This window comes from Trachurus japonicus, chromosome 21, assembly GCF_045865225.1.
Source record: "Trachurus japonicus isolate A0001 chromosome 21, Traja_1.0".
Taxonomy (NCBI): domain Eukaryota; kingdom Metazoa; phylum Chordata; class Actinopteri; order Carangiformes; family Carangidae; genus Trachurus; species Trachurus japonicus.
In genome coordinates, this window is record NC_140927.1 from 7467886 (window position 1) to 7756243 (window position 288358).

The 288358-nt window shown below is 40.9% G+C and overlaps 1 protein-coding gene, 1 long non-coding RNA gene and 1 other non-coding gene across 3 annotated transcripts; 1 reads left to right on the plus strand and 2 right to left on the minus strand.

The window, feature by feature from the left end:
* Nucleotides 1–6447: 6447 nt before the first annotated feature.
* On the minus strand, nt 6448–6529 carry trnas-aga (transfer RNA serine (anticodon AGA)). The gene has a single exon. It is a non-coding gene; the product is annotated as a tRNA-Ser (tRNA).
* Nucleotides 6530–7519: 990 nt separating this feature from the next.
* Nucleotides 7520–134985, minus strand: tmeff2a (transmembrane protein with EGF-like and two follistatin-like domains 2a). The gene is made up of 10 exons (XM_085765030.1): nt 134056–134985; nt 117928–118037; nt 87887–88016; nt 69171–69197; nt 33902–33998; nt 20783–20931; nt 18623–18682; nt 17945–18071; nt 10840–10998; nt 7520–8411 (listed from the first exon to the last, which is right to left on the minus strand). Exons 1-10 carry the CDS (start codon nt 134252–134254, stop codon nt 8315–8317), a joined length of 1155 nt encoding a protein of 384 aa, XP_085621156.1. The 5' UTR covers nt 134255–134985; the 3' UTR covers nt 7520–8314.
* Nucleotides 134986–175234: 40249 nt separating this feature from the next.
* On the plus strand, nt 175235–177322 carry LOC146964728 (uncharacterized). The gene is made up of 3 exons (XR_015034587.1): nt 175235–175386; nt 175630–175725; nt 177043–177322. It is a non-coding gene; the product is annotated as an uncharacterized LOC146964728 (long non-coding RNA).
* Nucleotides 177323–288358: the final 111036 nt, after the last annotated feature.

A 288358-nucleotide genomic window follows, 5' to 3' on the forward strand; every position in this document is an offset into this window, starting at 1 on the left:
ATAACACAAGGCTCACTATTCTGTGAGTGGTCAGTATTAAAGATTATTACAGACTCCCTTCAGTGATCTTATTTTATTCTCTTTTTTCTCAAGTAGATTTCCATAAATCCAATCTGCTTTTCAAAAGATCCGTAGACACCAGTCATGGTTTAAAGGGCAGCAGTAGAAACAACTCTCAGTATAATGTTGTATGTAGTCCATTATCTCAACAAACATGCCGCTGCAAGTTGAGTCGACTGAATGAGCTTTGTATCCTGGGAAACCGATCTGGAGTTGCCTCAATACCTTCTGCACAGGTGTGGCACTTCTGCAACCGTTATGCTTTTGGCAAAACTCCTGGGTAAATGACTGGATTTCCAAGACTGGTTAATCAACAAGGTTTTGGGAAATTAAAGTGCAGGATATAGTTTATAGATCCCTTTGTTTCAAAGTATTTTACTTTCCTTTTCCAAAGGCAACCTGACAGGTCTGACTGACTTGAAGCACCAACGAACAATGTATTGTATTCTGAAAGGCAGAGAGAACGTGTGACTGTAAGAAGAAGTGACTCACACTCTTGCAGTTTCTCAAGCTTCTCCTCTGCGCTCGTCGTCATTGCTACCTGTGTCCATGTGATGGCTTTGGAAGCCACGGTCCCCATCCTCCTCTGTGTTGTTGACCACAAGTTTGTCTAAGTGGCTGCTTGTTGTGCTGAGAAGAATGCAAGTGAAACACCGCAAGCATCTTTACGGGCTCCGTAATGATAGTTTTTCACACACATGGAAACATTACTGTACAGTGTAAAGAGGGAATACTAACATGGAGGAGTAGTGTCTGCAGTTTAACTTGGTTGATCTTATGTAACAGTTGATTTTATGTCACTAAAAAACAATGTGTTTACATGACGTGAACTATTTTGGGCACAATGAAAATAGTATTATTGTTTTAATTATTATCACCTAAATTTGTTGATAGATTTTGAGCAATAGTAACATTGATACTGAGTATTTTGGACTGGTATTATGGACTCTAGCAGTCACTCTCTATTAGCTCTGTTTCTGGCCTGTGTCTACTCCTGATGGAAATATCTGGATACCATATCCAGCAGGTTTGATTCCAGCAGGTTGCTTTGTGTCGCTGTGCTGAATAGTGGGTCTTTTAGAACTTTTACATTGGGGAGTCAGGTTTGATTCGAGTGGACTTACTGTAATGGATCCAAAAATCAACTCAATAAGATGAAAGCCGTTAAAACGTTGTTGTTAAAATGTAGAACTGACAGGTGCTGTAGGTTTAGTTAATAATTGCCTGTGGATTTTTATTTTATTTATTTATTTATTTATCTATTTATTTATTTATTATTATTTTACTTTAGTTTTGTAATTCTGTGTGTATGCGTATGTGAATATGTATCTTGTGCTCTACTTTTGCAATACTTGTTTTTCCCTCTTCTTTTTCTTCTCTTTTTGTATGTTTAAGTTTTTCCTTAAAACAAATAAATATTTGATCACACAAAAACAATATTTGCTTGTGGATTTGTCACTAGGAGTGAATGACTAGTTTCCACATACGCATAATCACTTCATCTGCTGTCAATGTGGAACGGTGATTAGTGCAGCTCTAAGATCCCACAGTAAATCATAGTTTATATCCGCATGCATCACAAACATATGGAGAAGCCGAGGCCAGGATGAAGAGGTTTACCAGATCCATGGCCTTAAACTAATTAGCATCGTGTATGAAATGAGGCATGTGGACTATGAGACGTTGGAGTGTTCTGAACTTGATAATATGCCCAGTAAACATCTGATTATGGGAGCGCAGTGTTGAAAGACTGTACTTAAGAACTAATCATCCACCTGCTTCCCCATACTTCATCAGCGGTTTTGCCTGGTTTAAGTGATGGCTGGGAGACACACAACGAACCGGCTCCCTGATCAATGTTTAAATAGGACCCCTAATGCTTGTGATTACCACCAACAGTCTCACACAGGTGGTCATACCTATGATGAAACAATGGATGCCCGGCAGCGTTTGATTTGTATTTTGCTGCTCAGACTGGATGTCTGGCTGCACAGTGGGAAGGAGTGAAGCAATGGTACCCTTTTGTCGCAAAATCAAAGGCCCCCACAGAGGGGAAAATGGCATGCTGGGGCCAAAACAGATGGCAGTGGATCTTTAAATGACCCTTTTTCACAGACCAGCGTGTGTTAGACACACACTCACTTAAAGATGGCCTTGCGGAGAAGTGTGTGTGTTGTCTGTGGCGTGTGATTTCCGTGATGCCATCAATTCTGAAGTTAATGGGCCAATTTTCAAGGTGTTAACTTTACACATCTACCGTCAGAATGTGAGGAAACGCTCTTGTGTATGTGCAGCTGCGAAATGTTGTGTTCCTGTGAGTGTCTTGAGCTTTCATGCGTCCAATACCATCAATTTTCGAATCAATAGGCCGGTCCTTCACTGCCATGCGAGCTGTGGTGGAGCTTGTTGACTGTAAAATGGTTGAGACAGGGCTCTCCTCACCATTCAGCCCGATGCTTCCCATCATGGATCCCGGGGAGACAGCCATGTGCCTCCCACAGAAATATATATTTAAAATCCAGCTGTTATTTCATTCACCACTGGTATCTCTCTCCACACCATCCTGGGTTTTCTTGGGAGAAAAGTTTTTAATATTCAGTGGTATGTGCATTATCTACAAGCCGGCATGTTCAAACATGCTGTGTGAAATAGTGAGCAGTCAGATAAGGAGTTATGCATTTCTAATACAAGTGTCAGATTCCAATGCTTCGTACGTATCTGTTATTCTCAGTCGGTGCTGGGTGGGTAGTGTGTATTCGAGGAATAAATTTGTGTTTGTTGTTGTGTGTTGAAAACAGAGCGAGCCATTGGGCGTGTATATCCTTCAGCGTGTTTGAATGATTGATCTCATCTTGTGGAACTCATCGATTTTCATCATGTTGTTTCACTTCAACATTACACTGAAACAACACACAGTTTTGTAAAAAACCCTGTCTATGCATCTTTGACACGAAGGAAGGGCGATGTTATGCTACATTCAACTCATATAACATACAATATCTTGTCAAACTGCGTCTTTTATCAGTCTGTGAGCAACTGCTTGCAGACATTTATCTAATAACAGATTAATCATGAGGTGAGACTCTGTTCCTGTGGTGTACTACTACACACTTCTGTCAAAATATGTTGAATTTCTAGCGTTTACACTTTTAGCATTATTCAACACATCTGTGAACCAGTGAGACACATCTTTTTAAGGATGTTACTCAGTGGGAAACACAAGATCAGAGTTCAGTTCATCTTTAACACCACATTAACAGACTGATTGGTTCCTACAGTTTTGTTTCCACGTGTTGCTGCTGTTTTTTGTACTGAATTATTCATACCATCTATGTTATTTTCATTATTGTAGAATATTGTTAGTCACAGTTTTGCTAATAAAATGCAGGATGAAATTATATTTCCCCAATGGGATGTAAACATACATACCATTATCTGTGTGGCTTAGAGTGGATTTTATTTTAGCAGGTGTGAACACAGAGGCCATCTGACTGTTACATATAAATGAACCCTTTTGAGCCCACTATGGATCTTAGTGTAATCACTCATCTATCAGACGATGTAGCCCAAACTTTGTGCAAAAATCTATTTTCGAGTAAATCCGGGGTGAAAGTGGGGTAGTTTTTTTCGCATTAGATAATGGAGGCGCACGCATTACGCGTCAAACGACTCGGTAAGCGAAAATCGCCTTCAATTGGCTCGGCTCTGATCGGCTTGCAGTGGGAATGCCAGACCCAGGTCAACCCGCTGATTTACGTGATGACGTTGAGCATTATGTGACGCCACGTCATAACGCGCCAGTCACGTCTCATATCATGTAGGCTACCAAAACAAAGCTCCTCTGCTCGCATTCAAGACTGGGATTTGATCAAAAGAAATATACAACACTGACCAAAAAAGATTTTAAAAAAAGAAGCAACAGTCTGTTTAACTGACGTGTTGTGCCGCGGACATCCGTCATACGGCGGCATTTTGGTCAATGGGAAAGGAGCCAAATGCCGATCGTTAGCGGGTTGACCCGTGTTTAAAAAAACAGCTAATTTTAGTGGGAAAGCGGCTTTAGCCTCGCTAGCTAAGTTAGCAAGCTATAACGTAGCAAGCCTACTAGCTAACAGTTAGCTACCTTAGCTAAACACACTCGCACACACACATACACACCAAGCCTGCCCCAAACATTGAATATCCCACCTGCTCGATGACGACCAATCAAATTTGTTTTCCATACTGGGGTAAACTCCTGCGGCAACTCGTGGAAGGAGGCATGACAAACAGTAAACTGACTTTTGTGGCAGACGGGTGACACAACTCAAATGAGGCCTGCGCTGGGATGCCAGTAAAAATGTTCACAATGTTGGCAGCAGTTTCGTGTTGAAATTAAATCTGAAAAAGACTAACATCACATTCAAGCTGTATCCATGGAAGCATACTGTCCCAATTAGCACTGGTGAAGTGTGTTCTCATTACCAGCCACCTCTTGCAAGCTGTTAGTGAAGCTGACTTTAGGCTCAGTCAACCTCCACTTGACTCTGTTTAACATCATGGAAATCCAAGTAATTGTGGCAAGTGGCACACTGACTGACAGATGGCTGAAACATCACATCACATTGCATGCTGCCTGAATAGTCTTATTTCATTTCAACAAAGTGGCTTTTTATTTTTGCAGATTAAAGCCTAGCTAGTAGACTTTATATGATGTTGCTCACCTGTAAATGACCTTTCTGCTGATGTCATGACCTTTGCTCACGATAAAAGACAAACACCAAGGGTGGGAACATTTTTTCTTTTTTCGATAAAAGCAAAATCTACTTTGGGATAATCTAGCTGTCCATTAATGGGAGTATTCCCCGCATTCTTCCACCTCAAATGAGAGCAGATACTAGACGTTCACAGAGATTTCCTTCCTGCTCCTCCCTGGCCCTGGGCCCACTGGATTTGAGCCAAAACCAGCGGGAGACGACAGGAAACTGACAGGATTACACTGACTGGGTCTGACTGCTGGGTTCTGTGCAGAGTAGACACACACATGTGTATACAAACAGGGGGTCAACCTGCAAGAGCCTCTAGCTTTTTTATCTTTTTTTTTAATTGGTGGAGGGTGAAGGGAGGGAGATGTAGGGGAAACTTTGGACTGTGGGACTAGACAGTCGTCATCGAGGGTTTCATTCCCAACAGCCACACAGACTCCTCCAAATGGGTTTAATGAGGCTGTTGCTGTATCGGTGAAAAGAGAGGCTCTTTTAGCTATTTCTGGTATTTTTTATATTCACAGAAGAGCACAGTGTATACTATTTTCTATTGCTGTATTATTGTTGTCAGAAAAGTGTCAATCTCAATCTCTCAATATTTGTCCCCAGTGGGGCAGTTGGCTATACAGCAATATCTGGCTATACAACAATATTGCACAACAACCAATAGCATAAATAATAAAAACTACACAATTTATAGCGGTTGAAAAGTTAAAAAAAAAAACAAAAAAAACACTAAGGATAGGCTGCCTTTCCCTCCTGGAATTTAATAAAGAAATGGCAGAAGGTAGAAAGGAGTGTTTAGCCTATGTTGGTTTTTACTAATGGCAGTCTGAGTAATATACCGGATGGAAGAAATTTGAAATACTGTTGAAGAGGATGAGAACAGTCTGACAGGACACTGAACAGTAGGCCTAAGCAAGCCTACCTGTTATTTTGCTACAGACATTTACCACCTCATTCAGAGCATTTTTCTGCTTAACTTTGAGAGACTGAAACCAACAGATAAAAGAAAAAGTGATCACTAACCGGCCTATTAAAAGACAGGCTGGGAACATTTTGCCTGAATGACCCAGGGGTGACTGAGCACAATTTCAGCTCAGAGCTTCATATTGACTATGATCTTTTACGTAGCTAATTGGAAGAGTCTCTAGCATTTCCAATAACTGTCTTTTCAAAAGAATGAAATCCCTTTTGTGCTTTGTAGTACCTGCTTAAGCAATAGATATGTGATTGGATATGTCGGCAGTAGCAGAAAAAATGTTTGCTATAATTATGTTGTAATTACTATTACATAATGCAAATACTCAACAAAGGTATGCGTTGCTTAAAAAGTATCCAACTATAGAAGCTACTGAGCAAAGTTCAGAAATGTTCAGAACAGGAACACTACAGAGGGGTTTTTTTCTCAGAAGACCCACGGTATGACAGGCTGGATGAGTCACGTCACAAAACAAACACAACTGAACAAAACGAGAAAGTTGTGTTGTCTTGTGGAGGAACAGAGTAAGTTTACAGGCGTACATTGTTGAATTAACTGTTAATATTGTGATTTTGTCCGTTTGCCGTTACTACACCTTTATTACGCTTCTTCTCTGGAGGAGCACGGCGAGGCTGTCATGAAAAAAAAAAAAAACTGGAACGTTGTCGGCAGGATTCGAACCTGCGCGGGGAGACCCCAATGGATTTCTAGTCCATCGCCTTAACCACTCGGCCACGACAACATAAAATGTATACACTTTACTGCAGATTAGAAAGATCAATCATTAATATGATTCGATCAACATTCCTGCACTGGATTAAGCCGTTTACACGCTGTCCCTACCTGGAGCCGGAGCCGGAGCCCTCACACCGACCACTGGCTCCGCTCAGGCCCATGGTGAATGAAGCGCCATCTTGTGGACAGAGATGGAAACAGCTGCCTCTGAATGTTCATTTGACTTCACCACATAAGCCACCGCCTTCACAGTTGGTTACAAATACAGAGGCTACAAGCACATTAAAAAAACATCAAGGAAGGACAACCTAGATGTAGCCTCGGAGTTGTAGCCTACAGTTTGGTGTATGTTAACAGTTTCTTTATTTTGACTGTATGGTAGGCTTGAAGCCTCACCGTGTGTCAGAGAAACTGTAGAAAAATATGGTGGCCCTGAGGCCATTAGCTATGCATAAGCACAATTCACACCAAATTCAGAAAACATCCTAATTTTTTAAAGTAAACTTTCTATGATCCTCATCCTTTTGACAACATGTTTGCTGCAAAATATCATAACATATGCAAATCCTTTGTTAAGCTGCAGTGTGCTGAGCTCTCAGGGCCACCGTAGAAAGATTTGAAATGCATAGGCTATATAACATCTTTGGTATATAATGGCACAGTGGTAGGAGTATTCAGATCATAGATGTATTAGACATCCATGCAGAAACACCCTGTAAACATAATCTTTTATATTAAAAATAAACCCATTGGACTGAAAACACACTTAAAATTGAGAAATTCAGTGTTAAAGTATCAAATTTATTCAAATAGTCATGACAAATTATTGGCTATATATTATTAGATGATTATCAATAAGTGTGATGTAAGAGCAACAGATTACCATAGTAACTGGTCGATGTAAAATCACTTTGATCTATGTATCTACTGTAAAGTTTAATATATCTTAGGGAGCAACATGAATGTGATCATAATAACCAGAGACAGACACGGCATGTTACATTTCGTGATATAAATTATTTATTTACATTTACAGAAAAATGACCCCATCAAGACAACGTAGTAATAACTATTGGAAATAGAACCCAAGATACAGTAGCTGACGTCATCGTCACAACCGAACAGAGAGCTCTATAATAACATTGTGCCCTCTGTCAAAGGTCTCCTATAACACAAGGTGCAAGGCATCACGTGTAGCCCCGAAACCCGCCCCACCCCCCTCCCAGACCCAACAACACACACCTCATTTAAAGCCCATTACCCTGCTTTGCACTACCCCGATTTGCTTAAACCCCCTCATCTACAAACAACAGACATTGGCTACCTCGCCTCTACCAAAGCTCACACATCTAATACACACTCTCACACACGCACGCACACACACACACACACACTCACACACTCACTCACATTCAGTATCCTCAAATGCCCCCAAACACCTCATGGTTCAGTCTTTTTCAGAAAAACCCTGGGCGGAAGTGACAAGGTGCTGCGGGTACACACATCTGTAACTGGAGGGGGGGTCGGCGAGGGTGGCAACAGATGAAAACGTTACCCCACGATGTGAGTCTCATTCCTGACTGGGTGTTGTTCCAGTTCTGTCTTTGCTGTGCCACCACTGTCCTCCCTGGGCATTCTTAAAGTTCACATTGGGAGAGAGAGGGCGAGGGGTGAGGGGAAGCAGATCCTAATTTTTCGGGGGGAGTTGGCCTACATGGGGGGGGGGGGGGACATCAAACGCCGCAGCTCTCCGTAAAGTGGAGGAGGGGGACTCTGTCCGGTGTGCCAGGGCTCAGATGAGTCGAGTGGAGGCGCGCATGGTGTTCTCTGAACTGAAGTGGACATTGTTCTGCTTCTGCCGGTTGATCCTGTTGGTCCTTGGGCACTTCCTGTATAGAAGAAGAAGGTAAGGCAGTGGTTAGTTAGGCAGTTATCAGAATCTGAAACTATGAAACCTCATTCTGGTGTAATTCTGTTATTTGATGGACCTGAAATCATTATTCAAACATTACAGCTAGCATTTTAGGTTTTCCTTTTTTTTCCCTTTTAGGTTTTAACTATCATGAAAAGACTGAAGCCAAGGAGAATGGAGATGCAAATCCTTTAAATCTACAAAAAAATGTATTGATAAATTGCAGATAAACAACATTTTAAAGCAATTTTCATTCATTTCCTCATGCAAATGCAAAAAATAGAGCGAGTGAGAGAAAAAAGCTTATAACAGAGGGACTGTAGGCCCATTGAGAGCTCCAATTTATTATCCAGCAAACTAACAACAACAAGCACACACTGACACAGCCAGTGATGGAGCTGGAAGGAGGGAAGTGAATGAAATGTAGAGAAAAGATGCAAATAAAGTCATTCCATAGTCTGCCATGGGCTCCTCATGACGCTATTCATAATTCATTCATAACACTTTTATGCACAAACCCCTCAGATTTTTTTTTTCATATATATATATATATATATATATACAGTAGGGACCCTTAAAGACTAAAGGAATATAAATGATGGATGAATAGACAGACCTCCTCAAAGGTAGGAAGTAACAACAGCTTAGCTGATTTAGCTGGTTTTCAGTGAAAGTAGACTGTAATTCCCTGAGCTAACGTGGTAGGCTATAGCATGGATGGATGATGGTTTAAGCACTAAAACCCTTGTAACCCTTGGAAAAACTTGCAAAACCCGGAAACAGCTTGCTGGTGACTTACAATTCGAATTTGGACTGAGGGTGTGACACATTTTAATACAGCCCTGCAGCAATACGACAATAAGTTGACCTTTTGCTCCATTTAAAGTGTTTTTGCACACTCTTCTACATGTAAAACACTGCAGGCAAATGACGGAATCTAAAGATTAAGACAAAGAGCTTCGGCCTGAAATTTCCACAGTTTGAAAAGCAGCCAAGGGGAAATGCATGAGAAACTGCATGTCGGCTAGACACCACGGCAACGCTAACTGCTGCTGCTGCTCCGTTCCACTGTGCAGTGTTGATGCAGATGCAGTGATTTAGTCATTACTATGGACAGGTGAAGTTTACATCTCCTTGGCAGCAGTCACCAAAGATGTGTTTGGACCCAAAATGCAAAAGCAGCATTTATATATAAAAAAAAAACACATTAGCATTGGAGTGTGTGCTCAGGCTCTTTCAAATGCCACAGCTCTACTTTAATTTTGTTGTACTTTAGGATATTACATAACATTTGAACAGAGGCACAGTTTTCTGCATGAGATGAGAGATTTCTTTTCTTCTTTTTTACAAAAATAAATAAATAAATCATCAATGTAATTTGCCTTTTGTGTAAAAAACTAAACAAATGCTTGTTGGTTTGGTTCTTTGTATCCGACTTGTTGACAGTGATGAAAGTATAGGATAATGCAGCTGTAAGAAGACATCTCACAGTGATACCCTTTGGAGCAGACCTTTTCCCCCCCGAGATGTGACATAACGTCATACAGGAGAAGGAAGATGACCTTTTCCGCTCCCACCTGTTTGTCCTTTAAGCGAATGGCAAGTCTTCATAATAAGAGGAAACCACATAAAACTCACAAAACAAAGCTCAGTCGCTTCGACAGAGATAGGACCCTCGGCCTGAGTCAGTCACCAGACAATGAAATACATGTCTGTGTGGACTCATTCATTCCTTTACACATTCATTTATTCAGTACTGGTGGAGTCAGAGCCATGTGCTGTATTGTGGACTTTTTCTAAGGCTGAGTGTATAATATAATTTCCTCCTTCCTTCTTTATCTTCACTCCTGGCCTTCTCATCCTGCTCCATCGCTCTCTCATTTCGCCCCTCCTCCTCCTCCTCCTCCTCCTCCTCCTCCTCCTCCTCCTCCTCCTCCTCCTCCTCCTCCTCCTCCTCCTCCCTTTGCTCAGAGGAGCAGTTTTGTCTCGGCCAAAACTCTTAAAATCTTTTATTAAATGTCATAAATTGCTTAGGTCAGCTGGAGGCAGACGAGGTGCAGGGCATAACTGCATGTGTGTGTGTGCTTTTTACTGTGAATACAAAATGCCTGGCTTCCCACACACAGGTATCTTTGTGCATCTGTTCTCATAGGCACGCTGTGCATGTTTTTAGATTTGTGTGTGTGTGTGTGTCCAGAGGGAAGGTGACAGAACTTCCTCTCTAGGCAAGGTGACCTTTCAGTTGTTTCCTCCAGGCTTACGGAGCGCCACAGCCTCCCAATGCGCCTCCCCGATACACACATCATGGAAAATACAGCTCCCAGGCTCATTAGGAAGCTGTGTTCAAAGTGTGTGTGTGTGTGTGTGTGTGTGTGTGTGAGTGAGTGAGTTAGGGCATGACTCACCTGGTAATGCAGAGCACCACCACACAGATGATGACCACCTGGAGTGCTCCGATGATAGAGGCGATGAGGACGTAGTGCAGTTTGCCAGATCCTGGCACCACATAGAGCACGTTGTACTCCTTGATGTCACACTGGGTGCCCCTAAAACCCGAGTGACAGCTGAGATCACACACACACAGACAAAGACACACACACACACACACACACACACACACACACACACACACACACACACACACACACACACACACCGAGTGAAGGAGGAGAAAGCAGAAGAACACAAGTCATTCCTTTGCATGAGAGACAGGTTAATTATTTTTGTGTTTCTAATTGAAACGTCAGAACCTGTTTGATAAAGACTTTGTGGTGGAACAATGCGTTTGTGAGACAGAGCGGCGGTGACCGGGCTCTGCTGCGACTGTCGAGATGAACATGACTGATGAGGCTGGCGCCGGCCGACTGAGGCAGGGGAGAGATAGCACGAGGATGTTGACAGTAAGCAGCTGAAATGCCTAATGTTCTCTACATTGTGGCCCGTTGTACACGCTCAAGCTGGAATCATAATGAAACATTGAGCGGATGCTGCGTGGCGACATGTGTTGACGCTTGTTGAGCCGACATGAGAGCATGTTGCAGTTGATTCCATGTGTTTGGTGAACAAAATGTCAGATTCAACAAGTTCAGAGAAAACCCTTAGGAAGCACGAGACAGTCAATAGAGTGAAAACTTCAACTAAGTGTAAAATATGGGACCTTTTGGCTCTACAGAGACACCCCATAGAGACTGCAAGATCTGTGACTGTTCACCATAAGGTGCAGGGGCAGAGCTTCCGTGGTGGCACCAGGGGGGCACCCACCCACACTGCGTGCCCCCCCAATGGTCATTGACTTGTGGTAATGGCAATTATTGTGTAAAGCTCTTTAATACTGCTATGTTCACGGCACAGAGCTACAAGCACAAACTTCTGATCAAGACTCTTACGGTGCGTTCACAACGTACGCAAAGCGAATTTTTCACACGACAAGATTGCATACAAAGTCAATGCAAAGACAGGAATACATGCAAATTTGTGCTGGCGGTGCAAATGACGGTGCAGTGCAAATTTAAAAAAAATCAACTTTGGCGGAATATTGGCGTGAAGCTGTGTCGGGACAGCCTATCAGCGTTGAGATTCTCCTCAGCAGGACGCCAGTACGTCAGTGACTTGCTAGATACAGTCAATATCGATTTAAATAAATCATTAATCATCATCATCATAAATCATTAATAAAAAAGAAAAATCTTTTTTTCTGCATATATTGACTGACTGTTACACAAAACACTGAGATGTTCTTGTAGCGAGTTCTAACTACTGGGTAAGAGTATAAGATATTGTTGTTCACTGTGAGAAATAATTGTGTTGCTCATTCTGCTACATAGTGGTTATTATTGATTGAATATAATTTGCATCTTGACACTGACAGTGGAAAATAAAAAGGTCATAGGCATCTAACTTATAAATGAATGCGGCCAATTAAAGCCAGATGAAGACATATTGTGAACAGTGTGTAACCGTACAATATAAATATTGAATAGAGCGATCAGTGGCAGCCTTTGTTTTTGTTACTTTTGTGGCCCACCCAGATTCACTGTTGTAATCCCCTGTGCCCCCCACCAGGAAATACTCTGAACCCTCCCCTGGTGAGGTGATGAAGTGTTGGGTTTGAACCACGGAGCAGCTTCATCTCAGTAGTCTCTGAGTTCAATCATATGAAATGTATACAAGATAATCACATGATTACAACAATTATGGGCTGTAGAAAATACAACTACACGAATCCCCAAAGTGTGAGAATTATCATATCTTCAGTATTCTTTTGTTTTTTTTAGATGAATATATTATAGCCTATGTGATGCACAAATAAATAAAGTGGTGTATGGCTGCAGTGAGAACAAGGAAAGGAGGAGAGGGGAGAAGTATTTCACAGCTTATCGATCTGATGAGGCGTTGTATTTCTAATCATGCAGAATGTTTTTTTTTCTTTCAGTTTTTTTACGACAAAAACAACACATTGTGTAGTTTCAATTTCTCCTTATCATGTCAAAGTCATGTGTCACAGGTTTGATCTCCTCCTCTAACGTTAACCATGCTCAGTGCAGGTTAGCCGTACAGAATTTGTTATATGTTACCATGGTGAGAGCCGGCTTTTTTCTTGATGCCGCAAAAGAGTTTGTTAGCATGAGACCACAGTCTGGGCACATCCACACTTCTCTTTGTTTTCCTGCACAGCGACCACTTCATTTGTCGAGAACATTCACAAATTAAAGATTAGGCACTCACCATTAAACATGTCTCCTGTGTTAGCTAATAAATAATGGACTAATGAGTATAATGAGAAAGTAAAAAGAGATTTAGCTAAAAGTAGTTGTATTAATGATGCAGTCAACTTCTCTACATGGTGTTTTTTAAGCATCCGTATCTGATGTTTTCAGATTTAGCCGGTTTAGTGTAGACAAGACACACACACACACACACACACGCACACACACACACACACACACACACACACACACATGCACACACACAAACACACAGATACTAATGGATGATCTTTGTCCTCAGAGACAAGCTAAAATGGTCCCCCTTTTAATCTCTCCCTCTTCTTTCTCTCCCTCTCTTCTTTACCTGCTTCTCCTGTCTCTGCGGAGGTTGTTACCCACCAACACCTGCACACACACACACACACACACACACACACACACACACACACACACACACACACACACACACACACACACACTGTACAAACACAGTCGCCTTCAGCTTCTCTATCTCTTTGACCTGACAGTGTGTACGATGAATAGTGCAGCCTTGTTGTGTTTGGGGTGTGTGCTCTGTTTCCACACATGTGCACACAGACACACACACTCTCTCAAAGAAAAGATGGCTGTGTTTGCATGCAGCCTTCGATGCCTATCCCAGCAGCAGGGGGCAGCAGAGACCTTTCACACCGCCTCTACGCTGAGCCACGTTCTGTATGCAAGAGGACCGGCTGGCTGGGCGAGCCAGGACGAGCGAGGTTAGGGAGAAAGGAGAAAGACAGAGGGGGGAGAGAGAGAGAGATAGCAGGACCCCCTGGCTGCTGCACTATCAGGCTGTAAAGGATGGCAGACCTGAGCAGCACACGTGTACATTCACTGTGTGTGTGTGTGTGTGTGTGTGTGGGCACCTCATTGTGCCTTTGTGTGAATTTGCATTTGTGTTGTGTCCCAGTGTATATCAGGTTTTTATGTGAAGGTGTATCTATCTACACCGTTGTGTGCAGATACTGTCATTAACACCTGTGTGATTGATGCTCAGTGTGTGTGTGTGTGTGTGTGTCTGTTCGCATATTCTGTCTATTACATTTCCGTGCGTATCTATGCTACTTCTGTCAATGATAACGATTGATTTATTACAACTTGGATCCTATTTGTGCTGGTTGGGCCACTGGTTCAGTGTCTGTGTGTAAAAAGAAGAATCCTGACCAAACCCACACAAGTGAAATACAATGTTGTTGTAAACTGTTATTAGTGTGGAAGATTTAGAGTCCAAGGCCTGAAGTGGGGATATTAAAGCTGTAGTAACTATTTCTCAACCTCAATTAATTGCTCATCAGATCTCACGCATGTTTTTAGCTATTTGTTGACCTTTTTATCAATGTCCAGGCGAACTCTGTACAAGGCCTAGAAACAAACGGTTTTCATGTGGTTGAAGAGTGAATTTCCAACACGCTCCTAGAAAAAACAGCGAGTTTCTTTGCCGTTTCGTTCATAAACACGAAGGAAAAGAAGAAAGCCCAGTTTCTCCAAAAATTGAGTTCCTGCTCTAGTTTCAGAGAAAAATGCACTTTTGTGTTAGGGGCAATCCACACATTTTCCTCGTACTCTGCAGTGTGACATGTCTCCCAAATGCTTTGTTCGGGTAAATAAGTATTTGTATAAATATATCTTAGTCCACTGGGGGGAGCTAACGTTGTACAAATGGGTCAGATGTAACCTGACCTTTTCACCCAGTCCCGTACCATCTTGATGCAAGGGATAGGTGCTGTTGTTGTCTCTGATCATCTGAGATCTGATATTGTGGCTTCCCCAAGACCTCAGATCAGCGTTCACATGGAGTCTGGCAGATGTCAAACCGGATGTCACCTGATGGTAAAACTTGGGGGAGGCCGGCAAAAAATACCGTAGACGGCAACGGCAAATGGCAATACCGTCCGGAGTTAAAATATTTAAAATTTTGCCATCTGCTGCGATGGTATCCACAACCGGATGTGACGTATGAGTATATATGGACTTCGCCATAACAACATCGTGATGCGTTTTGCCGTATTGCCGTCCCGCCCGACTTGGACTGTTCGTTTGTTTTTGCTGTTCCGTCCATCTGCATTTGCAGTTTGCCATCGGCTGGACTCCATGTAAACGAAGCATGAATCTCATCTCTGATCTGAGGTCTGATATTAGTTGCGTTTCCATCCACCTTTTTTTATTCGCATTTTCAAAAATTGCGAATAAATACTTGAATGGAAACGCCAGAAATTCGAATAAAGGCAGTAAATGCGCATAAAAGTTTATACGCTTGGAGGGGGTGGATTTGTCAGCGTATCGAATAAAGGAAATGCGAGTTTTTGTGATGGAAACAGATTATGCGAATTGAGGCAGAGTTTGTGGGTGAAGCTGCTGGACTTCACCCAGCGACGTTCAAACAAATGGAGAACGACGCCCCGGTCTCCCAGCTCTCGTCTCTGCACCCCGCGACACAAACGCGCTCCGTAACCCGTAATCTTTTGTTTATGACGGTTAAGACTACACAAACACACGCCGTAACATCGTTATGTAACTTATTGATTTTTCACCGGCTTCGTATGTAAACAGATGCACATGGAGGAGAGAAGCATAACCAAAACAGCGGAAAAGCGAGCGGACTTTCACAGTTCCCTACTGTCTTTCTGTGTAAATATCTCATGTTACAACATGAAAACCTGTGGCTTATATTCAAGTGCGGCCTATAGGCTATATGTATTTTCTTTTAAAATGTAGCTGGTGCGGCTTATACAGGTGCGTCTATAGTCCGGAAAGTAGCCTACGTAAATTGTCCATGATGTTGAGTGTCAGCTGAGTGTCAACTGTTGGATACATTCACGCTCTCTTATGACGTAATCTCACGGTGCACTCCTCCTCTCCCAATAATCGCAAAACACTAATGAATGGAAACGGTCATAAATTCGCATTTGCTTTTTGCGCATTTTCACAAAATCCGCTTTTAAATTCGATACGACTTGGATGGAAACCCAGCTACTGATGGGCTTCGCGATATATAGGCGAAGCTGCATGTGTATGGCACGCTACACTGGTCCTCCTAGAAGCCGTGGTCGCCATGCAAGTCGACCAAAGCTATCCTTACTCCGACAAAACCAAGATCACACATTTTATAAAAACCATCATGTTTTGATTGTAGTTTAAATCAGTTTTACATATCGGAGGACTACCATATTCACACACAAGGTACTCGAGAGCGTCTATTATCATAATCTGTAAAAAAAAACCAAAAAAACAATTTTGACGAGTTTTCTCATCAAAGGTCGCCAACGTTCAGGCATGCAATGACGAGAAAACTCGTCAAAGGTTGCGAAAGAGTAAAAGGTCCCATATTGTATTAATGTAGATGTACATGTCTGTTCTGATGATAGCACAGGTTTAGTTTTACATTAACACTGTGGCAAAGTATCATATCGATCAGTCCACAGAGAAAGGCATTTCATTTTACCTTTGGAGTAGTTTTCTTTGATTTGGAGTGTTTAGGCTACTTGAAATCTGCTCTTTTGTTATTGGATCATTTAGAAAACAGTCAGAGGAGCCTCCTCTCCTCTGACTGGCTGACACTTACTATGAGAGGAGATGTAAAACCACACTGAGATGTTTTTTAGTTCTTCAAACCACAATCTTCTGATGGATCAATACTTCAAATAAAACTCTGGATAAATATAAAATATGTACCCTTTGCATGCAGGAGACAAGAAATCGTAAACACAATTATCTTTCCATTATCTACACATCACACAAAAAAAAGCTGATATGTTTGATTTGACAGTAGCTGCTTACTACACATCCAACAGACACAGAGCAATAAGCTCATGTATTTGCTCCTGTAACAAAAAACAAAACAAAAAAAAAACGTTATTATTTCCAGGAACGCGCTGATGACACACTCAAGGAGGCAGTCATGGGTGAAGTTGACAGTATAGTGGCATGTTTACAGCCAAGTGTTATCACTGGCAGGCAGATGACAATGCTCCAGTGTGTGGGTTCTGTAAATGAAATGTAACCGGTGAAACAAGATCACTAGCGCCTGTTGAAATAAAAACTAACATCTACATAAAATGGGGAGAGATCCAACACAGGATTAATTTGAAGCAGTGGAGCAAATATGAGTGGTCAACACAGACCGGCCCACCGCTACAGCAGGGGGGACCTCAAGCGCTTGTCCGTCTGAGCACACCGGCTTGCATTAATTCCAACACAAACACGCCTGTTGAGAAATAAATAGCCTGCAGCACATACAGTACCTGGCAATTGCTAAATTTACCATCAACAAACTTTATATAAAAAAAACATTGTGGCCAATATTGATTGCTACATTAGAATCACTGCACCGTTACTCATAATAGCCAATATTGATTGCTAGCTATTTAGAAGCTGTTCATCTCATTATGGATTTACAATCAATAGTCCCAACTCAGTGTATTATGATGGAATTATACCATATTTAGGAAAAAGTGTTTGGTTACCTCACTTTTTAGTGGAAGTTTCAGACCCCAACTTTAAATATTGTGACATTTACTATTGAATAATGTCAAGAAAGGGGTGCTCTAGTGGTTTAAATGCATAATGCGTATAGACTGAAGAGTCTGGAGTTTGATTCTGGCTTAATAACCTTGGATGCCCTTTGTAATTCCCCTTCTCCTGCCTCATTTTCTCCTGCCTGTCAGCTTCAAATAAAAGGCCCCAAAAATATGAATTCCTGCCCATTGCACATTGTCATATATATTGTGACACTGTGTGTGTGTGTGTGTGTGTGTGTGTGTACCTGCAGGAGGGCTCAGCCAGGATACTGGGGAACTGACACTCTCCATGGACGCAGTAGTTTTTATAGTGATCTGGACAGGGGATGTACAGGCCGCGGGCCAGCTCGTTCCTCGGGTCCTCGTTTTCCTCTGTGTCGACACACAAACACAGACAAGACAAAATAATAAAATTCATAAACACTGCACATATGCTAGCAGCCCCCAGTGCACATACATTACTGCACTGTACAACAAAGACCCAGACGTTTAATGAGGGAGGAAGAGATGCATTATTAAACTGCATTATAGTTATGTTTAGACTCTCACAGCACTGGGTAAAGGTTAAAGAAGAATATGTGGTCTACTTTAATAAAGAACAGTGACTTCAAGCAAAAGGTTTATACTTAAATCTAAAGAGGCTCTTTGCAGATTTTCGCAGCCGCTCAATGTGATCTGATGCCAGGAGGAGGTGATTATTACTTGACAAGAACTCTGCTCAATGTTGTCTTTGCAGGATTAGCAAATCTTACAAATAGCTTTTTCCAACCAAACCTTGGTCATTGCACTTCTTTTGAACAAACCAAAGCGGAACCCAGGCAGAGATGACTAACAGAATATATTTCCTGTTTAGTTGCACACGAACAGGAGACCGAGTTGCAGCATATTATTTTGGCATCTGCCCCCATTACACATGCACTCACCTGTGAGGTCGGTCCGTGCAAAGTGTCCATCACTGCCTTTGTTCCCGTTCATGATGTCACCTGGAAAAGACAAAGACACATTAAAACATTAAAAACTGATCCCAGGTCAGTGCAGCTTCTCCATTAGGAGTTACATGTTCCAACAAACACCATAGAGACTTGAATTGAAATTATTGCCGCAACAAAGGGCTGATGTGGTGTGTGTGTGTGTGTGTGTGTACCTGTCTAGTTAATGCATACAAATGGGAACCATTCTCTTGAAAAGTCAGAGACCATCTCCTCTAATGTATTATACTGAACAAAGGGTCGAATGGAGCAGAGTCAGGGAGAAAAAAAAAAGGAATAGGAGGAAATAATGTATTTTCGCTCACCTTATTGAGGCTACATTGAATTCTCCTTTTACAATGGCTAGACAATACCTCCCTCCAATCATAATCAGTTTATTGCAATGGATTTTTTTTTCAGTGGTCAGTGAATTTATTCCCCGAGACTGGGGGAGTGAAAGTATTTCCTGGATTTATGATGCAAGAAAATGGAATGAAATGTGACTTCTTTTTTTATTTGCTTGTGAAACACTAGATGGCTCAATAAAAGCAGAGAAACAAAGGAGCACGTCGATGAGGTCAGATACAGGAGTCTTGTGTAAATGACATTTACTTGAAAAAATACTTTCTTCAAAACTTTCCTCACACTACACAGTGGTGACAGTTTTAACAGGCCGAGCCGACAGCTCCGGTGAGTTTCTATGGTTACCTACGGTCACGCTGCCACTCAACGTAAAAAATGGTGATGCAACATGGCCGCCTCGGTTCGGTGCGTCGCCCACTTATGTATTTGTAACGACTTGTAACAACTCATTCTAAGGTACCAGAAAGCTTTCATTTGTATGCGGGTGTGATTCAACTTCAGTGAAATACGTATTTATGAAAGACATATTTGATTTTTGCTAATAAAAAGCCAAATAAGTTACACACTGGGGCTTTAATGATGATGCACCTGTTTCTGGTTACATGTAAAGGAGAAAATGGAAAAAAAAATCTTAGCAAGGTTGCCTGTAGGCCTACTTTCAGTTGTTTGATGATGGTCTAATCATAGGAGACTGAACTATTTCAAGAAAAGAAAAAATATAATGTACAACTGTTCCCTAGTATTATGACAAGCAACACATGGGGATATACAGTATGACAGACGGGTTAAATATCACTTTGAATTCTGGCTTGGGTTCCAAACAAATGAGTTTTATCACATTTGTTTCTCTCTCTGCCTGAAGCTGAGGGTGTGGAAACCATGATGGAATCGATCAGGGTGGTCTCACCCAGGGGGGGTGACATGGGGGAATACAGATTTCTATTTGTGTTCCAAGAGCTGGTTAGCCCTGATTGCTTTACTCCCCATTACTTCTGAAAGCTTTCATCTTGGTTCTCACATCTCGATCAATTGTCTCCGTTTGTCCCGTGTGGACGCAGAACCAATCAAACGCTTTCAAATGTACCTATACAGAATCCCTAAACTGTGACTGTGGATGAGTCTCTCTCTCTCTCTCTCTCTCTCTCTCTCTCTCTCTCTCCACCTGTTTTTGATGTTGAAGAAAAACTCCGTCAAAACAAGGAGGAATTGAGATGCTGGAGGATCAACCCTCAAATAACATGAAATAATAAAAAATAAAAATGAAGAATTCTTCTGTGCCTTTGTCTTCTCCCACATGGATTAGCAATATGATTCAGTTTAGGGATTTAACCACACAGATTAATAAAACAACTTTATCCCTGGAACCATTACAAACAAAAAAACTGCATTCAAATAACAGATAGTACACTAAAAAAGGGGGATTTACTATTCAGTTAAATTATCAAAAACACATAAGAGTGAGGGCTGTGTGGGGTTTGGAGGATTATCTGTGAGCGGTGTTCCAAAATATGATTGAGTGAAGCTATCTTTAATTATGAAATGTGGTTCTAGCTGCAGCTGGAGGCAGATAGAGAATCACACCGTCTACATTTAGCTCTGCACGCTGCCTCATTCAGCCTCATGGCCTCTCTTCAACTTGAAGTGAACACCTGTTCAAGCGGACAGACTGACAGCCTCCGCTGTGTGTGTGAAGGTGCTGGTGTGTCTTTTAGAGTCAGCACATGCGTGTGTGTGTGTGTCTGAGTGTCTGACCTTGGCAGTGGCCCAGGTACTTGACCTCGATGCGTTCCTGTTTCTGACAGGACGCCTCCTTCACCTGACAGGGGTTGTCATAGGAGCGACCGTCTGAGGCACACACCGGGTTGAAGCTGATGTGGGAACAGTCTATGTTGCACACACACCTGAGGAGAGGAGAAGAAATCACAACAGGCTTGTAAACTTGCTAGGATTTTATTTATTACTGATGTCAAGATCTGCAATAAATCTGATCAGAAATCTGAATATTCCAGAGAGACATGTGTGTGTGTGTGTGTGTATGTGTGTGTTTGACAACCAGAGACAGACACACATCCAAATTCATTCAAGGATTAAAAATGGGACAAAAAAAAAAAAAAAACGTGTGCAGCCTGTACTCAGTCAGGATGTTGGACCATGCAAAATAATCCTGCACATTCATTTGGACACAATAGCAAATGGATTTAAATTTGCAACAAAAAAAAAAGACAAGTCTGCACAGAGGCCTTGATTGACAACTGATGTCCCTTTACAAAGGCAGTCTGAGGCAATTAATAATGAAAGAACTGTAGATAACAGAGCTGTTCATGTTGGTGTTGTGGAATAAATTGTAGCACAAAGAGAAACCACTGTCTAAAAGTTCTTCAATTCAAACTCTGTGCCAGATAACAAATGGAAAATACTAACTTTCCAGCTAATACTAACAATAGAACACGACTATGTGTCTTGCACATAGTCAAAAATCAGATTGCAGAACAGCTTTTCTCTTACCTTTAATTTGATTTTTTCTTATTTACTAAGGGAGTGATAATCACTGATTAGCCAAAAATTAAGGCATTCACTTTGTGCAGCAGAAGATTACTTTAAGTTGGAGCAGCTTTTCTGAACGACTGAGTGAAAGTATAGTTCAAAGTGTGTTGTTTGTCGCCTTTGGCAAATAACTGCTTACACCCGTAATCCTTTTAAATGACTCATGTTTTGTCTTCCCCGTATATCGAATCAGTGACTTCCTCCCCATAAAGCTGATAGTTGTGCTGTGGGTTTTTTTTTTTTTTTTTGTGCCAGGCTGTGATGCATTTATTTCTCTGAATCAGGAGCTTACTTGATGCTTTTAGCTCTCGCAAATTAACCGCGCAATTTGCTGTCGCATCACAATTTTCTGTGAAATTTCACTGAGACATTATGTGCTTTTGTGCGTCCATATCCACATCTACCCAAACGACAGAGAAAGAGAGAGAGAAAGGCACGTACACCTGCATGCATGGGGATATATATACGTGTATGTGTGCGCGCGTGTTTTTAGTGTACGTGCAGTGTGACCCTAAAGTGTACGGCAGGCCTGATCAGCAGAAATTACACCCAGATTGCCTTCCCCAGACAGTTGCTGCTGAGTAGCACCGAACACCAGATTCTGTAATTATAAATCTGTCATTATTCTCCTGGTCCTTTCATTTTCCCCTGGTGCCACGCTCTCCGTAAAGCACAGCCATTCAGCTGTCTCACAGCTGCATTTGCATGCACGCCCACGTGGGCAGCCGTCAACGCAAACGTGTGCCCCCACGCGCTCTCTCTCACACACACACACACACACACACACACACACACACACACACACACACACACACTGAGACACACATACGCTCAGACGCACACCCACAGACACTTTTGCAATCAGCCATGATGATTCGTACTGCTGACATTGATGTTGATTGAAACGCTGTGCAGCAAAGCGTGTCAGCGCTCGGGCTCCTGTTGTAATGACGGATCAGCAAAGTAAGTATGATGTGAAGAAATGCTTCGTTATGCGTCTGGGAGGACACGCAGTGGCGTGAAAGGCGGGCCACATCCCAAAATCCTGCACGACACTGAAAGTGAGTGGACGACAGTGATGAGTGACCTGTTGCTGCAGAGACTTCCACTGTTGTAACCCTCCTGTTGCCCTTCTGGGCCAAACTGACCCAACCCAATCTGTTCCCTCCCTCCATCTTTCTTTCCTTCCTTTTTCCCTTCCTTCTTTCCACAATCCTTTTTTCCTTCCTTCCTTCCCTTTGCCCTTACTTCTTCCTTCCTTTATGACCCAATCTCTTCCCTCCCTCCTTCTATCTTTCCTTCCTTCCTTTCTCCCTTCCTTCTTTCTTCCCATCTTTCCCTTCGTCCTTCCTTCCTTCCTTCCTTCCTTCCTTCCTTCCTTCCTTCCTTCCTTTTTTCCTTGACCCAGGAGGACAACAGGAGGGTTAAAGCAGTGGTGTGGTGGCAAATCACGGCCCAATGGTCAAATCTAACCCTCCAACCAAAATATCTGTCCTCTGACTAAAGCTGAAGTTTTCCCCTTTCATAGTCAGCAGCAAAACATTTGCAAATATTCTCATATAAGTTATTGTTAATTACAGTCTAAAGTGAATTCTAATAAAAACATTGACTAATTACAATGATTATTGTGTCTAAAACACAAATAGATCTTTCTTCGACAAGCATGGATAACCTGTCAATTACACAAAGTGCACAGTGAGTGAAAGCAGTAATTGCTCCCTTCCTCTGTTTTCAGTTATTTATAAAATGATTAAAATAATATTACTGGCAGGTGAAAATGATTCTGATAGTTATGTTATGTGCCTGTTGTTTCTTTTATGAAATGACTGAGTCATAAACTGACAGATGCTCCAGTAACAGTAAGCTCGTCATAACTGACGGGAAACAGTGACACTTCCCAGACCTACGAGTTATAAACCAATTTTATTCTTGAAAGAAATATTGTTAGCATACAGCACATCTGTAAAAGCGAACACTAGAAGAACACTAAAAATAATCCCATGAAACTAAATTTATATACTGCCTGATGCCTGGTGTAAAGGATAGATTCATCCAAATTATAAAAATGTCATGAAAAGAATGACAGCAACTGTGGGATGAGACCTTTTCAAATGTCATTTTTTTTTAGTTGTAAGTAGCACAAATTGGTTTTGTTCAATTCTGTTTTAAAAACGAACAGAGAGAAAGTCAGATATAACGATCTGGACACATTTTAAAATGGCTCAACTTTTTCTTTTTCAAAAACTTTCCCACTCTGTGTTTCCGTGTTGCTGTTATTGAGCGTGTCAGTCAGTGTTCTCGACCTCGCTGTGTTTCTCAATGTACGCAGAGCTTCCCGCTGAAAAAACAAAACACCGAAAGAAATGTCACTCTGACTCCAACACTTCCCGGAATTTAAATCAAATTTAGCAAAACACACTGTGGCATCGTAAAATATACCCATACAATGTCACTCCACTCAATATGATGCGAAGCCTGCGGAGCTAGTTCAGGCAGACAACTCAAGCTGCGCCCATCCTGATCAGATGATCAGTCACATGCTCTCCTCCTCCAAATAGGGCGGGCTACTTCAACCCCCCGGTTTACCTGCTCATCCCTGGCTATGCTGCTGCCGCTGCTATTTTCTGCTCTGCTGCCTTACTGCTGCTTCTGCATACATCTCGCTGCTGCTACTGCTGCTGCTGCTGCTGCTGCTGCCGCCCATGAGGTTTTGCAAACCCACCTCCTACCCAGCATCCACCTGTTGGCTCTGTCTCTATGATCTCCTGTGGGGTAGCTGCTTCATTCCCTGTAATGTCTGGCAAAGCAGATCATTCAGGGAACGAATAACTGAGACGGAGCCTGACGCCAAACCTGCTGCAGCCATGCTCAAGGATACCTATGCTGTGCTTCAGCTTGCAATGCTTACAATCAATCCTGCTGCAACCATGCTCAAGAATACGCTAACTATGCTGTGCTTCAGCTTGCAACGCATATACTCAATAAATTATTTGTTCTCATTTTGGAGTTGCCCGAGATGAAGAAGCGTATCGTTGGCCACAGACATTACTGTGCTTCTTTCTCATTCAGTGTTGGATATATAAAAAAAGAGGAAATAAAGATCTCTTGATGACTGATGGTCAAAACTGTTTATACCATGGTCTGGGTGAATCCTCGATTCTGATTGGCTGCGGGGTGTCCATTAAAAAGTGATAATGGACACCCATAAAGATGTTCCGGTCAAATTGCCTGATTACGTTCTAAATATTACTGCGCTGGCTCAAACGCTTGTTGGTAACCACGGCAACAGACACTCGGACCATAACAACTTTTTTTCAGCGCATCACGGCACTGGAGTCTGTGAACACACAAGCGGTAAGAAGCACTGGCCGTCTGAAATAATACTTGTGTCATGTAACATTGAAGCCGTCACCTCCTCACCTCCCTTCACTGATCAACTACCAGGCTGTGGCAGAGTCACTGGCTGTAACGTTACGCTGCGGTCACAGCGGGTCCCTCTTTTTTTTTCTTTTATCGCCGACGAGAGTTATTAAATAGTCCACTCAGCCGCTTATTGTTAAACGTATGATTTTAACGGTAAAAACAACATTAAATCATGAGTGAATGATTTAATATGTATTTTTCTCGTAAGTGACCATGGTATAAGCGGGATAATGCCCTTCGAGGTGTCCGATTATCAGAAATTAATGGACACCTCGCCGGGCATTATCCCTTACATATACTATAGTTCCTGACCTGCTGAGAGGAAAACCTTCATGCTGCTGGAGAAGGTGCTGCTGTTTAATCTGGAAATACAGACAGGTGGTTACGTCAGTTTTGACATGAGGGAGCAGGTGCTCAGCGGGGCACGGCATGATGAGAGAGGGTGCGATATTGGAGTCGACTGGTCTAGTTCAGGAGAATCCTCAGAGCGTGCGCTGCCAGCCTGACAGCCAAACTTACAACCAACAAACAAACACACTGTATCTCAGATCTGCAAATTACTATGCACACACTGAACGCTGCTCCCATCACTGGTGGTAGAAGAATATCCTACAAAGAGTGTGACACATGTCCTAGCACTCTTCCTACTGTAATTTTGTCCCCATATCTTGTCCCTGTTAAAGGGATACTTCAGCCAAAATCAATAATTCACCAATTTTGTACTCACCATCATGCCAAGGAAGGCTTCGGAGAACTTCAAAACGCTTTTGGAGTTCCAGGGGGGGTCCGGCTGGCAACAGATTTTCATAATGGCAGTGGATAGAGTTCACTTTTGAATGAAAAATGTATTTGATCTCTGTTTTTAGCCTTGTGGTGGTAGTAGCCCCCTCTGACTGTGCAAGTTGCGCAAGATTTGCTGCGAAATGTTCTTCCGTGTTTACATCATACATCCAATGGTTTACAATGACAAACGTAAATCTTGCAGCAAATCTTGCACTTGCACAGCCATTGGGAGCTACTGCTACAACAAGACTAAAAAACAGAGATCAAATAATTTTTTTCCGAACAACTTTTTCATGTGGCGGCTTCAGGACACTTGGGTCAGTACGGACGAGCAGTATGGAGGTATCTGGATGTTTCATAGTGTGTGTTTTTGGACGATTCAAAACTGAGCTCTATCCACCGCCATTATATGAAAATCCGTTGCCAGCCGGACCCCCCCTGGAACTCCAAAAGCGTTTTAATAACTCTGAAAATTCTCCAAACCCTTCCTTGGCATGACGGTGAGTAGAAAATTGGTGAATTATTGATTTTGGGTGAAGTATCCCTTTAATACTGTATCTATCTGAACAGCCTGCTACTGACACCTGCTCATCATCATCAACTGAATCGTTACTGATAAACTTGTCTGATAAACATTAAAACAAATATGATCTTATCTGTGAATGTGTCCTCTGACTCCTCTCCATCTGCTCACACCGATGACCACACTGCTCTTAGTTACCGTAGTGATCAAGGTGGGGCCGTGGCATTCGTCTACAAGTCTGTCGTCTTATTTTGATCTGGATGCTCTTCCTTCTCATCCGCTCTCTCACCCTGATCCTGGTTCTGCTCGAGGTCTGTTTTTCTTTCACTTCTGTTGCCAAGTGCTGCTTTCTCATAGTGGGAACCGTTGGGTCTTAATATTACAAAGAGAAAGCTGCTGTGACTATATGAAACGTGCCCTGATGTCATTTCTGTTGGGATTTGGCATGACATGAATAAAAAACTGCAGATAAATAGCACTGTTTTGAATCAGTGTATTTATTTTTTATTTTATTTTTGTCTTCAGGTCAAGTGTCAAATTCTCTAAGAGGGACAAGACACACTCATTTGTACCATGCAGATCTTCCACAAGCAGCTTTCAAAGCCCCATCAGTCAAAGCTAAAATGATGTGATACCAGCAGCGGCAAGTGAGCCTTTAAAAATTATACAACCCTGACTATAATTCTTTTTTTTGGGGGGAATAGCCACCCTCAAGACAGGATTAGGCTCACCATTTAAAGTGCCTGTGTTATCATAAAAAAATATCTAAATGAGAATAGTTTTAGACTGAAAGGAGGCAGCGAGGCACAGAGGAGCTCGGAATGAAAGCTACGTTTTAGCAGCTTCTGAGCTAAAAAGGAAGATTTTTTACCCATCAGACACTTGGATAACACAGAGAGCAGCCTAGGGGGGCTTAACACTGCGCTCATGTACATGTGTACATGCAAACCACCACCACCACCACCCCTCCCGCAACCTCCATCACAGAAGAGCTTTCAAAGTCTGGTCCATCCCGAGAGGGGCCGGCCGGTCGGTGGCTGATGTCTGGGCTCCATACATTTTTAATGAGGCCTCTCACTTTCTCCACAATAGGCACTATACCACCAGACTGCAGTGCGTCAACACATCCTAATGCTCCCTCGCACGGGCAGACGCACACACATTTTTGAACACCCGCAGACAGGCATGTGCAAACAGCCATGTATACATGCGTGAGACAGCGATCAGTTTGTGATAAATCCTGTTTTCTCTCGCGCGCTGCGAATCATGGTTTCACGCTCTCTGCTGAAAGGTACAAAGGGCCAACGAAGTGTTAAATGAAACTTAGCGCAACGTGTGAAAGCGTGGATCTGTTCTTAGCAGGATGTGTCTTATTGATTGGTTTCCTCCTGTGCTTTATACCATTACACCCCCCCCCCCTCCTCCATCCCACCCATCCCAGACTATCTGCTGGCTCCTAACTGAAAAGGCCACTTTACACACATGTAAACACCCACAAACACATAGTAAGACGCACACGTGCGCGCGCACACGGCGGCTGAGACTAAACGTATCCACAAACTGCCTCATGTTGTGTGTACAAATCCTAAGCAGCAAACCTTATTGCAACTGAACATAGCATTGATTTTCATAATCCTCGGCCTCAAATTTCACTGTAATCCTTTGAAAACTGAGCGAGAGAGGCAAACTGATGGAGAGAGAGAGAGAGAGAGGAGGAGGGAGAGAAACAGAACAGAGAGGAAAATGAGAGAGAGAGCCGTGGTATATACAAGTGATCAGAGGCAATGAAGACACGAACACAGACCAATATACTATATGCGTGCATGAGGCAAATTGTGGTGCTTTGTAGCACTGAGCATTGGGAGTTCAGTATAATCATGGATGGATTAGTGAATGGACATTCTGGGAACAGGCCCAAAGGGTCAGGGAGCCGTGGGCCAGAGCCTCAGTTTTAAGTGTGGATATTTCTTCTAGAAAAGTCAATCAAGCCGCTACAAAGAGATGCAAAATGACTAGTGAGATGCAAAAACCCTCACAGGGAGATGAAAAAAACAAAAAAATCAAACAAAAAATGCCAAATCTCCATGGAGAGCTGCAAAGAATGACCAGAGAAAGGTTCAGATTTTCCAAAAAAGACGTGAAAAAAACACACACAAAGAGAAGCAAAAATGGCCACAGCGAGAAACAAATCTACTAAAACGCAGAGAAAAATCACCTCTGGGCGTCTTATTTACCATGTAGGAGGTGCTGCGGGTGGCTGGGCTTTGACACGTTGGTGCTCAGTGGCCCATTGTATCATAATCTGTCTGTGGTAGTAATGTGTGGAGGAGTGGAGTGGATTCTGTGTGCGCATGGACCTCGCATGGATGAAAATAGGGCAGCCTCCCACCCTGTGACTTCTCCTCCCTCCCTCCCGTCTGGCTTTTCATTGGAATTCCCTTTCGCCGCTCTCCACAGAACGGGCTTCAATGAGGACAGAAGTGCCGGCTTTGAGAAGCTCCTCGCTCCTTTGTCAGAAGGTCTAAACCCCTGTGTTCACACAGCAAGTGTCCCCGCCGCCCCCTCTCTATGATTAGCTCACTATCCGATCCTCCCCTACCTTAATTCTATCAACACTGATGGCTGCTATTGATGGGTTTGAAAGCATAGGTTTGTGTGGGTAATTACAGTTTTACACCACAAATGGATCTAAATGGGTTTTCATGACACTCTATTGATCCTCAAGGGGTAAATTGGTCTTCTTTTTTTTGCCTGTTGCGGGCCCCCAGAGTGGTGCTCTGAGGTGTGAGGGGGGTTTGCGCGGCTCTTTTCTAACTGAGGGGGTCAACAGCGGCACAGTTCAGCCAGCATTCACACTGCGTTTCTCATCACCGAGCATGTTTCTTTTCCTCATTGAATCTGCACGCTGAATGAGAAATGATTACAAACAGAGTCAAAAGAGTATTGGTTGGAGGGGAAATGGGCTGAAATAGCAATTTTCCCCTGACCTGGCTGAGTGCATTATTTCTGAGCACATCGTGAAGATAACCATTTACCATAACAGGCGTGCGTTCCTTTTATACCGTCAAATTGTATGGAATAATAATCACTTTTAAATAAATAAATAATATCCTCAAATGTCTTGGCATTATGATGGATCCTTTTTCTATAAGGCGGCGTAGAGTATTGTTGATGCCATCAGCTGCAGCCCCAGAAATGCTTGCATGAATGGTTGCATGGATTTCTGGGAATGGCTTCTGCACAACATTATTTTCTTATTTTTTATCCACAGTTTCAGCCAATCAAAGCTTTGTAGATGTGCCACCTCCTAAAACTTGAATTACTGCCTGGCACATCTTCAACTCCGCCAACCAGCCAAGGTGCTGTAAACAGGGTCACTATCTATTACAGTGTTGAATGGTGGCCAGATGTGTTTTTGCAAAAACATTGTGATGTCACAGTGAAGCTGATCTTTGACCTTTTGGATACCTTCATGTTATAATGGTAAACATTTGCTTTAAATTGTGTCATAATAAGTAATAATGGGTATGGATGAGTGACTTATTTTGTGGTATCACTGTAACCTTGACCTTTGACCTCAAAAATCTATTTAATTTAATTTTAATCAAACCTGTGCTATGTCAGGTCACCATGACCTTGACTTTGACCTTAGACCACTAAAATTAAATTACTTCCAATCTTGACTCCAGGTGAGTATTTGCGCCAAATGTGAATGTATTCTCTAGAGTTGTCCATGAGAGATTGAGTTAACAAGGCCAACACTTTGTTAAATAAATCACTGTGGCCATGGAGATCTCTGTTTTAAAAGCAATTCCAGTAACATCACTAGGGTTGCCTTTTTTCAATACAGAAATATCTCAAGGATTAGAGGCTTTCTTTCCCAGTCTGATTCAGAAAAACTTACGCATGCTTTTGTCATGAGCCAGCTTGATTACTGCAACTCTCTGTTTATGGGTCTTCCAATCAAAACAATCCACAGATTAGAACTTATCCAAAATTCAGCTGCACGGGTTCTAACCATGACAAAAAGGTCAAACCACATAGCTCCAACCCCCTGCAACCTTCACTGGCTGCCTGTAGTCTTCAGAATTTGATTTAAAATACTCCTTTTGGTCTATAAAGCACTTAAAGGGCTTTGTTTGAATGAACTTCTGTGTGTCTTAGTATCTATTGCTGTTTACTTTTTAAAAAAAATATGTTGTCCTATCTCTATGTAAAGCACTCTGAACTGCTTCTGCATGATATGGTGCTATATAAATACATTTGAATTTTGAGAATGGGACTGATGGATGGGCAGCCTGAAAACATAATGCCTCTGGGAACAGCTTATCAGAATGCCTGCGTCTTACAAAACGTTGATCCATAGGTCAATAACAGGTCAATAACATAATCTTTAGTACTAAGCTACAAACATGGTGAGAAACATTGTAATGATTATTTGATTAACACGTTGATTATACAATCTGACCCTCACATTAATCACTTTACAAAGAAAACTAAATCTAACTCTCTGAATTTGACTTATTTCCAAAATATCATTTTTCCCTTTACAAACAGTCAAACAGCCCAACATGGCTAACTTGAAGCTAGCTCCTCTCTGGAGCCTCTACCACAGTCTTTCTATCTGTTGGAAATGAGATTAGGGTGTGTGGTTAAGGCAGCAGAGCGAGTCGTCCACTTATCAGAACGCCGGCGGTTCAATTCCAGGCTCTCCTGGTCTGCATTTTGAAGTGTCCTTGGGATGCTGAACCCCAAACTATCCCCGGTGTGTCTGTGCTTTTTTGTTTGTTTGTAAATGGGTAAGTGTGGCCTCCATTGTAAAACCCTTGGAGTGGTCGATAAGATTAGGAAAGAGTTATGTAAGGGGAGTCCATTTACCATGTAGAGCAAAGTGAACTCTCCCCTTCAAACACAAGACTGAACAAAGCAGAGAAATCAAAAGGGCACTTCAGTCTGGTAACTGAGTGCCTTATAACAACAACAGAAATTATGCTAATGCTAATACTGCTACTGCTAGCCCACCACTAATCATGATAACAACAAACCAAATAAAATCCACTTTTTCTTTCTCTCTGGACACACACTCACACATGTAGCCTATACAAAAGACAAAATTATGACAAATAGGGAAGAAAGAGAAACAAACAAGTAATCAGCATAAAGTGGGGGGGCGTACAAGTAAGTAATACACCCATAAAAATGCAAAGTGAATCTTGTGGGGTAATGATAATAATGAAAAAAGGGACAATCTCGTTGTCAGTGTGGAAAAAGACATTAGATGAGAGAGAGGAATAGAAAACACAGCTGCCTTATAAAACAGTGTTCTGAACTACTCGGATGAAAACAGGAATAATGCATTCTTTCAAACACATCTGTTTATGGGGTCACTTCACCTGGTGTTTGATTACAGTCATCTCTCTCCTCTGGCTGTTTGATTAACTGACGGTTTGTTTGATTGGAATCAGTTGCTGCCATCTGATTGGGCTACTCCAGTAGCTGTGCTGCCGTCTGATGGAAACGACCCGCTCTTGAGGTTGCAATTACCTGCCTGATTATTCACCGGAAACATTCTTATCCAAACACCTTAGGGCTTTTGAAAGATTAACAAGTAGCCTACTTGTATTTTCCATTTTACAAGACGTAACACTGAAATATTCATGTGTCTGTTTGTGTCAACCACTTTTTGGAATGAGATGCATTATTGACTCAGGCTGCCTTCTCCTGTCTTGTCCGTTGTTTCCTGATGTGAAGGCAAACGCTCCGTGTTATGTACTGTATAGCCGTCTTTTATTCCAGCGTCTGCTAAATAAGCTTGAGGCTCCATTTTCTTTTATGTCCTTGTGTGCACACACTAACTGGCGGTGCGCTGTGTCGTTGTGACCTTATGAATTCCCCCCTTAGGGCCGGAGGAAATTATCAATAAATCCATTTCTGTGTTTTAGTAGAATATTAAGGTGCATTTTCCCCCAAGTGGGTGGCATCAGGACGAGCGGACTCCAGCTGTTTGGTATTTGGAACAAGGCTCGGTATGCATCATGAAGCTGTTCCTTGGCATTACAGTTATTGCACACCAGGGTACATTATCTTTCCATTACATCAAGCACTTTGATAGAGTCATACTCTCAGGGCACTTCTAATTTAGGCGTAGGTCTGGGAATTTCTTATAAGCACTGCCTTTCTTTTGCTGATACCAGCTGATCCTTGTTGCACACCAGATCTGTTATGTTGGTTCATTTAAGCTCCATTCATGCTGGAGAGTGCAAATAAATAAAGGCTGATATTGCCTGGCGCTGGAGAACAGTTCACCAGTTGGGCCTCCATCTAATTAGGCTCTGCACCCACGTGTTCATTGTGTACCCCTGAGGATGTTTTTCAGCGCTGCTTCCTTGCAAATGCAATGCGGGGGTAGCCGATAACATATTACCTTACATCCGTCTCACCTGCAGTAAATGGTTAAATTTATGACAAGCGTTATTTCTTCGCTGAACTAGTTTCTGTGTGTCTTGTGTGAGTCATTTTTGGACTGACATTGCCAAGTCCTGTAAGGATAGTAATTGGATTTCCAGAATAAGCGAAAATCTCCTTTTCTCTCCGCGCCCTGCTCTGGTAATTGAGGTTAAATGAAATGGTCAACCATGCACTAAACCTCAGCGGGTGCTCATCAGCGGGTGTGTACAGTAGAGAGACACGTTCTTATCTAAATTCTCACCGGCTAAACAGTATATATATATATATATTTTTTTTTTTTTTGGAGTGGAAATGTCAAAAGGTATCAAGGTAGCTGGGACTTGTTGAGTGGGTCAACTGGAGCAACCTTTTGGATCTTTCTGTTCGATGCTTTAACATATCCGGGCTTGAATGAGGAGATTGATTTTAGACCCTTCCTATAATTTCTAAGACATATCTCTGCCTGTGATAACTGTCATGTGATTTAATCATATAATTACTAAACATATTCCTAGACATGTCTTTGTGATATATCCTTTTTTGATACATCCTTTTGATATTATCCTGTTTTGTCTAAGTTGGGTTTTCTGTATTTTTCTTATATATATTTTTTTTCCCCAGATACATTTCTGTGGATATACTTTTCTTACAGTATTTATTTGTATGAACGTGTATGAATGTAAGGGCACTTTGTTTGTACGTGTTTACTTTTTGTTACTGATGTCTGCTTCAATGGCACACTGCACTTTATGATGATGATGATGATTCTATGTGTTTTTATGTTATGTGCAAACCAAATTTCTCCCACGGGAGACAAATAAAGTTGACTTTGACTTTGACTTTATTTGTTTGGCATGTCCTCATAACTTATAAACATTGCCTCTATTATTTGGTTGATATGCTCTTACAATTGAATAACTGTATTCATTTATCAATATTGTCTCTATAGCCAGTGTTGTCAAGCTTCTGGCCCACCCTCTGAGTCTATACAAGGGACTCCCACCTGTAGCTCTGGTCCTTTACCGACACGCCCCAGTGCCTTTTCGTTACTCTGGTGTCACCTCTTGTTGATAATGACAGGTAGCGGTTTCAGGTGTTTTTTTTATTTACTTTTATTATGGGGAGTATTTGTGTGTGTGTGCAAAACTCACCAGACGTCCTCTGCATCCACATCGCACTCAGCCCCGAACTGGCAAATGTCGCAGGTGGACGTCTCCTTCTGTCCGACCTCAGTCGAACCCTCTCCTCCTTGAAAGTGACAAGAGAAGGAAGACAGAAGAGGAAACATGTAACGCCTGTTTCACCCTAGAACAAGAACACTTTCCTGTCTGTTTTTATTTTTCTTAAAGCCCGGCTGCTTCTTTCTCAGACAGTGTGAATAACAAAGCCCCCGTAACAATGCACCCCTGACAACGCAGCGTGACCGTGAGAAATCGGCCTCGGACCAACTGTGCATTTACATTTTGCCGTATCCCTCCATAATCCCACAGAAGCTATCTCCTTCATCCATTCACTCCCCCCCACCCCACTTGTCTCCACCCTCCTCCTCCTCCTCCTCCTCCTCCACTCCCTCCCAGACTCTCCTCGCCTGACTCTCATCTATCACTCTCAAATCCCCGCTGATCTTTTTGGAGTCCCTCTTTTATTTCATCGCTGCTGATTTTCTCGCGCTGTGAGTGCGACGACTCCTTGGCGGCGGTGTGGGTACTGGCGTCAGGCTTATGGCGGCTTAGGGACCCCGTCGGTGCATATCACGCCTCATGAGCGAAAAAAAAAGAAAGAAAAAAAAAAAGGCAATCTGGCCAATCTCAAATTGCATTCTCCTTACCACAGAGGACTCCTCCACTCTCTGCACTCCTTTCGCTCTTCGTCTTCTTTCCCCCCCTCGGCCCCTTTTCTCCATTAGACGAGCTCTATTTTTAAACTTACTGGGTCCCGTGAGGAAAGGAAGACGAAGAGGTGGAACTTGGCATCATTTCCCCATGTCATATCTTTAATCTCCCCAACACACGCACACACATGCACAGACACCCACACCGCTGCCACCGTGCATCTCTCCCCCGTGTCGCCTCTTTCATTTTCGCCCCCCCTGAAACTTTTGTTATTTCTTGTGATCCCCTGTGACATGCTGGATGAATTGGAGAGAACTCCGGTTGAGAGGGTTTAACCTGATTTTTTCCGCTGTCAAGCTTAAGTCGGGTTTGACTCTTACATTAAGGTCAAAGTCAGTTAACTTTACTTTGCTTTCTTTTTGACTGTTGAATCTAGTTAGCATGGGACATGCATCCTCCAATAACTCTCCGCTTGGATTTTGTTGCTGTTGGGTCAGATTATCCCAACAGCCTCATTGTGTCTCTTTTGCCTGTGTCCAAAAAACACAATGCAGCCTGCAAGACTGAAAAGTTCCTTTGCTGCGGATGTTAAGCCCCTTTCAAAACATCCTTGCCTTTGCTTTCGATGTTTTTTTTTCTTTTTCCTTTTGAAGCTGTGTCTGAAGCTGCAGGTGTTGGAAGCCGGCCACGTCGGTGAGTCAGTGTCCTCTGATTGCAGAACATTTGCAGTCAGGTGGCAAGATGTACATTCTGTATTCACAGCTTTACCTTCAGGTCACAGGACTGGCAAGACTACAAGGTGTGAAGCCGCGCTGGCACGTAGCCCGCCCTAGTGGAGCCTGAATGCCAAATCATTTCAGTGTGTACTGCACAAACCGTTTCAGGGAATGTTCTCATATGTAATTTTGCAATCAATTCTATCTAAACTTGCTCCCACTCCTTTATTCATTGGGCTTCCGAAAATTTCCATGAATTTTTTCCTGAAAGCTGCCTCTTTTTTTTTTTGCATAAGGATAAGGTGAAGGCGCATCAAAAATAATGGCTTTTTAGAGTGGTAAAAAAAAAACATTTTGACAAGGAGTTTGGAGGTGCCGTGTGTATGTGCTCAGAGAAAAGACCAGCAGCGATTTGAGCAAAGCTGCTAACTAGACTGAAAAGGTAGAGCTAATTAAAAATAATGAGCTGTGTGAGCTGTCTCTCTACCAGCTGTCTCACCTACTGATATTATCATGAACCTCATCACAGATAAACAAAACTACATATCAGTTCCTCCACCAGCCTTGACACAAACCTTTCATGTTTACCTGCAGCAACACACACAGAGGAGGAAACACTTGGCCACACATCCCATCATCACTAACAATACAGATAATACAAATGTCCTTATACCAAGACTGATGCTATATGTCAATACATAATTATGATACATTATCTCTATGAAGAAATGATCATCAATAAATGTATTTCCTATGCATGTTTATGGACAAAAAGAGTCAAGGGCAGCTTTTACAACATATCCCTATCAATGCAAACACTTGACATGTGCAATGTACACTATACACTATTTCATGCAACACTAAACTATTTCATTTGTACACATTGCATATTTATCCTGCATACATCTTAATTTGTACATTGCATATCATATTATGCATATTTTGTACTGTATATTTCATTGCATATTATTTATTTTGTGTGTGCTGTGATTGTTGTGAGCCTTTTTCTTTTTTTGGGCAGTGTTCCAATTTTGTTGTACTGGTGTGACTGTGCAATGACAATGAAGATTGATCTTATCTTATTAAGGGATGCTTGGAGTTGTATGTCAATATAGAAAAACTGTCAAACTAAATATATTAGTGTTTAACACAACACATCTCACATGTTCTTGAGGAATATTTTTCCATTCACTCTTGCTTTGTTGAGTCTTGAATTTAAAGTTGAGATGATGTTGAAATGATATGGATTTATGTCGTTACAGCTGTTAAACAGTTGCTAACCTTGGTTTAAAGGATGATGGTGCTGGACTCTGGACCGCAGGCCAGTGCCCTTGTCCTTGATCGTACCCTGTTCCCTTACCCCCACCCCATCCATGGTTCTATTTCTGTAGTCAGTTTTCTCTTTGCCTGGTTCATTAAAACAACATGCATACAAATTAAAGGGATTTAAATAAAATAAATTATATAATAGTTAATTAAGTAAGAAATGTCTTTTTCTGTATCTAAAAAAATATATTCAAAATGAAATGACTCTAAAATGCACTCCAAAAACAGATGAAGGACAGAAAGACAAACATCTAGCGCTCTAATTTACTTACTTGTTTTTGATTTATTACATAATAATGCACAAGCTGTTGTAGCTGCTTAAAGTGAGTTTCTAATAATTTAATTTTATATCAGCTGGAGTGCCATTAGCCATCTGATACGCTGCAAAAACCCTGCGTCTCCCATTTCCATTGCGTAACTTTCATTAGACCCTCCATGCCATGATAAATATACATGTATTTCAGACTACATGCCCCCAGCCTTTCTGTTATAATCTGTAATCTCTGTCACTTGGGTTCATTTTTCAGATTTTCCTCCCGAGCCTTGAAAAACATTACATAACTCATAACAGTATCGCTCACAGGGTGAGAGCTACTCCTGACAACAAAAATGATCTTGATGTAAAAAAAAAAAAATTGAGCCCCCCCCACCTTTAAATTTTTACCAATGCAAATCCATGTCTCGTGATTCATATACGTTCAAGGCTTGTTGTCAGTGTTGTCCTCAAGTGCTCAACTGTGCATGACAGTTCAATTATAGGGGCTTGTTTTGTGTCTCACATCTCTCACATCAGAGCGGAGGAGAGGCCGCTGTCGACACTGGAACTGCCTCTGATTGAATTAGCCAGGTGTGACTCTTTGACCACTGACGTAAATGTAATTTCCCTTATTTCCACCTGTCGTGTACGTCGTGGTGTGTGAAATTTTTTTTTTTTTTTACAGAGCCTCTTGCAGGCACTGGAGCTGGCCAGCCTCTCTAGCCTCTCTGTACTCTGTTAAATGAGTAGCTCCACATAAAGGCTTGTGGGCAGGCAAGCATGTAAGCTCTCCCACGACTCTCCTCTCCTACAACTGCACACGAGAGAAAAAGAGGGAGAGGAGGAGGAGGAGGAGGAGGAGGAGGGAGATTGCCGGTACACATTTCTGTAACACCTGCTCAGATTTCTAATGTGTGAGCGTGTACAGAATGTATACGCACGACGCAAACGCCAAAAATTGCGCGCCCTCTTCCTCTTCCCTTCATGTCGTTGTTTTTTTTTCTTCCTCACACAACAGCTGACACTTCTTGTATGCACACACTCTTACACACTTAGACCCAGATCCCCGTGCATGACACTGCAGGCACAATTACCAAAGGTGACTGGGGACAAGCAGTGTTTTCCACTCCTCAAATCCCTGATAGAGTCTCCTGTAGCACTAAGACAACATCTCCCCTGTTTCTGTGTCTGCTAATCCCTGGAATCAGCAGACACGGCTGTGTAATGACTGAAATGATTAGCCCTCAGAGCGCCCCTACCATCGCAACCCCCCCACTACCCCCACGGCCAGCTCCAACATCCCACCTAGTATCGATCCACCCTCGGATCGGATCAGACCAGACTGACCTCCTCTGTGATTTCTGTCCTGGCCTCACCTTCAACTCTAACAAATCCCATCTTGCCTTTGTTCCTTTTGTTACAATCTGCTCAATCTAATAAACACAACTCTCCTCTCCGTGTTAGTTTTGAGTGACTTCATCGAGAAGAAGAAGAAAACGAAGAGGAGAGGAGCGGGGGAAAAAAAGTTAAGATGTATTTACAAAGAAGAGAAGAAGAGATTAAAGTAAACTGATGACTTAAAGTGGAGATAAGCGGGATAAAACGACAGAGGAGCAACACAAAAAAAAGGTGGATCAGTCACAATGGTGCCACGGGGCTTCCTCTTAGGGTTAAAGAGCGTCTCTAATCCTGTTACTGGTTTCTGAAGCTTGGCCATGCTGTAAATACTATGCACGCATGTATGCACACAGATTCTTAAAAAAAAAAAAAAACTGAATTCTGCAATGTGACTTCTGCATTTTAAACACGAGACCCCACTGGCGACACTGGGCCGTTCGCTCGCTGGGATGCCGCAGAAAATAGGAAAAGGTTGACGGCGAGGGGAGGAAAGCAGTGTGACAAGGTCGGAGCTCATTTCGCTGCAACAGCTGGCCGAGTCACTGTGGTGTGAACGAGCGCTGGTCGACTGGTTCGGCCCCTGTAACTGGTGAAATAGAAACAGGGACAGCCTCTGTGCACAGGGAGCTGGAGGGAAATATATCTGCTGTAAATGGGTTTATGATATTTGTTTAAAAATGGTTCTAGCAATGAATCTAGATTTCAATTTGCAGGAGTAAACACTGGTAAATGATAACCAGTTGCAGTGCAAACCATTTCTTTTCTTTTTATAACTAAAAGAGAAAAATACAGGAAAAGGACGCACAGTAGGCCTAATATTGCTTTTATTGTACATCTGATTAAGAACTTCATTGGAAACAAGCTCCAACCACCATATACTGCCACAGGGCAGTGGCTGTGTGTGGTTTAGCATATATTACCTTGTGAAAAACACAGTAGTGATTCAGCCAACAGATGCTTACCATTTCACTCTTACTCTACAGTAGGGTTTTGTATGTTCATGGAATATTTCTGCCTATAGGATATCAGTGAGTGAGATTTTTTTTTAATGAGCTGTCATGAATGAAGAAGCTAGAAGAAGCTAGAAGCTGACCTAAGTTTGAAATAAAGGTTTAAAAGTCATGTTACTGTAAGTTTGTTGAATAGTAGGCCTAGATGTCGTAATCATGAAGTAAACACTTATCAGTTCCCATCAATCCGTAAGTTTTCTCTGCTGCCGACCGTGGTTTACAACAAAAAAGGTTATAATACGCCCTCTGAGCAGCGCACATCTTCAGCTATTGGAAAGTGACAAGAAAGGACCGGGGCTAGCTTGTTAGCGTGCTAAATTTAGAAGGTGAGACGACGTGAAGAGACTAGAGTTAATAGGTGTTGCTTTCAATCTCTGGAGTCAGCTGTTGGGTCAATTAAGTTTGATGTTAAACTCACAATGTTGTTTAAAGAGTTGAGTGGGAAGTGATAAGCTGTTAATGTTAGCTAATGTTACAGTCACTTTGTAACTATTCTCTATTTGAAATCCCACAATGCAAAGGATCTGCTACTCTTTCTGGAAAAATACACAACAAAATAAAAAACAGAACATGAACATCACATTAAAATGAACAGGAACGAGCAAAATACTTACATGGAGTTAGGGCTAGTGTCATTTAAAGGGGACATATTATGGAAATATCACTTCTTTTTTTCCCCCACAGATACTGGGTGTTTGGCTTGCCGTCCGGCCCTCAAAATGTGAAAATTGACAAAAACATCTGTAATTTCCAGGCTCCTGAGGTTGAAATCCATGAGGTTTTACCAGCGGTTCACTCGGTTGTCAACCAGTGATGTCATTAGTTTTCAAATTTGCATAAATCCACCGATACCTGTGGCTACTCTGAACAGAGAATGAAAAGAGCTGAAATGTTTGATCCTTGAGGTATTTTGACCGAAGCATGTCACAGACATGTCTTTAAGACACCTGGGAATTATTTTAATTTGTGGAAAGTGGGCATAATATGTCTCCTTTAAAAGTTAACTTTTGAGCAAATTATCACTCATTTAGTACTAAATGTACAAAGTACTAAATGACTTTAAGTTTGTATGGCTTTTAGCAAATAAGCAACAATATTAGCTGTAGCTGAGAGCTAAACATACAGTATCTGAGTCCACAGTGTTCATGTGTTGTGTGACAAGACAGATTATCACTGATATCAAAACTTGACTTCACAGTCTAATTATATACTCTGTGGTAGTAGGTTTTTTTTCAACTGAATTCACTTCTACAGATGCAGGTGACTGCAAATTTCCTTTCCTTTATGCTTGCCCTTGTCGAGCTGCCCGACAATCATCCTTCTGATGAAAAAGCATTGCTTTGAAATGAGTAAAATTAGAAATACACTGAATATTCTTCAGTATACACTGAGGTGTGCATAAGCCTGTCCTGAGCAGCAGGGAAAGAAACCGCTGTGACTCTTTTGACTGAGACACAGGGTTTAATGACTGAGGAGGGATGCTACTGTTGCCAGGGTGATTCACCTGTCACAGTTTTATTGCTGCTGAAAAACCTCCTGTGACATCCGGTCTAGTGTTTGCCAGGAGGCACACTGAAGAAGAATGGTCTCTAACAATAGTAAAACCAGTAGGCTCAGCAGCCCAGATACGGTGGCAATGCTGGTGTGAACTGAAGAAAATCAATTCAATCCAGACCTCATTGTCTCCATCTAACCTGGCTGAGGTTAAGTCCTTTTGCAAAGAAGAATAGGTGACGAATTGCAGTGTGGAGATGTGAAAAGATGATATAGACCCAGCGATATTGACCCGAGGCAGTAACTGGTGCCAAAGGTGCCTCCACAACACACTGTGTTTTCCCTCCTTTCTTCCACACAGTATCTCATCTTGCACTGGACGTTATGTCGTATAAAAGCACACACAACCCGCTTTGTCTACATGGGAATACAGTGTTTTGTGCTGCATGTGCAAGGACACGAGCATGGTGCGTTGATGACTTTATAGATACATCAGGGAAAGTAAAAGCAGGTTTAAGAGAGAACAGAGAGCGAGAGAGGGGGGGAAGACATCATTCATTTGAGCGAGCATACAGAGAGAGCGAGAGACCGTCCCTTTGAGTGAGCGCACACACATGCGCGTGCACACACACACACACACACACACACACACACACACACACACACACACACACACACACACACACCCAAACACAGACAGGAGATTTAGGGCACTCTAGCGTGCGGCTATCATACGGATGATGAATGAAGCCCACACACCCCTGGAAAACAGAGCAGGACCACTACGACCTTGGTTGCAAACACACTGGGGAGAGACGAAGAGGTAGAGGAGAGGAGAGAGGGATGAGAGAGAGAGAGAGAGACCGATGCATCCTGCACGAGGCTGTGTGTGGTCGCCGAGACAGATGCAAGCGTGAACCCCCACATGGCTCACTGTTGTTACCGAATCAGCCTTCACAAGGTTCAGACTGTTTTGCGGTGGTGGTTTATTAAAATTTGACTGATTTGTTTGTATATTATGGGGAAAATGTGATGACCGTGCTGTGGCATCATCGCATGATATTAAGCCCATTCACCACGCATTGAGCTGTAAGCTGATAAAGACGTGATGAATTGTGTAATGGCATTTAATGACTGCAGATTAAGTTGTGCAAAAACTTGGGGGACGGTGACGCACCCTGTAGACAGTCACTGAAAAACGTGGAAACACATCACAATCTCACACTAACACAAACTACGGCCTCCAAATTAATTATAGAGTTGACTCAGCATTCTGTAAAACTCCTTAAACTGAACATTAGAACCTTAATGAAGGTGCTGGGCTGTTGTATTAGGCTGCATCAGTCCTTGCTAGAGTGCTCCTAATAAATGACTCCTTGCAAATAAGGAGTAATTGCATTGAGTGTGCCTAAAGATTTGTGTACAGGCCGTGGGATAAATGCACAAAAACCAGCAAAATAAAATTATCCCTGTTGGCGGGTGTGATAACATTTACAGAGGCCTCTTTTCTTCCCGTAAAACGGACATGTGATCCATGAAAGGTGATACAGGAAGCAGTGAACATGAGCCAAACAGCAGATAATGGCCCGGGATGATGATGATACAGAATCTGCGGTAGTCGTCTTGTATCAGCGTCGCAGCGCAACCGGTACACACAGTTTGAAGTCGGACTCATCTGAGATGTAATCTTTCGGTTACGTGGGGAGCTCCATTAAAAGACGACCGCGCCGACAATTAAACCATGAAAGCCATCAATCAAAATGACATTATCAACGGGCCGCTGCCACAAGTGGCCGATCTGACAGGGCGAGCTGGGCCAAAGAATAATCTATAAACATAATGGACATCAATATTGAAAAGATGACAGATGAGGCTGCTGACAGAGGCCAGGATTCAATTTCTGTTCCTTTTTTTTTTTTCCCGCCCTCGTCAGAGACCATATCGCTTTTCACAAAGTCATCTGTCAGCCATAAGGCCGAGGAGGAGAAAGCCAAGCTCCTCCAAAAAGTGAGCCAAGGGCAGTTGTTCTGGTGACGTAAATGACTAAATGAATCACGCACAAGGCAATAATAACCGTGATATAAGTAATGATGCCATCAAAGTGCTTGGTGGGCATTGGCAGGGAATGTTAATACCACTGTGACCAAAATGTGAACACATTAAAGCTCCTTTTATTTCCATTCCACAGGTGTGAAGGCACCTAACAATACGACTCAAAGTGTGATCAGACTAAAATGTATCTTTTCATTCTCTGAGATGGGAGCAGTAAAGAGCTCTTTGTCTCTGGTTGCTAAGTGAAACCGCCAGTGACAGAACAAAAGCAAGACTCTTAATTATCCAGCCTGTTAAGAAAATGGTACAGATTGTTGTTTCAGAGAAAATACTGATTATAAACATCCTTATTAATGGCTACATACAAAAATAATACTGTACATGAAGTAGTGAGAGTGATGCTGTTGGGCTGCAGTCGGTGTGTTTTATCACAATAAATGTTATTCAAATATGTTTGACCTGGCGGCACTATAATTCAGGGAATGTCCTCACCGTAGTGGATTTATCACTGCATTACTCTTTGTGTTTTAGCACAACCCAATCAGAAATGACACCTATCATTTGTAATTGAAAGGATGATTCACACACAACCTTGCGGCTTTATTGTCTCAACATATTGTTGGTTCTCCTCATTCATTTCACAGGTAGTTTGTGGAGCAACAGCGAAACCATGCCACAGACACATTTCTGTATCGCTTTTACTGATTTGCTTCAAAAAAGGTGGCTTTGCAGTTACACTACTAGTTGAAAAAAAAAATTGACAATTGTCACATGCTGGTCAAATCTATTCCTTCTCAAAATACACAGCATGTCAGGACATGTAGGCTGACTAAAGAGGCACAAGTGTTCTCTTAAACCAACAGTACATAATTACATAAATTAACCGATTCTACAGATGAAATGTAACTTAAATTTTTAGGAGTAGGTTCATCAACTTTAATTGTCGGTGCAAGCTATTTTTAGAACGGTGGAGCAGAGCCGTGAGTTGCTCAGAGCTACGCTACGGAAGCTCATGGTATTTCTTGGTTTCCCTCATCAAAGTCATCAAATACACAATCCAACAACTCCAAAACGCTCTGGTGGACAAGTTGTGACCTGCACATTCACCACACTATGAGATAATAACAGAACGTTACGAGACAGAGTTGTTTTAGAGGTAATTTCATGCAAAACCACTGATGCACGTTGCCTTCAGGGACAGTTGTTTGGCAAGCAGTCTCTGCATTTGCCTCGAAAACAACTCTGTCTCGTCTTTAATTTCAAATTAAATAAAAATATAAAATTAAATACAGAGAGTAGGTTTATTTATAATATTCTTAAATCCAAATGGTGTAAAATATACAAATATTTCAGGTGATCTAACATTGTATCATCCACAACATTGCTCTAAAAGACATTTGTTTACTTAATTATATGACTCTTGACCTGCTTTTTGCCAAATCATTTTCCCTCTGCAGGCTCCACGGACCAAATGAGGAGACCGGTTCTTACGCTTTCCAAGCAAATGAAAGCAGCCACTGTGTTCATTTGTGACATGTCATTACCCTGATGAAGTGAGGGCCATAACCCAGAGCAGGTCTGTCTGGCAGTGAAGTAAATAAATGAAGTTCATGCTGTAGCTTTGGCTATGTATGACATATATCCACCCTGTGAGGAGGAGGATGAGTCAGGAAACTCGGCTCGGCCTCTGATGTAACGTTTCCAAAATATTTCAGCAAATAAGCTCCTGTCAACATGTTGGGTAACAATCGAGCCCTGCATACCGGACATTCTGCGGTTGCATTGCTTGTTGATGTGGTTGTCAGTCAAAAACTCATTCTATGTCAACTTTTCACTTTTCACAGTGAGAGACAGCTTCCGAGACAAACTCAGACATCAATGTGTACATTCATTTCCCTGCGGGATGCTTCAGGGGGATGTGAATCAAGAGAGATTTCTGCCAGGGCAGCTTCAGCTGCGACCAGTAAATCCTCGCTGTCTTCTGAACAGGCCAATGAAAAATAAAACTCTTATCACGATGCAAAATTCAGATTCCAACCGTAAGCACCACCCAAAAGACAGTGACCTCTGACTCACTGCCCTAAATCCTTCGTTACTAGGTGCACCGGCAGCCCAGGTACAACCACCACCGGCAGCGATGGTGCAGCTGTTAACGAATCCATGAACAAGGTCACCAACTGGGTCAGAGCCTTTCTGAATGGATTAAAAGGAGGAATTATGGCTTTAAAACTTCATCTTTCCCAGCTCTGAGAGGATTAGACCCTGCATTCTGTTCTCCTCTCGCCTGAATGGCTCAGTGACTGTCTTTCAATCCTGTCACCTATCTGCAGTCAACCAAAGCTCTGCAAAAGTGCATTCAGTTCAGGATGCAAAAAAAAAAAAAAAAAAAATTGGAGAAAAGTACACACAAAGGAAAGACTTATGTGTAGTTCTTAATAATGGTGGAGCCATTGAAATAACTTCATTTAAAAAGGCCCATATTTTACAGTTGTGCTTTGTTAAAGATAAGAAGAAATATTTGTGGTTTTCAGAACCAAAAAGAAAAAAATCTGCGTAGTTTTACATATCCTCTCTGAGTCTTCTCTCTGGAGCTCTAGTAACAACAGTGTCAGCCAATCAGAAAAAGGTTGAGGATATGAGCCTCTCCTCTGATTGGCTGACTTCAGATTTCGGGTAAAAGCTGCATGGTGGGTCCAAGCCGGATTTAGGGCACAGTCACTGCTTCATTGACATCACAAGGTTACAGAGGTCCTGACATAATCCCTATAGTTTTAGGAGTAGGTTCGTGACCTATAATTGTTGGTGCAAGCTATTTTTTGAATGGCGGAGCAGAGTTGCAAGCTGCTCAGAGTTACTGTACATAGGGATTTCTTGGTTTCCCTCATCAAATACACAATCCAACAACTCCAAAACGCTTTCGGGGATGAGACTAGTTGTTTTTGAGGTAAATTCATGCAAAACCATTGATGCACATTACCATCAGAGGCAGTTTTTCAGCAATCAGTCTCTGCATTTCCCTCTAAAACAACTCTGTCTGGTAACGTTCCGTTTATTAGATTTAGATTTTCACACTGCAAAATGAGTGACTCAATTGTATTGAATAGATTTTTTTAAGTAGTACTAATGGCCTGATCAAAGAACAAAGTTGATTTCCCTGACAATGAATTTAGCCTCGAGTTGAACCTTTTAGTTTCACCGATTATTATCATTACTATCATTATTGTCACCATTTAGGTGGAACAACCATCTTAAATCTTTTATTATAATTTGACATGAAGCGTCAATGTCCACAAAACCATACACTGTAAATAGTCTGTAGACAATTAAAGCAGCTTAACATTTAAACATGTCCAGACACCTGTAAGATATAACAACACAGACTACAGCAAAGTAGATATAAGCGCTCTCTTCCAGTCTTTTATTAGCATCTGGACGTTGAATGAACTTTTAAGAACTTTCGGGTGCTCAAATGTTCAGTTAGCAGCTAAAGCAGAGGGGATTTCACTGATCCACTGATCCACTGTGTTACTGTAAAGGAAAGGAACCGTGGTAACAGTGCTTAAAGGTGAGAGACGCTATCTCATAGCGTGGTGAATGTGCAGGTCACAACTTGTCCATCAGAGCGTTTTGGAGTTGTTGGATTGTGTATTTGATGAGCTTGATGAGGGAAACCAAGAAATCCCATTAGCCTCCGTAGCGTAGCTCTGAAGATCTCGCATCTCTGCTCCGCCGTTCTAAAAATAGCTTGCACCAACAATTAAAGGTAATGAACCTACTGCTATGGCAATGGGTCAATTTGCCAAAAATGTTGAACTAACCCTTTAAGGTTCTAAATACAGGCTGTGTGCCTTTCTGCAGACAGGCTCTGTGTAGTTGTACATCATACATAGACCTGCTGTGAAGCTTAATGCCATAGTGTGGAGATCCTGCTGGTTGTCTGGAAACTTCCAGGTGACAAGTTTATTTAAGAACATCCATCCATTATCTATACCGCTTATCCCTGTATCCAGGGCCTCATACTCACACTCACATCTATGGGCTCCAATTAACCTAAATGTGCATGTTTTTGTGGGAGGAAGCTGGAGAGAACCGAGGCACGGGGAGAACATGCAAACTCCACGCAGACAGACCCCAGAACCTTCCTGCTGTGAGGCCACGGGGAACAATTACACGTCAATTAATGAGCTTTAAAAACGTCTGTAGTCATATTTTTGAACTTCAGTCAAAGCAAAGCCAGCTGTTTCCCCTCTGCTCTTCTTTGATATCGTCTCATCTGTCTTTTGGTAAAAGATGTAAAAACAAGCACTTCTCAAAATGGCAATAAGCTTTACTGTCTCGGTACAAATGACACTATATTTTTGATATCTCACGACAGGAAATTGTTTCTTCTAACAAAGACTATTTTCAGCCCTAAAAAAAAAAAAAAAAATCTAAATTGACAAACTGATGACAAACACATCAGTAGAACTTTTTGTCTCAACAGAAAGCACACAACCATACTGGCATGAAACAATAATTGCAAGGAAATATGTACCTGAAAGGAACAAAATAATAATCTGGCCAAGAATTCAAAGCCATCTGCTGGTAACCTACTTGCCAGCTTTTGATCCCCTCCAGGAAGAATCGAAACCGTCGTCCTCGTGACTAGAGTTGATGGGTTATGACAAGTCTTTCTCATTCTTATTTTTTCAGAAAACACGCCCTGATTTCTGCCTGCGTGCACTCTCATCATAGTGTTGTGTGACTGCTTCTTTATATAACCCCTCAATTAGTCATGAGCTTTCGCCACACACATAACCACTAAATTATTACGAATCCTAGTATGTATAGACACTTACACCAGAAAACCTTGAATTCGGAACAGCTGAGTGTTATTCAAAAGGCATTTCACAGTGCACTTCTTCACCAACAACGGGATGTAGAAGCAGCTTTCATGCCTTTCTTCTCCCACATTTGCCATGGTTCACCCAGCCCCTTTTTTCTGAACAGTCCCTTCCTGTGTTGTGTCCCACACAAGATTCTTCTTTTAATCTGGAAATATGCTGGAGTAGCCCGAAGCAAGGCACATCGGACTTCAAATAACAGAGGGAGAAAGCAGTGCAGGCTATTCCTCCCTAAAGAGGACAGCCATCTATTTTAAGTTTGATTTTACTAATGCATTATGACAAAGCTCCTGCTCTGGGCCACAGCACTCGCTGTCTATTAGGCTGGAAAAAAATTTTTTTTTAATCAACCACAATAAATCATTCATGACTTTGTTTCTGCTTAATTTAAATTCTATCATACAGTATAAACAAGATGGCTTCCTTAGCGTTCTCATATTATCACAGTTTTTTTTATTTGTTCTGTCTCTTTCCAGCTCACACCAACACGATTATTTTCACTGGGAAAGAACTGCAGAACATCTGAGGGTCTACTCTCCACATTATTTCACGCTTTCTTGTTGAATGCGAGGAAAGTTTTGTGGTCAGAGGGGCTATCGGGTCGCCACGGGGGGAAAAGAAGCGGCAGCGCTCTGGTGCAGTTACAGTAAGACAGCGGCCACTTCAAACACCTCCAGCGAATCTCTGTTCTCGAGCCAACAAAATGGATGAACTGCTGCACATCAACAGGACAAACTCGGAACTTTTTCACGCTCCGCTGCCTCGCGCTTCACTGAAAGCTGACTCTCTGAATTCGTCCCGGACACCTCATTACAGCCGTTTTCCTCTCCACAGAGCCCAGCGTGTTAACAGAGGAGGTTGGGGGTTGGTGTACAGATGTCGCTCTTATCATGTACTGTAAAACTTTTTACACCTTTTCCTCCTCTTATCCTGGTCCTGCATGAACCTCCCACCTTAGGCCTCTGTTAGTGAGGTGTTATAATGTCTGGCTGAGCAGATAACCAGCCTGGAACATAAAAATCCAGACTCCCTGCTTTAAAGAGAAAACTTAAGTCATATTAAAAGAAAAAAAAAGAAAGAAAAAAAACACCTCTCACTGTGTTCCTCCTTCAGCCTCATAACTCTCTATCCACTGTCTGGATCCTCTGCACTTACAAGCGGACCTGCTTTGACTCCGCTGACTGTTTTTGAGGCTGCGACTGCAGAGCTGGATACACTCAGTGACACTGTGACATTGCACATCAGTTTCTGTGAGGACAAGTGTGTGTGTCCCGCAAAGACTTCCATCCATTTCCAACAATAACAAGCCCTGGTTTACAGCTGAAGTCAAGCAGGTCTGTCAAACCAAAGCATGAGACCTGCAGAAGAAGGGACAGCATCAGGTCAGAACCACCACACCGACCGAGCCAGAGATGAGCTAGAGAGTAAAAAGCTGAAATACAGCTTTTTCAGCTATAATGAGGCTGTGTTGGTGTTGGAGAACCTTCCAGGACATCACCAGTGTTGGGTTGAGAAAGAGACGAGAAGACCGGTTGTAGGTGAACTCAGCCATGTACTTTTGTTTCCATCACCTTGACATAGTCTGGGGCCATTGAGTGGCTGTTTTGGTAAGCAACCGGAACCAGGGCGAGAGAAACAGGCCTTTCCCGTCAAAATAAATATGCTGTGAAACTTTTTAATTTAAAGAATATAATTTACAAGAAAATCCCAGAGCCATTAAAGCTTCAGTTGGTAACAATTATTCAGTCATATTTGCTGGAACTGTCACTATATTCTGATAGTCGGACATTAAATGGGTAATTTATAACAAAGTCCAACTCCTCTGGCTCCACCTACAGCCTGTAATCGTATTTGCCAAAATCCACCGCGACCGAAGATTCTCCACCAGTCAGTTAGAGGGAGCTGAGGAGCAGCCAATCGCAGCTCGTACACGTCGTAGTAAGCTGGCGAAAGTGAAAGTAAAGTCTGCGACTTGGTCGGAAGTTTCAAGACAATACACTGTCAGGAAGTGGCACAACAAGAACAGAAACTCAACAAAAAACCTCAGAGACACTAACGGACCCTGACAAACATAACTAACTGAAAAGTATGACTAACTGAGAAATATACCAAGGCTTAAACACAAACTCAACAACCAACTACAGAAAGCCAGAAAACCACATTCACAACTTCTCAGATGCAGATGATTTCCGATTTTGAGCTACAGTGCTCGTTGAGAAGGAGTTCGTTCTCAAAAACGGACCGCTGTGGATGGAGTCACTCCCCACAAAGGAAAATCTATGCTGCAGAAAAAAGATATTTGGTGCAGAGCCTGCCCACTATGACTCTTTACACCTACAGAATCAGGAAGTGGGCTGGAAACATCACTGTAGACCCCTCACGTCCAGGACACAACCTGTTCCAGCTCCCGCTCTTTGGCAGGCGCTGTGGAGCGCTGTGCGCCAAAATGGCCAGACACAAGAACAGTTTCTTCCCACATGCCATCACTGTGCAGAACAGTGGATCAATCATGACATATCAGACACACTCACCGTGGAAACGCCCTGTAATACAACCTCCAGTTACAATTCCTATTAGTTTTAACATATTGTAACATGTACATCACTTGTAACAAAAGAAGCAGTTTGTACAGTGATGTGCACATACAGTAATGTATAAGGCATACTTGTCTGTTACCCACAAGCAGTGACTGACCAGTTTAAGTTATAATATGTAGCTTTCCCACTTTAAAATATCTAACAATTACTTACTTATTTTTGCCAAAAAGAAAATGTTAGTGGCCCAACAGTTTTATGAAGTGTTTTAATCCCCTGGTCTGTTTGTTATGGAGAGGAGGAGACCTCTGCTGAACATTTGCCTGCTGGTAAACACCTCTTAAATGTCTGGATCATTAGTCTCCATATGGCGATATTTGGTCATGTTTACAGCATTTATCTTTGTTTTGTGTATTTTCCTTATTGGCATTGTGTGCTGTGTCTAAGTACATCGAGAGCCATTGGAAACCGGAGTCCAATTCCCCGTATGCACAAACAAACTTTGCCGATAAAGCTGTCTGATTTTAAATGAATGATGCAGATAGCACCACCAAGGAATCAAAATGCAACCGATCGCCATTATTTGGTCAATATTTTTTTTTGGTTTTCGTCTATCTCTCCCTCCCTCCATTACACCATTATTTGTTTTCATATGCACGGTGCACAAGGATTTTGAATTTCCTATCCATATCTCACATCAGCATGCTTGTTGGAAATTCAATTAATTTCCCTCTCTTCTCGCACTAGCAGCTAGGCTCTCTAACCTTGGCATATTTACTCTCCAAGCCCCAACACAATGTGGGGAATATACAGGAATGGACTGGCGGGGAATAGCAAACAACCTCACTCTCTCTTTTTCTACCCACTCTTGTGGAAAACTGTGATGTGCTCTTGTTTGTTGAGTGGTCCTTCTGCAAAAAAAAAAAAAAAAACCCTGTCCCTTGTGGCTTACAAGGGCTAGTGCCTCAGTGGGTATGGACACTACACAGGTCATTATCCTGCGACTGTGAAAACTTTCCTGGAATTAGGAGAACAACTAATCTTGCAAACGCACTGGCCAGGAACACCCACAGAGGTGTTTTGGGTTATTCTTACTAATAAGATCTCGGCTCAGGTTGATGCTCTACAGAGGCATGCTGGGAACTACATGAGGTTAAAACACTTACAATGCTCTACTAACAAGTAGAAGCATACAAACTGTCCTGCACTGACATGTGACAATAAAACTGGCAAAGCACACAACCAGAATCCTAATTCATGGACACACAAAGTTAAACCACCTGTGGCTGCTGCTGCGCTGCTGAGTGCTTCGACAATACAAAATTCTGTTTGCAATTAAATGCCTCCACTGGATAACACTTGTGTGCTATTTTCCACAACTGTAACAAAAACAACGGGACGGCAGCTGACTAATAGCCGTTTCCGTGATCAGCAATGTCATTATATAGTGTGTCGTGTGATGTAGTTATGGATGATGGCTCTCTGGGCTCATCTGAGTGTGTGGACAATGTTTGGAGTGCTTTCCAACTGACCCCACGAGTAGCTATTGTTCAGTTGTTGAGTAGCCCGCAATCATAAGGGGGCAGGAAAAAAGTCATTTCTGTTCACATGCTGGAGTAGTGTATCACCCTCAGCCTCGGCTGTATTATCTCGTAGCAAAGACGACAGCTGTCAGACATTTCGCTTTTAGTCTCGGTGGAGTTTTCTAGGGCGAAAGTTTTATGCCTTTTTAATACTTTCCCAAACGTATTACCTGATTAATGTTACAAAAGCGGCAAGCCGGCCCTTTAAATCTGTCTGTGGGTGTGTAAATCCCTCAGGGCAGGAAGAAGAGATGACAAAGTGACGGAAAGAAAGAGAAAAGAACGATGAGTGTGTGTCAGTGTGAATGTGTATATGAATGAGAGAACCTCTAGAAAGAACAAAATGTCCTGAAAAGAATTCAAAAGGAGGAGGATTGAGAATATTGGTAATCAATGAATGACACATGGGGATTAAAGTTAGCATGGGGTTAGAATTAGCATTCTGATTCTAACAGTTGTAATAATGGTAAGGTGAAAGCCTGTATAGTTTCTTTTTCACATAATATATACACATATAGCCTACATTCATATACTTTGAACTGTATGTTCTTGCAGCATAAGACAGGAGATAAATATATCACAATTAAAAAATGGATTGTCAATTTTGGAAGTCAAATTAAATATCTTGTGAATACCCACACATGAATAGTGTGTATGAGAATGTCAGGCATAGGTTTTCAGTTCAGCCCCTGGAGCAAGATAAGAACTTAATGCAAAGCTTTAAGGCACGTTGGGAGTGATAATGGATATTTCAAAGTCTTAACTGACCCTGGCTGACTGTGAAAAAAAAGAAGCCTCCAACATCAGCTCATTAACAAATTGAAACTGACTTTTCCATCCCCAAAATGCCTGCATTTGCTTGCTGGAATATTAATGCAATAAAAAAAAATTCACATTGGCATCTGTCCAGGCTTGACTTATATCTTTGGGGGCACAGATTTTAGAAATGTCTTCTTTCATCCACTCTGGAGCAGCTATCAGGATGAAACTAGCCAGTGAGGAAGCAGCTGTCCTACAGGAAGCTAAATATTAAAAGGCTTTTGTGCTCATGTGCACTTTTACTATCTGACAGTTGTTTCAAAGTCTCCATTTTCATTTTGCTACTTATTGCTCTGAGCCACTTAGAAGCACTTCAATCACAAGGTATTTGCGATCTGTCGGAGAGACCAAAGGACGCATTTCGCCGGAGCTTTCAACGTGAAGGGACGGCATCTGTTGTGGGCACGGCAACAAGAATTTGCTAGAGTGCCTGAGAAACATTAGCATGACATAAAAATGAGAAACTTTGATACACTCTCAATATGGTTCACTGCTTGACATGCACAAACAACCAATCACGGCATCAATGGTGCTATTTTGAGGCACACATAGTAACAGACCCCTTTAAAATACAGTCTACAGAAGAACATAGCACATGCCACTGGAAACGTCAAGTACCAGTGATAAATCAAAATTAACAGAGAATTATTGTTGAATTATTGTGGACTGACTGGCCTCAGATACAGTGTTTTATACTAACAGGCTTTCATATACTGTATGTGTGCTGCACCAGGCAGCTGTTCTTGGTCAAATAAATAAATAAATACACAATGAAAAAATGGCAACACTAGCAACCTGCTGGTTGCTGACAAAACACCTGCTGCCTAGATATATCCCTCAGAAGCAAATATTGAATGATGAATAATTATATCTTGCTCTGTATTTATTGGATGTGTAACTAACCAACTGTTTGCTGCAAAATCCACAGTTTCAACTTGATGCCGCAGGTGAATCTTCACCTGAACATGGAAATGCATTATTGCATTTCCATATGAACACATGCATTTCCATATACAGTATACACACACACAAAACAATGAACAACATATGAACTCTGTCTTTGAACAGACCTTCTCTATCGAGTGATCCATCTCACTTTGGACTAACACACACATTGGTGATCTTGGCACAGTATTGCCCCTTCTGTCCCCATCACCTGCTTGCTCCATTATGCATCAGTGACAGAAAATCTCGGGAAATGTCAGCTTCCTGCCTGCAACTACTCTGTACCGACTTCACTGGTGTCAGCTGGCTGCCCGCTGAGCCTCCACCATGCCACGTCTAATCTCGCCACCAGCCTGCAAGGCCAATCTCACACTGCTGAGCGTTGGAGAGCGGCCCTGGACGGGCAGGCAGCGGGTGAGTGGTGGCAGGGTTTTGGTCTCGGGGGTGAAGGAGGACGAGAAAACTAAGAGCTAATGGCTAATCCTGTGTGCACAAGACCACCAGAGAGGATTGGCCGGGGCTAAAGAGAGAGCTACAGGGAATAGTGGAGTGGGAACCAGACCAGGCGAGAGGAAAGGAGCTGGAAAAAAGGGAGAATGAGTAAATCCATATTAAGGGTGCGGAGGATGTGAGTGGAGGGAGTTTGAGAAAAGACAAGAGCTGGTTTTCACTGGCCCAGATATCTGGCTGCACATGTACCAGCACTAATACAATTATAACATGGAAAACATATTTAGTTTGTGTGTCTCTACGACACACCGCATGCAGTCCACTATTACTATGAAAACAGTGACCCATGAGTCTGATTAAACCTGCAGTCATCTGTGGTTCCAGGAAGTATCCAGACCCCTTCGCCATTGGCACACTTGCAGCTTTGATTTTAGATGAAACTGCCAACTGATAACACATAAGGACATGTTTTCTTCTTTTCTGCAAATTTATGATACAATCGAAAAACTGAGACATCCCATTTTTAAGTAAATGAATGAATGGAATGGACACAGTTTAGCTAGGAGCACACCTGTGTGTTTGAAGTCCCACAATTCCCACTGCATGGCAGGAGGAAAATCAAGCCAGGAACTGCAAGGACCTCTGTCAATCTCTGTGCTAATGCTGTGGTGATGTACAGAGAGTTTCTAAAGCTTTGACTCAGGAGCACAGTGGCCTCGATAGTGAAGGAACCAGCACTGTTCAAAGTTCAAAGCCGTCCAGCCGAACTGAATAACCAGCAGGAAGGGTCAAGACCGACCAGATAGACTGCGTCTACAGAGTAATGAACTAATGGTCGGAGCTCCTTAGAGTTTTGGAGGTTGAACCTTCAGCAGAGAATTAGCCAGAAGGTCGTCTGTGCAGCAGGTGAATATGAACCATGTTTATATTTTGATGTTAGGTGAACTCTGTGACCATAGTAATTATGAGCTGAGCAAAGGGAAAAGTCTGATGGTCTGAAGTCCATGTGGGGAAACGTTGGGGTACAGTTGTAGGTGAATTTTACTCAAGAGAAAATATTTCCCTAAATTGGATCGAATACTTTTTAATACCTTCAAAGCAAAGCTAGAGGAGACATTTATGGGTCATATCAGGGAGTTGGTGGATGTACCGGTGGGAAATTAGAGTTTTTGATCTTTAAACTTGTTGTCACTTTGTCATTTTGGGATATTAATGTAAAAACCATGGGAATTTCTCACATTTAAAACAAAATAAAATATGCAAAAAGTGACACTTTATCATTCTCCATGGATTTGGCATTATGAGCAACCACTTTTATGGTATTATTACTATTAAATTATTAATGTAAAAACATTAATTTAATGCAGCATTGAATACCAAATCAGTAATAAAACGCTCTTTAAAATGAGTTAATCTGACATTGGACTAGACACACACACCCAAACTGAGCACAATAATCTACACAAGACTCTGCACGTCTCTAATAACGAAATGTAACATTTTTTGATTCATTTAATTTGGAAAAAAATGATTTAGTTCCAAGTTGCTTATAAAGCACTTAGCTGATTTGTTCCAAACAGTGTTATATAAGTTCATTTTAATCAATGATTGAGTGTAAAAACACACAGGGACCAGATCCTGCCAGTGAATTTTGACAAGTCTCTTCCGGGATTGACGGATGTCTCCATGGCAGTGAAAAGCACTGGGAGGACAAATGTGTCCGGGCATTATTCCAACAGAGGAAAGAAGCTTAGACACCAAAGTGCCTTGTCGTGTCACTGTTTAATGAGAGTTTAAAAAGGAAGCTAAAGGCCGTGACCTCAGAGTCACACCTACATACAGCCAACATGCAATCGACAGCTCAATATTTCCTTTTTCCTTTCCCCCGCCTGATTTGCGACGCGGTGCACGACAAGTTTAACATGACACCTACAGCACGCAATTTGCTCTGTGATGCTGCTGTAAAGCGGCTATTAGTGAACAAGTGCACCTTGAAGATTAAGAGACTCTACTACAATGAGCAAAGCCCGGACAGGCCCGTTAATGATGAAGGTGTCACTCGTTAATGAGGCGATTCTTGTTTACCTCTGTTTAGTTAAATAACAGTGCGGTTACATTGCCTCTGTGCTTCAAACATTTTAATCAGTGGAACCTAAAATACAAGAGATTGTTACAACCTGTAACCAAAATGTAAGTTCATTTCTTCTCTACATACAGTCTTTATCCACTATGTCACCTGTGCAGATGACTGACAAAGAACAGAACAGAACTGTAGCGTTGATGAACGCAACATGTTGAGCTCAGTGAGGAAACGGTGAATGGAATTATTCACTTGAAAAATTTTCTGTTCACAATTTTCAACAGCAGCAGAAACACTGGGGTTCGCAAATTGAGTTTGTTCGTCTCTGCGTTAAACAAACTGACAGGTAATGAGAATAAAGACTGACAGCTGCTTGTAACACAGGTTATTTGAGATTCACATCTACAGGAAGCAATTTAGAGAAGAAAAAGCACTAGAGAGAAACCTAGAGGATGTGACTCAAAGGCTCACAGTCATCTTCACTTTAGAATTAAGAAGCTATTGAAAGGTAATTTGGGCCATGAGATAAATAAAAAAAAGAATTTATGAAAGAGGCAGATTGACTAGTAGGAAATAAAGTAATCTATGTGTCTAAATATATACTGAGATGGACAAAATCATATGTTCTGTTATCTTGTGATATAGAAATGAAAGTTAATCTCCTTTTATTGCTAAATCAACTGTCCCTTCACTGTCAATTCACCGTCTCACAAATCAGCCTCTCTGATGTAAACAAACTGGCAGCCACACTGGCCACACACACAAACACACACTTTTCCCACTTGAACGCCACAAGGGATTCACCCACTCATCCTCATACGAGCATTAAAGCTGATAAATAAACAGCCTTCAGATGTTTACATATGGAACACAACACTGTCGAAGGGCTCAGGAGAGAAAGTGGAAGGACGGCTCGTTTGCACTGATGAACAGAATTAGAATCTCCTGCTTCAGGATGATTTAAACAGTCTCTGTGGGACACAGCATACGTTTACTGGTCCAGGGATACATACATATATATATATATATATATATATATATATATATATATATATATATATATATATATCCTCAAACACGAGTCTGAATAAATCTGTTTTTCACTCTTTAACATTTTATTTTAATCAAGAAAATCAGCACATGAATTAATTATAAAATAAAAGCCTCATTAAATCATCTGGAGGAACTCCGATTATTAGCTTTACCACTGTGGCATACTATGCTGGTGTGTGTGTGAACAGGAAGGATGTGAAAAGACAGAGACAAATAGATATTACACCTAAGCTGTGATTATAATGTAACTGTAAAAAATAACCTCTTGTGTGTTAGAGGAGAAAACTCACTGCTATAGTTATGTCGATGCAAAAAAAAAGTGTTCTTCCACTGAGAAGACCTCCACCAAACATGACTTTTCTTTCTTTCTTTCTACATGGAATTGAGGCCGCGGTATCACTGTGAACCCGTAGCTCAGATTGCTTCTCCAGCATCATCATCTGGCACATGCTGTTCCTAATGAGCTCGCTGGTGACAAAGGAAATGGCAATTTGTGTAATTATAGAAATCTGGGATTTTACCAAACTGTAACAACGGGAAAATGATCTGCGGAAGGAGAAACTGTAAAAAAAAAAAAAAAAAAAAGAAAGAAAAAAAGAAAAGAAAAGGAGAAAAAACAGAGAGAAGAGAGACAGAGAGAAAAAAACATATCACCATGGTGACCGAAATGACAATAAAAATTGGGAAGAGCAGCGCTACAGTAGTGTTAATAATAACTACTTCTAATGCAGACACAGACAAACTGAGCAGAGAGCAGCGTTACTGTACCATTACAGATGTGTTTTTATGTGACTTACATAAGAAGAGAAGACATGACCTGAAATCCCCGGGGAAGGGCCAAAAGGGCGAGTGGATGTCTCCATCTCTGCGGCGTGAAGGATTATGAGCCTTCATTTATCTGGGACATCCTATCTGTTTGCCTGAGTACACTCTTTACAGCCGTGACAGTTACAGTGTGAGGGTGTGAGTGTATACAGCAGATGGTTATGGCACAATATAACTGAATATCACTGAGCTGGTGTGTGCCGTGTATTCCGGGAAGATGAAGATACAATCTGTCATTTGTTTTATTGCCCACTGTACGTTTTGACATCATGAGGAAGTGCTGCCTCCACGACCACGACGTGCACTTTTACAATATTTCTTTTTTCCCCAAGTCAAATATGAAGGCACACAACTGCGGACTGATTCACTTGTACCCCCCCCCCCCCCACACACACACACACAAACTCACAACTTAAATCTTTTCCTGTGGTCCCACTTAATTCCCCAATTCCCACTCTTAATCCCAGTCCGACCCTGCCATTACAGAAAAGTCAAATCCTTCCATCTTTCTATTCCAATATCTGTCCCTCCTTGTCCACGGTGTCTCGATTTGGTCGCAATCTTGCTCCCCTTCTACGCCGCTCTCCCTCTCAGCCCCTGTTCCATTATTTTCAGAGCCCCCCCCCCCAAAAAAAAAGAGAGAAAGAGAGAGAGAGAGGAAAGAGATACAACGATGAAAGCCCTGATGGCGTTGAGTCGCGAGCTGGCCCAAAGGTGACCCTGCCACTCTCATCAGCCTCTGTCCCACTTTTCACACGCCTCCACTCGTAGCTCTGACACACAGCGGCTGCCGATCGCCTCTCGCACCAGATACTGTCTGAACCTCATACCCCACCCAAACTCATCTCATTCACAGAGCCCCTGCTGCGCGCATACACACACACATATGCAGGCAGTGGAATTTTTTAATAATAATTTCAGAGTGGTATGATTGGATACGTTCCCATGGAGAGAAGGAAAGGAAAAGGAAAAGCAAAAGCAGCAGAGGTGAGAAATGGAAACGGAGTGAGAGGGAGAGAGTGAGAGAGAAAGAGAAAGAGGAGGGTGTGGTGAGAGAGTGAATGTGTGTGGATGAAGGGATAATGACTTTGCTTCTATCTCATTTGCAGATCCCATCCCTCTCAGTCTAGATTACGACGTTATCCCTGTGCCAAAATAAAGGCTTATCGGCCGCGTCTTTCTTGCTCTGCCTTAACGTATGCTTTTGGTGAGACGATGAGATGGATCTGCTTTTTAACATCAGCCACTATCTTCGCACGCATTACAATAAACCCCACATGCCCCCTTCCCTTCCCTTCCTTCCTCCACGCTCGGCGCTCTGTGAGGAACAGGGCTGATTGTGTATGCAACGCGCCGTCCAAGACCTTCTGCCTTTCTTTCACCACCACCATCAGCGTGAATCTGAATGTAAATTCAGTGTAATGCGATCCTGCTGTTTGGCAGATGTTTGTCGAAAGTGACTTAGGACAACAGTGTGTTTAGTATCATAGCCTCACTGGGAAAGACATGCCTCAACTCGGCATATGTTTCATATACAAAGCTGATGGGTTTCTGATTTTTTTTAAGGGTTTTAACATGCATCTTTTATACAGAAGAATATTTTGCTAAAAAAAAAATAAAGCAGCTCATGGGTTCTTAATAAAGCTACTTACTCATGCAGCTGCATTAGCCATCTTTAGAAATCATGATCACAGTAAATTACAGGCTATTATACTGCAGACGGAAGAGTACCTACATCATCAATCACGATGGAACACCTTCAGAAGTCCTTCATGTTCTGAACTCTATAAGCACATACTTCAATTTATGGGATATTATTATTATTATCCTATATTTGGTTGCATAATTGTACAATGTAATTCTTCATGGTGTTATATCAGCCTTGCGGTCTTTGCTAACTACCTCATATGTGACGCTTTTGCCATTTGTAACAGTTATAGTGAGAACATCTTCCATCTTCAGTGCTGGCAATTTATATGCAGTCTGTGTATGCACTATATTATTCATACATTACTGTTGACTGTTAGTTATATGGGTGTAGAGAGACATTGTTCTCCTTAAAGGGATAGTTCAACATTTTGGCAAATCGGCCCATTGCCATAATCCTTATAGTCATAGCAGTAGGTTTGTTACTTTTAATTGTCGGTGCAAGCTATTTTTAGAACGGTGGAGCAGAGCCGCCAGCTGCTCAGAGCTATGCTACAGAGGCTAATGGAATTTCTTGGTTTCCCTCATCAAACTCATCAAATACACAATCCAACAACTCCAAAACGCTCTGGTGGACAAGTTGTGACCTGCACACTCACCACGCTATGAGATAATAACAGAACATTATGAGATGGAGTTGTTTTAGAGGCAAATTCATGCCTTGAACTATCCCTTTAAGTTGTATAGGCTGTTGCATTTATTTATTTAGATTATGGTGGGCCCACCAGACGTTTATCTGATGTTAAAATTTGTTTCCATTTGGAATAAGTCCGATCAATATTCATCCTGACATTCAAATCAAACGTGTTGCACAGCACAGCATACAAAAATACTAATCTGTTACAGGAGATTCATTCAGGACACAAACCCTGGTCTCTTGCATTAATATAGCAGGGTACACACCCATCTACTGCTTTAGCCTCCACATTGTTACTTGCTGTTTTGCCACATAATGAACACACTGTTTCCCAGGCTTTAGCTTTAAGCTTAAATCATGCATTGTGCAGGTTCATTCTCCTGACTGTGTGTGTGAGCCAGACAACCGCTGTCCCTAAGAATTAAATATCAAAAAAAATATTACTGAATGTCTAATGTGTATTCTAATGGTACTGTCATAAATGTCCTGCATAGATACATGGAGAGAGCACTTCATTCGTCTCAATGACGGCTGCTCATCCAGCGTATACATCTAAATTTAATTGGAGTGATCATAATACCACTCAGACATATTTCTGTATGTCTTTTTTTAGTTGAAAAACATCATGCAATCCAAGATCTAAAGCAAAGGCACAAGCCGAGCTTCCCTTTAATATTGAGGATATTGGTGCAGAATGTCAACTTCAGTAAGGTTCAGACTTTTCAACAAGGCTGGAAGCCTATCTGCCCTTCGGCTTTCACCTGCCTATTAGGGTGGAACATATTGGCTAGATAGGTTCTGTGTGTGCGTGTGTGTATGTGTGTGAGTAAGACATGCAGCACAGAATGACCAAATAAGACACGCACAAACCCCCACACACAGAAACACACACGTACACACACACACAAGCGGGTGGGCTGGCAGTGGTGAGCCTTATCGTTATGCCACAAAGTGGGAAGATTAGATTACTCACTTCCCTAAACCTCTAACTTGGTTACCATAGCAATAGCAGTGTGACTGGGGCAGCAGCTCGTCATTGTGGAGGCTGCTCGAGCAGAAATGGACGAATGGAACAATCACTAGGGGAACCGCTGGTCAGCCAGTTATTTTACCTCAGCAACACACTTGTCTATTCTATTCTATTCTATTCTATTTGTGTGCTTTTCACATCTAGTTCCTAGAGACACACCGATATAATATGTCATTAATATTATTAATGTTAGGACATTAGGACAAAGTATAAGTGTAAGTATTAGTACAGTCTGGTGAGTCTTTACATTCATTTTGATATTGAATACGTTGCGGCACGACGTTAGCAGAGTCGATAAAATAATAAAGTGTGGAGTGCTACCTCATATAATCATTTTTCTCCATTGCTGCATTCCAGCCAACGGAGATCAATTGAAATTGGATTCATAATTGCACCGTAGTGGAGCCTCACCCTTTATTCAAATTAATGAAGTGCTTGCAAATCCATAGTGTTGTGGGTCTGATCATTAGATTAATTACCCCAATCAGGCTATTGTATTTCAATTAAGCCAAGTGCAGTGTTTATCTTTTCATTAGTCAACACTCAGAGAAGTAATAAAAAGCACAGACAGGGTGTGGCGCATGTGCACATGAATATATAAAAAAAAGGTGATGTATTGTGATTGTGTGTATCATCGAAGGTGACAGGATGGCAGGATGGCAGGATAGTCGTTTTCATATCCTGAATTCCTGAAAAAGTCTCAGGCTAAACAAAGCTCTGGAAATAATTAGAGGGAGACAAAAGAAATCAGGTAGCTGAAAAGACAGAGACACTTAGAAGAGTGTCCCATAAATACTGGTAATTAGACTACAGACTGCCTCCATGCTCTCTCTCTGTCACTAAAGGCTCATAATGGACTCGTTTTTCACCATTCAAACTGAGAAATGGCTCTGATAAGTTAAGGGACACAGTTTTGACCTTGACAAAGCACTTAATTTAGATAAGCCTCACCCTTTGAAACTGCAGTGAAATTAGTTCACTTCAATGCCGGTAGCCCACGGAGCATGACAGACTTCAAGTCGTTGACTTTGGGACTTGAGGCAGGATTGTCCTGCTGCCTTCTGCGTGCTCTAGCCGGTTCTATCCGGGACTAAATAAAGCCTACAAGAGACATTTTCAAAAAGTCGAGATGTAATATTGAATTGAAAATGGCACAGTGAAAAGCAGGGACCTAAAGTACATTTGGGTCTTTTAAAAAGATACTGAATAATTAAAGTTACTGGCTGGCGAACTAACATTTTAACAGGCTGTATTCTCTATATAAAGAACCCTATTTAGTGATCAGCTCTATGCACTGTTTGGTGCATGACTGGTGCGGTCTGACTGGAATTGAATCAGTCCACCACAGGCTCAAACACTTCAATGGATTCAATTTTGTGTATAAATTCATGGTCCCCAGAGGCTGAACCCTAATTACTTTGTGATTCTGTAGTGTCACAGGCAGCTTTAGTGTCAAATATGTCAGCAACACATAGATGGGTGAGCACAACATCTTGCACAGATATTCATGGTCCCCTGACACTGCCTCCTTATCACTTAGGTGATCCCTCTGGCACCACCATCTGGTAGATATCCTTGGTGAAATGGTAGCATATGTGCATGGCATGCTATGCAAAGATAGGGACAGTAGTTATACAGTATGTGGATGTTGATGTCAGAGAGCCACCCTGTCTGTTGTCTTGATGTTATCACTGTCAGAGAATATTTAACCTGTGATGTCATGAAGTCTCACAAATGTCTACTTTGGTTTTCTACTTCAACTGCGCATTGTAGTGTTTGTTGTCCACAGAGCTACTAGCATGGCTAAATAGTGCATTCCTCTTTAAAAATACACTTGGACAGGAATTGTTGAAACCCATATAAATTTAAGGCTCTGGTTGTCCTTTGTCCTCCCATGATCATGTGAGTGCAATTCAATTTCTCCAATGTACAATTTGATTTGGACAAATGTCTGATTCTGACTAAAGGGGCCATGTGACCAGACTCATGTCGTAAGGGCATCTCCCTGCACAGCTGACTTGTGTTCCCACTTATCAGATAAAACAACAACAACAACAAAAACACTCAGATACAAAGAGGACGCACTCTCACAAGCATGAATGCACACGCATGCATGCATTGATGCAGCTGGTCTGCCCTGCCCTCTCCACAAAGTAGGACAGACTATACAACCAATGAAACCGGCAACCACCCGGCTGACCCGGGTTTTATGTGTGTAGATTTATCATTGGCCATTAAAATACATTTGATTTTTAGCGGGATGTGCTCGCCGCTGCTGCTTTCCTCAACAGGAGTCTAGCCTCCCTTTAACAACCACTTTCTTTAACCTTCTCCTCTGCTCATAAAACGCACACATCTCCCTCCCTCCACCCCGGCCAGGCCCCCTCCTCCTTCCCTTCCGTCTCTTCTACTGTATCTCCCCATCTATTTTGACCTCACGCTATGATTCTATCTTTATAGGGTGTGTTTGTGTTTCTCCTCCTCTTGTCCTTGCCCTCTTCGTCCCCCTCTCGCTCCTATACTGCACAAATATCCTCTCTGCCCCTGAGTTATTTTTTCTTAAGTGTCTCTTTTCCCCCTGATTGATCGATTCGTCAGATTTATCTGACAGTTTGAGAATAAGGACAGTTATCAAGCTTCCACTTTGAATCCTGCGGGGTCTCATAAGGTGAGCATTCATACTTAGCTTTCAAGAGAAAACCTTTCTAACTAGTTTTTAGAGGATGGCAGGCTATTTTAATGTGCATAATGAAACTAAACTCTTCACCCTTCCCCTGCCTGATGCATTAATATCCATTTCTGCTGCTCCTGCTGTGCCACTAGCAATCTTTTATGCCACCTCCAGTATTGTGTGCTGTTAGATTATATCATGTGCAGGGCATTATAAATCTCTGAAAAATCCTTGGTCAGTATTTCTCAAACTTTTTCAGACCAAGGACCAGTTAACCATTAAAATAAAACTCATGGACAACCCAAGTCCCCAAACAGGTCCCAAAAACAACACGGTCCAGTGCGTTATCAGTACTGTGGCCAGTTTGTGTGGAAGGATGTCATCTGGGATGGGCTTTTAATTATTAACCACCTGTATCAAGTCGTTTCACCTTGCCTATCATTCCCGTTGTGTTGGAGGTTTAATTTGATAGGCTATTCTTATTCTCACTTTTATTGTTCTATTGGTATTGTGTGTTATAGGCCTGCTGCTACAGCCATTTCCTAGTCTGGGATCAATAAAGTATACTCACCCTCTCTTATCGTATTTCTTTTAATTAACCTGGTATTAAACCACAGGTCCATGATCTTGTCTGTATTTTATAGTTAATAAGGTGATAGCTGGTGAAATGTAGCACAGCTCCACAGGAGGCTAACTGTTGGCTTCATTCAAAGTGTTAGCATTTCATTTCGTTAGCATTTTTGACACAAGTCAGTGAGGCTTCATGTAACAGTGTCAGTTATAGACAAGTCCAACTCCACTGCTTTGTATTTTTATACAAGTTGATTAACACTGAAACCAACACAAACTAGCTCACTCTCAGACATGACTGAAATGGATTTCTCATATTGTATTTCTTACTTTTCCCAAGTTTTGCTCATTGAGAGTGAATGTATTATGTAGAATTTGACAGCATGCTCTGTGTTACAACTTATAACAACTTGTCCATGAGAGTGTTTTGGAGTTGTTGGATTGTGTATCTGACGAGGGAAACCAAGAAATCCCATCAGCCTCCGTTGCATAGCTCTGAGCAGCTCGTGGCTCTGCTCCGCCGTTCTAAAAATAGCTTGCACCGACAATTAAAGGTAACAAACCTATTCCTAAAACTATAGGGATTATGGCAATGGGCCAATTTGCCAAAATGTTGAACTATCCCTTTAAATATTGTTATCTAACCTCAGAGTAAATGTGCATTTCATCTACAACAGTGACACAGCAGAAAGCAACTACTACACTATCACCTGGATCTGAATGAGGAACTTCTCCTCGTGTCTATCACAGAAACGTCAGTCCCTGAACAGAGTGTTGACTCTGACACTTGCTGACTGTCCACGAGGTCTTGAGTGGAACTTTTCCAGCTCTCCGAGCAGCAGCAGCAGCAGCAGCAGCAGCAGTGCTGTATGTGATGTGCGTGCGTGGGGGGACTGTGAGGCACCTCGTTAAGCATCTGACATTTAATCACAATACAGAATATGATGGGGTGAAGCAGCGGCGGTCTGAAGATGAGGAGAGGTGCCACTAGGGCAAGACTGACTTCACAGCAGTTTCAGCATTATCCATGTACAGAGAGAGAGAGTTATACTTTATCTCTTAATCACAGAATTGTGTTAAATTCAAACTGATTAATGGGATAAATTATACAATACATTTTTAAAATAGATGCTAATAACTATAGAAGATTGAATTAAACTTGGAGTGTAGTTTGTGTCCCTGGGTCACTGCGCATCAGTTCAATTAAATATTTCACAGTTGTATTAATAAAGCCTACAATGCTGAAATGGCTATTTCATTGCCAATATTTTAATGTCAATTCATTTAATGGCATATCATTTTTCATTATTATTTTAATACACATTAAGGATGAATCTTAATTATATAATGTCACACTGTGGTGTTCAGTGACGCAGCCGCTAGCTAATTAGTTTTGACTGACACAGACCATTTAAAAACATAGACATTGGCTCATTTATTATGGCATTTGAATACATTCAAATAACATTATTTTCATTCTACATAAAACATCAAACCTGAGTGTGTCAGTACAGTATTATTATTATTATTTTTTTTTTAATTTGGTATCTATACCTGCCTGGAAATCATAAGTTTTGCACATCACTACTTTTAGGATGAAGACTTCCAGTTGTTCCTCTGTCTCAGCTTCTTTCACTTAATGTAAACTGCAACCCCATAAACTAATGTAGCATGAAATTCTTCCTGCCTCGCGGTGAGGTTATAAGTGTAGGATGGGAGCGGAATACGTGAAACATTCACACCTTATTTTAGAAGCAGACAATGGATGTTTGATTCCGCTGTGCATTATGGCCTGTGGTTTTGTTCTGGGCTTTGTGCTGTGAAGGCACAGAGAGCATTTACACCACAGAGACTTGGGGAAATGCTTTGCTTCTCCGCAGTCGCGGGGAATTTATTGAGGCGCTTTGCAATAAAATGCTGAAACTCCTGGGAAGTGTGATCTTTGCCCACTTTGTGAGCAGACATACATGGACCGACTTGACGCAATGAAAAGAAAACGTCTGTTTTTGTATTCCTTGTGTGGGCATACAGTACAGCGCAAGGCAGGGTTTGGGGTATTTCTCTTATAGCCCGAGGACAACGGCAGCCCTGCCCGGATAATTAGGTTTAACATAGAGTGCAGCAAACGTTCTGAGTATTACAGAGGCCATACATGAATCTATGCTTCATTTTGTTCCTCCCCACTCCTGCTTCTTATCTTCCGCCCGTCCTCCTTCTCTCCCTCCATCTCTGTATCACTCGCCGCCTGTTTCCTCAGTTCTGTTATCTATTTTGCGACTTTCCTCAGGCCATTTCTTTGTCCACCATCTCCTCCCCTCTCTCTCTCTCTCTCTCTCACATACACGCTCACTGTGGTTGACCCAGCACCAGTTTCATTTCCGCTCGTTCATCCATCTGTCTGCCATCTTTTTTTGGGGTGGGGGAGAAGGGTAGGAGGGGACTAATCTCTTTTCCAATCTCTCCCCTGATATATGCCCGGTGAAGCTCTACGCGTGAGAGTTAATAAAGGAGCTGCATGGGTAAACTCACAGGATAGATGCGAGATGGATGAGATGCATGAGTGTAAATATATGCACACGCCACAAACATGACCTGACAGATGAGCTCCACTACTGTCTGTCTGTGTGCTGTCTGTGCTGCTGACGTTAGGGCTGAGTCTTGTTAGTCAATTAGGCAACAAATTAGAGTCTTAGTTGAATGACACATTATTAATCAGTTGGAGGTTTTACATGATTAGTTACTCAGAAAAGTTATTCATAAAAAGTCACTCATAGCCCTAAGCTCTTTTCCATCTTATTAAAATAAACTCTCGCACACTTATCACCCCCTCCAAACTCACGTCTTCTTTCAGCTTCAGTGTTTATTAATTGCAATGTGGTCCACACGCACATATGCACACACACACACACTCTCCTTATGAGGAAAAACAGGCCCTGTTGTTACTCCCTTTCACTGAGCAGAGTGAGAGGAGAAACTGTGACAGTTTAAGAAGACACACGCCCTCTGTAACACATGGCGCCTGCTCTGTCTTCTCAAAATGAGCCCTGACAGAGTCTTTTTCACTGACACAGTGCACATGTGCTGTGTAACTTGAATTTGGGACAAGACCAACAACAAGCCTTAGTCAAAGTAATTAGTTTGAGATTAGGGATCTAGTGAAAAAGCACAAACTGTTAATTATTTAAGTGTGCAGGCCAAATGTGTAACTGCTGTGCTTGTTTTTTTCCCCTCTGAGTGTTTTTTTTTTTAACGCCTCCCGGCCCATAAACTCCATAATAGCATTAAAATCATATTGCAGACACTTGGAAATAGCTCGGATGGAAAAAATCTATCACAAAACATTTATTTTATTATTTTCATTTTCTCTCAAAATCGTGTTATCGCCCACTGCAGCCGGAGAGTGAGCAAACAACACGTTCAAAACTCTCCTTTATGACACAATCGGCAATTTTGATCACTTGGTTCTTTGTTAACGCTTCAAGCAAAAACACCACGCAAAGGTAGAAGTGGTTTCGAGAGAAATAACGAACACGAGGAAATGTGTACAGCAGCTGATACAAAGCAAACTAAAGAAGAAGAAAAAACTTTTTCAAACTGTTTAACATGTCATTATTTTTTCCTTCAAATTTCATTCCGATAACTAGGCCATGTTTATGTTTAGAGAGCTGGTGGTGTGAGGCAGACGGGCGTCTCTCTGCCGCAGCTTGTTTGTGATCATAATGTGCAGCATGATGTTCAAATTAAAGAAAAAGATGATTGTTGTCACCCTCTTGCTCATTTGTCAGTAAAACAAACGGCCACTTTGAGGCAGCAGAATCAAGGCGTATGCTCCATCGTCACTTCATTAGGTGCTCCTCATGTAGCTGCTGGTGTGAACTCTGTCGCATTGAAGGAATAGGTGCTTTTTTATTGAACTCACTGATATGAATGAAGCAGACGTAATCAGTGCCGTTGTATAGGGGAGAAAGGTGATGATAATTCTAGGGGCCCAGCGCCCAGTAGGGCCCACAAAAAACCCCAGTAGTCTAATCTTTGTATGACTGATTTATTCTGCATAAGACCCTGACTAATGCTGCATTAGCATCAAAACAAAGTAGGCAAAATAAAAAAGTATAATACATACGTAGTCTAAGAAAAAAAGTGGAAAAGTCAGAGGGCAGGTGCCCACTTTAGTATTCTTTCAGGGGGCCCAGAATTCCTAGCAACGGCCCTGGATATAATAGAAACGTCCGTCTGCTGAGGACAAAAGTGCACAGCACGAGGCTGCAGAGCATGAACTGAAACAGCAAAACCGTGTAAGGATTCATAAAGTTCATAATAGAACTTAAAGCACATTTGAGTCAAACTTGTTTGTTTGTGCAGCAAAGCATGCTGGAAGTTCCTCTAATTGAGTTTTCTCTAATGTATGTATATTGCGCGGCCGTGTCGTGCAACCGCAAAACGTGGATGACGACAATGAGCAGAGAGAAACCCGTGAAAAAACAGAGGAAGAGGAGGAGGAGGAGGAGGAGGAGGAGGAGGAGGAGGAGGAGGGGGTGAGTAATCTTACCATCATCTCCTGATCCTGAGCCGGCATCTGCAGAAAAGAACAAACACAGTTATTAACCAGAAGCTCATACAGCCACAGACATTAGCTGAATAAGCGTGCGTCTGCATATGGAAGTGTGTGTCGAGGCTTATGTGAATGTGCGTGTCTCTGTGTGTGTGTGTGTGTGTGTTTGGGTGAAATGTAATTTCTTATAGGATAATGCAGCAAGTAATACTGGGAGTCAGATTTATAAAAAAAAAAAAAATGTAAAAAGCTGGCAAGGGGAGGGGGATGTTGGTGAGGCGGCTGACGGAGGATGGATCACATTGATCGTAAACACCTCCAACTCGGGGCTGTGGGAATGTTTTCTGTTTCCAGTTGCCAGTGTGTTTGTGTCTCAGCGAGTCCTTCTCCACGGCATTCCCGCCGAATGCGCGTAAAGCCTCCTCAAAGACGGAGCTCACTGAACTGTTTGACGTTCTGGCTGTTGAAAGGGATACTGATGAGCACTTCGCAGAACAGCCGTGGTGTAACTTGAGCCGCACCATAAAGCAATCTGCTAAAACGCACAGGCCCGGGGATCATACCGGGTCTCAGAAGACCAGAGGAGGAGGAGGGAGTGGGGTGGGGTTGGGAGGGGGAAGGGGGGGCATAATAGCTCAGCGCCATATAGGAATACCCAAGTGAGAGGGCTTTATAAGAGGAGGTACACTTGCTGTCTGGAGCTTTGGGGCCTTCACAGCTCCAGAACAAATGGAGTCTGACCAGCAAGCTGTCCTGATACTGATACTTTCATGACATAAGCCTTGGTTCAATAAAATACTTTACTTCTGGGACGGAGACGTGTCGACAGTGTGATGGTTCTTTGAGGTCAGTGCAGCAGACGGTCGGGGGGAAAGAAACTCTCAAAGCAACCGGTCAAAGCCTGAATACGATCAGCGGGATGGAACTGACTCCAGATGAAAGTTTAATTCAATTAATTTAAAATTCAAATTTTCATTTTTTTTTCCTTCCTTGTTTTTGTTTGACAGATACAGCATTTTCCACATGTCAAGTGAATTATTCAGTCCCTTATTATCACAGCTGTGGCTAACTTGCGTCATATCAATCAGTTGTAGGTTAAATTAAGTTTCCTTGTTTTTAAGTGTGTCATGAAGTTATAGATGTACAGAGTATGTGTATTATGATTATGGTTTAGGTGGGGAAAGTGAAGAAGAAACTATAATGATGAAAATGATCTTGAATCCTAAATATAATGGTCAGAAGAACGTAAAAATAAAACAATACAGTGATAATAAAATATATACTGTAATAATACCTTATATTATATATATAGTGTAATAGAAATACCATATATCTGCAACAAAAACGTTAGCTGCAATATAAAGAGTGATAAAGTAACAGTTCAGTGACACTATAGCAACCATTACAGTGTGATATAATGTGGTGCTTATATAGTTATTATTTTATACAACATGATCATTGAAAATGAATCATTATAATAATATAATAATAATATAATAACATTAAATTGAATAGTAATGAGCAGAAAAGTCATGGTGAGCCACTGTAACGACAAGTCATCACAACTTTATCATCTCATAAAAACACACAACATGTAGACAACCTGACCCACATGAAAATCTTCAATTTAATGGTGGCTGACATCTGACCCTATAATAAAATAGAGCTCTACCACACCACTGATATTATCTTTCAGCATCATCAGACTGAGACAGCAAATATGCAATGTGGTTTGGTGGCAGAGAAGAAAAAAAAAGTCCAACAGCACAAAATATGTCAGCAGACAGCCGCCAGCCCCAGATTCTACACATTGTGGCTTTATAGTCGCATAATCTATAATTTGTCAAAATCTAGTTTCCACAAGCTAGGAATCTGCATCACAGCCCCCCTGACTCCCATTAATCTGACTCTAGATGGAGTCCTGGTGCAGATGGTGCTGGGAAAGTGCACTAGTATCAGGTGTTGAAAGGCGCATTACAGTGCAGCTAACTGGAGGAGGAGAACCGATGGTGATTACTGATTGGCTCCTGTGTGAACAAACAGATGAGAGACTCATCTGTTTTGATCTGAAAGCCAGTCAAGCCAGACCAGATCCACCGTCCCGTCTGGGTGTTGCTTAGGCAGCGTGAGCACTTTGGAGCAAGGTCAGGGAAAGATGGTGCTTTTTGTTAAATGTGAATGAACACGTCAAGTCACTGTGAACTTCCTCATAACAGGATCTTTCCTTAAAGGGATAGTTCAACATTTTGCCAAATTGGCCCATTGCCATAATCCCTATAGTTTTAGAAATAGCTTTGTTACCTTTAATTGTCGGTGTAAACTATTTTTAGAACGGCATAGCTGAGCCGAGCTATGGAGGCTAATGGGATTTCTTGGTTTCTCTCATCAAACTCATCAAATATACAATCCAACTCCAAAACGCTCTCGTGGACCAGTTGTGACCAGAGTTATTTTTGAGATAAATTCATGCAAAACTGCTTATGCGTGTTCTCGTCGGGGGCAGTTTTTCAGCAAAAACAACATAGTAGTAAGTTTGTTACCTTTAATTTTCAGTGCAAGCTATTTTTAGAACGGCCGAGCCGAGCGGTGAGCTGCTCAGAGTTACGCTATGAAGGCTTATGGGATTTCTTGGTTTCCCTCATCAAACTCATCAAACACACAATCCAACAACTCCAAAACGCTCTGGTGGACAAGTTGTGACCTGCACATTCACCACGCTATGAGATAATAACGGAACGTTACGAGACAGAGTTGTTTTAGAGGGAAATGCAGAGACTGCATGCGGCAACATGCATCAGCTGTTTTGAATGAATTTACCTCTAAAACAACTTTGTTTATATTACAGTATAATTGCATTCAGTATGAATGACTTTTTAGAATATATATTAACTATCCCTTTAACATTAACGTGCTATGACAGTTTGAATACCATCAACGAGTGGTAACCTTAGTGATAGTGTGTACTCACTTCAAGTGCACATGCTAATGTTTATATGTTCAATATTAATGTGTCTGCATCTTGCTAAAGACGTACTGTATGTCACATACAAGGTGCTGCTGTAGTTGTAAATGAAGTTAATTTCAGGAAGACAGTGTTGTCTTGCGAGTTGCCATGGTGCTGCTGTCTCAACTCAATGTCAGACAACAATATAATGTCTGTCTGGTGAGAAGCTTTAACACAACTTTGCGTACATGTTTTACTGGTAAAAATACTAATACTCATGAGTGCACAAAAATCAAAACAGAGAGTAAGGGCTGGGTACCGCCTGGACAGGTCGCCAGTCTGTCACATGGCCGACATAGTATAGAGACAAACAACACACTCACATCTACACTTATGGACAATTTAGAGTCAATAATCAACCTGATGTGCGAGTGTTTGGACTGTGGGTGGAAGCTGAAGAACCCAGAGAGAGGCCACACAGGCAGAAGGAGAACATGCTAACTCTACCCAGAAAGGCCCCAGGCCTTGTGGTCACATCAGTGCTTTGAAAATAAACAGCTCTGTATTATTGAGCCATATCTCAATTAAACTGTGTTCCACACAATTAAAAATCAATAAAAAAGGTTTTAAGAAACAACAGAGGAGGTCATAAAAAATGATGACTACACAAACAAAATAAGACTCTGTTGCAGCACAAGAGCACTCGTTGCTAAGGTAACAAATACTCCAAAGTAAATCAAACATACAATAAACCTACTAAGGCTCTTGTAATATTAAAGCATCATAGCAAACTATCAGTTCTTCCTGAACAGGAGGCGAGGGTCGACATGTGTCACATTTCTCTCACAACTTCCACAGTTCTGTTCTCACAGACTGAACTCTGCATGAGATGACCAAGGCAAAAATCAATTTTTGAGATCAAACAAGCACACCATCCCATTTCTTAGTGAAATAAAGCGGAAGCCGCTTTTTGTTAGCTGCAGCAAAATGAATGGAAGAGAAGGGAATTCAACTCCCACAGTAAACACAGTTTGTTTTAGTGTCCTGCATGGCCACCTCTACACTCAAGGTCTCAAGTCAGAATTATTGATACGACACAACCAAACTACACTGTTGCTAAAGGAGTCACATCATCAGTTCAGGTGTAAAGTTGAGTTTTAGTACACAGAAAATATCAGTGGTGGACAGTTACAACATACATGTACTTGAGTACCATTTTTAGAACAGCAGAGCGGAGCCAAGCTACGGGGGCTAATGGGATTTCTTGGTTTCTCTCATCAAACTCATCAAATACACAATCCAACAACTCTAAAACACTCTGGTGGACAAGTTGTGACCTGCACATTCACCACGCTATGAGATAATAACAGAACGTTACGAGACAGAGTTGTTGTCGAGGTAAATTCATGCAAAACCGTTGATGCACGTTCCCGTCGGGGGCAGTTTTTCAGCAAGCAGTCTCTGTATTTACCTCTAAAACAACTCTCTTGTAATGTTCCGTTATTATCTCATACTGTGGTGAATGTGCAGGTCACAACTTGTCCACCAGAGTGTTTTGGAGTTGTTGGATTGTGTATTTGATGAGATTGATGAGGGAAACCAAGAAATCCCATTAGCCTCCGTAGCGTAGCTCTCTGAGCAGCTTGCAGCTCTGCGCCGCCGTTCTAAAAACATCTTACACCGACAATTGAAGGTAATGAACCTACTCCTAACACTATAGTGATTATGCCAAAATGTTGAACTATCCCTTTAAGTATATTTCTGGGGCATTTTTGCCTTTATTTGATAGTATAGTTGAGAGAGACAGGAAATGGGGAGGCGGAGAGAGGGGGAATGACGTGCCGTAAAGGGCCGCCCAATACAGGATTCGATCGCAGCGAGGACTGTAGCCTCCACATATGGGGCGCCTGCTCTACCCACTGCGCCACACCACGTCCCATGTGTACTTTACTTTGTGTGGAAATGTATGGAGACTACTTGACTACTCTTATTTTGAAGGAGGGCTTTTATTCAGTGGAATGAATTTTTAAAATGTGACAGACCATACACTGTGTCCATGGCAGGCGACAAAACAAACACAGCCAACTCCTCAGCTGTCAGTCATGTGCTGTATTTTGAACAGCTCAGTCTGAACCTGGCAGTGTCCTAACAGAGGCTACGTTACATAAAGATGAGGCAAAAAATTCACCAGAGACTGTGGTCTGATCTTAAGAATATGTATGAAATTTTAGAAATAAAGAATTCCTTTCCTTTTAAATGTTTGCTGACTTCTGACTTCATCATTGCATTAAAAAAAATTCTGTCCAAAATGTGCATGCACATTGTCTACAGAAACTGCTCTCCTCTGTCTTTCACCCCTTAAACCTGCAGAATTTCCAAGTGACCTTGGACCAAGTGGGACACTGAATGTGCAGTGTTTCATGAAAAGGCTTAGCTTGAAGGATCAGGCTGGAGTCAGAAGGGGTTCATGGGAGATCAATAAAAACCTTTAGTATCTGTACAAGACCAGACGGTTGAGGAAAGTAAGACTGGCACTAAAAAAATAGAACAAAATGGCCGGGGGGATGGGCACAAGCCTTCTTTTAACCTGCTTTACCTACCGCACAATTTCATTTGAAGGAGGCACTGAGGAGTGAGTGAGGGAGCAGAAGGACTGCCAAAAGAGATCAGATTAATACAGTGTTTTTGTTCTTTAGTTCTGAACATTTATTAGAAGAGAAAAGAAGCAGATACAGAGAGAGAACTTCAAGGAGAACTGTTATCAACCTTAAAAGGTTCCATGTTTTACACTTTATCAGTGTTTTATTTGAAGTGTTAATCCATAAGACGATATATTTGGTTTGAAAAGCTAAAAACCATCTCAGTGTAGTTTTACATCTCCTCTGTCAGTTTCTCTCTGGGGTTCTAATAATAACAACATCAGTGTCAGCCAATCAGAAGACAGGAGGCTCTGAGCCTCTCTGTCGATTGGCTGATTGAATAAAAGTGAAGCAGATTTCAGGTAAAACACCTCAAGAAACCAAATCCTGCAAGGCTGGACAGTGGGTCCAGGTGGGCGGGGCTTGGGGCATGGCTAAGGGCAGTAACTGCTTCTTTGTGACATCACAAGAAGAGGAGCTTCCGCTACAAACAAGCATGAAATATAGACTTATTTAATTTTTTTCAGGACAATTTCACATTTCGGGGCTTCAATACAAGACGGACATTACATACGAGCAGCATGGAGGTATTTGGATGTTTTTTGGTGTCTTTTTGTTACAAAGACAGTTGGTATCCATTTGCAACCGTTATATGGACATGAAATGCTACGCCGAGACCCCCTGTCCCCCCCCTGAGAAGCCACGGATAACTCTGAAACTTCTCCCAGCCCTTAGTCGACATGAGGGTGAGTAGATAATGAGTGCAATTTGAATTTTGGGTGAACTATCCCTTTAAGGCTTAGTTTCTGAATACAGGCTGTGTGTGTTTCTCTGTGGACTGAGGGTTTGATTCTTTCACAGAATGAATTCAGACCCTAGAACTGCTCTACAATCAAAATACAAAGAAACCTAAAAATGCTGCTTGGAACAGAGGCTGTACTACACAACTCACACACTGTTTACACATTTATCACTGTCTGCTTGTACATGAACACACTTTCCCAACCTTCTGCTGTGAATAAGCCTTAGAAGGCTTAAATTGGGGATATGGCCACATGGACACGCTGCTCATGGCAGCCAGTATGGTCTATAAAAGCACTTGTGGGTCCTTGTAAAAACGATACTCATATTCTAATGTATATTATTGTTAACACTTGTAATGGGTTTTTCTGCAACACAGACAAGGTCGCCTTCACTCTTGGAACAGGAACTTGAAATTCACGCACATGTAAATGCACATGTTCAAAGCTAAAAAAAATACACTGACACAAACACACCATCACAAGCAGTTTTCAATATTTCCAACTGCTCTGAGAGACAGATTGTGTGTGTGTGTGTGTGTTTTTTTTTTGTACAGTTTGTGATCTTGAGCTGTGACATAAAATAAAATAATAAATAAAATAAAATCTCATGTTCAATTCTGAATCTGACCCCCTCCCCAATAACTGTCTTTAATATCGGTAGCTGTATGCTCCGGGAGCTGTCTGAGAGATACAGAGCATGTTTTTTATATACCTTTGAACTGATGTCCCATCAAAGCGTCACATGAAAGGAACATCACATCAAATCAGCGGGAAACAGGGGCTTTTAATCTACTGACCACAGAGGTTGGTGGATGCTGGGATTATACAAGAACTTTGACTATCTTACAAAGCTAATGCATTTGTGAAAAGAGCAAGAACAGATGGCCCAGAGGTGCTGACTCTAATGGCCATCATATGAAACGTAATATTTTCTATGGTTTGCCTGGATTTCTGTATTGAGGTTCCATCCCTGATTGCAATGAGAGTTTCTAGGTTCAAAGTCTCAACAAGCCCAAAATGCCTAGAAATGACATCCATATTGGATGATTCAAATTACACCGAATAGCAATGGAGGGAGTGCAGCCTTTATGTGGTGAGGGAGAAAGCGAGGGTGAGGGGTTTGAGGTTAAAATGTACTTTCATACACAAAACATCACATTTGCATTTTCATTCATCATAACCAATCTTTCCTTATTCATAAAACGCTATACGTTTTCTCAGCCGGTGAACATGGTGGTGACTGTCATTCCAGCCACTATTGCATTCACAATAATATAAGTTATATTATGTCTCGTGGGCAACAGGGCAACGTACAAGAAAGTGATGAGATGGGCCGTGACTAACAGCACGCTAAGTTTAGTAGAAACAAAGATGTGATAGAGACTAAACCGACCACATTTCCTCAACATAGGCAGGTAAACAGCTGTTAATGCTAATACAGTATTAGCTATCTATTACTAAACTAACATGACTACTTTCATATGAGTTTAAACTCTGTGGCACTAATCCACGAAAGTTCTGGAAGATAGTTAAAGGGATAGTAGCATTTTTTTAAAGTGGGGTTGTATGATCTACAAATAGCCCCTAAGTACTTTAATTGCAGTAGAAGACTCTCTGCACTCCTCCCGTTAGCAACGCCAGCCCATAGCCCTGCCCAGAGATTTACAACATACATTGTTGTGAATGGACCCAAAGAAACGGCCTATTTTCGTGGCCTAAAAGAGGTTTTAGCTGAAAAAAAAATACACAGTTCCATTGTTCGCTATAATATAATTTTTTCCAGCCCCTCAAAGTGCAGGAAAAACGTTTTTATTTGGACCTAACCAACTGCTGATCGGCGGGCGCTAACCCTGGGCCGGAGGGATACGTGAGTTGGTTAGGTCCAAATAAAAACTGCGTTTTTCCTGCATTTTGATGGGCTGGAAAAAATTATATTATAGCGAACAATGGAACTGTGTATTTTTTTTCACGTAAAACCTCTTTTAGGCCGCGAAAATAGGCTGTTTCTTTGGGTCCATTCACAACAATGTATGTTGTAAATCTCTGGGCAGGGCTATGGGCTGGCGTTGCTAACGGGAGGAGTGCAGAGAGTCTTCTACTGCAATTAAAGTACTTAGGGGCTATTTGTAGATCATACAACCCCACTTTAAAAAAATGCTACTATCCCTTTAAAGACATGGAGGGTAAAGCTGCACCATCATCCTCCGTCATCTGGGATGGAAACATTGTCTCTGATAACAAACTCCACTAACACTATTTATCATTCACCACGCTATGAGATAATCATGGAATGCTGCGAGACACAGTTGTTTTCGATATGTATATATAAAGAAAAATATGAAGAAAAAACACATTATAATAACCTTACCCCAAAATGAAAAGCTTTCTTTCAAATCTTTTTTTTTTCTTTTTTTTTTCAAATCCACTCATGCCGTTATTTACGAAGATGTTAACACCCAAAAACCCAAAGCTAATCTGCTTCATAAGGACTGTGGGGATGTGGTGCAACCATATTTGATTTACAGCTGCCCGGCAGCAAGAAAACCACCACACAGCTCACGTCAGGTTTTGACTCAACTATTGCCAGATCCCAATCACTGTGAGGAAGTGTGTGACTGTGACATCACCTTCTTCAATCCAGGCCAAGAAGAGCTCAGAGAAAACAAACACACTAACACATACATCGTCCATGTGGAAAAACTTAAGCCGTCCTCACTTTCCCACAACATTGTGTGAATGTAGTAGAAAACACAGATTTAAAGGGATGTTTCAACATTTTGGTAAATTCGATAATAATTGCCATAGTCTTAGGGGTAGGTTTGTTACCTTTAATTGTTGGTGCAAGCTATTTTGAGAACGGCCGAGCAGAGATGCGAGCTGCTCAGCTAATGCCGCAGGGCTATTTCTGGGTTTTCCCTCAAAACTCATCAAATACACAATCCAAAAACTCCAAAACACTCTGGTGGACAAGTTGGGGCCTGCACATTCACGACGCTATGAGATAATCATGGAACGCTGCGAGACAGAGTCGTTTTCGAAGCAAATGCAAAGGCGGTGTTGTGCTGAAAAGAGACTCCTTGCCGAAAAACGACTGCCCCCGACGGCACCGCGCATCGGCGGCTTTGCATTTACCCATGCATTTGCCTTGAAAACAACTCTGTATCGTAACGTTCCATGATTATCTCATATTGTGGTGAATGTGTCACAACTTGTCCACCAGGGCGTTTTGGAATTGTTGGATTGTGTATTTGATGAGTTTTGAGGGAAAGCCCGGAAATACCTTGAGCCTCCGTGGTGTTAGCCGAGCAGCTCGCAACTCTGCCCGGCCGTTCTCAAAACATCTTGCGCCGAAAATTAAATGTAACAACCTACCCCTAAGGACTATAGGGATTATGGCAATGGCAAATTTGCCAAAATGTTGAAATATCCCTTTAAAACAATATTTGTAAACCCATCCACATCCACATTAGTTGAGTCAGTTACAGTGCTGTATTGATGACTTGTCCTGTGCTGTATATGAGATCTTGTTGTGCTGTGTTAAACCATTTACACACATACTGTAGCTACTGCATCATTGTCACCAGGATGGATTTCTGCATAGCTCCACTCTGACAACGTAACGCTGACTCTCATTCAGCTCCTGGCCTACTGATAACCCACATTGTGCTTGTTAAGTCATCAGCCAAACATATGGCTCATGTCATCTGTCAGTGCTCAGGCACTGCACTCGCAAAAAACAGTGTTTAAACATGTCATCAACATTTTAACATCGTGTCAATTAAACCCTCCGCCACCTTTCCCGTTTAACGACTTCCTGGAAGTTATACTGTTCACTTTGTGAACTGATTTGGAAAATGCTATGTGAGCACTTGCCTGCAGCTTAACTCTCTCCTGTGGGGAAAATAGACCGCTTGGTTTGTTTCGCTTTGCTAAGCTGATGCTTAACTGCTCCTCACTGCGCTGGGCTTGCATTTGATGTGATAGGAAAGTGGTACCATCTTGTGCTAATCAACTTTCACTGGCTTTGTACCGCTGATAGCTCTTCCTCTTATCGACCCCTAAATCAGAACTTCCTTATCTGTCGGGGACATGATGGTTATAAAGACTGGAATGAGCTGGAATTAAAGAAGTGTAAATTTGCTTTGTTGTCTCTCAGATGTTGAACCGAAGAATTCAATACAGGCTGAAATAACCCACTTTATATCACAAACCTAACTCTCTGTGATATTATATAGTGATGATATGCACACATTTCTACAGCAGCCATTACAAGACGCTTTTCCTCGCAGGCCGTGATATCAAATCATGTTTATCTATGCCTCAGTGCCGTCACTTAGCATGAAACTGGCAACGACGCGGCCCTCCTGTTCGCATTTGGAATGACAGCAGAGTCTAAAGTCTGGCCTCTTGGCCTCAGGAGCCAACAGGGTTAATGAGATCACATGACACTGTCAGCATCCTGCAGGTCTGCCGTGACCTGTAAACACATGGGAAGAGCTGCTAACGCAACAAGACACTGTAGCTCAGAGGTTTGGACAGATTTAAAATCTGGTTTAAAAAGAGACTCCTGCTTCAGAAATTTGGTTTCCAGGTTAGTGACAGTAATTGTTGTTCAAAATGGTGACCTGCTGATACATAGGTCCACCATGATCAACCATGGCATTTTTTAATGTGAAACTATATTATTTACGAAAATACAAAGTAATTCCTGTTGTAGTTGCATTTTGATTGATAGCAAAACAGAAAACTGGTTTTCTAACCTAAACAGGCCATTAGTTCCACTCTTGTATTACTCCTACTGTAGGGTGGCAGGCCTGATGGACCTTTGTCACCATGGGGACAGTGATGCAGTGATGGTGTGGTTAGTTTTAGGAAAAATCATGGTTTGGGTAAAAATAAGGAATTCTAAGTACTGTCTACTGTCTATTCTAAGTTTAGACAGTATTGTTTGTCATGGTTACAATAGTCGAGGGTATATTACTACACCCAACAACAGTCTTTTAAAGGAATAGTTCACCAAAAAATGAAATTCAGTCATTAGTGACTTTTTAGGCTGTAAAAATGTCCTAAATGACGTTGTTTCGAGTAAACTCTGGACTATCCCTTCAGGACACTTGGATAGCAGCGGACGAGCAGTATGGAGGAATATTACAAGGTTTTTATAGACTTTTTGTGTCGGGCGCTATAATATAATAATCCATATAAAGATTTAGTTGGACTAGAACCCCCCACCCGGGTCTCCAGATGCATTTTGAGGAATAAGAAACTACTCTGGAGTATTCATCAGTATGAGGGTGTCAATAATGACTGAATTTCATTTTTTGGTGAACTATTCCCTTAACAGGACAGTATCCTGAGAAGTTAAAGATTGTGCTTCAGACCTTTTGATTATATCTCATGAGCATTCAACAGCAGACAGCAATTAGTCCTCAGTTCACTATAAGATGTTGTTACGATTCCACTGAACAAAAACTGACTCAAAAACCAATCAATGCAGGTTTACGTCTTCAGTGTCTCTCTGGGAACCCCATCTGCTTAATGATGAAGATCATAAGTTCCAGAGAAGCTACAAAATGGATGTGGTGGTGAGATTGCTGTCTGAGTAACGACAGCGCAGGGCTTCCTGTTTTTTTTTGACGCCGACCCACTAATCTGAGTTTTGGATGGTTAAAGTTACATTACGAACACTACATCTAGATTTTCTTTCACCGAGGCTTCTCTCCAGAGACGTCCCTTTCATAATATCTGTCATCCCAGAACGGAAAACAAGTGCTGGCACTGGCGAGCTGACATATATCTATTACACTGTGTACTGTTGCTGCTAATGGGATTTTGAGGGATGGAAATGGAAAGCAGGACAGCGAGACATTGGGAGAACAACAGAGAGAAAATGCTTTGTTGTGGTAAATGCACATATCGTGTTAAATAGTTCCAAGGCTTACTATTAGTTGCTCCTACCACTGGCATTTGAGATATTTTAACATATTCCGACACTGCAGTCGTTTCCATGAAGCTTCACTATGAGAATCAGCTAAATGGCTGAATGGTGAAGAGAACAGAGAGGGAAGTAGGTGCCTGCCATACTTTTCCACATGAAAAGCTTTAGGTGTATCACTCGGTTATATAAGAACATCTCCCACGCACCGAGCTCACAGTTTACCTTTCGAACAAACAAACAACATGCATCTGCGACACCTCCTCTAGAAAGGCTATCTCTGTCATATCCATGACTCCATTACTCGTGTCTGGCAGTAATTTACTCCCCTGTTGCATGGACCTACTGAGGCTGTTTCCACCACTTTATTCTCTTTAGAAAATACAGTCAGACCCGGAGATGTGCTCAACTTCTTATTAACTCTTTCGCAGACAACACATCTCTGTTAATTCACTGTATCCTAACACGAGAATTACATGGAAATTATACACATTCACAAGGGATGGTAACTTGTGGCATGCAACATTAACGTCACTGTGCTATTATTAGAATAGAGAGTGCGTAAGATGTGGACTAAATCAGGCTCCATGAAAACTGATTTTCCAAACAGAGGAAAGTTTAAGTTATTCACTAACATGCTATAGCATAAAGCATACATCTGAGTGTGACTTGACACAGTGAACAGAGCCTATACAGAACCCAGTGTCACAGCGTGTTTGTCAGAGGACTGCACCACACACCATGTCCTTGTCTGAATCCCGCATTAACTTCTCAAAAGTCCTGCTTGTTAACATGGAAGAAAGGGATCTTTATCTCTTCCTCTCTCAAAAGATACACAAATCCATATCACACACACTGGCTTAGACTATCACATGCCTTGAAAAGGAGCTCTCTCTCACACACACAGGCCCACAAACAAGCAATTTAGAGAAGCTGGACATTTCATGTGACTGTGCCTGGCCCTGACGACCGGCGCTCAGAGACACCACTACTGTTACTGCGGTAACATTTCCACCTCCGTCTCCACACGTTCGCTCTGCTGAGCTGAACCCATTCAAGAGCCTTTTAATGGACTTCTGCAGGCTGCCTGTCAGTGGGGGGAACTGAGTCAGCGCCAGCAGTGCTATCTTGGCTTTAAGCAGTGATTCACATATGCCTAAAGAACAGCCAACATCTCCTTGCCTGTGGATCCACTCATTCACAACTAAGCACATTATCCACCATGTGATTCACTAATGGGTAGATTCTTTTGTCAATATTTTATTTATTTATTTTTTATATTCTTTAAAGGTATAATATGTAGGAATTACTCCCATCTAGCGGTGTGGTTGCATATTGGAACGTATTCTTGATGTTGCATTCACGTGAAATCGGGCAGACGTCAGACAGACAACAGACGCTGCATGTAACAGGATAAACAAGCATCTATGTAAACAAGTGGTCCGCCAGCACGAAGCAAAACAATACAGGCCTGACAATATGTTGTCATGGTGATGTCGTATTGTTTACCTAACCCACGTTTTACCGACTTTCTCTCGTCGAGTAAAACGACATCCGGTTGGTTTGCAGACGGCCGTCTGCCTGACTGCACCTGAATGCAACATCAGTGCCTCCGTCCTTCCTCACACTACACAGTGGTGACAGTTTTAACAGGCGCTACCTGGAAAACTTTCTCCCCGAGCCGACATCTCTGGTGAGTTTCTATGGTTACCTACGGTCACGCTGCCACTGAACGTAAAAAATGGCGATGCAACATGGCCGCCTCGGTTCGGTGTGTCGTCCACTTATGTATTTGTAACGACTTGTAACAACTCATTCTAACGTACGAGAAAGCTTTCATTTGTATGCGGATGTGATTCGACCTCAGTGAAATACGTATTTATGAAAGCAATATTCGATTTTTACTAATAAAAAGGCAAATAAGTGACATACTGGGGCTTTAAACATGTTGCATTGGGCAGATTTAATTATATGTTCTGATAAAGTAAAATAAAACAAAATAAAATGAACAACACAGCCTGTTTATCTATGTGATTACAAGATTACACAGACTGCTGCATATTAATATAAACATGTAGTATCACTTAAGTGGACTCGTGTATAAAAAATGTTAATTAAAGCCTCTTGTGTCCCTTCATTGAGATGTAAATACTGATCTTACCTACAATGCCTAGAGTGGGTTAATAAAACCTACTCACAAACCTTTTATGACCAAGAATCTTTACCTCTGTACGTACTGTGTGCCACATGCAGCTCTACTGGGCTCCACTACGCTGCCGATGTAGTGCCTGACCTTTTCCGAGTGAAGACTCCCACTCAGCAGCTTAAACACCAAACTATATCAGCAAACAGCAATCCCAATTATGCTAGATGATTACACTAAGTGCTGTATTCTCCTTACAGCCAATGGTAAGATGAGTACAACAGAGAATGTGGGGAAGGGAAAGGCTACGGAAAAGGAAGCAATATTTTTTTAAAGAAAAAAGTTGTGAAAAAAGGGCATTCCCTCCATACTAAGGATAGTATAGTAGAAGTCATGCCTGTTATTGAAAAATATAATAAGATAAAAAACCAGTTGGAACCTAATTGCTCTTTGACATGGAGCAGAGAGGGCTTTGCCTCTGTGTTTCATTACAGCAAAGTTATTATCTTGCTTACATGTATCATGTATCATGTATCATGTATCATGGCAACTTGTCTGCCATAAAAAAACTGTAACAATAATAAAGAAATCTAATCATACTGTTGCACAAATAGTGATGTGAAGCTACAAGATCACACCACAATATCAGGATTTAACCAAAACAAGCCACAATCAAAATAATCAATAGCCTCTTCAGCTGCAACCCTATACAGCAGGATTTATGCATCACGGTCACTGAGCTCCAGCGTTTTCTTTCCGCCTCTGGTGTCACAGGTCACTGTCGAGCTTCACCTATTGATTGTTGCGGTGCACACTTGGATGTGTTGTACATTATCAGGCCGTGACACACGCTCATACATCCCCAGCTAATTGTTGATTACATCCTTTGTGATGCGGAGCCACAAAGAGGTTTCACTATGGTTCTTAATAAGAAAACACACATTTGTCTGTCACCTCAAATAATACAAGACTGTAGATACACAATGGTACAGTATAATCATATAGGCATTCTTCTGGTGGGAAAGGTGTTTACACTGGAAATGGCTTTGTCATTTAAACTATGCTCATTGGCTCAAACGAGGTAGTGGAAATACATACAGCTGCCTCCATTTTTTTCTTTTCACAGTTAACTCGTTAAATGCTAATTTGCACAACTAACATGCAGATAATGTATACCTAATGACTTAATTCAGACTAATTAGCACTAAATGCATATAGTCCAGTAATTTTAGGCCAAAAAAAGGGGTCAACGTTAAACAAATTGCAACAGAAGCAAAAAGCAATCCTCAGCATGTCCTGAGTGAGGGAAAAAAAGCCCCGAAGAATCCCATTAGGGGAAAGTTTAGAAAAAACACCCAAACATATCCCATTTATACGCATATAAAACATTTCTTTCACATGAATAGGGTCAAATTTTTAACCTTTAGATATCTCCATGAAAATTACTGAGTTGATTACTTACATTAAGACAAAGAGAAAATATATTACAAGTTTTTTGAAATTATTTGTTAACATGAGCAAATTTGCATGCATTTGCGTAAATTTGCATAAATTCCACCGTTTTGACGGCACATGTATATATGAAGTTGCTGTGGTGGTACCCGCATGAAAATTGGAATGAGTTGACTCCATCGGTCAACCGACAAGTTGACCACTTTACATTTCAAGATGACTGCAATTTTTCAAGATAGCCACATCCTTAGTAGAGCAGGTATGACATGAGCCAACAGTGCATAATCCAATTACGTATGGCTAATTTGCATACATACAACACCTGATCTAAACATTGGGTATATACTGTACAGTATATGGCAGGTGAAAATGTCTTGTTCAATCTTGTTAACATATTACAGTTAAAAAACTTAAGGAATAGAACCAATTTAGGCTACCCATGAGCATTAATAGAGACCTTTTACAGTCTATGATAGAGACGGAGCATGTCATACCTGCTCTACTAAGGATGTGGCTGTCTTGAAAAATTGCCCATGTTAACAAATAATTTCAAAAAACTTGTAATACATTTTTTTTTTGTCTTAATGTAAGTAATCAACTCAGTAATTTTCATAGAGATATCTAAAGGTTAAAAATGTTACCATATTTTACCCATATACAAAAAATGTTTTATATGCGTATAAATGGGATATGTTTGGGTGTTTTTCGAAACTTTCCCCTAATGGGATTCTTCGGGGCTTTTTTTCCCTCACTCAGGAGATGCTGAGGATACAAAATCAGATGAGTTTGCTTCTGTTGCAATTTGTTTAACCTTTTCTCATAAAATGACTGGACTAATAGCACAGGGAAAGTTACAGGAATGTTGGTCATGAAATTATCTGATTGAGGAAGGGTTATAACTATAAACTTTATATTGGACCACCTCTTGATCGTGCTGGAGGAAAAAGTCAAGGGGTCACTAAAAGCTGACCTATACACTGCATCAACTGACCAGCTGACGAACTCTGGGCCGTTATCCAAGCCACTTAACAAAACACTGAACCTAAGGCTACATACACGCTAATGCATTTTAGTTGGTTAGTTTTGCTACACTGACATGCAGCCCCACCCCCTAAAACAGACACCGCTAACCCCAGCTTGAAAACTTGAATGAAACAGCCATGCAGACAGCCTAACCTCCTGATCAGGTCTTACCAATAATTACTACCTGACTACCACCAGGTCAAATTTAATCAAAAGTAAATGTTTGAAATAATCTGGATCTTGGTCATATCTCTCAGGTCTATACAGCTAACATTGCTAAAAATGTCATTTTTGTGTGATAATTTAACCACTCAATAAGCCAATTGGCTTTTATAAGATACAAAAAAGCCTTTTTCTAAGTGTCACTGAGTAATTAAAGGGGAGTCTGGTTGCTTTTTCCGCTGTTTTGCTAACCCCCCCTCCCTCCCTGGCCATGTGCATTTGCTTTCAATAAAGACAGTGAGAAGGCAATCCATGGAGCGGTGGATAACGTTACATATGTTTTACGTGTATATTTGTGTGGTCTAATCCATCATATTAAACAAGAGATAATGGATAAGGGGGTGCGTTTGTATCTTGGTGCCGTCGAGACGAGAGCTTGGACACCGGGTCGGAGGCACTGATCTTCCAAGGTTAGTTTTCGGCCAAGAGACACTACGTGAAAGTCAGAGACCCTCCATTCTCCTTTTAACAAGTTATTTATTCATCACAATTACTCCGAAGCTGTTTAATTAAGATAAACAAATCTTGCATATTGTAGTTCCTCTTTAAATCTTGTGCATTTTTTGTGAATAGAAAGTTATGAGCACATATGGCATTCTATAAATGAGTGATACACTACTGCTAAAATAAATGCCTATAGTACCCTTAACTGTACCTACCCTTAACGGAATAAATATGTATATATATATATATATATATATATCCTTGCATGTATGCTACACAACCCCCCCCCCAAAAAAAAAAAAAAATGAAATGGCCATCCAGATGATGTGTGATTCAGTCATTCAATTTTCTGCTTTGTTGAGCATGCCTCCTGGCAACAGTGTTACAGTAACTACCTGTGACAATTTGGCACAAGCCGAATTATTTACATTTCATTCCTCCTGACATTATTTAAACATTATATAACGGAAAGGTCACAGCTGTCACACCTTCTTCCACTCTCTGCTTAGCACTGCTCAGGATTTCAAATTAAAAACCATAATTAACTTGTTTTAACACTTGCTCAATGGGCCTTTTGGCCAAACGCCGTCTTCACTTCTGTGGCTTGTGTTTGCTATGATGAAATCTTCATCTGCTCAATGAGAACACTTGTCACTGTCATTGTAGTCGCGCTGGTTACATTAGACTTTGGAAAATTACATCAGCCCGTCACCCCTGGCAATTTTTTCATCATACCTTTAATTCCTTTGAAGTAATGCATCATCACTAATTAATTACTGGATCCAAGCCATTACAAGTATTTGCATATTGTTGATTATAATCTTTGGGCCTGAAACTCGTATCGCGCCATATACAATGTACAAACTGGATGAGGTTTACATTTCCTCCAGCCCAGCTCTACATTTGCATTGTGTCCTCTGCGCCCTCGACATCTGTGCAGCAAATGTGCATGCTACCTCTATTATTAGCATCCCTGTGGTCTGAGTATTTTCTATCCACAGACAGCGTGTTTGTATATGTGTTCAGTGTGTGCTGCTGCTCTGTGAGCGTGTATGTGCGTTAGTTTGTGTATATATCTGTGTGGGTGCTATAATGCAAATGTACCCACCAGCAGGACAGGCTCCTTCTGACATAATAAGTACTTCAGACTGTTGCTTGCAGGCATCCCTGCGCAGGAAACACTCGTTCTGGTAGTTCTGATTGTTGGAGCCACACACTGGGGCATAGTCATTGTTGCACTGCAGAGAGGAGAAAGAGAAAATGTGGAGATAACGGGTTAGAAAAATGAGAGAAGCCATATTCGGGTCAGAAATGCTGAATGGGTGTCATTGTCACGACTCCCACACGTTAAGTCATATGCTGTTTGAGAGGTCGTGTTCAGGGTCAACTATGTTTCATTTATGCCTCTTAAGCAAACACGTGTGAAGGACTGATCGCTGTCACAGAGTTTTTCTATCCAATTTCTACACTCCCACGACAGTAACCTTTTCAAATGTAAATAGAAATATTGTTAACAATATATTCAACAACTGATGAATTATGCATAGTGTACATTGGAAATGGAACATCTAAATGAAAATGCAACATATTGAAACACACACACACAGGCTGTTTTAACCTTACAACCAATTAACAGTATGTCAATCAGATTGTGTCAGCTTCATTTTTCCCTTTTTCCTTTGCTTTGCTTTAAATAGTGTTGAAAATTAATTAATTAAAGAAGAAAAGAAAAAAAAACCTTTGAACTTATAATAAATGAATAAATAAATAGATTTCAGTCAATAAAATGACAGCAAGGAAATTATGAATAAGATTGCCATGATCAGAGTCAGGTGTTTGAGTTCCTCACTACATTCTGAGCCTAATGGGGACTGTAACATACTCAATAATTAATTTAATTAAAGTGAAAGTATGCTGCAAAATATAAAGAAAATTATTCAATTTGATATCGCTGTAAAGACATACTACAGTAGTTGTTCACCAACGTGTTATGTTTCAAAAAGGACCACACATGAGGCAGTTTGACAAGTTGGAGTTACCGTACTAACTTTTACATTTGTTTATCCAATACGGAATAGTTGAGTGCATGCCATGTCAGCATTTTGTATTCAATTATGAACCAGAAATATAATTACAATCAGGTTATTTTTATTTTAAGTTCAAAGTATCTTTGTTGTCCCATGGAAACCGATTTGCAGCCAGGCTACACAGAAACACATTGCACTAACACACATTGAAAAAGAGGCTTGCTATTATTACTACTATTATAATTATCATCATTATGGCATTACTGTATGACCAGAGTAAGAGTTCACTCATCTAAGTCCACAAGTCAAGACTGGGCAAATAAGTGATCTCCAGACAACAATAAATTATTATCAGCCATTTACGGTAAATACTGAATAGCAATGGGAAGAAAAGAAAATGCATCTGCTCCTGACAGGCTGAGTAACAGTTGAAACTCTGAGAGGGTGGTCTTGTCTTGACCCTCCGGAGGGGAAGCAGCTTTTGTTTCTACCCGTCTGTTATGAGGTCTGTAAGCAGGGCTTGACTTTGACGAGGCTGTTTTTGTTGGCCAGAGTCAGATCACCATAACAAGCAAAACTGCAGAACATTAGAACTGATTCAATAAGACTTCTATAAAAGAGAGTCGTCATCTCAGAGGAGACACACAAAGACCTTGGAAAAAAACAAACCAACTCTGTCTCAGTCTGGTTTTAAAGTTGGTGGCGATCAGGTCAGGTGCATAAAGGTGATTCCATAGCATATACACATATACATACATAGTCCTGATGAAGCAGAGCCTTTGAGTCTTGAACCCTTAATTATTAACACCCACTGATTCTTTTGCAGGAACAAAATAATTGGGACAAGACTTACAACCTGATTGCTCTTTTTAATTGCTCATATTCACACAGCATACATCTTCTGACAAATGACAAGCATCTGCTGTTGCTCACCTCAGTTGTTGCTCCACTGGAGCAGTAGGAGGTTAAGTGACTTGCTCAAGGGCACTGAGCAAAATAGCTGCTAAGGTATGAGAGAACATTACTCATTCATTTCCCCACATGGTTTGTTGGCTACTGAGCAACCTGAGAATTTTTCAGATGACTGATGGCACCACAGTGCCCGGCCTTAGTTTTTTTTTTTTTTTTTGGGGGGCTGTGGAGGAGAGATATTCATTTGATTTGATATTGATTTGCCCCTGCTACACCGCAGGAATAACAAATGTGATTATTCAATTGAGAAAATTCTCCCTTCTATTCCCTGGGAAGGAGGAATGGCTTTCAGAGGTTTCAGAGAAACTGTTGGTCTGTAGTCACAGACCGTAACCTGATTAAATTTTAAAGTGCTGAAAAGTGGGCAATGTGTGAAAATGTGTTCCTGCTGGGTGTGACATCACAAGGACAAGGGGCTTGCTAGAGAGTCCCCGCAGGAAACCAGGCTAAGGAGCTCACGGCTCTTTGTCTCCACTTCTGTTCCCCTTTAAGTCTCTAATGGACCGGACTGGAATCAGTTCTCTCTGGGCCACATCAGCTGTCTGCGTTCTCACAGGCCACTGCATGGCTCTCACAAGAGGAGAGCGTCAACCTATGAGCAAGCTTGTGTATGTTTATGGGCAAATGACAAACATGCAGTGGCAGTTAGACAACAGGAGACGCATGCACTCAGCCTCATGTGGCTTTAGTACAGGAGCCTTGTTGGACACATCCGTCTATGAGCACAGTGTTAGCCTTTGACCTTTCCTCTGGTCCAGTGTCGCAGGTGATCACACTGTGACAAAGACACTGTGCTGAGCAGCAGCATGGCAAAAGCAAAATAAATAAACCTTGAGGTAAATGTATGAGTCATGCTATTGAGCTACATAAAGTCTGATTCAAATGAATACTATATAAATACATATATCTGTTCATTTACACATTCAAAGGATTAAATAATTCTTAACAGGGCTGTGTAATATGCTAAATTAATAGATTTTTTTTTTTTTTTTGCTGCAGATATTATGATTAATATGAATGAGTTGGAATGGTCATTTTGCATTTCACTTTCAATGATGATATACCTTTTGTTGGGTCTGGTACCAAATACCCATGTTCCCTCACATATGAAAGTATAGAGGCTGCAACTCTCCATTGTGTCATATTTTACCTTTATCACAAGCAAACAAACAAAAACAAAAAACAGTTCCTGTGATTTAGATGTTGGCAAATCAAAATCATGAGAAGAAGTGGACTCCCGCACACTGAGGAACTTGCTTCAAAAGAATATTTGTCCAGACCGAAACGTTTCAATAAATATTCTTTTGAAGCAAGTTACTCAGTGTGCGGGACTCCACTTCTTCTCATGATCAGTCCGGACCTATGGATCCCAGTCCAACGCACCTGATAAAATAGATGTGCGGAGACGCTCCCTCACGGCAAATCAAAATCAAATGACAGTATGGACAATTGCATAGTTCAAGATGAGATTCAGCCTGTACACTTCACTTCCCATGTGGACTCCAAAAAAAGGAGACAAGCCCTAATGGAAACAACCATCAGTTCTTTAAAATCTTATTTTGATAAATTAACTTACTAAACTTTAATAAGTTAAACTGTAAACTGAACATCTTCACCAAAATCCGGCACAAAGTGTGTCACAGAGAGAAGCTTTGCCCTCAGGCTTTATTTAAACACAGCGTAGGTGATCACAGTGAGCAGGAAGGACCCGAACCAACCAGCTGAGACTCAGACTGCGCCTGCTGTTGTTCAGCAAACCGAAAGAGGACAAACAAAAACCATGATTGAGAGCATGGAGAGAGACCTTTATGGAAAAAAAGATCTCACTCCTAACACCAGTGTGATTTTCATGCATAAACTGCATTAACAAATTCCGTGGGCTTAGTTAGTGCTGATGTTGTCTGATGTGCTCACATGGGCCTGGTGGCCACGAGGAGAAGTACAAAAGTAACCACGCCATCGATTCAGGAGCCTGGGAGCATCACAACAATCAAGTGTGAACACTGCTTTTAAATAGCTGTTGGGGGGGGGGGGAGAAAGATGTCAGAATATACACAAAAGGAAGAGGAGGAGTATAGGAGGGAAAGAGAAAGTGCACACTGGCTCTTGATCAAAGGGATGGAGATGCAGGAAGGAAAGAGGCTGTCGCGAAGACGGGAGGCGAAAATGAGTGAAATTGGGCTAAGGGGGAGAAGAAGTCAGTGGAAATGGATGAGAGTGAGACAGCAGGAGACTGAGGGGTAATGAAAGTAAAGGGAAATACAGAAGTGGAGATGCAGACGGCCAGAGAGAGAGAGAGAAAGAGAGAGACGAAGCCCTGGCTCAACAAACTTGGCACGATAAAAAAGAATCGCAGCGCCTGAAGAAAACGAGGCACAGAGGGAAAAAAAAAGAACATCATAAAATAAAAAAGAAAGAGAAAGAGGAGAAGAAATGGGGACACAGACAGAGAGCGGGAGAGGGATAGAAAATCCCCTCAAAGGAGAGTGGGAGAGAATGAAAAAATGGCAACCCCACAAAGGCGCTTGGAATAGCTTACCGCAGGGCCCGGGCTTTTTTGCCATCCTCTATCCTTCCCCTCTGTCTCCCACCCTCACTCTTACGCTCTCTCTCTCTCCCATCTGGCTGAGGCTGTTCTTAACCTGGGGACTCTCGCTTTATGCCAGGCAGTGATGCAACTGAAGAGAAAGCTGCCCGGCAGAACCCTGCGGGTGTCTTTTAAGAGTGCCTGCTTTTCCGCAAAAAAAAAACACAAAAAAAAAAAACTCCCCAACCCCATCTCTTGATCTTCCCCCAGTATTTGGCTTTCACCTCCTTTTTCAGAAGAGGAGAGCAGAGGAGAGGAGCGATGAGAGGATGGAGGGATTTTAAACCTTCCATCTCCCGAAGAGGTGGTGCAAGATAGGAGGATGCAGGTGTGTACAAATGACAGTCTAGTATAGAAATCCTGTGTCTTATGGGCTTGTTAAAGCACGTTGGAGTGCGAATGCAATGCTTTTATATTTTAGACGAAGCGCTCCAGAAGTGGTACGGGACGGAAATAAATTGCCATTGCACATAAAATAAAGCAGCCAGAAAGACATGAAACATCGCACGTCTTCATCTTGACTGGATCTTTCAACTGATCTTCAAGCAGACTTGTTGGAAAAAAAAAAACAAAACATTGACATTTATCTGCCAACTTCTTATTTATTCATCTGGGAACATGTACTTGATGTGACAGCGGGGGGAAAGAATGAGCCGCGCTTACAGGTTTCAAATTTTCAAACTGACTCAAATTTCTTTGCACAGCACATGACCATAACGGAGACAAAGGTGTTCCTGTTATAGCCTTTGTCAGGGCAGCGCCGCTTTGATCCTTGAATTTCTTGATAACTGGCGGCGTGTGATGTCGGCAGTCTCGCAAAAAAAAAATATAAGCTTTGTCAGCTGTTGCACTTTACTGTAAGTCGGCCCAGATGACTGTCAGCGAAATGAAAACAAGAAAAGACAAAAAGGTGCCAGAAATAATCCTGGGACGTTTTTTTTAAATGGTAAAGGCCCATTTAAAGGAAAAAAAAGAAGGAAACGAATTGGGCATGTTAATGAGAAAGGGGTGAATGAGACAGAAGGTGAGAAAAAAATGTGATCCTCCACAGTTCTCTGCAGACAGGGAAGATGGGGGCTATTGGCCAATGCCATATGGCACGGCCTTATGTGCCCGCTGGCTCAGGATTTGCAGAAGTCGCAGACACTGCCCCGCACCTCTGCTGTGACAAAACCTGGACGGTCGCGTGGCGTCTCGACCGAGAACACAGCAACAACAGAGGTGTGGACGCCGGTCCCGTCTGTGTGTGTGTGTGTGTGTGTGAGACTGGAGCAGGTTATAGGGACAGGAAATGAAGGAGAGAATATTCATGCAGGTGAAGAACCTGAGTGCACTTGATCATACATTCCCTCAAATGTATTCATTCTCACTCTTTCTTCATCGTAGGTTCAAGCCGGTCTCTATTCTTCCTTCGTGCCGTTTCCTATCCACCTTCCCATCCTTATCTGTTATTGTCACTAGGAATTCAGTTTCCACAAACCTCCTGCAGGGGCTGCTGTGGGTCTGCCTACCCCCCAACTCTATTCATTCATCCAAGTTGCAAAAGCTAAGATGTGGGACTGCAGCCAGGACCTGTTGTCTCCCTACCTGCCTTGGATCGGCGCATCACACACACACACACACACACACACACACACACACACACACACACACACACACACACACACACACACACACACACACACACACGCGCATAAAGCAACAGACACATGCACTGTGAGAGCACTTTGTACAAAAAAAAAAATCTGCACCTTACCAGGTCACAACACACAACAACCTAGCAAAACAAGCCTAACCATCATCATTCATCCTGTGCATCTATAGCAGCTCCCAGAGCTGACTCCACCGAGCGTCCAGCATAACTGCCAGCTGACAGGGGTGGACAAAAGACAGGTGGTGGTGGTGGGAGGAGGCAGAGGGAGGGGGGGGGGGTGTAGAGTGAAAAAGGAAGTATGAGGAGGAAGGTGTGAGGAAGAGAGAGGAGGTAAAGAACAGAGAGGAGCAGAGATGGAGGAAGGCCGGCTGTGTGAAAAGGAAGAGAGGAAGGGACACTGAAAGGTGAAAGAGTGAAAGCGATGGAGGTGGACACATGATCGGTAGCAGTGACTGGAATGAGGGACTGGAGGAGGATGTGTGGCGAGGGACGGAAAAGTGCACGAGAGGAAACCGTACGAGTGGGAGACAAAGGAGAGGAGAGATGTGAAGCGAAGGCGAGCGCACGCATCGGTGCGTGACCGTGCAGTGGAGGGAAGGGAAGGAGCGTGCCAATTTGAGAGGCAGAGATCTGCAAAATGTGGCAGGAGCAAGCACGACAAGATGAAAACATTAATACGCCAGAAAACAAATAACCTCCACGCAGAAGCACGGCATCTCCACCAATGCAAAACTCACCACCAGCACGAGCCAGAATTAGTCAGAGCTCAGAGTGAGGACTGGAGGAGATACAGGAGTTACTTTCAAAAAGTTTTAGTATTTTAAATAGGGTTGCAAAATTCCGGGAATTTTCAAAGTTGGAAACTTTCCATGGGAATTAACAGAAATATTAACTGGAGTATATGGGAATAAACGGGAATAAATCAGAAATTTACAGTTGAGGAAAATATATTGTAGCATAATCTTGGCTAAAACAACCAGATTTCAGTATACTTATACACTTGAATATCTATGCTATTCCTCAATCACATGCACACAGCACACTGCTTACTGCAGGGCTATTTTCTTTCCCAACATTCATGTTTTTGTTGTTCAGTAAAAGAATTGATTGTTCATACAAGAATTAAAACTTGATAAAGTTCTACTCACAAATAAATCTGTTGAAATGTCATGTTTTTTATTGTACTGTATTGCATGGATGTCTGCTTATGACAAAACAAAATATTTACATTTATGTTTGGATATGATACAGCTTGTTTAAATTACCCTCAATTTCCAGTTCATTCCCATCAATTCCCAATAATTCCTATAATTCCCACAAATTCCCATAATTTCCATGGAAAGTTTCCAATTTGGAATATTTCCAATATTCCCCAGCTTAACTTCCTAATTTTAAATAAGGATTCAAGTTGGGTGCAGTGAAACATGGTGTGCTTGGGAAGCTGATAAATGAGCAGCTCCCTGACAGCAGTGTTTTAATTTGAAGCAGTTTGATAACCAAGTGGAACTTCACTCACTTTGTCAGTCTCGTACCTTCATGCTTTACTGCCTTCGATTCATTTTGACGACACTCTAGGTCGCTCTGGAATCTCTTTGCAATACACTGGTATTGATAAACAGTAAAAACAAGTACATTAAAGGTCCATACAGTCACATCCCTCTGTGACGATCCACTGTTAAAAACTCATTGATCGGATTTTAACCAAAATATTACGGTCATCACCGGGCAGAATCGAACAGCGAGAGAGGATAAAAAACTTTCCCGACTTGTTTTTAATGAAACCAGAGAAAGTCTTTAGAAAACCGAAACACAAACAGCATGGCCTGACAACAAAATACAGAGTGTAGTCGGGCATGTCCTCATCAATTAAAGGGCTAAAGAGAGGAGATTTTAAAGATAGTGGTAGAGCAGGAGGATTGAATTGTTAAAAGAAAAGGAAATTTGTTCCACAACAACAGCTGGAAACGTTCAGTCGCCTCTGTTTTCTAACAAGGTGTGAGGAACGGACAGCAGCGATTGGTAGATATGCACAGCAGAACCCACTGATCTGCAGATTGACTGGACTATGATGATGTAACCCGCTGTCAGGCTTTTTTTTAAAAAACAAATCAAAGAATCACAAAATCAATGCTGCACTTTGCTGGTAACCAGCGAGGAGAGGTCAGTACAGGGGAGATGTGCTCTCTCTTTTCACCGTCGCACCAGTGAGGAGTCTCGCTGCCGCGTTCATGAACCAGCTGCAGGGAAGATCAGGGCAGACCGACTCGGAGAGACCGGCAGCGGCCGAAGTGCGAACAGACGGCGACGGTTTTTATTTCTGCAGCTGATCTGAGGTGGAGGAAGCCAGAGGTGGCAACTGAGTTTATTTGTTTATCCAGCTTTTCTAACGATGACACCGAGACACAGGTCACATACCGGTGCATGCAGCCAATGATTAGAAGAGAGCGTCAGTGCTCCATGAATATGAGATCAACACTGACTGCGTTTACATGGACTTCAGTATCCCGGTTATGATGGTTATCCTGATATTGATCAAATTTGGGATACGGTGTTTACATGAACTATTATTCATTATCCCCGTATACATGATAAATACCAGTATCCCAGTTTCCAATTACTGCGTCTTATGTGTGTGCATGTGTGTTTCATGTTTATTGTTTACAACAGGAAGCACAACAAGTTGGAAATCTAATAAGGGCTTATCCCGATTTCTGAAATCGGGAAATGGTGTTTACATGCTCAAACACAAAAACAGGACACTTAAAAACCCCAACTGAAAACGCAGTCACTGATGACACTGGAATCTCTAACACAGTAGCTAAGAGCTCAAGTAATCAAGATGTCTTAATGACTGTAGGCTATAGGTAGCGAGCAAACATCAAAGACTGCAGAGAGAGAGGAGAACATCTGACAGTGAGTGTGCCTTCTGCTGAAAGACACTCAAGACTCATTTTGCATTTCTTCCAGATAGATTCAAATCTCTTTAGTGTTATTTCCATCTTTTTGTGGTCATTTTGGATTCACTACCAACTTCTCATTGACGACAATGGGAGTGGTCTTTTCATACAAACATTCAGGTCAAAATCCAACTATGATACTAACATCTGCTACTTCACCATCTGACCGGAGATGGCCTGTCAGATTTTAACCTCATCCTTGATTGGATCTCATCTTCAGAAGTTCTCAAAATGGTTTGAAAGATGCAAACAGTAAAGATTTAAAGTTGTTGTTACTTCCTCTTCTGTGGTGAGAATTCACGCTGAATTAGACATTAGTTGTTGCAGCTTGTATCTGTGGATGTGCTGACAGCTACCAGCAGATCGTTTTAAATAGTAAAACTCACGAGGAGCATGTTTTTATTTGATTTCTTAGCATGTTTGTAGATATTCATCAGTAAAAGTGTGATTTTTGCTTAATGAGTGCAGTGTTAATGGTGTATTTTTTGACGAGCCGGCAGGAGATGGCAACCAAGTAGGTGTTTGCAATAAGCTTCCTAAGCTCCTTGTGGGAGATGCTTTTCCCCTCAGCTGGGAGTCCCTGCAGACTGACGGTCCCTTCGGGGTGGTCTCAGTCTACCTCCTGAGTCTGATGTCACGTTTCTGGCCCTTAAATACCTTCAAAGGGAGGCACCCGTCGGGTACAACTTCACCATGTGCCACAACTGCTTGAGGCAATGTTTGTCACTCCAGAAGAGAGGATTGCAGCGAGTTCCCTGGGCTCCTTATATACTGTAGTTATAGTGAAACCTTATTTCAGATGAGGTGATTAACTACCTTCTTCCTATAAGGTATCCAGGTTGGAGCAACCAATGATCTAGCTGCCTTTTAATCACAGGATACATTTTACCCTCGCTATCATGGCAACATATACTGTATCTCCACTACCTCTATTGGTTTATGTGCTGTGCATTCTGTGCCTATTGTATGTTGTGTGTTTTCCTACACAGCTTTTCCACTGTTTGCAGGTTTAAAGGAAGTTCAGTCAACAATGATCATGGTCAATTCAACAGCATACTTGAAGTTTATAGTCTGTTTACTTAACAGAGAAATAATACAGATACAGACTGATCCATAGGAAGACACCTATACTGTAGTGTCTCGCCGCTAAACCAGCAGCAAACCTTAAAGGTTCAATGTGTACTAATTGGCAAGGTTTATTGGCAAAATCTGAATATACTAGCCATGAATATATTAGTATAAGTGTATAATCGCTATAAAATAAAATCTGTTTGGTTTTCGTAGCCTTATAATTATTCTTTTATAGCAAGGGTCGGCAGCCCGTATGGAAAATGTGTGAAATTTCTATGTATGATGCGTGTGTGTGATCTTCTGTCTGGTGCTGCTGTGGTAACAATGTAATTTCCTACAAAGGATTAATAAAGTATCTTTAACTTAACTTAAATCCAGCCAGCCAGAGAGCGTGTTTCGTGAGTTTTGCGTACATAAATAAACCAACGACGGAGAAGGCGGAAGGAAAGAAGGAGTAAGAAACAGCAGACATATTGTAAAATAATTTAGATCTTCACCTCATCACTCCATGCTCCTGAAATACTCCCAGTCGTCCCAGTGAGCGCTGCAAACTAGAATCTGAACTACTCTTTGCTTTTTAAATAGTGCAGACATTTTTTTAAATATATTAAAGCTACAGATAATGCTTACCATTAAGTTGGCCTTCATTACAACCAATGAAGCAATGTTGGTTATATATATTTTATCCTTTGAGACCAGACCAACTATACCTGCACCTTGTGGGGAATCTGCATCAAAGCAGTCCAAGTAAGCATGTGCTCTACTTATTCTGTTCCTGAGCTGTGTGCTAATTACGGGGAATCTCAACAGCTAAGGCAGAACCCAACTTCCGTGGCTAATTTTCAGCGCAGCGATACATAAAGATGAGTGGCTAATCCCCTGGAGCCCTGTTAGAGGTTTCAGTCTGTGATCATTAGACATAAAGTCTTACAGTACATAAAGATCATTGATATTCATGGGTGGAGTCTAAAGGCACAGCTGGGATGAAAAGAGCATCCAATTCAGTGACAATGGGTAACGCCAGATACCTGCAGCGGACAGATCTGGTGGAAAAACCCAGGTTGTGGTTGTGAACATCCCCCTCAACAACAACTCCATTCTACAGGGTTAATTAAAAATCTGAAATATCAAAAAAGAACAAACACCACGACTCAGCTGTTCATATGTTCACCCTATGGAATAGCACGTCAACCGTTTGCAGCTCCACAAACAGCAAAGGCCACTGAAGTGCTCATAAGAGACTCTGTGTCTCTTTGTTGACAGCCAATTATAGAGAACCAGCATGTTCTAAACTGTAGACAAGGCAGCAAAGCAGTAAGCCAAAGTCCTGAAAAAGATCCTGTACATTAATATATAACCATCCACGTATGTGCTTTGTGTTTTACCGCAATGAAAAATGCAAGACTCAGGCTGTGTGACTTCAAACACAGGGGACTGAACACTTCCCCTGCAACTTCGCATCACATTTAGAAAGCAGCTGCGCTCGTATCAACAGAGACCATATCACAAGCTAATGATATGACTGGCTTAGTTGGGCAAATTTAGAGTGCTGCTATGCTAGCGCAGCAAGGGATCGCTGTGCATGCAGGAAATCTGGCAGATGCTATTCCCTGAGACGGCCTTAACTAAAATGGACTCACTGTGGCAGCTTTTCTGTCAGCGACTCCGGGTCCCAGAACTGTGTATGGGTATGGACTTAGGGGCAAGGCACATGTCTCCACTTCCAGTGCCTAACACCAGACCCTCATGCTTGTAAACCTGTGGAAAGTTCACGCTGACTTAAAATCTCCACCTAAAGCAATGCAGTCACCCCACCTGCTGACTCTAAACAAAGAATAAATTCACCATCCTTATGAAAACACTGCAGGGAGCAGAGTGTGCTGATGCTAAACCTAAAAACAGGCCTGCTTCGCTATAGTCACACGGGGTCACACTCGCAGCTGGTGGCCACTTCATATTAATGGGGAGCAGCAGGTAAACTGCAAGATGCACTTACCACATTACAGAAAGCTCCTATTTTAAGTAAGCATTTATTTATTTTGGTATTACAGAGGCAATTTCAAACTAACTTTAGGAAACTTTGTATTGAATACTTGATCCTCATCAGTTATCAACTTTTTTTTGCCTGTTACCTAGCAACTGACAGTAGGCTACTTAAAAAAAAAACTCATCTGCCTGATTTAAATTTTCTAACTGATTCGAGTCCTCATTGAAATTTACAAGAAGGGATACAAATGAAGGCAGGTACACAACTTCAAGATGAATGATCTGCTGAAGAAAATCCACAATTTTTAAAAAAAAATCAGGCATAGTGAGAAGAGCTCAACAGTTATTCTAACTTTAGCACTTCATAAGCTTTTAAAGGTCAGCATAGTGTTTTAATACTGAGTTACAATTAATCTGAAATAGCTTTATTTCTAATAATGTGGTCCATGTTGGTAGCACCATTGTGAAAACAAAAGAAAAAAAAAACAGAATTATAAATGTTTAATTCTTGTCTTAATGGCTTTTCACTAACTGGCTCTTTTGTATTGTAAACAAACAACAAAAAAACAACTTGTAGTTTTGATATGAATCTTATTTCTGTTGTCATTGCTATCGTGTAGATTCTAGCGATGCTAATTTAATTTCTAATGAATTTAACTACACCACTACACCAAATATTCATATTTATTTGATGGCTGATATTACTAATGAATGATAATTTAGACAAGCTCAGCTTTAAAACCTTCTGCTCAGTACAAATATTGGTCACAACACTGTGATCAAGTTCAGGGTATCCTGATCAAGCACAGTTGTGGTTCATTTAAATCCATGTTATAATCCAGTATTGGTCAGGTTGTAGTTTTATAGTTACCTCCACTCCCACTAACTTGTTTGTTACAAAACGTCTACTGGAGCACACACACACAGAGAAGATAGAACAAGTCATCAGTGTATGAGCCTGCACAGCAGTGTGAGCCACTGATGCTAACCCAGCTAATGATAGCTCCAGGGATACTGCTGAGCTCAAACATAAATGTTAATGTTTTCTATTAACCATCCCATGATCATGTCATCTCCCAAGCTTTTCCTAAATCTCCAGTTGCTCAAAGGCAACGAAGAACAAGAAGTCCATAGTCCAAGAGAGATCCAACTGCACTGTGAGCAGTCTAACAAGACAAACTCAACAACTTTTACTCCAAAGAGAACGATCAGAGTCAGTGACTCAGAACTGCTGAGAGGGGAAATCATTCAGTGAAAGGACACTCTTGGGAACCTTCCTGTGCAAGTACCACTTCATGACAGGGTGACTGCCTTGAGGTTTTATGCCCACGCCAAACAGTCAAATTACACTTTACATCCATGTCTGCCCAGACACATAAATGAATTGAAGACGTTTGACAAAATACAGTACAAACAAGGGCAATTTGTGGTTTTTGAGTAGCTTGCTGTAGGGACATGCAAACAAAGAGTGCAAGGGGGGAACGAAGCTCAAGGGGCTTGGGCTTCGTTCCCTCCTTGCACTGTTTTTTAACTTATGCTAAATAAATTCACTTCATTTCACAAATAAAGCTAAATATGTAGCAGATTTTATATTGGCGAATAAACTTGATCAACAGTAGGAAAAAAAATCAAACAAAAAGCTACATCTTCAGATTTTTGGGAGGTGTTCCTCCTCTGAGTGGAGGGTCTAAAGATAGAGGATGCTGTTCGCTGCACAGATTGTGACATCTCAAGAGAAAACTTCAATCTGTGATATAGGAATGTATAAATATTTATAAGGTAACTGATTTGACTTGACTTTATGAAGCTTTGTTGCTCTTGCTCTGTTGCATGTCTGCTGTATTAGTGTGTAGGTTCACTGTGAGAAATTAATAACTGAGTTCAAATTCCTGGTATACTGTTCACATGCTTGGCCAATAAAACTGCTACTGACGGAGCACAGCCATGACAGGAGACAATACTTCATATATGGAAGAGACAAATTCTAAACATGGATGTTTTACAATCATCAAGCCCTGCGAAAGAAGTGAGATGCATGTCAAATGTGAAAAAATTGGTCACAGTGTCTTTGTGCTCTTGAGTTAACTAAGGGCCAACACAGTGTTTTCACAGACCATCATGATGTCACAGCATAAACTGACCTTTGACCGTTTGGATTTAAAATGCCTCTCTTCATTATTTTATCCTAATTTGACTTTTGTGTGAAATTGTATCATAATTCATGTGAATTCTTGCGGAAGCGGCCAAAACGTGCGTGTGATCATTGACCTTTGACAAGTCCAAGTCCAGTCAGTTCATCCTTGAGTCTAAGTGAATGACATTCTCACTGGGCATTCTTGCCAGATTGTATTCACAAGAGTGGGACAGACATGAGGATGCAGTGACATTCATCTATAACCTTTGACCAAAAAAAACAAACAAAGCAGCTCAATCTCTGAATCGAGGAGAACATTTGAGCCAAATTTGAAGTTATTCCTTCAAGATGGTTTCAGAGAAACCACGTTCACAAGAATGGGTGGGAGGCCTCCATTCGCCGCTCTCGTCGGCTCCGGGACATAAAACCAGGGGTTTGAAATGCTTCACTACGCCGCTATCCCTTCATCAGCATTTGTGGCATAGAGAATGAATTTCAATGACAACTTTGACATTTTCTGGGGCACAGAAAACTGTTTCAAGAGGATGAAATCCAGTGATCCCAGCTGGGTACTAAGGTGCTAAGCAAGAATTTATTACATGGCCTTCAAATCCTCCCTTTGAAACGTCTGAGTCTATCCAGTCCCTGTGTGGGGAGAGACGCAGTGTCATGCGGGGCTCAGAGCAAATCTGACATTGTTTGTGCATCAAAAGAAGTTCACCTTAAAGAAGCAAAGAAAAACCCCATGCCCTCCTCTCTCACATGTTGCAAACCTTTTCTGACTCTCTCAGAGATTATTAAAGACATAAATTAAGTCCGAACCTCTCTCATGCTCCTGCAGTCTCCTCCACAAACCTCTCAGCTCAGACCTAACTGCTGTTTTGTTCCAAATGCAAACGGTCAAAAATGACATGTTTTCATATTCAGTGGAAAAGCCCTTTACCACCACCATCACTACTGTGTGAATCATATCATTGAGATGGGAAGAGGAGTGGGGAGAACGTCAATGGTGGATGGATGAGTCAACAAAATGGACTTCATAGGCTGCTAGTTGTCATTTCCTGCCAGCCGAGAGATGCAGTGCATTCTTTTAACCACTATAATCGCCTGTGTGGTTGTTATTGTTACCACGGTGATGATAATGGAGTTCATTGTTACCTAAACCAAACTGAATCTTAACCATGGTATTGTAAGGGAGAAGATATTTTGTTGCTTATTTAGTTTTTTTTCCCTCCAACAATGCAGAGAGAGGCTCATTAAATTCAATATGTGCTGGTGGTGGTTGGTTGACAGATTCACACTATTGCACCGGTTTACTGTACTACTGCACGCACACACATACACACATACACACATACACACACACACACACACACACACACACACACACACACACACACACACACACACATGCATGTGCATTGTGCACAAAAGTAGAGACGTACAAACACAGACACATCCATCATCCACAGAGACCTGACTGATAGCCTGATCCATTTCCTGTATCCATTAGAGGCGGCCCTAGATTATGCAATTCATCCCAAGGCTATCATCCACCTCTATCAATAATAAACATCTCCACGAAACTAGGGCTAGCCTCAGAGGATGGAGACGGCACCGCCCAGCACGTTCTACTTCTGATGAAACCCTCTGCCTGCTCGGCCCATACAGAGCATCGCATTTGCTTTCCACACGACTTGTCTTGAGTTGCCGAGACCCCCAGGCACAATCTTTACTTATGCCTTCGCGCACTTATCAAAGCCGCAGCTTTATCAGCTCTGACAGAGACGTCTCAGTGCTTATGGTGGTGGCTGAGAGCACCTGTGGCTCATGACAAGAGACAGACGCTCTCCACCAAGATTCCTCTGCGTCTCTGATGTGGCCTCTTTCTTTCCATCATCTAGCCGTGTCGTCATGTGATTGATAGCTGGTGCAGTGAGCCTGTGATATGACCTGGGGTGGGGTGGTAAGAGAAACTCAGAAACAGGAGGGAGGTGAGGAGGGGAGGAGGGGAGGGGGGGGGGGCAGTGCATCTTTGCACACACAAAATTTTGTGTCGGATGTTAATGAATATGTATTCTGTTTGAGCTGTACATAAGAGACGACTGTCAGAGGTTAATCCCTCATGTCGCTTACTGAGACTCGGAGGTTTGCTGCTGTAGTCCAATCACATTACTGCCAAACACTGCGCTGCTTTTCTTCTGCTCTGGTGGCTGTGTGACAATTTCTATTCATCTATCTCTATCTGCACATCTTCATTTAGATTATGTTAACTAAGAATGCACAGTGTGCATCCTGTGTTTACATGCGCTCTCCACAAACCCACATTGTCACATTGTCGAATCAATTTTTTCAATAATCGCGTCTTGTAATAAAGAACACAGCATTCCATTTTACTCCTCTCATTGACGACATTACAAATACATTACAGCTTTTACGATTTGTGTTCAGTGTTGCTCAAGGGCACTTATAAAAAAGTCCTATTAAAGTATCTAACTTGCTTTAAAATAGCTTCGCTCCACTTTTTAATCCTACACAGCATTAAAGATTCTGTTAGCAGTCCTCCCTGCCACTACAACTAGATGTTGCATTACACCACCAGCCTCTCAGACCAAAACAAAGGTTTTGGTGGCCAAATGTCTGACCTCTGTTTGGTCACAGCCCACACACTGTAAAAACAAATTCCTAAATTTTACAGAACATAATTATTTTTTTATGTTAAATTTCAGTCTGTTAAAAAAAAAAAAATTAAAGCCTGTAAAATTACAGCTATCTGTGAATACTATCTTTCTGCTTTCTTAAATTACACATAATGTTATGGAGAATTACAGTTATTATGTGATTAAATATGTAGCTTATTAGTTTGTGTAAATTTATTGTATTCACACGTCATTTTAATTAGCATATTATACTGTAATTTTAGAGGTTTTCTTGGCAGTCATTTTCGGTACAGGGGCAACTCAACACTTACATCTATATACACATACACAACCCTATTCTATCTATTCTCTTTACTTTACAATAGTTTGAAATCTAAAAACCTTTAAAGCAATGTTATTCCTGACAATTGTAGTTGTTCCAAGGGCAGATTCCCTTGACTCAAGTATAGAGTTTTAGTATCTTGACAAATAGCAAAGACAACATCAGGGCCGTTTAGAGACAAGACACAGTGTAGTCAAGTAGCTGGAAGCAAAGATGATTAAATGTCAGATTACAACCGAATTCTCCTCATTATCGTTTCATATCAACATGTGACACACATTGGTTGGACAAGGGGTCACAAAGCCAGAACTGGATAACACATATTTATATCAGCACAGTTTATTATGTGTCACTGTGTTAGTGTGAAAGAGGTATTTGTCAGATTAATGAACTCATGCAGGGGAACTGGCTCTCCTTTATTTGGGAAACAGTGACAACCACAAACCCTAATGATGGCTCACTAAGCAGGAAAAAGGGGCTGGTGTGGCTTGTGTGTCTGAGATAATGGTCGCTGACTGAATTTCCTTTCAGTTCCAATTATATCAAACTTTGCTTCCCCGGCAGAAAAGGCGTGGTGCGAGTTAGCACAAACTAAAACAAAGTTCTAGACAAAGGCCTGGCAAAGTTTGATTTTGCTTTCGAAAAACTTTAGCAAAGCACAACACACTACCCAAGACATTGAAGCAGTCAATGTCAGGGAAGGTGAACGGAGAAAAAGCCCAACAAACCAACAACAGATCCCTGAGGAGCGCCGTCAGAGTGACAAATCTGCTCTGTGCCTGACACTGTGTTCTATCCTACAGACCGCCTGGACAGAGGAGTGTCAAGCGTTGTCTGGGTAAGTGACAAAGTCTTCTCCCATGATGCCTTGCTATGTTTACGAACACTTGGTCAAGTCCTTACACTGGAAGAAAACAAAAAACAAAGAGGGAGTAGCAGAGGACAGAAACAAAAAGGTGGTGGGGGTGAACTATATGGACAAGCAAGGGGGTAGAAAGAGGCAGGCAGAGTAATGGAAGAGACGGGAGTTACTGTGACAACGCAGAGATGGAGAGCGATAGAGGGAGACTGCGAGGTGGCTGCCTTGTGCTTCTGCTCTTTAACCGCTTGGCAGTCTTTGCTTGATTAGGGCCTGGCCCGCCCGTCCCCGCGGAGTCTCCCTAGCCGAGTCACAAGAGACAGGTTCCTCTGTAATAGTGTCTGACAGGCCAGCCAGAGTCACAGAGGAGCTGACACAGATGCTCCGTTTTTTTCAGGAGAGACGCTCGACTCAATTCCTACCAAAGTCTCCGCGTCTCTATCCTCCGCCTCCTCTAAGCAGTCTCAATGAAACATGCCCTGGTCTGAAGGTGGAAGGAGCTCATATTGTCACTGATTAAATCAGATCAGATACTGTATATCTTGGTGCTAGAGCTCAGGCATAAAAGACATAGTCCCTCCTGAGCACATTTATCCACATCTCCGTGTATTGTTTTAATTTCTAATTAGAAGGGGAAAAAAATGAAGTTGCGATTGGAATCGCCTAATCAAACGTAATTATAGACAGTGCACCAATACGGCAGCCCAAAGACGCAAAACACATTACCACATTGCACATCACAGTTATAGTAGGCTATTTCCACAGAAATAAAAATCACTGAAAATGACACAAATCACAAATTAGCCACATTTAAAAGTAGGATCCTGATATTTTTTCAAGAGAAAGGAACCATTATAATTTCATAAAGCTTATTAAGTGAAATTCATAGCCTTTCAAAATTCTAGAATCAGATTTAGTTTGTCATAGAAATTAAAGTTTTGTTTTTTTTATTGGTTCAAGGATTTACACTTAAGAACCGCTGTTTTATATTACAGGGACATGAGTACCCTTGATTTCATTTTTTTGTGTTCAGCTCCTTGTGACTGAACAGTGGGAAAAATACTTTCTTTCAATAAACCCCACCAAAAAATAATACAGACTGGTAAAGCTAATACAATTCAAGAAAATCCCTACAAATAAAACTAAAAACTATAGTAAGTGTTGTAGCATGCAAAGTCACCAGTTCATCTACATAAGAAGAAGCTTCACAAACTGAAGGTTCCCCTAGAGAAATAGCAGCAAACTACGCTTCACCAGCACAGCAGAAGTAGTTCACTACATCAGAGGTTACTTTTTTTTTAATTCATTTTTTTTTTTTTTTTTAAATCAAACCAAGTTCGTGCCAAGTCAGTGTTATCTCAGCGTGACAGGGTAACTGTCAGTCAAACAGATATATAAGTGAAACTCAGTGCTCCAAAACCAGTTTGGCAAAAAAAAACAAAAACAAAACGTGCTCCGCGGGATAACACAGCAGGTGTCAACAATGTGTGAATGATGTTCATCCATGTGTGTGTGTGTGTGTGTGTGGAGGAGGTAGTGGCATCATGTGCTGATGAAGTTTTAATTCAGAGCACAGCAAGAGGAGCAGGAGCGTGTGTGGACACTGCTGCAGCTCGCACAGATAACGTGTTTAATTGGGGAAAAGGGGGAGCGACATCATCACCAAGCTGCTAAGTATTCAAACTAGTGACGCCGCAACGAGCAACAAAACTGACAACACTGGCTGTACATAATAGCAGAAACAGCTCATATGCACCACCGGGCCAGCAGGTGTCAAATGTGAATTTGTCACCGTCACGTTCAGCTGCATGTTCTGACATTCTCAGACCACAAACACGCACCTCACAAACACGGCTCCTGTGTCGACTCGTCTTGCTGTTTTTAATTAAGGCATTTGTCTTGCGAAGACAGGAGGTAGTTTTGCCTCACCGCAGTGATCTCTGATTTAAAAAAAAAACAAAAAAAACAGAACAATTAATTGACCCAAATTACAAAAACGAAAGTATATTTTCTCACAGGCGTTGTTTACGCAGATCGCTCTGCTGCACTACTGGTATGTCAAGGTGTTGAGATATCTGGCTCCGATTTGTCTCTGAGGTGGCGCCATGGCGGCTCACCTGGTAGAGAGCGTGCCCTCAAGTCTCAGTCTGAGGCCCTTTTCAAACATGTCATCTCCTCCTTCCCTCCCTTACCTTACTGTCTCTCACTGGAGCTATAATAAAGCCAAAATGTCCAACACATAACTTAAAATAAAACAAGATCCTGAGAGGGATTATTCTTTTTAGGCCTTCCGAGCATCCGCATGAACAATAAACCGCTTAGAACAACAAAACTTAATTTGCTGTTCCCCCCCACTGTGATGCAGTGGCAGCAGAAATCTTCGATGGATATCTCCAAACCTTGGCAGATAAAACAGAATGTATTAGCGTGGGAACAGGCCACTTGGGTCAGATATTTTTTGTGATCTTGCCATTAAAGTGACCTGGAACTCTAACACTGTAACAGGGCTCTCCAGCCAGCCGGCACTGGCCGCGCAGACAGATGAGACGAAGGAAGCAGTGACAGACAGTGTGGGGATGTTGGGAGTAAGATGCAGGGTTGAAAGAACCGGAGTGGAGAGGATTAGGCTATGCAAAACATGCCGCTTGAATAAAACAAAACATTGAGTTGACTTTATCTACCGCGCGTCATCACAAATTCAGCGGCAAAACTTTGCCTCATTCAAGGTTATCGCTAATTGAAATTCTGCTTTTGAATTGGAGCATTATGTTAATAAAGCTTTCCGGTATAGAGATACAACATGCAGCAAAAGCTCCACAATAAACATGAGGCACGCTTTATCAGTATAGCAAAAGTTCTGCAGGCAACTTACAAGACTGACTGAGTAATGAAAAACAATCAATTCACACAAATACATGTGCATTTTTTGTATATGCATCTTTTACAGTGTTGTAATTAGGAGTCAGATCATCTAACAGGTAAATATGCCCATAGATATATTATACTTATTAATAATGATATAATATTTTATGTACAGGTCCAGGAGAGTGGGTTTAGGTTGAGTGGATGACATCACAAAGTTATAGAAAGTCTGAAGTCTGGACTGAGGCTTTGATACTTATAATTTAAGTATTAATATTGAACCTAGACCTGCTTCATAATCAACACATGGACATATAGGACCTATATAGGAATGTGGTTGGGAAATGAAAAAAAAAGAGGAAATATCCATAGATCTATGATTCTGAAATAACCTTAAAAACTGACAACAATGAATTTATGACCACAGTCAGTTTGTGTTGTTTGACAACTTATGTGCAGTTTCTGTTTCATAAAAAGTCTAATTAATAACCTTGATGTATAAGATTGGCATTTAGTGTCCTATTGCCCTCATGGATGAATGTTTATCCTCATCTTTTCCCCATCATCTTTTACAGCTTCAAAGTGTTCTTACGTATGAGCAGACATCCAGAAATCCATGGAAATTCACCATTATTCAAACTCTCAGTCCCAGTCCATTTACATGGCCCTGGATAAAAGGATGATAAATGAATGCAAATATATGGAATGGGGTCTGCATCAGAGGCTGGTGTCGTACCACCTGGGCCCGTATGAGAATGTGTGTAATCTAAGGTGTTTCATTATTTTACAATCCATATGATTAGCCTCTTTGTGAGAGAACCTTGAGTTGGTGTGCTTGTGTTTGAAAGGAGGAGGGGAGCCGGAGAGAAGTTGGCAGTGGGAGTGGGAGAGGGAGAGGGAGAGGGCGGGGCTGGCTGCATTTCTGCTATTTGAGGAGCGTACAAGCATTTCGGGTTTTTTGTTTTTTTTTCCCGTGTGTGTTTTCCACAGATGCCGCGAAGCCTTTTCACGGGTCCTTGTTATTGCAATATGAAGGACGCGCTGCCCTTCCACACCCTCCCATCAGCATCATATGAACCCACATTAGCTCTCATCCCTCTTTGAAGCGCTGTGAGCTTCGGCGGTCCAGCCATCACAACCCAAACATTAGACGGCTTCTGGCGGAGAAAAGCAGGAGAGCAATTTGAGGTCAGGCATTACAGCAAATAGCAGCCACATCAAACAACCAGCAGGGAGCATATTGAAGAGCAAAAGTGCTGTCAACATTATACTAAATTCTTTTATATAAAGTCGGTAAATATGCTATGCTGGCTGAATGCGCATTATGGTGCTAAATGTGTTTCACGGTGTCAGTATGCGTATAGGAATGACTATGAGCAGCTATCCAATTACACTTCCCCTCTGTGTAAATCTACTCATCATCATCATCAGCTCATGCCACTGTATGAAAGCTAATAGACATACAGTGTGCTATAGTGTCCACATATGCAGACCGTAAATAATACGCACAACCATATATCCTGCTGGAGTGCGTCATGGACACAGCTACGGAAAGAGAGCGGTTGGAAGGCGACAGATTGGAAGGAAGCTGATCAGCTGAGAGAGGGACTGTGGCTTCAAACATTCCTCTGTGGAGGGAGCTCCATCTGATCTTTCTGATGTTTGAGGAACAACAACTGCTGAGATTATAATGGCCACTGTTCAAAAAGTATACAGCTCTTGCCAATGAATCTGGAGTCATTCTCCAACAGCACATTAACAGCCCATTCTTCTCCTCCTCCTTCCTCTTCTTCTGTATTGTTGTATCTTGAACTATACTTGTGTCCTATGCTACATACTGTAGAACCCCTATTTGGCAATGCAGTGTTGTGCCTGAACGCGTTCGATGAACCATCGTTCATGGCGTTTGTGAACGTGAACCGAACGTAGTGTATTTCCGCTTGATGAACGTTATTGTGAACGCGTTCATTCTGGCGTTTGTGAACGGCGCTCTCTCACAGTATAACTACGTTCAGGAGTGTGCCAGATTTCCATAGAGCCTTCCGGGCAAAAACCCAGCTAAAACACACTGTAAACAGGTTGTAGCGGAAAACCCACCCAATCTGGCAACACCTATCAGCTGTTTGGATCAGCGGCACTCGAAGAGGCGGAGTGATACAGCGCGTCGCGGAGCCTGTCTGTGTGGAGGGATACTGACCCAGTTGGTTAGTACCAGATAAATGGGGTTAGAGAGGGAAGTCCAAGTAATTTGACATATTTGAGAATTTTATAAAATAGTAACGCAATAGTTACCTTTCCTGGTAATTACTTTCATCACGTTGAAACTCATACTTTTTGGGAAAAGTAAAATACTAACTATAACTAATACTACTGGTTAAAACTGCTAAAATAATTGCTGTCTGTGGTTCTATATGGGCTGAGGCAATCATTTTGAAAGATAATGTAGCAAGATACTGAACGAAAAAGACAAAAGAACTATGAACTAGTTCAGTTTTGGAACTGTGAACTTAGTTCAAAATTTTGAATTATGAACTATGAACTGAACTAGTTCATTTTAAAATCTGTGAACATGTAGAAAGTGAACTTTCCCAACTCTGTGGCAGTGTGTGTGGTCACAGCAGCTCTTAGCTTTTGCACTGATCAGGAGCAGTTGCTTTATGGGTTAATTGTACTGCTTGATTTTTTTCCCTATCTGTTAGAAAAACCTATTCAAGTTAAACAGTTGAGATGGGCACAGTTAATCAATCAATCAATGAGACTACTCATTGATTAGTCTGACCAACCACCCAAACCTCCTCCCTGGCATCTGTTGCGGTGCTACAGTACAACATCACAGCATACGTTATCTGCACGGTAACAAGTGCCCCATACGCAGCAAACAGCCAGTGCTGCTGTTCTCCTTGTGAGGACGGTCTGAAAATGTAAAACTGCAGGAGCCCGTGATCTGGGTCCAACTGAAAAATGCTTTCATCTCCAGTTTCTGCTTCACGTGCCAATATGAACAGTTCTGACTGCCACTGCGCCATTTGTGTCTACTTGCAGCCACACTGGCGCGTTGAAAGTACAATTAATTTTTGCAGCTGCGATGTCCAACATATTCACACACTGCGTTGATATTTTAACACACACACACGGTGTGAAGCGACATTAAGTCGAAATCTTTAGAGCTGTTTTCAAAACAGCCAGAAGGAAGAGACATAAAAGTCTAAGTTATGCTGATTTTATTGCCTTTTCATTTAAATTTAACTACCACTTAAATACTTTCCTGCGCCATCTCATTGTGTGGTGCTTATTTTGTGTGACTGCATTCTGAATGTGGGTGAAAAGCTCATCCTTGATGCCTGCAGTCCAAATAATTACTGCCTTTTTGCAATTATTTTTCTCCAGTGAAATGATGGAATTTACCTGAGTAGCATTTATCTGCAGGACTACACATATTGTACTCATGCAAACATGATACAAGTGCACATAGATTTGTATGCATGAATACATATGACAAACGTATCAACCGCAAAGATGAGACATAGTTATTATTCATCGCCCATAAATGCCCAGAGCTAGAAAAGGGAAAGACATATCGGGCAACAGCGAGAGGACTAAAATGGCAGGGACGCAGTCACCGAATGCATTTTGTCTTGTTTATTCTGTAAAAGCTTCAAAACAACAAAGTGTCATTCTGTGGTCAAACCTTAAGTCATCCCATGTGGCTGTCTCTTGTACTTATTTTAGTTGCATGTGTACTAAATCCAACCTACTACTTTTTAACTGAGGCCCACAGAGCTGTAAGCAATCCTGACATAAATGACCCATCACATTACTTGCATCTGCTGTGTGAACATCTGTCTCCCATTCATTTGCAAAAATCTTCTGCAGGAGTTTTCCTTAGACCTCTGACACGTTCACAGATATTCCTCTCACAACAGGCTGTTAACATCTATCTAACGCACAGTCTAACTACGTACGCTCAGACGTAGTGGCTTCATCCTTTGTGACTTGTGTATCTTTCATAGTATACCTGCTGCATATGTGGATTCTTTTTTTTCATTCTCCTAGCTGAAATACCACTACACATTTGATCAGATTTCAACAGATGCTTTCATCGTGTATTTTTTTTTTTTCCTTTTTTCCCCACTTACTGTCAAAGTAATTTGCTTGTATGAATAAACAAAGGTGTAGTAATATAGCATAATTAATCACTTTAGAGGCAAGGGAATTATATTTCACCAGGGATGCTCCAATCATGTCAGTCTGGGTTGGTCTTTACCACTCTGCGTGGTGGCTAAGAGCTCACTCTACTGTGTCTGTGTGTCCTCAGTCCGAACAGAAAGGCAAACTTGACTGGTGGTGGAAAAGAGGTCAGTCAGCTTTTACTCACAGGTTTACCTGCATTTAAAAAGCCAACTGTAGCCTCTGATGTTGGCAGGAAAATGATATCAGTCTCACTCACTATGTGGTAAGTAGACTTGATTTTGATCTATCAATCTTTTTCATAGCCGAACATGATCAATTTAAAGGGATAGTTCAACATTTTGGAGTAGATTCGTTACCTTTAATTGTCGGTGCAAGCTATTTTTTAGAACGGCCAAGCAGAGCCGCGAGCTGCTCAGAGCTACGCTACGGAGGCTAATGGGATTTCTTGGTTTCCCTCATCAAATAGTCAGCCAGAAAATATATTTGAAATCTTCATACATACATGATGATCATCACTATTTATTAACTATTGTGGACTTAATGCATCCACATTTTAACAGAAACATAAACAAACTTGCCACAGAGACAGGCAGGCCAGCACACTACCAGAAAGATAACAGCAGCCATCAAGTGCTGTGGGTGTAACAATTAAATCCCTCTCAGTAGGATCAGTGCACAGTTAAAGTTATGTTGACAATTAACAATCAAAATCTTTCCCCTGATAGACACTGAAGAAACATTATTGCAGTAATGTTATCTGAGTAAGAAAGAACGAATGTATTCCCTGCGACTGGACTGCAGAGATGCAGCTTTGATACTTGGCGACTGGTCTCAGAGTAGGTTAGATATTTCACTACTGAAACCGGACATTTAAAAATTCATAAAAATTGTTTTGTTTTAAAAAGAGAAAACTGTCAATAAGATTAAATTAAAGCAGAAGTAAGCAGAATTTTTGTGTTAATATAAGTCTTAAATAGTTATATCTTCCGACAGCAATCACTTACATAGAGTGTTTGGTCCGAAACACGGGTCTCTCAGTCACTCTGCTCTGCTCTGAGCCGAGGAGAAAACTTTTCTCGTATCCTACAAGTTTTATCCAATGAGGAGAGAGAACAGCATAAAGGGGCGGTCCTCTCTGTGTGTGCAGCCAAGGGATGCGCCTGAATGTGATGACGTAGGGACGAGGACCAATAGATCCATGACGAGGGCGGGGGCTGCTAACTCCGTCGGCTGACAAGAAGTTATGGTGCGTTCAAGGCAACCCGTAACTCGTGTTTTTCCGACCTGTGAAGTCGTACCAGTTCGATCTGGTGCTAGTTCACGGGTCGGAAAAACACAAGTGGCCGTTATAGTGACTTTCACAGGCAACAGGTCGGAAAAACACAATGTTACGGGTTGCCTGGAATGCTACAAAGTTGTAAATCGTGACTTGAAGCTGTAATTTACGGTTTCAAAAGCCTGCCTGGAACGCAGCATTAGCCAAAACGACCGGATCGCTTACTTCTGCTTTAACTAGAGTTTACAACTGAATACATTTTTGTGATTTCTCTATTATAACTGCATTTGTTCAGGACTTCAAGCAGAATTAGGGATTGGCTTCCAAAATAAAATAATAAAAACATAATATTTTGTGTGTAATTATGAGAAATATAGTCGGTGGCTCCCAATTCTAATAATATATCACAAAGCCACATTACACGATGCAATGAAATGTGCCATTTACCCTTTGGTGGACGGTTTTAGCTGAATTGTTTCACAGCGCCATGAGCGCACATATTTTTAGAATGGACGACCCCTCGGGGACTGTGACCTGACATTAACAAAACCAAACTGGCAGCAATAGCTTTTCCCGGCAGCTAGTGTGAGATGAATTGCAAAGAAATGTTGTGTGATTAGTCAGGGTGTGATGTTTGCTGACAAATAAAGCAACTCATTTTCTGCTATGAGAGAGAGAACATGTTGCTTTGCAGCAGTTTGACTCCAGTTAGCGAGTGAGAGTCTTGGCTCTTTCAAGAGACAGTGTGAGGCGAATCTAATGCATCTTGGCAATGAATAGTGTCCATTGATTCCACCACATCAAACTCACTTCCTCTTCACAGAGCCCCTTGCGTGTCTCTTCCTTGGGGTTTTTTTTAGTGTGTGAAAGTGTGTGTGCACTCACATCCATAGATTCTGTTAGAACAAAGAAAATCCATCCAAGCTGAGAATTTATACAACTTTCATGGCAGTCCTGAATGCAGCGCCAACAGGAGAAAAATCTTGGCTTTATTTATTTTCTGACACTGATTGGGGCTGACTGATTAAACTGAGCACACCGACTGTCACTAGGCTAGGTGGGTCATGTTTATTTAGACTGATGAAGGAAAGAGACCTTCCACACAAACAAGGAGAGGACGCCTGGCCAGCTTGACCTCAGACCTGTGGTATTAAGCCAGAAATTGTGGTACGACCTGCTCTTTTCCGAGAGCACGGAGAGCGCCTCGGTGCACAGCGACAGCGGTATCAGTGTGAGATCTCCTGAAGAGAAATGGAGCAGTAATGTCATTTATCTGCAGGCCTCTGTTAACGTTTGCTCCCAGGAAAAGTACGAAATTGAGATAAAAGCAGGAGACCAATCGAGTGTCAGCCCGCCTGGTGCCTTCCTGCACTGATGACGTGTTGATAAAAGCGACGGATGAGAACACGTGCTGCGTCTTCGGATCTCACTGGCTTCATTCATCCCGAGCTCAAGTCGACAGAGCTTGCAAACGTTATGCTAAAATCAATACTCAGCTGACTGGCCTGCTCCTTTTTTTATTATAGGTCTGGCCATAAAGTTAAGTATGAGTCATTATCGAGAACGGCGTAATCTTCCAGATTTATGCCATTAGGAGAGCCTTTCAGTCTTTGGGATCATCAGTGGCAGTCTTATTTATGGAGGTGGGAGTGTACAGTGGTCATGGATAGTGACACAGGGTTTCACAGGGGCTATAAACTGGTACTATGCAAAGCAACCATCTCCCCTTAGGGCTAATAATGTCCAATCAAGACAATGGACTTCGATCCAATTGATTATATAAGTATTTTACAAATATTTTACCTTCCAACTCAACATATGTTTCTAGTATGTGTTAACTGGCATATGGTGCTGCTGGCAAAGCTTTGTAGCTGTACATCTATTTTCTTTTTTTATAAAGGCACTATAAAGTTTTGTGAATTTCTCTATGAATCCTTGACATCTGAATCATTTTAAAGTTTTAAGGACACACAACATGTGTTCCTACTAAGATATCTTATGTTGAAAAAAAAATGTGTCTTTGCTTTCATAAGAGTTTTCCCATTCACTTCTTCACCTTCCAGATCCTAAAATACATCATATGCTTATCTCAGCTTCCTGTCTTTCCTGTTAATTAACTTAATCGACACCTCCCAACCTATCAGAATCAAAACGATTCAGTGGCCATGATATAATACTGATTAATTAAACACGTCTTCTGTAGCAACATTCAGTTGCTCTACAAAGTAAGCTAATGCAGCAAGCTACATGCTGTTGTTAATGAATCAATTTTATAATAAACAGACAATGTGCAATTCGTTCCTTTTGGCTGTGGCTATAAAGAGAGGCACAAACTCTCTCTAAGTCATAACAAACTCGCACAAACTCTGAAAATGTGCCACTACTTTTTTTTTGTAGAGCACCATAGGTACCATGGGTAATGTTGATAACAAAGATATTTGAAATGTGATTCTTCCCGTGCTGAAGAGGGCACTATAACAACCCTATAGTGTTCTAGTCTGACACCACACCATAAACAACAGAAAAAAATGACATAGCAGCAGCCAATGCAACATTATGCAACAAAGTAATTGTTGTGTTTGCTACGGATCATTAGGAACAAGTTGTAGTTCCATAAGCACAGAGTAGAAGACGAAACACCTCAAACCGCTCTAACCGGCTCAAAGACAGACATGTGGATCTACACAAATGCATATACACTCACATGTTGCATGTTTGACAATTGTGACAGCTGACATCTGTGGCAGCAAAGCTGAACACATATGCAATGGCTATTAGCTAATTCAGGCTAAACTAGTGACAGCTCATTACAGTCAGCAGAGTACTATCCTTACTGCTCAGTCAGAACATAACACTTAATGCATATTTTCACACAGTAATTTGTCACCTTTTCTGTCACTTGGTAAGTCAGTCTAAGCTGCTGTTTACTGACTGTATGGAAGTGTAAGCATGTGTGTACTGTATGTAGCAGCTAGGGTTGATCGCCTCTATTTCTCTGTCTCTCTGTCTAATTCTTCATAGACAACCTAAGTGATGACAGTAAATGAACAAATACGCTTTATGGGTATGTTGAAGCAAAATGCCATAACAAATGTTGCATCTCTCCCACTGACTGGGAAACCAAACTAAATGGCATGTTCTGCCTGTCAGCTCACAAGCAGAGTTTCATTCCAATCAGCTGATTGGTGTATATGCAGTTATATACTGGCAGGGCAAATTAAATCAAATTTCTTAATTTAATGCAACGATAAGGAACTACATTCATTTATTCTAAGACATCACTGTCCATTGGCACAACCCAAGTAGCAGCCTTTGTTGTTTTCTATCTTTTGCTGTGTTATCAGGTTTGGTATTGACAGTCTTAGAATTTCATTGGCCTTGGTACCAACTATCATGTTTCTGGTGTCCCTATATCACTGTCTTGATAGCCCAGCCTAGTACAAAGCTTGACTGGCCTGCCATTACAAGTTACATTTGCTAATCATTGTTCAGGGATGAGATCAATTACGCATCATTAAAACATTAAAAGGATGTAATAATGATTAAAAAAACAACAACTAATGAAATAATAACAAACACCGCAAGCCTTACCTTGAAGTCGCATATGCATGTCACCATGTTCCCAATCCTTAGACACTCGCCATCAAACTTGCATGTGTTGGTGTCGCACAAGAACAGATCTGTGTCCCGGTCATCAAAACCTGGAAGACCAAAGCCAAAAGAAGACATCAGTGACTAAATGTTTCTCTGTTCTGTCCTAAAACAACTATAACCTAAGCCCTGTATTCAGGGTCATTCATAATGAGCTTCTACCATTAGTCATGGCTCCCACAGCACGATGCTCTCTTTGATCGCACTGTGTGCTTTAAACAAACAATGCCAGCACACATCCTTGTCCTTAGCTGCCACAATGATAAAATACATTAAAAAAACAAAAGACAATTGGTCATCTAGGCTCTACTGGAGGGATAAACAAAGGATATTTCTCCATTTGGTGCTTTGATGATGATGGCAGCGGGCACTGTCAATTACGTCGGACCAAAACATCTTATGTGTGCTCAACGGACTTGACATGTGGTGACTGTAGGGACCATGGCATATGATTCATATTATTTGTGCCCTGTTAGGAAGCATCTGTATTCATCATGTTTCCCCGCACATTCACCCCGATTTTTTGCTTTAACATTTGTTTGTGTACAACGAGGCCGACTCCCGGGGCGTTGTCCTCGAGAAGCAAACCTGGCATATGATCTGATTCAGGCTGTGTTAGGGATCTCAAATGACTCCAACAAAGCATCCTGAATCAAATCAAAGAGTCACATGGGCATGAGACTGTAGACTGGGCTCAGGGCTATTAGTCTACCTGAACCGATTGCTTACAAAAAAAGGCAACCCTCATGCACATGTAGGCTTTTGCATTTCAAAGTCCACAGGTCTAAATTTAAACAAATTCCAGCTGACACAGGGCTGGAGATTTTCCTTGTTATGACATTATGATTAATCCTCGTGGCCCCTTTTTACCCTACGGTGTAATCTCATTAATGTCAAGGTGAAAGAAGCAACAGTGATGTTTGGGTACAAAATTCAAATTACTGGAAAAAAAAAAAACAGCCATGTCATTATGACATGATAAAGAATTTGCACAGATGCAACACATTTTATGGATGCATCCTTTCTGCAGAGGTTTTAGGGGGAAACAAAGCAACACTAAAAACATACACTTGTTATTTTGATGATGGATTACTTGCATGAGGGGATCAGACTGGGATGTTGTGCAGTCTCCACTGGAGACCTTTTGGATTCTCAATTTGTTTAAGAACTGTGTATGTGGGGAGCTTAGTGTAAAAAATCACACATTATATAATCTGCTAGATCAGCTTTAACAGACACTAAAGCCAGACTCGCATTACAATGTTTATATTAGCTCATCACAGTAACGTTAGTGTGTGCATAAATATTCAAATATCCAAACATATGGAACTTGTGTTCAGGTATGAGTCATATTGTTTTTAGGGCTCTAATTGTTGTAGTTGATTGATCTTTTACATTTAACAATATTGTATATTTTGCTTATGGTGTACATATATTTTCAGTTATGTTTTCTATCATCATTATTATTAATAATACAGTGATATTTAAAGGATCAGACTTATTATTGAACATATTTTAAAATGATACAGTTTAGCTGTAATTGTTGTATGGAGATGACATCAGTATCATTTCTCTTAGGGGTCATCTTGTAATCAGTAGAACCAGTTTATGTGTTGCATTCTCAACATGTATTTTACTCCATGCCAGCACATGTAAGTCTGCAATACTCCACTCCTGTGCTGACTGATCATACGCCTGCATATAAATCCAGTGCCATATATAACAGCTGCAAATGTGACCTACCGATTAGGGTAATTAACTGAAACTTGAGATAATGTTTTCCTTCAATTGTGGCTTTGTAGCAGCTCTGGGGCTCAGTAGGTTTAAACATTTATGAAATGTTTAATGAAGCAATGCACAAGACAAATACTGTAAGTCAAGAAATGCCTGGGGTCCAGAAGGCATGGTGAAATTGGAATTTGAAGCTGAGGATGAACATCAAAGATGAGCATCTTTGATGTTCAAAGATGAACAATGTGGGGTTTGTCGCTTTATTTCACTTCACGCTTTGCAGCCTTATGGAAAACTTTTATCTAGAAAGCTTTGCATGCAAAGTATCTTAGCTTTCCTGTTATGTGGCTCAGATCAAGTGAATGTGAACCATATACAGCGTGTTGATGGTCGTTATATTTCTGGAACCACTGTCCCTGAGGTATATAAGGAGCAAGAGCATAGTTCCAGAAGCTGTTCAAAACTCCCTTGCATTGTGAAATTGCATTCTCTTTTCTTTGTTTTGAGTCACATTTTTCTGTCTTCTTTATATCCTCTTTTTAAATCTGTTTTTTATTGTTTGACCTTTTTTCTACTGGCTAGTTTTGTGCTTAAAAGAACCTGAAGAAAAATGCGTCTTTCTTCCAGTTGGTGAATTAGTGATGGTAGAAACCCCTCTTAAAAGTAATACAATTAAATTTCAGGTTATGTTAATTAACCTTATTTAACCAAGCAGCTCCAGTGTGAACTGAAATCTCCTAATTGAGTGCTTAACTGATCTCATACAGACATGCTCTGTTGGCAGGCTGTCCTCTACACAGAGCACAAATGTCAAGTTCAGCACCTAACAGCTCTGCAGGTAAGACGTCACTGTCAGGCTCAGGGACACTTCAGCAGCACGGCTTCTTGTTACACTCCATCCCGCCACCGGCCCAGCACGAAGCTGGGTGTCTCAGTCACACCTGGTCAAAGTTTCAATGTCATTCAAACAGTTGTATTTGAATTGCATTCACAGACCTTCTGCATCAGCTAAGATCTTTTAAAATGCTATTTTATGTTCATGAATATGTTACTATAATAGAAACTCAGACTCACAACAACCTTTAACTTAAAACTGTAGTGCGTAACTTCTATCGCCACCTAGTTATTACAATGATATGGCTGGCACCTCAATATGGCGTATGGCCCGGTGTAACCTGCCCCTCCCCTCCCCACCGCTACCGTTTGTCACTCTTTCTTCGACAACAGTCCGTCTGCCGAACAGGAAGACTTTTTCTTTTTAGTGGGATCCACTTCCAGTGACGGCTGGTGCTAAAAAAAATTTGGGGGGGGCGTTAAAGATAAATAAGATAAATAAAGAGCATTGCTAACTTCACATCCAGCTAGCCAACTGTGTTGTTGCATAACACAGAGGGAGAAGCCTCGAGTATAACTTCCCACAGGCACTCGCCTGCTGCTGGATTTTTAAGTCAAGTTGCTCTGGTCCAAGCTCCTTTATCCTATTTTTTCCTCCAGCGAACGCCTCGTGAGAGGATTATTTCATAAAGAAACCGGTTTAGAGACCAGCATGAAGTCACATGGAAGCCAAACGTTTAAAGGGATAGTTCACCCAAAATTCAAATTTCACTCATTATCTACTCACCCTCATGTCGACTAATATAAGGGCTGGGAGAAGTTTCAGCGTCCTCCGTGCCTTCTCTGAGTTACAGCGGGGTCCGTGCAGCACTGCATGTCCATAATAATAGTTGCGAATGGAGCTCACTTTTCTTTGTCCAAAAAGACACAGCAAAAAACATCCAAATACCTCCATAGTGCTCGTCTGTAATGTCCCTCTTGTATGAGAAATTGTTCCGAAAAAAATTAAATAAGTCTATGTTTTAAGCTTGTTTGTAGCGGAAGCTCCCAGCACTGCTCTTCTTGGTCCATCCAAATCTTGCGCGATTTGCATTGACACCCAGTTCACGGCTCCGCAAATCGCACGAGATTCCGGCAGAGCAACACTGGGAGTTTCCGCTACAAACAAGCTTAAAACATTATACTTATTTAATTTTTTTGGGAACAATTTCTCATGTTGGGGCTTCAATACAAGAGGGACATTACAGATGAGCACTATGGAGGTATTTGGATGTTTTTTGTTGTGTCTTTTTGGACGAAGAAAAGTGAGCTCCGTTCGCAGCCGTCATATGGACATGCAGTGCTGCACGGAGCCCCGCTGTAACTCAGAGAAGGCACGGACTCAGAAACTTCTCCCAGCCCTTAGTCCACATGAGGGTGAGTAGATAATGAGTGAAATTTGAATTTTGACTGGAATAATTTACCACTATCTATTAGATCTGTCACTTCTTTCCATCTGTTCAAGACCTCACTAATGTCCTTGTTTCAGACCCCCTGCTGTTGCTATTAGTTTTTATTTTCTTTTTATTTATTTTCATGTACTTTTACCTTTTTTTTTTTTTTTTTTTTTGCCCTTGTGATGGGGTTATGGGCTGAAGGGGTATGGTGGGGTGGGCGGGAGGGATTTGGGAGCTGTTGTGTACACTTTAAGTGTATGTTTTGTGTTGTGTATATGTGACTGTATTGTATTGTATTGTATTGTCTGATTGTTTTGATGTATAGGACCCCCTGGAAGACGAGATGATGCATCTCAAGGGGTTATCCCTTAATAAATTTGAAAATTTGAAATTTGAAATTTTTGGGTGAACTATCCCTTTAAGAGCCTACATACACACTCATTTGGCCAGCACCTCTCGCTATTTAAGTGTACGTAAAACAACCCAGAATAAACCCAATATGGAATGGAGAGGCTTACAATTTTTTAAGTAAAACCCTTTGTATGAGTGAACACTGAACAGATGTGGTAATTACTTTTTATTATGTAATTTATGTTTACTGTGTCTACAGTATACTTTTTTCCCTGAAATGTCCGCGTTTCCGCGCGGGAATGTCGCCCAAGACACCAAATACAAAAAGAACAAATACTGAAAAATACTGCGAGATGTTAGAGGAGCCAAACGGCTTAATCAGCGTTGTATAATCTCCTCTTGTAGTGGCTTGGGTGAAACGGATATTTACAGACACATAGAAGTTACACACATATAGCTTTAACTGTAATAACCAACTCTCTCCTCTCTTAATAGCCCTCCTTGGCATGGAACAGCCCATCAGGCAATAATACACCATGGAAGAAAAAGCCCATGCTTAAACGAACACCTGCTATTTGCCAGGGTCCTCAATGGCCATAAAGTGCAAGCTCTCTGTGCAAATATACAATCGTCAAGCCAAGAACAGTGACATGAGAGGTCTCACGCTTGGAGTGGATGGATGGACCAAAGCCCTCCACCACAAAGAAAAAAAAAATTGGCGGGCAGGCAACTGGCATGGTGAGGGCACTCAGTGGACAATGCATTGCTCCAATGAAAATCATGCTACTGGCTAGGTGTATACAAATAATTGGAAATTTTTAATTTTTTCGAAGCTAGTGGACTCTTTGGACAATGAAATATGTGTTTTTGAGTTGCTGTTTTTTGTTTAGATACTAATTTGTTAGTTTGATATTTTAGCTTTTTCAAGCTTTTCCTGGGCACCAGGCTGTGGAAAACAAAACCACACACACAAGAAAAAGCAATTGTTTTTAAATGACGGGGAAAAGAAGGAGAATGTGGCTCCTCCTCATGCTATTAAACTGTCTTCTTTACCAGGAAACAGATGTGAAGCTTGGACATCCTCCTCAGAAGACAGCAAGCAAGAATGCATGCATCAATTGTAAGCAATACCTATCGTCTTAAATTCATGAATTATAGAGACGAAGAAAAAAAAGCACTTTGTGTACACTAAGAGGACACAAAAAATAAATGTTTCTGAAAAGTGTTTACAAGGAAGTGAGTGACATATCAGCTTTTGTTGTGGATGTCAAGCCTCTGAATGAAACGAGTATAAAACATAATAGTCCCAGATGATCACATCTCGGAAACATCAGGGCCAACAGGGTTTGAGCTTCAAGGAAAACACAGCACCAATATCAATTAGTTATGTGACAATGATTGCCTGAGCCAGTACAAATATAGATTTACAGTACTGATACAACCTGGGAGGTAATTTCTCACACTTGGCTTAGAAAATAAAACATCCTTAGAAATGTGGTTAATTTTGCAAAGAAATGAAATGGCACACAATCAGTGCCATATTTTTCATAATCTGAAAGAGGCAAGTTTTTTAACCCCTGCCGCAATCTCCTCTTCAGATACTTTTAAGTGGCAGATGTTTCGAATCCTGAAATCAGAGCGCATATATTTGAAAGACATCCGCATTAAATCATGAAGGGAAGTCTAAGGCTGGAAGAAAAAGTGTTGAGATTTGGTCAACTTGATTTAGAGTGAATTTTTTTGTGTTACAAGAGTATTTCATATGGATTGTGTTTGTTTGATTGTTGTTGTTGAATAGCTCTTTTTCAAATGCCCATATTTTTTGCTGCTCCAGCCTGTAGGTTTATCCAAACAAAAACTATTTTCCCCAGTGAGCAGGTAACGATACCGACCCTGACAGCTCTCCACAAATCAGAGTTTTTTGGCTGTAACATCCACATCCACACCACTTAACAAAGTAAAGAATTTACTGTTATTGTTCTATCTCCAACACCTGGGATCAATTTCAGGGCTGAAAATCAGTTCTGGCAACTATAGAGTGCCTGTTATAAAAAAAGAAAAGAAAAGAAAGAAAGAAAGTAAGTAAGAGAAAGAAAAAAATAGTGTGTTGAGTCTGTGTTGTAAAAGAAAAGTGAAAGTAAATGTTGCAAAACATTTTCCACTTTCTTTCCAGCACTTATCTCAGGAATCTTTAAATCAAACCTATGATAAGAATCGGGTTGCAAAAGGATAATTTCTAACATGCGTAACTCTAATCATCCACACGCAGAAATCACTCAGTCATTTTAATGGAAGCAAGATTTGGAAGCACAGTATGAAGTCTCAATAAATCAAAGAATATCCAATCATTAAATATGCCTGTGCTTCTCATGTGAAATACTAGAACATACAGTATCATATCTATTTATGAACTATTCCACCTATTAGGTTGGCGTCCTTATTATTAATCCTTGCATCCATCCATTGGCTATACAGCGTATCTGTGGAGAGTTGTGGAGGGGCTGGAGCCAATCCCATCTGACAGAGGCCTATTTTCGAGGGCGGGGTTCATGCACAACAGCATACAGGCCATTCAGAGTCATCAATCAACTTAGTGTGCATGTGTTTGGACTGTGGGAGGAAGCTAGAGAACCCGTAGAGAACTCAGACACAGGCACATGGAGAAGATGCAAACTAAAACCCGAACTAAAACCCAACCCAGGAACCGAACCCTGAACCTCCTCGCTGTGAGTCGACAGCGCTGACAATTATAGGGCTAACGAGAAACTGGACCCAAATGTGCAATGGAAAAAAAAACAAAACTTACAAAAACACGAAGGCAGGAACATGTGGGGAAACAGAGGCATGGACACAGACGAACCGACAAAGGACAATGAGAAAACAATGAGGTCAATTACACGAGGGAGAAACGAGACACAGGTGGGGCAATCAACACAGGTGAGAGACATCAGGTAATCACAAGAATCACAGGGAATGTCACAATGAGACGGGACAAACCGGAAACCAGAGAAAAACCATGACAACCTACTGCACTGCCTGTTCATCAGTGCGTGAAAAATTAATGGAGAAACTGGATTTTCAAAAAAGTCTCTGTATATTACAGTAACGCCCGTGGTGTTTCTGTACAGCAGTTAAACTCGAACATGCAGCCTCTTTTGTAACCTAAAGAGAGATACAAAGCTATGGGCCCAGTTCAGCAAGAAGAACTGTGAATCCTAAAGCCAGTTTTTACCTTTGATGTTTAAGGGGTATAGGCACAAAGCTCAGAGGCAACAGTGGTCAGCAGCAAGTTCAAGGCTCAAGGTTCAAGGTTTCTTTATTAGTACCAGACGGGTGTAAAGACGGGAACTCAGCGAATCCTAATATATAAAAACAGCCACGCAACAGACATCATGACAGACAAATCACACAATAGAAGAACGATCATCCCAAAAAATAAATATAGTCATAGAAAAGTGCTTTAACATCTCCCTGAATCTAACTAAAGTTCAATATGAACAAGGTCACCTTGTGGCCTTACTACTCAGCATTACAACTACTACTTCTACCGTTTTGTCCTACCCTCGGGGACCACAGAACGAAGGAGCTGGAACTCACCATGCAACGGATGTGAGGAGTCATTAAGAACAGAGCTGGCTTAACGCTGTAGCTGTGTGTCATAGAGGGCTGTCATGGTGAGTTGAAGCTCTCCAATTACCCTACCAGCCCATCTGATAACTTGATTCAGGGAATTTTTGTCCTGTAGTGACAGATTACCAAACCAGGACACCAGGGCAAAAGATAATACAGATTCAATTAAAACTCGATAGAATAGGGTAAGCATAGTTTTGTCAATATTAAAACGGGACAGTTTCCGAAGATAAAACAAACGCTGATATCCTTTCTTACATGCTGCTTCACAATTCTTGTTAAAAATCAGTTTGGCATTAATGATAGTCCCAAGATATTTGTAGCTCTCCACGCATTCTACAGATTGACCCTTAATGAAGTGGCCTTGTGATCCCAACCAAAGGAGAACTGGTCTGGCTTAGCTTTACGTAAAATGTTAGCAAATAACACCTTACATTTGAGCTAATATTATGTTCGCTAAGTGACATGTTGGATGATACATAATGTGTTACAATGAATATGTTAGCTAAAGATACCTAACTGAAATACACGGCTTATTAAAGCAGAAGTAAGCTATCCGGTCGTTTTGGCTAACTTCTTGTCAGCCGATGGAGTTAGCAGTCCCCGCCCTCGTCCCTACGTCACCACATTCACGCGCATCCCTTGGCTGCACACACAGAGAGGACCGCCCCTTTATGCCGTTCTCTCTCCTCATTGGATAAAGGTTGTAGGATACAAGGAAAGTTTTCTCCTCGGCTTACAGCAGAGCAGAGTGACTGACAGACCAGTGTTTCGGACCAAATACTTGATTGCTGTCGGAAGATATAACTATTTAAGACTTATATTAACGCAAACAGTCCGCTTACTTCAGCTTTAACTGATGATAGCCTACCAGTATGGTTGTTGAAGATATTAAATAGATTTGTTAGCTAATATACCTACTGATAGCTAACATGTAAAGGTTTGCTATCACATCTATCAAAACCAGGGTTTTCCTCAGTGTTGTTACTACTAGCAACAGAAATGGTCTAAAACATGAGCGAGTCATCTTCGAGGGTACAGTTAGTGGTGTCTCCAATCAAAACTCAACATTACTCTTTACAGGGTTAACATGAGGGAAAGAAAGAAAGGAAGAGAGAGGGAAAAATGCAGGAGAAAGAGAGCAGCTGAGAGAGAGATAAATGAGATTCAGATGTGGCACGGGACACAAAAGCTAGCCTTGTTTCTTCTCCTGTTAGATAAGGTTTTATCACAAGGTGTGGTGATAACTCTCTGTTTCTTTATGTCTTTGTCAGTGCTGTGTACATTTTTACTTTGTATTATTTCTGTACTTGTTTTCCAATTATAAGCTCACAGACTAAAGTTAAATCTCCCTCTCTCGTAGGCCTACCGGCTTCAACAGATTGGTACAGTAGATGTGGCTTCTGTTGCACAGCCCAAGTTGCAGAGTGTCAGGGGCCAGGAAAACTTACACTTCCTGCTCCTGCCCTGCCATTCCAGGAGGAGATTACAGGGAACTGAATAATTAACGAAAACAAGCTGGCAAACATCAAATATTGAAAAGGTAATGTTTATATGCTAACGATTAAGAAGGCAAGCGAAGCACTTACTTGTCTAAAAGAGAGAGCTTGTCAGCCAAATGCATCTCCTCCTACCTACCTGGAATTTCACAACACTAAGCCGAAAAAGAAGAAGAGTCCTTCTCCACAGTTTTAAGCATGTGCTGATCAATAATTAAGTAGACTAAATTAATAATGAAGACTGAACAACCACAGTGGTGAGACATTTCTTTCTTGACCTCTCTCATGCCGGGGGAATTTTTTTTCTTATCTTTGCAACAGGTTTTTAAATGTTTGTCATGGAGGGAGTTATAGTTCAGTCTATAGTTCAATTCAGCTTGCTTATTAAAAGGCGCAATAACTCAGTCAGGATGAAGTACTTAAATTGCAGACGGGAAAATAAAACACTTTGAGTTAAAAAGTGAACAATTATGATACCGGGGAAATGGTGCCTGTGTTGTGAGAGTGTGTCGGCAGACATTAGTGACCTGCTGCGGAGAGGTATGCGGAGTTTTCACACACCGACTGTGGCTCTACTGGTGTTGCCACTTTAATCAGCTTCCTGCCTAATGAACTTGAATGTTGGATTTCATTATAACTTAAAGGTGTACAGAAAAGAAAACTGAATTTTAAGCCCACTCTGGGTCATAAAATTAGTGTAATAACTCATCTATCAGACGATGTAGGCCAAACTTTGTGCAAAATTCTATTTTTGAGTAAATCCAGGATGAAAGTGTATTGTTTTTTTTTCGCATTGGATAATGCAGGCGCACAGATTATACGTCAGCCTGTACACGATTCATCAGCCACTGATATTGGATCCGCAATCCGTCATTCAAACCTCTGAGACACACACACACACACACATGGAGCTCGGTCTCGCCCCAAGCTTTGAATATCCCGCCCGCTCGATAACGACCAATCAAATTCGTTTTCCTTACTCGGGTAAACTCGTGTTGCAGCTCGTGACAACTCGGCGCGACAAACAGGACAAACGGCCATTTCTGTACACCTTTAACTTTTAAGATTAATGTTATTATTAGCTACTGAAACAGCATATGAAGTGCCACTGTCTCCACAGCCAACTGCTGAAATGTCCATATATTTGTATTTTTTCATGTCTGCTTCATAATAGGATTAAGCCTGGACATATAATCTAATGTAAAGTTGATGATGATGTCAGTATAACATCAATTGGTCTTTTCTTCATCTATTTTGCTGGGACAAGCTCAAGAGATGTTAGTGTCCGCTCTAACCCGTTACCATGGGCGCTGAAATAAAAAACAAGACATTCTGCACGCAATGCATACAGTGTGCTTTCCATCCCCTTTTAATTAGACTTGACCAACAGTGACTCGTCTTATAATTTACAGTTTTGGATGCTTTTTTTAATGCAAAGGAGGTAGTTTTGACCTCTCCGTTGACAAATCGTGAAAGCAGATGGCCAATTCTCTACAGACTACTGGTAATTCACTGCGCTTGATGGGATTTACAGGGGGCTTTGCATATTCTACACTTATCCCTGTCACTTCAACTATCAAAGCATCACATGGCCTTTCAGAATTTACTATACCAGGGGGATTCAGTGAAGAAAGGATTGTGGCCTCTCCACAGTAATTCCCTCATGGGAAATGTAAGGTATATCATGGGGTGAGTAGACATTGTGCCACCGCTTTAACACTGCAAACATAGTTGGATTCTGATGAAGATGAGTCTGGATCGCAGTGACTGAAACTGGTACTCAAAGTATTCAGCGAGAGATGAGCATTTAAAAAGAACTCGGCATGGTTTGCTTTACCATTCTGAGCATCAACTTGTTTTTCTGTGTGGGTGAACAAAATGGCAAAACAAGATGAGCTGATTGTTGGAAAAGTCTGCAAGTGCATTTTGTAAAGATAACACAGACTTGATACAAGCCAAAACTTACAGGCAAAATGCCACCCAATCTTTTGATTGTGATAATTAAAGAAAATGTTGAAAACAGTTTGGCTGGGGTGAATATTGAAAGCTGCCCTTTAAGTTAGAAAATAATTGGCTTTCCATGGTCACTGTGGACATATAACTACAATTGTGCAATATAGAAACGACGAACCTGAATCAGCCACGTTTCTAAATAGATCAATATGAAAAGGTTCACTCATAGTTCATTACTTTGTGGTTTTATAGCCCATGACTTTACTCTTCTGGTTGACTTTAACTGCCTTGCTGATGCTGTGAAAAAGGTTCTGATAAACCACTGAGCATGCCATGGATTAAGCAGACAAAATAAGCAGCTACATTGTGAACATATTGAAACATTTATCATACTGAGAGTGGGGGAAGAGGTGTGTTTCCCTCAGGAGATGGTGGAGAACAAAACGGAAGGATGATGCTGGAAATACATCCGTCAGGTGGGCACTCGATGTGAACAAATGCTGATGGAGTTCCATATTGGATGGAGAAAAAGTTTGTGAACATGTGTGCCATATCACCTTGATAAAATATCAGTGCTGTGCCCACAGCTTGTTTCTACCTCCACCAACTGGTCAAAATGAAAAAAAAAGAAAAGGTACTGAGTAAAAATGCATAATAAAAAGAAAGGAGACAGCTATAAACAGACATTTGAATTAATGCTTGATTGTTTTGTTAAAGTAGACTTTTTTAATTAATTATTTACAGTTTCATAATTTTAATCTTGTAATGTTTAGATGTAACAAGTGTGTACATCACACTTCTACAGGTTCCCACATCCAAATATAACACTGCAATATGATTTATCTGCAGCATCCCAAGCAGTGACAACAAGTCTTTTCTATAATGTATAGTGGATTTTCACAAATCTTGCCTTGTGCATCCTTACACATTAGTTACTGATTAGGTGCTTATTCTATCTCAATAAACCCTTTAATGGCAATTCTTCTTGGCCGTCAACAGATGTGAGCCTATAACAGAACGACAATGTTTATCACACTGACTCCATTTATTTGATTCCATGGAACAGAGTCTCATTCGACACTCGTTTTCAGAGGCAGCTGAAACTACTGAATCGTCATGACACTACTGCTCATAATTATCTGTGTTGTGGCTGTGAATTGACAGTGAACTCATCACCAAACTGTCACTCAAGACTGGTATTGTTCACGCACATGATATTGCAGGAAGAGGTGCATAATTAATCCCTGGCAGATATTCTACAATGTATTATTATTATTATTATTAATAATAATAATATCATTGTTATTGTTATTATTATTATTAATATTGGTAAAAATGCTTGTCTGTTTCATGGTAGACCATACGCCACTTGTTGTGTTCTATTAACCCATTTAATCCCATCGGTCACAAAAGTGACCGTAAAAAATATTTCCAGTTGAAAGGCCCTAAAAATGTTAGTAAATGGAGTATTAACATATTTCCAAAAAATACTGAAGCAAGAAACCCTTCTGATCACATATGTGCAGTTTCACATGTTTAGTGTAAATTGTCACATGATCAGAGCTGATTACTTCCTGGTTGCACCATCCGAGGAAGATGGCTGCATCAAAGCCTCAACAAAGAAGGTCAGTAAAGAAGGTTGACATAAAGATAAGAGAAAGATTTTTGGCACACATCATCTTTAAGGTGTCTAGTATTGATATAGGCCTATGCATCTACAATCACTCAACTGTGTTTAGTGTGGTCACAGCATGAGTAAAATTGTTGACGGCAACAATAGTGACCGGTGGGATAACACAGTGTAAGTAGCTAACTTTCTACTTTTTAAAAACTTTCTTTTTTTATTATTATTATTTAAATTTGAATCAAACACAGTATATGTTGGACCTTACAGACCCTAAAGCATTTCAGTTAACCTATCTCTCAAAGTGAAATACATGTTGTCCCCATTGACTGTGATATGGACTATAAGGGCGAGACTGGCCAATTGCCAGCCAGGCTGTTGAATGAAAGTTAGGCAAAAAGATTATGTAAGAAACAATGTTATTAGGGATGATAACTTCCCTCTCACCACTACCCCACTTCCACCCACTGTTGGTGAAGAGGCAAATCCCTATACCCACATGAGCAGCTATGGGCAAACCTTCCCACAAAGGGCCGCGCGGCTGCAGGTTTCTGTTCCAACCAAGCAGCAGGTGCAGGTTGCAGGTGGTCAAAAATAAAATCTAAACATTCAAACAACCTTCATAAGGTGTCATATCTTAATCAGGTCCAAGAAGTGGTGGGGGCCCACCTTTAGGCCTACATGGTCCCTCAATGCACTCATAAGCAGCCACCTCTTCTACAGAGATGTTGTAGGAAGGAGGTCTCATACATGGGTCAGTGACAAATAAGGGTTGGCAAGATGAGCAATTCATGGATTTTCTTAAAAAACTATTTTAAAAGCTTGCATCAAATTTGTTAAAATGTGTATTTTGTAGTCATGTTGGTTTGATGTCTTTTGAAATTACATTTGAACCTGAACAAAAGTAAGACTGAGGTTATGCAGGTTATTCTGAGTGACCCCTAGGTCAATAAGTCAATATTGCACTAAAAATGTACATTTACAATGGTAAAATGAAAAGTACACTAAAGCAATATTGCACTAACTGTAACACACTGTAAATCCAATAACAAAGTTACAATATGCATGTCTTAAATTTTTCACAAAAGTGACAATGGCAATGTTGATAGGCGTCTTTTCGTTTTTGCTTTTAGTCGTTCTACATGTTTTTGATATGTAAAATAACCACACTAACATGTGATAAAGCACACAAGCATCTGTTATGTATGCTGGCACTGGTAACAGTAAAAAAAGAGTTCTGTAGTACAGCCCAGTTAAAATTGGGCTGGAATATAAGCAATTTGATAGCTATGATGGATATGTAAAATTAGTATACATATTATCCCACCGGTCACAATTGTGACCGACTATAAAACACACTTTTTCTCCTATTTTTCCATGAAAATTAAAAAAAATAATGATTGATTATTTCAAAGAGTTGCTAATGGCACATGGTTTGGATATTTTCATGTCTGGGAAAAATTTGGGATTAAATGGGTTAATTCTAACTGATGCTGGGTGTGTGTGTGTGTGTGTTAGTGTGCATTATGCTCACTACATATATGCACTTAAGCCTCCTCAAGGCGTGTTGGATGAAAGCCTTCGCTGAAATACATATAAAAGCGTGTCTGTCAGGAAGTGAGGAGGGAGGCAAATATGCATGATGGGGTGTGTACCATTATGGACCATTACGTATAAACCATAAAAAGAACAAATATCAGAAACTCATAATTCATCTGCCTTATTGGTATTTCAGTCCAGATTCCAAGACAGAAACTATTTCTACACCAAAACAAACTGAACTCACAAGCAAGTGCACAACAACCCCATGGAAACCTATCACTCAAATAAGAGAAGATAATCACAGAAAATACTCCAATGTTATAATGTATATGAAAAAATAAAATAAAAAATGTCAATACATGGTGTTGATGTTTTTAATTAAGCTAATTTAATTAGCCTATTATCATAATAAAATTAATTTTGAAAACTTTGATGTCCAAATGAGATCTCTATCTTGCGACAGTGAATGTTGTTTGTGGTAAATCAGCTGTTAATCATTCATGTGTTAATAGGCTGCTTCTTTAATCTCCTGCCAACTACATGTCAGTATAAATAATCTGTGGATGATGTTTGGGATACATCATAGTAACACTTATTTCTTTTTTTTTCTCATTAAGATATCATCGAAGTAGCAGCCGTGACTTCACATCGATATGTGGCTGTTGCTTTGCTACAGTATCAATACGTGTGCAAGCCCGGGAGTGAGTGAGTGAGTGGAATCGGCGTGGAGCTATTTTAAGGGTTCAGACTTGGACAAGCGACGGGGGAAATATATGGCAGCACAGTCGGCTGATTTACAAAGGGAGGCGAGGCGCTGTGCTCTGCAGCCCCCCCGTCCGATTCTTTTATCGCCCTGGGCACCGATGAGAGGAAACAAGTTTACAGCTCGGTGGCCCATAAAAGAAAGGACTATATTTAAAGTTAACACTTGATTAAACAACTTGGATGCCAAATAAACTCCTTAAGTTCGATTTATAATTTCCCAGTGTGTGTTTTTTTCTACAATTAGAGGCTTTCAAAGTCAGCTGTAAACACTGAATGAAATACAAGAGGCGCATATCACGTTATTCTAGGGGACAAACAATCTTCCCAATGTTCCCTGCCCTTATGTGCCTTCACATCGCTCCTTATCCTTTCTCTTTCTACTAAGTGTGATCGAAATCTTCGACCTTCCGATCAGCGGTGCATGGGTTCGCTGTCATGCTCCGAGACCAACTGAACAAGGCTAAAAATGCGCATCAAGCAAGCCCAAACTCTGCATCCCCCTCGTCGCGTGGCTTTGCAGGGTTTATTATCTGCAGCCAAACACACACACACACACACACACACACCAATAAAGAAAAAAAAAAGATAAATTCTCCACACAACCAGCTCTAAAGCAAGGCATTGTTCCTGGATACAACACACGGAGCACACAATAATAACAAGACAGACTGCAACAACTCTGCCTTGGTGAAATGACTCTCACCGGAGCAGTTCCAGCCGGTCGGCGTCTGGCAGTCGCTGAGGGAGGAAGGGAAAGCGCGCAGCTGCTCCACAGGTAAAGTGGCGAGAAACGAGACGATGGTGATCCTGAGCCAGCCTCCCGCCGTGCCGCTCCACTGGCGCAGCCGTCGGGGCTCCTTCTTGAGCGGTGACTGCGCCGTCGCCGCCGCGGACAGACCCATATCTCACTGCCGCTGGCCCCGACAGCACAGGCGAGGTGGGAAAGAGACGCAGACGCGCACCGACAACTCCAATCCCGTCAGGTTCAGCGGGGCGCCTAGAGACCGACAGCAGACCATTTTCCGAGCGAGACCGTGCGCCCCATGTAGCAGTGCCCCCGGTGAAGACTGACCAAATGTGGGGGGTGGGTGGTGGGGAAGGGAGGGGGGGTTCCGCCCGATCCAGGGGAGGCTGCTGCTGCTGCTGCTGCAATAAGAGCAGGACTGGTAGGGTGGATTGGTGGGGAGTTGGGGATGAGGGGGTTGGGGAGGGGGGGGGGGGAGTGGAAGGGAGACACCGCCGAGGGGCGATGGAAGAAGGTTGGTTGTGTGGGATGATGGAGTCGGGTTGGGGGGAAAAAGTTATCCAGGCAGGGAGGAAAGGAAGACTTGCGAGAAGAGGAGGATGCTGAAGGGTGAGGAGAAGGGAGGGAAAATGGGACAGGGAAAAAAAGAAACGTGACAGAGAGGGAGGTAATAAAAGTGTAAAAAACTGAGAGGATGTCACAAGAGTATCCCAAGGACGGGCTTTTTTGGAGACGACGGCGGCTGTGTAATAGTATCCACGCGTGAGACGAGCGGCTTCTCCTGCACGGACGGAGCGGTCCTCCCGTTTACTTTGCGCGAAGGCAACGATCAGAGTCGCAACGAGTTGGTCCCTCTCTTCCCTCTCTCTCTCTCTCTTCCCTCTCTCTCTCTCTCTCTCTCTCTCTCACCAGCAGCTGGTTATGATCACGTGGAGTATGATGCGAAGAGGACGGGGGTGTGGAGGAGGAGGAGGAGGAGCGGGGATTCTCGGTAATAACTGGAGTGTGTTACTGGTGGAAGAGCTGAAAGAAAGAAAGACAGAACAGGAAAAACATATTTTAAAAAAAAAAGAAAGAAAGAAGAAAGGAAAGAAAGCCTGCGTTCTCGAGGTCTAGTCCTATCAGTTGGTGATGGCCACACATGCATAGGCACTATAGAGAAGGATGCACTGCCTTGAGCCTATAATTGGCCAGGAGCATTTAAAAAGTCTACAGGAATCGATTCGTCCAGCCTTGCCTGGGATAATTGCTCCGCTTTGAAACGACACGGACGCTATTCCTGGGTCGCTGCCCCCCGGCAGCCCAAAGAGACCTCAATATTATTCATATATTTTGGACATAGCCCACTGTTGTCACGCAGGGGCGGGCTGCCGCTAGTAATTGACATGCTTTGGGCCATGAAAGGACTAAAACGGCGCACTAGCATTAAAGAGGTCAAGTCCAAAGCCAGGCTGAAAAACATTCACCCTGTTTTAACCAAGGAAATTAGAAGCCATGCGCATGGAAAAGCCCTATAGAGGAAACAAAGGGGTTTCTGTTTGGGCCTGTCACGGCTATAAACACAGTTGACCTCATGATATTAAGGAAGCAAAGCTGCAGCTGCATGTCAACAAATAAAGCTTTTATTGCTTTTCACTTAGTTAAAGATGATTAAATTGGGAATATGCATCGTTTGTCTCAGCTAATGGGGTTCATGACACACAGGTTTTATCTGCTGCGGCGACACACACACACACACACACACACACACACACACACACACACACACACACAAGTCTAATGCATCACCATAATGATTAAAATTATAGATTTCTTCACATACATATATGAAGTGGTGGGAGTTGGGGGTGGGATTAAGACGTCCAATATGCTGGTGGTAATGACTGAATTTAAACATAAGCACATGTCACGCCGACACCTTCATGTGTGCAATTATCGTCATGGCAGTGCAAATTATCACCAAGGTATCCGACTTCACTTATTGGGATATTGATACAGTGACTGCAAACATGTTGTTACACTAACTTAGTTTCACGTGTGCCAATATTGCTCTGATAAACCTTCTTTTTGCATGTTCAAATAAGCTTTAAGCAACATCCTCTGTTGCAAACTCATTAGCAAACAGTGGCTAAAGCATCATTAGCATTCATTTGGAGTCGTGTCTGGATAGGCTACCTAATGAATGTCTCCACCAAGTCCTGAAGGAAATATCTGGCTCTTCGGCTGTTAAATGCTCCAATGTGTTCACCAGCTGTTAACTTTGCCCATCTACCAAGTGCTGGACAGTTTTGAGCTGTGAATGGAGGGTTTTTAAAGGTGTTTTCACTGGAAACACTTACTGTCTGCATCTGACAAAGGTCCTGATGATAACAGGACCTGTCGCTACATTATTATCACAGACAAAAGGATAACAACATTTATCACCCCTTGAATAAGAATTTTGTGAGAAAAAAAAATTGTAACGCTAGCAGTCAACACTTAGCCCCCGAGGGGTTTGGTTTTGGTTATAAAATAGTCTCATTAATGTGGATGAATCTACATTACCCACACTGGTTAATGGGTCTATTTTTGCTAAATATATCGTTTTGTCTTTATAGTTCTTTTGATATTATTATTTAGTGGTCGACTCACCCAGCATCTCCTGGTTTCCTGGACGCTGCCTGGCGGGTCATGGGAATAACGCCGCCGGATCACTAGTTCACATCGTTTATGGTCGGAACTACGATGGTATCTGATCGTCTTTGAACCTCCCACTTTCGTTCTTAATGAATGAAAAAAGAAAAATGAAAAACATTCTTGGCAAATGCTTTCGCTTTGGTCTGTCGGCTCCGAATTACACTGTGCGCGCGGAGGCTCATGAGAAATGTAGTGTGAAAACACATCGCTTTCCGAAACTCCCATATAGTCCCTTTAATTTAAATGTTAATTCTGTGTGTCTTGCTTGGCAAATGAAGTAGACTCAAATATGAGTGTACAGGGAGATGGAGTGCAAAAATACCACACTTAAAGGGGCTATATGTAAGTTTTGCTATAACTACAGTATCAGCAGCTCTTCACTCGCCTGTCTAGAAGGAATGTCGTGAGTTTAGTAACTTTATTCGCTCGTTTCCAGAGGTGGAAAGCAACACTAATGTTAACTCTTGTCTCCAGTAACCAGCTAGGTTAAGCGCCTCACTGTATCTGCAGTCTTACCTTAACACAAAGAGATGGATTATAACCTCTTGTTGCTAAAGATGACCATTCAGCAATAAGGTATAACTGCCAAAAACTGAATATGAAAAAAAAAAAAAAAAATCAAATCTTTAAATGCAACCATGGCAGAAGCATTTGACAAGTGTCAATCACCACCAACCCACCCCTATCAAGAAACCATGTTTGGTAGCAGAGGAAAAGGCAAGTGATAAATAAAAGATCCACAAGGCCTTCGGACTGCCATCACTGAATTACAATTATTAACATAATATCAATATTTCATTGTTTTTTTTTTTAATTTCTATTATAATCAGTACCAGGATATCACAACAACCAATATGTAGCCGTGTCCATGAACATGAGCTGGTCTGTTCCAGTGGTATTTCAATCCTAAACCATCCCTGCTCATCAATAAAAGCCCCAGAAGCTGTTTTGCCTGTGCCTACATATGCAGAGGCCTGTCACCACTATTTATAAAACGGAGGTCTGTCTGCCTTTGGATAGAAATGGGTTCACTTTTTAGGTTTTTAATTCACTGGCAGAGGATCTGAACGAAGCAGCAGATGAGTGCTTAGATACGAAGCTAGGCTGTGAGGGTGAGTCAAAAGGCCAAGAGGAATCTTTGAAGAGTCTCCAGTCTGACTCAGAGGATTTGGACCACTGTGACATCGTCTGGCCCCGCTGGCTTGTGCCACAGACATCACCGAGGTGATGTAATGCACAGCGGCACGTATTGCTCCGCTTACAGAAAGCTTTACGAGTTTCAAAACTAAATGAATCATAATTCGCAACAGCATAAATAGCAATTTAACATTCCAAGTGTTTTGTCAATATTTTTATGGAGGTGTTCTCTTTGAAAATGCTTTCTGGATTTTTAAAAAAAATTTTAATTGTCACTCTTTTTCTGCAGTTGGACACCGATTTTGGATGAGGACATTAAGTATAAATCACCTGTGCTGTGAGATGAATAATCTGCACTCCCAAACAGCAACGTGCAGAAATTAGGGAGCTCATCTGGTGGAATTCATTACAGAAGCTACAGCAACAAAATCAATGTGTTTTGCTATAAAATATGTTTTGTTGTGTTCAACAGGCAAAATGAAAAGGACCAGGTATCTCAGTCCATAAAACAAAGCCACATTAAAGTTAAGCAACTCTTGTATACTGTCTGTGACCTGACATCATTAGTGTTTATTTTGTACTGCATTACAGTGCTGTGTGCACTGAACTGATAGCAGCCTAATTTTGTCAGAATTGCTGGAACAGCACTCACAACATCCACAGTAGAATCACAACTGCATGAGCATTAAAGGGGGGAGGACAAATGAAACACGATTCCCTGGGTGCTGCACCCTAATCAACCACAGCAGCCCTACAATAACATGATGCTTATTTTAGAGCTTTAATTAGTGATCTAACACTTGAACTATTACGCTCTTAACCATTACAGATGAAGATATTCCAGCTCTAATGATGAAGTCGCTAGTATTTCCTTGGCCCTAGCCAAATCTTATTGTGCCTAAACTGGATAAAAATAGCACTATCAGATGATCAAATGACAAAATTGATATATTTTTCCCAACAGTGATTTTTTAACAAGGACAGAAGATCAGAGAACAATTGAATGTTGCTCAGCTCAACACCATGTTTTATCATAGTCTGTGGTCACCAAGCTCATGTAAACACTCTAATTGGGTGGTATTGCTATAAGCTACAATAACATAGTGCGGTTCTAGAAAAAAAGAAAAAAAAAACTCTGGTCCAACTGACAGGTGATCAGTTTTAGGTTTCCTTCCTGACAAGAGTTTTGTTTACTCAATAGAGTCATGTCCTCCTAACCAGCCAAAGATGATTAATGGGTTAATAACAACACTGGTGCCAGCAATGGTCCTTTACCCCCCCGGCCTATGTGAATAGTTTTGTCCCATAAGCCTTGGGTTTCGTCTTGACTTGAGCGCGTCACACATCCACACTTAAAGTTAGTTGGGCTCCACTTGCTAGAAGCAAACAATCTGTCTTCCTTTGGCTGAGTTTACCAATGTTTGCCTCTGTTTTTTTCTGATGCAGAGTGGTAAAAGCCTTCTATTCAAATAAATGAATAAATAAAAAAGTATGTGCTAAAAACCTGTTAGTCTAAACTAGAGCTCAGTGCTGGCACAAAACAGGGTCAGGTTGACCAGGATAGAGTTATACACAGAGGAGGAAAAAAAGAAAAAAAAAACACTTAATCTCTCTTCATGGATTGTCTCAAACTTTTATTACAGTGCAAATCATCTGCACATTCCTGCAGTGGTCAACATAACTTGATCTGGTCTGTGTAGGAGGGTACTTACAGAACAACAGCAACCATCTCAGAGTTAATGTATACCCAAAACTTCCCCAAGAAGGGTTTTCATAAATAAATACAGTAGCTATCTTGGTTAGCTTTACCCCAAGGCAAAACAATTCTTCTCTCCTACCCTGCACAACTTTGGCAACATATGTGTGAAGGTCAGCAGAGCACAGATTGGTATAGCCAAGCTCCCTTTTGATTCATCCTAAGTGAGACTGCAGCACAGCGTTGGCTGTGAATTTACAAGTAGCTCAAGCCTTGACCCGTGCGCAACAGAATGCACTTTTGCACCGCGGCTGAACAGTAATTTCCACAACTTCTCCTCCTCTTTCGGTGTCTCATCTATCTTTGCATTAGTCTGACTGAATACCTGGTCTGGTATCAGTGATGCCCATGCAAGTGTTGGGAAGAGGGGGTCAGCCTTAACGCAGCTTAGCCCCAGGCTAAAGGCTAATTACATTTCTTGACTTGCTGAAATGTGCACTGTCTCCTGAGAGAGCATTCTGGAATAACACTCAACCCCGTATCACATATCGGATGATTGATTTTTACCTCATAATTACTCTGATGTATTAATAAATCATCCATTTCTTTTGTAAATCTAGGGCCTGGCAATGCCATGGGAATCATTTGCTGGTATATATTACACATGACAAGTTGAAAGGTTAGAGTGCATATAGAGGCATATGGTGTATAAGTGTGTCAGCATGTTATGGGGATCGCTAGGATACATTATCACATAATTGGCACTTTCTTCTGAGTGTGTGTGTGTAAGTGTGTGTTTATGTAATTGTAAATGCAACAGTGAGGACTAAAAAAAAGAGTGTGAGTGAGCCTTGTCCTCACTTTCTGCAACAGCCTCAAATGGCTAAGGCAAGTGTGTGTGTGTGTGTGTGTGTGTGTGTGTGTGTGTAGCCTGTTGTCCTCCCCTAGGTCAGGGAAGGAAAGAAGGCAGGAAGGAAGGCAGGAAGGAAGGAAGGAAGGAAGGAAGGAAGGAAGGAAGGAAGGAAGGAAGGAAGGAAGGAAGGAAGGAAGGAAGGAAAGAAGGAAGGCAGGAAGGACAAAGGGAGAGATGGGAGGGAAGAAGAAAGGGAAAAAGGAAAGTAAGATAGTTGAACAGATTGGGTCAATTGGGTCAAAAAGGAAGGAAGGAAGGAAGGGGAAATGATTGTGGAAAGAAGGAAGGTGTAGTATACCACAAAGGAAAAAAGGAAGGAAAGAAATATGGAGGGAGGGAACAGATTGGGTCAATTGGATCAAAAGAGGAAGGAAGAAGAAGTCAGGATGAAGGGAAGGAAGGAAGGAAGGAAGGACGGAAGGAAGGAAGGAAGGAAGGAAGGAAGGAAGGAAGGAAGGAAGGAAGGAAGGAAGGAAGGAAGGAAGGAAGGAAGGAAGGAAGAGGAAAAGGAAGGAAAGATAAATGGAGGGAAGGAACAGATTAGGTCAAGGAAGAAAGCAAAAGGACGGACAAAGGAAGGAAGGACGGACAGAAGGAAGGAAGGGAAAAAGGATTGTGGAAAGAAGGAAGGATGGAGGAAGGGAACAGATTGGGTCAATTTGACCCAGAAGGACAACAGGAGGGTTTAATGTAAAAAAAAAGAAAAAGAAAAACACACACACAAACACAGAATGCATGGCACCAGCTGCAGTAAGTGTAAGAGGAGGGAGAGAGAAAGTGAAGAGACAGATGGTGAATCGACAAGTGACCCCACTGTCAGACAAAAAAAGAAAGATTGAGCTTCCCCTGCTCTCAGTTCAGACCTCGATGTTCAATCATTATCATTAAAATAAAAAGTGCTCTGAGAAGGTTCTACTGGCCTCCCTATTGGTACGGATTCAGATTTCATGAGGGTCACAAGTTTAAAAATGGTTAGAAACCACAGGGCTAGGCAATGTATTATGTATTATGTTCAGATACTTCTCTGTGTGTGTGGCTGTAAATGGCAAGCCAAGCGTATGTCAGATCATCTTAAACCATTGTCTGAGCACACACTGTCTGCAGCCATCACTCTGGGCCAGTTTCTCTGCTTGTGTAAAGTGGCGTACTTTGAAACTATGATTAAGTCCCGAGTTCTTGAGGAGAGATTAAAATGCATGTGCAAGACCTTGTGTTCCAGGCACTGTCATCATCATCATCGTTATCGTCATCATCACCTCAGCCATGAATATTCATCATAATCATCATCATGTTTATTACAATTTACCTCCTACCTTCATGGGCTTCATCTTCATGCCCTCACTGGCCACAGGATCTTTCACTGTCAACTTATTCATCCAGAAGCCTCATTACTGCCTGATGACATTTATAAAACTCACTCTCATGTGACTCATAGCTAGTTGTACTACCTACGAGTATAGTATAAAATAAAAGTGTCGGTTTGTTTATCTGTGCAAAAAATAATTGCCATGCAAGTTCTGGTAGCATATCAAAACTGTTCTGGAAGATGAAGTTTACACTTCACTAATCTGTTTTTCAGATTGCGTTTACATGGAAAATGTAATTGCTGTCTGATTCGAGGAGGTATTCAGGGTGAATTTCCAAGGTTGGTTTTCATGAGTTTCAGCTCATTGTTTAGTCGTCCTACACTGACTTCACTGCAGCAGGCAGCTGTTTTCAGGGAAACTGCTCCAGAACAGTTAGTAGAGACTCACTAGTGAGCACACTGGAGCTTTTTGGCTTTTAGCTGTAGAACAGATTTACGTTCAACACCATTGCCAAATAAAAGCTTACACATGGCTTACCTGGATGTATAAACAGGTAAATGTTTGCTGACAACAAGTTTATCATTTTATTCAGTTTGCCATATCTGCTCAAACAGGTGACAACATGTCAGTGCTGCATTTACAACTTATTGGTTTTAATTCAGGCTTTAATCACCTTTTTTTTTTTTTACTTTTGTTTTTAAATAAAAATCCAATAAACACCCTTTCGACTCAAAACACTGCACATGCCAGGCCTATATGTGGCGCTATAGCACTGGCACAGAAATACACCAAAAAGAATGGCATAAAGCTTGCATGCTGTACAGTATACGAACTCTAAACATTGTAAGTAAATTAAACACAAGACTGTTAACTCTAAATATGCCGATATATACCATGGTCTGGGGGAATACTCAGTTCTGATTGGCTGGAGTGTCTAAAGTGTAAAAAGTGATAATGGACACCCGGTCAAATTGCCCGATGACAGTTCTAAATATTATTGCATTAGCTCAAATGCTAGTTGGTAAACAAACAGAGACTCAGAGCATAATGTAACTAGTTTTCTACAGCACATCATGACCACTGGAGTATGGAGCATCACATAACGTTGAGCCATGTATCTCACTTCCCTTCACTGATCAACTATTAGGCTGCGGCAGGTTTCCGTTTTATCGCCTGCAGACGAGAGATATAGTTAATAGTCCACTCAGCTGCTCCTTGTTAAAAACTTATGATTTTAACAGCAAAACACATTGAATAAAAAAAAAGAAAAAGATTTAATATTAATTTCTTTGGTAAATGACCATGGTATATGGGGGATAATGCCCTTCGAGGTGTCCGATTGATCAGGAATTAATGCACGTCAGATGGTTCACGCCTCCACACACCTCATCAGGCATTATCCTTTACATAATGGATGTGTTTCAGCCAGATGCAGAGGGACCTGACAGTTAGTCTGCCATTGTTTTGGTTATGTGACGTCTAACGGTATGGCTCAGATTACAGGTTAGAGAGGTGGGGCTATATCATCATTGTTTCACAAAAGATGCGTTTTGGTTGTCTACACAAATACAATAGCAAGTTTTTTTGTTTTTTTTTTAGATTTATTCACTTTGAGAATGGTTTTCAAAAAATTTCCGGTTCCATGTGGACGAAAAACCCACATGATTATAAAAAAAAAAAAAAAAAAACTTTTGTGGCTATCCGTCAGGTCTGATGGGCCCTTGACTCGGAAATGAGACATGGTTATACTTTGGGGTTTTGGCTTTTACAAACCACTCTGGAGATGACATATGCTGAAACGGAGGGGATACCAGCAGGAAGCATAATTGAAAAGCATTAATAACTAATCCAGGAATGAATCAGATAAACAACTCAAAGACATAAATTACTAACTTCAAGGAACATATTAAAAAGTTCCCTCTGCCACCACTGCTGCTCTATATGTTGTAGGTCAGGTAGAAAGTAACATGCTATATAGAATATGAACCTTGTTGTTCCGTCAAGCAGAAAAGAAAAGAGCCTAAGCGGGCCAACAACAACAGGAAGGAGTGCATCCATCCCTGACACAAAGCCATTCAGTCCATGAAATATCCATCATAAATATCCCAGTGTGCTTTCAGTCGGATGGATGCTTGAAGGAGTGAATGAGAAAGTAGCTTTTTCCTCTCTGCTTCTCATGGGAACTAACAGAGTTAGCCTGGGGGCAATAGCCTGCGGAAAGGCAGCTGCAGCACAGTAGTTACAGTCAAGCTATACCACTTGGTGGGTACTTACACCTCAAGCACCACACCCTCCTGTGATGGATGATCCCATACGTTCGGAGCAAGGCTGGCACGAGTGGGAATCAAGACAATGATTCTGACAGTATTAGTATTTATCTATGCAGTATAGGCGACTGTTGATTTAAATAAATAAATAAAGGTTCTGCTTCCCTATGAGGAGATTACGTGTCGTGTTAACTTAAGTGGAATATTTTATTTTACTGCCATCTTCTCTTCATCTCCTTGTCTTACCACTTCCACTGGTTGGTGTGCAACCACAGTTCACTTATACAGACCACTTTTAAACTGAAAATATGAAATACACACATGAAGCCTAAACATACCTGGTACAGTCTTAGTATTACAGTACTATCCAAATTTGAAATTTGGGTAACACTTTATTTGACACCTATCTCTATAGATATAGTATATAACGGATTATCACCATACTTATAATGAGTTATAATACAGTTATAGCACTTATAAGGTCAGGTATTAAAATACGTTACAATTGTTAGTAACTTGCTGAAGCGCCCACATCGACAATGCATTATAAATATAGTTATAATGTGTTAGAATTGGCTTATAAACGTGTATAACTATCATTATTAACACTCATAAATTATCATAAGGCTTTATAACAATAAGCATAACACATTATAGAGCATTATAACTCGATTATAATACTTGACCTATAAGTCATTATAAAATGCTCTATGATCTGTTATGCGTATTGTTATAAAGCCTTTTGATAATTTTTGAGTGTTTATGATGACAGTTATAGCCTACATGTTTATAAGCCAATTATAACTACGGTATATTTATAATACATTATTGATGTGGGCATTGTCAGCGAGTTACTAACAATTATAACGTATTATAATACCTGACCTTATAAGTCATGATAAAATGCTTTATAGTGTGATTATTGTTATAAAGCACAATCATTTATGATTGTTTATAACTACAGTTATACAGTGCTATAACTGCATTATAACTCATCATAAGTATGGTTATAATGCGTTATAGGCGTCAAATAAAGTGTTACCCAAATGGGCTACCTTAGCTCTATTTGGCACCTTGTGTATTACAGTAATGTTTTGAATACATAACATTACAATGAAGACTCAACAGTCTCCACTCTTCTTGCTTCTGTGATGATTATGACAAATAAATTAAAGCTAAATCAGGTTATAATGTAATTACACACAGATATGCATATACTTAACACCTGGGACATTCTTTCCTTGGCAACTGTGTGTGTGTAATTGTGTATGCGTGTGCATTTACAGTAATTATATGGGGAATGATGTGCACACATGTGAATGTATGCGGCTCTGTGCATCAGCAACTTGCATACAAAGTGTGTCGAACCACACCTGCCTCCATGTAAAAACGAGCACCTCCTCCTTTGAACTGTGATTTTAATGAGCAGATGCTCGGCACAGGGACAAAAGGCATTAAGCACCTCGTTTCTCCTGATTGCAGGCAGCCGTGCTCCTCTGGATGGATGGTGAGGGAGGGATAAACTTGAACTATCCACCCTCGTCACTAGGTCTCAGCGCTGTCTGTGTGTCACCCTCTGTTTGATTACGCAGCCCTTTGGGGTAACAATCAGTCACCACACACATGCAAGAATGTTCAATTTTGAGAGACGGAGAGAGAGAGAATGAATATCATAGTACAGTGAATAAATTGGTTTCATGTCAAAGTGCAAAGTACTTCCATTTATTTATTTCATCTATTTTTGAAATAGGTGAAGTTGCTGCTTGTTGAATATCAGACTTTCAGTCACTCCTACACTAAGCAGTGGTGTGTGGCCAAGGCAAGCTGTCATACATTACCATTGCACAAAACCTAGATAAGGGATTAAGCCGGGATATGTTGGTGATCCTGGCTGAATTTAGCCTCAAGTCGGTTGTTCAAAAGCAGGCAAAATTTATCCTGGTCAAGTTACTATGCGATGGCCGAAATGCAAAACCACCTATCTGCAAAACTTCTGAATTGTGGATTTCACTTAAAATGATGAGAACAGGGAAGGATCCTCCTATTTAGTCTGTTTGCAAGATAACCCTGCCCTTAATTGTGACAGAAAAGTCACCTAACCAAAACCTCCTATCAGGTTTGCTGGGAAAATTTTGAAGCGCAAAACCTCCTATCTGCCACAGCAGCAGCCCTAGCTGGAATTTGGGATGTCTGTGTTGTGTAGACCTGTCTAAATTTCCGTCAGATTGTAATAATCCATTGTTTTCTAAATAAGACGTGTCTTCCAACCGTACTAGTGAAGTATTTGATAGTATCTTTGAGGTAAGAAAATAAGAATAAAATTGAGTGAGTGTGAGCAGCCACCTTATATTATTATTATAAATAATTTATACACCTCATGTGAACATTGTTATCAGCAATTTAATGAAGCACCAGACTGCATGATGTTTTTTATATTTAATTCATTTTCACCTGTTGCACTTTTGGCCACTTTTGCTGTATGAACTTGTATTACTTGTTATGTACTTCAGATTATAAGGAATTTGTGCAATGAATCAGCTTCCACTGCTCATCATTAAGGCAAAGTGCACAACTGTTCATGTCTTTATTCTACTTTTGTGCAATACCAGCATTTAGCCCATAAATAAACAAACAAACAAACAAAAACACAGTTACCTGTTGGTTTGCTTATGACATTTACTGCCTACTTGTGGTGGCAGCAGGGTATTGACTTTAAAGGCTAGCTCAACTTCCAGTCGCTCTACCTATAGTTAGTGTCATTTTCGTGTCAAGCAGAAAGCAGTTTAATTCAGAGGTTTGTACACTGAGGATAATCCTGGATTCTTTGACTGGTGATTAGCTATAGCCAAGTGTTCTTGTCAAGCTGTCCTTGACTCAGCAGAAACGAGCAAATTACAAGCAAATTACAGTGATTCATCATCTCTTTTTGTTTCCATTACAGCCATAAAATCTCTTTGTGTGCATCACCAGATTTTCGCTGGGGAAATGCTGCTTGCTTATATGTGTAAATGTAAAAGCATTCCATTAATAGTTTGAATCATAATTGCATTGTATCAAGCAGCAACAAAAGGTGACAAAGGGAAATGTCAAGCATTATTACTCAAAGTGGCTTCAAGTGACAGGAAAATATCACTGGCGATGTCAATGAGGGCATCAGTGGCAGCAAACAGAAAATACCGCAGCAGAGTTCATGAGTTGTTTTGTTTATTTGTATGCCTGAGGTGAACCTGTATGCAGCATTTTACAAAATGTAATTTCCATAACTAATAACAGCATTAGAAATAGAAAAGTGAATAAATACAACGTGTGGGTCAGCAAAAACAACTTTAGAGGGCCTCAACAAAATCAGAGTCGGAATCCCAAAAAATGAAAAGTACCTGAAGCAATTACAAATTGACAAAGCAGATTATGATAAGTGATCTAATGTGTGTGTGTGTGTAGCCTATTTGTGTGCATGAGAGCAAGTGAGGGAGAAAACAAGAAATAGAGACAGAGGGAGGGCCAGGACCCTGTCCTCAGAGACACACTGGAGAGACATGATATGTCGTGTCATTGGAAATATGTAATTTCATTAGCAAAGTGATTGTATAGTACCTGTTCCTGCAGTCAAGTGTGAAACTCTCTCAAATTTGATTCAGCAGGAGATAAATACTGGAACACTAAACAAGATGTGTGTTTTTTTTTTTAAATTTTAATTAGAGATAAACAAAATGATAAATAAAAAATTAAAAATGGAGTGTGGGATACTGTAGCACATGTGGACACCAGAAAGACTAATTGACTCTTAAGGTGGACTGCTCATCATTTCAGAGTTTGTAGAGGATCCATTACCAGGGTTCTTAGGGATCCTTAAAAAGTCTTAAAAGGCATTGAATTCATTAATCTAAAAACAAGGCCTTAATTGGCATTAAAATGTCTTAAATCAATTTTTCAAACGTCTTAAAAATGTTAACACTTGGTAAGTGGGATTTTATGATTGTAATTAGTCTCAAATCTCAAAATAATTGGTAACATTCCGACATAGAGAAGTTAGTGGCCGCTAAATCTCTCACCGCCACCAGCTCCCAAGTCAGTGTTTTTTTATTTCCAGACTTTTTATGCATTTATTTTGAAAGGACAGCTGCAGAAAACTCGTGCGAGTTTGTAGTTTTCACCAAAGTCCGTACTTTTAATGGAAACACACAGTACTCAAATTTCTTTTAATGCGCATTTCCCAGTTATTTTAATCACTTTGGATGGAAACATACGAACGAGCAAACGTGTCCTTTTTAGTTTATCATCTCCTCTCCACAACTATACAGCTGTTAAATGATGTCACTCCCCCCCCAATTATTCATGTAGCAGTCGCTTTACCTTGGACCACATAGCAAAGTGGGTAAAATTGTCCCTAACCCTATGTATGTGGTGACATTTTTTTATTTTTTTTTTGCATTTGTGTTTATTGTGAAGTCTGTCTTAAATGTCATTTCAAGTGGCATTAAAAACGTCTTAAAAAGTCTTAAATTTAACTTGGCTTAAGATGTAGGAACCCTGATTACTGTAGCTGTGTCTTATCAAGACAAAAGTGTGTCATTCAAATCTATCAACCAGGTGAAAGAGCCCTCAGTATGAATCATGAAAAAATACTGACACAGCAACATTCAGATAAATTCTCTCTTCCTAAGCAACATTTCATTAGATATTTACAAGTCGGCAGCTTTGTTCATGACACATTTCCTAGCTTTCCTAATTTACCCTCTGATTCAGCTTTGGACAGTTTCCTGACACCAATCCCTACTCTTAAAGGCTCTATCTCATATAGCTATAATCAAATTATTATTTTACGTTCAGAGCCCCTATAGGCTTAATTAAGTCACACTGGGAGGAGGACTTGGGGGTGGCAATATCAGAGGAAGTCTGGACAGAGATTTTGGGACGGGTACATAAATCTGCTATTTGTGCAAGACACAGTCTTATTCAGTGCAAAGTTGTACACCGTACCAGACTCGACTGGCTATGATGGTGTGACTCCAACTTGTGGGTGTAAGCAATCTCCCGCAAACTTAATTCACACGCTCTGGCATTGTCCATCTCTATATAATTACTGGACTGAGATTTTCAATACACTGTCAGAGGTAGTTGGGGAGGACATAAAGTCAAATGCTCTATGTGCACTTCTTGGGGTTGCTCCCCCTTCCAGTCCAAAAAGGATGTACTAGCTTTTACTACCCTGTTAGCCAGAAGACTAATTGTAATTAATTGGAAATCAACAACACCGCCCTGTCATGCCCGCTGGATTAGAGACACTCTTTATTTTCTTAAATTGGAGAAAATCAGACTATCTTTATCTGGCTGCTCCAGTACATTTGGGAAATTATGGGGCCCATTCCTACAATTAGTTAAGACGACAGATCTTCCACTTACCCCTGACTGACATGACGGAAGCAACTTAGAGGGGTAGATGTTATTTCTGTTGTGTTGAGGGTCACATGCTACTCTGTCTGTTGCTATCTCAATTGCAATTTACTAGCTATTACCTGACTGATGTGCCTGTTTCTCTTTTTTTTGTTCCTGGTCTATTTTCTTGTTTAAATGTCTATTTCTGTCCTAGTCGTACCTTTTTTTTAAATATATATTTATTTTATTAAATTTTTTTCATGGCTGTTCTAGTTCTGTGAATTGTTCGGGTATGCGGCAATACTTCAATGACCACTTTTGTTTTTTGTTGTTTTTTCTATAAGAAAAAATGACTAAGTTACTCTTTGTAAATGTTTTAATACAATTGTACTCATCTGCAAAACCCAATAAAAAAAGGTTTGAAAAAGAAAAAATACTGACACAACATTATGTGATTTCCAGTCTGCACCCTCAGCTATGTAGATGACATGAAAATTGAAGTTTAAATGAAATAACACCATCCTCTGCATGATTCGGGAACAAAGCACTGTTCCCACTGCAGCCCTGTGCACATCAATTAGACTGGTAAAAAGCTTCAAAAAGCTTCAAAGACTTTCCATGCCTATTTATAGTCTCCTAGTAACAATATGATTTCACAATCAGTGTTCAGTGGGAGGCTTCCGGAGGGTCAATTACTCCATGCTAAAAAAAAGAAGAAAAAAAAAAATCAAATCAAGCGTCTCAAAATGCAAATCGTTACTTATATTTAAATGTTGAAATTTTTTTACAGCTTCTTAAGTGCACTTTCCTGAGCAAAAGTGGTGTCAATAGTTTAAAAAAACTAAAATACTGGGTTCCTTACTGATTTCATCATGGCTGTTAATTGCTGCTTTCATCAACAAATTACAAGGACCGAGAACTCAATGACTGTCCCTTGTCAAAAGGCCAGCTGAGCTCAGTGCTGAAGAAAATCTCACTATCCTCGTGACAGTCAGTGGGATATAATTCTTAATGGCAGAAGCAGAAAACACCCAAACTATGTGATTGTTAAATTCTATTCCTCAGGTGAATACATTTTTTTTCCAATGTCAGCTCCTATCACATGCCGTAGATTATTATGTGCATGGTGACATTTTTTTTCCCCCCTGAAGGAAACCCATGATCTGTTTGCGCAAGAGTAAAGTGTCAATAAAATTGTTTGTGCTGACAGTATAATTATATGTGCTTTCCATGTCAGAGTTGTAGAGATAAGGTCATACAAATTGGGAATGGGGAGACCAATTATTTTAACAGTGTCACATGAAATTCTGGGAAATTTCCTCTGGTTTGTGACAGTAAGCACATCGAAATAACAGATATTTCACTGTGGCAAGAGCAGAGAAAAGATGACACACAACATACAAATACATTAATATGGATGTATTCATATCAGCAGGACACCACCGTCTGTTTTAGATGTGATAAAAAAGAGTTTTTGGAATGTGATGGTTGAAGTTATGATTAGACTGATGATGACTCATCCACCTTAAGTTGCCGTTGCTTTTTTTTTTTTTTAACTTGCCGATCTGCCGAGACAACCTTGTCAGCGTTCGACACGGCGATGACACCAAATCCTGAAAGGTCAGCGAGGAAAGGAGTGAACAAAAATCAATACTACAGGCTGTGATCACAGGGGACATTTACAGTTACACTGTTTTTGTCACTAGGAGAGGGAACATCTTGTGGCACTTTGGGGGTACAGAATATTGTGGTGAGGACAGGTTATTTTTGGAGTGTGGATAGATGTTTCACCACATTTTAAGAAGTCAACAAAAAGAACCCCCCCCCCCAAAAAACAACTTTTCTTGCTGATATTTCAACAAAAGAAACCACTTCAGCTGCAGCACCTTCACCATAGGATATTCTCTAATAAGGTTTATGGGGCGAACATGTTTTGAGTGACAGCAGGCATGAAAAATTAGTGCAATAGCCAATGGCAAAGGAAAGAACTATATTGAGGAGATGTTATCTGGGCTATGTTACAGACAGAAGGGGAAGGAATCTGCTGTTTTTCAGCCGTATCCTCATTTTATGGGTCGATTTGTTTTTGGCACCAGTTGACCCCCCAACTCATTTCTCACAGTTATAGCCACGGCAAGACAGACAGACACTTCTCCCCTCAAGGCGTGAGGAGGATGTAATATAGGTGTGTGTGTTGCCCTACGTGAGTTTGCATGGCCTCAAATTAAACACGACTGTGTGCGACATAACCACATAAAAGCATATTATCGTCACTTATGCAAATAATCGAGGGCCTTCCATCTGGCTGATGCACTGAATATGTTTGGAGTATAAACTAAAAACTGTAGTTTATTTTGTTAATTCTTTAGTTTAAATACAAATTATAGAAGATTAAAGCTAAACAGAACTACATGTGCCAGTCCAATGCATTTTTTATTACTTCACGTCAAATCTGAAGTGGGTCCACACCCTGCTCCGGCTCTGGAGATTCCCCGGCCTGGAGCAAATTATTCAGTGACAACACATCTGGTGAATGGCAGGTTGCTGAAAGGTCAGGGACATACTGAACATAATTCCTAGTCAGGCTTCAAACTTCATCACCAATTTCCTTCAGCAACCTCCAGGACCCCTGGAGCTCACATTACTGGTGGAGGAAAGCCCTGTGGAGTCATCACACTATTTGCTTTTCTAAAGGCACTTTAAATGAAGGTCGTTTTTATCTACCTTGGAATTCCAACTTAGAGAACAAGACTCCTGTGCTCTACCACAACACCTCTGCACAGCAACTTCTCAGGACAAAGTCTGCGTAATCCACTGGGACCAGCACATAGTGACATGCCAGTGTCCTGAGTGAGGTCCAGGCCTAAACAGTCAAAAAGGCACAGCATTAAAATACATTGGTACACAGTGAAAAGATGAGCTGTCTGGTATTCACAACAGAATGTACATGGTGTATCAGCCATCAGGTAGTTAAGGAGCCAAATTCACCCTACTGTATCAAATACCCACCGAATTTAGACCTGAAATAAAGGTCAACAACTGTAAATTAAAGCCAAGGTCACTAACAGGTGGATTGTATCCTGACACAAAACTTTGTCCTATCCAGAGCAGGATATAATCCTTAAATTACCACTGCTTTTTTAACTGCAACTTGTCTATCTATATGTCATTGAACACTTCTCAGCCAGGAAAGAAATAAAAAAGGATGTTGTAAAGCCTAAGGGAAACTTGGTTTTTGCTCCGATGTGTTGTGAAACAACTTTCTAATCGATTCAGTTCCCTTTGCTCAAACTGTTCCTATTAAACAAATAAGCATGTACCTCTTTTGCAAATAATGCTTAACGTCATGATTCATTTCCAGACATACTCTGTACCTCGACCTGTCTGGATAAACATGTGTACATGATCATAACTGTATAAAAATCTGATCAATCTGGGTCCAGTCTCTTGAGACCCTCGTGACTGAAAGACACTGCACCCTATTCGGCCGAATAGCGAGACTTGGTTTCTGAATCTCCTTGATGATCATTGCTGACTATTGCTGGTAAACAAATTCTATAAATCTCAGTGAGCCTTATAGCTGTCTTTACTCCCTCACCATAGAGCAAACTTTTGCCTCTACAGATGTGTTCAGATGTAAAAATGTGTGCATACAGTATATGTGACTGTTAGTAAATTTGAGTCTAATTAAAAACCACAGTGCTAAAAGATCAACCATGTCTTCATTGTATTTATCATCAGGCTATTATAGGTTTAGGCTACTTTGTTCTTGTCAGTCATTTAGCACAATGATTTGTTTTGAAAAAATTAATAGTATGAAAACAAGAAAAAAAGTTTATGGCAAAAAAGTTCACAGCAGATGCTGCAGTTTTCTAACAGAGAAATGTTTTGCTGCCTACGCATTGTTAACCATTTGAATATTAATATGTTTATGTGTGCTGTCAACACAGGCAGAGGCTGATCCCTTTGTACTTCAAAACTAATAAGAAAATACAACCCAAACCCTTGTGACAACAATACAATATTACACCTGATCATTCACAAATATCTTCTCACCCATAAATGGCTCCTTGTAGAGTCCACTTATACCTGAGGCCACTCTGAGAATAAAGCAGGAGGACAAACTGCATAGTAAAAGGAAATAAGCTCATCTATCTGGGCAGAGGTCTGAATTTCACCTATTGTGGATCTGAATTGCATCATTATAAAGTGATAAGTAAAAGCTTCACAATCTTTCTCTGGCCCTCATGGTCATTTAAAACCCTTCAGGTAGTGTTCTTGTTAAAGTCAGCTTGCTTTAAATGCTCTGGTACAGGTCAATTGAAGAAATTCAATTGTGGCCCTTGAGGGTAGAGAGGCTACATCATACTCCTAGGCCCCTTAAAGTAATTAATGTTGCAGTTGACTCAGGAACTGAAATCCTTCTTAAATCTTCTCATCTGTGAGGCAGGGATCCTGCAGACCTTAGGGCCTTCTGCGGCAATGAAGCAGCCAGAGACCATTGTTCATGTCATTAGCTTGAGCAGCCCACTCGGCTAATTGGTTAGGCAGAGTTCATTTGGCTTCCTCTCTGATTTGGCTAGCCACTGGGGATGGGGAGAGTGAGTAATTAGAAACTTGAATTAAATGTAGTTTTCACAAATGCCTCAGAGGAGACTGATGGCACACAACGTGACCTATGTTGGCTTAATGGGGGGTGAAGCTAAATTTTTAAAACTAGCAAAAAAGGTCAAAATAATGAAACTTTTCCAAAGATTTTACTGATGTTGCTGGAAATCCACAAGTCCCTTACATGTAGCTTTTGTTTTACCAAAATAAATTGTTCACAGTGAATAACAAAGTTGGTCTAAAGACGTTTCTGATTGATGTCACTGGAAAACCTATACCCTGCTCATACAGTACAATGCTTCAGCTAGCAGGTGGCTAGCTTAGCATAAATAGGCCAAGAAGCAGAAACAGATGCAGCTCTGAATATTATAAAAATCCACTCTTCATACTAAGCTAAGATAGCTGTCGCCTTGCTGTTGCTTCACAATTTAACAAGAAGAGAGCTGTGAAAATGTACAACAATATCGTCAACAGGCAATAGGCTTTATGTGCAACTACTTCCTGAACTTAAACAAGCTCCTTTATTTCCTGTCTTACATTATTGGACAAACTGATTATTCCAGGTGTGTCTGACCTTGTTGTGACTATTGAGGTCAGGGTCAGACACACCTGGATTAATCATTTTGTCCAATAATGTAAGACAGGAAATAAAGGAGCTTGTTTAAGTTCAGGAAGTAGTGGAGCTGTGCATAAAGCCTATTGAAATGAATACTTAAGATATTTCTCTTTAAATACAGTGCACAGACCATTACAGTCCACATTGTTATATTGTAAAACTTCAATGCTGTACCTCTTCGAAAGTGATTAAATGTGATTGCTAGCAAATTGAACTTGAACTTGTTTTTAACATGATAATAAAAGAGTTGTGTAACAGGATGGAAGATCCATTGAATGAGTTTAAAACTCCTCATGTTTTTAGGGTCCGGGCAGCTAAGCTATTGTATTCCTAGGACTTCTTTCTTCTTCTTCTTCTTCTTCTTCTTCTTCTTCTTCTTCTTCTTCTTCTTCTTTAGGGTCCGGGCAGCTAAGCTGCCAGGAACCTATTGTATTCCTAGGAATTCTTTCTTCTTCTTCTTCTTCTTCTTCTTCTTCTTCTTCTTCTTCTTCTTCTTCTTCTTCTTCTTCTTCTTCTTCTTCTTCTTCTTCTTCTTCCTCTTCTTCTTCTTCTTTTTCCAAGGAAGTCATACTTCCCATGGGTGAAAACTCACCAAACTTCACAGAAACATCCAAACCCATGCCAGATTAACTCAACTCCAATGACATGTGCCCCCCCCTCCTACAGATTTTTGTTTAGATGACTGAATTTCTGACATTTTGACCATTTCATCACAACAGCTGCCCGGGCATTGACTCCCTGAGTTGATAAATGAAGCTACACAGCAGGTCTCACTAACAGCTAATTAGCTCAGTGAGTTAAGAGCTGGTTCTTGGTGTCAGAGGCTGTGGGTTCGAGACCCAGCAAGGGTGATGATGATGATGATGACAGATCAAAATGTCAGATGTCCTCAACATGAAACACAAGACAGTTGTACTGATGGTGGCATCACAGCAAGCCTCTAAATTTAAAAATCCAAATAGCTTGGACTGGACCATGTGCGAAGGCTCCTAACATCTTAGACTCATAGTAGATGCTTGACAAATACATATCAGAATTTTACCTCAAAAACTGATTTTTCTTTTTACTGTGGTTTCAAATCTGCCTGCACGACAGTGAATGGCTTACTCAATTTGTGAAGCCATTATTGAACTGCCACTTGCCAATTAGCTCAGTGTGATAGACAATGGTCTTTGGTTCCAGAGGTTGTGGGTTCAATCCTCAACTGGTGCAAATTGAACATTATAAGGTCAACTGTCCTGTCTTCCTATTCTCCTGTTTGTTGCTCAGAATTTGCCTAAATTTGCCAAAATTAGCCCGGACCCGACCCATTGCTGCGCAGCAGCTATAATTTTATTTTATTTTTTCATCAAAGCAATCCAAGGTGGAGGTCCTGAAAACAAGCTTGCCGTTTGCTGCCTCTCTAGCAATGTCTCAATAGCCTGAACGGTAAAATATTTACATCACTGCAGAGAAAGAGGGTGTCCATCCCCTTTACATTTCTATTCAGAAAACAACCTCTCACCACTTCATTCAGATGAATGGCAGCATTTATCTGATACTCTCTTAACTCAAGCTTCCTGTGTATCAGTAGAGGCTCTGCATCTCTGCTCCTCTATACCATGCCCTGTAGAGGTAGATATTAATATTCCTTTTGCACTTTTCCGTTGCCCATGCCACTGCATATCTTTTAACCAAACTGCACACTGTCAGTTACCCCTAAAAATATAGATGCAAATCAGTGGGCAGAAATTTGACATTCGATCATCCCTCAGAGGAAGCAGAGCACTTTGAGGCTGGCTCTGTTGGAGAGTGGAGCTGGTTATGCCCCTGCAGGCCTTCCACAGTAATCTGACATATGCAGTGCTTTGCACTATTACAAGCTTTGAGGCACTGATCAAAGGAACGAGCTCTAATAGGGCCAGGGAACAAAAACAGAAACAAAAGAACAAATGATTTTGTTCCGACCCCAGTTTGATGTTTACCTCTCGCTCATCTCGGCCTCTGCCTATTGACTTCACTCAGCCGTCCTCTCACAACTTCTTCCCCCCACCTCCTGCATCAGCCTTCACCTCATGTGTTTGTCAGAACAAATTATAGCTTTCAAAGGAATGCCACTGAAAGCTGCTGGACTCCAGTCCGTTTGGTTTACAGACCGGTGAAATCAAACAAAAAAACACATATTATTGGAAGAGATTGTTACTTTGTACATTTGCTGCATATCGACAGACACAAATAAAAACTGTAGAACATAAAACAAGAAGCTGACTTTTTCAACTGTAAGACATTCTGCATAGTTTGTATACTTAGGATACAGTCCTTTGAGACAATCATAGACTCAAACCCAGGCTGCCACTGCAAAGACTAAAAGAAACATATGGTGGCTGATGGACATGATGATTTTCATTTACTAGATTAGTCTTGTCAAACATCAAAACCTGAGTATGGGTCATAATGAAGTGGGTTTGTTTTTTTTACTGTACGACTATGTCGATTGAATTGATTTCTAAAAGATTTCCAATTGAGGTCCTACTACTAGCAACACAACATGAATCACTGGGTGATCATGTGCAATACTGCTACAGCCCAATACACTCCACATCATACTGCACCTAATAATGTGATTTTGCTGCTGATTTCTCATAGTTGTAGTTTACTGTTAATTTACATTTTTCATCACTTTAATTCATATTCTGTACTTTTTTCCTGTCTAATTTATCTTTGTGAGTGTGTGTACAAATGCACAGTTTGATGTTGAGACAACTGCAATTTTGATGTGCTTGCACAATGACTTTTTTTTTTAAATGCAGTTAAATCCTGAATTTTCTAGCAGCAGCAGCAGCAGCAGCAGCAGCAGCAGCAGCAGATTACAGTAACTTCACATTACTCTGCCAGCTTTTGGCCTCATCGTCGTTTCATATAATTTGAGACGTAGACTGCAACAGCCACCTGACTCCGGGCTAATCCAGAGATGGGCAAATAAAAGGGTGTGAGTGGTGTATTCTGGGTTTCATAACAATGACAAACATACGCTAACATTAGCATCAGTAACACAGCTGGGTGTCTTGCAAAAAGGCTAATTCATTTGCTGCCTAATTAAGCTAACAAGCAAGGTCTGACAGCGTAACACAATTACCTGCTAATTAGTGCTTAATGTATAAATAAATATCATTTCACATACCTCTAAAAACTCAGAGCATTGGCTTCCTCATCATCTGCTAGACAGGTAACCAGCATCAAGTCAACCATCTGATATTAAAGGTGTACAGAAAAGAAAATTGAATTTGAGCCCACTCTGGGTCATAAAATTAGTGTAATAACTCATCTATCAGACGATGTAGGCCAAACTTTGTGCAAAATTCTATTTTTGAGTAAATCCGTGATGAAAGTGTGTATTTTAGTGTAGTTTTTTTTTTTCGTATTGGATAATGCAGGCGCACGGATTATACGTCAGCCTGTACACGATTCACTAGCCACTGATATTGGATCCGTAATCCGTCATTCAAACGTCTGAGACACGCACACACACACGGAGCTCGGGCTCGCCCCAAACTTTGAATGTCCCGCCCGCTCGATAACGACCAATCAAATTCATTTTCCTTACTCGGGTAAACTCGTGTTGCAGCTCGTGACAACTCGGCGCGACAAATGGGACAAACGGCCATTTCTGTACACCTTTAACATGGGAAATACTACAAAATCTTCACCAACACCATAACACAGAAAAGACTGAAAAAAAATTAGAAAACAGAAAAGTTTTTTTTTAAAATACAATAAAATTATTTTAAAGTAGAGTATTGCACTGGGAAAGAATGCCACCAAAATGGTCATTTTAAAGTGAAGTACCTCAAATTTGTGCAAAAGTCCAAAACTAGTACACTCTACTAGTGACACCTGTGGTCCAACAAGGGTAAAGTCACATTGTTGAATTTTTTTTAAATTAAATTTGTTGTATGTTTTGATGTTATTATTATTATTATTATTATTATTATTATTATTATTATTATTAGTAGTAGTAGTAGTAGTAGTAGTAGTACAGTAGTAGTAGCAGTAGTAAATTTGGTTCCTTTACCATATATATGTTTGTGTGCTGTCCATACAAGTGGTACGTTTGTAGAATTGGATGTTTTATTTCCCACTCAGGACCAGTGTAATGGGCTGTCACTGTAAAGTGGTTTTCAGTTCCCCTGGAGGTTCATCCATTGGTTTTGAGAGCAGGTGCTATGGATAATTCCTAAACAGCTCATGTTCTCTGTACAGGGCAGGCACCAAACAGTGACTGAAGGGAACACTTGAAGGAACATTCTGTACTCAGATCTGCAGTCGCTGTTGCTTTTGATCCGTCTGAAAATAAAATGCTGTGGTATTCAGATTTTTCTCTGAGTGCTGTGGAGCGACAGACTTGTGCCCAGGATGATTTTAATGTACCAGATCCAGAAAACAGAGCAGAGAGGACAGGGGGTGACATTGAAGAAATGGCATGTTTGATAAGTGTGCACAGGCTTCAGCTTAAATTATACCGTTCACTCTGGTGTCATTGCATCACAGCCTTTAAGCAGATGTGGAAGGTGAGAGCTGTTTGCCCAAGGGAGTAAGACAGACAGAGCAGGGATGCTGGGCCCAGGTGAAGAGGGGTTTTAGAGTTTGGTCTGCAGGGCAATGGGGAGCTGGGAGACCCGGAGGCCAGAGAGGCAAAGTGAGACTGTGTGCAAAGAGCCGAGGGCACTGCAGGAATAGGCAGGATTCCTCAGGAGGGTGGTCCAATAGCTGGAGCAACAGGCAGACAAAAGCAGAGCCACTGAGGAGTAAAATAGGCCAGACACATCCCAAAATCAAGCCACTTGGAAAATCAGAAATCAGCCATGTTTATGTGGAAGATATATTTTGAAGTACTGAGGCTGGACGATAGACAGGGTTCCTACACATTTGAAATTTCAAAATTCCATATTTTTTCCAGAACCTAATTTACAGACTTCTCAGTAAAAAAAAATTCAAATAATTTGTGGCATTTGAGTAAATAGTGTATCATGTAAATAAATCATGCAATAAATTATTTGTTTTCATTATTCTGAATTTGTATGCCATTATGTCACCAAATAATTTCCAAGAGATTGTAGCTTACTAATTAACCAAAATAACGTCAGATAAGACCAAACCCAGATAAGTATTAAGATATACATTTCCATACAATAGTTTCCATTTTCCATACTTTTCCAGACCTGGAAATGTATACAATCCAATTCCATACTTTTCCATAGTTTCCATACTTGCGTAGGAACCCTGGATAGAAGAGTGGGCCTGGAAGGAGCTCTACATGGAAATAGTCACAGATGATCCTTCACAACAGACTATACAGAATATAATTACACATACTTTGTCATAAATGCTTAGGCCAAAAATGTAAATGGTGTGTATTAATCTTCATTTCAATGCCTAACGTATAAGCAGCACATTGCTCCAAGTCCATTCTACATCAATGCTGGACAATTAAGCACATTCCAGTTTGAATCTAATGGCGAAGTTCAGAGCCAGCACAGAAGGTAGCGTACCCAATATGCTGCAGGGTGGGATATGTAGGCAACACAATGTGGTGAAAGCAGCAGCACATTAGCGGAGCGGCAGCAGAAGCTCCAGTGCTTTGTGTCGACACAGGATGCATTCAGACGCGGTGTTCAAAGCACTCAGAGTAACACACAATTACTGTATTTAAAACTGAAGAACGTAGACTTGATTAGTAAAAATGTTCACTGTTAAATGCATAATGCAGGAGTGGAAGCTGTTACGCAGCCCATAGACGGCTGTATTGATTAAAATGAAAGCGGGCACGTTCTGTCGTTATGGTTTTCCAAAGACGCCCATAAAACATCTCTGCGAGTTGTCTGGTTGTCAGGATACAGGCTGGGAATGGCAATGAAAGCAAACATAGTAGCAAAATACAGTGACTGAATGTGATCTGAGCAACCTGTGTGCAAGTAGAATCGGGGGTGCAGTTGTGGATGAGGGGTTGGCTTTGCTTCTCATCATAGATCTGCTATTAATGTTTGTCCTTTTATTAACCAGAACTATAACCTCAAGTTGTTTTGTGTTGCAAAGGTGGGTAAATTAACATTAGGAAAATAAAGGAAAAGGTTTCGTTATTTTCCTGTATGTTCTTGTCTAGTGAACGATTTGTGTTAAAGAGGAACTATGCAAGATTTGCACCTTAATAAAACAGCTTTGGAGTAATTGTGATGGTTAAATGAGTTGTTAGGGGAGAATGGAGGCTCTGTAGGGGGGAGAAAAAGTGACCAAAACAGCAAAGAAGTGACCAACTTGCATAGGTCCCCTTTAATGTTTCTGCTTTTACTAGCCATAACCATATTTTCAAGAGGTTTTGGGCTGCAAAAGTGGGTAACCCACCTTGAAAAACTATGACACTTGGAAAAAAAGAAAAGTTTTGCGCAGGGTTTTGGATTATTGTCCCTTACTCATGTTCTTGTCTAGTGATAGATTTGTGTTACGTAAGCGAGCGCTGTGATTTAAGGCTGATAATTCTCATTAGTACATAGGATTGAGTTCGACAAGATGTGAATCAATTCCTCATTTACATATTTGTGTGCAACACAAATTGTTTATAATGCAACAAACATTTCTCTATAATATCACTGAAACGCAACTTTGCACATTAGTTGCATAACTTTAATCAATAGTACACATTTGGGGAATTTGGGAATTTTAATTACAAATTTATCATATTAAATAGTGGTTCTGGTAGTAAGAGGTTTCAAAGTATAAAGTTTATTGTATTAGTAATTCATTTTATTTGAGGCTACTAGAGGAATATTTCAAGTTGTTAATTTAGATCCCACTTTTGGTTCCCACCTGGTATTATTTGCAGGGCGATAATTGAATGTGACAGTTCTGTCAGATGAGGATGTGAGAGGAGTGAGGACAAAGTTGTGTATTCTGAGTTGTCGGCCGCAGACTAGAGAGCCTGGAGAATTCTGCCGACCAATATTTGATCTTCTGTACTATCAAAGAGCAACAGATCACATTGACTGAATTAAAAATGCAGGCCCCAAAGTACAACCTCAAAGCAACAAATCTGAGTTGCTGTGATTTCCATTTAAGGCTAATTGACAAGATTATAAAAAGAACCTGTGAACATCACAGCGTCCTGAGTGTTGGGCACCAGATGAAGTAAACCTATGAATGGTGTCCAAGAGGAAATCCAAACTCACAAAATGGCAAAAATCTTTCTTTTGCAAAGATTAAATTTTGCCAAATAACATGAAAAGAGGCCTAATGAATGTTGGCAGCACATTCTGTGTCCAGAAGACAAACAAATACAATTGTTTCGGATGGTCCAGCATGTTTGGCGTGGACCAAGGCCGACATCACCACAGCGACTGCAGAGCGGCGGCGGTGACACATGGAGGTGGGAGTGAACTGATACGTGGCTGCAGGAGTGCAAAAGGTGCAGGAGAGATGATATTTATAGATGATCCACAAACACTGAATGAAAGGATGACTCCCTGCCTCATGACGCATGGCAGGAGAGGACGCTCCAACATGACGATTGAAAAGACACATTATTTTTTTTATTTAGAAAGATGTAAAAATTTTGAATGAACCAAGTCTGTCCCCTTGAAACTCTGAAAGGACAGTGTCTTTCAATGGAATGGGATAGACGGGCAAACAATGTGTAACCACATCAGTATATTTACATACTGTATGGCTAGATCATAAAGGATAGGACCGGACACAAGAAATGTTTTTGGCTATTTTCCTTCCTTAACATGTATTCTTTCATAAAAGTCAAACAAAATGGTAGACAATCCACATTAAGGTGGTTATTTTACATAATTTTGTCTCTTTTGTTGGTAGATTTATCCTAAGTAGGCTTCAAAAATTGTCATCTCCTCCGTATCCACAACCAATCGTAAACGTATGATTTACATTAACAATCTATGGAATTTTACAGTACAAGTCTTTAAAGGCAGTTTTCTCAAAATGGGTTTTTCCTCAGACTCTGAACCCGAAATTTCAACTTCAGCAGCACTTACAGACACCAAACCTTCCAGTTTTATTCCTGTCTATATTTCGAAGGTTTTTATAGAGGAGATTGTTGATATATCATTCAAAGCCTGATTTATACAACATTTTATTCCTAAAAACATGGCAAAATTGGATTTTTTAGGGCTGGTGACAGTATTTTCTCATTTACAAAGTAATAAAAAGAGATATCCAAAATCCCCTCTGTAAAAACTTCTGACTCTAATATGTCAACAAAATTCAATTCAATTTTAATTTATTTAAAAGGGACAATGTACAGTTAAAACATAAATGTTGCCATTTGATGCACTATACCAGATTGTAGCTTTAAGCTAATTTGCATCTGTAGTCCCTTGGCAGGTCACAAAGTCCCTTGGCAGGTCACAAAATGAAACAAGAATTTTGAAAGTAGGAAATATGTATGCAAATTAGCGCATATTTCATCAGATATTGCCTCATTTACATATTTAAACATAAAATTTGACAAAACTTGTAATACAAAAAATGTTTGTCTTAATGTAAGTGATAAACTTGGGAAGTTTCATGGTGATATCTGTTATTTAAAATTTTTACCCTATTCACCTGGGGTGTCTCCCCTTAACACCCCGACTGACCTTGAACGAGGACAGTATTCATTTTCTAATTTTAAGGCAAATGTTTTTCACAGTCAAATAAAAAAGATAGAACAAATACGGTTTCCTTTCTTTCCTGAATATCTTATGACTCTGTCAGTGCAAAACAGACAACAGCAGTGGCCGTATTTTCCTAGCTTCTTGAGAGCCCCGCCCTAGCACACATGGCTCTGTATCTCCCCTGCTGACCCGTGGTCATCTAGGTCGGCTCCCGGCGCAATGGAGACGAGATAAACACGCCCTTGACCAACGAGAAACAAGCACAGAGTCTTCAGTCACAAACGTCCGTCGGTCGGTTCAGTTACCGGTACACTCTAATCGTCTCTCACACAGTAGGACTGTCAATGAATATTTGAAATTCGAATGCATATTCGAATTATAGTGATAAAAATGAAATTTGAATATTAAAATATGATATTCAAATATTAATAATTTATTTTTTAAATTATCTTCACGCGCACAACCACAACAACAGCAACTACAACTTCCTCCTACAAATGCACGGTCGTCGGTGTGACATGCAGAACGCAGCAGGACAACTCCTCAGTCCATGAGTTTCATGTCTCAGACCGGATCATGTCAATCCAGCTGCAGAAATATCCGGGGGACGGGAGCGCCGCGGTAACCGTAGTAACTCACACAGACACACACACACGCACCTGTCTGTGTGGTCACGTCTGGAGAGAAGCAGCTCTCTGTTTTCCCAAACTACCAAGTGGCAGCGTCAATCGCGCATTAAAAAAAATAGTGCCGTTCACTGAGAGCTGTGATGATCCTCTGCACTTCATCGCAACTGTTACTTGATCCGCGTTATAAGGATCATTACTTGGATGTGGGAAGAAAACATGGTGGCTCTTATCCCGTTTCCCGAGCGAGCTGTTTGCTCGCGTCATCACAAAACGTTTGACATGAATTGATAAAGGCCGAGTAAAACGCGGTCTTTTTTCACATAGCCTATTAATATGCATATAATGTCGTTGCTGATTTGCATTGTGTAGCTGTTTGTTTTGTCAAAAGGAAGCTGTTCAAAACGTGTTTGACATGCGCTGATAATAAATACCGCTATAAAAGTCCATCTCTTTGTATTGATTTTTTGAGAAAATATGAAAAAATAGAAATTCGATTTTTATTCGAATATCTGTTTTTTTTAAGAGGCAATATTCAAACCTCATTTCTGCCATTCGTTGACAGCCCTAATACACACTATCCGGTTCTCTTCACACACACACACATATGAGAAATAAACACCTTTGCCATTGCTTGAGTTAGGAGGACTAGTCTGCATGTACAAGTCTCGTGTGATTTCCTTGTGCTCACGAGATTTATGACCTGGCTGGCCTTAAAGGGATACTTCACCCAAAATCAATAATTCACCAATTTTCTACTCACCGTCATGCCAAGGAAGGGTTTGGAGAACTTTTGGAGTTATTTAAACTCTTTTGGAGTTCCCGGGGGGGTCCGGCTGGCAACGGATTTTCATATCATGGCGGCGGATTGTGCTCACTTTTGAATCGTCCAAAATTTTGGAAAATCCAAATACCTCCATACAGCTCGTCCGTACTGACCCAAGTGTCCTGAGCCGTGACATGAAAAGTCGTTTGGAAAAAAACTAATTTATTCTCTGTTTTTAGCCTTGCTGTAGCAGTAGCTCCCAGTGGCTCTGTTGATGTTTTTTGTGCATGCGCGAGATTTGCTGCGAGATGTTCATTCGTCGTTGTAAACCATTAGATGCATGATGTAAACACGGAATAACATCTCACAGCAAATCTTATGCATCTTGAGCAGCCACTCCTTAACTCTAACTTATTCCTAACAATTTTTTCATGTTGCAGCTTCAGGACACTTGGGTCAGTACGGACGAGCAGTATGGAGGTATTTGGATGTTTCATAGTGTGTGTTTTAGACGATTCAAAAGTGCGTTGCCAGCCAGACCCCCCCTGGAACTCCAAAAGCGTTTTGATAACTCTGAAAGTTGGGGAGTAGAAAATTGGGGAATTATTGATATTGGGTTAAGTATCCCTTTAAAGTGACATTACACATTCTACTGGGGCACAGCTGATATAAAAAACACAGTAACCCTATCCACTTGGCTACACATAGATAACAAAGCTTGCGAATCTGTTTTTATCACTGAATTCCTGCAGTTTCTATTTCATCCATTTCTTGGCAACATGCAGTCGAGCTGTTCCTCAAACAGCTTACGGCGACAAACAACTGAGGGTTTCACATGTGTGGCTGGGCTCAGACTACAGGAGGTTTGACCAATTAACAATTAGGTTTCATTACACACATTTGACTCAGTATGTGCCCTCTCACACAACCGCAGTGAATGGTGCTTCTTGTTCTCAAAATCAGATTTTCAATTTTGAGATGATCTTTGAGTTTCAAAGAGGCTCTACTGGCTTGCATGCGGATGCCATGTTATTATGGTATGTTGTCACATGAACGCAAAATAATTTAACAGGGAATAATTGGAGAAACCTCAGGGTGAGCAACAGAGGAAGGATCCCTCACCCAGGACAGGCAATAATGTTGTATACAGCACAGAACATGCAAAACATGGAAATGGTCAACAAGAGCTGACGAAGGAGTAGGGTTGCAAAGGGGCGAAAAATGTCCAGTAAATTTCCAGAAACTTTCCATGGGAAGTTAAACTGGGGAATTTTGGAAATATTCCAAATTGGAAACTTTCCATGGAAATCATGGGAATTTATGGGAATGAACTGGAAAAATAAACTGTATAATATCCAAGCATAAATATTTTTGTTTTGTCATAAGCAGACATCCAGGCAAAATATTACAATTAAAAAAACATGACATTTCAACAGATTTATTTGTGAGGAGAACTTATCAAGTTTCAATTCTAGTGTGAACAATCAAACATGAATGTTGAGTAAAATATTACTTAATCCCCCTCCCCTCCCCAATAGCCCTGCAGTAAGCACACTGCTTGTGTGCATGTGATTGAGGAATAGCATAGATATTCAAGTGTATAAGTATACTTCAATCAGGTTGTTTTAGCCAAGATTATGCTACAATGTATTTTCCCCAACTACATTTAAGTTCCCTGGGCCAACCTTCAATTTTGTAAATTTCGGATTTATTCCCGTTAATTCCCATGGAAAGTTTCCAACTTTGAAAATTCCTGGAATTTTGCAACCCTACGAAGGAGGCAGCATTTGGTGGTAGGGCTTAGTGGGAGCAGTGGATGGCAGACTGGTTCATGAGAAGTAAGGGAGTCGGGGTCCAGTGAATGAAGACTATAGGAGTCACTAACAGACCTGCATTCTGGGAGCGGAATGCTCTGGTAGGACAGTATGGAATAATGAGGTCTTTCAGATAAGATGGAGCTTTATCATTAAGAGCCTTATAAGTCAGCAGAAGGATTGTGAAGTCTATTCTAAATCCTACAGGAAGCCAATGAAGAGAAGCTTAAATGGGAGGCAGGGGCGGAGCTAGAGGGGAGGCCGGGGTAGCACTGGACCCCCCTGAAATCTGATTGGACCCCCCCAGGTGCCACCCCAGATGACTGACATGTCGCAGCACCGCAGGACGTAATGTTAAAAGGAGCAATTGCATTTTGAAATGGGTGAAGCCTATTGACTGCTGTCCCTCCTGTACAGTAGTTGGCGCTACATACCACAATGACTTGTAATCCACCTAAATAGTAGAAGAAGAAGAATTGCCACAGCAGAAAATTTGAACTGGGGGGCGGGAGGGCTGCTGAGTTGACTCGAACCCAGGGTCGCTGCAGCGTGCGTGCTCTCTACCAGCTGAGATACGCCGCTCATGGTTTTAATCAGAGATTAAATCAACAATACACTGAATGCTGAGAACTTACCGCAGCTGCACCTCATAAACATGCTGTGGGTTTTTAAAAAGAAAAGCCCCTGGGGAAGATAACAGGACACAAAATAACACTGGATCTGAAACAAGAAGAACCGGTAGGTAGCCTAGGCTACTAATTCAACCTCGGAGTCAATGGTAAGTTATATAAATCACATTGTTAATAATATAGGCAGGGTGCGATTTGCCGGGGGGGATGGTGGGGATCCCCCCCCCCCCCCCTCTCTGGTCATATTATCCCCGGTGGGGATACGTGTTGTCCCCCCCTCTGGTCAGTAATATCCTACTTTAGATCAGGTCTACATCATTTGAACCGCGAGCCTTCTCATCCCCCCTACAGTAGCGCACAGCGTCTCCCAGACCGTCATATGTAGCCCAGGCTGTCAATTCTCAAAAAAAAAAAAGAAAAGAAAAGAAAAAAAGGCGAGTCTCGAGATGCCGGTTGCACTGGGTCGGGTCTGTCTCCAGGTTTCAGCAAATAAAAGCCGGTCTCAAGCCGGGTCTGTTCTACTACTTAATGTTTGCGTGCAACAAAGTCACTGTTAACAAAATCAACATCTAGTCTGTCCCTTCAAAATAAAGTTAGTGACGTGTCTGTTGGGAGCAGCTGCCGACAGATGCGCAGCGGACAGTTTCCTCATCACTAAACCTGGGCCACCATCCGATCCTTCCTCGGGACAAAGTCTCTTGGACATATATTGTAGCCTATATTCTGTGTTTTTCTTCTCTTTAACCGTCTCATTTCAGTTTTTGTCGGTTGGCAATCATCTGGTGCACCCGCTGTTTCTCTCGCGCTCGCTCACTCACTCACTCTCGATGCGCCTAAATGTTATAAAACAAAATAAAAAGGAAAAAAAACACAGATGCGCAAATTGAAATGACCTATAGGCTACTGTAGCCTATTCAATGACCACAGCTGATCACAGCTTGTTGTGACACACCTGTCACGTCTCTATGAATGAACACAAATAGGCTACAGGCTTTCTTTTATTTATTTATTTTTGCCGCGGTCCGACCGCATCGGGTCCAGGGTCAACACTGGTCAGACCTGGTCTGGTCTCTGCTCATTTATTTGCTCAAACTTGGAGCCAGGTCCGGTCTGGTTGAGAACGGTAGTTGTCAGGTGCGGAGGTACGGTGCGGCGAGGGGGGGGGGGGTTCCTATAGTCACTTTTGTCGCCTAACCCTATAACCTAACTGTGTAAGTAACTGTGTTGAGGGAGTAAATGTGTAAGTAACTGTGTGAGTGTGAGTAGGCTAACTGTGTTCAGTGAGTAACTGTAAGTGAGAACTGTGTTCAGGGAGTAACTAACTTTGTGAGTGAGTAACTGTGTTCTGTGAGTAACTGAGTAACTGTGTTCAGGGAGTAACTGTGTGAGTAACTGTGAGTGAGTAACTGTGTTCAGTGAGTAACTAACTGTGTTCAGGGAGTAGGCTAACTGTGTGAGTAACTGAGTGAGTAGGCTAAATATCTGTGTAAGTGAGTAACTGTGTTGAGGGAGTAACTGAGTAACTGTGTTGAGGGAGTAACTATCTGTGTGAGTGAGTAACTGTTCAGTGAGTAACTGTGTTCAGTGAGTAACTGTGTGAGTAACTGTATGATTGTGAGTAACTGTGTGTTCAGCAAGTAACTGTGTGATTGTGAGTAGGCTGTGTGAGTAATACAGTATGTACTTAAATGTATTTCAACATTTAGAGACTCTGATTACAATTGATTGTTCGAGAAACAAATTCATTGACATAGTCTGTGGACCCCCTGAAATAGCTTTGGCCACCCCCTGGCCACCCCAAGGATAAAAGTCTAGCTCCGCCACTGATGGGAGGGAGGAAGGTGTTCTCTCTTACCAACTCCTGTCAATACCCTTGCTGCACCGTTCTCTGAGAGAAGCCCATTGAATGTAAAAGCAACTTGAACGCCGTGGCCAGACAATCATCATCAACGTCCACATGAATGTTAAAGTCACCCACTATAATGTCAGAATTCATGACATAAAGTCAGGGAATTCTTCAAAGAACTAAGAATAAGGTGCAGGAGGATGATACACCACAGCACATAAGAATGGTTTCTCTGCTGACAGTAAGGCTTTCAAATTAATTATATAAACTATTAGGTCAAGGGTTGATAAGTAGATTTGACTGATTGCAGCCACTCCTCCTCCTCTACCAGTGTTATGAGGCACATGGTACTGTAGTTAATGTAACTAGGAAGAGATTCATTTAAACTAACATATTCATCTTGTTGCAACCAGGTCTCAGTGAGTGTTAATATATCAATTTGGTGATTTGTAATCAATTAATTCACTAGCAGAGACTTAGATGGGATAGATCGAATATTTAGCAAACATTTAATAGTTTTATTTTGCTGAAGCAGTGGTTTTGACTTTATCTAAGTTGCTAGATTTGGGTTTAGGCTTAGCCTCAGGGAAGACACAGTTTCTATGGGGACAGAAGCAGGGCTGGGTGGGTGAGAGCATGAGGAAACCTGCAGAGGGGCGTGTAAGACTGCGACTCTGCCTGCTGGTCTGAACTCTAGGTGCTTGTCAGGCGTTAGATGGCTAATGAAATGTGCTATGTTTCTAGATAAGAGAGATGCACCGTCCAAAGTAGGATGGACGCCATCTCTCCTAATCAGAGCAGGCCTTCCCCAGAAGGAGGTCCAGTTGTCTATATAAGCCACATTGTTTGTTAAGCACCACCTATGGAACGACCACATGCGGCTAAACATGTCGTCACTCGTTAAATTGGGCAGTGGGCCAGAGAAAAAGAAAGATATCCTAACATGCACAAAACATACATACTGTAATAACACACTCTCTGCATGTATATATGTCTCTGGAGAATTATAACATGCTACGAAGAGATAACATGACCAGAGACTCACATCAATTTCCAGTCTTTTCCTCCATCACTCCTAAACGCTCATGCCGTCAAACTCGTGTCCATGTCTCTGTCCGCCAAATCCAGAGGTGTAACATATCTGCAATGCACACACCCGCTTGTAATTAAACACCTCAATGAGCTGATTACGAGTTTCCCCATTTGGAAATTTCATTACCATTCCCATAATTGGATTCCAAATTTAATTAGTGTTCCTGGGCTAAACAGCATGTGATTCGGGGATGAATGCAGACGCTGTCAGAGGTCTTGAACACTGCTTTAACCCTCCTCGCTTTTTCTGACACTTTGGCAAGAAACACCCTGACCAGTGTGAAAAATTAAGTCAGACATTTTTGCCCTGGCTGCTGTTTCCTCGCCAAACACTCATTTTGAGGGAATAAATACACTAATGTTGGATGTAAGAATAAAATGTGTCATTAAAAAACTGCAATAAATAAATAAATATATAAGCATTACAAATACTGGCAGGGCGCTCTTTATTATTCCTTTAATTATGTCCTTATTGTTAGGAAGCTAAAACTCAACCTAATTAACACAAATGAGTGTGATTATTTGTACTTTTTCCTCCACTTGGAGAAAAAGATTGAAAGTTTGACTGTTAATAAAACAATGTAAGACTTAGGAACAGTGGTGCTTTGAGCTAAATCCTCATATTGTCATGCTAATATATATATATATATAGGCCTATATTATATATATATATATATATATATATATATATATATATATATATATATATATTTTTTTTTTTTACCACAGTCTTGTTGCTGAATTGTAGAATGGTGAAACAAATATTATGCTTCCACATGCATACTGTACCAGCTCATGCTACAAAGCAATGCGGCTTTAGGTCAATAGTTGTCTAAGGCTGGTCGAGAATGAAGAGGATTATCCAGTATAGACGACATAGGTAGATAGATCACATAATCAGGAAACTGAAAGTGAAACGAACAGCTGGAACTTGATGCATCGATCCACAACAAAAACATTTCAATTTAAAGACAAATTATGAAGTACGTTACATTAAATCACACTATAATAACTCATTATCTGAGAAGTTCTCTCAACAAATATACAAAGTTTTCCAGAGAGGTCATTTTGGTTTGATGATGCCTCTCACTGACATGACAGAATAATTCAGTTAGTGCACCTGTAGGAAACTGATGGAAGGAAATGGTTTTCTATTTTAAATTCCTGCACTGCATCCAATTCTGGTCCATAAGTTTCACTCAAAACTACAAATAAAAACACCACAGGAAAAAAAAAGAAGAGGGCGTTGGAGTTGTTGAGTTACATTTACTGGAAACCACAAATATTTGTACAATCCAAAGAGTAGATGTTGACATCTTTCTTTGGATAAGTGTTCTTTTTTTTCTTGGTTGTAGCTCTGCAGAAAAGTCAGCAGATCACCAAAGTCAGGAAGATTTATCTACTTGGCTCCACGGTTACTGTTACCACCAAATACCAAATGTTGTGGCAAACCATCCAAAATTTGTTGAGATATTTCAGTCTGGGCCAAGTGGCAGACCCACATTGCCATCCCTACTGCCAGGAGCACAGACAACAACTCAAAGCTGGTAAAGTAGAAAACTAATAGTTTTGATAAATTAAGACTTCAGAATGTGTTTTCTTTATTCAGCATTCTTCTTTTTCAGCATCTGACTTACAAATAAATCTAAGAAGTTCACAGGAGTTCTCCCACCCAGTGGGTTTAAACATTATTCCAAATGATCTTTGTATCTCTCCGTCTTGTGTGTGTGTGTGTTTCTTCCAAGGAGTTAGCTGAGATGCAACAATCGTAGCTCAGGGGGAAGTGACATAAAGCTGGATGAAAGTTTACTACAGAAAATGAAAACAAGCCACCAAGTGATGACTCCCAGCCGTTAATAAAAATTACACCTCATCCATTAACAAATATATTGTCTCAAATCATACGAATGCCAGTAATTACATTTTCTGTTGCAGTGCGTTAAATTGGTGTGAAGCAGTTAACTTCTAAGACTTCATGGCGTTTACCAGGGTGGGAAATGATTTAACAATCTGATACATACAGTATCTGCCTTTAAAATTTTGCCTTATTCAAACCAAGTATTGTTTTCAGTTCAACAGAAAAATTGTATTATATTCAAACAGGCTCTATTGTTTTCATCCCGTTGATGTCTAGAGTGAAGTTAACACGAGTTCAATAGAAAATTAACTGAATGATTTGTAAATAATTACTTCGCAAATATTATTTATTTATGTTTTTATGTGAATATAAAAATATGAATATATATATAAATCAACAGAAACAGATGCCTTGTGTAGAAAATAATTTACGTTTCTTACTAAGATAAGTTGACAGTGATATTGTATTTAACAGGATCCAAATCTGCTGATGCTGATACCTGTATAACTGAGTATGATATTCACAGATAATGCACTTCCCCTATTCAAATCTTTAATGGCTATATTTAGACCCACATACACTTTGTTAAAGGGATAGTTCACCCAAAATTCAAATTTCACTCATTATCTATAGTCACCCTCGTGTCGGAAGCTCCCAGTGTCTCAGTTCACTGCTTTGCCTGTGTCTGTGCAAATCTCGCGCGATTTGCATCGACACCCAGTTCACGGCTCCGCAAATTGCGCGAGATTCCGGCAGAGCAACACTGGGAGCTTCCGCTACAAACAAGCTTAAAATATAGACTTATTTAATTTTTTTTCGGAACAATTTCTCATGTTGGGGCTTCAATACAAGAGGGACATTATAGACGAGCACTATGGAGGTATTTGGATGTTTTGTGGTGTGTCTTTTTGGACGAAGAAAAGTGAGCTCCGTTCGCAACCGTCATACATGCAGTGCTGCACGGAGCCCCGCTGTAACACAGAGAAGGCACGGAGGACTCTGAAACTTCTCCCAGCCCTTAGTCCACATGAGGGGGAGTAGATAATGAAATTTGAATTTTGGGTGAACTATCCCTTTAAGATAAATACAGATTGTAGTCTCGTTCACAGTGACTTCTTCCTTCTTTCACCTCAGTGTGACACTACACTGTAAAAAATGACTGTGAAATTTACATAGAAACTATGTAAAATCACTACAGAAAAGTATTGTAAACGCCAAAACATTTACTTTTTGTTTAAATCACAGCGAACATTTGTAAACTATTAAAACAGAATGTTTTGTTATATTTACAACAACAACATGTGATTTTAATCAAATTTATTTGTGAAAACTACAAATATTGGTAACAAAAACTGATAAATACTGTAATACTCATATCAAAACAATTTTGTTAATTTGGCATGCAAATATTGTAAAAACTATAGTTTTAGTCAGTTGTTTTGAAAAATACAAAAAAAATATGTACGTCACTTTACAAGTTTATGCTGTACTTTTAACATGATTGATGAAATAATGCAAATATAGGTAATATTTTCACACAAAAAATCATTGTGAATCTGAGAGGTAGACTAAAAAGTAATTCACAGCCTTATTTGAAAAGATCAGGCGACCACTGCTTTCCTTCCTGGAAAAGGACCTCCTGAATCCTCTCAGCGCTTGGGGGTGGGATTGGCTGAGGGGGTGGTGAGGGTGGCAGTGGGTCGTGCACTCTAGTTCAGGGTATCAGTTTGCTGGGTTTTTTATTTTTCCTTATTTTATTCAAGGGGGTCATGTTTTGAATATATTTAACTGTACATTGTTCTGTATTGGACCTCTGTTTTTTTGAAAATTAATTTAAAAAAATTTGAAACATTCAGGGTCTTATGTCACAATAATAAAAAAGTATATAGTCTTAATAAAATCTCTGAAAATCACAAAAGTGATTATTTGAGTTAGACATATTCAAATAAATGTTTTAAAATTCAACAGATAATTTTGTCTTATATTACTTCTATTATTTAGCCTATTTTCACAAAAGAAATTAGTATTTGACAAACAAATTATAATTTTAAGATATCCGTAATATTTTCAGTAAATACCAGTCAGAATATTTGAATATGGAGCAATTACCGTATATTAATCGATTTCAAGAACTTTAATTAGGCTACTCTAACCTCATCTCTAGCAACAACTTCAGAAAATGAGTAGTTTTTACGCAGAACGTCATGACGTGCCGCCATTCGCGCGCAAAGAGAGTGGACTCATGGGATATCTAACGGTACCCTGCTTCTTTTGAAAAACACGAGGCAAATCAACGGTCGACACCACAGTGAAAACCACTTGGAGGACTCCATACCCTGGTAAGTAGAGCGTTAATATTTTATTTAATATTGACCCCGTCTTCCTACATACAACTTTACAGGGTGTATTTTTAATACTGTCACCAGCGGCACCATGCTGTTGTAGGCTACGTTAGCTAACTTAGTTTACAGCTTTCCACAAAACTGCTCAGCTAACACACAGCTAAGGCACCGTTTATATAGCTAACGCCACCTAAAATGGATGCAAAATGGGTAATTTATTCATCAATAAGCACTCCACAACATGCTCAGACATGACGAGGCTTTTCATAGCGCATGCTGAGCATAGGGAGGGGGGGGGGGGGGCGGGGGGGGCTTTGTTTCTGTGGCTGCTGGTTGAACGTTACTTGGACGAGGGCTGCATCCGTGGTTACAAACGTGAGTGATTTCTGTACGGCGCGCGTGATGTATCAAGTGGCCGGGCTCTCATAGTGACGCCGTAGCTGCGCATTCACAGCTGCAGGAGACGACGTGCTAACAGCTAACAGCTGCTACATCAGCTGATTGAGCCTCTTGCAGCCGCGGATCGGCTCACGTTAACGTGGACTCGGTCCGCTCCTCTCGCTCAGCTGGTGAAGCAGCGGTCTGAGGAGCAGGATGTCCGTGACGACGTGCCCCGTTATGCGCGACGAAGTTGTGACGTTGTCAGGTGATGAAAAAGACACCTGATCACATGTTTATGGAGTATAAAAACTGATTTAAAAAAAAATAAATAAACGATGCTTAGCCTGGCAGTGGGGCAAGTAAGACCTGGCCAGGCTCATAATACACTGGGGGAAACCCTGTAAGCAGAGAATTTATGGGATAGCAGTGTACATCCTATTAGAAAATATATGGAACAGTCTTGCATCTTATTCATCTCATTACAACTCTTTTTTGAGTGCTGAATGACAATAGATTATACCACTTTTTTTCTCTTTTCTCATCTCTCTTTCAGGTTAGCGCAGAATTTCTGAGGATCACCACACTGAATCTTGAGCTATAATTCATGGCAATGTTGGACTTCAATACACCTGAACTGCTGAAGGATGGTGCCGCAGGAGAGAGACGTCTGACCCAAATGAGTGTTCTACTTCAGGTATTAAAATGTATTCTCGACCTATTCAATTTCTGCATTAACTGCTTTAATCATAACTTCACCTGTCTCATTCACATTTCTCTCCTTTAAGTTAATTACATACAATACATCTGTATTGGTTTCCTCCTCTAATGTAAATTCAGTTGAAATGTTTGACATGTTAGTACTGTTTTTCCAGAAAAGCAAAACTCTTAAACGCTTGAATAAGTCTTTCAGCAACTAATAAAATGTAATACTCTGCAGAGTGGAATCCCCATTCAACGGACGCGGGAGGTTGTCATCTGATTTCTGATCAACCATCTGGAAGAAGATGCCAGTGCCTTGTTCAATGACATTGAGGTTAGTTTAATACTGTATTTAAAGGGATATTTTGGATCTTTTTACATGAAGCTGTATGACATCCTTATTAGTAGTTACGTGCATCAACAGTGACTTTCCCCCGACTGCGTCGTGTGAGCAGAGTTCCGGCCTGGTTTTGGTGTAGACGAAGCAAGTTCGGCTAGTTGGCTGGGGTCACAAAAATAAAGCGTTTTGCTTCTCAAAACCATATGCGTTCAAAAGAGTAATAATTTGCATCACAAAACCGTTATCCATGAAAAAGTCTGACCTCACAATCACCAGGTGCTATTTTCTGAAGTTGCTGAAGTTGGACAGTAATGCAGCACAGTCCGTGATGGAAGATCAGCCCGACAAATGAACACAGAATATCAGACAATCAGCGATTGAGGATGATTTGTTTTTCTTGCCGTTATAAAACATATAGCGAGCCTACACACCAGCCACGTCCACTGTGCTCTGGCTCAGCTGACCGGTGTTCAGATGGCAGTTAGAACTAGCAGAGGCTCCTCTGACAGCTGCAGGTGAGCCGCAGGTGAGCTACAGGTCAGCTGGCTGGAGAATGTAGCGCCATTCTATTTTTTTTTTTCAGCAGCAATGTCCTTGCAGGTGATGCACTATGTCTGTCTGAGTACGTTTGTCAGTCTGATCTTCCACCATGCACTGTGCTGCATTACTGATCACCCGCCACCCTGTCTTCTCTGTTCCAACTCCATCTGACGAAGTTCAGCATCATATTCAGATTCATTAAGGTATCCCTTTGGCTCTGTGCTAAAACAAGGGATGGCTTCATCACTTATGTTTACGTTAACTATCCGAGCAGTAAACTCTGTGAAACAGGTGATGGAAACGTGCACAGCTGTCTACAGGCGGCAGCGCGCAGTGATACGAAGGGAGAGAAAATAGCGCCTAGCAATTGTGAGGTTAGACTTTTTCGTGGATAACGGTTTTGTGATGCAAATGTATCACTCTTTTGAATGCATATTGCTTTATTTTAGTGACCCCAGCCAACTAGCCGGACTACATTCGTCAGCACCAAAACCAGGCCGGAACTCTGCTCACAGGACACAGTTGGGGTCACTGTTGATGCACGTAACTACTAATAAGGATGTCATACAGCTTCATGTAAAAAATATCCTAAATATCCCTTTAGCAATGTTAGTTTTAGAGTTACCACAATACTATCACAGTAGTATTGTTCAGGTTGTCCTCTTTATGTCCTGTTACACTCTTAATGTTAGTAGGTGCGGTGGTAGTATTTGTCTTGTAACATGCAGGTTGAAAGTGAGCTCCTAACGGTTATCTTAACAATGTCTGCAGGATGCTGCTGATGGATCTGTCGGTGTTCAAGAGGAATTTGCAGATGAGGTGATGAAGATTTACCTGCTGTGGAACCAAGATGGGTCAGTGGATGTCAGGATTGTGTTTGAGGGCAGTCACAGACTGCGCTCACCCTGATGTACTATTGTCTTAATGCTTACATAAGAGTTATAGTGAATAGTGATAGTGAAATTGCACTTGGTATTGTTTACTGTTGTGGAATTTTAATGTGAAGTGTCACTGTTCTTGGTGCATTTTAGATGGATGCAAAATGTCATTGTTCTTGGTGTATTTCAGCTATATGCAGTTAAAGCAGATAACAGCGGCACGGCCGTTTCGGCTAATGCTGTGTTCAAGGCAGGCTTTTGAAACCGTAAGTTACAGCTTCAAGTCACAACTACGACTTGGTAGCGTTCCAGGTAACCCGTAGCTCGTGTTTTTACCGTCCTGTTGTCTGTGAAAGTTCCCTATAACGGCCACTCGTAACTTCCGACCCGTGAACTCGTACCAGATCGAACTGGTATGACTTCACAGGAAGGAAAAACACAAAGTACGAGTTTCCTTGAACGCACCATGAGTTAGCAGCCCCCGCCCTTGTCAGGCATCAATTGGTCCTCGTGCTACGTCACCACATTCACGCGCATCCCTTGGCTGCACACACAGCCCTTCATGCCGTTCTCTCCCCTCATTGGATAACACTTGTATCCCACAAGGAAAATTTTCTCCTCGGGTTACAGCAGAGCAGAGTGACGGAGAGACTCGTGTTTAGGCTGAAATACTTCATGTAAGTGATTGCTGACGGAAAATAGGACTATTTAGGACTTATTTAACAAAAACATTCCACTGATATCTGCTTTAAGTCTGGCCTGATGCTCTCATAACATGGACTTTTTCACATACTCATTGGCAAGAATAATCATGGTTGAGTTATTCTGGATAAAATGCCAACAATTTTATCATGTCACCCATGTTGAGAGTTCTCTTAATGCTAAAATGTGTGTGTGTGGGGGGGGGGGGGGGGGGGGTTTCTTTCTTGAAAACTGGTCACCATTGGTTTAAAGCTGGGGTCTGTAGTCCTGTTCAGAAGCACTTTTCGTTATACTGGGGGAAATGGCCCGTCTAATTTCAGAGGAATCAGTACATTATGTCATCAGGAAAAGGAACGGAAAAAAACAGAGGTCTGTGACAGCCGCAGGACTGAGAAAACTCCGCCCAATCCGTGCTCTTCAGACCGAAGGGCACGGATTGGTCGAAGTTTGCTCGGAGAGTAAAGAACCAATCAGATGCCTCCGTGTCTCGTTCTGCACCCGTCCCCCTCCTACGCGCGCGTGCACAGTCTTCACGTCTCGCTGTTGTTGCCCGGCTGGAAAAAGTCAGCACTGCTCTGCAGAAGAACGGATTTCATGCTCATTTCTGAGCAACGGCTGAGAAAATGCAGCCCAAATCACCACTTCCACGGTTACTTGTAACGACTCGCCCCGAGAAAAAGGCAAGGAAGAGAAAGCCGGAGGAAGAAAAGACTGCTGACAAAACGGCTCGGGATCAGTCTATGCTCTGGATGCAGCAAGAGGCTAAACCAGAGTACATCGGTGTAGCTTCAGGTCGGTGGAAACAACGGAGGGATCTGGGCCTGAAAAGTGATGCCGAGGTTGCTGTCTTTCTGCTGGACAGGTAATTATTTGTTTTGCTTCGGGGAGGATTTCTTATTTTCATGAAATATGTAGGCTAACTTTTGCTAACGTAGCTATTGTAGCTTGTATTAGCCAAATGCTAATATTAGCTTCTCTATGGGTTTAAAACTGATCGGTGACGCTAGTATTGAATAGATTCTACCATAGTCGTCAGTGTCTGCATTATTATTGTGATAAAAGACGCACATATGTTGGCTTTTACGTTTTACAACTGTTGCGTATTTATGTTTTCATAGTCATGACATGAGAAGGATCGATCAACCTCGACGCAGTCTGAACACGGATTGATTAGCCCCCCCGCTAGCTTCAACTACTGTTTCCAAGTCTCTGTCCACGGTGAGTTCAACTTGCTGCTGCTGCTGCTGCTGCTGCTGCTGCTGCTGCTGCTATGAATGTGAATTTGACCAACGTTGTCTTTGGTGTGGTGTAAAAATCTGTCTTTCATATCTAGCCCTTTCTGTTTTATGTGGCTCAAAGTGCTATTTGAGGTACTTCAGAAAAGTATTATTGCACATATAGTATATATACATTATATGAAGTGATATCTGCCGTATCATTATACAGACATTGAGTAAATGTTAGTGATTATCTTTTGAGAAATATGATGGCCTGAGGATAAAACCTGTCCTTCACCTTAGGAGGTCCAACACTCCACACAGAGTTGTAAACATCAACTACAACAACCACCAACACTAAAATAAAACACAGCTACCTTAGGTTGTACCTCTAACTTTGTGTGGTGTTGGTGGAGTAATTGATCATGTTACAAGCTTGTCTATGGACTATACTCTGTTAGCTGCTGTGCAGAGAGGATAGGGGAAAGCTGAGGATCTTCTCAACAGTTTATATCAATCTTTATGCCTTTTTGTTCTGTCAAAACATCTTCCTTTCAACTGCCAAACCCAAGATTTCTATTTCTACATATAAGCAGTTCTGTGTTTTGTGCTCTATGAATGAAGGGTAAATGTATGTTGATGCTGCACTGACAGTATTCTCTAATTTTGCAATCTTCACAGAGATGGTGACTTCTCAGTAGCTGGGGTTCAGGAATCAGACATTAGCTGCCCAGAGGAGACAGCTCTTCAGCAATTGGATGCAAGGTATGTTACTGTGACAACCATCCCTGCTGCCTTGCTCTCTCTCTCCTCACAGCAGCAGGGTGGTCAGTGGCCAAAGCTGCACCTGGGCTCTGGGGAGGCTGTGGTCTACAACCCCCTCCTGGAGTCAGCTGCTCTCCCTCTCTCCTGCCTGCAACACCTCCTGCTCTTTGGTTCATGTTTTGGTTCTGTTTTTACACTCTATAACACCCCACACACACATACTCTTCCATCCATACACCCACTTACATTACTGATATTACAGACCACACACGCCATGCTTAGTTTGTTCTTTTTCAATCCTTTTTAATCAGGAAAAAAAATATATTATTGGCATTTTTGAAGAGGACACTTTTGTCCCTAAATGATAAGAACGTATGTTTTTCATAAGGGTGTAGGTTATAGGTTGTATCACAGCCACCACACTAGACAGGAGTTACCTCCTGCTCCTTATGATGTTGCTCCTTTCAGACGTTGTTCAACTGGGGCAGAGCTTTATGCTTCAGACCTTGACGCATACAGCTCCACCCGAGTAAACTGTAAGCTAATATGAATGTATCACACAAAGCTTATTATCTTTTCTCTTATTACAGATACGGCAAGGTGTACAATAAAAAATTGAAGAAGTGGAGCCTTTCCACAGAAAAGGTGGAGAAGGACTACAGTTACATTGCAGATCAACAGAGCTGACAAAACACTCCTCACACACAGCCTGACCTGTCTGCCTTCCCTGGAAACACCTTTTCCATGTAAACACCTTCTCCAATGTGTAGATATACTCATGTTGAAAATGTACAGATACTTATGTAACAATAAAGGGTTATACCAACTTTGTTGTAATTTTTCTGTAATCACTTATTTTTGTTGTGGTGGTGAGAAAATGTATAGCTTCTTTTGCAGAAATACTAAAATGAAAGGCATTCATCACTTTCAAATTTTTATTAAAAACAATATAAATAACAAAAGACAAAATTTAAATATAAGTCAAAAATATAAATAAGAATAATAAAATAACTTTGGAATGTACAGACTGTAAACTTCAGTGCAAATTTGACAGGAATCTAATGTAGAACACAGTATAAACGGCAGGGCTCTAGTAAATCTTACAGTGTGTTTACACTCTACAAGGGACAAAACCTTTATACTGTCCATGGGGATCTGGGTAGCGGTCTCTTTATTTTCCAGACACAGGAACTAGGTAGACGTGAAGCTGGAGGGCCTGGTGGAGGAGCATCTCCTGATGCTGACATCTGCAGGTATCAAACAGGAGGTTTGGGTTGATGAGATTCTTCCAAGCTCAAGTCGTTCATTTCTAGCCTGTAAAGAGAATAGTTCATCAAGGAGATTAGACTTTCTCATCATGTTGTCCTTTATTATTACTAATATTACTGGAATTTCATTTATTATTTTTTGTATGTTTATATTTTTCCTTTTACAGTTTATGAATGACAATGAACTCTCTAACAGAAATGTTGTGTTCACAGTAAATGGCATGTCATTGTTTACAGTTGTTTACAGTTCTTGATTATGTTGAGATCAAGAGAAAAAAAAAGGCTCAGACTGTAGCTCTGTCTGAGCCAGTGCTGTCACCGTGTAAACTCTAACAATCAAACAACAAAGATATCGTTATCCTATTAGCATATCTGCCTAACTAATTTATGTAGCCAAATTGAGATATTGGCCTAAATTTACTTTCCTAACACTTCTGCATCACCCTGCATAATTTTCAATGAAAAACTGAGTTAGGCAGATATGCTATGTGACTATTAAAAACACTAAATACACGTTTGTCAGTGAAAAACACATCACAATCAGGCTAACTGTTACAATGTAGTTTAGCTGATGGGTCTGAATCCAGCCGGATCCTCGGGAAGATTCAGCAGATTCAGACCTTCAGACCCGACCTGCCCCTGGGTCTGCACAGACTGATGTGCTATAAAACAAACAAAAATAATAATGATAATAATAATATAGTTTACTTACAGGTACGGTAAGTGAGACATGACTGTTTGTTGTCGTCCAAAACTACTCCTAGCTCGTTAGCTCGTAGCTCGTAGCCCTTAGCTCGTAGCTCGTAGCCCTTAGCTCGTAGCTGTCCTCTCCTCCGTGCTGCTTCTGTGCGCGTGCTAGTGTGTGGGGGCGTGGCTTGGACGGACTCACTGACGGGAGGGGGAGCAGGGGGGAGGAACTTTAGGAGGTGCTTTTTTCAAATCTTGCTTGCTCTCTTGCTAGTTTTCCAGAATTACAGACCCTAGCTTTAAGTGATTTGGGAGAAGCCGCAGAGTTCAATTCAGCTTGCTGTTTTTATAGCATGGACATTTTTTTTCCAACCTGGATTCAGTCATAGTTAAAAGAACCAGTTCATGTAGCTTCTTTACATGTTGTTGACATTGAAAAAAAATGCATCCAATTGTTTACAACTATTGATGATGGCTGTCAAATAAATGTCCCAAAAGTTATATTTTCCTCTCTTGTCTTTTTTCAAGATGTAATTTACATGTTTTGGTGTAGGTGTAGTAATTTTGCAGGTTTATAAATAAATTATGTACATTTTACATAATAACTTGATTATTAAAACATAAAGATACAGCATATTATGAATAGATTTTATGTATAAAATACAGAACAGCTCCATTTAAAATGCAAAGTTTTATTGTTGTTCTACCAGTTTAAATTAGTTTTTTGTTTGATATTTTCCTGTTAATTTGATCATTTATTGATGCACAATAAGCAATTATTACATGTAAAAAATACAGGAAATGGTCTATTTATATACAACATCGTTATGCGAAATTAACAAATTATTTTTGTAGACTTAACAGTTTTTTAATGTGATTCAGATGTGATTTTATTCACTGTAAATCAATTTACAGATTTCGTCAGTAAAGTTATCTACTGTGCTGCCGTATTTTTTACAGGAATTCTCTGGTAACCCCAGCTGCCAGCGTTTTCCTGTAAAAACGACATTTTTTTTTTTACAGTGTATGTCAACTCCACAAGACTACTGTTCATGACCGTAACACCTCACTCACTCAAAGATACATTGCATGTGAACAGAATCCAGTCTCTGATTACGTTTCCTGGAAAACAGATTTGATGTTGCAGTTTAGTTGTATACAACATAATTTCCAGGAGGCAGGGTCGGTATGTACACAAGGACAATTTGAGATGATTCTCCCATTATGGTGATTGCTCCATTGTCATGAACGCATCCAACGAGCTACACACAGCTGTCTATTCTCATTTCACTGTGACAACCAGAGTTGCACATTTACTCCTTCTTGTGTTTTTTTTTTTTTTCTAGAGTTACCATTCACTTTGAAACTGCCAGTCATCAACCCATTTAATATGATGCATTTTCCACAGTGAAATGATTATGATCATAAGTTAAAGGTCCTTGAGGACAAGAAAACAACTCTCAATCAAATTTAGTCCTGACCTCAGTAGAGGGTTGTTCAAAATCAACCGTGATGCGTGTCTCAGACTCAGCACTCACTTGAGTCATGTAATAAAATACCCTTTTGTTAAAGGAATCAGATGACGGTGGGGAAATTAGTTAGTGAAATATATACGTATATATAGAGATTTTCTTTTCTTTTTTTTCAGTTCTTGGCACCTGAGGGAGACTTTGGGGGCTTTGGGCTCTGGGCCTGGACCTGACCTCCACAGGAGCTGAGCCTAAGGCAACTTAAGACTGTGTGGATGTTTACCTGAAAGATGGAGCAGCTTGGGAACATCAGAAGCTCATTCCATCCTGTGAACGTCACCTGTTCCCCCCAGTGAGTCAACTTGCATGTCAGATGTGTTGACATCTTGACTGTATTGACTTGACGACATGTGAAGCGCCGCGATAAACAAAATGCTGCCTGGATCGTGCTGCTGCTCGGTACTGTCCTGAAATTTAATTGTATAAATCAAGATTTTGTATCTGTCTGTCACTGGTGTCCACAGAGGTCTCAGGCCTTCATTGCTACGGAATGATTTTCTGTCAGTTTGCAAATTGCAGCTGACATTAGTCAGGTCTGGTTAAGATGGTTTTAATAAATGGGTCCAGCAGCTACAAAAGCACCGTGATGTCACGACACTGCATGGATGTGATCAAATAGTAAAGAAAAGATCCACGGACAGACAAAAAACTCTAACAGTCCAAAACTGACAAAGGTTTAGGCCTATATATACGTGGAGAATTGTTTTAAAATCTGGAGAGAAACTTTTATATCTCCTCCCCTGTGCTGCACCTCTCTGTCAGAGACAGCAGTTCTCTGACAGTTTGGTTGCCTCTGGCAAAATTTGAATCACTTTCAACTGACTTCGATCCCTGAAATCACTTTAGCCTAAACATGTCCTGAAACCTGCAGGGTGAGGGGTGGATGAGAGGCAGATACTGATTAGTGAGCTCCTCATGACAGGCTTCAGGGTGAACAGTGGATGCATGGAGGGTAATGAAAAAACTCTATCCAATACTTGTTCCATCACATTTGATGAATTTAAACAATTCAACAATAACTAGGTTGAATCAGGGCAAAGGGAAACATCTTGTCTTCGTCTTACGTCTGGTATCTAGCCAGTTTCTGTCTCCACCCAATAACAGTAAATGAGGTAAAGGAACATAAATGTACTTTTACTACCTGATTTTATGTTTTTGGCTTCAAATATGAAAAAAATAAAATAAATTAAAACATATCAGTTACACTTTATTTGACGCCTATCTCTGTAATGCATTATAACCACACTTATAATGAGTTATAATGCAGTTATAGCACTGTATAACTATAGTTATAAACACTCATAAATGATCATAATGCTTTATAACAATAATCATAACACATCATCATCAAACACAGTATTATAATACATGACCTTATTTATTTATTTTTATTGTGAAAAAAAAACGCGACAACACAGTGAACATGAAAAAAACGCGACAGACAACACAGTGAACATGCATTGATAGCTTACATTGATGTATACATAACATGTGAAATAAGGTAGGTGTGATGATTATTGTTATAAAGCATTATGATAATTTCCGAGTGTTTCTAACTATAGTTATACAGTGCTATAACTGCATCATAACTCATTATAAGTATGGTTATAATGCGTTATAGAGATAGGCGTCAAATAAAGTGTTACCCATATATAAGTACAATGAGACCTATAGAAAACCCTTAATGACCTGCTGAGTGGGCGCAGCCTAGATACCATCTGAGTTCAAGGATGTGAGTTCAAACTTGATTCCTGATTTCTGGTTATGACCTGCAATGATCCTGCTTCCCACTGATTTACTATACATCCCAGTGAATATTTGTACAGATTAATCTCTGTGACAAGTTGTTACTGAATTTTGATTTTGTGTTAAAAATAGCCTACAGCTCTACACATGAATGAAGAAGATAGATGGATAAACTTTGTTCCAGACTCAAGGTCCATTCAAACACACACAAGACAAAGATAAGAGAGTTGAAATTGAATTAAGGAATTAATTAGAGCTCCATTCTTCCTCTGTGAGTGCAGTGATACATTTCTGATATGGAGTCCTTGAATTTCAGTTTATCGCAAGTTATGAATTCCATGGAAACCAAATCTTCAGAGGTGGACATGAATTTATCTTCAGCTACATGACATCATCTTCACATATAACCAGTGTCCCCATTCAGCACAGTGACAGTGCTTTCCAAACTGTTCTTTTTAGCCGTTGCAAAATTGGTATTTTCTTTTTTCGCTTTTTTCTCTTCTCCCCTCTCTGTTTTATAACCTGCTGTCGTCATAGTTACAATTGGTAAGCCTACTCCTGACAAAACATCCATTAGAGGTCTGTATGCTAGTGGTGGCTTATGTAGCTTCAAGCCACTGGCCTCAGGCACACAGGAGGAGTGGTACAGAGGTCAGTACACACATTTTTCGTTTTCCAATGTTGGGTCTCCAGCTCAGTGTCAGCTGATTTTTTTTTTCTTATTTGCAATTTTAATAATTGTTCTACGACTCAGTTGCCAAACTGTTAACTATAGTCTGTTTTTTCTTTTCTTTTCTTTTCTTTTACATCAGCTAAGAACCTGACCTAAGTGAGTGGTCCAGTGGTTTGTGTGAACAGGGTGGCTGGGGATGGACTCACAATCCTAGATTGAATTATTGTTTCAGTCTGGCCTGATTCAGGTCAACTGAGACAGCTCCCTCTGCAGTGTGAAAAAAAAAAGTTTAATAAAATCTTTTTAAGCCTCCACACAGGAGCAACCAGGGCCAGTGGCACTGTGTTTTCAGGCTGCCTGTTTGTATTCATCCATTCCATTTCAAAGAACTCAACATACCATTATACTGTAATGCCACAGATTTCTTCACATTTGGCACAAACATTCATTTGTAGGATGAGCTGATCAGATTTCAGTGGGCAAATGTCAAAGGACAAGGCTGCTGTGACCTCAGAAAAGATATTTTTGTCTTCTTGAATGTAATATGTCAAAACCACCTTGAGGTTTTTCTTTCAAAGAGCAAATTTTAAAGGTCATGGGTGACATCATATTCATGAAAAGGAGCTGATGAGTCTTTACATCCAAATTGTCATAGGACAGCTCCACTGTGAAATAACGATGCTCTGCGAACATGCTTCCTGTTCAGTGCTGTTTTTTAGGAGGGAGACAGTCACTGTATTTCCTATACAGTACAAACTGTCCGGTTACATGCTGTCATTCTGACATCCCACCATTCCGACATACCACCAATCCGACATACCGCTATTCCGACATGCCATCGTCCCACCATTCCGACAAGGCTTTCAATATAAGGAAATGTGCGTTACTCAACAGGTGACTATCTGGACTCTCTACTTCTGGACTCTCTCTATCTCTCTATCTATCCTGTCTAGCCTCTACCTGGTCTTTTTACTAAACTTAACCAACTCCTTTCATCATTGTCTAAGCCCAACCAGTGCAAAATCTTTTGGGGAAAAAATACGCTATTAAAGGAATTGTCGGAAAGACAGGATGTTTAAAAAAAAGAAAAAAACACTGTTAAAGCAGATAACAGCGGCACGGCCGTTTCGGCTAATGCTGTGTTCAAGGCAGGCTTTTGAAACCGTAAGTTACAGCTTCAAGTCACAACTACGACTTGGTAGCGTTCCAGGTAACCCGTAGCTCGTGTTTTTACCGTCCTGTTGTCTGTGAAAGTTCCCTATAACGGCAACTCGTACCAGATCGAACTGGTATGACTTCACAGGAAGGAAAAACACAAAGTACGAGTTTCCTTGAACGCACCATGAGTTAGCAGCCCCCGCCCTTGTCAGGCATCAATTGGTCCTCGTGCTACGTCACCACATTCACGCGCATCCCTTGGCTGCACACACAGCCCTTCATGCCAGCAGAGCAGAGTGACGGAGAGACTTCATGTAAGTGATTGCTGACGGAAAATAGGACTATTTAGGACTTATATTAATAAAAACATTCTACTGATATCTGCTTTAATTCGACCATAAGAGGCAAGAATTGTCGGAATGACGGGACATTTACAGTAATAGAAAATAGTGTTGCCATTTAGATAATTAGAGGCCTATGACGGACTGGTGGGATGTCAGAATGGCGGTTGCCCCCCAAACTGTCCTGTAAAAAGACAAAACAAAAACAAGCCCATAGGTCGCATGCAGCAGGTTATTGAGGCAATTCTGTCATACTAGTAGTTGTTTCTTTAACGCAGGAGCCTATCATTTTGTATTGTGTTGTGTTACCTAAGAAACAGCTACAATTGGTAGCCTATGCAGCTCCCAGTAAAGTGGCGTGTTGATTGTGGTACCAATGACAACCAATGTCGCCATGACATCGTAATCATGATAATCAGTGTCAGGTGTGCCTGTTGCTGCAGGTGCACCATTTCAGGAAACGCTCCTTCAGTTAACTCTATGTTTAGACACTGATTCTGACAAGTTTTGCTATTTGAGCTGTTCACAAAAACATATTTGAGGGATACTGTAGGCACTGATGAATATCATATTAAAGTGCAGACTCTCAGCTTTGATTTGAAGGTATTTACATCCAATTTGAGAGAAGGATTTAGGAATGACAGCTCTCTAATATGTTTTCCAAGGGACCAACAGTAATTGGGCCATTGATTCAAAAGCTGATTCATAGACAGGTGTGGGCTATTCCCTCGTTACTTCATCATCAGTGAAGCAGGTAAAAAGTCTGAGGTTCTCCAGGTGTGGCATTTGCATTTGGAAGCTGCTGCTGCGAACCCACAACATGAGATCAAAAGAGCTCTCAATGCAAGAGAAACAGGACATCCTAAGGCTGCAAAAGAAAAAAGAAACCCATCAGAGAGAGAGAGAGAGAGTGGGAAAGAGTGTCCAAATCAACAGTATGATATATTCTGAGAGAAAAAAGGATGCACTCGTGAGCTTAGCAACACAAAAAGGCCTTGACGTCCACAGAAAACAGTGGTGGATGGGCACAAGACCCTTCACAACATCCATCCCAGAGAAGAACTCTCTCCAGGAGGTGGGCGTAGCATTATGCAAGTCTACCATACAGAAAAGATTTTATGAGAGTAAATACAGAAGGTTCTCCATAAGGTACAAACCATTCATAGACCACAACATAAGAAAGGTCCATTAGGCTTTGCCAAAAAAAAACAACAACAACAAAATAGCCTGCATGGCTCCGGAAAAGCTTTTTTTTTTTTAAGTTGAAGCTAACATCAATCTGTACCAGAAAGAAATGGGGAAAAAAGGTGGTGATCCGAGGCAAGGCAGACCATCTATAAAACACTGGGGAGGCAGTGTGATGACATGCATGCATGGCTTCTAATGGCACCGGGTCAGCAGTGTTTATTGATGCTGTGACATGAGCCTGACGCAGCCAGAGGAATTCTGAAGTGTATGCACCTATACTGTCGGCTCAGGTTCAACCAAATTCAGCAAAGTTGATGGGACGGCACTTCACAGTGCAGATGGACAATGACCCAAAACATATGAGAGAAACCCAGTTTTTCAAACATGTATTTCACTAGTTGAAGACAAAATGCAAGGCAGAAAGACCCACTAACAAACAGCCGCTGAGGACAGCTGCAGTGAAAGCCTGGCAAAGCATCACAAAGAAGGAAACCCAGCAGTTGGTGATGTCCACGGGCTCCAGACTGTCATTGTCTGCAAAGGATTCTGAACAAAGTACTAAAACTTGGCATTTTATTAATGCTTATGTTAATTTGTCCAATTACATCTGAGCCCATGAAATGAGGGCACTGTCTATAACAATGCTTGCAATTCCTATACTTTTTGGTTGATATTTCCGTTCAACCTATTGAATTGAAGCTGAAAGTCTGCACTTGAATTGCATCTCGATTGTTTCATCTCAAATCCATTATGGTGTGGGTACAGAGGCAAAATGATGTAAATTGTGTTACCACCCAAATATCTGTATGTGTCAGATCAAATGTTGAAAAAACTATGCGGTTGGCGGATGCATACAACCATGAGGTAGTGATTATAGTTCCACATATGCAGTGGTCAGGTACAATCAAAGTTATAATTTGGCCAAGGTTGCCAAGGTTACATTTAAAGGGACATTGTGTAACTTCTCCTGTTATCTATTCGGTACGGACCGTAGGAAACCACGGAAACTCACCGGAGACACCGGAGCTGTCGGCTCAGGTCAAGGTGGCGTCTGTGAAAAGTCACTGCAGTGCAGTGAGGAGGAATGGAGCGTTACACTGATGCTGCATTCACCTGCAGTCAGGCAGACAGCTGTCGGTAACAAATCAGATGTCATTTTATGACATATTGTCACGTTTATTATTTTGCCTCGTGCTGACGGACCACTTGTTTACATAGAGGCTTGTTTATGCCGTTACCTGCAGTGGCTGTCGTCCGTCTGCCATCTGCCTAATTTCACGTGAATGCAGCATGAAAAATATGATTGAGTTGCTTGCGATATACAACCGTAACGCTAGATGGGAGTAATTCCTACACAATGTACCTTTAACTCATTGAGTGCCATTGACGTCTATGGACGTCAATCAAAATCCAACGCTTGAGTGCCAATGACGTACATGTACGTCAAATGCAGTTTTCGGCGGCTGGTAAAGGGGGGCGCTGTAGCGCACACTGTGAGTAATTTTGGGGCTTCTGGGATGCGTAGAACGAAGAAGACTGTAGATCAGAGCAAAAGTGAAGAAGAGGAGAAGACGAGCGCGATCAGTACGGAGATAAAAAGTAGGAAAAAGTTTATATTTCTAGAGAAAAACGACGGGCAGAGCCTAGAACAAGTATAACGTGGAGCTGGAGGAAAGCTTAGCCACGGATGCTATTAGCATAGCTCCAGCATGAAGTGATTGGAGGAGGCAGGAAAGGTAAACTCATCTAGATGATCAGCACCAAAATGCCGAAGCGAAAGCGGATCACAGAGTCAGTTTCAGCAGTTGCTGTCTGAAACCGAGCCCGAATATAATTACATTTTCAGATGTCTTACATGTTTTTGAAGCCAAAATTAAAACGGATAAATCACTGTTTTTCTTGAGAGACTCTCTTTCACAAAAATGCATTTTTGTCAACTTTCTAGAAAAAAGTGGTCTTTTTGGTGCAACCAGGCTCTATTCAACTTAAGATAAATCAAGAATGGAACAAGGTACAAACAAATGGTTTTTTCCCTCCCTAGTGAAATAGAGAGTCTCCTCTTTCCTTTGAGCTGTTTGGTGTTTTCAGAGTCATAGTACAACATATTCTGTGGGTCTTGAAATATTACTAAAAATGCCCCAAAACGCTGGCACATGGCACTGACCATTTTATAAAAGGGCTGGTACTCAATGAGTTAAAGAGCCTTACCAGATAGTATATGAGCTGGTGTAGAAGTTACACATTTTCTGTTTCAATTTTTTTTTGTATAGGAGAGAAAGCGTCTTTCACCTCTGCTACTGAGATGAAACTATCATTACACCCAGAGCCACAACAGGTCACCCCTCAGGACACACACATCACAAAGTGTTAAAACAAAAGGCCCGTGAGTTGTTTTCCACTGAAGACGGTCTCTTATCTCTTTATTCCTCTCTTTTGCTCTCTTTTTTGAGAATCATGTTCAAAAACACATCATAGCGGTGTAGGACTAAATAGCCCACAGCCTCAACAAACAAAACTTGACAAAACTTTACTCCCATAAAGTTTGCTAAATGTGTTCTCTAACACTTGTACCCTGCTGTAAATTCATGAGGCTGCTCACAGTCATAGCTGGAAAGAATCCAGCATAATAACACTCCACCACTGACCACTGACATGCTCAGCTGATTACTTCTGCCCAACTCAACCACAACAGCACATCTGGTGAGAAAGCAGCACACATTCTATTAATTTTTTATTCCCATCTCCAACTCCACTTCTCTGATTGATAATCTGCATTTTGCATATTTACTGTAAATTGCACTCGTTGTAAGCTTAAATTATGTCTATGTTTCCCACCAGGGGAGCCTACAGAATGATGGGCTACAGTGCTACCACATCCTAATGGTTGTGCCGTGTCTGTCTCCTCTTAGTTATTTACTGCACTGCGACCGTGTTTTCTTCAGTGGAAGATGCTCTGACCTCCATAGTCATTTCTTTCCGCTACCCGGCAACAATGCATCTTGTGTTGCTCAACAAATGTGTGTAAAACCACCACTTTTCTTAACAACACCTACAGTATAGCCACATAGTCACTCACACAGTGGCCCTGGATTCATGTTGATCCATCGTCACACTATCCATTGCTGCTCCTACTTTGAAGCACAATTAATATGCAACAACAAGGCCTGGTGTAATTGAATTTTCTTTCCATTTTCATAATGCAGTGCCATCCAACGTGACACTTGATCAAAGGGGAACTCCTGCGGTCTCCATATGCTGACAGATGTGTTTCAGATGAATATTCAGCATAGACACAGATATAGAGGGAGTGGATATTGAGTTTATCTGATGTGAGTGAAAAATATGGCGTTAAAAAACCCCTTGATGAATATACATTCAGGTTTGCATTAGCTTGCTCCTGCATTAATTAACAGTGGACTGCATTACATATTGAATTAGAGTGGTATGTTAAGGACTACAAATGCATCGTATGCAAAAATTTAGATAACTTAAAATTTGGATTACCTATTGAATGCAAAATGTCTGCTCCACATTTGCTGATTATATTCCAACTCCTTTGTTACTTACTGTTTTAGTACAACAGTAAATAGCGTGAAGCTACATCTGCATAAAAATGTGTTGTTTTGAAGTAGTGTCTTAGTGGGGGGCCGTGCGGGTAGATGAGTGGTTAGAGAGCGTACCATATAAGCATATGGTAGTATATTATAGAGTAGTGTAGTGTGAATTTCCCATTAAAAGATGCACAGTAGAATAAGAGAGGAGAGCCAGGGAGGTCAGCAGTGAGCACCTATAATTTCTGATAGCGACTCATTGCAGCCTCTAATTTGCACTTAAGACAGTGCTGATCTAAGGATGTTTTATAACCTGTTGCATTATAGAGCGCATGATGGGTGAAGCTCATGTCAAGCACCAATCACTTCCACTCACTCCTGGCAAGAAACACATTTGGGAGCAGGGAAATAGTCTCTTTAAAGTGATTGAAGCAAACTTATTTGATATTCCATAAAGTGACAATGCTAACAGGTCATTTTCACAAGTCATTTTCTTCTCCTTGCACATACTTTCAGTTTTCTTTGCACTTTATTTATGTTTTATTGTCCTTTATTATTTCTTACAGATTTTATGTCTATTTTATTGTTCCTTTATCCAATGTATTTATTCACAATTTAATTGTTTGTAATTGAAAAGCACCGGTTAAAGGTGCTATATAAATAAATCTTGACTTGACTTGACTTTATTATTCTACCACTTTTATCATTAACCTTTTACTCCTTTTATTTTTGTGCGCACTTTTGTCCAATATTATCAAGGAACAAGTTGAATTCTTTGTATACACACACATCTTTGGCTTTGAGTAGCACACACATTATTTTCAGAAATTGTAATGCATGATCACCGATGAATGGATTCATGCCTAGTTTTTTTTTCTTTTTTGTATAAAAAGAAATAGATAAATCTTTGAGATCTGGTACTATTCATTAAACATGTTTGCTGATTTTATCTGACAGCCTGTAGTATGGAACCCACTGCTGTTAATTTATGTTTTTGACAGTGAGTGGCCTGATTCTGTTTATGTAATTCAAGGAATGGGCTGATCAATAAAAAAGTAAATGTGATGGGATATGTACAAAGCTTATGCATATAGCTACTACCCACAGAGAGATCTATGACACTACACAGTGAGGGCTGACAGCAGGGGGACTATGTGGGCCTGGAGGTGGACTTCCTCTGCTCAGCCTGGGGCCGATCATGCAGGTCAGCCGACAGCATGGAGCTCAGTGGTTCCTTTCTGCTCTCACTGGGTGGTAAAGATGCTATGAGTGTTTAGGTTGGTCACAGGGGCGATGGCAATATTTGATTTGATTGGCTTGGTTCTGTTGATCTCCCTGAAACTGAAAAAAGCATGTGGCTAAAGAGTTACTGTGACCTATTACTCCCATTCAAGGCCAGGTTCCAGGTAAACTGATGTCCAAACCTTATCTAAACAAATGCCACACCGCTATGATATGTATCTTACTTTTTAAAAAAATATCCTACCAGACATAATTTTAGAAGTTGATTTGTTTTCATAACATTAAAAAGGCACATTTACAGTATCACATTTTAACATGACCACTGCTGTAACAGTCACAAAATTACAAACATTGCCTCACAAATCCCTCAGACACTAATTAATCCCACTGTGACCGTAAAAAAAATATCTCCAGTTGAAAGGCCCTGAAAATGTTAGTAAATGGTGTATCAACATATTTCCAAAAAGAATACTGAAGCAAGAAACCCTCCTGATCAAATATGTGCAGTTTCAAATGTTTAGTGTAATTGTCACATGATCAGAGCTGATATTTCCTGGCTGCACCATCCGAAGATGACTGCATCAAAGTCTCGACAAAAAAGGTCAGTAAGGTTGACATAAAGATAAGACAAAGATCTTTAGCACATATCATCTTTAAGGTCTAGTATTGACATATGTATCTACAATCACTCAACTCTCCTGCTAAATCCCACGTATCTCCCAACTGGGGGACTGGCAGACATACAGAAAGCATATAGTCATATTTTACATCAAATCAAACAGCAGAAGCTGGCCTACAATGTGTAAAAACCATGTTTATATGACCCAAACACAGGCCAAACACTACTCAAATAAACAACTAAACATCAAACTTCATGAAGCACCTCTGTGTGGACCCAGTCGCCACATTTCTGGCTCGTGTACTACTGTACTGTACCTTATGCAAAACACATCAGCTACCACTCATGAAAGAGCCGGAGATTGGAACGATACACAGAAGCACGGCAGAGAGAGAAGCCAAAAACCAGCAAAGTCAAGCAAACACAGACACTGCTTGGCCAAAACATGGTTGTAAATTTCCTCTTACCTTTGCTGTTTTGCCGTGAAAAGTTTGTTTTATGGGTAAATCCACAATATTTCCAGTTTGAACTTTGACCAGTGTTACATCTAAATCGGTCGGGCTTTAGGAGCCAGAGGAACCTTTGCGAGCGCCGCACATAACAGCCTGCATGTCACACGTTTCAGGATTCTGCTGATTCTGATTGGCTGCCAGTACTGTCAATCACATCAACGTGGGTATAGCCTCATTCTATTGGCTCTAATGGTTCAAATGAGCTGTCAATCACTCGAATCAACCAATCAGCGGCAGAGATAAGAGCCAGGCGTAACTGCACCCAAACAAGCAGGTCAGCAGCTATACGCAGAGGGACACAGAGGGCCTAGAAAGTAGTTATTTAGTCCTGGTTGATTCTTTTTCAGTTAGTTTATGCTAATTGTGTGAAAATAAAGATTAAACAATGGTTTATAGTGGCAGGTGGTTCCAAGCTGTGCCAAAAATGGACATTTTGGAAAGCTCGCCTGAATATTTTGTAATAATATCTCAATAATTTTGTACTGCTTCACTTTATCAGAATCAACCACTGCAGAGATAATGTTCATACATTGTCCAATCATTTGATTTGAGCTTCAGCAGCATCATTCTGAAGGACACTCATCCAAAATATGATTTTTCCTTGGGCGAACTTTAATTTTATTTAATTTTTGCTGTGTGTCATATTCATTTACTCTTCACCAGTAACAAATAGTATACTGAAATTTACACATCTCAGCAATTTCTCAATTTTTTCCCTTTACTATGATACCAAAAGTATTCAAATAGACCTTGTGGTTGCAGAGATACTCATTTTATTATGGATATGCAATTTTCGAGAAAAGGCCTAGAAAATAGGCTTGGTTTTGTGGTCACAGAATGAATGAAATTGTGGCAACAATAGTGGCCGGTGGGATAACACAGTGTAAGTAGCTTTCTACTTTGTTCTTTTTTCTTTTCTTTTTATGTAACTTTTTATGTAACTTTGAATCAAATACAGTATGTTGGACCTTACAGACCCTAAAGCATTTCAGTTAGCCTATCTCTCAAAGTGAAAAAGATGCTGTCCCTAGTGACAGTGATCCTGATGGGTCAGATATGGACTATATGGGTGAGACAGGCCAATTGCCAACCAGGCTGTTGAATGAGAGTTAAACAAAAAAGATTATGAAAGAAACAATGTTATCAGGGATGATAACTTCCCTCTCACCACTAGCCCAAAGGGGGGCAAAATCCCTCGACCCACCCCTGCCCACCAGAGCAGCCAAACTCTCCCACAAAGGGCCGTGTGGCTGCAGGTTTCTGTTCCAACCAAGCAGCAGCACAGCAGACTTGATTCATTTCATCAACTGACCTCAGTCTTCAGACAGTTGATTGTTCAAACTGTGTGCTCTTGATTGGTTGGAACAAATACCTGCAGCCCATGCAGAGTTCGCCAATGCCTGGTCCAGACAGAGGAGCCAAGTTGCAGGTGGTCAAAAATAAAATTTGAACATTCAAACAATCTACAGGTTTCAAGGTGCCATATCTCAATCAGGTCCAAGAAGTGGTGGGGGCCAATCTGTACATGGTCCCTGAACAATGCACTCATAAGCAGCCACCTCTTCTACAGAGTTGTTGTAGGAAGGTGGTCTCATACATACATGGGTCAGTGACAAATAAGGGTTGGCGAGATGAGCAATTCATGAATTTTCTGAAAAATCTGTATGAAAATCATGCAGCATTTTTTTAAAATGTACATTTTGTAGTCATGTTGGTTTTATATCTTCTGAAATTACATTTGAACCTGAACAAAAGTAATACTGAGGTTATGCAGGTTACATTTATTCTGAGTGAACCCTAGGTTTAGCAAACTAGTCAATATTGCACTAAAAATATACATTTACAATGGTAAAATGAAAAGTAAAGTAAAGCAATATTGCTCTAAGTGCAAATCCAACCACAAAGTTACAGTATAATATGAATGTCCTAAATGTTGCACAAAAGTGGCAATGGTAATGTTGATGGGCATCTTTTTGGTTTTGCTTTCAGTTGTTGTACACGTTTTTGATATGTAAAATGTCTGTATGTGTTGTATGTAACATGTGATAAAGCACACAAGCATCTGTTAATGTATAATGGTACTGGTAACAGTAAAAAGAGAATTTCTATGTTACAGCCAAATTAAAAATGGGCTGGAATATAAGAAATTTGATGGCTATGATGCATATATAAAGTTTGTATACATATTATCCCACTGGCCCATCTGTGGCACATGATTTTTTAACTATTTCTCCATGAACATTTAAAAAAAAAGAAAAGAAAAAAGATTGACTATTTCAAAGGGTTGCTAATGGCACATTTTGGATGTTTTCATGTCTGGGGAAAAAAATAGGATTAAATGGGTTATGAGTCTTTTGAGGTAACTGTTTGGTCAAAGTAAGAATATGAAGTACCTGCTGTAGCATATTATTCAAAGGGCAGTCAACAGCTATGCCTGCCCAGAGAGTCTGTACATTCTGTGCACTTAGACAGTCACTGCCATAGTACAGGGTGGATCCTGTAAAAAGCTTCTGTTTCTCTCCTCCTGTCTACAGCACATAGTCAATAAAGTCTGCTCACTCACTTTGGCAAAATCATAAATACACCTATAAGCGGTCAAACCAGCTGAGGAAGCGAGTGACAGAATGCATCTATGTATTCCATCTAATATCTTAACATCTGCGGCTATCGCTTGACAGTAATGACAAGAGTGTGAAGAGGTGCAGCAATTTCCTGTGCATTAGTGTGAATTATGAGCTAATCAGTATTTTGGTGAGCACGAAAGCAGACCATAAGATGAGCTAAAGGTCTCTCGGTCTCCCCTGGTGATGCACGCTGGTGCTTCGCTAATGGTGGCTAATTTGCTAGTGAGGCATAATTGGGTTCCGGAAGCATAAACTCCACAGGAATTGTGAACACCAGCAGAGATTGTAGTAGGGCGAGGACGATTGTGTGCATGTGTGTAGTGTGGATAGCTTTTTCTCACACTGTGTTCATGCATGACTTTACACACCGTCATTTCATTTTATTTATTTATTTTTTTTACTTAAATGTGCATTTCTCTAGCCTGTATTCAAAAGCCTCATGGAGGGTTTTGTCCTTATGTGTGTTTATTTGTGTGTGTCTGCAATATCTGAGAAGGTGTCTTTATGCAAATGATTAACTGTAGGAGGCAAAGAGAGCCTTCAAAGCACGCTGCTGCAAGAACAATTCAGTGGTGGCCAAACACATGGTGTGCGTGCAGCTGCTATGAAAGCATAGGAAGGATGCTGCGAAGTGATAGATTACAAAGAGAGAGAAAGAGAGAAAAATACTGTTTATTATTGACAAGCAATAAATCTAGAGAAGGCACATGAAAGCGTTGGCCATCTTTTGCATATTCCCATTGCTCTAATGTGCAGTTGGAGACGTTTAATTACGTCTAGCAAATGACACATCCTCAGGCAGATTTGCTTTGATATTGATATATCCAACTGGTTAATCAGTGTGCATACAGTATAAGTAGCATAAGCCCAGAATGTTGGGCTACAGTATATCCCTCTTCAGTTTTGCCTTGTGTGTGCAGTATCCTTCTTTGTACCTACGAACAAAAGAATTCAACTTTCAGAGTAAACCGACGGCTGCTGATGACCCCTAAGTTTCAAATCACAGTCAAAATAACCTTTGCACCATTTCTACTACATCCTGATTCAAAATAGAAAACGTGTCTCCAGCTGTGTCGACACAGAGGGGTGTGCATTTCATTGTCTCATTTCTGACTTGCTGTGATACTCGTCTGCCAGACTCAGTTCCTCTTGTCCTGCTCAATTACACACCCCCAGAAAGGCTTGAGGTATACCTCCACTCCAGTGGAACCATTTGTGAAAAATGAACTCTGTGAAAATATTGACGTTACTTGCTGCTGCTTGACTGACAGTGGACGTTTTTTTTTGTTGTTTTGTCTCTCAACTCACTTCACCAAAGAAAGACTTCCTATAGCCTAAGCATAGCCTAACGATTAATGTTTTAGTTTTCTTTAAATCAATGTTTAGATGTTCAAAGTAAAAAAAAAAAAGAAAAAAAAAATCTGGCAAGTTTTCATCTCATTACTCTCACTCCACATTATATTCTGTTGTCAAACATGTGCAACATTCTCAAGTTTGATGAAGCTCTAGTTTTGCAAAAAATGAAGTAAAGATGAGGTTGCCAACTCATGATGATGATTGCCTTAGGCATGTTGCCTTTTTTTTGCAAAACTACTGCTATGCAGAGATAAACAAGTTGAATCAAGTGTCATGCTAAAATTAAATGCAAAACACGCAGATTTTCAGCGATTGATGATTATTTTTTAGATGTTTAATATCTCAGTTTTGCATGTTACAGTAGCATGCTAACAGCCCCTAAATACCACAGGGTTACAGCTGATGAATCAGCATGCTAACTGCAGTATTAGAAGAGTTAGGAAGAGTTGAAAGAATTAACAATGAAAATCTGAAATTCTTTTGACCTTTTTTTTCCCGAACCTTTCAAAAATGTAATGTTAGAGCTACAGATCTACTTCTCTGGGCCGTATCCAAAGGTATGGACAGGTGACCTTTACAGGTTGTTTAGGTTGGGGGACTTCTGCCATTCTCTAATCTGCTTGATCACTCATACTCCATGATACTGCTACAACTTTTAAACCCAAGGTGTAGCTGTAATGTGAGATTTAAACCGGAAAACTGCAACTGGACACCGATAATGGTCAGTGCTCTCCAAAAAACAGCAACCGTACCTAATGTTTTTGAGATGTTTAAAATTGGGTATCTTATCTTATAAATCTTATTATAAATGCCGACACCAACCTGGTTTAGGAACAGGCAGTTCCATATACTGTATCCTGACAAGTAAATGGAGTTACTGCTGCCTGTGTCTGATACACAATAAAACATTTTTTTAAAGATAATATCTTCATCATCTGGAGAAAAGAAAATCCTATTACACCATTGCGCTATATGTAAGCCAGCGTGGAGGTTGTTAATTATATGTCTTCCAGAAGGTCAGGGGAAAGATAGCTTTCTAGTTTAAAAATTAAAAGCATTAAATCCTACATGTGTATTTTGCAAGTATGTGGGTCACCATAGCAAAGTCATATCCAATGGGTCCAAGTAAACCATGTGTACACCTGCAAGTGCATGACTGTGTGTGCAACTACCCACATTATACAGTGTGTATGAGGCTGAGGAAGGCTCAGGTGTGGGTATGTAGGCGTAATCAGGCCTCCATTCCCTGGGCTGACAGCTCTCTTACCCTCTCTGTCTGAAGTCAGCTTCTTCACAAGGAGCCAATATATTACTGTTGGCCCGCCACAGGGTTGTCTTTGGAGAGTTTCAGGCCCCTCTCTCAGATAACCACTAAAACTGTCCCTGTAAAATCAGAAAGGCGCCATGATTCACCTGGCACCGCATCTAGCTTGTTTTCCACCCTGTTTGAGGCAGTTTGCTTTTCCTGAGCTGAATGTCTTCAGTTCTTCTGTTTACATCTGTGCAAACATTAGATTACTTAGAAATCCTGTGCATTAATACACAATTTAATGCATTATTTCTGCATTTAGGATGTGATTGCGTAAACATATGCCCCATATGTTTACGCAATCACATCCTAAATGCAGAAATAATCCTAGTTTCTTAGACCAGGTGAAGTCTAACATCAGCGCAGCTTCGCCACGCCAACGGGGTGTGGCCCAGGTCCATTTCGCAAGATTGGTGGGAGACAGGAGGAGGAGAAGTGGGATTAACACAGCCGATTCGGATCTTCACCAATCAAAGGAGCTCCTCTCCTCACCTTTAACTGCGCGGCGGGCGATGCGCGCTGCAAGTTTGTCATTTTATACTTTGACATGGACGGAGGAGACAGCGACGCCAGAGGCCGAACCTCTCCCAGGAGGAAACAGCTGTTTTGGTCCGGAGGTCCGAGCTCAGAGTGACCGAATAATGAGTTTACTAATATACTTAACCAGGATTGATCTGATACACTGAGAACGGCTGCCCAATGTAAGAAACAACAACTAATAAACTAATGAAGAAACTCACATTTATTCATTTCAATGTATTATTCCCTGTGTAAGACAGATGAGAGGTATACACTAATCACAACATAAATCAGCGTAAAGGACGCGCGCTCTCTCTCTCTCTCTCTCTCTCTCTCTGTCCTCCTCTCTCTCTCTCTCTGTCCATCTCTTTTTTTTCTGTGATAGAGATGCTGAGTATACTGTAGTAGGCTATATACTGACTATCTGATACCGAGGCTGTTGTGGTGGACTAAGAGAGATGAAGATTTGTGTTTTGTTTTTCATTACGGCTGCGTGATGCGGTCGCTCGCGCGAATGAATTAATAAGTAAATAAATAAAGCATCATCACAAGGGCAGAGTGGTATCTCGACACGGCAGCGACATGCAGTCATCCACCCTCAGTCCTGCTTTTGGGACATCCACAGCTGCTTTTCAGTGCCAGTTCGTCCCTGCTGTGTTAATTCAGGTGGAGTTTCCATTACGCGTGCCACAGCCTTTGATCTCTGCTTTGATCTGACGTCAGATGTGACGGGACAATCTATATAGATATAAATTCACGTGTTGATTCCGTTAGTTGCATTAAATAGTGGTTATTGTGGATATTTATTGCATTGAAATGTGTCTGGAACTGTAGAGATCTGCCTGTGAGGTCTTGGTGACGTGTGTGCACTGCAGGTCAGTCAGCCAAACTTCCACTGCACCTGCTGCGCTCCGCTCTGCGCTGAGAGTAGACCTGGTTGGAGGTGGCGAGCTTTCAGCGCAACCTCGGCGGGACATTTTCGCACAAAACTTCCACTGCACCAAGCTGAATCTGTGACGCCTCCCCCTGCTGCGCGGCCACGCCTATCTCAGCGCAGCGCGATCTGCCAATCTTCCAATCTGACTTTGCGCTAGGCTGCGCTGGTCGAAACTTGCATTAGACCGGCTGCGTTACCTTGCGCCACCTGCACTGCGCCAGCAAACTAGGGCCCATGGTGACAATCATCTGAGAATAAACACCGGTCTCGCTCTTATTTGCGGTTGTAGATGCTTCATGTCTGCTGCATCAGTCCCTGTCAGTGAGTAGCACAACATTGATTTCAGTGGTTCAAATCCAACTCGGGGAAACTTTAATAGAAAACAAATCCTGCAAGGTTGGATGATTGGTCCAGGTTGGGCACTTTGATATTGAATCTAGACTTGCTTTGTAATCAAAACAGACATGGATATCTGCCTTCATGCAATATGTTAAGTTTAAAACAACAGGGCTGCACCTGTAAGCTCTGAAACCTTGTCTTTCTTAGTTCAGAAATATTCATGTCTGAGAACTGGATCAGTATGTTCCCTCTTGCTCTAAATAAAATCAAATAAATGAATAATTAAATTTGGTCCCGGTTGCATGAATGCTGGTGGTTGTTAAGTAAATATGCACTGAGCTTGCTTTCAACATCAGCTGGCTCCATGTTGTGCTCTGTGAAAACGTCAATTCACTAAAACCATTTCTGATCTGAAATTAGGCCACAAATTTTCTTCCAAACCTGCAGGAACTGACTCAGGGCTCTGCCAAACTGACACTTGGGAATTTGCTCAAGTGCATGAGTGTGCAATGTTTGCATGGTACGTTCAGGAAAAATACATCAAACACATACCATACTGTAAATTTAGACAAAGGAATGCGCCTCAAATTTCTCCTGTTCCTTGTTTTCCTCCATCTTTGGTGAGAAATGATTCTATTTTGGCTCGGTAACACACAAGTCCCTGTTAGCATAAGTCAGCTCTGCCTCCAGATCGGACTAATAAATGAATTAGAGATATTTCCAGAATGTTTCAACAAGTTTCAGGCCTAAATCACCTAGAACAAACATGTTTTTTTCACCACTGTCATCATTCAAATTAAGAACTGCATACTCATCCAAAACCAGTCAATCAAGCTGTATCTGCATTTACACAAACAGTTTTCCAATTGAGCTGCTCTAGTCAGCGTCAGCCACAAAACAAAACTGGCAACCCAACAAGAGATTTTCATTGGTGGTTAGTTTTGAAAACTCCATTTTTATAGTTTTAGACTTAAAATAAGTATTTATCATAGCAGTGGCTTCATAATTAACTGCCATGCAAGCCACCAACTAAAGCCTGGTGCACTGATTATTGCTGCTTTAAACCCGGCTTTTCAACTTACATTTAGTTGCTTAATTAGCTTTGAAGATACCCTATTTGGCGATATCCCATTTAAACATGTATTCTGTGTCAGCTTGTTCCAACACTTCATTGAGACTATATAATGATTATATCAAGTAAATTATTCAAACTTTTCAAAAGGGCACTTTTTGGGCACACTATAAAAGCAAAAGATGCCTAAACAGCATAAATGAATCCTAACGCCTCAGAGACCACAGAGACTGAGTCAGCAGCCTGTTGAGCTTATGGCTGCGCCTCCTGCCAAATAAATAAATAACTTAATACATAAATAAATAAATGCCAGAAGAAAGCATAGTGTTCTTTGTTAATACACTATGAACTATGAGATCCTCTTCAACACCCCTCGGGCTGTTCCCAAATATCATCTTGTTACAGACGGTGGCAGAGCTCTCCCTGAGTGGGACCCTCAGCAGTTGAACTCCCTGAATGAAGATTTTGAACACAGCTTCTTTTTACCCCAGATACATAAAGACAAAGCTGGTTGCCTACAAAGAACTGGTTCCTGCTATTCAAACACTGAATAAATATAAGCAGATAAAAAATTATCTTTTGTGAACCTTGACTGACTCTGTTAATAGCTTGAAAACATGCAACATGCAACTCTTTTGCCATGTAAGATTTATTTTCTCTCAGCATTTCTGCTCACATTCAATTTACTGAGAAGCATCAACGCAGTTTGACGTCTTCTATTCATATATACCGCCTGGATTCATCAGACTGTCTGCTGACCTATGACCTCACTATTCATCCTGACCCAGCTGTTAATCATTTGTATTGTGAAATGAGCTGGAATCATCTGCACTTGTTGAGTAGTTAAGGGGTGAAAAAGTGTTCAGACCTTCAATAAATTCTATAGGTTCAACTTTATCACAGTGTAGGCTCAGTTTATGGTGGTGTCTTATATGTGAACGGATATTTATCAAAGTTACACTTAAAGAAGCTATTTGTAAGTTTTGCTATTGCTACATATTGGACATTAGCATTGACAGCTGTTAACTTATCAATTTTGCCAAAAGCTTCAGTCATTGTTATGTAAATTAACATACAGGAGGTTATAATAATCCCTGATAATTGTTTACCGATATATTAACAATCATTATTATGTATTACTTAGGGTTAGGAAACACATTAATTAACTCATTGAGTGCCGCGCTCCTTTCCAAAGTTTTAGTCAAGTGTACCGGCAAATTAGACCATATTTGACTTTTTATTTTAGAGCCATAGTGTATTCTATATTATTGCCACCAACACATACTGTAGCTCATTTGAAAGGTTTAACTTTATCCTTCAAATGGCCACAAACCGTTTGTTTCTACGTGCCTCCGTTCCTGAGAAAAGTCAAGCTAAACATGGCTGGGTTTCACCAAAATCCCTCCTTTTTTTCTAGAAAAGGAGATAGAGCGTCTTTTATGAAAGGTGCTCTGTTTGTGTCTGTCGCTCTTCTCACACTCGCATTTCTGGATCAAAGGGCTCGTATAAGATAAATATACACAACAATTGTTGTTCTATTCACAAAACCACCATCGGGGGCGGGGGGGGCGCCACTAAACAACAATAACACAGACGCACCGTGCCGTGTCACAGCCTCTCGCCGCGGAACGTGAGGCTCTGCCGGCCACAGCGGCTCGCGAACACCGGTCCCGCCGGTGGTCGCGGTCCGTCTGTGGTACGGGTCGGTGCCGGCGGTCTGCTTTGGTCCAGAGACCATCAGATTTTACCGCGGGAGGACTTTGGGGAGGACACGGTGTTGCTCCAGATGAAGACCGGGCGGGACAGTGGGCTGAGAGCTTCCTGGTTCAGCTCCCAGCTGCTGCAGCCTCGCGGGTGAGAGCGGAGCAGCAGCGGAGCAGCTGCGCTGCATCTGCATGCAGAACTCCGTTTGCAGAAGCTGAGTTATGATAAAAACTTCCAGATCATGAGCTGTCATGTGACTTTGATCGTCATCTATTTCAGTTCTCCTCGTCGTAGAGTCCCCAAATTTACATATAATGTGTATTAAAGTGTCTATTTTCATAATTTAAAAAAAAAGCAAAAAACGAAAAATTTCGTTTTTGGCACTCAACGCATGGGAACGAAAAACGAGAAATTACGTGGTTGGCACTCAATGAGTTAATGTAGCCTATTAGTAAGCAGTTAATTAATGTTTACTACTCAAAGTTAGTTAATAAATTAAAAGTTGAATAATGTACTTATTATCATTATGTATGCATTACTCAGCATTAATTAAAGCAGAAGTAGGTGGTCCGGTCGTTTTCGCTAATGCTGCGTTCCAGGCAGGCTTTTGAAATCGTAAATTACAGCTTCAAGTCACAACTTACGACTTTGTAGCGTTCCAGGCAACCCACTCGTGTTTTTCCGACCTGTTTTACCGGTGAAAGTCACTATAACGGCCACTCGTAACTTCCTACCGGTGAACTCGTACCAGATCGAACTGGTACGACTTCACGGTCGGAAAAATACGAGTTTCCTTGAACGCACCATAACAGTCCTCGTCCCTACGTCACCACATTCACGGCGTCCCTTGGCTGCACACACAGCCCTGCATGCCGTTCTCTCTCCTCATTGGATAAAAACTGTAGGATACGATAAATGTTTTCTCCTCGACTCAGAGCAGAGCAGAGTGACTGACAGACCCGTGTTTCAGACCAAACACTCTATGTAAGTGATTGCTGTCGGAAGATATAACTATTTAAGACTTATATTAACACAAATATATCACTTACTTCTGCTTTAACACATTAGTTTATATATTAATGCTTAATAGTGTACTAACTAACATTAATTAAGGGACCCTTATTGTAAAGTGTTACCAAAAAGGGATAACAATTGAAGCAAAATGACAGGGCTACTTCCAATCCCAGCTCTTGATGAGCAAATGAATGAAGTTTGATGCTGAACTTGCAACATTTCCTCTAGACATTCAAGTAAACGGCAAAATGCACAAATGACTTGTTTGTGCACATCAAGAAGAAAATGTTGAAAGGCTCAAAGTCACTTTCAGAACATTTCTAGTTGTGAACAAAACCAGAAATTGTAGTTTAAACCTGTGATTGCAGTCGCTTGCGTTTACTGTGATTTGTTGAATCTAAGACCTCCATTAACTTGTGCTGCTCTTCAAAAAATGCTGAGAAAAAACTGGGGTAAATAGTTTTCAAAGCTTTTTTTTACTATTATTATTCATTTTTTTAATAATCAGAAATGCTCATTTGTTATGTAGAATTGCAATAATCCAGATTTTCATTTGCTACAATTTACACATTTTAAACAAGTGGTCATAGACATAAATTGCAGGAAGCAGGCTGATAGCAGGAAATGACAAAGCTAAAGAGGGTAAAAGATCAGATTGGGAGAGAGGAAGTGAGGTCTCCTATTGGGGCCAGCAGAGTAAAGGAAGCATGGAGGATGATGATCACGGTCAAAGATGAGGAGAGAATGATGGATGGGAGCTGTGGCAGGGCTGCGCAATGTGAGCCGCATTCTCCAATGAAGCATGGAGAGACAAAGGCAGAAAATAGGAAATGTGTGGTTGTCTTGTCTTTTTCAACCGGGTATGACTGTCTCTGTGTGGACACTACAAGGACAAAAACTGTTTGAGGTTGTCTGAGGAGAGAGCATAATGGTGTATTTGATTTGGAAAGTGAAATGTAATGACAGAGAATCTTTTTTGCCTGATATTTCAATTAAAGCACTAAGGCTATGTCACATTTAGTGGACAAGGCATATGATTAAATGGTGAATTTGCAGGATGAGGATGCATTTAAGTAATTGGATGAGCTCTGACACAATAGACATGATACTCAGCCAGGAGAGCTGTAGAGTGATGATTTTCAAATAAACACTTCGACTTAGATGGCTGGGAACAATAGCGAGTTAAACATGAAGTTATCTCTTTTGAAGATTTGCATCAAGAAAATGTTGAAATGGGATTTACAGATGCAGAGCACACTTCTCCTCCTTTTGATTTGCTTTTTTTTCATCTGCTTCCCTCCTCTCCGCATGTGAAAAAAGAACAATCTAGATTCTAGAGAAAACATTAAAGATCCAGCCCCCAGGATAAACCCCTGCTGGGCAGACCTGTCAGTCAAAGCTCTCCCAGCACAACCCACTGAAGGATGATTTTCTGTTTGCAGATGACATCAGCGATAGAACGATCACCTATTTATCTCCAGGCTGGGCTAAAAATTACCAACGAGACGTCTCTCAGAGTGTTTGGGATATGGTTGGAGTGCCTATTGATCCTTGTTGAGATGCAAAAGAACGCTGACAGAGGCTAAACAAAGAGCGAAAGGCTAACATAATATGGAAGATACAGTATTCTGTGCCATCTGAGTTTGAATATGAATTTCTAATATAGAATTCTTTCAGCATCAAAATCAGACTTTGAATTTTAAAAAACATCAAATTTCAAGCACTAAGTTTTTTTTGCCACGGGCATTGATACTCGTAGCCTCGTAAACCAGCCTCTCGCGGAAATGCATTTCATTTCATTTCTCGGTAGAGTCTGGCCTCATCCCCCCTGCAAGCGTTTGGGCTGGGCGGGAGCTGGGCGGGAGTAGTAGCAAAGACGGTTTAATATCTTTGGTAGTAGCGTTGACAGACAACCCCATTCAGCCAATCAGCAAGTTGGTGTAGTGACGGGGCCAACGTGCTGTGTCAATCACAGCGGGCGACGCTGATTGGCTCGGCCTTCTGAGGGTTTCAGTCCAAACGCTTAGAATGGGGATGAGGCCAGACTCTCCCTCGGAATGAAATGAAATGCACTTCCGCAAGAGGCTGGTTTACGAGGCTATGATACTCGGACCTGACGTCTCTAATCCCTATAGTCTTAGGAGTAGGTTTGTTACCTTTAATTGTCGGTGCAAGCTATTTTTAGTACGGCGGAGCAGAGCCGCAAGCTACTCAGAGCGTTTCCCTCATCAAACTCATCAAAAACTCCAAAACACTATCTATCTATCTATCTATCTATCTATCTATCTATCTATCTATCTATCTATCTATCTATCTATCTATCTATCTATCTATCTATCTATCTATCTATCTATCTATCTATCTATCTATCTATCTATCTATCAGCATTCATATCCAAGGATATTTGCAGTTCTCATGTCAGTGAACACTGTTATATTTTGCATACTTTTTTGTTGTTGTTGTTTTTTGCCAAAGACAGTGAGGTCTTGGAGGGTTTCAGAACAATATGTCATTGTTTTTTTTTTTTTTGTTAAAGTATAATAACATTTCATTTGCGTAAAATGACAAAATTATTAAACAAACTCTTGAACATATAAAACGTATATTTGCGATTAACAGTGATTAATCGACAATACATAAATAGGCTATATGTTGCTGTGACTGATACATCCAAATACTGCTTTAAGTTCTTCAATGCTGATGGGGGTGGCCAACCCGCAGCTCTTGGCCAATAAGAATGCAGCTCTCCAATTTACATTAAATTACTGTTAAGAAAATACGGCGCTAGCTCTTTTTTTTTCTTTTAAGACGGCGCTCACTCGCACCAGCCAGTTCACCTATAGCTGACTGAGCAGTCAGAGCCTCTGCTGTTCCTCTCTCTTCAGCCTGGTGTTTGGCTACTTTGTATAAAAAGAGTTCAACATGTGAAGATCTAACCTCCACGTGAGCACCATAAGCTGAGACAGAGCTTATGGACGTGGCTCCACAGCTTCTGTGTTTTATAAATAAATAAAAATCTCCCATAGAGGATCGCGTTGCCACTCGTGTCGGATCTTTTCAGTTAACGGTTATTAATCAGTTAACAACCTGCACTGTTTTCCCACAGTAAGCTGTGATTCATTCACAGCTAAGTGCAAATATGAAGACAAGAACAGGACACTTTTTGAGGACTGGGAGGATGCTTACTTTTTTGTTGACACGTCCTTAGCACATTTAAAAGCTTAAAAGCTTCAGCACCATTTCAGCTCGCTCCATTCAAACATAAACATAATACAACAGCAATGAGGTAAAAAAAACCAAAAAACCTTTTCTCACATTATTCTGTTTTCTTTGTTTAGTAGCACCGTAAAAAGAATTGGCTCTTAGACCCTGGCTGGTTGGTCACCCCTGTCACAGACTGTGGTGTAGTCTTGATAGTTCCCATCTTAACCATCCTCTTTCTTGGATCCGTGTCTTTTTCTCTATGCCCCTTGGTAATGTGAAAGCTTCCAGCCTTGGCAACCAGGTTTATAAATTTGTACTAAATCAGTCAATTAGGTCAGGCCCTCCTCTGCACTTGCAGGCATGCTGCTCTTCACCTACAAGGCCTTACATGGCTGTGATCCAACCTGTCCCATCTGTCTAAGCTCTTTAACTGGTGCTGGCCAACGTGCCGTTTGCCCCCTCTCCACTTCTCTCACTGCTTCAGGTTTCGGGTGCAAGTTGATGTGAACTTCTTCAGTACTGTCCATTAATGATAAATACAAAAAGTCCACATGCAATCACAATTCATTTGTGTGTAATAGAAAAGCTTTGATCTGAATGGTTATTACCCTCTATTAATTTTATTTTTAAGAATCAGCAAATTCATTTATCACCTTTTTAACTGTGCCATGTAACAAACAAACATGTATTATTGATGCAGTATATAAAAAGCGTATATGTGTGAGGTTTCAGTGTGAGGTGTGTTAGCATCAGATGGAAGAAAAGGGCCGAGGTGGCGCTGATCCCCACACTGCTGTAGGAAACAGCTGGGTGTTAATTGAAGGGAGACCCTCAGAGGTACTGGACCTGGCCGCTGCTGGGGTGCTGCAAGGTTCAGGCCTCAGCAAAATCCCAGGGTCCCAGACCTGCTGTTCACTTCTGTTACCCCACAGCGCAGCAGTCGGGGTGGGGGAGGGGGGGGGGCATGTGGGGGGAGGGGTCAAGAGTTCCTTAAGCTAAAGAGGTAAATCCAGCAAGATCCCGTTTACCATCCAGTACACTGCCAATCCTGTGCTATATTATAATACAGTATAGCTGAATGATTATTCATTTTATTTTTATACCAAGTTCATCACTATTGCTGCTATTACTGTAGGTTGACTGTACATTAAAGGGATAGTTCAACATTTTGGGAAATTCGCCTATTGCCATAGTCTTAGGAGTACGTTCTGTACCTTAAATTGTTGGTGCAAGCTGTTTTTAGGAAAAAAATAATAAACAGAAAGTCTTTGTCTGGATCAAACATTATGTAGCTGTGTCACTTTTCCAGATAGCCAGCTCATTAGTTAGGAATGACTGACGTGGCTGCTGAACACTGAGGTTGAGTCTGAAATCACTCACTCATTCACTGCCACCTATACTCTCTATCCAGGGAGGTCAATATAAAAGACTTGTGAGTTCAGAACAAAAATAAAAATTGGACACTGCCCTCTCTCTCTGCACCATTTTTCTGTCTCTGAGTGCAAGCTCAAAACAGGAGGGGATATATTGCTTCCTTAGTGACCATTGGTTGTAAAAAAAAATTCAATTTTTTTTGTGGTATTTTTTTCAATTGTCACTCTACACTCACAGCCTCGGCCTCCCTGGATGTGTCTAAAATCACTCTCTGTTAATTTCATAGTGCATTATATTTATTAGCGTGTGCTCAAAAACAAACAAGAAAACAAAACAAAGCAAAAAAACATTTGTGCAATATTTTCTTGCCAATAATACTAAATCATGACGACTGTTATACTATTATTGTAAGTATTGCTTAGAGGTCAGATACTGAGTGTGTTTTAATGAAAACACCTGGACAGTATTGAAAAAAAAAAAAAAAACACACACACACACATTCCAGCCAATGACAATTAAAGCAACTGCACTGAAGTAACTTTGCCTGAACTTGTGCATTGTGCATACACAGCACACCTCTTTGTCCTGTCTGAATAAAAAGTCTGTATATCTACCAAAAATGACAAAAATGACATCTGAAACATGTTTAACTTGAATCTCAGTCACAATTCAAAATAACAACATAATCTTCTCTTTATCACATCCAGCCTCACCTACACTCAATTCAAGGCCAGTGTTTCTATTATGTGCATCCTGTGTTGTGTGTGTGGTTGTGTTGAGACTAGTCAAACTCGCTGGGTACAGTTAGAGAGTCATTATGGTATACTAAAATGATTGTGGAAAAAATGTTCTCACTGTTCTAACGTTACAAAAAGTATAATATAAGGTATTTTTTACCCGATATAATATACCCATAAAAAATATTTCTCACCAAAGTATATTAAAATACAACAATACATGGCAAATTGAAGTACACTTCCTTAATTTTCCACTATACAATGTTTCACAAAATAAAAAAAAAGTATCATGGTGACCCTATAAAAAAATCAAAAATTTGTGATTTTTTTTTGTTTTTTTAACAGAAACTTCCTTAAAAAAAAAACTAATGGAGCTGGGACTTTGTCCTTCAGACCACCCATTTGTGGGACATTTGAGCCTTATTTGTTGGAGTTAAAAGAAAAAAGAAACATTTTCAGCATCACCAGAAACGGTCGCATAAACACTAACGTCGGGTGAAATCCACCCGAACATGTGCCTGCTGAAAAAACTAGGGATGGGAGCAGGGTAACATGCCTACCTTCAATGACGTCAGTGAGCAGTATGAAGCTATAGGGACCCATGAAACTCAGACAACAGCAACATAATGAAAATTATTAAACAATAATTTCATGGGTGAAAATCACCCGACGTTAGTGTTAGGGTTAAACACACAAAATGTTAAAGGACTCGCTACTAAAGGGTCGACCACACTCATCCTTCATTCTGATCCGTGCTACAAACCTGTAAAGTTTCATGACTGCATCTTCCACAGTTGTGATGCTGTCACTCTGACAGAAATGTGTCCACAGAGACAGACACATAAACACCTGCCAAACTCATAACCGCTCAAAGCCACCTCTGTGGTAGTTCCTGCTAAAGTTGATGTCAATTTGACATGATGATGACGCACACACACACACATACAGACTGAAAACAATACATACCACATGAGCCAGACACTTTGAGCTGCACACATACAGCCATCAAAAGTTGATCACTGTTTAGGTGCTACACTGCAATGAAGTAGCGAGAGACATTTTTGCATAGCATTCTGCACGTGCCGACTCACTCATAACAAGAAAGACAAAAACAAAAACATACAAACAACGTATTATTATGTCGATAAAAACAAAGCTGTTGTTGCTAATTGGTAGCATCTCAATGTAATTGTAAGGAAACAACACATCCTGTAATGAACAACACAGAAATACTTGTTATTTAGTCTGTTTATTTACATTTTAATCATCAGCCGGTTCACCATGAAGCTACTTTACGTACACACATTCAGAAACTGTGCATGTGGAATTCTCTGAGAGTATTTCCCTGACAAATTACAGGTGTGGTTTTATATGTTTTAGAGATAGTTGTGTGATAGTTTTGGCAAATTGGCCCATTGCCATAATCCCTAACGGTGGAGCAGGGCCGCGAGCTGTTCAGAGCTACGCTACGGAGGCTTATGGGATTTCTTGGTTTCCCTCATCAAACTCATCAAATACACAATCCAACAACTCCAAAACGCTCTGGTGGACAAGTTGTGACCTGCACATTCACCACGCTATGAGATAATAATGGAATGTTACGAGACAGAGTTGTTTGCGAGGTAAATTTGTGCAAAACCACTGATGCACGTTCCCGTTGAGGGGAGTTTTTCCGCTAGCAGTCTCTGCATTTGCCTCGAAAACGATTGATGACGACTTGATGAGTTTGATGAGGGAAACCAAGAAATCCCATGAGCCTCTGTATAGCTAGCTCTGAGCAGCTTGTGGCTCTGCTCCGCCGTTCTAAAAATAGCGTGCACCGACAATTAAAAGTAACAAACCTACACCTAAAACTATAGGGAATATGGCAATGGGCCAAATTGCCAAGATGTTGAACTATCCCTTTAAGTATTACAACAATACATATCAATAATCATACAGATGTGGGTAGTTCAGTCTGCTGAAACCAACCACAGCAGCTGTTCTCTCTCTCTCTCTGGCACAGGCTCTTCCAGTGTGTTTAAGAACAGGATGAGGAATGGACAGGCCTCATATTTGCAGTGGGTTTTAATATAGGTGGAGGCATCACTCTTCATCATTTCTTCATCTGTCACATTTATGGATTCATATCTGGGCTAAATTACTCACTGGGGCTGTGGGAAAATCAAGCCTGTGAATGTTTATTTAGAGACACTTCCATTAGACATCTCTCATATACATTCCTCCTGCCTTGTTTGCTGTCTGTGACCTCTGCCCATCAGCTCTCTATTTGGTTTAAACTCTGATCAAGAAGTGACTGGAAATATAAAGGTTCTGTGTACATGGCAGCCACAGTCTCACGGCTATGAATCCTTTTTCATTTCTAGACATACATCCTAAAATGAATATACTGTCAGGTTATATTGAGTGTGCCTGGAAGATTTAATTTGTTATGTCACTTTAATCACATAGCCTCAAAGCATATATGTGAGTATACAATGTTAGATGTAGATGAGTTATAAAAAAGAAAGGAAAAAACAATACCAAACGAAACCATCCTTTCAAACAATATTCCTTTAGATTAATGTTGTTATGAAGATGATGATGGCGATGATGGCGGTGATGATGGTGCTGGTTCAAGGAAGACAAATAAAATCTGTCTTTTTCACAAAATCTCAGTGGTTTTTATTTTTCACTTATTTATGGAAGCTTTTCTTTTTTTGTCAACTGTCATTTTGTGCCAGCCTCCTTTTTTTTTCAAACTGAAACATGTTGTGCAAAGCTCTGCTTACACCGATACAGAGTGACACGAGTAATTTATTTTTGAGCAACTGTACACAACTGCTCAGAGCCATAATTGATGTTTATGTGAAAGTAATACAGCTCGAATCGAGGCTTTATTTGTTATCCTGGTTCATAAGGTGAGAATCAAGGAATCTAATAAAAAGGAAAGCACATACATACTAAATCTGCTGAAGGAAAAATACACTCTAAATCCCACACCAAACATAACATTCTCAATAGCTGTTCAATTTCCTCTGCAGCTGGCCCACTGTCAACGGGAGCGTTTGCCACATTTCTCAGCCGAGTTTATGATTTACCATAAGCCCGGTGAAATAAACATGTTGAGACAGACAAAGGATTTGATCATTTCTGTCATGTCAGATTACATGGATCTGACAGTGAACACTGGGGAAGTGGATATACAAACAGGAAATCTTGTGATATAGCCTACACTTATACAATTTCTTAAACTTTTATTCAGTTGATGTGGTTGGAAACACTGAATCCAGACTGTGTGGTTTACTGATGTCTGGCTGAGGTGGACTGGTTCAGATAAAACCAGCCAAAATCACAGTAATGTGATGTTGTTACAGAGGAACAGATGCCAGAGGAGGATGTTGGGAAAGTTGTCACTATTCAACAAAATGTCATAATGGACACTGTTGCCTATTGATCTTCCACAGTGTTATCTCCTTTTCCAAATCTTGATGAAAGATATCATTATACTAATTCATGCCACACATTGTGCCATGCCCTTTTTTGTGCCTGACCCTTAATCACAATCATCGATTCTAACTTTGACTTGGAGATTTCTGTGTTTTTGAGTACATAAACAGCATCATTCTGCTGAATGCATCACTAAAACCTTCACTAACCTTCATTTGGACCATGTAATGATAATTTTATGTCATTTTGTAGGTGAAATTGGAAAAATGTGAACACTATTCTGAAAACATACCATTAGTTTTGGTGATAATGAAAGCTTAACTGTAATCTACTTAATTTCCATCTCTTCTATCTTTTCTCTGGCATTATGGACTTAAATGAAAAGCACAAGCACAGCAGATACAACATATAGCTATGGTGTTCTCCATATATCGTAGGCTATTATACCTTTTCTACTTTAAGTATTGTCAACAACTAAGCTCCGAGGGCAGTGGGCCTGTACTGTACTCTTTTGATCCACAGTAAGAATTACATTAAATTCCTACGCATTGATTCAACTGGTTCAGTAATGGCCTATGAATTCTGCAAGAAGTAGTGATTTTTTTTTCTCCGCGACTTTAAAGAGCGTCTCCCTGCATGATCACCCACTAAATTGGCTCTTGCCACTGGAATCCTAATGAGTCAGTTTGTTTGAGGTTTGTGAGCGAGTCTATTGTGATGCAAATTTGCATTGAAACCAGTGCTAAAGACCAAATACAAATCTGGAATACCTGACATCAGATTTTAAAGTCCCAATGATTTGTTTATCAAATAATCCCACCACACTTGCCCACTTCAAACACTGTAATGATATCAAAACATGAGGAGCTTTGATATGCAAATGCAGTGTAAGGGGATATAAAACATTCTGTTTTCTCTCCGTTCACCACGTCAGGCTGCGACAAAGATGCTGCTTAGTCCCATTTCTAACACAAAACGCTCCATTAAATGCTATTTAAAGATGGCTCCTGTGAACCTATTTGACAGCACCTCCTACACTGGAACCCACAAAAGCTTTTAAATATCATTCTGCATTGTGCCTTTTGTTTGATTTGTATTTGTTTTTTTGTTTTGCCTTGTGTTGCACAGATAATTAAACTTCTTTCTAAAGGTTATGTTTTGGCACTTGCAGCACTTCAGTTTGGGAATGATAGTCATCTGGGTTACCACATAGAGGTCGTTACAGAGATGCAGGGTCTACAGTGAGAAAATCTTCTGGGCACCAGTAATTTATGGACATAATTTCATGACTATCCTCCTGGTGCTTGGAATATTTTAGTCTGGACCAAATTGGAGGCTGACAGATCCTGAAAGACCATCTTACCTAATACATACTGTCTTTCATCAGTCTTGGAGATGTTTGCACCTGACAGGAAGGAGAAAAAGGAGATCATACTCCTTCTGTGTTAGCTTCTCTGCATCAGCTGTAATATCCAGTTCCATCTGTTGATAATCCCCCTAAAAAGCACATGATGACCAAACACCAGTGTATCGTATACCCTTTTACACTAAAAATAGCTGGCACAACCATTTGTTTTTAAAAGCACACAAACCTGCTAAATGGTGATTAACCACCTTTGTGCTGCCAGTTGAATTTGACTTTTGGCTTCTTCCTGCAAGTGTCAGTCTCCGCGTGAGAGACTCTGCTGGGCGATTCTGTGTTTTTAAAACTTATCACACTGTAGATCACTCTATGGTCCTCATGAGCAGTGCAGCCACAGTGTTTGTGATGAAAAAGAGGAAAAAAACAAAAAAACATGTTCCCCCAGGTGTTGTGTTTACATTACAGCTGATCAGTGCCAGAGGCATTAGATATCCTATTATCTCTGCATAATCAAATGACCCAGGTGTTTCAGTTTCCATTGCTGAATAAAGACAAATGCGAACAGGTCTCGACGGGAAAAGGGATTTTAAGACCTCATACTGACTCTACTACAGAACGCTTGGTTCTCAAAATTAAGACCCTTCCTTGAGGTTCCAGGAGAAGAATATGTGGCTCCTCCCCTGTGGAACCAGTTCCCAGTCTGGGTTCAGTTAGCAGACAACCTCTCTACATTCAAGATTAGGCTTCAAACGTTCCTTTTTGATAAGGCTTATAGTTCCTTAGTTATGCTACTATAGGCTGAGGCTGATTGGGGAACTCCCATGATGCACTGAGAACTTCTTATCTCCCCTCTTTCTCTCCCCATGCATTAATATCACACCGCTGCATGTCATTAACTTCGTCCTCTCCTCCTGTCCTCGCTCTGCAGATGTCTCTGACTCTGGATCTGCTGCTGCTATTTTACACTCATCACCATCATTATTAGGGGCCAGGCAGCGTAAACTGCCAGGACCCTATTGTTTCCTCAATCTTCTTCTTCTTCTGAGTAAATCCTACTTCCCATGCATAATCCGTGAAAAAAACACACAATAAGCTTTTAAATGTAAAAACTTTGAAAATTGCTACCAAATCAATGGTACATGCTACAGTTTTGAAACTTTCACCAAAATGTCGCCCCAGTGCTGCTGAAACTTTTATCCACTTAAACTAACTTGCTAGAGAGCATCTTCAGACTGTCCTACACAAACAATCCGCACAGATTTTTGATTTTAAAAAATTGAGCCTACAGTGAATGAAAACATTTGACTGTAAACAGTACTGTAAACATATAGATTTACAGTATTTCTGACATTTTGACAATTTTTGAAATCAGCCTTGACAACTGCTGCCTGGCCGGTGACTCCCTGAGTTCATCTGAGAAGGTGTGACTGTGACTTCCAGCCAATTAGCTCAGACAGTTAGGAGCTGGTTCTTGGTGTCAGAGGTTGTGAGTTCAAATGCCAGCAAGGGTGATGATGATGACATATCAAAATGCCAGATGTCCTCAGTTGGAAACGCAAGACAGTAGTCTTGATGGTGCTGTTACTTCAAGCCTCTAAATTTCAAAACTTTGAAAATTCATAACAAATCAACCACATGTGCTACAGCTTTGGAACTCTCACTTTCAAATTGCCTCATTTTGACTAAAATTGCCCGGCCGACTGTTGCTGCACAGCAGCCATACTTAATTTTATTATTGTCATTATGATTAATTGGTGCTGCTATTATTAATAACACCATTACACCTGTATCGTTATCAGCATTATTATTATCACTATAATAACTGCTTCGATAGACACCCTCTCTTTCTCCTTTCTCTCCTCTCAGCCTCATTGGTCGAGGCAGACGGCTGCCCACCCTGAGTCTCTGCTGTTGTTCATGTAAGTACTGCTGTATTTCTATCTACAGTCTTCATCCGACTCTATATGAAGACAGCAACCACAATTATACAGAACACTGACATTATCAGTTGTCTAGAAATTGTGATTCATTTATTATTGAGGAGGAAATTAGCTGTATAAACCAAAACCATTTTTTGGGACCAGACTGTGACCATCTTTATTTCTGCTGTAAAGTTGGACATTTTAAGCATATGCTTTGAAAGAAATTGGCACCCATTTTGCAAAGCCTTAACTTTGAGGCTGCATGAGTTAATGGTTTCTATATTGCCAAATTGATCTTTTCCATAAAGTAAATATAGTAGGGTGTCAAGTAAAATAGTTTGCCCTGGTATATATTAGGAAGAAAAATAGATCTTTAATGTGCTTAATTCAAGTTTGAGGTGCATTACAGTGGTATGGCTCTGATGTGAAGTGATATGTGGTGCCATCTAACCATGACCTCATTTACTGCATGAGGTTGTGTGAGTAGTGTTTCCATATCAGGATTTTTCTACATTATTCCTTCCTCTGTTGTGACAGGGACAAAGATACACGTTCACATTGGTTTACAAACCGAGATACACACATCTGAAGCGCTCAGCAGCTACTGAAGGCCAGGTCTCAGGTCTATAATGGTTACTAAAAGCTACAGATCCATGTTTAGTAAGTGGGTTACCAATAGGGGACCTAGGGACCCCCACTGAGTTAATCCAGCCATGGTCCATCAGCTGAAGAGGAGAGTGTGCTTTCAATTTGTTAGTTTGTACTAATGTTTTTGTACCAGTGAAATACATACAGTGAAAATATCTGTATGTACTGTAATAAATAAATACATCACACATGTAATACCTACAGCGTCTGGCATCTAATAGCAGCAGCTGAAAAATGAAGGCAACACAGAAGTACTAAAAACTGCACTTCTCCAAAAAGGCACTTGAGACTGGCTCCAAAAGTGTTAACTTCACCACTGCAACCAATCTAACTTTTTTTTTTTTTTTAGGACTACTGCCTGACTATTGTTCCCTTACACCAAGGTCTTCTTCTGTGCTCAAGCTTTTATTTCGATAAAAGCTTCTACGAAGTGAGTAAATGTGAATTGTTTCAGCTGATTGCAGCTATATCCACTACTGTATGTGAAAAGCTTTGCCATGTTGGTATGTCTGCCTTGTGATAAACTGATACACTATATAACAATCATTATATCTGATGTAGGCCACCATCAGAGACAATGTAAACAAAGCTTTGGTTTATAGTCAACATTCCCTCTGTGTGCATTGCAGTGATACTTTATCTGATGCTTCCTGTCAACAAATGTGATGGAGAACATTCGTTCTGACAAATGTCAGGGATTAGATATGACCAAAGGATGAGTTGACACACGTACACCTGAACCCTTGACTTTTGAAGATAAATCATTATAATCCCAGATGAACTGTGGCTACCGGGTCAGGCAGGTGTTCCTATCTTCTATAAATATACACCTGTATTTTTCTCATTACTTTTCCAACCTCCTGTATGTCAATCATCCCTGATCTCTTGCAGATGTTCATAGGAAGCTTACAGTGTTGATGGGGGCACGCTAGACTAATGTAGCATGTTTGACATGTGTTGTGAGATCATTTCATCAGGTGGAGGAAAAACGCAGAAGCTGTGGCCATACAAATAAATGAAAAGCCAAACAATAGTGATGACAGTTACCTATGACTGTCTACTGTATGAGGGCGCAAAAGCATACCTATATGCCTCCTTCATGTCGGGAGTGAAAACACAGCAATCCACTTCCTCCTCTGTAATGGCATTGTCTCTTTCACTTCACTTTTTTTTCTAAAGGGACAGAAGCCTGAGCCTATGTATGTTAAAAAAGGAGCGTAGTGATGGAATATAAGACATTCATGGGAGTAGCGTGTGTGTGTGTGTGTGTGTGCGCATATACATGGCCATAACAAGGCTTTTTGTTGGGATTATTTTTGCATTATTTATCTCCTGAACGCCATGTGCATGTGCAGTCACGCATTCTGTGGGAATGCAGAATAAAGGACCAACTGGGGTTTGGTGGGACAGGGGTATTGGGGGGTAAATGATGTGTTTAGGAACAGAGTAATGTAGGGCTTTTGTGGAGGGCTTGGGCTGGAAAGTGCTGGCAGAATATCACAACTGGCACAGCAAGGAACAGAGTCATTCCCCGAAAGCTGTAAGATCAACACAGGCGGGAAGACTATTATCTGGCGGGGGATGGGACTTGTTTACTGCTGGCTATCACTCACACTGCTAGCGGGCAACATCATAATAAAGAGTCATGATGGAAGGGATGCAACTGATTCAACAAAGAGATACAGGGTTATAGGTTTTGGTATGCATAACATAGCCCCTGATATCCCAATGTTGGTTAATGGTTCGCGCATGTAGCCAGCCTGGCTAATGCCACACCACATCTCAATCTCATTTGAGAGTGATATGGAGCTGGTGAAGGTGTATTCACCTCCAACTTCCAAGAGGCGAACCAACAGATGTAGATCAAAATGCCTCATCATGCAACTGGATAGACCTCAAACCAATCAGAGCAGACCCAGGGTGATGGAAAATGAGTCAACCAATGAGGTTGTTATAGTTTTGCAGGGACGATGACTTTCAGGTATAGGGGCTGTCTGATTAACATTATTTTCATAGTCATTGGGATGTCAACATGCATGATAAGCAGATTGCAAAAGGTTGCCTGAAATGCAATGAGTAAGTTTTATTTACAGGCGCACCTTTAACCTGAGCTACACTGCGAGATGTAATGTAACATAAGCATATTCTGGCCTGACTACTCATGTTTAGTCGACTCATGATGTTTGGAGTTTCTTGATAAAGCCCAAGCTTTCCACTCTTCTTCTCTCATTTTGGTGTATTTGAGTGGCAGTGTTACAGCGCCACTACAGGCCTGGCTTATGTATTACAGCTTATTGAAATACACAGTACCTGTATGGTTAATATACACATCTGAATATTTGCTTATTTATCACAAGTCACAACGTCAGCACAATACTGAACTGTGTCATTACTAGGGCTGTAGCCGATATCCGAGTACTCGAGTACTCGCTCGGCTTGGGAGGCATCCGAGTACCATTTCACCTACTCGGATAAACCCCCCCCCGCTCACAGCTCGAGGGCTGGAGCGCACTGTGGTCGCTCAGCGGCATCAAAACCATGCTTCAGAGCGCCTTGTCACTGCGCGGATACTCGGACACCCCCACACACACACCGCTCCGCCCCCGCTCGCACCTCGGGCTCACTGCAGCGCACTGGTTGGCCGTGTCTTCAGACAGAGCGATGGCGTCGGCGAAGAGAAAGCTGACCTCAGCAGTGTGGGAACACTTTAAACTCAGTGATGATAAAACCAACCAACCTCGTTCTGTGTTAAAAAAAAAATGTATCCGCCAATATTTTATTGTTTATTTAGGCTGAAATGTGAATGGTTCCTTTTGAAGTGTGCGCTGCCGTTATACAGTAAGAAAAATGTTTAGCCTATTAACGGGACAATTTAATTCCGTGGCATTCCTTCTTCCTTTTTTTTCTTTTGCTCTTTTAATTGCGAGTGATTTGAGCCAATGTAGCGGGTTAAAAAAATCGATATTGCCACGGACATGTAACAATATGAAATGACAGGCTTGTGAGAGAGACGAGCGTCCGTGTCACCATGTCAGCTGACCCCCCCTCCCCTCCGTCGGTAAACCAATACTCGAGTACTACTCGGATAGTGACCCCGAACATTCGGTAGTAAAATGTGCTACTCGTTGCAGCCCTAGTCATTACACATCAGACATTTTGCAGGCCTACTGGCTGGTAATGGCGTCTAAGGACTTTGCAAGGTAGGGGAGTGGCTGATCTACTGATCCAATAGCTGCTCTTTGGTGGCCGCCATGTTGCATGTTAAAAAAGCTGCGAGACGTCGCCTCTCTGGCGTCATTGCATTAACCCGCCCTGTGATTGGTTCCCCTATTTTCTGGGAGTTGGAAGTGGGCCATGGACCAATCACACTTGTTTCAGGACTTTACAGATCAACCCGGCGCTGGCTAAATGGATCAGAGATTTTTTACAGGACAGATCACAGCATGTATTGTCAATGGAAAAAGATTCACTAACTTTCTTTCAAACACACACATCCCACAAGGCTATCTTTTCTCTCCCATCTCCATCTACACAAACAAGATAACCTGCAACATGATCATGGACATATGCCACTTTTCAAATACGCGTGATGGACAGCCTAGCTGCATATCGCCAGCATATCGACTCACTCATCACTCTTATTGAGGAGAAACATCTTTAAAATTGAAGAGCTGTACTGATGCAGGAGAATGGCGTCTGGTGATGCTGCTCACACACAGCTCCACCCACTGAAAGTCAATATCATGCTTATTTAAGGGGATGATATTAAGGTAAGGTAACTGAGACTACCAGCAGTACCAACTGTAGTTCTGTTATTTTCTCCATCGAGCGATTGGCTATTACAGATGTGTGCCAGTCAAGCTACCCTAAATGTTCTGAGATCAGTTATGATAATGTAAATATTATGCACATGCACAGATGCATGTACAAACTGTACTTTGTGCATCAGAATTACTTTAAGTCCATGTTTAAGTTAAGTAATTAACTGCTCTCTCTCAGTACGTTTACATGCAGAGCTTAATCGAGCTATGCTCAAAATTCGATTTTGGCGTCAAGTCGGACTTCTGTCCTTGGCCGTTTCTCAATATGCGTTCTTCTCTGTACTTCTGTTCTTGTCTCAATATACATGCAACTGAGAAAATCGAATAACTGACGGGGTCCGCCCCCTCATGCGACGTCACCCGTTGTTTCAGCGGGTTAATACGCCCCCCTGTCCTGTTGACTTTTCTGTCACCTCGTAAAAAACTGAATATAAACAACTTAGTAAGCTTAATAATAAATTCTCAACTGCAGTTCCCGACCAGACGCGCCAGTCTGGGCCGGATTCACGCTGAGAATAGGATACGGGGCTTCCTTTTTTCCTCTCTCTCTCTCTCTCTTTTTTTTTTTTTTTTTAAAATAAAACACTGGTCGCGCTGTGTGAAATGCATTGACTTAGCGCTGATGTTGGGTTTTTGTCTTTACTTTGCTGGGTTTGGGCGGCTTCTCTGCTCCACTTTGTGCCGTCTCTACGGTTGTGGAGCATGCGCACATGCATTGTCCAGTTATACTCCGACTAAGGTGTATACATGACGGAGAAAATCGAATTCCAATCGCATTATCTGGGTGTCTTAATCGGAGTTCTCAACTCCGAATTCAGTCGGACTAAGGTGTTTACATGCACTTCAGTTGTCCAGTTATAGTCGGATTAAGGCAATAATTCGGTTTTTTCAAGTGTCATGTAAACGTACTGTCTGTTGCCTTAACCCCAAGTGTGTCAGTGGATGTGAACCGTGGTCTCTGGTGTGAAAGCTGTGTGCTCTGTACACCAGCTATTCACACGACCACCTCTGAGAGAATCTGTCGCCATTAATGGCTGTGACATCTACATGCAAATATAATAAATAAGAGTCAAGGTTGTTATATTAACACAGACATGTGTATGGTTGTTTGTGAAATTTTGATTTTGTTTCCTTTCTCCTATTTGGAATCTTGGATCAATGCATTTCTGAGAAATAACTAAAGGTTGATAATGATGACGACGATTTCCTTTATAAATACTTAATGCCATGCCAACAGACTCAAAGACCATGGTGGTGGAAAAAAATATTTGATGAAAGGCCAATGATTGGGTCTCTCTATTGGCAATGTCATTTCAGGACAAGTCAGAAAAACAAAACATCTTTTCTCAGTTTTCTCTTCTGTTAAACTCAGGAGAGCTCGGGCGACATCAAGGCTGTATAACTAGAATTTTCATTTTGTATTTATTTAGTTAACAACCAAGTTTTCGGTAGATTGTGAGAGCTAAATGCTTCTTCAGCTCCTCCAACACTTACTGTAATGTCCTTATAAAAAGGACCATTCAAGGAGCATACTTAAGCGCAATAAACCAATATGAAACAGTATGAAAAATTGTCAAGTTGTGAATGCTTGGTCGGATTCTTGCTTTTTTATTCTTAAATATTAAAAGCTCCATCCAGAAAGACTTATTTATTTGCCATGCTAACATTGACTACTTTATCCAAGCAGTGTCAGCTCCTGAATAACAGACAGTAAGACAGATGGAAATATTAGAAGTACAAGCAGTGATGCCAGATGTACAGTACAGGACGGGCAGTTTTCTTTTACTTAGTGGCTGATTGTGTGTAAACTAAGCTATAGCAAATCTCTCCGACAGGATTTGTACAAAACGTTTCTACATGACTCATGAAGACACGTGAGCGAGAGCACTGGACAGAAATCAGCTGAGAGTGAAAGATTATGTGGGGGATGCTGTGACTGTGAACTACCCACAGCCACGACGACAGTGACAACTCAAGCCTGACTTTGACACTTACTCCAAAAGATCACTTTTGTCTTAGTTTCCTTTGAGTCACACTCAGAAACTCTGGTCTGTGGGAGTGAGATGCATCTGTTAGTGATCACAGTGAAAACATTTACGTCTTAAACGAACCGTGGTGAGGAGAAAGAATCATTTTAATGTCATTATAATAAAGGTGTGATAATGAGCAAGTGATGCACATATACATATTACATGCTGACACATAGTATCCACACTGATATTGACTTTTTCTATTCAAAAATTTGAAGAGTGAAATTATTTGTGAGTACTGCTGATACATAAAAAACACTTTATTCTTGAATTGTTAAAAGTTTAAGGCCTGTAGGTAGTAATGCATAATATCTTCCTATTCCAGCCTAAAAGTAAAATGTGTGAAAAATTCAAACTTCCATGACTAATGAAAGGAAAAAAAGTGACATGTAGCTCAATTTGTTCCTTGGCCTTCCTTCAAGATTTTCCAGTGGATTATCCAAAAAGCTCACTGGAACAGGCCCTTCCTCTACCATCCAAATAGCTGCCAAAGAGAAAAGAGAAAAGAAAAAAACAAGAAAAGGAAAGAAAAAAAAATCTGCTCGAGTAATCCCTTGTGAAAAAAAAAAAAAAACACTAATCTGCTCCTCAAAACCTGCTAATTGTCCATTTGGTTACAGATCCGGGTAAACACAAAAGAGCACCGCTCTCTCAGTGAGCACAGTTTACACCCACCCACAGATGTCTTGAGAGAGATCAATGCTAAAAAGCCTAGACTTGCTAAACACCCATTATTTCTGAAAACACATTGTAAGAAAAGCTGAAACAGCACCCAGTTCAAACACGATGAAACACCTAAAGTTTGGTACGTCCAAAGTAACTCCCACGTCAGCAAACATATTTCATATAGAGAATGATTTTATTTTAAGAGTTTATGTGAACAATACATTTCAAGTTGTGAGTTCCAGTTTAGGCTGTCAGAGTGGCAGGCGGCAGCTGCTACAGTAATGTTCTGGATGTAAGAGTTACTAATTGCTGTAGCAAAGTGCTGCAATTGAAAAATGAGATGGAACTGTGTACCATTCCTTCATTAATTAACTTGAGATGTAATTTGCAAGCTGGTTTGATGGCTACCAAAGCAAAAAATCCCACAGAGTAAAAAACATATAGTATTTATGTGGCTTTTTTTTTTTAAACTGTGGGATATAGCCTAATTAGGAGTGCTCACCGGCTTGTTGGTGGTGCTACAGTTTACCTGAAATGCACAATGAGCAGAAATGTATCCACAAACTCCTCTGTGTCCTCTGTGCAGCACTTTTTAACTGACGACAAGATTATCATCTTCTAAACACATCACCATCACATTTGAATAAATTACCTGTAAAGGGTCCTGAAGAAACGTTTCATTTTTTAGGATTTTGTGTGTGATTTTATGTAGAGTTTGCACCTGGATGGTTCCTGTCCAGATTCTCCAGCTTCCAAAGGCATAGGCTACACTGCAGGTTATAACCAAAGTGGAAAAGACATATGCATTAGACCGATTTATGAGTCTAAATAGCCTTAAGGTGTGAATGCAATTGTGTGAGGCTATTTGTCTCTACATGACTGGTGACTTTCCAGGCGAGCCCCACCCTCACCCTATGTCAGCTGGAACTGGCTCCAGCCCCTGTGGTGACCCTGCAGGATAAGTGGTATATAGACAATGGATAGATGCATGTGACACTGCACACTCATAAAGTGATGAGAAGTCACAGTTCAGCACGAGAGGGAAGTATGGCAAGCTGTGAAGAGACAACGACTAAGAGCAAACATATCTGGAAAGATAAATAACATGAAAAATATGTTTTACCCCTTTCCAAACAATTCCTCAAAAAGGTATTCCTGGGATGGTTCACTCTGGCAGACCATTCAGGTTAGTTTCCTGCATAACGGAGATGGTAAACTCGTTGTGAATTAGCTCTTCCTTATCTTACAGTGTCTATACGCAAGACAAATTTCAGCCACATCTTATAGTCATCTGTCTAAAGACGTGCTGATTAGAATGGATACACTTCAGTTTTAATTAATACAGCTGCCTACACATTAATTTATATTGGGCTGAGTGCTGCCACAGGACAGCAGATGCTGCCACATCACTACAAGGAGTTATTTATATAAGGGCTAAGAGTTACATATAGCTTTTATGTAACTCTTGTCACTTTATCTTTATTTATTTATTTATGTCAGCTCGGGCAGTTGTCAGCATCTTTGCTGACTATTAGTTACAGGAATTTTACACTAGTCAATCAATATTAACATGTTGTAGTTATTGCACAATTTATTTCAGATTTGTTTCTGGACAGTTGTAATTGTTTTAATTACACTGCCACTTAAATTATGCCTTAGATGGGGACAATACACCGACAAATAACAGAACAAAACATGGATTGATAATCTTCATGTTTTACAATTACGTATATTCTTTTTCAGCAAATATCATCACCACAAAGACGAAAGAGGAGCACATAAGGACAACTATGGATGTTTTATCTCTGTTGTATTTGAGTGGATTTAGGGGCTCAGGAGATCATGAATGATAACGAGATGTCAGACAGGTGTTAGAGCTGAGATGTGCTGTGTGAGTTCGTGTCAGGACTCTCTATTTGAGAATGCTGATTTTGAGAAGTCACCTCCAGGGCGACTTGATAGTTCTCCTTGACCTTTATCTTTTCCAGCAAAGAAGGTATGTGGTTTAATTAGCCATGCTTAAAATGTGATAGGGATAAATTACATTATATAAATGATGTACTTAGCCCAGTGGCCTTGTCTGAGGTGACTTCTCATTTTACGCAGTGCTTATGCTAAAGAAGACTGTGGTTTAGGAGACGGATGGACTCCAAACCGCTGAAAAAGGTATCAGACATCTAATCCGAGACTTGATCAGTCTCCTCAACCATTTTATTGACCAGGATGCTGGAGACAGTACAGCTGAGAAAGAGTAGAGAATATCAAAACATTTTTATAGCAGTATGCAGATGTATTTATTGTATTTATATGCATTTTTCAAGAGCAAATAAAGCAGCTGCATTGATCCATATTGTCGTATTAGCAGTGCATCCAACTGATAAAAAATGTAAAAGTAAAAGTGGTCAGACTTTGACTCAGTGTAGCCACCAACAGTGTTACAAAGCATTTTTATCACCTTTTACATCATTGTTTGATTTTGTGGACTGCATCTTTACTGTACTGCTTCTGACAGCTCATCAAACTAATTTCCAGATGATGACAGATGTTTTAGAGAAAAGGCTCTGATGACTGAGCACTGACTGAAAGGCACTGTAGCTGATGAACACAGTGGCACATTGAGTAGTTAGAGAGTTATAGGAGACCAAAACAAGGCTAAAATTGGAAGGAATGTTGAATTTATACATCAAGCCAAGAGCATGACACATTGCAAGGAGATAATGTCAGTGTTGGGTTAAAAAAAACAAACAGTAACACAATAGGATATATATACACGTATTATATTTGACCAGATTTTTAACAAATAATTAAATTCCTGAGTTTCAACAACTGGTTTGTGATAATAGCCTTATAACTTAACAAATGTCTTCAACATGGCAAAGTGAAACTACATTCAGCAATTAATTACTTCATTAGCCTGCTGCTATTGTAATTATGGCATCAATAGCGCTCATTAAATGATCTTGACCTCCGCATTGTGTGTCTCTCTCGGCCCGTGTCTCGCTCCCCCGACCACAACACCAGCTACACGTAAAAGTTATAACTCACTCACGCAGAGCTGGACAGAAAACTGACAGCTCATTACAAGTTTCAGCATGGACTTCAATTCTGTGTGATCTATTAACCGGCCCCGTGCTTCTGCCAATTCTCAGTCATTTCTCTTTTCATTAAGTAGAACAATAACGTTGATTGCACGGAATTCATTAAACGCAATCAAAAGAAGATCCTTAGGGTCCTTTTAATTCATTTTCATTATTAGCAATAGCACTATTAATAATATGCTTAAGTAGATGGCTGCTGTGATGTGTGAGGCTGAATTGAAATGGTAATCCACCCTTTTGGCAGGTGCTATTTTCTCACTGGAAGCACACACACACACACCAGCTCTCACCAGAATGCACTGCAATGGTGAGAGGAGTGTGTCACAGTCGACGTTGTCGGTCTGGAGTGATTTGTATGATATATTTGTACATAGTTTTATAGGCTTATATCGTTTTCTGCCATAATGTAATTAAAGGGGCTTTTTGTAAGTTTCTCTGCCGCCAAACATAGAGTCCTGCCAGGAGTGGGTGGTGGTGGGTATTACCACTTGACTGTTGAGAGCTTACACAGTTGCACAGAGGAGAGAGGTCATAATATGCCCTCTGTAGCTGGCTGTTCACGATGCCCACATTCAAGATTTAAAGCTCAACGTTTTTCATTAATTGTGACTCGATAATTCTCATCATGGCTGATGACAGTTGTGTCAGTTGTAATGCTTGGAGAGCTAGCTCGCTGAATTATGCTAATTTTGTGAGTTGATGGGATTTTTTTTCCTTTCTGTATTTGAAAAAAAAAAAAAAAAAAATATATATATTTTTATAAAACGGAAAGGTGAAATCCGGCGATCTGATTGGTTGTTAACCGTGGTATAATGAGCATATACCACGGCTACTATTCTAAAGCCTTATCACAGCGTAGGCTATCACTCCGCCTCAGGCACGTAAGACTGGTATGAATGGAAGTTGTGGTCCGTAGCCAAAGACAGGTTTTTACGATGTTAAAAAATGGACTAAAGTAGTTGAATTCACATGTTTAAGGTTAACTTTCACCTCCAGGGAGGGTTAACAATGCTAGACGGGATTGAGCAGTGACTTTCACCTGAAAAAAAGCGGAGGAAAAGACGACATGCAGAGCTAACTTGGAGCTAACATCTGGAGAGGTGGGACTATTTTTTTCACAGTGAGGCTATTTTATTGAATAATATGTACTTCTGGTTGAATAAAACTAGGCTACATGAAATTGATTGCGTATCCCTTTTTCATATTGCCTTTATTGGTAACCGTTTTATAAAAGCAATATATTACGACAGGCCGTGGTACCACGGCTAAGGGGGCGTTGTTCGGCCCGACGCGAAGAGTGGTATAATGAGGAGTGCTTAAATTTGGGTCATACTTTATCAAACATAAATGTTCTTAAACAAGGTTTAAACACATGGTTGGAAGGTTTCTGCCATGAATCTACAATTTATGAGTCTTTAAAAAAAAGTCCTTTAACAGTTAATTTCTGTTTCTGAGTTCTGTTTCTGTTTGCTTGTACTCCTCATCAGCAATATGGAACATATTTGATTCAATCCCTGGCCAGGTCACATTTTTTGTCGGGTCAGGAAATCATTATTCCTCAGGTCAGGTCAGGATATAATGAGAGATAAATGCAGGTAAGTACAGTAAGTGGTCGGCTCAGACGCTGCACTGCAGGTGAGTTTTGCCAAACCTGCATGCAGACTCTGGAAAGAGGATGCTCGTGTTTCTGTTGCACAGCTCAAACACTATTTCAAGGTGTATTATGTTTTTTGTGTGCAACTTCCCAGCCTTACAGTTTTGTTATTCTGCGAAACAAAAAAGGAGAAACCGTGGAAAAACCAACAAAGAGCAAAACATTTAACCTTTAAGTGGAGCTGCTCACTGGTTAATGACGAAACATTTCTCAACTGCGCAGCGTTGACAGTGTGCGAGTCTGTTCATTCGTGTTCATGTCCGACCCTGCAGCTATTCCCTTGGATTGTTCTTGTAATTAATATGACCTTTATAAACCTCACCAAATTGCTTCTTAATCACGTTTTACACTGCACATTTTATTGCCAAACATTTTCTCATTCACTGGTTTACAGTGATTTCTGTACAGTTTGAAATTAACTTAATACAGTCAGGAAGAATACTCGACATTCAAAGCACTTCTGTTTTGCTATGCCATGCTCAGCTTTCAAAGGTGGACACAGAGTTATCAGTGAGCCTATTGTCATTCATGAATGCAGTCAGTTGGTTTGATTACATTCATTATCCTTCAAGGACTTAAGCAATAAAATGCTTGAGCCTTGATTGGTCTAAAAAGCTCTACTCCCTCATGGAAATTATGCCTGATTAAATGTTATTTAAATGAACTGAATTAAACAATTAAGCTCTCTAATACATGTGTTTCTCATGTCACAGCAGGGCCATGTGCAGTGGTACCCAAAATAGACCAAGAGGTATTTTGCATGCCTGTTTTAGTGCTCATATAGGACATGTGCAGGGTCCGACGTTAAGGTTTTTTCCTACTTGCCCTGTCGGGCAAGTACTTGTCAAATCTACTTGCCCCATCTAAATTCTTACTTGCCCTGCCTAGGTTTTTTTTTCTGGTTGTGTGGTGCATACTTTCGCTCATGACTTAGGCCTATATCTTACTAAAAACCCTTCCTGTTGACTATATACAACACTACACAACACTTATTTCTTCAGAAAGCAGTATTATCTATAATTGCAATGGCAATCATTGCAGACATGTAAAATTAACTGCTATTTCACATTATTTTACCAGTAGCATTTACACCGTGTCCCCTATCTGAACAGGTGAGCCACCTGTTTAATGCCCGATCACAGTTGAAATCTTGAACTGAAGGGCCTTTTAATGGCCAAAAACATGGACAACATTTTAACAGATAGCTGGCTCCTCCAATCAGATTTTATTCTTTTCATTGCATTCACATGCTGCAGTGGACAGTGGACAATTTAGGTTCAGTATTAATGCAGTATCTAAAAAAAATTATATTAGAAAAGACCAATTTAAAAAATAATTTTTAATATGAAAATGTTCATGTCCATCTATATGCTCTCAATACTTGGTTGGGGTCATATGACTTGAACTACTGGAAATAGCCTAAACTTTTCCATGTTACTCTAGTTTATTGAGTTGCCCCTGTAAAACTCAAGGATGTGGGACATTGAAACAACAGTGACAGGCAAACAGCCAAAACAGGGGTGTCAAACTCAATTTAGTTGAGGGGCGACAAACAGCACAATTTCATCTCAAGTAGGCCTAACCAGGAAACAATAGCATGATAGCCTATAAATATATTTTAAAAATTGAATTTTTCCTGTTTTAGTACATTATTAAGATGTTTACAGTTAATGAACAATCTTTTTACAAAGCATATTATGAACCACCTGGAATTTCTTGATAAAAATATGTGCAATTAACAATTTTCACACTTGGCAAATTCATGCTGAGGGCCGGATTGGACCCACTGCCGGGCCGGTTTTGGCCCGCGGGCCGCATGTTTGACACCCCTGGTTGAAGCACCGTCTCCACGTGTGTTTATTGACAACAGGATTATAACCTAAACAGGACACGTTAGCTCGTCGGTATGGTAACTACACAGTAACAGGTTGCTGCGTGCGTCTGCCCCGAGTCTGAAACAGCGGCGGCGTTAATGAAGCAGCGTCAGGCCGCTCACCAGTGAAATGCTCGGTGAAATCGCCGATTAAATAGCTACGACGAGCCGCGAGCGACGTACAGCCTATCTCACCTGGTAGAGCACACCCGCTGCAGCGACCCAGCTCGATCCCACCTGACAGTCGCTTTGCTCCATGTCAATCCGGTCAATCCCCCCTCTCACTCTCTCTCCCTCTCCCCCGTCTCTCTCCAGCTCTCCTTTCAAAATAAATGCATAAAAAGTCCGAAAATAAAAAATAATAAAATGTGAGTCGGTGCTTGCCCGACTGGGCAAGTCCGCACAGGTTCTACCTGCCCGCCGGTAATTTTTACTTGCCCCGGGCAATCGGGCAACCGTTATTGTCGAACCCTGATGTGTAGTTAGAGTGTATTACAGAAACCTAATTTCCTTTACATGCACATGTGGCTGCAGGTTTCAAAAAGTAAAAAGATCCCTATAGAACAAATTGCCTTGTTGTTTACACATACAGTATTTCCAGGTAGAAAAGCAGCTTGCTATATGTAATTTTTCACGTCACTAGTATATCACCGTTTAGACTAATCTGATGTTTGTAACGTCTATAAAACCAATGATTGGACAAACATTACTATTTCTGTGTGCACGTTTTTGTATTTAGTCATGGTTATCGTAAATTGGCAGGGCTAACCGTTAGCTGTTTAATTTTAATAACTCAGTGACTCAATAAACAGTCCATTAAAAAAAATATAGTATTTAGTTACAACATGATTGAGCTAACTGGAGTAGTTTCATGTTGTGTCCGATAAGGAATGAGGGCAGCTGGAGGTGCACCTGCTTATATAGCCCGCAAAAGGGCGGGAAAGGTAGGCACGCCATACTGGCCGGCTACGTACGCAAATTTCAGTGGGCCATCGCGCGTACGCGATTGGAGGAGAGTTATACCCATAGAGTCCAGTAGAGGGCTAAGCCTGTGTGAGATACGGGTTTAACAGTTGACGTCCTGATGTAGCTTAGCTACCGCCGTTAGCTTAGCTACTTCATTTTCATTTATTGTTTATTTGTTTGAGGACAGTGCACATTCATGAACAGTTAACGCCGTGGCATCCCGTAAGTGTGCCGGATTTAGCTCAGAGCTAGTTTCCATACTGCTGTTACCTGTCCCTGTCAGCTGCAAACACTGATGCTTTCTAGACACTGTAATTCCCTAAAATTGAATAAATACCACACATTGCAACACAAAACTGCTTTGATTGTGCACACAGAAATAGTAATGTTTCTTTAATCATTTCAGATTTGTCTAAACGGCGTGAAAAATATAATAAATATAGCTAAACTCTAAAGCCATGGTTCAATTTCAAGGTGATGGATGGAGGTGGATGATGTTTCATTTCTTCAGTATAAAAAGTCTTGTTGGTTGTGTTTTTCTTTTATGATTGTTGTCCTATTCAGTCTGAGATACAGATTGCTCCAGACAGTTGATCTCTACATTCACCCTGGTGTTTCTGTCAGCAGTGAAATCATCAATAAAATGCTTTCACAATTTTGTTTCACCACTCGAAAGAACTTTGCAGCAGATCATTTTTTCCGTTTATTTATTCATTTATTTGTTTATTTGGGCATGTCAGTTAGATCAATCATCATCACACATCATCTTAGTTTAAATAATACAAGAGGCTACACATGGCCGAAAGGGAAAGCGGGAGAAGCAAAAGCTTATCTAGTCCCGCCCCGTTACCCACAGAATATCTTCATCATACTTTTTTCTTATGACATTTTGACACAACTTATTACAACAGCAGGTAGTAATACAGAGCTGCAGTCTAGCTCTAGACAGTCAAAACAGATTACGTGTGCGCCTGCACATGTGTCCATATTGGTCTGTGATGAGTGAACAACAGTCTTGTCTTGTAAATAATGTAGATAATTTTTTTTTCCTTTGACCTGGTGCCTGGCCTTTCTATGTTTGGGGTTAAAGGGATAGTTCACCCAAAATTCAAATTTCTACTCACCCTCATGTCGACTAAGGGCTGGGAGAATTTTCAGAGTCCTCCGTGCCTTCTCTGAGTTACGGGGGGGTCCGCGCAGCAGTATTTGTCCATATAATGGTTGTGAATGGGGCTCACTTTTCTTCGTCCAAAAAGACACACCAAAAAACATCCAAATACCTCCATACTGCTCGTCTGTAATGTCCCTCTTGTATTGAAGCCCCGACATGAGAAATTGTTCCGCCAGTGACACAGGAAGAGCAGTGAACTGAGACACTGGGAGCTTCCGCTACAAACAAGCTTAAAATATAGACTTATTTAAAGCAGAAGTAAGCGGAATGTTTGTGTTAATATAAGTCTTAAATAGTTATATCTTCCGACAGCAATCACTTATATAGAGTGTTTGGTCCAAAACCCGGGTCTGTCAGTCACTCTGCTCTGCTGTAAGCCGAGGAGAAAACTTTCCTTGTATTCTACAACCTTTATCCAATGAGGAGAGATAACGGCATAAAGGGGCGGTCCTCTCTGTGTGTGCAGGGATGCGCGTGAATGTGGTGACGTAGGGACGAGGGCGGGGACTGCTAACTCCCTCGGCTGACAGGAAGTTAGCCAAAACGGCCAGATCGCTTACTTCTGCTTTAATGTTTTGTCGGAACAATTTCTCATGTCGGGGCTTCAATTCAAGAGGGACATTACAGACGAGCAGTATGGAGGTATTTGGATGTTTTTTGGTGTGTCTTTTTGGACGAAGAAAAGTGAGCCCCATTCACAACCATTATATGGACAAATACTGCTGCGCGGACCCCCCCGTAACTCAGAGAAGGCACGGAGGACTCTGAAAATTCTCCCAGTCCTTAGTCGAGTGAAATTTGAATTTTGGGTGAAGTATCCCTTTAAGCAGTGTTTGCATCTTGAACCCTCTGAGCTTCAGGTCTTCAGGTAAGTCTTGATCATAAACAAAATGACACATCCACCTACATCCTGGAGAAAGCTTTTGACTAGCAGTGCAGTTATATTCACCATACAAATTATGATCATGATCTACTCATCACTTGTGCTCATCCGACAAAGTCAATTTAAAATTTGACCTGCACAAAGCTTGAAGACAACAAAAACCCATGTAGCTGTGCAAATACTTGTGATCTGTGTTGTGTAACTACACTCAGCTTAAAGGGGACATATGGAAATATCACTTTCTGAAGGCTCTTTGCTTCAGCCTTCCAGCACCCAAAATGTGAGAATTTACAAAAAAATCTGTAATTTTCAGGCTCCCGAGGTTGAAGTCAATGTGGTTTTACGAACTGTTCCCTTGGTTGTCTGACAATGATGTTTTCGAATTTGCATAATACCACCCCTACCTGTGAGCACCTGTACCGGTAGAAGGGGCAGGGCGGGGGAAGCAGTGGTTCATTTGCATTTAAAGGGACAGGCACTGAAACCAGCCGTTCTGAACAGGGCTGTTTTGAGTCTTTATGTAAAGCACATTGAGTTGCCTTGGTATGAGATGTGCTATATAAATAAAGATGCCTTGCCTTGCCTTGAGCGGATGGAAAGAGCTGTGATGTTTGACCCTTGGGATATTTTGACCAACACATGTCACAGACATGTCTTTAAGACACCTGACGTAAAAAGCGCATAATATGTCTCCTTTAAATGCAATGTTGCTCTCATTTACCGATCAATATACCAATCAGCCATAATAAGTGTCTGGTTTTAATTTTGAGACTGACCAGTGTATATTTTTTTTTATTTGGCTGTATTTGACTGAGATAGGCCAGGAAACTATAGACAATAGTTTTAACTGCAAATAAAGTTTAAAATCAAATGAGTTATGATACAAAATTAATTCTTAAAAAAGGCCATGGTTAAACACCAATTAACCATGACAATAAAAACAAACACCTGTTCAGTGTATTTCTTCTCCTTTGCCCAAATTCTACAAAAAACTGTAGTGGTTTCAGTTTCAGATCCACTTTGAATAGCTCCCAGTTTAGAAAAGATCATTCAATGAGTGATGTGCTTCGTAGGATCAGTTTTCATACACCCAGCCATATTGATCTAACATCCACAAAAACTTATTCTCATTAAGACTCATTTAAGTCATTGGACTCTTGATACAAAAAGAAACAGTGTGTGTTCATCGTATTAATGGAGACAAAATTGCAGATGGACTTCATAATTAGCAATTTAATAAAGTCATGTTTGAGACTACTCCCGCGAGGACGTATGTCATCTAAGTATCTTAAGTGTTGTGCCACATGGGGCTCATATCTACATTTTTTAATTATGGCGTGTGATCTCTTTGTGTAGAATTAATGAGAAAAATTACTTAAAACAGGCTGTGAGTCAACATACCTGCAACTGAAGGCTGCAAGTTTTTTTATACAGTATATGTATTTTTGTAACATCACTGAACTTGATTGTTATTTAATTAGAGTTCATAATAGAAAACTAGCTCCCAAATTAGCTTGAGACTATTTTAGCAAAAGGGTAACTAAACATGCAGACCTGAAGACGATCTCTGTTTCATCTCTCTCTCTGCTTACGCTCCAGTCATCAGACATGTAGTACTCATTTGGCCCCACTCTTTCATATGCATAGCAATGAATCAGCCTGCAAATGTGTGAGTCATAGTGTGTCAGGCCAGATGGATGGTTAACTAAACATACACAGACAGGCCATTAAGGCCATAGATAGATGGATGGACCAGTGAATATAAAGACAGACAAGATAAACAAAATGTAACCCTCACTCTGTTCATGCGAATGAGGCCGTTGTTTTGTTTTGTTGTGAGAATTGTGCAGATAGCACCAAGTCAGAGAGAACTACTTCCTGTGCTTCTCAACTTTGGTACAGGGTACGGGCAATTATTTAAAATGATGCACTGATGCAATTGATTTGATTTCTTAAGCTGCAGAAGCTGGGCCGTCTGAAGGCAAAAAAAAAAAAAAAGGACGTGGCCATCACGGTTGACCGGCTCCTGAACCTTATGCTAAGTTGTATCGTTTGGGGGCAAAACCGAGCAGTGCAGCAGTGAGTCACTAAAGGCCAGACTCAGCTCATTAAACCGCTGCTCTTCTGCTTAGTTTCTGATTTAAGGAGCAACATTACTGAGGGCGCATGGCAACATACTGCATTCGTGAGACAACAAATTGAACCATTATTTCAACAAGTTCTGATAGATTTCTTGCACATTGAGGGGAGAACGACATCTCTCTGGAGTTCTGGCTCTTACCACCTGATAGAATGTGAGCCAAATATTTACTTGCTTCTCAGCTCGCTAAGCTTGGTCCACTTTCTCTTGAGAGAACATATCTGTGTCTCTGGTTGCTCCATGTTTAAATCTCATTTTACTCTGGCTCTGTGTTGTTTCACATGGGACAGGTAGGTTCTAAGCAGCTTGTCTAAGGCTGCTTGCTGGAAACAGTCTCTCTAGTTTTTACATGGGGGAAGAACCACTGGGACCAAACCAAACAGTTGGATGAAAGTGGCTGAAAGCTGCACAAGCTGCAGAGCTGGGTGTTGATTCCTAGTGGAAATAACTATACAAGAAAATCTTAAACATGTTGAGCACTCTGTTTGGACTAAAGCACATTTTTTAATTGGTTGCCCTCGGCATAAGTTTAGATTTGGGCTGAATTTCTGCCAGACCTGTTCTCGTTTGATGTTTGATGGGGGACGTGACACCTGACTAATTGCCTGATTCATCAACAATCTGTCTGCTACATGATTGGTTGGATTTCTTTTGTATCAGATGTTTTAGTTGGCTGTCTAGCAGTCTGGGCAGACAGTGTTAAAATATGTGTGATACACCGTGGTTAACTTAATCTTATATTACTGGAGTACAATCTTACATGCTGTTACTAACTGCAGTCATGACTGAAAAACAACCAACCGTAATCCTCAATGTATCCCCAACCATCTGCAGGTCATTTGTCTCTACTCCAACTCTGTCATGAGGCCTAAAACAAAGGTGTATATAGCCCCACTGATGATCCAACCCAATAAAAAATAGTATCATTATGGACACCTTGGTGCAAATAGCATCTGCCAAAATATAAGTTCTGTGTTAACTTTGCAGAGCTGAAAAAGTTGTATCGTATCCACTGAAGAATTTCAGGCATATTCCTTGTCAATGTCCTGTGTGTCTGATGCAATAGTTCTACTCACTCTGTACATAAATGCTGCCTCAAGTTTTATTTTTTATTATATTCAATTTTATTTCTTTTTTTTAAGGTCCAAGTATCCAACGTACCTAAAACACAGGCTAATTACTTCCATAAAGAAAATACCATATATATCTGAATTGACGGTTGACTGATAATTTCCCAGATATGAAAATCTGTCTGGTGTCGTGTTAACACAAAGTGTTAACACTGCCTTCACATTTGGACTCTGTTCATTTCGGATATCTATGTGAGGCACTTATTAATGGCTGCAGGTGAAAAAAATACAAGAAAGGCTTAGCTATAAAGAGTGCACAGGTTAATGATTGGATGACACAAATGAGAGGGATTAATTAGGCTCACTGATTGATGATTCAAACTAATGTTCATTCGGCTAATTGAATAATAAAGCAGAGCAGGAGAAAGAAAAATTAGCTATAGAAGTTTAAGATAGCTGCAAATGAAAGGTGTAAAATAAGTGAGGGAGTTTGCCAGGCTCAACTTCTGAGGGTATTTACTCATTATAGTGCTATTTTTTTTTACTGTACCTTTAAATAAGACACTGGACATTTATAATGAAGTGTAATAGAATCTTTCATACATTTCTAAATGCTGCTATTCTAAGATGCTCAGTGACATTTAGTTTGTACAATGTTCACCAGTGATCAGTAGGCTACTGGTTATTACTGCCTCTTACTGTATCAACTAACCTTGAGACATTGGATACTTGGATTTATCCATGTACCCAGGGTTATAAACTGAACATTCTTGAATACAGACCGTGTCCCTCTTTGTCCCTTGTGCTTCACTTAAGAGCACACTACAGACCGGATTGGAACTAAGTAGAACTATGGAGAAGGCCATAGCTATTCCCAGCTCCAGTGTGTCTCAAAGATATGCTGGTGCTGGAAGAGGCAGAAGGGCAGATACTGTAGGTAGACAGGAAAACATAACCAGGTTGATATATGTATTGTAGATAATGTAAATCAGATTATCATCTAGTCCACTTGTGGTGCTCGTACATTCATCATGCAGCATTACACACGTTACTGCAGCATGCACATGTTAAAGCAATCAGACTAACTACGGCACACTTAAATCAAATTATTTTGACATTGGATCCCCCCAACACACACTGGGTATCATTTGAAAATGGAAGTTTGATAGAGTGAGCACATTTTGTTAAGGTGATCCTGGTTTGCATTTTGATTAGGACTCATAATGAGGATATGGAGTGTAAGGGTTGTGCTAGAGCTGTCACTGACTAATTTACACACACTGGGTCTCATTCATGAAACGTGAGCAGCACGGATTTGTGTGTAAACCCTGAGCAGCGCAAATTTCCGCGGATTTCCGCATTCATCAATCTTTTAGTAGCGCTGATCTTTTCATAGCTACTCACAAAATCTACACCTGCTCCCGACTATGTGTAGCGCTTGTGTAAATGTAGGAATAAACATAAATACTGCTTGTCACTGTTGAAAATTACAATTTTAATTCGTTTTACTCTCTCTCATGTTCAAAATACGCTGATGCCTTTGAAACACGCAATATGCGACATATGACAAAATATTAAAAAATATAACATATTTCTACAGAAAATAAGTTGACAATTAAAGGTTTAAGATATAGATTAGATTTATTTAGAATGTGAACTACTTGTTTAAAACCACAGACAACACGTGCTTTCTACATATCAATTAAAAATATTATTATAATAATAAAATCACACAAAAATGTAAACTATTGTCACGGCCAAAATAGTGCTCACCAGGTGTTGTCAATTTGAAATCTACCACAGTATAAATAGGACTTCGGTTTTAGACAATGGTAACAATGGCTGAACTTGCACTTTTGCACGATTTGGCACAAGGTGCTATCTGGAGAGAGAGGAATTTCAGGGACCGGGCAGATTTGTTGGCTGAGAGTGATGAGTGGTTGATTAGTCGTTTCCGTCTACCGAGACCAATTCTGTTGTATTTATGCAACATTCTGGAGCCTAATCTGACAATGCCAACTCAAAGAAGCCACGCCATCCCCGCACATTTGCAGGTACTCTCCGTGCTGGGATTCCTTGCCACAGGGACCTTCCAGCGGGAGATAGCAGATAGAGCTGGAATATCCCAGCCATCAATGAGCCGCATTTTGCCCACAGTACTTACCGGCATTAATAACTTAATGCCGGAGTACATTCAATTCCCCTATGGCGCACGAAGGCAACTAGTAAAGCAGGAGTTTTGCGCGCTGGCCAACATGCCCAATGTAATCGGTGCCATAGACTGCACACACGTACGCATCAAGGCTCCATCTGATGATGCATTTGCATACATAAACCGGAAAAACTTTAATTCCGTGAATGTGCAGCTGATATGTGATGCAAAGTGTGTGTTGCTCAACGTTGTGGCACGGTGGCCCGACGGGACGCATGACAGCTTCATACTGCGCAATAGCGCAGTTGGCACCCGTTTGGAGAATGGAGCTGTGAGAGACGGCTGGCTTATCGGTAAGAATATACTCACAAATGCATGTGATTTATATGTAGAGACTTATCTTTTTATATCCATAGGGGACCGGGGTTACCCTCTTACGCGGTGGCTAATGACACCCCTGACCAACCCACAGACACCACAGGAGCTGCGATATAATGAAGCCCACGCCGTCACAAGGGCCGTTATAGAGCGCACAAACGGGGTTCTCAAGGCAAGATGGCTGTGTCTGGATCACAGAGGTGGCACCCTCCTCTATGCACCCGAAAAGGTGTGCAAAATCATAATGGCCTGCTGTGTCCTGCACAACATTTCAATTAAAGGGATAGTTCACCCTAGAATGATATTTCGCTCATTATCTACTCACCCTCATGTTGACTAAGGGCTGGAAGAAGTCTCAGAGTCCTCCGTCCCTTCTCTGAGTTACAGGGGGTCTTAGCGTAGCAGTGCATGTCCATATAACGGTTGTAAAGGGACACCAGAGCTCTTCGTAAAAAAACACACACAAAAAAACATCCAAATACCTCCATGATGCTTGTATGTAATGTCCGTCTTGTGCTGAAGCCCCAAATTGCGTAATTGTCCCGAAAAAAATTAAATAAGTCCACATTCCAAGCATGTTTGTAGCATTAGCTCTGTGTCTGTTGTCCGGTCTTCCGCTGCCAGCGCGCATGCGCAAGGTTCGCACTGAGACCGACTCGAGTCTCAGTCTGGTTGCGCATGCGCGCTGGCAGCGGAAGACCGGACAACAGACACAGAGCTAATGCTACAAACATGCTTGGAATGTGGACTTATTTAATTTTTTTCGGGACAATTACGCAATTTGGGGCTTCAGCACAAGACGGACATTACATACAAGCATCATGGAGGTATTTGGATGTTTTTTTGTGTGTGTTTTTTTACGAAGAGCTCTGGTGTCCCTTTACAACCGTTGCCTTGAAATGCACTGCTACGCTAAGACCCCCTGTAACTCAGAGAAGGGACGGAGGACTCTGAGACTTCTTCCAGCCCTTAGTCAACATGAGGGTGAGTAGATAATGAGCGAAATATCATTCTAGGGTGAACTATCCCTTTAAGAGGGGATTTCCCCTACCTGATGTCCCACATCCACCTGAGCGGCTGCCTCCAGAACCAGCTCGTGAGATCAGGAATGCAGCTGCTGTTCTGGTACGCCAGCGACTTATAGAGCGATTTTAAGGTAAATGTTGCTTGCACAAGTACTGCACAAGCTACCATAACATTAAAAAAGCTACTCTGAACATTTTATTTTGTTGCAAAAACGTATATTCGTTTGTTTGATATCTATCCAACATCCCGCTTATTTTAGTTCATCAGTTCATTTTAATACTGCCTTTGTTATTGCATTGCGTTATTTTCCACAGCTCCAAATGTTTTTACCCAGAATAACCAAACATCACACAGGGGGGACACTGAAAAAAAGTAAATTTTATTTTTTGGGGGGCAAAAGTGCCTGGCAGATTGCCTTAAGGCTGGTGTTGATGTCTTGCAGGGTAGTGTTTATTTCTTCAACTGCCCTAACAATTGCCACTTGATTCCTCAAAACCTCGTTGGTTAGGACCGGGTCACCTCTCCGGCCTCGGCGTCTGGGTGAAGGAGCAGGAGCAGGATGAGCAGCAGGTGGAGGACTGGTGCCGCGGGAAGAGCACTCGCCGGCTGAAACAATTAAAAAAAAACATCAATAAATATGCTTTGAAAAAAGAGAAAACATTTACATTGGCTACAGTCAAGAGTGGATTTATTTGAACTTGTAAAAACAGAACTTGTTTTAAAAAAAATTAAGTGGGCCTACTTTGAACACCACAAACCTAAATGTATTTATTTTTTATTAAATTTAAATGACCTAAATGCTGTATGTTGTCTTCGAATCGAATAAAATCGAATAAAAGACACGCACATCTCATAAGGAAAGGGCAGGCTTAGTCAAATGTATTGTCATGAAAAAAGGATGAAGGACTCGCAACACTGACTTCTTGCAAAAATAAATAATTTATTATACCGTGATGTATTTCGAGCTGTGTGCTTTTCGTCAGACTAAAATGTTGTCTTTATTTGTTAAAAGTGTTAAGTAGCTGTACATTCCGACATACATCACTGATTTATTTAAAGTTTATCATTAGCACAAAATAGTATTTCTGGCTGCCTATTCATTCAATTTAGAGAGCACCTGACAAAGCACTGAGCTATAGATGGTTTTCAGAATGTATTGTGAACGAATGACACGTGTGACCTTACCTTCTGAATTTGATGGTGACAGGCTCAGCTCCAAAGGAGGCATGTCACTATCTCCTTCAGGGATTATGCCTGATAATGCAGTCTCCCCAATGATGCCCGCAATACGTTGGTCTGTTTGGCTCAGTGTTGGCTGGGACGGTCCTCCTCCTCCCGTGGCCGAAGTGCTTGTTTTATTTATTTTGATTCGTTTTTTGGCATCTATTTTGATGTCAAACCACTTTCTTTTGACCTCCTGGACGGTCCTCCCAACAGAGGAGACAGAATTAACAGCATCAACTACCTCCTTCCAAGCCTTTGTTTTTCCTGTCCCTTTGACACCAGAGCTGACTGAAGAAAATAAAATGTGTTTTCTGACCTCCGCTTCTCCGAGAATGACCTCTATCTCCTCCTCTGAGAAGTTTTTTTTCCTCTCTCTCTCTTTCTTTCCTTGCGCCATGGTCGCAGGCCGAGCGGATGCACCTATGCCCTTATATGGTGGTCATTTGCTATTCATGGGCGGAGATCTATGCTAATTGATGATCACCGGGGGCGCGCTGTCAATTTACGATGGGTTGTCATTCATCATCTTACACACGTGTTTACAATCAAATCTGAGTTTCCCGCGCCGTTCATGAATCGAGTTTTAGTAGCGTGAGCTTTTATGTGCAACTCTACTCACAGATTTACTCAGGTTTCATGAATGAGACCCACTGCACGCAGGTGATGAAGATGCAGCACTGGCTGAGGTAAAAGAGGAAGGTGGAATGAGTGTGACTGCTTTGTGATCCTGAGAGCACATATAGAATTCTGGGCAGACAATTCTGGGCAAATTCAACTCGGGGCTGTATTTTCCTAACATTTTAGGTCTAAAAGAAGGAATCTGAAGATTTTCAGTTTAATTGCTCCTGTTTTGCGGTAGTTGTGTCTGTCCCTGCATCACCATGGCAGCGATGAATGGGAGCGGATGGAAGTTCCGCTGCTTAGGCTGTTCCCTCAGCCGCAATTATTTTCCACAGACAGCGTCAGATAGCTACTCAAACATGCACCGAGAAGTTTATTTACTTCAAACAAGCCGACATGTTTGTAATACTAGATCTAATTCAACCCAAGTTGAACTCCTCAAGCAACAGGAGCCAGCATGTAACAGCTAAACCTGTAGGAAAAACAAAGGAGCAACACAGAAGCCACACAGCCTGGACAGGAGACACAGGGAAGCAGCTCTTTTTCTTCCGAGGACTGGGTAAAGTTATAACCTCTCCAAGCCCAGCATAACCCAACACCGCTGTACATCATGTAGCGGATTAACAATGATTTCTAGGGGTGCCAGCCGGAGCTCCCTCCAACAATTTGAACTGAGTTAGACACAGGTTAATCCCTCACAAGGATACACAATTCAGCAACCCTTCAATCAAACCACCAAGTCTCAGCATGAGAGGAGACAAGCAAGACACAGTTGACAATGCGACACAGTTACCCCCACATATGTATTGAAGTCCAAGCACAAATCCCAAACAGAAATGTCCTTTTCAGGTGTAACCATGGCAAAATGATCACAATCTCAAAGAAAGTCCTTTTCAGGCATGACCATAAAGCAAAATGCTCAAACAACGACAAAAGCAGTTTAATTCAGTCAACAGAAAGTTCAGTTCAACTTCCGTAATAAAATCCCTCCAAGTGACCCCTCTCCCTCAACAAAACATCTTTGGGTCAGGTAACTTCCCCCTTATATTCCACCTGAGTTAGCCTACTCCTCTTTCCAAAAGAAACACATCTAGTTACCTTGAAGCTAGCTGGCTAGCTTGCTGCTGCTCAGGTGCTTTACATGGTGGTGTAGCTCCAATAATCCGGCGTGATGGGTCCAGGTTTATAATCCACAGGATGAGGGCGAAGTCAAACTGACTTGACCGCAGACTTTCTGGTTTTTTAAAGCCAGAGGCTATACGTACTGAGGAGATGGATATACCTGAGGCAGACACTGATGCTACTGCTCCAGTAGGAGCCACCATACTGCCTCCTTCACACGTTTTTGAAAACAGGTGTGTATGAGCCCGAGCGGAGCCCAATTGGGCTCTAGCGACGCGTCGTAAAATAAATAGCGTCCAACAGAATATTAATAATTAATAAACATATTCATGCTACACATCAAAACAATCAGAGGAAACTCCGCTACAAGCTCATAAAAGTCATTTTTACATTCACCGAACACAACGCCAACACCAAGCAATTGATGACCACATAAAATCTCCATTGCACCATCCATTCAAACATTTTCGCCGCTAGTGGCATGCTACTTCAAGCTACACACGTAAACACGGTGTCATAAAGCTGAGACTCAGCTGATTCCATTGATACTATCCATGTCACCCTACGACCAAAACTCTACAAACCAGCAGCCAGAGATGAGCAAAAATAACAAACACTTTTTTTTACCGCTAGAATCATAAACGATGTCTTACCTTCGCTGTTTTGCGGTGAAAACTTGTGTTTGAAGGCAATAAACGCTGCTTTTAGTTATGCTGCCTTCATGTGCTATGGTAATTATGGTAAATACCAAAAGACGACTTGAAAAGTGCGCAGCTGAATCCGCTTCATGTTCCACCCTGTACACGCCCTGTTTTAACCATAGATGGTCAATGCAAACCACCACATGAATGTGATCTGCATGTCAATGAGCCTGACGTGCTCTTGTTCTGTCGGTGTTGTGAATTAGCTGCAGGTGTGAAAGTGGCGACGTGACGTGTTGCCGCAGCTGTTAACGGCGTCAGCGGCACGGAGCGCACGCGGTGTTGTTTTGATGCGCCGCCCTCTCAAATGCTGGACCCAGTTCGGCACGTAGTTACAACAATGACAACAGTTATAATCTGAAACGAGTTATTAACCATTCGTCTCCCTCTCCCTCCTTTCTCTTTCAGCGGTGACGTGGTGCAGAATTACGCACGGGGCTCACCGCTGTATTATTTACAGTAATTAGACTGATCGATAAAACTTTGAATAATTAGCAGAATCAGTTACATTCTGAGGAATGATCATTGACACTCCTCTTGATAACAAGAAAACAGAATGTAACAATTGTGGGAATGATTACTGGATTTTTTTCCCCAGGGTTTGAGATTTAATTGACTCAAGATCATATGTTCACACAGTATCATAGGAACATATAGTTATTTACACCATGTATTTATCCCATGCAGCCGCGGCGTCCTCTCCTCCTCCTGCGCTCTGGGAGTGGACAATATGACGGAGAGATGGTGGTGATTAAATATAGAGAAGGAATTTTGATTTTGAATTTTAAGTTAGATTCTAAGAAGATGTTTCTGAAACACCAGTCCGATGCAAAATAAGGGCGCTGTTGAATTAAATCACCGTGGCAACATGGATCTAACGCATACGGGTTGAAATTAAATGTGTGACGGCCGATAATAAAAACATAATCGTTCTTCTCAATCATCATTTCCTGAGTCTGACTTCAGTTCACCACCACACCGTCTGTGTCGCCAATTCCCCTTTTCCTCCAAACCATGCGTACGCATGGCTCAGAGTTTGCTTAGAGCTGCGCACATTCTCCCGTCAAGTTTGTTTTTTATAGATCACAACCTTGGCGTGAAAAGTCACGTATGCCACTTTCAGCCCCGTTTTGTGCGTATGCAACGGTTATAAATGAGACCCCAGGTCACAAGTGGAAAATACCATCTGTACCATAGCACATGAAGGCAACATTAGTCCAATGTGTAGGTATATCCGTCTTTGAAATCATACTCAAAGCGTCATTTCCGTAGGACTTTTCGCTCAGAGGAGGGGGCGTGCTTCTGCTACTGGCTGCTGATTAGTCGACTAGCTGAGGATCAGCTTGGGATTGGCCAAAGCCCCTGTCACTCAACCTGCTGGCTCTGATAGTTTGATACAGGTGTCAATCATCCAAATGACCAATCCACACCCGAGATCGGGGGGCGACCGCCATTCCGAAGGACCGCCATTCCGACGGTCTGCCAGTCCGAAAATTCCCGAAGGTCCGTCATTTCGAACTTCCCGAGGGGCCACCGTTCCGAATGTGTTTTATTTTGAAAATTGACCGGATTCTCTCGTGGTTTGACTTCCTGCCCGGCTTGACACGACGCGCCGCGGGGACAGCGCCCGACCGGCCCCTCCCCCTCCCCCTCCGCCTCCAAAGTTTCACCCAGGTGCGAGTCTGATGCATTACATCCATGGTCTGATGCAGCCGCGGCACTCCTGCTGAAAATAAATGTCCTTGCTCTGTGCTTTGGTTAGGTTTAGGCAATGTAGAAAGGAGTTGGTTAAGTTTAGTAAAAAGGTTAGGTAGGGGCCAATAAAATCTCAGTTAATATGTATCTCCCCCGGGAGTCGAACCCTGATCCACCGCGTCAAAATCAGATGCTCTGACCACTACGCTACCACCGTAACAACATTTGATTACTCCGTGCCTTAAACCATTCAAGATTTTTTCAGGTTCGGAATGGCACCCTTTCTTTCAGGTTCGGAATGGCACCCTTTTCCCATAAATAATTAAGGGTCGGCATTCCGACAAATTAAAGTAAACGTTCGGAGTGGCGGCCCTTCGGAATGGCACCCTGGAACCCCCGAGATCCCGCCCTGTCTGCCTCAAAACCAACCAGCTCCGTCCTTACGCACGCAGTCACAGACCGCACGGAAGAGCTGCACTTAGCCAACTAGCTCGGACTGCAGTTTCTGACCATCCTAGCGGCATTTTTTCCATAGAGACCCGCTTCAGAAGAGTTCTGTCCCTCTCTGTGTGTTTCTGTGCGTGTGTGTGTTTGTGTGTCCCCTGGCCTGTGGTTTACTTTTATTAGCCTATTAGTGCCGGGCTGCTAAGCATAAGCAGCCCGCCTGTATTTATTACTATGATTTTTTTTTTTTTTGAGTCAAACTTCATTTCACCAAGCACGCTGTTCTCACCAACACTTGCCTCACTTGCAAATAAATACAAACAGTAATGTATATGTAGTTGTTTTTACCTGTGTTGCAGGGGCGCATGACGTCTGTCCGACTACCCATTTCTCCGACCATACATTTCTTTATTTTTGCGTCCATTAGTCCGACCTCCCACTTCTCCGACTTAAGTAGCCCTAACCCTTAACCTTACCCTAAACCTAACCTCAACACTGTAGAATGGGTAGTCGGAGAAATGAGCTGTCAGACTTTTGGGCAGTCGGACTGACGTATGCTTCCCGTGTTGCAGTGGTTTACAGTTACAGTTCTTCTTATTATTAGGGCCACGGGCAATCGCACCGGGCACTACTGTTATTGTGTGGATTTTTTCCTAGTTATTAGTGTGAATGCTGGAAGCATTCACACTATTGTTATTCAGTTCGGCCATTTTCTTTATACTTATTATTATTATTCTTACTACTTTCACCCTTTTTCAGACATCTTCTACTCCTTCATACTTTGTGCTATTTCAACCATTCATATATCAAAACGTGTGGCTTTTTCAGGACAAGGGTGCTATGACTTTTCTCTTTTATACTATTTATACTTTTTAAAATATTTAACTTTTTCTGCAAATTTTTTCCCATAGGAATGCATTGAAAACGTCTTCAAACTTTTAAAATCTTCTTACTTCTTTGAACCTCTAAAACGTCAGCATACTTTCTCCCACAGACTCCATTTGTCTTTTAAATTGTAGACAAACTTTTAATCTATTCCCGTATGACTCATCTTATTGATATCTTCAACAGTTTTAGATTGTTGGCTGTTTTAAAATCATTAAAATTTTTCACAAAATTCAACTTTATAATGGTTGTGTATTGTGCTTAACGAGCAGGGCTTAGAGTGAGTGACATCATCGTTAGAGTGAGAGGGATCGAAAAAACATTCAGGATTTTTTCTGGATAAATTGCCAGCACGGCCAGAAATTAAACTCTAGACACATGATTTCCTCACCGGTTTGTAGCCACACTTGTCGTGTCTCATTTAATGTGCTCAGAACAGCAGACAGACTTACAGAATTGTCTCAGTGAGCCTAATTGTCCAGCTAGACCCGCTCCAGTGGCTCATCCACTTCAATATAAAAGTAGGAGCTGATTTTTTTAGAAAAACAGAAATGCCCCCCTTTTCTACCTTGCGAGCCTGAGAAAAGTTTTTGCCCTACAAACATTTAATGCACATCAATGTGCTCAGGAAGGTCTCCTCTCCCAGTAGTCATGACCACATTCTAATAAGAGGTACGGTTCTCTTTTTCTGGGCTGTTTTCGGAAGCTGCACAGAGCTCAAATCTCTCTGCTCTGCTCTGCTCTGTGTGCAGTTGGTCCAGCTGTAGCGGCCAGCTCGTTATCATGTCTATACAGGTGCAGCCTGGCCGCTCGTTAAGATGTTTTTAAACACAGCCCCACACAGACACATGATAAACCAGACTGACAGAGGATGTCCACGCACAAACACAGGCATCACACTCACACAGACAGACACACACAGACACTCACACACAGTCACACATGCACACATACACAAACAGACAAACACACAAACACAACACTGTTCCACACAGTAAAATGTAAGCAGTTAGTTGAGTCACCATGGTAACTTCTGAGGGCAGGCTGCCACACAGGTGTAATCAATCAGATCATTAGGGAGAGAGGAGTTCTGTGGCGCTTAACAGTTTTACTTTCTGCACATGTACACACAGACAAAGAGACCGCCAGACTCACACACCCAGACACACACACAGGTTTTCAGCTCAAATTCATCAGGCTCTCAATTATTTTATACTTTTGATGTAAACATCTCCAACAATTTATATTTTTCTCATGAATTTAAGTTCAGACGTTTAGTCTTGCCAACTCTATTAATAGTAGTACAATTACAGGTGGAGCCTGGGACATAGGATGCAGCTTTTAACATGTGTCCTATCTATCTATCTATCTATCTATCTATCTATCTATCTATCTATCTATCTATCTATCTATCTATCTATCTATCTATCTATCTATCTATCTATCTATCTATCTATCTATCTATCTATCTATCTATCTATCTATCTATCTATCTATCTATCTATCTATCTATCTATCTATCTATCTATCTATCCCTTTTTTCTTTCTTCTACTCCTTCATTTGTATTTTACGTAACTTTTTCTATCCTTCCCTCTCTATCTATCTATCTATCTATCTATCTATCTATCTATCTATCTATCTATCTATCTATCTATCTATCTATCTATCTATCTATCTATCTATCTATCTATCTATCTATCTATCTATCTATCTCTCCTTTTTTTCTTTCTTCTACTTCTTCATTTGTATTTTACGTAACTTTTTCTATCCTTCCCTCTCTATCCATCCATCTACCTCTTTCTATCTATCATCCCCCTCTCTCTTTTTCTTCTTTCTTTCACTCCATTTCTGTCTTTTTACTTCTTTGTTTGATTGTTTCTTTCTTTCTATTCCTTTTCTCTTCCTTTGTTTTTACTCCATTTCTTTCTTTCTTTCTTTCTTTCTTTCTTTCTTTCTTTCTTTCTTTCTTTCTTTCTTTCTTTCTTTCTTTCTTTCTTTCTTTCTTTCTTTCTTTCACTCCATTTCTGTCTTTTTACTTCTTTGTTTGTTTGATTGTTTCTTTCTTTCTTTCTTTCTACTCCTTTTCTCTTCCTTTGTTTTTACTCCATTTCTTCTAAAATGTAAGCATGGTCGTCGCCATGGTAACTTCTGAGGGCAGGCTGCGAATCAATCAGATCATTAGGGAGAGAGGAGTTTTGTGGCACTTATCAACAGTTTTACTTTCTGCACATTTACACGCAGACAGAGAGACCGTCAGACTCACACACCCAGACACACACACACACACACACACACACACACACAGGTTTTTAGCTCAAATTCATCAGGCTCTCAATTATTTTATACTTTTGATGTAAACATCTCCAACATATTTTTCTCATGAATTTAAGTTCAGACGTTTAGTCTTTCCAACTCTATTAATAGTAGTACAATTACAGGTGGAGCCTAGGACATAGGATGCAGCTTTTAACATGTGTCCTATCTATCTATCTATCTATCTATCTATCTATCTATCTATCTATCTATCTATCTATCTATCTATCTATCTATCTATCTATCTATCTATCTATCTATCTATCTATCTATCTATCTATCTATCTATCTATCTATCTATACCCCTCCCTATTTTTAACCCCTCTGATCTATCTATCTATCTATCTATCTATCTATAAACCCTTTGTCTCTCTTTTTCTTTCTTTCTTTTACTCCTTCATTTGTATTTTACATAACTTCTTTCTATCTTTCCCTCCCTATCCATCCATCTACCTCTTTCTATCTATCATCCCCCTCTCTCTTTTTCTTCTTTCTTTCTTTCTTCTTTCTTTCTTTCTTTTTACTTCTTTGTTTCTTTCTGTTTTTCTTTCTACTCCTTTTCTCTTTCTATGTTTCTACCCCATTTCTTTCTTTCTTTCTACTGCTCTCTGTATATATCTCTCTTTCATTTATCCACCCCAATATCTTTCCTTCTTTCTTACTACTCCTCTGTCTCTTTCATTCATTCTCTATTCTCTTTATGTTCTATTATTCTGCTTTTCTTACCTTTTTCTTTCTCTATCTACCCTTCTCTCTGTGTCTTCTTTCTTTCTGTCCTTTTCTTCTTTCTTTCTTTCTCCATCTACCCTTCCCATTTTCTTTCTTTCCTTCTGTCCTTTCCTTCTTTCTTTCTTTCTTCAGCTCATTCAGCTTTGTTTCAACAATTTCTTCAGCTCATTCAGCATTGCTTCCAGCATTCACACCATTTCCATTCTTGGAAATGTTTTTTCTAGTTAGTGTGACTGCTGAAGCAGTCACACTATTGTTCTTCTGTTTGGCCATTTTCTTCCGCCTTTTTACGGTCTTCTTCTAGTCCTTCATACTTTGTGCTATTTCAACAATTCATATATCAAAACGTGCAGCTTCTTTTGAACTTTATCGGCATTACTTTTCTCTTTTTAACTATTTATACTTTTTCAAATATTTAACTTTTTCACAAAAAATCTCACATTCATCAAAGTCTCAACCTCTCTTCTTCACAACTCCACTGTAGTGTAGGGGTTAGGGTAACTGCTTGCCAACCCTAAGGTCACTGGTTCGAATCCAAGGGAAGAACTCTTGTTATGTTATGTTGAATTCTGCTCTCCTCCCCCGCCTTCAATTGGTTACAGGTGTTTGTTATCTCCTTGATTACTCATACCAGTTTGCAGCACATCATCACATTACAATGAATGACAACAGTTTTGAAAGCAGTGTGCTCTCTGTAGCCGAGTGGCAGAGTAAAGGTTTAGTGATCATATGGTCATGGGTTCGATTCCTGCCTCAGTCTTTTCACTTCATTGCTTGACTTTTGATTCCAATTATTCAGCTGTCATTGGACAGTCTTTGATTCCTCATAGTATAAAGCTCATTGTAACTCAGGTTCTCTGTGGCCATATGGTTAGTGCTCAGCCTGAAATTCACAGACATTTTCATTCTAAGTCATTCAAGCTTGACTCTCAAGCTTTCTTGATGTTGACAGTGTGCAGATCATTAACAGACAACAGTCTCTGCAACTGTGTGTGCACCGTGGCCTAGAGGCAGAGTGGAAGTCTAATGACCATGAGGATGTGGGTTCGATTCTGACCTTGGTCAAACATTGGTATGGTGATCACAGCTTGCACTATTTGCTAATTCTGCAACAGCGTTCAGTTGCTGTCAGCAGTCACACCATTTCCATTCTTGGAAATGCTTTTTCTAGTTATTTTTCCACTTCCGGCCAGATTTCGATTCGCTACTAGTCCTGCAACTCGAAGAGTTGCAGGACATATTATATATCAAAACGTGCGTCTTGATCGGGATCGCTGTGCTATTACTTTTCTCAACAGTTTACGAATTTTTCGCGACGTAGTCGCGAAAAACTGCGCAAAAATTTTGCATGTAAGTCAATGGGACGGGCGGAAAAAAAAGAGCGAAAAAGACCAATCATTGGAGTTTAACAAAAGTCTACTGCTCAGGCATACTTTCACCTAGAGACTCCATTTAAACTTTAAACAGTAGACACAAGTCTTGTGTATTGTCGTATTACTCCACGTTTTGATAGGTCATATAGTTTTTGATCAATCCCTGATCAATGACCATGATCATTTTTGGAGAAATTATGAGTTTATAATGGGTGTGTATTGCATGGAATGTTCGTGTCAGAGTGCGTGACATCATCGGTTAGAGTGGGAGAGAGTGAAGAAACATTCTGTATTTTTTCTGGATAAATTGCCACCACGGCCACAATTTACACTCTACAGACATAATTTTTTCAGAATTTGTAAGACAAACTTGTTATCTCTCATGTCATGTGCTCAAAATATCAGAGAGACTTACAGAACTTACAGAATCAGCCTCTGAGTGCGGCCACGTCTGTCCCTGCTCCTCATTGAGTCCAATACAAATATTTTCTGAGAGGAGCAGAACGGCCTGATGTTTTAAAACTGCCAGCGTCGCCAAAATATTTACTGTAGAAACACCAAATCGTACCGAAATTTTCAGTAAGTCTTTAGAGCAACGTTGATCTGTGTTTTGTTCTGATAGGAGTTACCGTTTTGTCATGCTAAGCCTAATTGTGAGGCCGGTTTAGAGGCAGAAAATGGCTGTTTTTCTCCACGTTTCTGTCTGTCTCAGCCTGCGGGGGCCCCTATCGCCGTGGTAACCTCTTTGATCCTCAGGCCAGGGCTCGTTAACTTCATAAACAATCCACCTGGCGCTCGTTTAAATGTTTATAAACACAGACACAGCTAAATCAGACTGACACAGGATGCAGCTACTAACTAACTATGTGACAAGTCAGTCACACACACACACACACACAGACTCTAGAGCCAGCTTCATGTGATTACAGTCACACACACACACACACACACACACACACACACACACACACACACACACACAGACTCTCGAGCCAGCTTCATGTGATTACAGTCACACACACACACACACACAAACACACACACACACACACCTTCATGTGATTAAAACACAGTTAACGTGCAACAGAATTTAAACTTAAACCATGATTTAATCTGGTTTTAAAGTTAAACCTTGTTGGTGTCACACACACACACACAGACACACACAGACACACACACACACACACACACACACACACACACACACAGGTAACCTAATGTGGTTACAGCTCCTCCATATCAGTGCTTATAGAAAGATGATCATGTGTCTGTCTGATCAGCTCTGTCTTGACCTTAAGATCGTGGGTTTGATTCCCATGTTGACAGAGATGGCACAACCCGCAGTAGCTCCCGTGGCCCATTCAAAATTTCCCGAGAGGAAATTTTCTAGTTATTATTATTATTTATTATTATGTTTATTATAAATAAATCTGTTCCACTTGTAGTCAAACTTCAGTTCCTTTATATGGTTTTATTTGATTAGAAAAGGGTATTTAGATGTCATGAACACCTATGGTGATATATAAGTGAAATATATAGTTTGGTACCTGAGAAATCTCAAATGTTATAGATGGTGCCAAATATGCCCAAAATGTGCCAAAATTGCACATTTGAAAATTCCGCCTGACTATTCTGTACTAAAATCTCTGTAATTTTGCTCTGCTTCACTTTATTAGCATATAGTGTGGAAAAGGAAATGTTCAGATGTTTTACTAGGGTTTGCTACATATTTTGAGCTGCAACTGCATCATTCCAAGGGGCTACTCAATTTAAAATTGTATTTTTTTTAGGCGGAAATAAAATCTGTGATTTTAGCTGTGTGCCAACCTCATTTACTCTGACCCAGTAACATAGGCTATATACTGAGACTTACACATCTGAACAAATCTTACAAGTCTTCCCTTTATTATGATACCAGGATCATTCAAATAGACCATGGGATTGCAGAGATATACTCTAATCATTATGGGCATGTCATTTTCGAGCAGAATTCCAAAATAGAGGCTAGTTCTGAACAGCCATAGCCTACCTGGAACACATCTCAGTAGGACTTGCATGCAGCTAACCCATTTTTAACTTAGGTCACTCACTAAACAACACTAAACAAAGAAACTTATACTCTCCCTCCCCCACAGGTCATGTGGGCTATACTCAGCCATCTTGGTTTGTAATGTCTCTCGTTTACGCTGTGTGGTCATGGCGAGCAATCGTCTGGCAGACTTTGCCTCAATATTTTTGCCTCAAGCTTTATTTCTATAGTCACCACAAGGCGTAGGCTACAGCAATGCATAAGGCTCCAGGCAAGCTACAGGTTCCCTGACAGTTACAGTATGAGGCCCTAATAGCACATGTGCAACAAAATAAGAAGTTGACAATTCCAGAGAAGAAGAGACAGAGATCTATAGGTGAGGGAGAGACACGGCCAGTATAATGAGAGAAAAGACTGCAAAGGTGCATTATGATGGCCTGCGGAGATACTAAGTCTCCACACAGCTGTCAGCATGCACTGTGTATTTATTATTCCTCTCTGCATCTTTCTGTTGATAGGATTTTTGAAGAAAATATTTATAATCTGATCATTCCTAAACTGAGAGTAAAAATGAAATGTGACAATGGGTAGACAGTTGTTTAGATATTGAAGGCTATTGGTAAATTTCAACAGTGAGAACCACTGACAGATTTGTATTTTTTTTATTTTTTAGATGACGCCAAGGTAAACATGCTTCCCATTTGTGAAGAGCTACTTCTCATACAACTGTGTTTTTGTCAGCATGATATAAACTCAAAATGTCTATCTATCTATCTATCTATCTATCTATCTATCTATCTATCTATCTATCTATCTATCTATCTATCTATCTATCTATCTATCTATCTATCTATCTATCTATCTATCTATCTATCTATCTATCTATCTATCTATCTAGATGAGAGCTGTAGTAATCCAGAAAGATAGTGTAGTGTGGTAGTGTAAAAAGACAGCAGAGAGAGAGAGAGAGAGGGTTACATGAATTAACAAACTATCTAATGAACTTACTAAAATATTTATTCCCTCAAACTAGAAGGAAAATGAGACCATGCTGTGCAACCTTCCACAAAGTATATGCCACTCCCCAACTGGGCCAAGGTTAAGCGCACATACTCCCAGTGAGCAATGCTTACAACTTTGCAGTGTGCAGAGGTAGTGAAATGTCAAGACCCAGTCACTGGTATCAGAGCACCACAGTAGCGTCAGATCAGATCCTACCACAGTGCTCTGTGTGCATTCTGTCTTCCAATACAGCTTCCTGTCCAAGTGTGTGATGTGATGAATATCTTGGTGAAAGGGGAAAACTATAATCACATTGTAAGTATGAGTAATTTCTCTGTTAAGTTTTACAGTAATAGCCATCTGTACAATGCATGAGTTGAATAATATGAAAGGTGCAAAAACACCCTAAAGCATGCTGCACTGTACATTGTTCCCCGCAGGAGTCAGAATTGACACGAATATAAAGGTTAATATATATATTTATATATAGTCATATGGGCAACTAAGATGAAAGTGTCACCGAGAGCAAGCATGTTACCTTTTGGAATAATGAGTGAAATAATGAATTCTTCCTGGAGTGGTGTAACTCCATTTTATATCCATTAACAGGGTCCTTCCGTAGCCAGAGACTCCATATCAATTTTATTGGATTGTTTAATGTAATAATGCATAATGCAGAGGGATTAATTGGAAATGGCTGCAAAAAGAAGGGACCAATGCATTAAGGAGCTACTTAGAATCAAAAGAGGATTTGTTAGATGGTCCTTCAGGCTTGAGATACTGACAAATTAATTCAGTGGTGCACAAGAGAGACACATTTTAGAGAGTACATTACCTTATTAGAAGATGAATCCTTCTAATGTTTTTTCTTACACAGAGATGAATGGATGCCAAAACATTAAAGGTGAAATCTAAAATATGAATAGCGAGTGCATCCTGAGCTCAGAGTTCAGGGATACCTGAACAATTTCTGCAAGTCTGTATAGAAATGGCAGTCATGGCTCAGTTATGTTTTCCTTTTATTAAGTCAGAACGTATGGGAGAAAATTGAGACATAAAACTCTTTTAGGTGAAACACTGAAAAGCAGCTTTCTCGCAGAAGTTATTGCAACAATCCATTTTTTGGCAGAGTGTCTAAACAGGACCAAAGTCTGTGCCAGGAAAATATATTTACTGGAGAGGAAAAAAAGTGAGCTGGGACAACTTAACCAGATGTCAGTGTAATTTAATTCATCTCCAACTTCATTAATAGGTTTATAAAAATGATTAACAGAGATTGTGTTTTATATAGAAATTATGCAACATATGGCTCAATAAAGCACCGTCTCTCATATTCCAAGCCACAGTACACGACTGCAAATGTCCCTTTAGGTTAGCACATGAGCTGGCCATCCGTTCTTTGAAATATATTCTATTTTTGACCTCTGTCAGACGTGTGTAGTTTTGTTATTTTCGTATTATTCTGGATAGATTCTATTATCGTAACACACCCAGGAGACTGACAGACAGGACACGACCTTCCCTGGGGAGGTTCGCTCATTGCAGAACATCAAAACTTGCGGAGACAAAGCTGCCACAACTAGGTATTTTTTTCCCAGGTCGTTAAATTCTGGCAAAAATTATAATTTCTCCACATCTGGCCTTTATGCAGAGGTCTGCTAATAAATAGCATTCCTCAAAACTCCCATTAGCATTATTCTGGCAGTAGCTGATGTAATGACTTGGCCTCTCATTAGTCGGAGTCCATTTGCCAAGGGAAGTAACAACTCAGCCCTAAAACAGGTTGGACCATTGTTCACACTCCTGTTGGGCATACTACTCTTTTTCTTTTCTTTCCTAAAGGCCTCTGGTCTGGAGGATTTTAGCTTGCTGCATGCCACAAAGCAAGTTCCAAACAACATATCCATGCTACAGTAAAGTATGGCTCATAGTCATTCACTCACACAAACAGGGAGGTTTAAGAAAGGGCAGCATTTCCTCTGTTGAAAACCAGAAGAATAGTCTGACACCCAGACAATTATTTGCAAGTGAAATGGGGTATGTCGGAGGGAAATTCACAAAGCAAAATCATGGCCAAATTAATTACATAGGTTCAGGGCACAATGAGTAGAACAAAAGCCTGCATCACAGAAGAGGAGAATCTGATTAGGCTACTATGATTAATTTGTGAGATTCAGACATGCTTATGCATGGTAATTTTTAGGTTAATCACTGTGAGTGTGCATTACAGAAAACAGCACACTGTTACTACAGCCAGTCAACAAATGTGACTACTATGGCATTTCATGTGACTTTTGAATGGACTTTGACAGCAAAGGTACCGTATATGTCATGTTAAAATAATGTGTTAGCTAAAAGAAGACTCTACAGCCATGAATACAGATCTCTGAAGGTGGACTAAAAGGCACAGTGGGGCTTTGAGCTGAATACTAAAGCTGCCAAAGACAATGCTTAATGGCTGGTGTTTTTGCAGGTCTGTTTCACAAAATCCACATCTACCTCGCTATGCCAACATTTGTCCATTAGCACAAAAATAAAACATGGATGGAAAACATTTTTGTATCTGGTAATAAGTATGTGTCCAATTGTTGTCCTGATAGTGGCACTAGATGAAAAGTTATCAAGTGGCAAAACATACAGAGAAATGATGCTCATAGTATGGCACATCAAACAGTCAAATGGTCACTGGAAACCAATACAGGGAGAGAGAAAAAAAAAACATCAATTTGAATGCTCACCTCCTTTATTATGAGCACAATATGAGCTAGAAAATTTCCTCTGGGGAAATTTTGAATGGGCCACGGGGCTACTGCCGGTTTTGCCATCTCTGTCAACATGGGAATCAAGACAGAGCTGATCAGACAGAAACATGATCATCTTTCTATAAGCACTGATATGGAGGAGCTGTAACCACATTAGGTTAACTGTGTGCGTGTGTGTAATCACATGAAGTTACCTGTGTGTGTTAGAGTGTGGGAGAGGAGTGCGCGTTTCCGCGCGCATTTGTATGTTACCTGTGTGTTTTGATGTGTGTGTGTGTGTCTGTAACTGTAATCACATGAAGCTGGTTCTAGAGTCTGTGTGTGTGTGTGTGTGTGTGACTGACTTGACACATGTTATGAGCTGCATCCTGTGTCAGTCTGATTTAGCTGTGTCTGTGTTTATAAACATTTAAACGAGCGCCAGGTGGATTGTTTATGAAGTTAACGAGCTCTGGCCTGAGAATCAGAGGTTACCACGGTGATAGGGGCCCCCCAGGCTGAGGCAGACAGAAACGTGGAGAAAAAGAGCGATTTTCTGCCTCTGCACTGGTCTCGCAAAAGGCTTAGCGTGACAAAACGGTAGCTCCTATCAGAACAAAACACAGATCAACGTTGCTCTAAGGACTTCCTGAAAAAATTGGTACGATTTGGTGTTTCTACAGTAAATATTTTGGAGACGCTGGCAGTTTTAAAACATCGGGCCATTCTGCTTCTCTCAGAAAATATTTGTATTGGAGTCAATGAGGAGCAGAGAAAGACGTGGCCGCACTCAGAGGCTTATTCTGTAAATTCTGTAAGTCTCTCTGATATTTTGAGCACATGATATGAGAGATAACAAGTTTGTCTTACAAATTCTGAAAAAATGATGTGTGTAGAGTGTAAATTGTGGCCGGGCCGAGTGTGGAAAGAGAAAAAATCTGGAGTTTTTCTGGACTCTCTCCCACTCTAACCGATGATATCACCCACTCTGACATGAACATTCCGTGCAATACACACCCATTATAATCTCATAATTTCTTCAAAAATGATCATGGTCATTGAACAGGGATTGATCAAAAAGTATATGACCTATCAAAACGTGGAGTAATACACCAATACACAAGACTTGTGTCTACCGTTTAAAGTTTAAATGGAGTGTCTAGGTGAAAGTATGCCTGAGCAGTAGACGTTTGTTAAACTCCAATGATTGGTCTTTTTCGCTCTTTTTTTTTTCGCCCGTCCCATTGACTTCAATGCAAAATGTTGCGCAGTTTTTCGCGACTTCATAGCTGTAGGGATCAGTGCCCGGTGCGATGGCCCGTGGCCCTAATAATTGGTTGGGCTTGCCATTACTCTGAAAACAGACTCTGTTACTGCTATGGATTTCGCAAGATGTTGGAAATATTCCTTTGAGATTTTGCTCCATGTTGACATGGTTGCATCACATTATTTCTGCATAATTGGCAGCTGCACATTCATGCTGCCAGCGTCCTGTTCTACCACATCCTCAAGGTGTGATGCATATCTGGTGACTGAAGAGGTCACTGAACGTCACTGAACTTCCCTGAACTCACTGTCAGTTTCATGTCACTTTAGTTCAGTTTAAGACGACTTTTGCTTTGCAGTTGTGATGGTGCATTCCATTAGCCAGAAGCCAGAAGATGATGAACAGTGGGGTCAACATGCTAGCAACAATGTGGCACTGGAAATGAGGATTGATTGGTATTAGGGGCTCAACATGTGCCAAGAAGCCATTGCTTACCCTATTACTGTACATCACCACATGACCACAAGCCTAGATCGTTCATACAAGGCAGGTTGGGTCCATTGCTCCATGTTGTTGATGCAAAATGACCATCTGCTGCCTCCCACTCTTCACTGTTGCTGAGTCTGTGTTTATCGTAGCCTAGGGTGTCTGTTCTTAGTCACAGAGGATGAACCTGATGCGGTCTTCTGCTGTTACATTCCATTCACCTTAAGTTGTTTACCTTGAGTGACTGCAGCCTTTCTGTGTTCAGCTCACACCAGTCTGTCCACTCTGACCTCTCATCAAAAAGTTATTTCTGTCCACAGACCTGTCACTCACAGGATGTTTTTTTTTTCTTTTCTTTTTTTGTTTTGTTTTTGTTTTTGGCTTCAATCTTGCAAAGACTCTAGAGGCTGTTGAGTTTGAAAATCCCAGGAGATCATCACTTTCAGAAATACTCAAACCAGCCTGTCATATACCAACAATCAAAGTCTGAGATCACATTTTTAGATTGTTCTGATGTTTGATGAATGCATTATCTGAAAGCCCTGAACTGAATCGGCAGGATTTTGTGAATTGCACTGCTGACACGTGATTGGGCGAGGGGTTGATTGCATGAATGATTGCAGATGTTAATGTTTGTGGACTGTATCCAGTACAGCATTATTATGAAAAGGATGGCAAGGCTAACCAAATATGATTTTGTAAAATATGTCATAGTCACTGTATGTTGAGCTTTGAGTCCTCACGCTCTAGGCTTGGTGGTTATTGCAAAAAACAAAAACAGCTTTGTGATCAATGATCAAACCAACATGAAACAAGGAGAAAACCGATTCTGGTACAGATATTATACGCGCACTATAGTGAGAACGGAGAGAAGCATCAGAGGTGAGAATTACATTATCGATGAGATGCTCTGATGCCATTGATTTCAGGGTAATTTTCCAAAGTCACCATGATTTATGTTGTTGACTTCACACCATGTCTGGCACATTGGAAGCACATTGGAAGACATCACGTTGGAAGAAATGTAAGAGTCAACAGAGCATCAAAATAAAATGTTCTGAGACTTTTTCTGGAGCAGATTTTGGAGGGGAAATGTCTTGTCACCTTCCTGTCTGGGTTTTATGTTTTAAAGTATTACAGGCCCAGAGCAAAGAAATCCTTTGATGAGCCACTCAAAGCAAATCCTCTTCTGACAGCACATGTTTTCAGCTTCTCACAAATGTTGATATACTTGCGTACAGGATGCATGTCCGGGTGTCAGAGGAGTGTGTTCTTCACTTTGCACTGGGCAGTGTGTAGGCTACAGCGTGAACTCCCTTGACTTGTAATGTGTCCATCTAAATGACAGTATTCCACTCGCGGGGGGAGCACAGCGGACACAGTGCATGGCAGAATCAAGGTCCTGTTTTCAAATCTGTTTGCAGGTTGAGGGAACTTCAAATTTTACCTTTTGCAGGTGTGAATGAATTTGTGTGTCTATGTTTGTCTGTAATGGCACATTCATGTCATGGCAGCAAATTGGGAGGAACAGGAAAAACACCATTTATTCTACCATGGGCATTCATGCATTATTCCACAGTGGTTAGCCTCAGTGCTAACCATGTTGTCACACCAGATAAAGTAGTTTTGGTGGGTTATTTGTATTAGTTGGTAAACAGAGATAGCTTGTATAAGTGAGCTGATTCAGTCTGCTCAGACCTTGTATTAGTAACAGGTCCTCAGTGATGCTTTAAAGGGATAGTTCAACATTTTGGCAAATTGGCCCATTTCCATAATCCCTATAGTCATAGCAATAGGTTCGTTATCTTTATTTGTCTGTGCGAGCTGCTCAGAGCTACACTACAGAAGCTAATGGGATTTCTTGGTTTCCCTCATCAAACTCATCAAATACACAATCCAAGAACTCCAAAACGCTCTCGTGGACAAGTTGTGACCTGCACATTCACCACGCTCTGAGATAATAACAGAACATTATGAGACAGAGTTAGTTTCGAGGCAAATGCAGACACTGCTTGCCGAAAAACTGCCCTCAACAGGAATGCGCATCAGCAGCAAGAAATCCCATTAGCCTCCGTAGTGTGTAGGTCTGAACAGCTTGCGGCTCTGCTCCACTGTTCAAAAAATAGCTTGCACCGACAATTAAAGGTAACGGACCTACTATAGGGATTATGGCAATGGGCTATCCCTTTAAATACGTCAGTTCTCACTTGGCTTTAAAATGTGCCCCTGCATGCCTCCAGAGTGATTTCTGATTCGGTCTGACTTTCCTGCTTTAAATACAAATAAACTCTCTGTTATTGTATTTTAGCCAGTCCCACAGACGCTTCTGTTGTCTGTTGTGCTTATGTGTATGTCTACAGTATGTGTGCTTGTGAGAGAGGGAGAGTGCCGGGGATGGATATATATGGAAATGAATATACTGCTCACAGCATGGCAGTGAAATAAGCCCTTTTTCCGTTTGTAATAGTAAAATATTTTTAGCTCATTGTGAAACAATGTTGGGACTAATGAGTTGTTGAATGTGGTCCACGCATTTACATGCCCACTGCAAGAATATGGCCACATGTGGATCAGACCACCTCTGAACTGAACTTAGAGCTGACCACTTGCGATCAGATCACCAGTCTGTGCGTTTTTTTGGGGGGGGGTTTCAGCTGTGTCATCTGTTCATGATTAGGCCTACAATATAAACATTATTATATAAGTATGATTGACTGGTTGCCTGGGCTGGGATAGCCTCCTGTCCCACATGACCAAATAGTTTGGCATTTTGGGAGCTATAGTCACTTAGGATGATTGACACTCCCCTTGTGAATATCTGTTAAATTTAAGATTACAATCTGGAGATGGTTGGTGTAGAAAGTAAGAAAACAGTCTGCAGCTCATTTTAACACTGATTGCCGTTTCTGCGAAACAGATGCTGTGATGGATGTAACACACAAGGGAGAATCCCAGAGAGGAGTGACTCTGGCTTCTAGTGCTCTTTAAAACACGACAATGTTTACCTGTGGTAAACCGGGGAGGAATTCATTCGTGTCTCATACCGGCTGGTAACAATGCCTGTGGGAGTTGGAATCCGGGGGACCTGAACCTTGGCGTGTGTTTTACCAACTTCACTGACAGCTCAAATACACAGCTGGTGACTCCGTGTGTGTCAGAGGAGACATGTGGCTGACATTCTCACCAGCCCAACAGTACAATCAGCAGTGACAGCCAAGACTGCTGTGCATGGAAGTTCACCACTTGCTAATTGTGAGTAATGGGGTAAAAAAAAGTCACATATGTCGTCCATCCATCTTGCACGGATGTGTACACTTAATATTTCAATAATTACAATCAGTTCCCAGTTTCTTAAAAAAAGGACACAATAGAGACATATAACTTGTGCATAACCTGTCGTAATTACAACCCATGTGGAAAAACAAATATCACTCCAAAAAGATCTAATGTGTGTTTCTACTCTCTGATCCTCACAGTGCGTCAGTCTTATGGCCATTGTCTCAGCTCAAAGCCTCTAGGCCAGAGTTTCCATGTAATTACCAGCACATGGTCACCCAGGAGGCCTAGAATCATCCTGCCACTCTTTGATCATAACTGATATTGAATGGCATTTACCCCCCGGTCAGAGAGAAACCTGTTTCTTTGGCTCTGTGAACAGATGGCCACAGGATGGAGGAGGGTGTTGCTATTATTCAAAATATCTCACAGAGAATGTGGACTGCCAGGAGCTTTTGTTTTTTATCCACCGGTGGAGCTGGAAGAGAGTTCACAAATATTTTGGTGAGTATCTGGGAGGTTTGTTCTTCAGTCAAACGCAGAGGGAAGATGGTGTCAACCTTCGACATTTGCTGGATGAAAGTTATTTTCTTGCCCATGAAGCCCCATCAGGCTGAAAACTAAATGGTGAGGGTGTTACTTGTGATTCCTCTCACACCTTGCTTAAACACTCATCAGACACCTGCAAATGAAAGTAATATTAATGTCAATTCTCAGCTAATTTATTCCCTTCCACTTCTCTTTGATTTGTCTATGTAAGTCTCCTCACATCCTCCCCGAGAAACAGTGTTTACCAGAAGCAGCGTGCATTATGCTTACGCAGAGAAAAGATATGTTAAGCTCTTCTCACCCAGAGGTGGAGCAGAGGAGGCGATCCACGGAGATATATCTGTATCCCTTTGATGAAAATGAATATCAGCTGCATGCACTTCATGCGTTCTGCAGTGAGATAAGACAAATAACCAGAAGAAAGAATGACTGGATTTGCACAGAACAATAAAGAATTTCTGTTGGTGGTATTTGAATCAATAGTGTGATAATTTGGCTAAAGGCATGTTATCTTTCATCTTGGAAACTCCACTGTTTTGGTGATCTCTATTTATGATGCTTTTTGTCATAGTTACAGATACAATCAATAAGTTGTGTGACAACAGCGTCTGGCCCCTGTGTTCCTCGCCTTACCCCGGTCTAAAAAATGGACAACCACATTACAGTAACAAAGAGCTGACCTGTATTCATCCTAGACTTTGCACATGAGGAAAATTCACATGATGGCGTGAATGATCTTGATGTCGCTACAAAATCTGTCCTCAACAGTGGTGATTTGATCATGTTCACTAACTGACAAAAAAAAGTTTCATGCACCATGCCACTACTTGGGTGCATTAACAGGCTTCCAAGCCAATTTCCTATTTCCATCCATCCCATGTCATGTGCTAGCAGCTAAGGGATGGAAGTCATCTTCATACTAGCGAGTCCTCTGGTATCATTGTATAAGCTTATCAGTGGCAGGTAACATTTGTATATCAATCCGGATATCAAATGTTGTCATCATTCAGTTTATAACAGGTAGACAGTAGAGGCTGACATTTTGTTGGGATTCCTGCAGGACATGGGATTCCCACACGGGTCAATTTACCAATTTAGTCGTGTGATTAGGATGTGACAGGAAAAGCGGGAGTCTGTTTAATTTGCAAGGGATCTCAGTTGAGGCTAAACTCGTAGCGATAATTTGGCAGGTGGTGGTGTTTTTATCCTTGAATTGAGTGAATGTTGGCCTGGTAACCATGACTACCAATCGCCCAATAGGCAGCTGGCTAACAGTTAGACTGGTTAGCCTATTACAGTAGCTTGTCCCAAATTCTGATTCACTTTGCAAAGTAGACCATGAGTACACGTTGTGATGTTATGAAATTCGACTGTTTCGAGCTGTCATCACAATCATTTACATGATGACTGTGACGATGACTGTGTGTTGAGAAATAGAAAAGACGGTAACAGGACAGGATCTGGAGTGATTTATTCGGGATTGGGACAGGACGGGATTATTTTTTGTCTCTGTCACAGGACCAGGACGGGATGGGAATTTTTTGTGGGAGCAGGATGGGACAGGATTGAAAAAAGACTCCCGTGTCACAACCAAAAACTGAATTTACATCACTAAGCACTGTGCACTTTGTATGGAATGCAATTTCTTTTAAATACACTGATGTAATTCTGACACTGAGTTCATTTTCAACAATAAGAGGAATTACTGGTGTGATGAGATTCAGTATTGCAGCACAACTACTGATTTATGGACTCAAGTACATTGATAATGCAGGCAAAATAATAGTTCTGAATATGCTCAGTTATAGCAGTATCAAAAACAGTCATAGCAAAAAAAAAGAAAAAGAAAAAATTGCTTTTGTGTCACTGAGAAGGAGGATTTTAAAAAACAACTCCAAAATTAGCACATTCTAACAGCTCAGCTGCACTTTATGACCACAATATACAGTAGACTGCAATTATTTCTAGTTTTTCATGCTGAATTGGGTTATATGACAGAAATGTATATGGACCAGAATAATAAATTCCCTCAATGCTAATAAGAATGAGTGGATGAAGATTTAAACATCAATGGTACAAACACTCGCATGCACAACAGAAATTGTGCAAAAATCAATAGTGGTACAGTGATTTGTTGGCAAATATAAGGCTTTAAGCATTTTAATTAGACTGGTGGCTGCTTTCATTGCTGTCATCTGCTGCCACTGATACAGTCTTAATTAACCCATTTAAAAGCAGTAGTGTGTATTTATATGCATAATGAGACTTTCCAGTGTCAAAGGAAAACACATCTCTGGCATAACACTATCCCCAGCAGCTTAGTCTGATGGTTATCACATAAGCATGATTGTTTTCACTTGAGAGTGATCTAATACACTTGCCAACATACTGCCCATATACAGTAGTAAACATTAATATGGATGAATGTAGACACTGATTTCTTCATATAGAAGCAAATTTAAGGTGTGTGTGTGTGTGTGTGTGTGTGTGTGTGTGTGTGTGTGTGTGTGTGTGTGTGTGTGTGTGTGTGTGTGTGTGTGTGTGTGTGTGTGTGTGTGTGTGTGTGTGTGTGTGTAAATAAAAGGACAAATTAGGCTGAAAATGAGTTTCCCCTCTTTGAACAACCAGCTAGTGTACCCCATAAAGAGCAGCAGCCAGCACCATCACACTGACAGATAGCCCCAAATCAATACTGCATAGGTAATTAGGTACCCATTATTCTTTTCTCTCTCTTTTTTTCAATTTTTAATTACACTAGAGAAATATGTATTGTTGTAAAGCTTTTGTTGCATGAATTGCATGGAGTCTGTTCATATGCTCCCATATTACCTTTAAAAAGCTGAGCCTAAATGGCAGGACTTAAAGAAAATTCTGAAGAAATTAATATAAGTACAGCTAACCATACCCTTAACAGAGAATGCAGACAGAAAAGACAGATTTAAAATAAATGCTACCATGAAAATTCTGCTTCCAGATAATTAAGAGTCGCCAGCAGGTGCTTAGTGTGGACAGTGGGTTTGAGTTAGGTCTATATCTGTCATACTGGACAACAGGCTTAAATTAAGGTGGTTAGGTGGTTAAGATATGATCACCCATCAATATATTTAAGACTTGACAAATATGTCAATGAATGTCACGTCATCATTACGTTATCAGGAAACGTAGTCCAGCCACTATCATGTTTCTGTGCTGTTACCATGTTGTATAAACTCCATTTTGTGGAGACAGGAGGAATCCAAACACTGACAGCATTAACACTGTTTCCTATTGTGTCTTCAGCTCCTCTATTCCTCAATTTAGAAACCTGCAAATGCATACTGACACACAACATCCATACATTGACAAACAGAGACACAAACCCTTTAATTAGCTACAAACTCCTCGGTGAAGATGCTGTATTGTTTTGTCATTTTAGGTTAATAAGTGTAAACAATCATAAAGTATTGCTTACGCCGAGAGATATAATTATTACATTGCACAACTATGACATGTGTGGGAAACAACAGTTTAATAAGAAGTATTTGACTGGATGCTCTGCGACAGGCTGTGCTGCTTAAAGGGATAGTTCACCCAAAATTGAAATTTCACTCATTATCTACTCACCCTCATGTTGACTAAGGGCTGGGAGAAGTTTCAGAGTTATCCGTGGCTTCTCTGAGTTACAGGGGGTCTCGGCGTGGCAGTGCATGTCCATATAACAGTGGCAAATGAATACCACTTTTTTTCGTAACAAAAAGAGACAACAAAAAACATCCAAATACCTCCATGCTGCTCATGTGTAATGTCCATCGTGTATTGAAGCCCCGAAATGCGAAATTGTCCTGAAGGAAATTAAATAAGTCTATTTTTCAAGCTTGTTTGTATCGGAAGCTTCTCTTCCCAGTTCGTCAAATTTGGACGAACCAGGGTCTGTCCTCTTCCCAGTTCGTCCAAATTTGACGAACCGGGAAGAGGAGCTTCGAGAAGCTTAAGTTCAATTTTGGGTGAACTATTCCTTTAAGGAGCTTTCTCTGCAATAAAAAGTGATGGGCACCTTGAAAGCACTGATGGTACATCATTAGAGGCACTGAAAAGGTAAAATCCCGACAAAGGTCAGAGCCAGAAAAAGAGATGTAAATAAACAACAGGGGCTTTCAAGCTCTTAGACAAGTGAGACGCCACTGCGCAGAGCTGTAAAACACTGTATAGAATATTTGTACAGCCAGTCTGAGTAAGTTCTATCATGTTGCTTCTTGAGGCTGTGAACAGACACTGACAAATTCCGCACACAAGTTTTGCCTTCTCTCCTCTTCCCCATTCTCATTTAGGTCAATAAAACTAATGTGGATGTGAGAAGCTGCGCTGGCTGTGAGCTATAGACGCCTTTTGTAGACTAAAAAGGACTTAAAGCAGTGGCAGATGAAGTTACAGTTACAGCCTCCTTATACAGTCCAACATGTGCTTCACTGGTAGAAATCAAGCACATCTGACCCTCAACAACAAGAGCTACCAAGGCCGCTCTGAACATTGCTACAATACGTCTGTTACAGTAGCTTAAGAGAAGTGTATATTTGTTCCATTTATTCCATTAATCCATCTGTTGCGTCAAGCGTCAGTGGTTTGACAGAGGGAGGATGGCAGGTGGACAGCAATTTGTGCTGACACCAGGGGTCGCGTTAACCAAATATTGTTCGTCATTGACTGTTTTTTTTTAAACCGGTGACGGAAAAAACCTGAAGGCCATGACAGATTGCAATCAACACCCCTGTACAGTTGGTGGCGAGTGCGCATATTAATGAGCTATTGTCTAGACTTGATGTATGACCTCGTTGGCTGCACGCGGCAAAATGTCACGGCAGCGGAGTGTCCTGCTGTCGCTGTCATATTTCTGCCTTTTAGATGACGGTATTTTGCAAAACTCACAGAGACGATCATGTATCCGTGTGTTTATGGGGAAGTGTCAGTAATGACAGCAGGCAAGCTGAGCTTCAGAAAAGTCACAAACCTGGCTCCCATTGTCCAGGTGCAGACTACAGTAGTATGTGGAACTCGCTTTTTTTCACTTGTGGTCAAACTCAAGTGAGCAGTGCTTGATGTCTTCATACATCCATGGTGAGCACACTGTAAGTCATGGCGTGGTGTGGATGTCTCTTCAGCTTTTCTTTCATGCCTGTATAAATGCACAATAGCTTGTTTGGATTGAATATTAATTAAAAATGGAATAATATTGAATGTGCCATTTAAAAACAAAAATTAAAATGACAGGTAATAGGATTTTCACGACCCTGTCAGTCAAAATGACAGGAAAGGAAAAAGTCTAGTGCAATCACTGACTGAAATGACTATGAATAAATCAGAAACAACTGTGCAACAATAGTATGTTAACAGTTGGGCTAAAATAGCAAGAAGAGTTGACAATGAATCTACAATCATATTGTTACCACCAAAAAAGGAAAAAAAAAGAGAACAGAAAGAAAAAATAGAACGATTAACCAATCAACCATGCAGATGAAGCAACTGTCACTGCCACTCTCAGTGGTCAGTAATATGCAGAGGGAAGCAAGCTCAGAACATGTTTATAACTTCATTTACATTGAAATCTCAGGCGATAACCACTACTATGAAGCAATAAATAAGTATGAAAATGGTTATGTATACCTATAGAACACGTCAGTCATGTGTCTGTTTACATGTAAAAATAAAACTTGAAGTGAATGAATGCATCCTCTAAAATGTACATTGAACAGCTGGTTTTGCATTACCAAAATACCAAAGAAAAGTGATGATTATTTCTCAGTTCACAATAAAGTGATTAAGAATGATGTGATTAAAATGCGATCTCCTTGTAGTTATTGAGCCTTAACTGTGTTCAATCTCTTATGCATAATAAGGACAGCAATTTGAAAAATCTCTGAAACTCCTACAATTAGAATCTAATCTGCCATTCTTGCTCAAGCATTTCAGAAATCATTGAAAGGCCTTAACAAGGTTCACAGAGGCTGGAAAACAATCTGAGATATTTTAAATTTGTCAGAGAAACAAATGCATTCAGGACTTCAAGAGGGATTTTTCTCCTGATCACTGACCTATTCAGTCTACAGAAAATGAATTTGCTGAACCACAGTTGGTATATCTAAAGCAATCGTTTACTTTCCTACTTATGTTGATAAAATATCTCGGGGTTTGTTCTCTGAGTGTGTGGTAAAGCTGTTATTGTCTCTGTGCACACATTCAAACAATAAGCCAAACACTGTGAGACAGAAGGCTGAACTGTCTGGGGCACTTGAATGCATTCCTCCCATGTCCTCATAGGAATGAGTTCATTTCTCTTGAACGCAGCTTTGAAGATTAGATGGATGACAGATAACAACACACCGACACGCCATGACATGTAGCCTGATCAATGACACATGATACAATGAGTGTTGATGGATGTTTCATGTATTTGGCATACAACTTCAATTCATTATTTTGCCAAAGAATATCAATGGCTTAAATTGTGTATGGAAGTAAACACTATTGGATTCCATTTACACTGGCACACGTGCAATCCAGATATGACATCCAAATCCAGATTGCATGTGTACCACATGTAAACAGAGTTTTACAGTCTTGGCAGTTGTCACTGTTGAGGCTGGACCATTAGCCTCTCTCTAATGACTTTTTGATTTTTTCACCCTGTTAGTATATGAACCTGTCTCTTTTTTTATCCAGATTTCTTTTTTCCATGTTTGTCTGCTCTGGAAGATTAATCCAATCTCTGTCACTGATTAGGGGTTTTTAGGGAGTTTTTCTTAACTGATCCAATGATATCCATTTTTAATTAGAGGTTGAACTAAACATACATAATTAAACAATTGCTCTGTGTTGAATCTGTGTAGTAAAACCAAGACCCTCTCCTTTGGCACAGATATCGGTAAATGTGTGCTGAATTTATTGATATAGTCTGTGTCTGTATCGGCCACAGCCGGTCAGGAGGTGGTCCTGCCTAAGTTGTGATTGGATTTTGTTTTTTGTGGAAGAAAAGAAAATCAATCAGGTTGAAACATTATTCAGCCTCAGAATCAAAGCAGACCGGTGAAGGTGTGGGCATGGACACTGAAAGGTCATGATCTGCTCTTATTTAAAGTTCCAGCTGAGTGGGAGAACATTTTGATCCATTCTGAATCACGTTTGCTGTCAGTGCCAAGACACACAGTACATAATGATAAAGTGTACATTTATCCAGATAATGTATTGAGAGAAAAACAGAATAATTACAACAGGTATAATTGGCATGAAGATGATTTAATTTTGTACTGAACAACCATAAGTTAATTAACGCTGACTTCATGCTCCTTTTGCCTCGTATTTGTGTCTTGTTTTGTGACATACCTTAGGTTTTATTGAAAAAGAAAGAAAAAAACAGGACTTAAAGAGGAACTATGCAAGTCTGGTAGCTTTTCCACTGTTTTGCTAACCCTCCTCCTGGCCATGTGCATTTGTTTTCAATGAAGCCAGCGAAAAAGCAATTCATTGAGCGGTGGATGAAGTTATATAGTCTCCATTCTCACTCGAAACAAGTTACAAGTCATGTAATAACTATCACAATTACTCAGAAGCTTTTTATTTAAGGTAAAAATGTAGTATAGCCATGAGAAAAATCCTGCATAGTTCATCTTTAAAGGTAGGGGAGGAGATCTTTTTCTGGAGAATTTTTTTTACTGTATTGCTTGAAATCCTCTTCACACCCCGATTTTACAGTATTGTCAGTACGGTGATTTTGTAACAGGGGAAACACTAACTATTTTGATTACTGAAAAAGAGTAGCAATGTTAGTAACACTATTTATTTATGTCTTTATTCCCATCACTGTTTATCACAAAAATGAGAAATGCCATACCTGTGGGACAGACAATCCTTGAAAAAAACACCATCCAATTGTTTTGAACGCCACAAACAAATTCATTGGATCATGATGTGTCTATCAAACTGCCGTCTGCCCCTCCCTCCCCCTTCTGTGTGTACCCTTCTTTGTGCACTACTCCCGCTCGTGCTCATGATCTTCAACGATTTATGATACGAAAAGGACATCACCATTTTGCACCTTTTGTAACGGTAACGTTACAATTGTGTATTTTCCAAATTTAGCCCTACCTTTAACGGTGTGTTGTTCTGTCTGTGTATGTATTTATCTAGCACATTTAATGGTGTTTGAGGTCGAGCTTCGGCATCTGATAAATGAAGAGGGCGTCAACAACTCTACTTGTTTTTATAAGCTAGCACACCCCTCCCTCCTCCCACCCTGTACTGTTTTACATCCGCCTTGCACTCTGTCTCCTGTCGTTGTGGCAATTTCTTCACCTTCCCTCGTCAACTCAAGTCCAATTCCCTCCCCCTCGGCCCCAGTCGCCCACTTTCTTCTCTTTATGATTTTCCACACCCATGTCAGTGATTTTAATTCTGCTCCACAGGAACACAGGAGGCGTGTGATATATATGTGAAGGGAACGCGCTGACAGAGGGAAACAACAGGCCATTCCAGCGATCCATATTTGCAGCTCTCAGTGGAACAGGTGGGAGGAGAGCTCAGCACAGCAGGATGGCCTTTTCCTAGTCCCTCTGAAACCACAGTTTGCGTGTGCTGAAGGTAGAGTGAATGCGCCAGTACGTATGTCACTGCGTGCGCCTGCGAGCCTGCGTGTGGTTTCCCGGACCATATGGTCATGTTTAACTCCCTCCACATCTGTGCTGGCAACAATAGAAGCTCACCCCACAGGAATGACCACAGTCTGTCAGGGCTCATCAGACACATCCTAGATTTAAATGATGTGGGCGCCTCAGACCCCAACCTCATTTCACTGCTTTGTGATGGAACTCAGTCACCTATGGCCTGTGCATTCAACTCCATCTTGTGCTCAGGAAAAACGTGCAGATCTACTGATCATATCCATGAAGTCTGCCCAGCGTGTACTCCCCTGGGTGACGTTACTCTGATGGGGTCACATTTATTCACTTTTGGCCTGATTAAATGTGAGAACATGACGATCATAAATTTTATGTTCTCATTGTTTGGCTAATTCAAACCAGTTGCAAGGAGAAAGAGGAATCCATAAATTACCGTTTCGGATATTTATTTATAAGACACATATTTCAACAGGCCTGCAAAGCCCAAATATTTTCACTGACTTCTCGGGTTTCTGGAGAACTGGCTAGCATAGCCTTTGAAAAACAACACACCTTGTAAATCTGCAAAACTACTATTTAACAATGTGATCGTGAAGCAGCCAGCGCATGATTAAAAGCCCCAGCATGACTGCACTAGCTTGGACAGTTTGCTCTGAAAAATGTTAACAGCCTGTGCTGTGAGAAGAAGTGAGAGTGAGGTAATTGAGGAAGATGAGGAACAGCATTTTTTTTTTAATTTTTTTTTTTACATGGTTTAATGACCCCAAAGTCCCTGTTGAGCCCCCTGGTAACAACTTAAAACAGTATCTTCCCACCCAGGCTGTTCAAAGAGGATTCATTTACCTGTGTTGTCTCCGGACGGTGAAATCTGGCAATAAAACACGTTCTCTTATATTCAGCTACTACATGATGAATATGATATGCCAGCAGGTGAAGGAAATGTTTGCCTTTTGTTCACACTGATGGAAACAAAACACATATTGAAAGCTGCTAGTAATTGACTTTTCATTGTCTGGCTTTTCACATTCAAGGTGAGTTTAACACTGGGAGTAAAAGACTCTCAGCGCCTCCGTGTTGATTTGAATATAATGGCCCATTGAATGGCATCATTTTATGGCTGGGTTGTTTCAGATGAGATAGAGAGTGCGGTGGTGTTATCGGGGACGCTCCCTTATATATATAAAAAAAAAACTAAAAAAAAACTAAACTCTAAATCTCTCATCAGGCAGTTTGTTCAATTATATTTCCACTGAACATTTTTAAATAAGGCATGTATCACAAATGACAGTTGGAACAATTTGGTTTTGAGACACATTTCTCTTTTTTATTCCTATAATAAAGGTTAATTGTGGAAGAGATTGACTGATAAAGTTTTGAGAGGATATGCATTTTATCAAGAATAAATCACATTGTCACAATCACAAGAGGAGGAAAAAAATAAAATAAAAATAACAACAACAACAACAAAAAATTCCAACATTATGGGCAACCATGTATTTTATCAGCTGCCAGGAAGAGCTCTAATGAGCTAGTAGGATCATACGAAGAGCAGATTTGAGACAATATGAACTATAACTAAACTACAAATGTTTAATGGCATTAAAATCATTCCTTTATTGTTTTAGTCTTCATATTTTACCATCAAACAATTTAGCCACTAAATGTAAATTGAGGTGGCATGAAGTTTAATAGTTACAGTATGTTGAAGGCAAGTAATTGTCAATCTAAGATTCACTTTTAAATTCTCACCACTGACAACTCTGTTTGTGACCTGAAACCATGAGGCTGCATGTCTCTGTGGACTGTGGACTTTATTGCATGAGTGTATTATAGTCAGTAAAGAAAGGCGTGGCCATCTACCTATGGTATGTCTTAGACAACTTAAATAAGTAAATGTTGTAGTGATGTTTTATAAAACGGTTAAAACTGATTAAATCTATTATTGAATTATTATTGAAGCCTCGCTACATTTGGCCTCACTAGGAAACAGAGGTGCATTATCATCCAAAATGGAAATCTCATGTGGAGGGATGGATACGTGTCACCTGGCGTTCATGTAGAGCCTCATTGCTATTACATTGTTATGACATGTTTTGCCAGATGGTTCTAAACCACACCACACCACCTCATTGTAATCATTAAATACTACATGCAGGTATTGAATGAATAATGGATTGAACAATGTTCTGAGTGTGTATTTCATTACATTTCTTCCTCTGTGGGGGGAGGCTGTAGATTTCCAGGTGACTTCTCCAAAACCTATAAAGATATCAGCAGCCGACTGTGTACAGATGTTCTCACTACTCCCCCCCCCATGATTGCTTTTAATTATCATATCCAGGAAGTTTGTTTTTGCCATATATCTGAATAAAAATGGCAATACACCCCTAAAGCCTTTTTTTTCTTTTTTCTTTCTTTCTTTTAAGAAAACCAGTCAAATTGGCCTGTTATTTAATGTGTTTTGCAAATTATATTTTTTGACTGTTGCCTAGATATGGCAAATCTACAATGACATATTGAAATATGCCCCTTCAATATGCTCAGACATGGTAAAACTTGGCTAATGAGCACTGACAAGCACACATAGTCCACTCCAACGTGCCAGACACAACTGTTAAACCGTTGAATAAGAAATAAACAAATATATAAAACTACAAAATAATGAAATACGCATGGATGCAAAATAGAGCTGTGATCAAATGAGCAAGCATCCCATTCCCAGGGGACAACATCTGTGAGCTATGCCTTTGTTGTTCTCCAGACTAGGTAGCACTTACACGATAATTACAGGCACATAGCACATCTCACATGGAGCTGAGTATTAGGTGAAAAACAGTGATGAGATCAAATACTGCACATACGTTTTTGAACGTGATAAATCCTCACTGGGTGGCAAATGGAAATCTGAAGGCATCTATAGCTCATTTGCCACTTGCAAGAAGAAATATTTGACATGTTTTTCCCTCAGACTGAGCACATTCATTTTTCTCACGAAGCCTCACGACATGACATAATAAAAAATACAGTGTGTGTATGAATTCAGTGTATAATTTAGTGGAAAAATATCATATATGAAAGACTATCATACAGTATCACAGGATTGCATTTGGTGGTGGTGGTGGTGGTGGTGGTGGTGGTGGTGGGGGGGGTCAATACATGCTTTACCACATGGACACCCATCAAAAAATCATTCACACTTATTGATTGTTGATTTGGCTGGAGGTCAGCACAATGTCGTAGCTTTTGTGCACACTGCACCAGCAAAGTGGGATGAAAGAGTCTAAAATATTAGGATCTGGTTGAAGATGATCATTATTGTAGATTTCATTTTCATTTACATCAAACGATGTGGTAAATTCTGTAACTATTCCATTCCACATGAATTATACTGTAGATATGGATATGGATGATCTGTCAGTGCAAGTTCAATGGATATGGAAGAGGATGCATTGTTAGTAATTCTGTCATTAACCACCTCATGCAGATTGGTCATTTTCACGCAGTGCCAGACCTCAGCAGTTATTACATTCGTATTCACAATTTGATTCAGATTTTGTCATCAAATCTAATGGAAATAAGAGAAGTATTATGATTGTGAGAAGGTGTGAAAGTTGGCATCACCCTTACACCCCTCATTTTCACGGCTGTATTGGTCTGTGAATGTGACATGCATACTGTACAGTACAAGCTGGATACAGATACTCCCAGTGGTTTATAATATGAGACCATTGCTTAAAGTTCAAAGAAGTTGCCGCTTTTTGATAATGTTGTGTGTCCACCTGCTCTGCTGTAGAATACATTACATTACTGTATCTCTGATATATAGATGTCTGTGTAGGTTATCAGATTCGACAAACAGTATTATCTCAGCCTTAACCCAGAGCTGAGTTCCGTCAGGTTTTCCTGTAATATGCAGAACCATTGAGCCTCCAGCTTGGATGCAAATGTAGGTTAATGTCTTTTTTTGTTTTGTTTTTCTGTTGCCACAGACCCCCATAAGCTTAATAAATAATGAGAATGAATAAATGTGGTGCATCTCTAACAGCAAACTTCAGTCAGCTGTTTACAGATATTTATCTTAATTTATTCATTCAATTTATTAATCAATGATTCATTTATTGTTTATTTTAATATATAGAACCGGTGTTAAGACAAATTAGAGCAACTGTTCCACATACGCAAATTTGGTGACCTGGCCAAGGTGTGTCGTATTCAACCTACTGTATGTCAGCTGGAATTGGCTCCAGCCCCCCAGAGACCCAGCACGTATAAGTGGAATAGACGATGGATGGATGGATAGATGGCTAGTTGAAAATTCTAGGATATATTAACACCGGACTGGGGTCATTGATTCTCAAGGACACACAGTGCAGAGATCCCTTTAATCACAAGGACCCAATTTATTCCAATTTTAAAGTTTTGCAGTACATACCTGTTGCACCGCAAATACACTGTACAACAGCAGTGTTCTCAAATATAAAAGGAAAAATATATAAACTGTTGGAAGACAGTCTTAAAGGGATATTTCAACATGTTGGCAAATTCACCTATGGCCATAATCCCTATAGTTTTAGGAGTATGTTCATTACCTTTAATTGCTGCAAGCTGTTCTTAGATCGGCGGAGCAGAGATGCGAGCTGCACGGCATTTCCACATTTATCTCATCAAATAAATACGCAATACAACAACTCTAAAACACTGTCGTGGACAAGTTGTGACCTGCACATTTGCCACGCTATGATAACGTATAATTATATAACATTACGACACATGAAGCAAATACTTCTACTTGCTTTTGAAAACACTCCGCCCAGCAGCCGTATCTGAAATGTAGTTTTGGTTTGGCATTTGCGTAACAACTCTGTTTCGTAACGTTCCATTATTATTTCATAGTGTGGTGAATGTGCATGGTTTAGTTTAATGGGGGAAACATGGAGATACCGTGCAGCTCGTGTCTCTCCCCCGCCGATCTAAAAACAGCTTGCACCGACAATTAAAGGTAATGAATCTACTCCTAAGACTATAAGGATCATGGCAATAGACAAATTTGTCAAAATGTTGAAATATCTTTTTAAAGCAATATACATGAGAGGGACATCATTTAAGCTTCACGTAGAGGGAGACCTTGATGTAAGCACTTGTAAGTATTACATCTATCCAACAAGGCAAAGTGGAGGAAGAAGAGATAAATAAGTGCACCAAAAGTGCATAGTGCATCCTAAGTGCATGTTACAGTCTTCAAGGAGGTAGGAGAGGATGTGCTCAGAGGAGATGAGTCTTCAAGAGATTTCTGATGAGAGCGAGAGATGCCTCTTTTCTGTTAGCAAGCTTGTTACATGAGAACTGTGGTTGCCTTGTATGCAGAAATAGCAGTCATTCCTGGGAGGAGCACAGTGGTTGTAAATGAGCTTAAGTTTGTATGGCTGACTTCAAATAAACAGCTGCAGATGTTACTGTGACGACAGCAACAGCGACTTGATTTTCATGTGAGAGGCAATGGTTAGCCAGAAGAGGTTGATGAGCGACATGTGGCTCTTCTGTGCTAACCGAAGACCTGCTGACATGCTGGGTGTTCTGGACCATCTCAATAAACAATCCCAACTCGAGGTTGGCTTACTGACTGCATCAGCAGCTAAGCAGAGTTTTGATGTAATACTAATTTCTCTTGTAAATACTCAGGAAACATGATTCAGTCTCAAAGTTTTGTTTCTCTTCACATGGCAAACTTGTACAAGCCAAACATTTTTATGGGAACAGATTTTGTCACACTACACTGACTTTGTAGCCAGAAAATATAAACTTAATAGTGAAAGTAACCGCAAAAGGTTCACTCCCCGCTGCTTTAGTGTGGGATTGGGACCGTTGGAATTCTTCATCTGGGTGATGGGGTCAAGAGAGCAATTGAAAGGATTTGTTAATATATCTGAACTGTTGACTGACTGATGGTAAAAATGTCTTGGTCTCTAAATAGAGGAATATTTTTAGACATCATTCTCTCTAGCACCTGACTCAAAGGATATTAGCCCTGAGCAGATGAGTATGATTTATTGGAGGCAGGTTATCATCTCTTGCATAGCCAGTGTTAGCACTAACAGCTAACCAGTTTAAGAGGCCACAGTGTTCTTGAAATGGCAGCACAGTAGGGCCTCAGCTAGCTGGCTAGCAGCCTACAGTAAGATCAGTCAAAAAAAATCTAACCTGGCATCTGACCTTAGCAACCCTCAACTTCTTTTCCTTGACTGATCCTAGGCTGCTAAGGATAAAATTAATAAAACAATACTACTCATCTGCTCAGAGCTAATATCCTTTGACGGTGCAGTTTGCTCTCTCTCTCTCTCGCTCTGCTCCGTGACCTGACATTCGCAACCTGACCAATGGCCGCACTCCAACTAAAGGCCCCCACAGAGTCGGGCGGAACATACGCAGGATGGACGTCCCCCCGAAACATCGCTGTTCCGAACGACCCCCCGAAACACCGCTGTTCCGAACCCCCCCTGCAGCTATCCAAGGTGCTGAATCAGGTGATGTTGTTTACACTCTGCGTTGTGGCTTGTCTGTGAAACGCACGCTGATCAGGGACTGAACCGATCTGTCCCACTTGCTTTCTCCCCACTCCGTTGTGGGAGATCTTCCACAGAGTAAAAGAAATACACTGTCTTTTCTCTCCCCCGCTCTGCTCGAGCGTGGCTGAAGCCGGCTTGAGCCCACTTCACGGGCCTGCTGCAGCTGCCGCTCCTGCTGACAGCAGACTGGGGGAGAAAAAAAAATAAATTAGGCAATGAAGAAAGGAGTTGGTTAAGTTTAGTAAAAAGACCAAGTAGAGGCTAGAGAGGCTAGAAGCATAATGAGAGTCATATGTCATTAACATGAAGTATTTGCTTGTTTTGCGGTTAATTATGCACATGATCCCTTTGAACCCAAAAAGGAAAAAGGATCAATGTGCAGCCTCCGTTTCCTTTCTGATTGCGTCCGTCTGTCCTTTCGGAGTGGGGGGTTTTGGAATGGAGGGTTTTCCCCAACAGCCTTTTCGTAATAGCGGGGTCTTTAGAAAAAATAGGAAACCCTGCTATTACGAAGAATGGAAGTCTATTTTCGGAAAGGCGGGGTGTTAGGCCTACCAATTTTTAATGACCGTGGGGGCGCTCTAGTGTGAAAGGATTGTGGGAAATGTGGGCAAATGGGATATATGCCGTCTCGTACGGGACAAAATCATTATGATCAAAATACAGGAGGTTTCGGCCAAAAAGGGACAGTTGGCTACCCTACTGGTGTCCCAGCGCTCGTCTTGGTGGCACTGCGACACAAATGCGCCCTGTGACCCATGATCTCTTGTTTATGACTGAAAAGACTACACAAATATACACATCATAACATTGTATATTATAACATTATCCACCGCTCCATGGATTGCTTTCTCGCCGACTTTGTTGAAAACAAATGCACATGGCCCGGAGGAGGGTTAGCCAAACAGCGAAAAAGTGACCAGACGCATAGATGCATAGCTTCCCTTTAACACAGAAGTCTCCAACAAGGGTTACTGCAGGAGGGTCGCAAAACTTTTGGTTGATTAGGCATGTTGTATTTATTTTTTCTTTTCCACATTTGTGTTTGAACTAAAAACATCAACTTGAGTACCTTGTATTCATGCTTATCATGCAATTGACAGACATTGGTGATATTGGCATTATATCACCTAACAAGGTATGACCTCCCTACTCACTGTACCTTGCACGTTTAAAATAAAAACATGAATATGAACCTGTGTATTATTTGAATAGCCTGGAAAAATCCTGCTTTAACACATCACTAAGGATGGAGTTGCTTCCTGTTTATGATTGACTATGATGGGAAAGAAATGCTGCTGTACCCACAGGGAAATCTCATTTATACAACAGAGATGATTTGGGATCATCAACATGCCATGCAAGCAATTACTGCCCTTTGTATTGCGAGGAGGTTTATGAAATTTCCATACAGCCCTAAAGTCATCTGGGGAACACACCCTTTCAATAAAATCACGTTGAGCGCGAGAGGTGTGTGCTGCAACATGGACACACACATGCAGATCATGGGTTCAGTGGCAGTTGTGAATAACAACATTAATATTTAAGCAGTGCTGCTTCTGCTCACAGGATGTTGGATGTGGTGGCTGCTGGCCAGGATCCATCCACAGCACTTTAACACTGTGGACTAAAAAAACTCTGTGTGAGAGGAGGTTTTTCACCAGGGTGAGCATAACTTCACCAGTTAATACGAATAAGAACGCTGTTTATTATATGTCACATATATGATATATATATATAAAAAAAACGGAGATTGGCGACTCTTCCCCCTTTAGACGAGGTGGTGTAGATAGGATAGGGAAGGACCTGGCCGCACACTCTGGCTGTCTGCACAGAATTAAAATGTCAGACTATGCTGCTGAGTCTGTGACCTCTTGACCATATATGCAAATCATGTGAGAGCTGACAGTGAAGAAGGAGTTGGGCTCCTGGGAGGAAATAAAGCTGTTTTTCGCCTCAGGTGGTGAAATGCAGGATTAAGTTCTGGACGGGCTGCTCAAGACGATAAGCATTTTTGTCAGTGGAGGAGTGTGGTGGCTTGAGGCATCCATTGCACTTTATTTAAACTATTTAATGATTAAGTAGTTAATGTTTGACTTTGAATGGGCGGTAATGACTTAGCTCTGTATGCTTCTCATATGAAAAGCTTGGCTAGCTGTGGGTGAAAAAAATCACCATGCTCATTGCTCAGGTTCTTGAAGTCTCTGTCTCTTTATTCAAGTCGTGCACAGAATCTCCCACAACAGAGAGAGGAGCTCCCCGAACAGAGAAAGTCATCAATAAGCACAATGGAGAGTACTCATAAGACACGTCGTACTGGCAAGCAACGGCCACGTTATCTCTTTCGTTGCAAGGAAGATGTTTTCAAGCTGTTTGCATACCTCCACTATCTTCAAGGCCGATTTACTTATTAAAACTGGACACGTTCTCACAAAACTTTCCTGTAAGACAGGGCATATGAACAACATGGTGAAATGAACACTCAGTATTTTTCAATCACTAGCCAATAAGATAAGTGATATTTATTTCCAGAGAAGCATTTCCAGAGAAGCTGTTTTATTAGTGTTCTTGTTATTTTACCTCTTAGAGTCAATAGAGTTTGAATTATTGTCAAAATGACGACAAAGGTTCCTCTGACGATAAGGAAGCATTTTCCTCATTCTGACCCAGTGGTAAGGAAAACTGTGACTGTTATTCTTATTCATATTTATTTGTAACTATGGTGACAATGTCTAGACCCCTTGCCATCATTTGAGGCGCTCCTACGGGTCATTTGAGAAAGGAGAGACAAACGATCTATGTGGTCATTCAGATTAGACAGGTATTTCCTGTTTTCTGATCATAACATAACAAGAGGGTGAAATATGCCTGTTATTTTTTGTATTGTAATTACACAAAATCTCTAGTATTTGTCCCCTTCCTATAGCCTATATGGGTGCTTTACCTTTACCCCTCCCTTTTGCTTTTGTTCTCCATGGGAAAGGGAAAGCAAAGTTATCATCTTAGCAAGAAGCATGATTTAGCACGGTCTAAATAAGGTTAGGAAGTTCACTTGCTAGCTTAAATTTGGGTGAGTCTTGTGTCAGTCTTGTGTTGTGTAATTTGTGTAGACATTCAAGCTGCGTGATGATGTGTGATGATGGAATTTCTTTGAGCGTAATTTCACATGTCAAGTTCCACAATAAATGATTTCAAAGTGTCCACAGTGTGTACTCCCCTCTATTGACCACAACACAACACAGTCAATATTAAATCCCACTGGTCACACAAACATGGTTTAATCATTAAAAAAAATATTTGTGATTCATTCACCAACATTCGTTAAGCACAGACACATACTGTACAACAATTCTGTCCCTGTGGTCAGTTGTTATTTCTCTTCTTTTTTATCATTAAAAAAATAACTAAAAGAACGAGGAGGAGTACCGTAAACACACCTGATCAATTCCCAATATTATTGGTAATCTAAATGATGTTCACCCTTAGAATGAAGCCTCTCTTGGGATTTCATTTGAGCAGGATCTTTTCTAGAACACTGTGTGTCCCAGCATGTTTGCCTTTCCGTAATCTGATAGTCAAGTCATCCCAAACCTGGAAAACAAAACAAAATCATTATACTGGACAAACCCATTGATGTCTCACTAAAGCCAGTCAATACCACTTTTGATTGGCATCCCATGTCTGTTTGCGAATTACAATAGATTTTCTTTGTCTTGCTCTTTTCTCCCCACTTAGCAGTGCCATCTAATGAATTTGCCTCATGTCACTTTGCACGACAGCTGTCACTCTCCACCTTGGCACATGGCTCAGCATCGGGGGAGAGAAAAAGTGGAGCCAGATCGATTGACGTTAATTATGCGGATGTAACGAGGGATGGTGCACATTGGTCTGTGTCTCCTCCAAAGGAGTCGATAAAGGTCAGGCAATTAGTTTCCCCCCTTTTTTTCCTTTCTTTTTTTTTGTTTCAGGGATTCAATAATGTCACACTGGAGAGGGAAACTGCATCTGCAGCATTACCACATAAACTATACGGTCTCAACTTCACACTTCTCACTCTAACCTCAGTGGCCCCATTTTCACACACCCACACACTCACGCCAGAAATAGTGTGCTAAAATTCACAAGCACAGTGGTGAATTGGCAAGGGCACTGGCTGAGAATTGTCATTGTGACTGCTGTCATTTGTGGTGCAGAAAAACTGCTGGTCAACACCCTGTCTTTGTTTCCTACCAATTTCACATTCCATGTTTTGAAGCAAAATGTAAAGACTCACACTTTGCTTAAACAACAACTATATGGAGTGTGCACTTGCAATATTGTGGTAAATGGATGTTTGCCTTTACAGTAAAGCAGTGGAAATATAATAATATAATGATATAATGGATTTTTCTGGCTAAAATACACTTTTGCTGCAGTCCATCGCTCAGCTCCTCTGTCAGTGCTCATGTCTGAAAGAAGACAATTTTACTCATTCTTGGAGGAAGATTGGAATTGTGAATTCTGCAGCGGCAAGTGACCCGATATGTATTATTTCACTGTTTATGTTGGCATAAAAAAATAAAATATACAGTTGGCCCAAAGTTTATCAAACTTAAATGAAATGCCGAATGCAAGCATCTTAAATAATGTTTGTCTGCATTCACAAATATTAATACAACCCTGCCCCAACACTGTTTCACTGTACCATGACTCCATGTTCCACTACACTGTTGTCTTCATTTATGGCGCGTTTCCACTAGCGCGCTTCGGCTCGGCTCGGCTCGGCGCGCTATTTGCGTGTTTCCACTAGCACGCAGTACCTGCAACCAGGTACACTTTTGGTATCACCTCAGCCCTGGTTCCAAGCGAGCTGAAGCGTTACTAAAACGTGATGTCAGCCGACTGCCTTCCACTGATTGGCCGGGAGCGTGCCTATGTTCCCACAGCCCTATGTTCCCTCAGCCCTATGTTCCCTCTGGACTCTCTCTACCTATCTGGACTCTACCTATCTGGCCTGTCTAGCCTCTACCTGGTCTTTTTACTAAACTTAACCAACTCCTTTCTTCATTGCCTAAACCCAACCAATGGTGGGACCAAAGGGCTGAGGGAACATAGGGCCTAATTTTCAGTGACAACAAAAGTTAGAAATGAGGGAACATAGGGCTGAGGGAACATAGGGCTGTGGGAACATAGGCATGACCCCGATTGGCCGATGAGTGTCGTCACTGGAAGCGTCATAACCGCGCGACGACCGACAACAGAAATGTTCCTGCTGAAGCCTGTTAGTACGTGACTTTATTAAGTTTTAATATTTTTTCATGCGAGAAAGTAACTGTTTAGATCCCCATGTGCGGTTAGTTTATCCAAACGATGGCTGTTTAGAAGTTTGCCCCGATGTTTTTCGGAGAAGTGAAGCTCCAGGTCCGAGCAGTGACCGGTTCATCACAGAGGCAGCAGCCCGGCTCCTGACGTGCTCCGCCGGCCAGCCTACCATCGTCACCCCGGGGAGAAAACGACCGCTAATTAACTTACCCGATGGCTTTTAGATGTCCACCACCGGCTGGTTAAACTCTTTTTAGGGGATAAATGTTGGTCTCATTGATGAAATCTAACAATTGTGGCTGTAGCAGAAGTTTGTTTGTGGTTAGACAGAAGAGCAACACTGCCTTGGGGTCTGTACGCACAGAAAACACCACATTTACATCAATAAATAAATGTTTTACAATGAACCAGGCCGATCTCAGAGCTGGCAAGACTCTCCGGTAAGGCATATTGAACAGTTCAATGCCGTCAAAACGGCGGTTTAAAGCTAGCTACAGCGAGGGTAGGTTCACTTCCTGTTTACAAAGTAAAAGCACCAATTCTATCGTAATGGCTTTCCTTATGATAAAAGGCAACGGGTATTTTATTTTGTGAAAATAACCGGAAGTGCGTTGCTCACTACGGCTAGCTTTAGTAACGCCGACTTCGTCGGAACAAAATTGTAAACAGCTGGTATTTTGTCAGATTTTCAACACGTTGGGGATCTAAACGACTACTTTCTCGCCTGAAAATGTTTCAAATGTTGCTAAAGTTATATATTTACAGAGTTTAGAGCGTTGCTCGGCGCCGTGTAAATGACGTCACGGCGGCACTAGTGATACTCAGTTGTAATGGAAACACAACCAAACCGAGCCGAGCCGTGCCTAGCCGAGTCGTATCGAGCCGAGCCGTGCTAGTGGAAATGCGCCCTTAGTCAACCCCACAACACCAGATTTAATAACTGCATTCAGTAATGAAGTAACAGCTGTGAATTATATATGTGAAGCAGTGATGAACTGGACTTTCAAAAATATGACAAAGAGCAGGTAATAACAAATGAAGAAATAAACAGAAAAATAAAACTTTTATTGCACAGCTGATTGTGTCTCTGGGGGTGTCAACTTTTTACTGGATTTAAATACAGTAACTTCCTGCACTGCTGAAAATCACTGAGGTATGAAAGCACCATTCTTGGATAATGTTGTGGTCACCCATTCCCCCCCTCTGGATCAGTTCCTGGGCCAGTTTTTTGTGTATGCACCTTGGATACTACTGTAGCTCTGATCTCAGGGGGTGTGAAGCAGCCATCTAAAAAGCTTGGACTAGGTGTACATGAACTTTCTGTTGTGTCTGTTGTTGTTTGTTCACTTGATACGAGGTTGATTTGCTGGTTTATGACTCAAATATGTGTTGCAAAGTCCATCACAGTTCAACTCTGAGGTGAGCTGAGGTTTTTGCTATTACAATTACATGTACGCCATGCAGGTGGCTGAGCAGCCGTCCTTTGGCATCTCCCTGCATGCTCTTACAGCAGGCCTTGAACTGACAGCCTGTAAGTGCAGGGAGGTTTTTCTTTTTGTCCTCTGGCTAGTGAGGCTTTTGTGGCGAAGAGGTAAATTTCCAAAAAGTATTGTCAACTCTCAGTGTATTTGTTTCTGTGTTTCAATCTAACCAATGACACGGTAGCCTGCAGGTGTTATTATGTTTCTGTTTCAGCTGTCACACAACAGCACCAACATAAAGTAGTGAATTGATTGAGGCTCTCGTTGCTCAACGATGCAGAGCAATGATGTAAGCCAGTTAGTCACCTGTGACAATCAGTCAAATCACACAGCTTACTCATGTAGGCCTGGCTGCCTGAACAGAACCATGACAATCCATCACGCCTCGTCCATCCCAAGTGGCCAATACCTAATACAACATCTGGGAACAAGAACAAGAAAACCGGTGCCATTGAGCAGCCAGGATTTTAGTGGTATCACATGGCACATTGGCAGGGCCGTTGCTAGGAATTCTGGGCCCCCTGAAAGAATACTAATGCGGGCCCATGACTTTTCCACTTTTTTTTCTTAGACTACGTATATATTATCATTTCTTATTTAGAATACTTTGTATTGATGATAATGCAGCATTACTATGAGTATTAGTCAGGGTCTAAGCAGAATAATTCAGTCATACAAAGATTTGACTGGGTTTTTTTTGTGGGGTCCTGCTGGGCGCTGGGCCCCTGGAATTATCATCACCTTTCTCCCCTATACAACGGTTACGGCCCTACACATTGGGAGCTATCCACACACACACACACAGCTCTAATATCTGTGTCTATTTCCAGGCAAGTAGACCACACCACAAATATTACCAATTTTTTTGTGCTGACAAACAAGAATCCTGAAAGAGAGAAAATGCTATTTGTTTAACAAGATGGTTTTTCCTGGCTTTGCGGCATGGTGGTTATAATGAGGTTTGTCAGAATGACCGATTAAAACCTTCCATCACCCTGAGACCATTCCCCCTCTCTCTCTCTTTCTCTGTTCTTGCTCTCTCTTGGTCTCGCTGCCCTCCCCCCCACCGCCTCCACCCCTTGCCTTAATCTTTCTCAGTTTCCCCATGCGCTGCCTGTAAATAGAATCTGTCTCAATGATCAGCAGAGAAATTAAACGTGCCCACTCAGGCCTCAGTTTGCCTCTTGCTCTGCATAAATAATGGGATGTTTTTTTCAGCGGCTGTTGAGCTGTCAAAAGTCCTTTATGATGCATCATTCTCCAGGTGTCATATTTATTTTCTGCTGCCATGGATCAACGACCAGCTTACAACTCCATGTCTATGTGGTTTTTTTTTAAATTGAGAAGTATAAATTTGTGGTAATTGATTTAATAAAAGAATAAAAGAGGAAAATGAGAATTTAGTAGTAGTAAGCAATCAAGTTGTTTGTTGTATGTTGATATTTGTAGTTTTGTTACAACTTAGATAAGCACTGAGGCTCCTTACAGTGGTCACAAAAACAGCACATCACCCATGAACACCAGTGCAGGCCTTTGTCTACACCAGAGAAGGCTACTATACAGTCATCGTTACCTCAGCTGCAGCCTGAGCTGGCCACGGTTATCACCTGTTGTTTACACTGTGACATCTTTCACAGCACACACACTGTAAACACACATGCTTCCTGTCTGGTGTAGTTACTGTTAAAGTGAGCTGCAGTCCCCAAAATAAGTTTTTAAAATCCCAACAATCAGACACAATCTAATCCATTTCACCAGTCTAGACAGCAGCTAGCAGATCACACACTCTTCCCTGTGTCTGTGTCCATGTGTGTGTGATATATTTGCTTCCTGCAGTTTTCCTCGCAAAAGGTCAAACTCATCTGGCAATGTAACAGGAGTTAATCACCTTTATTTTATTTTTTATTTTTTTAGCAGGTTTAACTGCATTTTAAAAAAACAACATGTACCCACTAATTTCTTCACCCAGCTATTAACTCTGTGAGCCTCAGACCACAGCAGTCTGTTGAGTCACATGCTAACACAGAAATATAGAGATTGACGAAAACATTAGTTACTGACGAACCAAATCCAATTTTTGCAGTTGTTGTCGGCCAAATTTGAAAAATCCTCCACAAATGGTACAAGTTGAAATTTTAGGAGGTGGATTAACTATCAGCGCTTAAATCACAACACCACAACCACTAATGTCACTTCAAACTGACTTCCATGTGAACACACCTTCATCAACCACAAGGGGTTTTTGTCAAAGTAAGGAGTCTGTTTTTTTGTTTCCCTCTCATTTATGTGATGTGCTTTGTCTTTATCAGTGCACAAGGTTTGTTTAACATGTGTGCATCTGCCAGTGCAGCCTGTCTGAGTGCCACTGAGCTGACAGTATTGAGTCTGCTGAGCCGATGAAGTGGAACACTCTAGGTAAATGAGTGTTTTAAAATACATGAGAGAGGAGGACTGCAAAGAGAAGGTCATTGCAAGCCGGTTACATTTCCTTTAAAACTCCATGAATAAGGGAGACGCTATGTGCCTCTTTGAAAACTGAGCAGCATCATATTCAGCCACTTAGGTAACAAAGGAGCCTCAGCAAATTGCCTCTCAGGAAATATTGGTCATAATTATTTTATTTAATCATATTTCTTATTTTTTTAATGAATTTACAGAATGAGTGACATACATATAAATAGATACATAAAATAATAATAATTATTATTCGTATTATTATTGTTTTATTTAGATTTTTTTTTTCAGAAATAAACAATGATCCTTTTAATCAGGATTCCTCAAATTACACATAAGTGGTTTCACCTTTTCCCCTTGTTTTTAATTAAACAAAGTTAAAACCCACACAAGGCTAGTTCGATCTGCGAGGAAAAATATGTTGTACCACAGTTCACAATGTGATCACAGAATGTGACTAATGAATAATGAAGGTGAGGTGCTCCATACAGAGTTGAGAAGTATGATGAACAACACTTCACTGTTCTGCGCCTGGATGGACATGAAATAACCCTGCTGATTTCTTATTATTAAAGATTAAAGGTTGAATATGGAGGATGCTTATTAAAGACTATATTTTTTCAAATAAGA

What these genes read in the sequence shown, in the direction of transcription:
- tmeff2a (XM_085765030.1), bottom strand. Translation starts at nt 134,254, where the DNA reads ATGGGTCTGTCCGCGGCGGCGACGGCGCAGTCACCGCTCAAGAAGGAG. An exon ending in CATGCATATGCGACTTCAAG is followed by an intron (nt 88,017 to 117,927) that starts GTAAGGCTTGCG and finishes TCCTCTCTGCAG; the next exon opens with TGCAACAATGACTATGCCCC. An exon ending in CTCAGGATCAGGAGATGATG is followed by an intron (nt 33,999 to 69,170) that starts GTAAGATTACTC and finishes GTCACTTTCAAG; the next exon opens with GAGGAGAGGGTTCGACTGAG.